At 43.3% G+C, this 284,603-nt stretch overlaps 12 protein-coding genes and 1 pseudogene across 20 annotated transcripts; 10 read left to right on the top strand and 3 right to left on the bottom strand.

Annotated features, from left to right (window-relative positions):
• Window positions 1–3,534: 3,534 nt before the first annotated feature.
• On the bottom strand, window positions 3,535–17,622 carry ANP32E (acidic nuclear phosphoprotein 32 family member E). 2 transcript variants are annotated; one of them, XM_082833118.1, is made up of 7 exons: window positions 17,341–17,622; window positions 14,342–14,491; window positions 13,736–13,858; window positions 12,455–12,620; window positions 11,206–11,387; window positions 6,030–6,084; window positions 3,535–5,292 (listed from the first exon to the last, which is right to left on the bottom strand). In XM_082833118.1, exons 1-7 carry the CDS (start codon window positions 17,392–17,394, stop codon window positions 5,222–5,224), a joined length of 801 nt encoding a protein of 266 aa, XP_082689244.1. In that variant the 5' UTR covers window positions 17,395–17,622; the 3' UTR covers window positions 3,535–5,221. The 2 variants fall into 2 exon arrangements, with proteins under 2 accessions (XP_082689244.1, XP_082689245.1); XM_082833119.1 differs by lacking the exon at window positions 14,342–14,491.
• Window positions 17,623–32,759: 15,137 nt separating this feature from the next.
• CA14 (carbonic anhydrase 14) lies at window positions 32,760–39,728 on the top strand. The gene is made up of 11 exons (XM_082864431.1): window positions 32,760–33,702; window positions 35,669–35,689; window positions 36,654–36,833; window positions 37,346–37,488; window positions 37,715–37,810; window positions 38,006–38,072; window positions 38,270–38,427; window positions 38,536–38,656; window positions 38,876–38,896; window positions 39,022–39,106; window positions 39,229–39,728. The coding sequence occupies exons 1-11, from the start codon at window positions 33,648–33,650 to the stop codon at window positions 39,290–39,292; spliced, it is 1,011 nt and encodes a 336-aa protein (XP_082720557.1). The 5' UTR covers window positions 32,760–33,647; the 3' UTR covers window positions 39,293–39,728.
• A 418-nt stretch (window positions 39,729–40,146) lies between these two features.
• APH1A (aph-1 homolog A, gamma-secretase subunit) lies at window positions 40,147–43,602 on the bottom strand. Its single transcript, XM_082860762.1, has 7 exons — window positions 43,313–43,602; window positions 42,585–42,755; window positions 42,345–42,418; window positions 41,986–42,108; window positions 41,705–41,832; window positions 41,160–41,283; window positions 40,147–40,823 (listed from the first exon to the last, which is right to left on the bottom strand). The coding sequence occupies exons 1-7, from the start codon at window positions 43,423–43,425 to the stop codon at window positions 40,759–40,761; spliced, it is 798 nt and encodes a 265-aa protein (XP_082716888.1). The 5' UTR covers window positions 43,426–43,602; the 3' UTR covers window positions 40,147–40,758.
• A 2,434-nt stretch (window positions 43,603–46,036) lies between these two features.
• LOC309975823 (uncharacterized protein C1orf54 homolog) lies at window positions 46,037–50,561 on the top strand (the record flags this gene model as incomplete). The annotated part of the gene is made up of 5 exons (XM_082861072.1): window positions 46,037–46,091; window positions 47,283–47,366; window positions 47,768–47,826; window positions 48,244–48,354; window positions 50,463–50,561. The coding sequence occupies exons 1-5, from the start codon at window positions 46,046–46,048 to the stop codon at window positions 50,559–50,561; spliced, it is 399 nt and encodes a 132-aa protein (XP_082717198.1). The 5' UTR covers window positions 46,037–46,045.
• A 2,858-nt stretch (window positions 50,562–53,419) lies between these two features.
• On the top strand, window positions 53,420–57,862 carry CIART (circadian associated repressor of transcription; the record flags this gene model as incomplete). The annotated part of the gene is made up of 6 exons (XM_082834189.1): window positions 53,420–53,477; window positions 54,036–54,452; window positions 54,620–54,695; window positions 54,923–55,001; window positions 55,136–55,238; window positions 57,335–57,862. The coding sequence occupies exons 2-6, from the start codon at window positions 54,048–54,050 to the stop codon at window positions 57,860–57,862; spliced, it is 1,191 nt and encodes a 396-aa protein (XP_082690315.1). The 5' UTR covers window positions 53,420–53,477; window positions 54,036–54,047.
• Window positions 57,863–63,374: 5,512 nt separating this feature from the next.
• Window positions 63,375–76,171, top strand: MRPS21 (mitochondrial ribosomal protein S21). Of its 2 annotated transcripts, none has more exons than XM_082856206.1 (3): window positions 63,375–63,451; window positions 63,886–64,000; window positions 75,591–76,171. In XM_082856206.1, exons 2-3 carry the CDS (start codon window positions 63,918–63,920, stop codon window positions 75,769–75,771), a joined length of 264 nt encoding a protein of 87 aa, XP_082712332.1. In that variant the 5' UTR covers window positions 63,375–63,451; window positions 63,886–63,917; the 3' UTR covers window positions 75,772–76,171. The 2 variants fall into 2 exon arrangements, with proteins under 2 accessions (XP_082712332.1, XP_082712333.1); XM_082856207.1 differs by lacking the exon at window positions 63,375–63,451 and adding an exon at window positions 63,467–63,669.
• Window positions 76,172–85,235: 9,064 nt separating this feature from the next.
• PRPF3 (pre-mRNA processing factor 3) lies at window positions 85,236–104,367 on the top strand. Its single transcript, XM_082833685.1, has 16 exons — window positions 85,236–85,280; window positions 87,259–87,449; window positions 88,125–88,255; window positions 90,262–90,408; window positions 92,000–92,083; window positions 92,294–92,514; window positions 93,484–93,790; window positions 94,468–94,634; window positions 95,416–95,495; window positions 97,474–97,617; window positions 98,561–98,660; window positions 98,833–98,946; window positions 100,315–100,433; window positions 100,703–100,786; window positions 101,838–101,899; window positions 104,100–104,367. The coding sequence occupies exons 2-16, from the start codon at window positions 87,305–87,307 to the stop codon at window positions 104,244–104,246; spliced, it is 2,052 nt and encodes a 683-aa protein (XP_082689811.1). The 5' UTR covers window positions 85,236–85,280; window positions 87,259–87,304; the 3' UTR covers window positions 104,247–104,367.
• Window positions 104,368–113,039: 8,672 nt separating this feature from the next.
• RPRD2 (regulation of nuclear pre-mRNA domain containing 2) lies at window positions 113,040–197,173 on the top strand. 5 transcript variants are annotated; one of them, XM_082832706.1, is made up of 12 exons: window positions 113,040–113,300; window positions 149,422–149,551; window positions 167,944–168,044; window positions 168,913–168,990; window positions 170,270–170,322; window positions 170,927–171,053; window positions 172,744–172,919; window positions 183,128–183,410; window positions 184,662–184,922; window positions 187,112–187,312; window positions 190,943–192,124; window positions 192,265–192,443. In XM_082832706.1, exons 1-12 carry the CDS (start codon window positions 113,096–113,098, stop codon window positions 192,351–192,353), a joined length of 2,886 nt encoding a protein of 961 aa, XP_082688832.1. In that variant the 5' UTR covers window positions 113,040–113,095; the 3' UTR covers window positions 192,354–192,443. The 5 variants fall into 5 exon arrangements, with proteins under 5 accessions (XP_082688832.1, XP_082688829.1, XP_082688831.1 ...); XM_082832703.1 differs by having other exon boundaries at window positions 190,943–197,173; XM_082832705.1 differs by having other exon boundaries at window positions 168,862–168,990; window positions 190,943–197,173.
• Window positions 197,174–202,636: 5,463 nt separating this feature from the next.
• TARS2 (threonyl-tRNA synthetase 2, mitochondrial) lies at window positions 202,637–213,790 on the top strand. Its single transcript, XM_082856136.1, has 18 exons — window positions 202,637–202,731; window positions 203,062–203,258; window positions 203,573–203,696; window positions 204,373–204,497; window positions 205,280–205,397; window positions 205,516–205,580; window positions 205,835–205,913; window positions 207,093–207,239; window positions 207,430–207,528; window positions 207,831–208,048; window positions 208,527–208,689; window positions 208,907–209,044; window positions 209,227–209,304; window positions 211,221–211,321; window positions 211,533–211,634; window positions 211,809–211,881; window positions 212,362–212,476; window positions 213,425–213,790. The coding sequence occupies exons 1-18, from the start codon at window positions 202,666–202,668 to the stop codon at window positions 213,571–213,573; spliced, it is 2,157 nt and encodes a 718-aa protein (XP_082712262.1). The 5' UTR covers window positions 202,637–202,665; the 3' UTR covers window positions 213,574–213,790.
• A 502-nt stretch (window positions 213,791–214,292) lies between these two features.
• On the top strand, window positions 214,293–220,563 carry ECM1 (extracellular matrix protein 1). Its single transcript, XM_082833381.1, is given in 11 exon segments — window positions 214,293–214,451; window positions 215,706–215,768; window positions 215,849–215,950; window positions 216,056–216,133; window positions 216,228–216,308; window positions 217,665–217,987; window positions 218,256–218,630; window positions 219,145–219,365; window positions 219,535–219,622; window positions 220,050–220,234; window positions 220,236–220,563. Coding segments are annotated over 11 exon segments (1,629 nt in total). The 5' UTR covers window positions 214,293–214,381; the 3' UTR covers window positions 220,279–220,563.
• A 1,130-nt stretch (window positions 220,564–221,693) lies between these two features.
• LOC309974242 (serine/threonine-protein phosphatase 6 regulatory subunit 2-like) lies at window positions 221,694–228,496 on the top strand (annotated as a pseudogene). Its single transcript has 2 exons — window positions 221,694–221,780; window positions 226,796–228,496. The product of its transcript is annotated as a serine/threonine-protein phosphatase 6 regulatory subunit 2-like (transcript).
• Window positions 228,497–251,775: 23,279 nt separating this feature from the next.
• ADAMTSL4 (ADAMTS like 4) lies at window positions 251,776–262,630 on the top strand. The gene is made up of 18 exons (XM_082865597.1): window positions 251,776–251,874; window positions 254,299–254,445; window positions 254,664–254,721; window positions 255,025–255,380; window positions 255,565–256,246; window positions 256,488–256,590; window positions 257,359–257,495; window positions 257,854–258,058; window positions 258,286–258,458; window positions 258,613–258,724; window positions 258,829–259,014; window positions 259,210–259,339; window positions 259,677–259,881; window positions 260,214–260,390; window positions 260,707–260,913; window positions 261,006–261,185; window positions 261,459–261,603; window positions 261,754–262,630. Exons 2-18 carry the CDS (start codon window positions 254,426–254,428, stop codon window positions 261,888–261,890), a joined length of 3,213 nt encoding a protein of 1,070 aa, XP_082721723.1. The 5' UTR covers window positions 251,776–251,874; window positions 254,299–254,425; the 3' UTR covers window positions 261,891–262,630.
• A 9,354-nt stretch (window positions 262,631–271,984) lies between these two features.
• On the bottom strand, window positions 271,985–277,009 carry MCL1 (MCL1 apoptosis regulator, BCL2 family member). 2 transcript variants are annotated; one of them, XM_082834684.1, is made up of 3 exons: window positions 276,259–277,009; window positions 275,666–275,913; window positions 271,985–274,967 (listed from the first exon to the last, which is right to left on the bottom strand). In XM_082834684.1, exons 1-3 carry the CDS (start codon window positions 276,947–276,949, stop codon window positions 274,851–274,853), a joined length of 1,056 nt encoding a protein of 351 aa, XP_082690810.1. In that variant the 5' UTR covers window positions 276,950–277,009; the 3' UTR covers window positions 271,985–274,850. The 2 variants fall into 2 exon arrangements, with proteins under 2 accessions (XP_082690810.1, XP_082690811.1); XM_082834685.1 differs by lacking the exon at window positions 275,666–275,913.
• Between the last annotated feature and the right edge of the window lie 7,594 nt (window positions 277,010–284,603).

Here is a 284,603-nt window from a genome sequence, read left to right as displayed (position 1 = left end):
GGGCGGGGCGAAAACACGTGACCGGGTTGCGGCATTTCTGGCCCAATCCGAGGCGTCTCGGAAAGCGCCCTTGCAGAGCAATTCGGGTGGCCCCTGTTCGTCCGTAATTTCCTGGCTTTTTGACTCCGCTCTTGAATCTAAGAATTTAGTTTGTCAGAACTTTCTTCCGTGTGTTCCGTGAATGAAATTAGTGGCACACTCTGAAGTGACTGGCGCTTTTTATTTATTTTTCTCTATAACTAGAGTGTATTTCTGTAATTTCAAGTCCTGTTGCTCTCTCCCCAGCACGCTCAGGTCCTCTTCCTACTGCGTGAGACTCCAGAATCGCTGGAGGGCGCCTTTCTGTAAAATCAATCCCCTAGGAAGAGAAAAACTGCTTTATATCTCAGTGGTAGAGGATTAGGGAAATTAAGGTAAAAATTTAAAGAGGCAAGTGTCCCACAGGACTACCACAGATAGCCTCAAAGACATACCCTAAAAGACTACTTTATTTCAATATAAGCATTTAAGTAAAATCTCCCGCTCTGTTTATTCCAGGCTGCTATCAAGAATCTGAAGCAATGATACTGGGATAAGATTACCTGCAAGATGTGGTTGGTTCGCCCCAGAGGAGTGTTACGAGAAACAGGTTTTAGAGAAACTCAGTCTTAAAGCTGGAGTTCTTGAAGTGAGAAGGGCATGGAGTAAAAGCAAGATGGATGGGGCTGATTTCTAGGGTTCTGATCCATCATGAACTGACTTTTACAGCCCAGGAACCTTGGCATTGAGAAATCAAGCAGTACTGCAAAAGGATAAGATGCCAAATATGTCGAAACAATAAAAAAAGGAAATTTCCCTCCACATATCGCAATATGGATAGCTTGGTAAAAATAAGACCCCTCACCTGGAATCCTGTTCAGGAAGAGTTCACTCATTTCCTACAAATAATAAATCCTCAACACTGCAGAAATGAGTCTGTTCATAACTCAGAATATTCTCAGAAAACGGGGACGGGGTGCACAGCTAAAAGCTCTGAACCTGCACTGGCTTTTCTGCTAGAGTTGCAGCGTGATGGTAATTGCTGCTTCCCTTGCAGATACTAGCTTCCTCTGTTGCTGCTGTCATTGGTTCTTAAGAAATATAGTTGCTCCAACTTCAGTTCCTTCCATGATACTTATAGATTCTTCTACCAACCCTAGTATTCCTCAGACACAGCTGTCTATATAAATGACATTGAGCTCCATTGAGTACACTGCTACTGGCTTCTTGGTGCCAAGAGAAGATGACTGTGGGAGAAAATGCCTTCCAGTGGAGAAACCCAATAGCCTCTGTGAGTTAATTCTGGAGCTGTGGAGTGAGTCTAACCAGGAAAAGTTACAACTGAAGTGGAGGGCACAGGTCATGGCCTTCATCTGCAAGATGGTGCCGTCTGAGTATTTAATAGGAGAATCAGAGAAAACAGGAAACTGTTTACAAAGTCACTTCTTGAACAGCTAGAATGAGTTGTTTTCACCAGTGTTGTGTGCCTATTTGGTGGCGTCAGTATTGACAAGTAATGTGGATGTGTCCATTTTATAAGTAACCAGGTACAAATGATGCCTCAACAAAAATCTAAATTATTTGTAAATATTCATAACATTGAAAGTCATACTTGCTTCTGATTCCTACTCAAGCAGAACTGCTGTCATGGGATAACCCTGCTTCAGGGTCTTACCACCCAAAAAAGTGGCTAGATTTGTATAAAAGTATTTTACCAATATATAAAGCCTTTTTAAAGATTCTCCTGGAAATCATTTTGTAATTTCCATTTTGTGGTAGAACCTGTTCTCCTTCAAGTTAGGGCTCTTCATTAGACTAGTAGTAACACAAGTAGCTGCCTCAGGCCAAATTATCCAAGCCTGGTTCTCAAATCTTAGGGTGATTAGTACATGAAGAAGGAATACAGTAGTAGAATGCTATTATTAAGCAACAGCTGCAGAGTATCATTGCATCCAGTACTAGGAACAACAGAGGGGAAATTTTCAGCAACAGGGAGAATAAATGTCACGTGTTCCAAAGCCTCTCTTTAAAATATAGAACAAGGAATAAACAATACTTAAAAGTATTTTTGAATCACAATCTGTCACAGAATTGCTTCTTTACCTTCACAATCTGTCACAGAATTGCTTCTTTGCCTAACACCTCCACCAAAAACTTTTAGTGTATTTCTACCATCTTCTTTAACCAAGAGGGGAAAGGCTTTGAATATTTTAAGCCATAAAACCAAAAATACCATACTAATTTCAATAAATAATTCCTGCAGTTGAAATATACTTCAATATTTTCCATCTGTCAGGAAGCAGAATTCCATAATTAAAATACCCTTTCGATATTAAACTGTAAAGCAATCATGAAAACATTACTTAACATTACACTTATGCCTTGACTTTATAAAATAGATTCCAGAGTTGTCTACAAATGAAACATTTTAAAAATCACTTATCACAGGAAAGCCAAAATGAGAGCAGAAAAAAATGTTTGAGTCAGGTTGGATTTACTCAAGGTTAACATGCAAGAATTATTTATACTTGCATTACCTAAGGACTCTGAAGGTAAACATTATACAGTATTAATGGAGACTTTGCACTCATTTTAGAAAACTATTTGGTGTACAAGAGGTTTATAATCACTTTAGTTAACTATAGATATAGTTACTTCAACTGTAGGTAATAAGTTATTACTTCAAATCAAAATACAAAAAGTACTGGCTCAATCTGCAACTCAAAAAGGAAAATCAATTTTTTCTGCTCTTTGGAAAAAAAGTTAGTAAGCTGATGAGTTAAACTATTACATTGTAGTACCTCATATCACATCCAAGCGTTTGAATGTTGACTTTCAAGCTGATTCTGTTTCTAAAAACACCTTCAAAGCCCCCAATGGTGGTGTTCAAAAAATGAATGTCATACAGTGAAACTAATCATTAACAACAAATCTTCAATTTATTTGAAGCAATTCGGTTTCAAAAACTTTAAGTTACAGCAGTCACAGAAAAAAAAAACACGGAACAGTCAGAAATAATAAAAGAATAATCAGGAGTACTGCATTTTTTTGTTTTTAACACTGTCATGGCTTTATTCAAAACACAGTTGCACAAAAGTATTAACTTCAAAGTTTTTAAGGAGGGTTTCGAGGAATTCAACACACTATATACATACTGCCATACAAAGAGCATTAAAATAGGACCAAAAACTTCTACAAAATATAAAACCCACCCTTACTTATTTGCATGAAAATACCACCCACAAAGCTAAGTAAGTTTTAAAAAGTTTTTTGGAGGCTCTAAGTGTTGTTTTCAAACCAAAGAACTCTCATTTTGATTGCACAATAAGATGATTGATAAGAAAGTCAATATATAGATTTAACTTTTAAAATAAGTATTTTATAATCTGGCATACTATGCAATGAGAACCCTTAACGGACTAAAACAGGGCATTATAATTGTTAAAAAGGAGTAAAATGTTAGCCTTTTGGAGATTCCAATCCCCCCACCTAACTTATCCCAACAGTTTTATTTCAGTCAGTTATGCAAATTTTTTAGTTTATCCACAAATACCTTCATCATTTTTTACTTTAAATCCCCAAGTCATACATTTTAAACCAAAAAAGAAGCAATACTATATTCAGTAATTTAAATGTGTCCCAGTACGAAAGTGTAACTTCAATTAATTTGCTGATACTAACTTTTTAAAAACTTACAAATATTCAAAACAAAGGGGGAAAAATTTTTAGATAGCCAAGATTAAGAAAGCAATTGCCTTGAACATGGAGCCTCCACAACAAAAAAAGGAGATGTACTTGCCTACTCATAATATTATATTTAGTAGCTGTATAAGGAAACACACACTCACAGTTATCCCAAATATTTTTCTATTTTTAATGGACATCCACCTGAAACCAAATCTTAATTTTAATATTGATTTAGTTTCAAATATTTTTCCAACTGTCCAGTATATTTCAATTAAATGCTATATCTGGTAATGCTTTAAAACTATAGAAAGAATAATTAAAGGTTCTACTCAGGAAAATTAGAAATACTTTGCAGAGTGGTATCTAAATCACTTGGGAAGCTAATCTGATTTGAATGTCTCATTAATTATCAACAGGCAATTGTTCTGACTTTTGAGGAACACACATGCTGCTTCCAAGAGCCTCCTCTGCTTCTTTTCTTTCTTCATCCTCCTAATACAGTCTGTACATCTTGTCAAGAAAGAGATTTACAGTAAGCAGAGTCTGTTGCATAAAACTGTATTGATAATAATATTCCTATTTCAGAAAATACTCAATTTCTTTCACTTAGCTTGTTTAAAGCTAAGACAGGTCTGAAAAGGTGGTTGAGGTATAAGACAAAGTCATCTTGGGTATCCATAAGTTTCCCAACTCTTTTTTGAGAAGAGGGGAGTGAAACAAGAAAGGAAGGTGATCATAAAAGAATCACTGAGAGGAAAACAAAGAATGCACACTTAAAACAAAACAAAATAACAACCGTTGGCAGGTCATGATCTTCGACTTGAAGAAAGGGCTCTCCTACATGTCTCTGAAATCAGTATAAGCAATTTTTCCTTGGAAACTAAAATCTTCTTAGTCACCTGGCTTAAAAGGTTTTAGAAGCCTTCACAAAAGCCATGAACTATATTGTTGAATAGAACCTTTACTATTCTGCTTCTACTTTCCAAGCTACTCATGTGACAAAAAAGCACCCAAATACCCTCAGCCAAAAAAAAAAAGTCACTGCCTTCAAACTAAAGATCTCTGGGTTGCCCCTAAAAAAATAACCAACTTATCATTCAAGAGACTATTTTCATTCCAGATTCCAGCCAACTGTGATTTCAGTTAATTTATAAATAACTTTAAAATCCTATGAATGAAATGCACCATATTACGCCTGTGTAAAAGCAATCATGTTTTAATTATACTAAAAATGACTAACAGTGAACTTTAATTAGAAAAATTAAGATTCTAAATAAATTGCTAGGGAATTTCACAATGGGGTCAATGAAAATTTGTCTCTACATACAATATGATCATTAACAGACTAGTTAATCTTATTTGGAATGGTAAGGCAAAAATAGTAAAACCACACTTTTCCTATAAAAAGTTACACATTATCTTCTGTAGGGATAGCTATCGTACATGAAGAAACAAAGAAGATGTGATCACTCTATTGCACACCCAGGAACATTAGGGAATCTGGTCTTAGAATGATCTAGTCATCTTCTTCCTCTCCATCATCTTCAGCATCTCGTTTCCTCTTTTCCCCTCGAAGACCTTCTTCTTCTGAAAGAGTAAAAGGAAAACTGTAAAATACTTAATTTTAACAAATGAATATTTGTTAAGCTACAGAATTTTGAATCTTAGTGAAAAGTTAATGGCGTATGAAAATTATAGGTTAAGTTTCTCCTCTGCATTACTTTCAATTTCAGTATTGAAACAGCCTTAATAGACTTAGAAATCCATAAATAATGACAGCTGGCTATGTGCCTTAATAGACTTAGAAATCCATAAATAATGACAGCTTGCTATGCACCCTTGTGGCCAAATCATGAAGTACAGATCAAGAAACCAAGGGCTTTACATCATTGGAATTGTTAGTGAATTTTTAAATTTCTTGAAAGGCCTAGGTAAAGAGAAGCAGAGAGCAAATCTAAAACGGGCATTATCTGGAGTTCAACTGTTATTCTCTTATAAATAAGGTTTCACCCCCTCCAAAATGAAAGGCCCTAAGAAAATAATAAATTGAGCTTATGGTTCCATTATCTCTTAATTCCTGTTTAGAAAATAAATGTTACAAGCTGTTTTTTTTCTTTTAAATGGAATTAATGAATACCCTGAGAAAACTTCTCTTTAAAAAAGGTTTTACACCAAAAAAAAAAAAAAAAAAAGGTTTTACACCTTTCAAGGAATTCTATGTTACCAACATCAAAGAGATCAGTGATAATTTGAATTATAGACTCATTCTTTAAAATCCATGAATAATAGCTTTTTAGGATTTTTGAATGACTAATGTAACTCACCCTCTTCTTCTTCTTCTTCCCCTTCTTCAACATAGTCATCATCATCTTCTTCATCCTTGAGATTCAAATATTCAGTTTGAATATGATGCAAATGAACTTATTTTCGAAACAGAAATAGACTCACAGACATAGAAAACAAACTTACAGTTACCAAAGGGGAGAGGGGGTGGGGGAGGGATAAATTAGGAGTTTGGGATTAGCAGATACAAACTACTATATATAAAATAGATAAACAACAAGGTCTTACTGTATAGCACAGGGAACTATATTCAATATCCCGCAATAAACCATAATGAAAAAGAATATGTATATGTATACATATATATGTATAACTGAATCACTTTGCTATATACCAGAAACTAACACAACACTGTAAATCAACTATACTTCAGTTAAAAGAAAAAAATTCAGTTTGAGAATAAATAAGCCATGACATGGGCTATTCACTGTTTGATAATAATACATTCCAATAGGAGCAAAAACTATGGTCATCCTGTGTTCTGACAACCTCTGCCTCACTTACAGAGGTCTTTTTTAAAAACCCAACTAAATCTAGTTTCTTCATGAAAACAAGTTATGTTTGAGACCAGCAACGTTCAAAAGAACTTTCTGCAACAATGGAAATGTTCTGTACCTGTGCTGTCCAATACAGTAACCACTAGCCACAGGTGGCTCCTGAGCATTTGAAATGTGACCAGTGCAAATGAGGAACTGAGTTTTAATTTTATTTTACTTTAACTAAATAAACAAATGTGCCCGGTGGCTAATGGACAGAGTAACTTTTGACTATTTCAAAGACACAGTCTTCTGTTTTATAGACTGAGGAAGGATCACCTGAATCTTAGACTGAACACAGCTACACGTGTTGAATAAGTCACTTAATCTCTCTGGACCTTAGTTTTCCAATCAATGAAAGAAAGTATTCATCTAGAAAGATCTCTAAGTTCCTTCTACATCTAAAAATCTACACATCAAAATAGCAAATGTCAATAAAAATCACAATAAAACTTGATCTACAACCCCTGTGGAATGAGTTGTTCTGGATAGCTAAGATTTAAACATAGCCTTGAAACATCATAACCATTTATTTTTTAATTTAGCCAACTGGGATAAAATCTCTAAAGTACATTGCACACTTCTACCATTTTATGCTAAACCTAACAAATCTTTTTCTTGAATTGTCATAGTCACCATTGTGACCATGAGCAGTACACTAATTAGTATATGCCAATTCTCTCAAAGCCTATTAATATATATAAGATGGTTTTCTCCTTTATAAAATGACCCTGGCCTCTACTTTGAGTTGTATCTTTCCATAGATTTTATGCCTTCTCTTTTGCAGTTAGTTACTATTTCAATTTTAATCTGCTATGGATTCAGAAAATAGATCAACAAGCTTACCAGAGAACTGAATATAAAAGAGAAAACAGGATTAGAATAATGGCTTGAATACTCTCCTACAAAGAAAATGTCTTTTGTTACGTATACCTTTTACAGTTACCGCCTCGTGCTTCGTTGTGTTCCAAATGGTTAAGTTCTAATATATGTTTGAAAGAATGGAATCAAGCTAGGGGTTGATTGGAGGGTCCCCTCTCCAACCCCAAAATAGTTTACCCCTCCTTAAAAATAGTTTAAATGGCAAATGTTAAGAATTGCTGGGTAGTTAGGAAAAACTTGGACAACCCACACTTTTCAAAGTATCCACAGCTCTATTTGTGTCTAGAAATATTAAACAGAACCTATTTTTCCAGCATTTAGCTTAAAGCCCCTGAGAAACTAAACTGCATGACACTTATATCAGAAATCATTCTTATACAGTCAATTCAAACACGAAAACATTCCATACCAGAACACCCAAGCTGCCAGGAGCATAAGCAATAGATGGGGTAGCAAATAAACTAAGGAACTATAGTAAAAATCAGGAGAATGTGTGGGCTTACATTTAAAGAAGAAAAGAAAGGAAGAGAAGAGGGGAAGAGGAGAGAGGGGATGGAAGAGTGGGGAAAGAGAGAGGAAAAGAAGGAGAAAGAAAAGGACATTTTAAACATTTCAAATCTGCAAGGAATGATAAATGAGGGTATTTAAATATTTATAATTTTTTAAAAGCCACTTGAAATACTAATCACATTTATTCATGATAATTTAGAAAAGCCCAAGTCTAAAAAGCAAATCACTTCTCTGGATTTTGTTTTAAACAAAACATGATTAATCAATTCATGTTTTTATGCCTTTTAAAAAAATATATCATCTATTAGATTACCAGAGACTTGCTCTGTAAAGATTATGGTCTTAGTTCCTAACTAGTGGGTAATAAAATGTTTCCTCATTTGTACTATGAATAGTTCAAGAACACCATAATTCCCAATTCTTCTAAAGCCCCCATCTCCATTTTTATGTATGTGTATACTACACATACATAAGTCCTTCTTTATACATATTAATTCCTTACCTCTGAAGAGCAGCTGAAATAGAAACAAGACTCAAACAAAACAGAGCTAATCAAATACCATTTCTATTTCCTTCTAATTTCTTTTTTAAATCTTATAGTCTCTGAAGTTTCTCTGGCTCTTAGCTTCTAAAAACAAGGCTTCGGGCTTCCCTGGTGGCGCAGTGGTTAAGAATCCGCCTACTAATGCAGGGGACACGGGTTTGAGCCCTGGTCCGGGAAGATCCCACATGCCGCGGAGCAACAAAGCCCATGTGCCATCTAGCCTGCACTCTAGAGCCTGTGCTCCGCAACGAAGAGTAGCCCCTGCTCGCCGCAACTAGAGAAAGCCAGCGTGCAGCAACAAAGACCCAATGCAGCCAGAATACGTAAAAATAAAATAAATAAATTTATTTTTAAAAATAAAAACAAGACTTCATTTTAAAAAACATCCAAATTATCTCATCATGATTGAAAACTTCTGGTCCCAGCTACCACATTGACTTAATGTTGTATGTATTATCTTAGAGATGTTTGCTCTATACTCCACATCATTTTTAGTTAATATTTCCCAGTACTCAATGGAATGATAAACATAAACATTTGCAGTTAGCTGAAGGTCATTTTTAAATGACTTAATACTATTTAAAGAAGAATTACTGGCAGAGAAAATAAAAAGTCAATTGCAGGGAATTCCCTGGTGGTCCAGTGGTTAGGACTCCGTGCTTCCACCGCAGGGGGCATGGGTTTGATCCCTGGCCAGGGAACTAAGATCCCGCAAGCAATACAGCACAGCCAAAGAAACAAACAAACAAACAAAACAAAGTCAAACTGCAAAATAACAAGTCCATTATTTTACTAAGTAAATTAAAACTTAGGGGAAAAATATTCAAGTTGTATGCTGATGTAAACTGAATAGGTTGCCTTTCTCCCTGAATACTTAAAATGCTTAAAAGTTCTGTTCTTCATTATTGTAAAGCTAACTCACGAAAGCCCCAAACAAGTTTAAGTCCCATTTTTTCTACACTAGTTTCATATTTAAAATGGTATCAGAGGGCTTCCCTGGTGGCGCAGTGGTTGAGAATCTGCCTGCCAATGCAGGGGACACGGGTTCAATCCCTGGTCTGGGAAGATCCCACATGCCGTGGAGCAACTAAGCCGGTGCGCCACAACTACTGAGCCTGTGCTCTAGAGCCCGTGAGCCACAACTACTGAGCCCGCGTGCCGCAACTACTGAAGCCCGCACGCCTAAAGCCCGTGCTCCACAACGAGAGAAGCCACTGCAGTGAGAAGCCCGTGCACAGCAACGAAGAGCAGCCCCCGCTCACCGCAACTAGAGAAAACCTGCCTGCAGCAAAGAAGACCCAACACTGCCAAAAATAAATAGATAAAATAAATAATAAAATTTTTTAAAAAATGGTATCTGAGAAACATCATCATTAATTAGTGATACTGTCTATCTAACTAATGTAAAAGTCATTAGGAGAACAAATAAAAATACAATTTCTAGTCTAAATAAGAGATGTTATTTTTAATAATAAATATTACTTTAAATTATGAATTATGAAAACAAAACTCAATAATTTAACATTAGGAGAAAATAACTTATCTAAACTCCCAGGGACTCAAGATCATTTGTTCAAGTCAACTGATTTCCTGTGAACCTACTATGTCCCAGTGAATGTACTGGATGCTGAGATAGAAAAATGAACAGCCCTCCCCTGAAGGAGCTATCTAGAAGAAAGTGGCCAAATAAACAAGTTTTTACAGAAGTGTCTACAGGTAACAGACACCTAATCAAGGTTCAAAGGTAACAGAGGAAGGAGTGACTGTCTCTTAAAAATTACAGAAAGCTTCAATAATGAGGCAACGCCAGAGTTGACTGTTTAAAGATAAGAATCACGAGGCATGATTTGAGTGGTAGTTACACAAGTATGTACATATATAAAATTTCATGGAGTTGTACATAAAATCAGTCCACTTTACATGCTTTAGTATATTTATGTTTACCTGAGAAAAAAGAAAGTAAAGTTCATCAGAAGGCATGGGTAGAAAGTCATTTCAGATAGAGTAAACAATGTGTATACAGACAGAAAGGCAATAATAGCTTCGTGTGATGATTTAATTTGGTATTGAGGGAGATGAAGCTAGAGAAGGTAGCAGAGGCTAGATAATGAAGGGCCTTGTATGTCTTGGTGGCAACAGGGAAACATTAAAGGGTTTCAAGCAGGCCAGTGATATGATCACATTTGCATGCAGACTACACAGGCAAGCACTATGGAGGATACAACAAAGTGGTGACGCTGTTCTCAAAGAGACCATTTAGAAAACTACTAGAAAAGCATAAGCAAGAAATAATTAGGGGAAAGTTTTCATGAGTGCCTATAACGTGCCAGCAACTAGATACTTTACACATATTAGTTTGTTAAATCCTTAACGACCCTATGAAGTTGGTATAATCTCAGTTTTATAAATGCAGAAACTGAGGCTCAGAAACATTTGTAAAATGTTTCCACTGTCCCATGCTGCTGAGGGAAGAACCGATTTGAAAGCTATCTAGGAGGTAAAATCATAGGGTTTATTATTATCTGGATATAATATGAACTGAGGGGCAGTGGGAAAAAAGATAGGCACACGCACACACACACAAGTTAGAAACAACTCTCAGATTTCTACACAGCTTACTTTTTATATTACTTAACCCTATGCCTAAACAGTTAATTTTCAGTGCACATAAGAAGGTCTATTCACCTGAATTTCTTCTTTCATTAAGTATGAGAGGCCCACCTCCTCTTCTCCCTCTCCCAGTTCTGAGCCTGCTTCATCTTCATCCTCATCCTCATCCTCGTCCTCCTCCTCTTCTTCCTCTTCCTCATATCCTTCAGGTGGACCAGCTTCATCTTCCTCTTCCTCTTCATCATCTTCATCTCCATCTTTAAAAATATTTTAAAAGATAAGCAAATGTCCAGGCAAATGTTTTTGCCTTGGCCCCTCAAACTCATAAGCCAATGGGTAGAAAGTATATCAGGGTGATTTTTTTTTTTTTAAGATTTCTCTTTTATAACATCCCATTTACTGTTTGAGAAATATGGTGTCTAAATATTAAAATTTTCCCAACGTATAGATTTTTCATCAAAACATTACATGGACTAAAGTTTATTTTACTTTGTGGACACTTCAAAATCTGCCTGTCCATCATTCCATCATTTTATAACACTGTTTATCTATCAAATTCTTCTTACACGTGAAAAACTTTTCAACCAGTAGTAACAGTGTCCCATTACTGACAACAGCTTTTCTGTCATCAGATCTATTAGTCACCCATTTATCCAAAAATGTATATTCAACTCTCTAGAGCATTTCCATCACCACCATCCCCCCCCAAAAAAAAACACATCCATTAACAGTCACTCACCGTCCTCCTCTCCCGCAGCCCTGACAACCGTTAATCTACTTTCTGTCTCTATGAATTTGCCTCTTCTGGGCATTTCATATAAATGGTGTAATACAATATGTGGCTTGAGTATGGCTTCTTTCACTTAGCAGAATGTTTTCAAGGTTCACACACTGTAGCATGTATCAGTACTTCAATCATTTTTGTGGCTGAATAATATTCCATTGTATGGATTTATCACATTTTGTTCATTCATCAGTTGATAGACACTTGGGTTGTTTCTACTTTGTGACTTGTATGGATAATTATGTGATGAATGGTTCTTTTTTTTTTTTTTAGTACTATTTTAAAAGTTACCACTTTTACTGGGTGGTGGTTAAGTTTACAGAAATATAAAATTTCATGGAGCTTAATATTATAACAATCATTAAATTCCCCAAAGCTATCAGAAATCTGAATGAATACAGGACTAGGGCTATGAGTTTTTAAATTTTTGTCTTACTAACGTCTTTTTTTCCCCACACCTAAATACCCAGGCCAATCTAATCTGCCAGCTAGACTGGAGGCTATAACTGTGACACATTTATGAGTATTAAGAATGATTACCTTCATCATCCTCTTCTTCTGAGTCTGGTGCTTCATTATCCTCCTGGTCAAATCCATCTAAGTATGTGATTTGCTGTAGCAGTTCAAAAATACTTTCTCTATAATCTTCCAGGTTTGTGATCTCACAGTTAAACAAGTCAAGACTCTTCAAATTCTTAAGATTTTGCTGGAAAAGTAAAAAGTTAAAAATTACATTCAAGATTAAAAACTCATGTTATTTATTTTTAATTCATGAACCAGAACATGTATACAACTTTAAATCAAGAGAATGATTTTTAGATTTTTAGAATTTTATAATGAAGGGTTATTATATCAAGCACAGCTAATTCTCTTAATGAGGCCCTGGCACCTAAACTCCACGGGAGTAGGAACTTTGTTTTGGCAACTGCTGTATCTCTAGCACCTGGCTTAGTGCCTTACTCATAGTATGCACTCAGTATACTTTGTTGACTGAATCTGTGCCTAAATAGGCAACAACAATAACATGGTTAGTTTAAATCCACAGTCAAGCTTATTTTCAACAATTTCAACCTCCTCCCAAGCTTTTTTTAAAAAATCAGAGCAACAATTTTCAGAGTGTCACTTCATCCCCTTTTCCTTCCCTCATACCAGGAAACAAAGGAGCAAATAAAAATAATCAAGAAGAAAGAAAAAGGAATAGAATTTAAGAAAATACTGGAAATTTTAAAACCAGATATTCAGCTCCTGAAGTTGATGATAAAATAAATTTCTCACTGATTTAAAAATTTATCTGGGGCTTCCCTGGTGGCGCAGTGGTTAGGAATCCACCTGCCAATGCAGGTGACACAGGTTCGAGCCCTGGTCTGGGAAGATCCCACATGCCGCAGAGCAACTAAGCCCATGCGCCACAACTACTGAGCCTGCTTTCTGGAGCCCGTGACCCACAACTACTGAAACCCACGCACCTAGAGTCCGTGCTCCGCAACAAGAGAAGTCACCGCAATATGAAGCCCGCGCACCACAACGAAGAGTAGCCCCCACTCTCCGCAAGTAGAGAAAGCCCGCGCGCAGCAACAAAGACCCAACGCAGCCAAAAAACATAAAATAAAATCGTAAAGTAAATAAATTTATTTTTAAAAAATTTATCTGAATGTTTTACTCCAAAGGAAAATAAAGCAGTATCATCTAGATCACGACATATAAGAAATTCAGAAGTTTCAAATGAGTGACATAAATACAAGTCAGTAAGATAAAATTCAAGCAAATCTCAGAAAAATTCAACCAAAAAAAGCAAGTCCAGAGACAAACCTTTCCACTTACCAGAGCTTCTACTGTACTAAGATCTTTGATTTTGTTTCCACTCAAATTGAGGTAGGTAAGGTTTGGACATTTCTCTGCCAGGACTTCCAAGCCTCCCGAGATTATATTGTCACTAAGTTCCAACTATATATTCAACATGGGGAGAAAACAAAGAATGGTGAAGGCTTAGGACACATCAAAGATTTCTCAAATGTATCAATTTAAAGAAGAAAACAATTGTCATTCTCTCTGGCTTCAAGGGACTGTCACAGTCTTTAATTTCCAAAATCCCACCTATGACTGCCAAATAAAATATTAGAATCTCTATATAACAGACTTCTAACTCAGGTTTGGTTCCAGTTGTATAATAGTTGGATTTTATGTTTCAAAGAAAAACATTTGGTAGATGTTAAATTCATGCCATAAAGCGATTTCATTAGTCAATTTAAATTTCCAAAAGTAATATGACAGCTGATTTCAAAATCCTACAAAACCCCATTTTCCTACCTCTAGAAACTTAGAACCTTCTAATTAAAATGCAGAATGGTTGTTTCATTTGGGAAAAAAATATACATAATAGCCCACGGCATCAAAATCATGATGCTTTCACGCCTAGTGCCAGCTTACCTTTCGAAGTTTAGTTAAGCTGGGCAGCCGGGCCAGTGAACTTAGTTCCACATTAGCCATACTCAGAAACTCTAGTTTTTTAAAAGTATCATTCAGGCCCTCAATTTCCCCATTGACACAGAGGCAATTATCAAGGACCAACTCTGTCACCTATAAGAGAGAATATGAATGATTCTTTAGTTTGCAGTCCGTTTAGCAAAAGACCTGGGTCCTGACACTCTGGAAATGTGAATATTAAAACCACCAATTCCCTCATATAGATCCTTTTCATTCTCCCCCCAAATTGAAATACAGTCTTAAGTCATCATTATAAGTTAACTTTTTAAATTTAAACTTGGACTAAGAAGTTCAATGCCTGCTTCAAATCACTAATAAAAAAATTTTAATTGCATAAAAAATAAGACTTTGAAAAAGGTCCCATGTGAAAATTGTTTCTGACCCTCATGAAAAAGACCCTCAACATCAGGGCATATATTTATGCATGAGGGGATACCAAGGCTACTGAGAAAGGATTTAAGTGAGTCCTAAAACAGCAGGGAGAAGAAAGGAAATTGTTTTATTCACTTTTTCAGTTTAAACCCCCTTATTTTGGTTGATAAATGTCACCAAATCTCAAAAATACCTTGTTACCCTTCATGAAGAAATGTTAGAAAGCTCCTTCTGAGACAGCCCAGCGTTCATATGTTATTTGTTCTAATATCGAGGCGAAACAATATCACCCAGGACAACACATCCTTGACAAAATGCTATTTTTCCCTGCCACCCTGGTAGAATTTTTGTGACTTCTCCCCAGTCTTGGGAAGGGGTTGCTGGATCCTCTCTTAGGTCAGAGTTGTAACAAAACTTTCTGGTGTGGGCCTAAATGGACTTAATCTTAAGAGGGAGGCAGGAAACCCTGGCTCTCCATTCTCAATGCAAAAATATGTTTGAGGTATTTTGAGAAATAAAAATTAGCAACAAGGAATGCTACCTTCTCTATTTGAACATGACATAATTATTTCAGGAAGCAAAGAAGGCATCATAATCTGTTTAGAGAGGAGGAAGCCAAGGCCCAGAGGGTAAGAATGACTGACTAGGGTCAGTCACAGTATGTGGCAGAGCTGTGCCTCCACTTTGTCTTCTGACTCCTAGTCTAGCTGAGTGGAGGAGAGAGGGCCACTAGGTTTGGTGTCAGAAAACCAGTTCTTCCACTTGAGTAAGTAACTTCACTGCCCTGAGACTCCTTTTGCTAATTTGGATTCTACAACAATACCATCCACCTTACAAGTCTGTCGGAAGGAGGAAACAACAAACACGAAAAGTGCTTTGTAAACTGTAAAGGGCTATACAAATAGAAGACCGTTATTACACCACAGGGGAAGGAGGAGAGGCTGCAAAAAGGCAACATCCGGCACTCCCCAAAACGGGGCAAGGAAATTACTAGGGATAGGATAGGTATAAGAATGGGGAAGGAGGGGGTAAACCCACTTTTCCAACCCAAGACATAAAAGAGTATTCGAAATGTGTGCTTCTTTGAGACAACATTTTAACTTTGATTTTGTTTGTTTTTTCCTTAAGCCCCTAAAAGACTAGGCCCTAGGAAACTTCAAGTTATCTGTGGGATGATAGTAGTGACTGTTTCCTCCTCCCTGCTATCTACCAATTTCAGCAAAACAGAGACTTTTTTAAAAGTACATAAGGACCTTGGATTCCCACCCTTCACGCCGCCACAGCCCACCGAACAGACCCTACTCATCCTCCACGCTGGTATGCACAAGCACCACCTCCACCCCTGCTGGAAAAAAATTATATCCCTTGTATTGCAATTCTGGGGTTTATTTCAGAGGCCGCAATCAGCAAGACCCTATAGACATTTTCCTCTGCGACCAGAAATGCGAGGTTCCTCGTTGGCCATGGGCCCCGATCTCGCGACCTGCCGCTCCGACCGACGGGAAACCCCACAAGGGGCGGGGACTCCCCAAGGAAAAAGGGGGTCGCCTCCCAGCCCGCGTTCCCCTAGCGCCTCAGCCCCGGGCGGGGAGAGCTGGGTGAAGCCGAGGAGGCGCCCGCGAAAAGGAGGCGGAAACGCCTCCCGCCCGACCCCCGAAAAGTTGACCACGACCCCGCCTCACGTGGCCCCTCCCAACCCCGTCTCTTTAACTAAGGCGACAGCAGCGAGAGCGCATCATTTAGTTTCGCCGAGCCCATCTTGAAAACACGAAACTTCTACGACCCATTTGTTGAGTTTTGTGAAACCGTCTCCAGGGATCAAAATTGGAGTTGCAGCCACCACGATACGACACGCCGAATTTCGTTACACCGCGGGGGGACGAAGGGGATAAAGCCTCGTGTCCTCTCCCCACCTTCGGCCACTGCGACGAGTCCCAAAACTTACCCGCGGCCGAAGAACGGGCCGCTGACCCAGATTCCGCCTGGCGGCGGGCGGCGCGCACCGCTTCCCGGGGGAGTGGGCGCCGCCAGCAGTGGGCCGTCCGCGGACTCCGCGAGCGACCCCAGCCCGCTCCCGGCGCGACGTCGTCCAACGCCCAGGGGACTCGAGGCCGGAGACGCCCCCCAGCCCAAAAAAAAGAGTTGGCAGCACTGCAGAAAAGTTGGACTAACTTCTCAGGCGACGATGGCTGCGGCAGAGGCGAGTGGGACTGGGGGGTCGCGCCCACGCCACCGGCCCCAAGGAGCTGGAACGTGAGGAGCGAAGCGGCCGAGCGGCCCCCAACACCCCGCTTCCCGCCTCCACGAGGCCAGGACGTCTGACTCGAGGAGAGGAGAAGGGGCTAAGCCCCCAAGCACACACAAAAACGCCCCTAGAAACTTAAACCCTTCGCCATTTTAAGTAAAAGATTTTAATGATTTAAAAGTTAAAATTAAATATTTTCCCCCAGCCCTACCCCCAGATGGGGGTTAATTCATTACCCCGCCCCACACACCCACCAGGACCCCCAGAAACCCGATCCTCCGAATACAGGGCTGGTGAGGAAGGGGAGGGGGCTGAGTCATCTCACCTCCTCCGGGGCTCTGTCCCTTAACTCCAGGTTAATCCTCTTCTTCATCTCCATGTCCTCCTCCTGCTCTTCTGCTACTACTCTCCTCCCTTACCTTTTCCTGCCTTTCCCACTACCCCCAACCCTAAAATTTTAAAAGATTTGGAAATGAATGAAAAGAAATGCAAATATAAACGCCCACTACCACCACCAGATAGGTGTGGGGGAGAAAGAAGGGAATAGCAAATGGAGTCCAAGGAGTTGGGACTCTAACTCAGCTGCCCCCACCTTCTTGTCCACACACTCGCGCGCGCACTCACACGCACACACATACACACACCCGCAGTTCCTTCCCCTTCAATGGCTGCTCGGAGACTGAGCCTCCATGACACGGCACCGCCAACCCCCTGGCCTACACTCCACCCACCTCCCGAATGTATTGGTTGATTCTTCAGCATCTCACTACTCCATTGGGTTACATAAATGTCTATCAGTCTTTAGGGAGGACCTCAGCCAGAAACACTGTGCCTATTGGCTACGACCAAGCGCGCAGTTAACTCCGATAGGTCCAGGAAGGTGTTCGTCCCGGGGAAATGATTTTGAATCCCAGTAGCCCCCCTCCTTTTCTTTGTGTGATTGGCGCGCTTTCCCTAGGCGACCGGACGGTTTTGAAGCCTGTCGGGTTTCTTTTTGTTTTTGTTTTGCCTGATTTTAGTGTTAAAGGAAGGAAGAAAGCATCCTTCTGACGTGTGGAAGTTGCGAGACAGATAATTTAGCACACGGCACCCACCCCGCTCTTGGCGGTTTAAAGCACAACTCCTGCTTTGCAGCCAAAGTGTACAGCAACGTGCACATCACGTAGAAAGGACGCCTTCGTGGCACTGTCCTGCCGGAGATAGGCTTCTGGTGCAGAACCAGAGCAGGGATAAAGATGGTAGTTTAACTTCCAGCAGGAAGGACTGAACGATTTTGAAAGCAGTTGGGTGAGGTATAAGTTAGGCACCTTTAAATAAAACTATCCTGGAGGAATTGTTACTGAGGTAATTGTTGCTGTAATAAACACTAAGACCTTGGAGGGAAAACAGTGCTGGCCTAACGAAAATCAGACATCAACGCGCATAGAAATGGTACTGCAATGCCTATCCTTTCTAAAATCCCTTTGGTTGGTTTCCATGGAAATCTGTAGTTTAAATGTGCTTTTAAAAGTCTGTCAATGTGGAATATAAAAGAGGTGTAAGAATGATTTTAAAAAATTTTGTCTTGAGAGTCTAGTTTTTCTTAGTTCTTGCTTAAATTCTGTCCTTTCCATTCCCTTATACCTTTCTCAGGGTAAATACCCAAAGAAATTCCAGATGATTTGGGGAAGGAAGTGGGTGACTTAGTACAACCTCTCCCAGAGCTGAGTGTTTTATTTGCTATTTTTCCAGCTTCTCAAGTTAGAGACCTTAGGATACAGATTTCTAACCACTCCACACCACCTCTCCTCCCATACTGAGACACACAGCTCCTCAAATAGGCTTACATTTAAAATGTAAATATCTGGTATTTGGCATGTTAAGTACTTTAAAGGAAAACAAAATAGTGATTGTCTTTTCCTTGCCAAGTGTTTCCTTTGAATTCCCTGAAAAGGAAATTTTATGAAGATGAAAACAAAGCGGGAGAGGGAGAGCTTTTGGTATAAAATGACATGGCAGGGGGCAGGTATTTGGAGTTAGTTTAGTTAGTTTGTTTGTTTGTTTGTTTGAATACAGGCCAAAGGAAGCCAAGATGATATAAAACTGAACCAAAATGAACTGAGGAACAGTTCAAGGAAGAGTTTAAAAAACAAGAGAAGGAAAAAAGGGGCTACAAAGAAACCTGGAAGCACATTTTAGTACCAGCTTAGGAAGAAGTCCTGTGTTCTGATCCCCCTAGCCATTGCAGAGTCTGGAACTCTGGAATGGAATTTCAGAGAGAGTTCAGGGAAGGAGATTCAGATTTGGGAGTCATCCACATATGAGTGATAGTTGAGGGCATGAGAACAAAATAAGATGTCCACAGAGAATGTATATAAGAAGACTTATCAGGCAAAGGAGAGCAAAACATGGTTGAGGGGAAAGAGGAGAGAGAAGTTAAGTTGTCTACCATAGTTGTCAAAGAAATTGAGGAGCAGGTAGAAAAGAAGGAGGTGAATTTGTGGGGAAAAAATGTATGGAAGCCAAAGAATTTCAAGGGAGAGATGATTTTGGGGGTTAAATGGTAGGGCTTTTGTAACAGAACACAGTAGACAGAATGGGAGAGTGGGCTAGAAATACTGAATGTGAGGAAAGGCCATGAATTCATTTCCCCACTGGATAGTAGCTGCAGAAAGTACACCATAGTAAGCATAAACAGGGATCCACGAAAGTGGGCCTTACCCCCCATACCCATTGTCCCCACCCTCATATCATCTCTTATCTCCATTACCTCAATACCCTGAAACTTTCTAGTCTTAATCAAGAAACCAGGATAAAAAAGATGCAGGGGAATAAAAATTCCCCACAGGGCTAGTACACAGAAAGAAAGGTGCCCGGGAAGGGGTTGGATGAAGAAGAATACTACCAGACTAGCAGACAGGTGTATGGAGCTAAATGAAGGATAAAAGAATGAAATACAGTCAGACATGGAAACAACCTAAATGTCCATTACAGATGAATGGATAAAGAAGATGTAGTGTGCATGTGTATGTATGTGTGTGTGTGTGTGTGTGTGTGTGTGTGTGTGTATATATATATATATATATATATATCTTTAAAAAATGAAATAATGCCATTTGTAGCTACATGGATGGACCTAGAGATTATCATACTAAGTGAAGTAAGTCATAAAGAAAAAGACAAATACCATTTGATATCACTTATATGTGGATGCTAAAATATGACACAAATGAATGACACAGAAACAGACTCATAGGCATAGAGAACAGACTTGTGGTTGCCAAGAGGGAGGGATGGATTGGGAGTTTGGGACTAGCAGATGCAAACTATTGTATATAGAATGAATACACAACAAGGTCCTATTGTATAGCACAGGGAACTATATTCAATATCCTATAATAAACCATAATGGAAAATATGAAAAAGAATATATATATAGGGACTTCCCTGGTGGCTCAGTGGTTAAGACATCACACTCCCAATGCAGGGAGCCGGAGTTCGATGCCTGGTCAGGAAACTAGATCCTACAGGCATGCTGCAACTAAGAGTTCACATGCCACAAATAAAGAGCCTGTGAGCCGCAACTAAGGAGCCTGCCTGCCACAACTAAGACCTGGCGCAACCAAAAAAATAAATAAAAGAATATATACATATATATATAACTGAATCACTTTGCTGTACAGCGGAAACTAACACAACATTGTAAATCAACCATACTTTAATTTTTTTAATTTCTTTAAATTAAAAAAAAAGAAATAGAATCAGGAAAAAAGCCAAACTTGTGAAGTAAAACATGTTTTAAGCTGAAGTAATGAGGCAGGGTTTAAATGGTAGAATAAAGAGTGAGGTTAAGGATTCAGGAGTAAAGGAGCAAGGAGTGGAATGAATGAGAGGACAGTTCAGAACACTCCTTTAATGCACCAATAAGAAGCATGCATCAGGATATTATTAACTCAACATCTTTAACGTTCAAAAACTAAAGTCATTTCCGCTGCCGAATATCTTCTGTTGCCTCTCCAGATCCACTCTTCACCCTTCTCCACCCTGCTCTGCTACCCAAAACCCACGTGAACTGCATCCAGTCCTATGACTTCCTGCATTTGGTCCATGGGGGAGGGGCACTGACAGGAAATTGGAAGTCTGCAGGAGACTGAGTTTGGAGTATTTTTTCCCCAACTGCCTCTGTGTCAGGTGGGTACAAGAGGACCAACTCCTTCTACTGAAAACCACAGATCTGTTTGGGGCTATAGCCAACACTGTGATGCACCACCCAGATTTTCCTTCAGGAACGAGGACTTATTCCATGGTACTGGGAGTACTGCCGGAAGATGACCTTCAGCTGTCAGTACTTGTAGGGGTTGCCTCAGCTGAAGAAAGTTGCATTGCCCAAGGTTATACCTCCTTCTGGGGGCATCCTACATCCAGTGAGTGATCGACACTGGGGTATAAAGGCCCAGCCAGCCCTTTTGCCCTGACAAGACTCATTCATCCCAGCTCTAGAGCACCCCCAGGGGTTGACTGAGAATTTTGTTGGACTGCATTGCCATTCAGTTTCTCCCACAGCTTAATCCTGCTTCCTTCTCCTCCCTTCCACAGGTATTTGTCCCAAGAGCATTCCCCTGAAAATATCAGTAAATATCCCGAATGCTATTTCCATCTCACAGTTGAGTTCCTAGGGAACCAAACATGTGACAGAGCCCCTCTCCACATAGCTACCCTCTGAGAAAGCCCAAACTGACCTATGGGAGAAACTACATGGAGAAGCCTCCAGCCTACATGGTGAGGTGAGAGGTACCCAGCCAGCCCTCAGTTTCTCCAGGCCCCACTGTTTCCAGCTCCAGCCACTGTCTGATTGCAACCACATAAGAAATCCAGAGCCAGACCACCCAGCTGAACCTGTCCCCAATTCCTGTCCCACAAAAACCATGAGAGAGAATAAAATGATCATTTAAACCTCTAAATTCGGAGTTGTTATACAGCAATTGTAACTTGAACAACCCCCTCGATCACATTTTTCTGATCAAGACTCACTAGTGCCCTTTTGCTCTGTACTGGTGATAGTCATTCTACTCTTTTTAGTTTTTAGTTTTGCTTATGCTGTTCTTCTACTTTAACCAAAATGATTTTTACCTCCTCTGAATCCTTAGGACTTATTAAACGTATTCAGCGTTTATCCTATGCTGCCTTGCAACGTCTCATAGGTGTTATCTAATTCAATTTGCCCAACCAGATTGGAATTTCCTAGAGAAAAACCAAGTCAGTAACTTGGTTTCCTCTGGCATCACTCACAGGCCTTAGCACAGTGCTGAGCACACAGTGGGTACTCAAGACGTGTTCAGTAATTGATTATGTCTCAAATAACTCTGAGATGGTAGTTTAAATTCATACTTCCATTAGGAAATACAGAGTTTGGTTGATGCCTTCTTGAGGAATAAGTAATAGGAGCTAAGGATAACTGCAAACTTCTCTTCCTCTTAACTTTTTACCTTTCCGTTTTCCAAACTAGTTAATTCGCAGTCTCAAGACAAAACTAAGCTGGTGCAACTAATGCCAGTGCATTTTCTCCAGAGTTCAGGCTGATTTAGAACCACGAGAAACTTTTCCTACCCATACCTCTGAGAAATCCCAGAAAACCATCCAACAGGGTCGCTACTGCCCCTCTTGGCACCAGGATAGATGATCAATACTCAAAGAATATGAACAATTCTACAGGCTCATTGTGCTAATATTCTGTGAAAAGCTTCCAGGTCAACACCTGTCAAGGCAAAGTAAGTTGTTATATTTGTATAGGATCTTAGAGTTAAGGGCTATATATCTCTATATCTATATCTATACCTATATCTATAACTATCTAAAATGAGCTACCTTTCCAAAGGAAAAAAAACCTGAAGTTTATTGTGGCTAAATGGTGGGGTAAATTGTCTCCAAAGATGGCCATGGACGATTTCTCCCACCCTGTGCATATATGGCACTCATCCCATCAAGAAGTGGAGTGTATTTCCCCTCCTGTTGAATCTGGGATAGCCTTGTGATTTGCTTTCACCAATAGAATGTAGTGGAAATAACACTGTGCAAGTTCTGGGCCTAGCCCTTAAGAGGCCTGGTATTTTCTGTTTTTGCTCTCTTAGGGATCAGTTCTCAAATAAAGAAGTTCAACTAGGCTGCTGGAGAGAGAGGCCATATTTAGAGAGAGGCCCTAGAGGATGAGAGACTATAAAGAGAGAGAGAGCCCAGACATCCCCCAAGCTGTCCCAGCCACCCCCGTGGAGGTCCCAGCCATGTGAGTGAAGCCATCTTGGATCGTCCAGCCCTTGTCAAGCTGTCCCAGCCAACATCATGTGGAGTAGAGATGAGCCATTCTACCATGCCCTGCCCAAATTTCAGAATCTTAAGTAAATAAAGCATGGTTTTGGTTTTTTTTTTTCCGGCCACGCCGCACGGCTTGCAGGATCTTAATTCTCTGACCAGGGACTGAACTTGGGCCTGGCAGTGAAAGCACCAAGTCCTAACCACTGGACCACCAGGGAGTTCCCAGCACAGTTGTTGTTGTGGGGGGTTTTTTTGTTTTTTTTTGTTTGTTTTTTTTTGGCTGTGTTGGGTCTTCACTGCTGCACGCAGGCTTTCTCCAGTTGCAGTGAGCAGAGGCTACTCTTCGTTGCCGTGCACGGGCTTCTCATTGCAGTGGCTTCTCGTTGCGGAGCACGGGCTGTAGGCACGTGGGCTTCAGTAGTCACGGCATGCGGGCTCAGTAGTTGTGGCTCGCGAGCTCTAGAGCACAGGCTCAGTGGTTGTGGCGCACGGGCTTAGTTGCTCCGCGGCATGTGGGATCTTCCTGGACCAGGGATTGAACCACATCCCCTGCATTGGCAGGCGGATTCTCAACCACTCAACCACTGCACCACCAGGGAAGCCCCACGGTTGTTATTTTAAACTACTCAGTTTTGAGGTGATTTGTTAGCAATGGATAAGTAAACAATAGCAAAACTAGGGATATACTCAAGGTCCTACGATTAGTGCTTTGTGAAGATGAATCTCAAACCCGGTTCCTCTGATCAAAGTTCACATCTTTTTCCGAAGGTGACCATTATAATCCTGTTTAATTCATGTACACAAAATGTTCTGCTCCCTAAAATATTCTTACCCCATTAATGCCCAAAATGCCACACATAGATATTCAATCTTATGACCCCTGTTGAGATGTAAGAATTCCACTAAATTTTAATTTAGTTGAAGATATTTATCAGATTTTTTTGAGAAAAGGGTTTGATTGGCACCATGAATACTATAAAATGATTGAACTGCCACACATTTTCCAGGTTTTTTCCAATCTTATTCTTTCTTTAATTTGGGAACCTTTTCTCTGTAGGGATTTTCAGTGAGTGGCGAAAAGGGAAGCATACCATTACAATAAACTCTTGAGTTTTGCTGTATGAATACCAAATTCTATGAAATATCTGCAAAAGGATAAAATTCTAGGTTGATATTCCCCAGTTTGAGTCACCTCTTTATGAGGTGTACAAAGGGAGTACAAAACAGTTTTAACATTAGTCAAAGTAAAACAAAATTGGGAGAGTAAGTCTCCTAGAAATAAATCTATATTGCAATATCAAATAGAAATGATTTAGAGATTTTGCACTCTAAGAATTATTGCATCATTGCATTTCTCCAGTAGCACAGATAATAGTTACCTTAAAAGAAATGTGTAACCTTGATAACAAGGTAACTTTCAAAAAATAACTTGAAACTTCTAGTTAAACATGGAGAATTTAATATAGTACATACTTACCTCCATACCTTCCCAAACCTACTAAAATGACCTTGAAGGAATAAACCTAAACCCAAAATGACAAAGAGACTGAACGAGGAGAAGACAGTTGATGAGAGAGCCCAACAAAATTATGGAATCTGTGAAGCTGATGAACCATGTAGTTCAGAAAGGCTTTCTCCTCACTTCTGATGTTTTCCTTCTTGAAAAAAGAGCTCAGTTAGTACAGCTGGGCCTCTCCCAGTCCTTTGTTCATCCACCCTAAGTGGAGTATTCCACTTCCCTCCATCCTCTGTGCTCCTGGGAGAGAGAGCCTGTTCATCAGAACACACATTCTGCTGTGTTCCTCCACACTGAGGTCTGCCCCAATCCAGGCTGCCTGATTCTGGGGTACAGTTAGCAGGCCCACTGACTGTCAAACTAAGCTGCATCCTCCAATCTGGCCTCCAACAGTAACAAAGGAGATATGTTGACCTCCATATTTCCTTTTTGCTTTATTTCTCAACTTGTTCAGGATGCTTGCACAAAGAAGGAATGCTATTATTGGGACCCCCTCAGAGACCCCATTAGACTAGAGGTAATTGTCTTAGCAGAGAGGAGAAAGTTGAAACCTTACTGCCTGCAGGAGATTGAGAGACAAACTGATTTACACTGTAGAACCCCACAAAGATTTTGAATTTGGAAACACTAAGAATCCTTGAAGATGAGGGTGAGCAGAAGAAACAGGGCTTCCCTGGTGGTGCAGTGGTTAAGAATCCGCCTGCCAATGCAGGGAACACAGGATTGAGCTCTGATTCGGGAAGATCCCACATGCCACGGAGCAACTAAGCCCATGTGCCACAGCTACTGAACCTGTGCTCCAAAGCCCGCGAGCCACAACTACTGAGCCCTCATGCCACAACTACTGAAGCCCACACACCTAGAGCCCGTGCTCCACAACAAGAGAAGCCACCTCAATGAGAGGCCCGCACACCGCAACGAAGAGTAGTCCCTGCTCGCCGCAACTAGAGAAAGCCCATGCACAGCAACGAAGACCCAACGAAGCCAAAAATAAATAAATAGTACACACCCCAAATTAAACCCAAAATGAAATATCACTACACACCTATTAGATTGGCTACTTTTTTTTCAACTGACTGTATCAAGTGCTGGAGCAACCAGAGCTCTCAAACACTGCTGGTGGGAATAAAAAACACTATGAAGAAAAGTTTGGCAGTTTTCACAAAGTTAAACATACACTTACCACACGACCCAGCACTAGGTATTTAGTTAAGAACAATAAAAACATACGTCCACTCAAAAACCTGTACTTGAATGTTTATAGTGGTTTTACTTGTGGTTGCTGAAAACTAAAAACAGCCCACATATTCTTCAACTAGTGAATGGATAAACCAACTGTGTACAACTGTATAACAGAAAAACTCAGCAGTAAAATGAAGCAAACTCCTGATACGCAACAACATGAATGAATGCTGAGTGAAAGAAACCTGACTCAAAAGGCTACATGCTGTATAATTTAATACATAAGACATTCTGGAAAAGGCAAACTTATAGGGTGAGAAACAGATCAGGAATTATGTCCGGGACAGGGTGATGTCCTGATTATGATGGTGGTTACACGGCTTTATGCATTTGTCAAAACTCATAGAACTCTACACTAAAAAGGGTGGGGCTTCCCTGGTGGCGCAGTGGTTGAGAGCCCACCTGCCGATGCAAGGGACACGGGTTCGTGCCCTGGTCCGGGAAGATCCCACATGCCGCAGGGCGGCTGGGCCCGTGAGCCATGGCCGCTGAGCCTGAGCATCCGGAGCCTGTCGGCAACGGGAGAGGCCACAACAGTGAGAGGCCCGCGTACCGCAAAAAAAAGAAGGGTGAATTTTACACCATGTAAATTATACCTCCAGAAACCTGACTTTAACAAAAGGAATGAGTTTGAAATTTTTCATAATAAAGAGTTTTTTTTTAAAGTATACACCCTCTTTCAATTCTACTTCTAGGAAAGAGTTGGACAAATGTGTAAATATATATGAACAAGAATATTCTGATTGAAGTATTGTTTGTCATAGGTAAAAATTTTTTAAAAAACAAAAAACACCTACCAGTCCAAAGGCAGAGGATTAGTTAAACACATTGGGTTTCTACTATACAATACTATGCAGTTTAAATTGCTGACAGGGATATATATTTATTGACAGAGAAGAATGTTCACAAAGTAGTGTCAAGAAAAAAGGTTATAGGCCCATTATGTATATAGCTTGGTCCTATTTTTGTAAAAAAAAATAATATTTATACACACAAAATATATCCATTTAGATATAGCGTCATAGAAAAAAGATTGTAAGTTAGCAGAATGGTAACAGTGGTTATCTCTAATTAGGAGAATTTTGAGTGATGTTATTTTTCTTTTTTGCTTTTTGGAATCTTCTCTTTTCCTGAAAATAATCAGGTATTATTTGTATATTGTAAAATAATAATTAAGAGGAAAAGTGACAAGCCATTGCTAAGATCTGATATTCTCTACCATTCTGGAGCCAACTCCAACATTTCCTTTTTATTTTTTAAAAAAGGAACAAAAAGAAATTCTTGCCAATGTGCATGGATTTGTAACCAGCCAGTGATGGTGCTATTTAAATAAAATATATGTAATACATGAAACAATAAGCATGTTTGATGGTAGAAAAATGGGGAGAATGCAGGATCTATGAGCTCATAAATAACTGCATTTCACTTTTGCAGGTATTGCCTTAGAAATGACTTGAACCTTTAAAAAAAAAAAAAGGTTTGTTGGTTTTGTATTTGTATTTCCTCCTCAAAGCAGTGACTCCCCACCAGCTACAGGGAATTAACTGAGGCAGAAGCAGCCAGAGTCAAAAATGTCATCTGTTTCCTTTAAAGGTTTTTGGTTTTGTTTTTACAGTATCTTACATTTTGAGTGGTGGGTCTGTCAGAGCCTGCTGCTTTGTCCTAGTAATATTTCTACATGACCCCAGCCAAGCCACTTTACCCTTCAAGACTCAAGCTCTTTTTTTTTTTTTTGCGGTGCGCGGGGCTCTCGCTGTTGTGGCCTCTCCCGTTGCGGAGTACAGGCTCCGGACGCGCAGGCTCAGCGGCCATGGCTCACGGGCCCAGCCGCTCCGCGGCATGTGGGATCTTCCCGGACCGGGGCACGAACCCGTGTCCCCTGCATCGGCAGGCGGACTCTCAACCACCGCGTCACCAGGGAAGCCCTCATGCTCTTTTTTTAAAAAAAAGTATAGATATTTTGAAGCAAATAAAATGTCGATGAAAGCACAGCAAGCTCTTTTCCTTTAAGGTTTCAAAGAAAACCCAAATTATTTGTCACAATCTGATCTGAGAACAGACTTCTTATTTGGGGGATGATTAAACCAGTAATAAGCTACCATCATCACGAGATTTTGCTATATTATCATCTGATTCCTATTCCTATAGCAATTCAGACATAACAATTCTTTAAAAAACAAAGAAAAATATCTTTAACTAGAATCTTCTCACTATTGAAGGGAAGTGGCATAAGTGTTACTGTCTTTTGCTTGGGTTGGAACACAACCTTCATTTGAGTTAGATGAATGGTAGAGAATAAAAAGAAAAGGGAGAAGTCAGGCAGAATGAGGAGGCCACCAGAGCAGATGGAACAAATTATTATAATTCCAGGGCACCATGATATCCTTCTTTGCAGAGGAAGCAGTTTATTAAATATATTAAGGAGAGTCCTGCTTTGACATAACGTATCCTTTGGAGTCATCTCAGAGACAGTGAAGCATGGGTCTGCCTGCTGTGGAATGCACTTTTTATGTTCTCATATATAACTATAGGCCCTGGTTACGCACCCATCCTGTGGAAAGATTGTTGACATCAGCTAAAGAAAATCTCACTGTCAATTGTCCACCCACCTTGGTTCACATAACACTTTGTTCTACCACTATTTAGAACTTCTCACTGTTGTATTCTAGTAATTGGGTAAGGTACCTGCATCCCCTAAAGAGATTGTGAAGTTCTTGAGGGCTGGGATTATGTTATTAATTTTTTATTTCTAGGGCCTGCCATGTTGCCTAGCACCTAGAAGTACTCAATATGTTTGTAAACTAGTGAAAGTATTGTTGCTAACCTTTGCAAAAGGGACTGCAAGAACAATTCCAGATGGCTGGAATCTCTACAAAGAATGGCAAACTCCTGGGAATTCCCTGGCAGTCCAGTGGTTAGGTCTTGGTGCTTTCACTTCCGTGGCCCAGGTTCAATCCCTGGCTGGGGAACTAAGATCAAGCCAGGCCGTGCGGCAAAAGAAAAGAAAAAAAAGCAAACTCCTTACCACCTCTGCTCCTCCAATAGGTGTAGAGCACTGATTCTCAAGTGTGGGCCCTCAGACCCGTACCATCTAACAGGTCACCAGGAGACCTATTAGAAATGCAAGTCTCTGGGCCGTTCTCACCTTCTGAGAAGGACCACATTCTGCCTATGGAATGTGTCTCTCTGCTTTCACTTTTAGGGATTCAAGAATCCCTCTTGAATTCTTTCCTGAGTGAAGCCAAGGACCCTCACTTGGCAGCCTGTCCCAGGAACTTGCCCAAGACCTGGGACATGACCATCCTCTTGTGCCCCATTTTCCTCCAACCTCTTTACAAAGCGTTATTAATAAATCTACTTTTTACCTATCAAAAAATGCAAATCTCTGGACATACTCCAAACCTACAGAATCAGAAACCTTGGGTCAGAGGCCCAGAAATCCGAATTTTAACAGGCTTTCCAGGTGATTCTGATGTACAATGACGTTTGAAAACCAAAAAGAGAAAGTTCAATGGCGCCTATGTCCTTTTTCTGGTTTAGCTTAGCAGCTCTATGACTAGCCATGGGAGAATCCATAAATCCCTCAAAACTCAGTCTTTATAGGGTATAACAAGAGAGTTGAAATGATGCCTGAGGACCCTCCTGGCCTAAAATTCTGGGAAAAGGCAGAAAGAAAGTAAATAAATATTCCAGTGACTAGACTCATTCATTCAATCAGCAAATATTTATGTACCGGGCAGTGTTCTGAGCATGGAATCAATGCATGACACAAAGTTACTCCTTTTTAATTAAAGTTGCAACATTTCAGACCACAAACTTTGACCTGTCTTCTGTCTACAAGATTCTCATACTGCATCTGTCATGCGATGTGAACTGGAAAACTGAGAAAATGATCCAGAGTTCTGACCAGCCCCTCCCCCAAATTACTTTGACTTTAATTCTTGAAAGCTTTTGTGTTTGCTTAAGGGCTTTCAGTACCAGTGTGTTAGAAGACAAGCGTGTGATAATAAATGTGATTATCAAAATAGACGATCTCTATGTTACTATGTTACTCTATGTTACTATGTTACTCACGGCGCAAAGTTGCTTGCCCTTTTAGGAAACTGAATCCATCTGTCTCCTCATCGAGTCTCTCTTCTAGGCAATTAGTCACCACCTGTACTGTTTGAGCAAATTTCTGTGTTGACCATTCCTCTTTCCTTTTGATCTGCCTCCCTCCCTCGCTGAACTCTCATATTCCCCACCACACAAACTCAGAGCACTTAGTGGGTTACTGCAAGGTGTTTTAGACTATTTACCGTATTTAGTAAGTTTAAATATCCTTTTAAGAAAGGACCCTTTAAGGGACTTCCCTGGTGGAGCAGTGGTTAAGAATTAGCCTGCCAATGCAGGGAACGTGGGTTCGAGCCCTGGTCCGGGCTCCCACATACCGCGGGGCAACTAAGCCCGTGCACCACAATTACTGAGCCTGCGCTCTAGAGCCCGTGAGCCACAACTACTGAAGCCCTCAAGACACAACAACTGAGCCTGCGTGCCACAACTACTAAAGCCCACGCGCCTAGGGCCCGTGCTCTGCAACAAGCCACCGCAATGAGAAGCCCATGCACCGTAACGAAGAGTAGCCCACGCTCGCCGCAGCTAGAGGAAGACCCAACGCAGCCAAAAATAAATAAATAAATAAATGTATTAAAAAGAAAAAAAAGGACTTCTTAAGAAAAAAACAAACCCTTGGGACTTACCGTGTGGTCCAGTGCTTAAAACTCCACGCTCCCAATGCAGGGGGGCCAGGCTCGATCCCTGGTCAGGGAACTAGATCTCACATGCATGCCACAACAAAGATCCCACGTGCCGCGACTAAGACCCGGCACAGCCGAGTAAATAAATAAAACAAGGCAAGAAAAAACAAACCCCAAAGTCACCACACTTGGATACCTTTGACTCTCTGACTGGTTCATATTTCACTGCATTTGGAAGGACAGGAGATGGCGCCAGAAGGCAGCAGAACTTGGTTTTAGCAGGGTTTCAGCCAACCCCAGAGTGAGCAAAGGGCTAGAGGGAGAAGTAGGAATTAAAACAAAGGCGTCAGAGTTTGAGTAGCAACTGTGCGGGCTTTTTTTTATTTTAACATGTAGGGGTCCTCCTGACACTACTCCAAATCAGCCTGGTGACAACAGGAATATCCACAGTAAAGCCAAAGGTAAAAATAAAGGCAACTCCAATAAAAATTTTAAAAAATAAATACATAAAGGCAAGTGCCTGGAGTTTGCCTCCTTTCCCCCTCTCTCCTAGATACCAGGGCCTTTGTCCTTTTGGGAAGCATGAGGGCCTGGAGGGACTGCTCACTCAGAAGTGGGAAGATGCTGATTTGGGGCTAAGACATCTTTGTGAAACATTATTCAGTTGTGTAGGCAAAATGCCAAAGCCCACCAGTAGTGAAACACTTCCCAGAAGGAATCACACACAAAACATTTTGAATTGAAACTTTAAAAATTAAAAAATTCATAGACAACCAGGAGGTGGCGCCTGGTAAAACACGTTACCTACCTTGGGAGGCTGCATCACAGCCCCAGACACTCCAGGGGAACTCTGTCCTGGCAGAGGTCATTCTGTCTGGGCCTCTTCCTTCCTACCTTGCAAAAGATGTCTCTGCTTTCTTTCTTTTTTCTGTTCCTCTGTGTTAACTGTCCTGATTCCCAGGAAGTCTAATTTACACTTTAAGCCTTTTCTTCTTCTTAGATGGGATGAGTGGGGCTTTGGGGGAACTTTGAAACATAAAACTTATCTGTAAGGGAAAAGTAATTCGGAGGGTGATGAAAGAATTAAAAAGGAAATGACATCTGCAAAATGGCTTTGCTTTGCAGATCAACCACAGTGGACAGAAAAGCATGGTAGGCTCCTGCCTCTGCAGGGGCTGATGATCTAGCAGATGCATTATTCTGTTCACTTGGCTTTTATCCTGCACCCTTATTTAGCTTCCGCTCCCTTTGTTTTGGCTATTTATTGCTACTTGGCAGGAGCAAGGAGGGCAGAAGGAGCTCAAATGGGTGCATCTTTCTGGCTGTGACTCCGGTGAAGGGTATCAGGAAAAAGAGATTTCAAAGTCTGGCCTGAAGTTATCTTTGGGTTTCACATTCTGTAGGGAGGGATTTAGGATGTACATTCCAATCGGGATTTCCAGTCCCGTGGGGGGAACAAACACCAGCCCACATTCCTGAGACTCGGCAGCCTCTATGCTCCACTTGCCCAGTTCTCTGGTGGCAGGTTTCACTCAGTCCCAAAAGTCCTGCCTCAGCCCTTTGTTGGGCAGGAGGGAAGACCCTGGGCCCCTCTTCCACTCCAACAGGATCACATGGTCTCTCTCTGCTCCCTCCCCTCTCTTTCCCTGGAGTCCGCCTTTTTTCTGATGGTGGTAGTGATTGTTTCTAAGGTCACCCCGTCTCTCCTCCTGCCCTGGCCACCGTGCCAGGGGTCAGTGTCCTCTTTGGTGACAAAAGCCGCCCTAGATCTGGGCTCCCTGGGGAGGGAGATGGCTGGGCCTCACAGTTGGAGCCGCTGTCTCTCCAGGGTGTTGATGCAGCCCCGCCCCCCGCTGGGCACACAAATGGGCTTTATTCAGCAAACAAAACCACCCCCCTCCCAGGCCACACAGGCACGTGGACCCAGCCTCACCGTGGGAAGCCGGTGGTGACAGGCGCAGGAGAAGGAGATCGCTCCAAACAAATTCTCTTTGCCTCACTTCTCTTCCTTATTTTCCACACCCCACGTTCTGGTCCTTGACTTCCTCCCCTCCACCCACACCCTGAGTCTCCCAGCTCCTTCTCCTTTACCTCTCTCCTAACTCTGCACTCTTCCTATTCCAGGGCGCTCACATTCTGCAGGGCGTGGGGAACGGGTCCTCCCACCATCTGCCCTACACCATCCCGGGAGTTGCTCCTCAGAGGAGAAGCCAGATGGGGAATAAGAACCCCTGAGGGAGCTGGATGGGACCCCAAAGGATCGGACCCCCAAACCCTCCGTTCCTGCCCCCGCCCATTCCAGGGGACACCCTTCTCAACAGTGTCTGTGTGAATAGCAGAGGAAGGAAGAGCTCACCCCAGCTGCGCTCCTGAGCCAGGGCCAGGGCCCCTGTGAAACCCGCTGCGCTGCGCTCTGAGCAAGGCCATCCTGCATGCTTAATCGGCTATTTAAGGAGCTGTTCGCCAACAACCCAGACAGTCCCCACTCCCCACGTACACCCGTCCAGAGCCACCTTAAAAGCGGGAGGCAATTGTGAAGTAGCTGGCCAGCAAGTGGAGTGAAGACTGCAGAGGGAGATAAAAAAGAGAGTGCAGAAAAAGAGGCAGAGAGAGATTTATCCTGGGAACCCAGAAACTCACGGTACCCCACTGAAAACCAAATCCCCTGGAAGCCCGCAGAGGCACAAAGAAAGCAAGAGAAAAAGATAAATACACTCAACTCCAGGAAACTTCTCTTCTCTCTCCCCCACCCCTCCGCCTCTCTCTCTCCCCTCCTCTCTTCCCCCCTCTCCCTGCCCTAGTCCTCTAGTCCCCAAACTCCCAGTACCTTGTGTTTCTTCCAGGGATACCATGTTGTTCTTCACACTCCTGCTAGAGGTGATTTGGACCCTGGCTGCCAACGGGGGTAGGTACATCTGGATGTCTGTGTGTGTGTCTGTGTGTGCTGATGTACACATGTTGCCATGCATGCTTAATGGAGGAGGAGGAGTGTAAGAGGAAGCCTAGGGCTGGAATAATAGGCTCAGGGATGCAGGGGAAAAGACAGGACTGGGGAGGAGACCACTTTCCTTCTTTTCCCTTTGCCATTCCAGCCTTGCTGTTCGTGGGGATGGGGGCAAACTAGCCTGGGTCAGGAGGTGTACACACACTGCGGGAGTCACTTTGCAGCCTGCAAATTCCCTCCGGAGCTCCTTCCCCCACTGCCCTGGTCCCAGGCAACCCTCCTGGTCTTCTTTATCTACAAACTCATCCAATTAAGGAGCCAAAGAGGCCTGGAGTGAAAGGATAGAGGACTGATGGGGTGGGGGGAATACTCCTGCCTCCTGCCAAACTCACACCCTGATCCCTGACTATGAACCTCATGGCCAAAGTCCCCTCTCGGTTCTATGGGGCGACTAATTTCCTGGTTTTTCCTGAAAGCTGTAGCAATAACAGTCAATACTCTTGGGCCCTTTACAATTTACACAGGACTTTCAGGAACTCCCAGGAGAGGAGGAAGGACTCTTGAGGGGGAACAGGCCGAGGTGCTCCAGGAGTGTCCCCAGAACCCCTAGCCCTCATTTTTGTGATCCCTGTGCCTAGCACATAGCAGGTGTGTAATTAAAATTTGTTGGAAGAACAGGATGAGGGGGGTATCTAGAGGGCAGAAGGGGAACACAAAGAAGATGATGGTGAGGGGCACCCAGCAAGGAGAGTTGTAAATTGCACCTGAGGAGAAAGGAACAAATTGGGGAAAAGGAGGAAGAGATGTAAAACTACTGTGCTGAGGATTTGGTGGGAGGGGAAGGGCAAGGCTCTCAGCCTGCCCAGAACCAGGGAATTCGAGTTGTTGAAGTGTCCCACTGAGCTGGTGAGTGAGAGGCTGCCTCCAGCCCTCCCTTGCGCTGCTTTTCAGAATTGTCTGAACGAAGGGATGGGCCAGGAGAAGAGCCCAACGATGAGATCAAGGATATCTTAGAAGTCTGAGGGGTTTGTTTAAGGGAATAAGAGAGAGAGAGAGACAGGGAGGAAGTTAGAATTTTTCTCCAAAGTTTCTAGCAGTTTGAATAATGCAGAGACAACCCACAGGAAGGCCTCCCTTTCCCCTTGAAGCAGTTTGGCCCTGGGTGAGAGCTGGACCAGCAGGCCCCCGACCTTTTAGCTGGAGACAGGACTGCACGAGAGCCTGGCATGTGACCCAGCTGGCAGTGCCCTTTTCCACACACAACGCTTCACTTTCATCCTGTCCCTGCCAGCCTGGCGGCCTGTGCCCACCCACTACCCTCAACGTGGAGCGGACCCTGCCCAATTCCCACCTTCCCCAGCCATCTGGGAATCTAGGGAGCAGAGGTTCCTGGTGATGGGGAAAGTTTCCTTTAGAGTTCCTGGGACCAGAGGAGGAACTTAAATGTTAATTCACAGCTCAGTGCCTTCTTTCGTGCAATGCTTCCAAGCAAAGGAATAATGGCCCTCTCCCCTCAGCAGCACTGCCCGCCCACGCTGAACTCCTTGCCCCTCTCTTTGTTCCAGTCCCTTTCTTCCAAAGCCTACACCGTCACCTCAGCCCCATCTTCTAAGAGTTAGATTGGCCTGGCAGAGGCTGTAGAAAAGTGAGGGTTGGGTATTTTGCACATTTGGATCCAGGTTAATTTTAGTCTCCTGGCTTTATCTCTTTTCATTTCTCCTCCCCCTTTACTCAGCGAGCACAAGCACAGCCTGGTTGGTGATTTTAAATAGGGCCCCCCCCCACCCTCGACCTTTCCACCGAGGTGTCCAGTTTCAGGGCTTCCTTGGGGAAGTGCTAGAGCAGAGGGAGGAGAAAGGGGGGCGGGGTGGAGGAGGGCCCTGCCCCAGGCTGCGCTGGCTGTAACTCAAATTATTCTGCCTTGCAGGTCAACACTGGACATATGACGGTGAGAGCAGAACCCAAGGCCTACCGACACCCCTTTCCCACTGGGACCTCTTCACCTGGCGGGAAGACTTAGCCACGTGGGTTGGGAGGTTTCCTCCAGCTTCTCACCCTAGCTCCTTCCTTCCCCGACTCCCCATGCCCCAGCTTTCACATATATGATTCCTAGACGCTGTTCTAACAATCAAATCCCACACACCCTGATTCAGCAGAAAAGCCAGTTATGTCCTCAGTCAATCTGTGCGGGAATGAGGGAGCTGGAGTGGAAAGGGAACTGGGTGGGGAAAGGCGCCATAAGCTTAGCTGCCAATTCTCCTCCTGGCTCGCTTTCTATCCTGATGGATCCTACCCCCACCTGAATCTGGAATTGGGACAGAGCTTGAGGTCAGGGGTGAGGAAGAGGTCGGCAGGACAGTTTGTGACCCTGGCAGAGGTGGAACCCGATTCCTTTGCGTTTCTGATTAATAACTTAAACCGAATTCCAGAGTCAATGCAAGGTCCAGTGCGAAAGCAAGAAGTGAATGATGGAAAGTCAGCAGATCTGAATCTTAAGGCCACCTGATAGGGGGGCCCCAAGGAGACCCTACCTCTCTAGGACCATTTCATTTCCCCAGTTTTCCTGCTCCTACTCAAATCCCACCTGTCTGGGTATGCGGGCTTTCTATCCATCCCCTCTTCCTCTCATTTAGCTTTCTTGTCTTCCAACAAGAGGGCAAGTAAGTAAAAGCAACTGCTCCCCGTTCATCAGGAGAGCTGGGGAATCATCACTGCCTCTGCGTAGGTGAAGGGACTGCAGCAGCAAGTCCAGGAGGGGCTCCTTGCTCACCCAGCCCCGCACACCTGGGGGCTTCATCTGGGGTGGAGAGAAGTGCATTTCTGCCTCCACACGGGTAAAGCTGGGTGAAGGGTTGTTGAAGGGTGGTTAGGGGCTGGAGGACAGGACAGATGTCTGTGGTAACCCCCACCAGGTCCACATGGTCAAGACCACTGGCCAGCCTCTTACCCTGAGTGTGGAAGCAACGCCCAGTCCCCCATCAACATTCAGACAGGCAGTGTGACTTTTGACCCTGAGTTGCTACCTCTGCAGCCCCATGGATATGAAGAGCCTGGCACCGAGCCTTTGGACCTGCACAATAATGGCCACACAGGTAAAAAGACCAGGCCTTCAAGGAGATATAAGCTCCAGTTCCAATCTTAGGAGTCAGAAGTGAAGAAGCATTCTCCTAACTTCTAAATTCTCAGAAGGTTTCATCTGTAAATTTGGAGACATGAGAATGGGGATCAGGCTCCTGTAGCCAAAGGTGGGAACTGAATGTGTATGATCAAGCTTTATGGGTGGGTTAGCATCATAGCATTGACTAGATCTTTACTAGAAAAGCAGTGGCTAGGACTTCCAGCCAGTGGTCCAGTGGTTAAAACTCCAAGCTCCCACTGCAAGGGGGCACGGGTTTGATCCCTGGTCGGGGAACTAAGATCCCACATGCCGCACGCAGGGCGCGGCCAAAAAGAAAAAAGAAAAGCAGTGGCCTGTGGGAAGAAGTGGGTGATGTGCAGGGAGACAGAAAAGGCTGGCCAAATCTCCCCAAAGTGGTGGCAACCCAGGGGTGGGAACGTATCCACATTCGTCCACCAACCCTAACTCGCTCTCTTTCCCTCACAGTGCAACTCTCTCTGCCCCCAACCCTGTATCTGGAAGGACTTCCCCGAAAATATGTAGCTGCCCAGCTCCACCTGCACTGGGGTCAGAAAGGATCCCTGCGGGGGTCAGAGCACCAGATCAATGGCGAAGCCACAGCTGCAGAGGTACCAGGGAGCAAAGCCTGGATTAGGACACAGTGGTAGGCACTGTCGGTGCCAGGGGAAAGGAAGGATCTGGAAACTGGGAAAAGTCATACTTGGGGGAAAAGGGCAAGCTTTGTGGGACAGATTTAGGGCATGCTAGAGGTGGTGGTGGTGGCTAGGATAAAAGCTTTTGGGAGGGGGTGGTGGAGAAACATTAAATGATTCAATTCCCTCTCCCCTCCCTCAGCTCCACATCGTACATTATGATTCTGATTCCTACGAAAGCTTAAGTGAGGCTGCTCAGAGGCCTCAGGGCCTGGCTGTCTTGGGCATCCTCATTGAGGTCAGTGGCCCCCAATCCCTCCTTGGTCTCTCTCCACTTCCTCTGCATCCCTCAGTCCTATTTTGCCCATGTGTGCTGCTGGTCGCCCTCCCAAGACAAGTCAGCAACCCATTCTGACTATTTATCCTATACACAAGTGTCTTACTCCAAACATGGACTCATCCCGAACTCTCTCACCCTTTCCTCCCCATACAGGTGGGTGAGACTAAGAATCCAGCTTATGAACACATTCTGAGTCACTTGCATGAAATCAGGCATAAAGGTGAGCCCTAAAAATCTATCTTAAGACAAAGTAACATTAATTAGGCTTCAGGGAAATTTCTCAAAAAGGCCTGAGAGGCCTGGAACGAGGCAGTGAGTTGGGGCCCGAGGTAGGTAGGGTGTTCGCTTCTAGGAGCCCTGTCTAGGCAAGCGAGGGTGCAGTGAGAGGGAGATGAGTCCTAGTCTGTTCTTGCCCAGATCAGAAGACCTCAGTGCCTCCCTTCAACCTGAGAGAGTTGTTCCCCCCACTGCTGGCGCAGTACTTCCGTTACAATGGCTCACTCACCACACCGCCCTGCTACCAGAGTGTGCTCTGGACAGTCTTCAGTCGAAGGGCCCAGATTTCAATAGGACAGGTGAGTGGTGGAGAGGTGAGACAGCAGACATAGCTGTAACCTCAAACCCTTTCCCACTCCTGAGAGCGAGTGCCACTTGTCCCTTAATCCCACTCTTCTACTTCTCAGCTGGAAAAGCTTCAAGAGACACTGTTCTCCACGGAAGAGGAGCCCTCTAAGCTCCTGGTACAGAACTACCGAGCCCCCCAGCCTCTCAATCAGCGAACGGTCTTTGCTTCTTTCATCCAAGGTAACTGTACAGGGCTCAGAAAAGGAGACGGGAAACTGGGGGACTCAATGGCAGGAACTAGGGAACCCCTGGGAAGGAAAAGAAGGCTAACAGGGGAAGGGATTTCCAGGACTTGCTTGGACTGGGAACCATGCCCCAACCCCGAGTACTGGCACAGTGTGCTACTCCCAACTGGGGTGGGGATCTAGTCTCACTGACCCAAGTTTTCTTCCCTTACAGTGGGATCCTTGTATACCACAGGTAAGACAGGCCTACCCATGTATCGAGGGGTGGAGTGCAGGGTAGGGTTCTCCTCAGTGAGTTAGGGAAAAGCTCAATATCTATGTTAGTCTTAGGCTGACACCTTCCACCTTTATCTCTCCCAGGTGAAATGCTGAGTCTGGGAGTGGGAATCCTGGTTGGCTGTCTCTGCCTTCTGCTGGCTGTTTATTTCATTGCTAGAAAGATTCGGTGAGTTCCTATTCTCCATTCCTCCAGTCCTTTCTTTGGCGTTGAAAAGCATTCGCCTACTCCACCTCGAATCTGTTTCGCCTAGGACATTAGCCATTTCCACGAACCATTCTCCCTTTCAGGAAGAAGAGACTGGGAAACCGGAAAAGTGTGGTCTTCACCTCAGCACGAGCCACCGAGGCATAGACTCCTTCCCGGTCACCACAGATGGCTTCCCCTCGCCTATCAGGGAGCTTCTAAAGTGGGGTGCAGGGACTGGCCAGAAAATACTGTAGGAGTAGGCTGACATCCCTCCTTCCTCCAGACAGCCCCTACACAGAGGTATGGACAGGCTCTCATTCAAGGAAGAACAGAACCTTCAGCCTCTCAAAACATGTAGACAAGGACAGCCCTATGTTGACAATGCAGAGGGTGAACTGTGTTTAGTTGTAGGGGAAGCTGGGGATGTGCCCCAAAGTCCCCCACCCCCTCATCTCTGTATCCCTGTCCCGAGATATAGTACAAGATCTCCCCTTAGGAAAAAGGGTTGCTGCTGCTATGTTTTTTTCCCTCAATATATTAGGAAATTAAATTTGCCGACCCCGCCTCTGGCCTTACTTTGGGGGCTCTTGAGAATGGGAGAATTCCTTAATGCCTCAGATGGCAGAAGTGGGCAAAGGGTATGGAAAAGGACGAATGGGTGAGTAACTCCTTTTACCCCAATCCTGGAGAAGGGGAGATCCACTGCTGGAAAATGCTTAACCCAGAGCTTCTGACATGTTAGACCCCCAGCCCAGATTTCTGCCCTTGTATCGAAGCTATGCTTGGAGGGAACCAGAGGTTGCCAGGTTAGGAGGGAGGTTGGAAAAGAGACATGAGAGGGCAGAAACCTCAATCAACATGTTATCCCCTCCTTTTAAAGCCAAGTTCCCCCACAATTATAAAGTCCTTTTTATTGGTCAAAATCACAATCACCTTGATTAAAAGGATGGGATACGCCATCCTCAGCAGAAAATGATACAGTTTATAGAAAACCTCCCCGCCCCCCGCCACATCCCCCAATTAAAAACTAGAAAAAAATCTGCCCTCCTTCCCTGCGATGTCATGGTAGGCTGACTCCCCCAGTGGCACTGCAGCTCTGGAGTGGGCCAGCTCCCCGCAGCACCCTCCAGTTCACCTTGGGGAGAGGAGGGATGCTGGTGGTCAAGGAGGTTGAAACATTAGTTCCAGTAATACCAGTTCCCAAACATGCACTTCCTTCCTTTCCCCCAAAGCCTGGGACCAAGGGGAAAGCTGGATAGATATAAGCCCAGCCATAAGGAGCAATTTGAGGAGGGAAAATATAGTCCAAGGAGGTTAGGAGAAGAATTAACACATACTTCCTCCCTCCTCCCGCTTCAAAAGAAAAAGGCAATTTGGGGGTCTTTGTCACACCAGAAATGGTTCCCCTCAGACCTGAGAAAAAGACTTAAGATATCCAGTCTGGGGAGGGGGTACTGGGAAACTCAGAGCTCGTCTACCCTTGAACCTCCAATTGACTTCATCTCCACAGCAATGGCTAAACTAGGTCCCTTTTCTTGGCAACCTGCACTGTCCAGAACAGGAGATGGAGAAATACAGGGCGAGGAGATCAGGAGGGCACCCCAGGCCCAGGGGTCCCCCCCAAGGTTCCCTCAGTCCTCGGGTGGGATGCGCAGGGCAGAATACACCATCACCCGACTGTCCTCCTGCCGTCGGCCTGCAGAGGGGAATGGGGGTGAGTCTCGGGCAGGGTGAGAGCAGAGCACTGACACATGGGGAGTCCTGGACAACAAGGGGGGGGTCCCCAGATGGTGGGGATAAGTGCAGATTCAAACCCACCAGTCACTGACTGGCTGAACCCAGACTGCTCCTGGTAAAGCCTAGAGACTAAAGGTCATGAGTGGACAAAGCAAAACCCGAAGGTGGTGGGATAGACCGACGAGGAGACAGAGAATGGTGGGCAATGGACCCGGGCTAGGGCTGGGCTCGGTCACGGGCAGTGGGCAGGCAGGTGGGATCTGTCAGGCGATCAGTCCAGGTAGTCAGTCCTTACACGAGAGACTGCGCTGGATACTTCGGAAGGACCCTCCAGCTGTGATGAAGGCCCAGAGCCCCATGGAAACAGTGACTGCATAGATGGGCAGCAGGCTGGCCTCGTACCAGGGGTTCAGGAATGTCTGGGGATGGGGGAAAGAGTAAAAAAGAGGTTAGATTCTTCCTCTAATCCCCATATTCTCTTTGTGCCTTTGACCCAAATCTCCCCCAGGTATCTCATTCGAATCTCCCAGTCCTTCAGAACACCGATATCACCACGGTTAAGGGCATTTGTGATTTTTCAGCCCCCTCAGAGGTTTCTGCCACTCCTGCTCACCTCAGGCCATCTGCATTGGTTTGACTAATCCGTTCAAACTCCTCCCTAGAGCATCCCCAGAGCAGGTTATACAATTGATGCTGAGGTGAGAGACGTCTAAAGACTCACCTTTCTGCCTCCTCCCAAGGTAAGTTTTTAAATGTTAAGAAGTGAGAATATATTTCCCCTCCATCCCACTCACCATTAAGTTCTTTTCTCTCTAACTCAGGCCCCTGTCCCCAACTCACCAGTCCCGATGTCAGTAGGTGACTCCCAACCACCAGGCCCAAAGCCCAGTACCGTCTCCTCTCACAGGCATCAAAGAACACAACTCCCCAAAAGGTATGGAGCAGGATAATGGCTGCTGTCAGAAAGGCTGCAGGGAGGGAGATGGGGATGAGATACATCCCTCATCTTCTCCCAGCCTCCTGAGATGTTGAGCCAAAGAAGTCTCCCAGGGAAGGCCAATAAATCAAATCAGGGTCAGGGATGAATGGGGCATGGAGGCAAGAAAGAAAGTGGACCTTACCTGAAGTCAAGAAGTAATAGGGTGAGTCTCCATGGATCCCAACCACACCTGGCCCAAGTGCATCGGCCAAAATATTGATAACAGAGAAGACACCACTGATGATACCGAAGGAAAGACCAGAAACTGGGGGGGAGGGAGGGCTTCATCAATGTCAAAGATCACTATAGCCTTATTACCAGTGATCCCTCCCCATTCCCAGTCACAGTTCCCCCACACCTACTCTCCCTCCAGACCACCTCTCCTTGGAAGTCAGGTATGAAGAAAAACAAGAAGCCACTTAGGACATGTGGATGTTTAGAGACTTCCCTGGGAGAGAGGAGTGTCCAACTCCCTCCTCCAGTCCCTCTCCCTTGGCTCACCATAGGCCATCTGGCGGATGGAGATGGGTGATCTTCCGTCCTCACTCAGCGATGCTAACCCCTCATCTGCCTTCCTGGGGTGGGGTGGGTGGGATAGGGGAAACATGAGGGAGGGCAGGAATCGCCTTCCCCTCTAATATCTTCCCTTAGTACCTCCTCGTTCAAACCACCACCCAGGGCTGCCCCACTTATAGTTCAGTCTTCTGCCCTTCTCCCCTCCAGACCACCCCAACTCCTTACTTAAGCAGCTTGTAGTAGGCAAAGCGGAACACCTCCTGTAGAAGGACAGAGACTGCAGCACCAAAAATCAGGAGGCCATACTGGAGTCGGGCATCCGACCGGTCGGTCACATGGACCAAGATGAACCAGACCACAGAGGCCAAGAGCAGGGAGACCAGCCAGAAAAATGCCCTGAGGAAAGACAAAGGCAATCAGACAAGCAAGGGTAGGGGGCAACCAGGGAAATCAAAGAGGGGAACCAACCAAGGCTGCAGCATAAAAAGTGGAAGTTAGACTTCCGGATTGTCCAGGGAGACAGGGAGGAGATAGGATAGGTGTCTCCACCAAGGGAGTTTGTAGGGATCTGAACGCAGGGAAAGGGTAAGAAATCTGATTAAAGAGTCTTCAGAATGATGAGAGCCAGAGTGTAGGAGGACAGGAGGGCGAGGTATCCATTCCTGGATACTCCCTTAAGGCCGGCCGAGGTCAGCACAGCCCCCTTCCAAGTCTTCGCCTTGGGCCTCCTCGGACGTCGCAGGAGGAGTATAGGAGGAATCTGTGCGATCTCTGGAAGGCGGAAACCAACTGCGGGAAAGGGCGAATCACCCAGATCCCTGACTCGACCCTCTCCAATCTTCACCTCCGACTTGTCTCCCCCTCTCAGGCTCCCAGCTCGCCCCAGTTCCTCCAGCCCCTTTTGGATCTCTCTCTTCGGCGTCCTCCCGCGTCTCCCCAACCCCTTAACTCACCCCGCGACCAAGATGATGACGCGAAGCGGGTCTCCTGCCACAGTGATCAAGAAAAGCGCAAAGGCCGGGCCGAAAGCGACGAAAGTGCATCCGAAAAACACTGCGGCCCCCATGGCTGGGCAGCTGGGGGCGAGGTGGGGGCCCGGCCAAGAGAGGCGAAGGGATGAAGCACGCCAGCCAGGGAGTCCGCGTGGGGTGGCGACGCGACCCCGTGAGGGGCGCGGTGCAATGTCACCCCGGACCCCCGGGAAGGCGGGGACACCGAAACCCCAGATACAGGTCGGCGCGACTTCCTCTACGGAAGCCGAGGAGGGGACAAACCCCTGCCGCGGCCCCATGGCTACCTCCCATCTAATCCCCACCCCCTGGAGGCCAATGGAGAACCCGCGGGGGCGGAGCTGCGGAGGCGGGGGCGTGGCTTCACGACGTGCTGGGAGTTGTAGTCCTGCCCTCCTCCTGGACCTCGGCCCTGGGAGTGGCTCCAAACGGTTAAACAGGTGGGCTGGGCCCGAGCCCAGTTTCCTGGTTCGGTTCGACTTTGGTCGCTGTTCCCTTTCGGTATTTTATGGGGCAGGGTGGTAGCAATCCTACGCTTCTTGAAGAGCTGCAGAGGGGGGAAGATCCTGTTGGAACCTAAAGGACAAATACAAAGAAAGCACAGGATAGAGGGTGCAGGGAGATAGGGACGGGTATTGTTCTTACTTGAATGAGAGGAAATGAGCTAGAGCTACTGCCTAAGAGATGAAGGTTACACTTAAAAGTAGGAGCTCTTTGAACAGGCTAGTATAGGAAGCATGCAATACAGTGTATCGCTAATGAAGCCTTCATGCGTAATGACAAGAGAATCAGAGGGAAGTAAAAGGAGCCTGGAGAGCAATGTTAGGAAGGTTAGAGGGGATTTTGAGTTAAAATCGGGAGTTAAAGTTGTTTGTAAAAAGCAATTCGAGCTATGGAGTTGGAAAATGACACCCCACCACCACTAGCCCGCCAAGTTACTCAGTTCCTTTTATGTCATACTTCCTCCATTTATTTTCTGAAAATGAACCTCAGTAGTGTCTTTTCCTCAGGCTGGGGGAAGAGAAGGCGCAGAGGATGCATATTAGAGCAAAAGAAAGTTAAAGTATGAGAAGAGGGTATTGTATCCTCATTTGGATGCAGGTGGGGTTAGTCCTTAGGGAGGATGTTTGGGAAAAAGAGTACCAGGATGGGAAAGTGAGGGAAACTGGAATAGAATATTGTTCTTGAGAGAGTAATCAAAGTACCCCAAAAATCTATAGAAATTCTTCAGAGAGAACCAGGCTTACTTTCCTTCCTGGAAATGATTTATGGCAATGCATAGATGTACATCCACATAAGAGTTTTCCATTTTTTTCCAGGAAATTCTGGAAAGGAGCTGAAGGAATAGATTATATAGATGTACGTGAGAAGTCACCATGCAAATCCTCCCCCAATAAGGTTAAGAGGGTGGGAACGTCCTGGCCAGTGCTCAAGACTCTATTGTCTTGCTTCTGAGCATAGCAATCCAGAAGAGATAGGGATAAGACAACTCTTCTCATCTCTCCTTCGAGCTGTTACCACAGCATTTGCTGACTTAAGAACGGGAATCAAACCTATCTTGTTCATTGGTAGTTCCACAGAGACTTGCATAGTGTCTGACTCATAGTAGATGTTGAATGGATGTTTGTTAACTCCCTTAAAAAAAAAATACCTGCATTCTTTTCTTATTCCCTTGCCTCTGAACCCTGAATTGCCTATCAGACTAGGCCTAGCACACTGTGCCTAGCACATACATTATGTTTGATGTTTCTAAATTGAATTGAATGAAAATGGGAAATATAAAAGCAGAGAGAAGGATAAGATGAACTCCACCCCTGTAGGCTAGAATGAAGGGAACATACCAAGTGACTGAAAGTGGGAGAAGGGGTGTGGCATATACAGCAGGGAAAGAGACTACCTGCTTCCTCCCTTTTCCCATCCTGTGTGCAGAAAGTTGAGAAAGAAGTGAGGTGAGATCAGTACTTAGCAGAGAGGAAGTAACTAGTCTTGACTGAAAGTTGTTTTTTTTTTTTGAAATCAGAAGCAATGCAGCAGGTGCTTGGAGAGTCAGACAATGATGTTGATATTGTTCCCATACTTCATAGTCCGAGACACGCAGAGAAGGGAGACTATTTTCAGTCTAGAAAAAATGTTCATCCCTTCCTAAGAATATTTTGACTGTGAAGAAAGAGATTGTGATGAAGCCTCAGAGAGAAGGGCAGCTCTGGACAGTGATAGTAAGTTAGGGACAGTGAGAGGGAGGGTGAGCTTTTTGTGAGGACTGGGAACAAGGAAGAAAAGTAGGTGAGAGGGGAAACTCCTTGGTAGGCTGGGGTTTTTGTTGTTGTTTGGTTTGGGTTTTGGCGGGGGGTTTTGTGGGTTGGTTTGTTTGTTTTGTTTTTCTGGAAGTGGCAGCAGGAGGCCTGAATGGATCTAGTCTAGAGCCAGAGGGTCTCAATGAACATGTTTCCATCAAAGTTCACTTTGCCTCTCTTGATCTGGGCGGCTGTGGCTGAGGACCGCACTGGTAGTAACTGATGGCCCAGTCAGTAAGCAAGTGGGCGGGGAATTCCCCCCCTGGGAGAAGATTGCTGCAGCTCCTTCCCTGCTTTGGAGGAGGGCAGAAGGCGGGGTAAGTTTGGTGGGAAACGCTGTAATTTCCTTTTTTACTTTCAAGGCACTAGTGCAGAATCCAGAATGGATGTCCTCTTTGTAGCCATCCTTGCTGTGCCACTCATCCTGGGTAAGTACACGTCTCTCTCTGAGCTTTTGAGCCAGGTCTTCTACCATAAATGGGGTGGGAGAAAAGAAAATGAGGAGGGGGGGGAGGTGCAGTTCAATAAGGAGTGATAACACTTTCTCAACTGTGTTAGATGTCAGGGGCAGAGGGGAAACCTGGAAATTAGGGCCAGGAAAAGGGGAGGAGAGCATAGTCCTGTCAAAGAAGAGACAGCTGATGGGGATGGAGCCCCAGCCATGGGGAGGTCCTAACAAGAGTGAATTCAGCTCACCATAACCACAGAGTTGAACAAGATGAGAAGGACTAAAGTGAGAGTGGAGAGAGGTGGACTCTTTGAAGGTGGGGCAGTCTGAAACTAGCAAGGGAAGCCAGGGTATCTTCTTTCCCAGCGAGTTGGAGAAAAACTTTGTATTAGTAAAGACACAGAAGGGGTGGCTTTTCGATAGTGAGTACTGTCTGCCTTCAGGGACAAGGTCCCAAAAGTAGCTTGGCTCCTTCCCTCCTTTGTTCCCAGTCTGCCAGGTGCTCTCATTGTTTCCTTTTCCTCCAGACTCTGTGTCATTGCTTGGGGTTAAGAGAGAGCATTCAAGGAGCTTAGGGAAATATTTAGCAGGAGGCCTAGAATTCCTGACCCAGTCAAGTCCAAGCCACATATTTTTAATCCTGGAAAGGAAGAAAAACTAATGCAGATGGATCATTTAGTCCAGCTGACTCATTTTAAGAAAGCAGATGTTAACTGGCTTGTTCAGAGATATTCTACTAGTTAGCATTGAAACTGGAACTAAAGCCCAAGTCCAAGAGGCTGTGTGTGTGTGTTAGTTGTGGGAGACACTGATAAGAGAACATCTCTCACAAATACAGTAAGTCTAGAGCATACTGAGGAGTGGATTTGGAGGTCTTAATTTCTGGTGTCTCTCTGCTTCCTACCTTTTTAAGGCTTAGTTTGGGTTACAGTGTGTGAAGGGACCCGTTTTCTCTTCTGGGAGTTCCCGGATTGAAAGGGCACAGTGTAACAGGTCTCATCAGAGTTATGGAGCCCAGAAGACTGAGAAAGGTTTAGAGGTACAGAGGCAGGGAGATAGTAGAGTGGAGGCAGAAGGAAAGGAAACTGATAGAGCTGAGGTCAACGTCAGGTGTCCTTCTATTGCTAAGGAGTTCCAGATGCCCCCTGACCTCTAGTCCTTGTCCCCCTAGGACAAGAATATGAGGATGAAGAAGGACTGGAAGAGGATGACTATTATCAGGTGGTCTATTATTACACAGTCACCCCCAACTATGGTGAGTATGTATAAGGTTCTGACCGTTCGCAGGATGGAGAGAGGTTTGGGAGATGCTCAGTTCTGACACTTTGACGTTTCCTTTACAATGGTATAACTAGGTCAGAAAGAAAAGTGGCTATGAGCAAAGACTATCAAGCTCATGATGTTATGTCTCAAACTAGTGATTTTCAAGCCTTTAGAAATTAGAAAATTTTCAGATTTGTACATGATTTTAGATACCAGATTGAAAATATAAATGCATACACATTCACAAACATTTTAACATCAAAAGTTCATTAGAATTATACCAGTAAATTTTACAACTTGAGCAAATTGAAGTATTCTGAACAGTTTCTTCCTCTTCTCATTTCCAGATCTAGTGCTACCTTTGTTACTACTAATTTTTTTTCTCCTCCCCAGATGACTTTGGTGCAAACTTCACTGTTGATTACTCTATGTTTGAGTCAGAGAACAGGCTGGTGAGTGATATCTACATGACCCTCTAGGAGGATCAGGATAGGTAACAGTTAAAAAGAAACTGGTCATTGTTGAAATGTAAGTGATGAACAGGAATAAAAATTAGTTAGGTGAAGTGAAACTAGGTAGTGAGCCCAAAACAAATTTGTTAACCAAAGCTGGGGATGAAGCCAGAATGCAGTAGGTTTGCTAAGACACTGAAAGGGAGGAGCAATCTTTGAGTCAAGGGAAATGGTGAATGGGATGGGTACATAATCCATGCAAACATGAAGTAGGGAAGATCCCTGAGTTTAAGTCTTGGGGGGTGGGAAGGGGGGAGAAGAGGTGGTGAAGGAGAAAAGAACTCTAAATAGAAAATCTGTGAGGATGTTGGATGGAGGCAGTGATAACTCTGTGTTTCCTAATCCTACTGAGGGCAGAACAAGTGGGATAAGGAGGTAATGGAAGCAGTAGAGACTACCATTAGTCGTGAAACAGACCCTGCAGACCATCAGAAGCCTGTAACAGAGAAACCAGTGACAATGGAACCAGTGAGTGGATTGCGGATAAGGGGGGGGGGGGAGGGAGACAGACAACCCTTACCCTGGATAGATCCCAGAGCTGGTGACGTGCAGCAGAGGGAGGCTTTGGTGGATGGGGGAGCCAAATAACTAGTACTACAATGCAGGTGTTCATCTCAGCTTGGCCATCATTTCTTTCACTGAGATTTAATACTATACAGAACACTGGGAAGATTTGGTGCAGTTAAATTTCAGTTGAATAGTATTTAATGTGTAAGTAACCTATGCCTAGAGCTGCTGCTGCTGCTGATGATGATGAAAAAGAAATCTGTGATGTTGTTATTGTCCTCAAAGTATTCATAAAACTCAAGTTTACACTTATGAAACATTTAAAACAAAATGAAAAGATTTGTAACAATGTTAAATTGCATATACATTTGACAGCATATGACAAACAAGTGCTTTAGGCTGTGGAAGGAGAGAGACTAGCACAGGCTGAAGTTGTCTGGAAGACTTTTAGGAGGTAATTATGCTTAAAATACACTTTGAAGAATAGGTGAGCTTTTGGTTGGCAGGAGGTTATGAAAGGATGAAAGCAATTAGGGGGAAGAATAGTTATTCCAAGAGTGAAAGAGCTGCATAGACAAGGGGGATAGAACAAGCAGGGTATGTTTAGTGGATGGAGTATGACTGAAGGAGAGGGTATATGGAAAGGAACGGTGGGAAATTAAGAAATAACATTTACAATGCTCCAAATATTTGCTTGATAATCTCACATATGGGAAGATAGGGCCAAATTACAGAGTCTTAAGTATCAGGGAAGGTTCAGACTTATAAGCAATAGGGAGCCTAGTAAGTTCTTCAGTGTGGTAAACACACAATGAAAGTGGTATTTTTGAAAAATGATTTATCTGGTTGTATGAAGGATGCAGTGGAGTGGAGAAAGACTCATGAGATTTGCATCATTCCAGAAACAATCCATTAAAGGTCTGGACTAGGGAAGTGGCATTTTGAATGGAGAGGAGAAAAATAAGAAACATTTTGAAGAAAATGCCTTGCTCCAGTGATAATTTCATATGGGCAATAAATGAGGAGAGAGTTAAAATAACTTAAAAGTTTTAAACATGGATATCTGGGAAAACGGTTGACCAAAATGGGAACTGTGGGAGATTAGAATGATTTAGGAGTGAAGTTATAAATTTGGTATTGGCCAAGCTGAATTTATAATGACAGCCCTATGAGGGTGTCGTAAAGGTAGCTGAATTAAGTCAGTGCTACAGTTCTAAGTGCCAAGTCACAGTCACAAAAGTAGAGCTCATTAGAGCCAGTACACACAGAAGACCAAATGGCCAATGACTGTGCCGGTAGTTAGTAGAAGAGGAATCAACAAAGGAAATGGAGACGAGCTGATTGGAAAGGTAGGCAGATAGCCAAATTTGTATTTTAAAGTCTAGAAGAGAAAGCTTAATACAATCAATCAAAAGCTACCAAGAGGCCAAGGAGAAGGAGGTGATTGATAATCACAGAGAAAGTAGTTTTAATTGAGTGGATGTAGCAAAAGCTAGATTTTGTGGTGTTAGAGCGGGAATACATTGTGAGGAAGTGGAGGGAGAGGATAGACCAACCATCTGAGAAATCTGGTAATGCAAAAAGAGAAGCAACAGCTAGAAAGGGCAACAGGATCAAAGTGCAGTCTGAATATAGTTGAACACAGATGGGAAGATTTAGTAGAAATGGAAAGCTGATGCTTGACAAGGACAGATAAATATTTTAAAGTGTATAGTAGGCTCTCTTTAGATTGTAAACTCTGTGAGGACAGAACCACTGTCTTAATTATATTTATGTCCCCCCATGGCACCTAGCACAGTGACTAGTATAGTGTCATGCACATAGCTTAAAAAACAAAACAAAAAACATCTCATTGAATTGAGTCAGGTCTCCCTGGTATGGTCAGGAATGGCTGAAAGGCACAGAGGAAAGGACTTCTTATAGTGATGGGGAGGAGGGCTGGATCTTTCTCTAAGCTCAGAGGAAAGAAGACAGAGATTGGTGTAAAGAGATGGTTATCCTTCCAGAGTGGGAGGTGGGCAGTAGGAAGGGTGACACTAGCCTACTATGAGGGGATGTCTGTATTTTAGCAGAGTCCAGATCTGAACAATGCTGTATCCAGTCTGCAGAGTCCTGGTGCACTCCTCCTGTCCTGGGCCCTCGTTCAGGGGGGGATGTATTTCATGTAGAAGGTGAGAGTGCAGCCATTGGCCTTGGGGGAGTCTGTGAAGCAATTTTACCAGTATCTCTGGCTAGTGTTTCCAGCCTGGTCAATTCTGTCTGAGCTGCTTAAAGAGGGATCACATATAGAAAAATCTTATCTAACTTTAAGGAGGTTTAGGAGATGTTGAGGCAAAGGCCTTTGTCATAAGAGTCATTACTCTTTCTGAACTGGGAGGATTTCAGGACCTCCTAGAGCAGAAGCAGGTGGAATGGAGAAGAAACTTCTCCAGGTTTCCAGTCTGCCTCGAGGAATCAAAGCTGGCCTGGTTTAAGGCTCTTCAGGTGCTAGAGGGCAAAATGTGAGGGGCCCTACAACCTGGCAGAGTCAAGAGGCAGAAGTGGGGGTGGTTCCCTAATGTAAGGGAGAGATGGTGGAAAGGGGGAAGGAAGAGAAACCTGTATTATAGGGAAGGAATTTACGTTGGTAATCTAAATAACTATGGGCATGAAGGGTTTAGCAGAAGGAAGGAGTAAAGAGGGGAGGGGGACACATGTAGTGGATGTCATGGGGAAATCTAGCTCAAAATAAGAAATCTGGGGGGTTTCCATAGAGGTGGGAGGGGCTTCTTGAGTCCCCTGACCCTGTTTTTTTGTTTTTCCCTTTCTTCGTTGTTTTTTTTTTGTTTTTTTTTTTTTAGGAGAGGGAACGCTGCTACGACTCATTGGATGGGGATTTGGGAAGAGGAGAGTGGAAGATTAAATAAATAAATGAAGTAATCTGGTTACTCTCTACTCCTTTATGAGGGTCAGTTCTAAAGCTGCAACACTGAAGAGAGCACCAGGATATAGGTGTGTGAAGGGTAGATTAGAAAGGGAGTTAGGCGACAGTAGAGTTAGAGGGAATTATTAGGGCTGTGAAAAAATAAACCCTGAAATTTTGGGAAGAATGGAGAAAAACACCCACAAACAACAGGTTTATTCACAGCCTATAATTCCCTCTAATTCTACTGTTTTGCTTTATCATATATGGTGTTGAGACAGTATATCTGGAGAAAGAAAGTTGAACCCTTTTTATAAAATAAGCACATTGTTAAACATACGTAAAATATCAAAAACTACTTAGAATAGATTTTTAAAATTCACACCCTCCTCCCCTTATCTCCCCCCTCCAGCCCCTAACTATGTACCTTTTCAGTTAGTAATTAAGGCATTCGAGGACAGACTGTTTTTTTCTTTTTATAAATTTATTTATTTATTTTTGGCTGCTTTGGGTCTTTGTTGCTGCAGGCTTTCTCTAGTTGCGGCGAGTGGGTGCTATTCTTGGTTGCGGTGCGCGGGCTTCTCATAGCGGTGGCTTCTCTTGTTGTGGTGCACGGGCTCTAGAGTGGGCTTCAGTAGTTGTGGCTTGCGGGCTCTAGAGTGCAGGCTCAATAGTTGTGGCACATGGGCTTAGTTGCTCCGCAGCACGTGGGATCTTCCTCGACCAGGGCTCGAACCTGTGTCCCCTGCATCGGCAGTTGGATTCTTAACCACTGCGTCACCAGGGAAGCCCAGGGACAAACTTTAAAAAGAAAAAAATTTTTTTTTCCTTTTATGCTTCGACCCTAAAAAGAACTGGGCTGCCCCCTTGCGGCCTCTTCGATGTTATAGCTTCAATCAGCCCACAATCCCTGGGTCCTGTCCCCTTCTCTCCACTGTGCTCTCAATACTGCAAGGGGGAGTTCCCCGGTGGCTTAGTGGTTAGCACTCCGGGCTTTCGCTGCGGTCACCCGGATTCAATTCCTCGTTGGGGAACTGAGATCCCGCAAGCCTCCTGGCACAGCAAAAGAAAGCAAACAAACAAAACAAAGCACTGCAAGGGCCAGTGAATAGTAAACTCCGGACTTGCCACCCTCCGTCCTTCAAATCTTCTCCAGAGGACAAATGAAGAAACTGAATCTGGACAAGTACATAATCTAGGAGATCAGAGACCTACCCACTCTCCTTTTCTTGTGCTAAGAAACACAGAACTAAGGGCGCAGGGCCCGGGGAACCGGGGTAGAAAAGTCAGGAGCAACCCGGCGGGGCTTTGACCTCTGGAGTCGTGGCGGGCTGGCATCTGAGCTGGTAACGTGCGTGGCGGGTTACATAAGGAAAGGGCTGGTGGAGCCGCCCCAGCGGGAGCCGGGGAAAGGACGCGGTATTCTCGGCAGCAATCCCCACCCTCCTCACCCAGCAGGGCAGGAGGCACCCAGCTTGTAGGAGAAGGAGGAGGAGGGGAGGGTGAAACAGAGACCGGGAAGTCACGAGAGCTGGGCCGCCGAGAGGGGGAGAGTATACATAGTGGCACACATCCATTGTCTCACACACGTTGCAGACGCCAAGTCGCTGATCGTTTCCACGTGCTGTACTCGTGAGCGGAGGCGCTGAAAGAGGGGGCAGAGGGGTCGGTTCTCAAGGAAGAGCCAAGAGTCCCACATCTCAAGGCGCACTCCTTAGGTCACACAACCAGTCTGCACACGCCAGCTGCGCGGCTCCGGCACACCACCATCCTATTTAAAGCCACAGGCTCCGCCCTTTTCCTCCCCTCCCTTCTTTTCCACTCTTTTTCCATCCTCCTCCTTCTCTCATCACCGGGTCCTCCTCGCTAGCCGCATGTAGGGGCGGAGCACGGAATGCTTACCTTCCAACCAATCGTCACCTGACTGCCTCTTTATTGGCCGAGCCCCTGTACGCTGTAGCAAATGGAATGTGAACTTCAGTAACGAGCGTCACGTGCCACCGGCTAGACAACCAATGAGGGTGCGAGGTCTGTGTACGCCGGGGGAAGGCACGTGCGGAGCTGCACGTGTCTGGGAGGGGGAAGGGGCGGGACCCAGTGGGAGGGAGGCGGAGGTGGGTAGCCCTGACCCGACAGTCGGAGTAGGAGCTGGAGACAGCCTGGGCTGAGCCGACCGACACAGGTGAGGAGACTCAGGTCAGGGAGCGATCCGCGCAGCAGGATCAGACCCGGTGGGAGTGGGCTTAGGGACTCAACGCGGATATTGGTATTGAGAGGGATCGCATCACGTGGCAGGCGCGACTGGAGATGGTCCGGCGCAGGGATCCTGATCAGAAAGATTGGCAAGAGGGAGGTTGCTGCGGGTCCCTAGGTGGGTTCGGGTGCCGCAGATTTCCAGCTTGCCGGTGGCGTGATCTCAGGTAGAGAGGCTCACTACGGGGTCAGGATGAGACCAGAAGAGGCGAACCGGGGAAAGGTGTCAAATCATTATATTTACTCTGAACTAAGGGAAAAGAGTCTGTGTCAGGCTAAGAGCTGCTCTGCGGAGGCCAGAGAGGCAATCCAGGTTCTTAATGGAGGAGGGGAGGTGGGGAAGATGACTTTTTAAATTGTCCCTGAGACAGGTAATATTGGGGAGGGAGGGAGGAGATATTGTGATCGCAGACAGTACACCCTAGTCTCCCAGTCCATTTCCTAATACTCAGATTCTGGTTTCAAACTCCCTCTCTTTGCTCTTCAGTTGCAGGTCCCGATGTTTGGGTACTCCGGGAGCTGCTCTCCAGCCCCTGCTTCTGAACCCATGGATTCTCCATCTAGCGTTTCTTCCTACTCTCTTTATTCCTCTTTTTCTACCTCCCCAGTGAACAGTGACTCTGGCTTCCCCTCCGATAGTGAGAGGGACGACAAGTGGGCCCATGGCCCCAGGCCAGACACTGTTGGTCAGAGGGGAGGTTCTCGGCCCAGCCCTGGTCCTATCCGCTGCAGGCAACGACCCAAGGTTTCCAGTAAGCAACCTACAGCATCTCACTCGGAACAGCGGAGCTTGGCTTCTTCTATGTCAGGATCTGGGGTCAAAAGATCAAGAGGTGGTGAATTGGAGACCAGTCTAAACATCCAGGGTTGTACCACAGAAGGAGACCTGCTCTTTGCTCAGAAGGTAAGAGAAAGCTGGGGAAAGGAGATACGACCAAGTGGCTTAGCACCCAGTTGGTTGGTAAGGACCCCATGAGGATAGTATTGGCTCTCAGATTGGGAGATGGAAGAATAAGTACTGGTGTGGGCCGTTCTTGGTCTTCTCATACCCTTTGTCCTGTTTTTCTACAGTGTAAAGAGCTCCGAGGATTCATACCCCCTCTCACAGACCTACTGAATGGACTGAAGATGGGTCGATTTGAGAGAGGTAGTTATCTGATTACTTGTATTCATTTGAGCTACATTCATCTCTCTGTCTCTCAAAATATGTTTTGAATGTGTATTTCTCTTAAGTCTTTGTTTGGGGCCTGGATGATTAGCTTTTTCTCCTGTGACAATTTCTTTAGGTGAATCCATTTTAACCCCTTCTGTCTTTCCTTTACCTGATTAAATTCTTGAATCTCAATCCTTGATCTTTCTCTTTCCTGACCCCAGGATTGAGCAGTTTCCAGCAGAGCGTGGCAATGGACAGGATCCAGCGTATAGTAGGTGTTTTGCAGAAGCCACAGATGGGGTAAGTCCCCTTGATTCTTTCCTCAGTACTTCATAAAAGAGCTCTTTCCTCAGTACTTCATAAAAAAGGAGCTATCTCCAGTCCTGTCCTGTTGCTTTTTTCACACCTAATGGCTTTTTTTTTTCTCCTCACAGAGAGCGTTATCTTGGAACCCTGCTACAGGTAGAAGGAATGTTAAAGACTTGGTTTCCTCATATAGCTGCCCAGAAGTCATCATTGCATAGTCAGCTGACCAAGGTGAGAACTTATAAACCTGAGGAAAAGGTGGGGAAATAACCAAAGAAATGAAGTGTACATGCAGAAATGGGCTCCCTCTTGCATTTTCTTTTGGATCTTTTCAACAAGTTTTCTTTTTAGGGAAGGGAATGCCTAAACTTCCTTCATTGTCTTGATTCCTAGGTGTTTGGGGGTTCTATTTTGTTTGGATCATCTCAAGGAACTCCATGGAATTTAGCCCTGTTCCTCATGTTGTAGCTTATCTGCTTTCTGCATAGATACAGAATGCTTTTTACCTGGCCAAATGAATCATGCAGGAAGATTCCTCAGCTTCTCTCTGCAAATCTTTTCTCTTCTGCTGCCCCTAAACCCCTTTCCCTCTCCCTCTTTTTACTCCTTCCCAAGTACCCTTGTATCCTTCTGGAAGCATGGGTTTTGAGGACTGGTCACAAGAAGTACATCACTGGGAGGGGTGAAGGCACCCATGGGGCACCCATAAGGAGAGTGTTGCAAAGATTCTTTTATTTTTTATTTATTTTTGGCTGCGTTGGGTCTTCGTTGCTGCACGCGGGCTTTCTTTAGTTGCAGTGAGCGGATGCCAGTCTTCGTTGTGGTGCGCGGGCTTCTCATTGCGGTGGCTTCTCTTGTTGTGGAGCACGGGCTCTAGGCGCACAGGCTTCAGTTGTTGTGGTACGCGGACTCAGTAGTTGTGGTGCACGGGCTTAGTTGCTCCGCTGCATGTGGGATCTTCCCGGCCCCATGTCCCCTGCCTTGGAAGGTGTAATCTTAACCACTGCACCACCAGGGAAGTCCCTGAAAAGATTCTTAGATCTAGTGTGGAATGACCTATTTTCTGTGCCTTCAAATAATAGAGTATGTAGGGGGCACTCAAATGATAGGGAGAGGAATGTTTCCTGTAGCTAATGGACAGTCCTTGTTTTCAACTGCTGTGGGAATAATTGAGTTGTAAATAAGCAGGAGGGAACTTCCCTGGTGGCACAGTGGTTAAGAATCTGCCTGCTAACCCAGGGGACACGGGTTCGAGCTGTGGTCTGGGAAGATCCCACATGCCACGGAGCAACTAAGCCCATGCGCCACAGCTACTGAGCCTGCGCTCTAGAGCCCACGAGCCACAACTACTGAGCCCACGTGCCACAACTACTGAAGCCCACGTGCCTGGAGCCTGTGCTCCTCAACAAGAGAAGCCACCGCAATGAGAAGCCCACGCGCCACAACGAAGAGTAGCCCCCACTCGCCACAACTAGAGAAAGCCCACGCAGCAATGAAGACCCAACGCAGCCAAAAATAAACAAATAAATAAATTAAAAAAACAAAAAAAGCAGGAGGGGGACTTCCCTGGTGGTGCAGTGGTTAAGAATCTGCCTGCCAATGCAGGGGCACAGGTTCGAGCCCTGGTCCAGGAAGATCCCACATGCCGCTGAGCCACTAAGCCCGTGTGCCACAACTACTTACTGAGCCTAAGTGCCACAACTACTGAAGCCCGCACGCCTAGAGCCCGTGCTCCGCAACAAGAGAAGCCACCACAATGAGTAGCCTGTGCACCACAACAAAGAGAAGCCCCCGCTCGCCGCAACTAGAGAAAGCCCATGCATGTGCAGCAATGAAGACCCAAGGCAGCCAAAAAAATAAATTAAATAAATTTATTTTAAAAAATAAATACATAAACATAAGCAGGAGGATCTTGCCTGCATATTAATCTACACTTCTTAAGGAACTCAACATAGGAAATTAGAACTTAAAATACAGAAATTGGGAAATGATGATTCCAGTTAAAAATAGATTTTTTAGAAAGAAGTTCTAAAATAAATTAGTTTATAAATAGTGAGAATCTAAGGGACTGTTTGTTTTATTTTGTATATGTGTGAATAGCCAGCGCCTATATAGTGTGTGGTACAAGAATTTGTTAAGTAAATGAAAGTACAGTTTGGTTACTAAAACTTTTACTTAATCATGGCCTGACAGGAAATTATCTATTGCATAAAACAAGGTATGTTAGCATTACAGAGTTCCCAAGGAAAGCAAATGTTTAAGCAACCGGGTGGAGTTAATCTGAAAGCTTTCTCATATAATTTTTTCTCTTTTCTCCCTGTCCCTAGCATTCTCCAGGCCACCACAGTTATCCAGCTGCTTCCTCTCCTGCACTTTCTGTGGAAAAGATGGACCAGACACAGCTAGGACAGCTAATATTGAAACCAAAGCAGCCGTGGCACCTCACTGAATGGCCAGCTATGAACCTCACTTGGATCCACACTACTCCAATTTGCAATCCCCCTCTCAGTTCCCCAGGTACCATCTCCTTTAGCCATGGTCCTTTAGGCACTAGAACCAGCATCGGTGTCATCCTTTTCCTCCAGCATGGAGTACAGCCCTTCACCCACTCAGCCCCAACCTCTCCAGTTCCATCTACTACTACAGCATCTCCTGTCATCCCTGGTGATCCTAAGAAACTATCTGGAGAGGGGCCGTGTTGCCACAATTTGCCAGTAACTCTGCCATCAGACTGGAGCTGTACCCCATCCTCTCCTGGTCTACCCACCATGACCAGAGAGATGACCATGGGAGACCTACAACAGATGAGAAGCCACCCTTCTGTTGCTCCTGATGTCCATCCTCTCAATCCCTAATGCAGGACTTGAGACTGTAGTTTCTAATTTGTGTAAATATATGTCTCTCTATATACTTTTTAAACTGTTAATGTGTGAATTTGTGTTGAGGGAAGAGAAATCCTTTCTGATTAAATAAATTTTATACCTAAACAGTTTGCTGACAGGGGGAAATTGAAACCTTCTGCCTCGAATACCAATATTTATCCTCTGAGCTGCAGGAAAGAAAGGGGATGGGAATGTTTGTGAACCCGAGCTCCACCAAATTAGAAGTGTGGATGGGACAATATACGTCCTGTGGGAGAGGAAAAGGGACTCTCTGCTGCTATCTTCCTAGGGAACACCCTTGGGACAGTTACAGGGTTCAGAGTTGGGTTGTTTTTTCATTCAGGCCCAGAGACTAGTATCTTTCTGTTCATGTCTCTCACTCTTGTAACCTTCCAGCTGGCCCAGACTAGCAGGTTCTACTGCTCTGGGGTAGCTCTTTGCTTTATTGGGAGCTGTTGATGCTTGTGGCTAAATGCATATGTAATCTACTGCTGCCAGAGGAGGGACACAAAAGCCCAGAACAGCCACTGTGGTTGCCAGTTTTGAAGAGGAAGCGGTGCCCCAGAACTGTCAGAATGGGAAGTCCCCTCAGATGCTGGGCCTCCTTCTTCAAAAACCTGCAGCTGCTAAATGTATGCTACCCAGTGTCATCAAAGGGCAAAACTGAAGTCTGTGAATTTACCTACGTCTACCCTTCTCCATGCATTACTGTTTCTGATTTGTCACAGTTTCCATCAAAACCATGTCCTCTCCCAGCCTTGGCAATGTTTCAGACTACTTAGTCATTTTAGTTATTGCACATTGGCTACTTAGCATATTTCTCATAGCTGGTTATACATCTTTCACCTGTTTCCCAAGTCCTCTGTTCTCAGTGAATTATTGTCTCATTTTATTTCAGACAACATGCCTTCCCCTTAGGGCAAACTTCTCCAGTTGTGCTTTTGATTACCTTGCACCTCTGGAACTTTTGCTGAGTCACTTACGCCCTCTTTACCTTGTAACTTCCATTTGTTATTGAATTATTTATTCTTTCTTTCTCCTACAAGTAATAATTATTCCTTGCGCAAGTATGATTAGGTACCCCTTCTTGAAAATATCTCTCGAGAGACTTCCCTGGTGGCACAGTGGTTAAGAATCCCCCTGCCAATACAGGGGACGTGGGTTCGATCCCTGGTCCAGGAAGATCCCATATGCCATGGAGCAACTAAACCCATGCGCCACAACTACTGAGCCTGTGCTCTAGAGTCCGTGAGCCACAACTACTGAAGCCCACACTCCTAGAGCCCGTGCTCTGCAATAAGAAAAGCCACCGCAATGAGAAGCCTGCGCACCAAAACAAAGAGTAGCCCCCACTCGCCACAACTAGAGAAAGCCTGCGTGCAGCAATGAAGACCCAACATAGCCAAAAATAAGTAAGTAAATAAATAAATTTTAAAATAATTTTTAAAAAAAGAAAATATCTCTTGAGCCCAACTGCCCTCTTTCTCATCTTTTCTCTATAATTCTTGACAGAGTAGGGACTTCCCTGGCAGTCAGTGGTTATGACTGTGTGCTTCCACTGTAGTGGGCATGGGTTTGATACCTGGTCGGGGAACTAAGATCCCCCATGCCGTGCAGTGCAGCCAAAAAATTAAAAAACAAAAATGAACAAACAACCCCCCCCAAAAAAGAAGAGTAGTCTAATCATACTCTTTCTGACTCCTTTCCACCACTCAGTCCTTAAATTCTTGCAGCCTAGCGTCCACTGCTATCACTCTACTGCACCTTCTTAAGTCACTAAGAAGATCTTACAGAATTAGAGTATTATAATGTAGCTTCCATCCAGTCAATAGCTAGATCCAGGGGCTTTTACAAAGCCTAGGTACTCCATGCTCTCAGTATCATTTGACACTCTTGGTAATGCCTACTAAAACTCTCCTCCCTTGGATCCCATGTCAGCACGCTATCCTAATTCTCCTCTTACCTATCTGGCAACAACTTCTATATCTCTTAATAGCCTCACTTCTGCCCACTCCAGAGTATGCATGTTCCCTTAGGCTCAGCCCTTGGCTCTGTTCTCTAACTACATTCCTTCACTTCAAGGTTTCATCTCCTTTCATGGTTCTAATTATTGCCTCAACTTAGAAGACTTCTGAAGCTTCATCTTCAGTCCCAATCTTTCCTGAGATGACATACTGAATGTCTACATTTCTGCTGGACAGTTCCATTTACATATTACTAACACTTAAAACATTGAAAATTTCAGCATTTTAGAGCCAAGAGGGTACCATCTGTATCTAATGCAACCCCTTCATTTTATAGATGAGAAAACTTAGGTAGCTTGTGTAAGACAACACAATGTGTCATACGGAACTCATTTTCCAGTCTGGTACCTTTTCTAGTGCTCACCAATCAAACTATTATCCTTCTTTTAGAGATGTCCCGTTCTGCCTTTTTACAACCTCTTTTTCTTCTGTTAATGATGGTACCATCATTTTTCTTTTAATTCTTTAAAATATTTATTTATTACTTATTTATTGAGGCCGCGTCAGGTCTTTGTTGTGGCACACGGGATCTTCATTGCCGCGTGCAGGCTCTTTAGCTGTGGCGTGTGGACTCTTAATTGCGGCATGCGAACTCTCAGCTGTGGCATGCGGGATCTAGTTCCCCAACCAGGAATTGAATCTGGGCCCCCTGCATTGGAAGCACAGAGTCTTACCCACTGGACCACCAGTGAAGCCCCGGTACCATCATTTTTCTATATAACTAGGCTTAAAATGTGGTGTATTTAATCACCAAATCCCTTTTATTCTGTATTTGGAATGTCTCTTGAAATCTGTTTCTTCCTATCCATTCCATTGCCACCTCTCTGGTCTAAACCTTAACTATAGCAATAGCCTCTCTTACCTCTAAACCCTTCTCACTGATAACAAGATTAATCTTCCTGGGACAATGCTTTGCATGTCATTACCTATTCAATGGCTCCCTGGTATTTTGAGAAGAAAGTCTAGAGCCTTTAGTCAAGGTCTCTGTTTCTCCCTCTGCTCCCCTGTACGATCCCTCTGTTCCAGGTTTTTGTTGTTTTTGTTGTTTGCCCTGAACAGTGTAAGCCTTTTTGCCTCTAAACTCCTGTTCATGCCATTCACCTTGCCCAGCCTTTCCTGCTTCTGTTAACTAAGCCCTACACTTCTTTCCATGACTAACTCAAGTCCTTCTCCCAATTATTCGCTCCATTCAAGACATATATGCTTAGTCTTTGGCCCTTTACTCATTCAAATGAAGTCAGGTACATAAACTGCTTAGTACAAGGTTTGGTATATTGTAGGTTCTCAAAAATGCTACTTTTCCTCTTCTTATCTTTCAAAGTATTTTTATATTTTATCCCATTTGATTCCCATGACAAATTTTGTGTGATTGACAGCAGATATTCCATTTTACAAATGAGGAAATAGACTGAGTTTAAGTCAGGGCTTAGCAAGAGCCAGATAGATACATGCTTTGTGGGCCATACATCTCTGCTGCAACTACCCAACTCTGCCATTGTAGCCCAAAGCAGCTATACCTAATATATAAACAAACAGCACAGCTGTGTTCCAATAAAGTTTTATTTACAAAAGCAAGAGTGGAGCTGGATTTGACCGGTAGGCAGTACTTTGTAGACTACTGGTTTAATTGACTTGTTCAAGGTCATATGCCTCAGTATCAGAATTTGCATAGAATCCAGATCTCCTGACTTCCAGTCCTTGCTTTACACTATATTATGTTGCCTATGTAATTTATTTTGCATTCAATATATGCTACCTTGTTTTACTATTTATTTTTTATGGCTACTTACTGCCTTTTGGTAGTCCAAGAGTCAGCGGCATGACACAAAGGCATTCAATAAAAGTTTGTTGATAAGCATAATCATGTTCCAGTCTAGCTCTATTTTGGTACTTTGAACCTGGCTTACTCTAAAACAGGCTTCAGGGTTTTTTTTGTTTTTAGATTTTTTAAAAAAATAAATTTATTTATTTATTGGGTCTTAGTTGCTGTGCGCAGGCTTTCTCTAGTTGCGGGGGCTACTCTTCCTTGCGGTGTGCAGGCTTCTCATTGTGGTGGCTTCTCTTGTTGCAGAGCTTGGGCCCTAGCCCCAGTGGTTGTGGCTCGCACGCTCTAGAGTGCAGGCTCAGTAGTTGTGGTACACAGGCTTAGTTGCTCCGCGGTGTGTGGGATCTTCCCAGACCAAGGCTCGAACCCGTGTCCCCTGCATTGGCAGGTGGATTCTCAACCACTGCACCACCAGGGAAGTCCAAGGCTTCAGTTTTTGTGTGAGGTCTATTAGCATAATTGATGATGATACATCTGTGTGTGTGTATGTGCCTCTGTGTTTTAGGGGAGGTAACCAAAGAACCTTATTACACAAGCACCTGGTTAGGACCTACTTTCTTCTGCGCCTTTCCCTACTGTATTCCAGTAGATCCGAACATATGTGAATAACCATAAAATGATATATATGTAGAAGTAACATACGAATAAAATAAAAGGAAAGCTGTTTCCACAATGAGGAAGAAATAAAAAAGGAGTTATTTATACTGTCACTAGGAGACAAATGGGATAGAAGCTGACATAAAAGAGTCTTTGATTCTAAATCCTGCAGGTGTTTCCCAATTCTTGTTTTTTTTAACTTATATTTTTGTCTGCGTTGGATCTTCGCTGCTGCTCACAGGCTTTCGCTAGTTGAAGCGAGTGGGGACTACTCTTTGATGTGATGCACGGGCTTCTCATAGTGGTGGCTTCCCTTGTTGCAGAGCACCGGCTCTAGGCGCGGGCTTAGTTGCTCCGCGGCATGTGGGATCTTCCCAGACCAGGGCTCAAACCCGTGTACCCTGCATTAGCAGGCGGAGTCTTAACCACTGCGCCACCAGGGAAGCCCTGTATTGATTCTTTCTTCAGTGATTTCACTTTATTTAGTGAAATGTCTGAGAAGGTGATGTTATAGGAATCTGATAGTATGTTCATTTCATTTTTTTTTTCCTTAGTTTTCAGGCAGATGAGGGGGTAAAACTCTTTTCCATCCGGAGAGCAGATCTCAAGGAATCTGTCCTTGGCGAAAACAGGAAGCATGCTCAGGAAGCTTCGCCTATTCTTATTTTCCTTCCAGAAAAAGAAATGGATTATCTATTTAAGGTTTAATAGGATTACAGCAGAGATTGGCACCACATTTTAAATCAACTATACTTCAATTTAAAAAAAAAGATTTAATAGGATTAAGGGGTACGGAATCGGGCTGACCTCTGATGCCGAAGGACGGAGACTCCACGAGAAACCGAGGAATCCGTTTAGGGCGGAATTTAAGGCAACAAATATTTTGCTTTGTCAGGTGTTGAGTCCAGGCCCGGGGGTTGGCGGTGGTGGGGGAGGATTAGAGAAACAGCCAACCCCGGCCCGAAGGACGGTTGCCATGGTTTCCACGTAGCTTCATTTCCCTTTCAGCCTCATTGTCTTCGCGGGGCGCTGGAGATCACGCAACTTCCGCTTCCGGTCGGGGCGGGCTTCCAGTCGGCTGGGCGCCGAGCGTTGAGGACCTTGTGCGGGGGAAGGGTAAAGTGAGGCGGGTGTGGCGGGAGGGCGCGGTTCTCGCGATTCCCCCCTTCCAAGCACGGAGAGACCCTGTTCCCGGCTCCCACCCCAAACCGTCCTGGGACGAGGAGCGGTAATTGGGAGGGAGAGGGGACGCCTGCGGCGCGTCCCGGTCTCCCATGACCGGTCAGATAAATCTACGTGGGGACGCCCTGCTACCGTCTGTCGTCTTCCCTATGGTAGGGTTTGTATTGGCAAAGAGATCGGGCGAATCTTGATAACAAGTCGCGTATACTTTCTAGGATATGAGGACTTGCAGGTGCCCCAGTCGCGCATGTTCCAGAGCCCATTGCATTTCCGGGCCCTGAATAAGCTACGTCGTTGTGTTTTCTGTTGTGTTTCTCTTTATTAGCTGGTCTCTATACTTTACTACCCCTTTCTCCGTCATACTTTAGGTCCTGCAGACTGAAGACTTAAATCCAAGGTCATGGCAAAACATCTGAAGTTCATTGCCAGAACTGTGATGGTACAGGAAGGGAATGTGGAAGGTGCATACAGGACCCTAAACAGGTAACTGGTTAGGGACCAGAATCATGCCTAGACCAACTCTTGAGAAGTGTGGTGGTTATTCTCTCACTTCCCCTGTTGTAGGTTGTCTCAAACCAGTGCCAGCCCAGGTGTTCACAGCCTTGAAACTTCTCAGACCCTCAGTTTACTATATTAAAAATGAAATTCTTTCCCAAACCTAACTGTGAGGCTTACTTATCAGCCATCATTCCTTTGATAATGAACCTGAATTCTATCCAAGACTTTAAAAAGAGCCCAAAGGGAAAATCAAGTTATAAAATTGCTAGTAAGCGAAAACATAGTACATGATATATAGAAAGCTGAGTGAGGGATTGGTGTGGGACAAGGCTAATGGAAAAGATGAACTCAGATTTGGGATCTTAGGGAAGCAAGCAAGAGATAGAAAAGTGTTACAGGTTCAGAGAAAGGTTAACAACACAAGCAAAAACAAGATGGAAATGAACTGGCTGGAGTGGAGGAGCTGTATTGAAAGGTTTTGAATGCTAGGGTAAGAGATGTAGAATGACTCTAATAAAAAACGCCTCACAGTTGTGGTTTCTCAAGAAAATAGTTCCTTAAGCTTCCCTTATCACTAGTTGTAAGGATTTTGACTTTCACTTATCATTTTCTCCCCAGTGAAGCAGAGTTTGGAGAAACAAATGCTTGTTGAGTTGAATTATCAAATAATTATATGAAAGAGATGTTAATATATGAGCTGGTCCTCGGCCTTAAGGCCACTAAGGTGGTAGCTTTATGTCAGAAGTAAGAGAAGCCTAGGGAGATTGAGTTATATTCCTTGGGTTACAATTGTTGAATGGTGGAAAGAAGCATAAATCACAATTTTCTAGTGCAATGTTCTTTGCTCTGTTACTACATTATTGACTAATTTCTCTGGAAATGGAGAGACCTACGGCAGTCACTCTCCAGTTAAGAATCCTTATTTGATTGGGTTTAAATATAGGTGGGGTTCTTGGGGGCTAAGAAGGTAAATGAAAGAGAACCAATTCTTACCCAAGCAAAGAGTTCTAGGTGTGGAGGGCTGGATGGCAGAGGACCATAGTAAATGAGGACAAAGGTGCTGTCAGAAGCTATGTAATTGAGAAGCAGTTGCAGGCTGAGTTGTCTGTCTTTTAAAAGGATCTGGTCTTGGGTCAGCCTCTTCTTTCAGTGACTGTGCATGCCAGTCATATCCTTGGGCAGAAGCTGTTCCCTCTGCATTTTCACTTGCGTCGAAAGAAAGATAATCAGTTAAGTACAGGGCAGTAAGATAATTCTATTTCATGTTTTTGTATTGCTGCTCATTCCCTACTCTCCTATTTTAGACCTTTAAGTGGCATGTCTGTGGGAGGGTTGAGATGTCTAATGATCTTTCTCTGCCCCTATACTGGAAGCACCAAGTGAATGTCTTTACAGATTCTGAAGTGAATTAGCTAGTGAGATGAAATGCTGAATTTGGGGAAAGGAAGTCTTGTAGATTACCTCACCCTTCTGACCTCTTCCTGTAAGTTTTTTGTTTGTTTGTTTTTTGGTTGTGCAGTGCAGCTTGCAGGATCTTAGTTCCCCACGAGGGATCGAACCTGGTCCCCCTGCAGTGCAAGCGCAGAGTCCTAACCACTGGACCGCCAGGGAATCCCAAGTTTTTTTCTGTATGATTTATTTTGGTGGATTTAGATGGGTCTTCTAACTAGGGTGACTGTGATGTTTGTATTGTTAAGGGATGTCAAAGGGCAGCTGTTAACCTGATGGTAAAACAAATTTCCAGAGGCTCAGCTTTAGCTCCCCTCACCTCTTTTATTCTTAAAGAACAAATAACACAAAAGCAAGAATTTTGTTTTTAGGAAATTAACTACTCTGATGAAGAACCAAAAAATAATTTGTGCAGCATTATTTATTGAACCATTTCTTACAGTTGTATCAAGAAAGTAGCTACAGGGAATTCCCTGGCAGTCCAGTGGTTAGGACTCTGCCCTTCCACTGCAGGGGGCACGATTGGGGATGGGGAGGTGGGGGCATGAACGAAGATCCCACATGCTGCACAGCATGGCCACAAGGCCAAAAAAAGAAAGAAAGAAAGAAAGTAGCTGCAACTTTAATACTTTTGACCAAAGCCAGGCCTAAAAATAGTTTTCTCACATAAATGAGGCAGCATAACTTAGTGGTTTAGAGCACAGAGCCAACTGACTGGTTCAGATCCCTGCTGTGCCATTTATTGGCCTCATAATCTGTGATTAGCTACTTAATATCTCTGCCTCAGTTTCTTCAGTAAAATGGAACTAATAATAGTGCCCACCTCATAGGGTTGATGTGAGGATTAAGTTAGTAATATAAATAAATTGCTTAGGACAGTGCTTGGCACATAGTAGGCATTATGTGTTAGCTATTATCATAATTTGGAAGTAACTGTAAGGGAGTTTTTACCCTTTTGGTTTTACTTCATGGGTGATTTGTTTATTCATTTGTTTTGAGAGATTGACAGTTTGCTTTAACTGTTTTTTCTCTTATGCTCCCTGATTATCAAGTTAATGCTCAAGGTGGCCTGGAGGTGAAAAAATGAGAAAATAATTTAGCTTTATTTTGTCCTGAGGCTCTAGTTGGCTGCTGGTATATTGGAATGACTTTTCCTATACATGCTGGTACTTTCCAACCAAGGCTTCTTCTCTATATGCTAATGCTAATCTCATTTTGAAATAACAGCATTTATTCCCTCTGTATGCACCGCTCCCTCATCCCCCATTTCCACTTACAAAAATTTAAAACCTGAAAAACAAAATGTTTCTAACTTCCTGCCTAAAGGAGTTGATCATCTCTCTATTGATGCCAAGTCTGCAGAAAGCATAAGGCCAATTCACCTTCTGAGAGAAGACTCTTCTATTTTTTTGCCTGGGATTGTTCTAATTAACCTGAAAACAAATCTCTGTATCTCCGCCTCTTATGAAATCCTAATTTAGCAAATACCTTTTTATTTAAGCAACATGAGGGTTTTGCTTTTCCTGTTTTTTCTTTTCTTTTTTTTTTCATTTTATCTGAAAATCTTTCCTGATCCCAGGTGTGGAGTGGGTGTAGGTGAGAAAAAAAGAAATAAATGACAGAAGGTGAGGTGTGTTTGGATACCTTCTGTCATCTGGCCTGGCCTAGTACTATCTTATACCTTCTTGTTCCTAAGAATCTGTTTTCAAATATCTCTAAATTGATTTCTTCCTTCTTTCCTTTCTTCTTCCCTCCTTCCTCCTTTTTGTTAAACAAGAACCCCATACTTTTAAGATTCTCTTTTTATAGGTGAATTGCAGTTTATGCATACTTTTTTCCTGGGTAGAAATGCTCATTTTAGTCAGAAACAGCAGGAAACTGGTCAGTGTAACGCTATGTGGTTTTTGACCCTGCTGCCAATCACCTGGGGGAATCTTTATTTAAAACAAAAAACAAAAACCCTCGTGATGTCAGGGCCCAACCTGAGACTAAATCAATCTCTCGATGGTGGCGTCTGACCAGCAGCATTTTTTACAATGTCTCATGAGATTTTAATATTCAGCTAGGATTTTAATAGTCTTAAGGGTAGAGACCTATGCTTTTTCATTTGTATATTCCTTGCATTTACCAAAGTGTCAGGTGCATAGAAAGCTCTCAATAAATGTCTACTTAATGAATATAAATGTTCCTTTATCTTCTGTCACTCCCTAAGTTTAGTGTTTGTCAAACCTTTCCACTGAAGTATACTTAACAGGAGAGGAGAGTGAAGGAACTATAAGGGGTTCTTCCACCACAAGCAAACATGGAATTTCTTTTTTTAATCTCTCTTTTTTTAATTAAAATTTTAGGTGATTTTTATTTGTTGTCTTTACGTTTGTTTTAGGGCTAGCACCCCCACTTCCACTCTAGTTAAAGTTGGTCCTCCAGGCAGATGCATTGAATTTATCTAGAGATTTTTGTCTTTGGATAGTACCCTTGGCATTCTATCAAGTATCCTAGGTAAGAAATGTGGTATTACTTTTTCCTCACTCCAGGGATTAAAACACCAACATAGGAATAGATCTGGGGGGGAAAAACAATTTACATTGCTGAAAAAGAAAAGAATTTGATCAGAAAGGAGAGGCATGGTTAGGCAGAAAAAAAAAATGAAGAAATTCTGGTCCCAGACACTCAGGGCCTGAGGTGTGATGATCTCGTTTTAGGCTTCCTTATGAATTTGGGAAATTCGAACTTTGTGACTAAGGTTATCTAGGAAAACAGTGCAAGAAGTGCATGGTTGGAAGAAGCCAGCTTGGAGCAAGTATTATGGCAGTGATTTTTATAATCTTTGGGGAGGATATGTATTTTGTCAATGTAGATTTATTCTTTAGGAAGCTGCATTTATGTTCCTTTTTATCTTGGAGTGTTAGATACATATCCTTAAATTATATTTTAGCCTCAGGAGAAAAAAGTGAACAAATATTTTGTTCTTAAAATAGGCAAGGACTTTTAAGCATCCAAATGTGAGCAGGTTGGTTCTGGATTGTCCCAGCATTCCTATCTGTCAGTCTGTCAAACACAGTAAACACAGTATTTTCTTTCCTTTTTTTTATAAATTTATTTATTTTATTTATTTTTGGCTGCATTGGGCCTTTGTTGCTGCGTGTGGGCTTTCTCTAGTTGCGGGGAGCGGGGGCTACTCTTCATTGTGGTGCACAGGCTTCTCATTGCGGTAGCTTCTCTTGTTGCGGAGCATGGGCTCTAGGCGCGCAGGCTTCAGTAGTTGTGGCATGCAGGCTCAGTAGTTGTGGCTCATGGGCTCTAGAGCGCAGGCTCAGTAGTTGTGGCACATGGCTTAGTTGCTCTGCAGCATGTGGGATCTTCCTGGACCAGGGCTCGAACCCATGTGCCCTGCATTGGCAGGCAGATTCTTAACCACTGAGCCACCAGAGAAGCCCTTTTTTTTCTTGTATTGAAGTACAGTTACTGTATAATATTATATAGGTTACAGGTGTACAATATAGTGATTCACAATTTTTTAAAGGTTATACTCCATTTATATTTATTGTAAAATATTGGCTATATTCCCCATGTTGTACAATATATTCTTGTAGCTTATTTATTTGGCTGCGCCATGCAGCTTTGGGGACCTTAGTTTCCTGATCAGGGATCAAACCCAGGCCCTGGCATTGAAAGTGGTGAGTCCTAACAACTGGACCGCCAGGGAATTCCTCTTGTAACTTATTTTATACCTAATAGTTTGTACTTCTTAATCCTCTACCCCTATATTGCCCCTCCCCTCCCCTCTCCCCACTGGTAACCACTAGTTTGTTCTCTATATCTGTGGGTCTGCTTCTTTTTGTTACTTTCACTAGTTTATTGTATTTTTTAGATGCCGCATATAAGTGAGATTATACAGTATTTGTCTTTCTCTATATGACTTATTTCACTTAAGCATAATGCCTTCCAAGTCCATCCAAACACAGTATTTTCTGACACTTTACTTCTTTTCCTCTGGTTTTCCGTAATGTCCTCTGGCTGCCTTTGCTGTATATCTCTCTTAAATCCCGGGCTTCTCCTCGTTTCTCTCAGCTTTCTGATAGTTGGTAGTTTAAAAATAAGTTGCATGTTCTGCGGTCTAATTACAACAATAGGTGTGAGAGCAAATGAGAGGAGAGGGAGGTGGTTAAAGCTTTAGCATGTTTGGAGCACAGATGCAGTCTTACAAAGGAAACAGCCTATGTGTCTGCACAGTGAGACCACCACAAAATGCTTGTTATATAACCAAGGGCCCTCATTGGTGCCCTGGGATGAAGAGATGGAGAGTGGGGGGTCATTAGGAAGCCCTGCGTGATTGGCTGGTGCCCAAGTAAAGAAAGGCAAGCACACTGGAAGCATGCCCAGTTGAACCCTTTTATTCCTGGTAGGTGAGCTTCTGGGCCCATTGAGTCCTTCTGTGTACATGTTGATCCTGGTGTAGGCTGGCTACACTGACATGTGAGTCTGCCACCCCCAAATTCCCCAGCCCAGGCAGCTCAGCTCCTTTTACATAGTCTGTTGAACTGGCAGCTGAGTTCTCCTTAAATGTTAGGTTGCCAGGCGCCCAAACTCCGGGTTGATCTGTTTACTCTAAACCCCTTGGTTGACTAGTCCTTGAACTACCTGTGAAAGCAGAAGCATCATTAGTAACACCCTCTCTATTTACTTCATGAGTTCTACAAAACTCTTCCTACATCCTTTATTAGAAATGAGTTGAGTAGATGCCTCTACTTTAGGGATTCTGGAACATTTGAAGATAATCTGTGCTTTTTCAGGATACCTAGAAAGTGCAAGGTAAGGAAGGAAATCCTCACCTTGCACCTTAGAATTTATTTGGTTTGTGTTTTGGAACTAGAACCATCCAAGGAACACCATTTAGCAACCCCATCATTATGTTGGGGGCCACCGATCTTTTCACTTTTTTCACCTCCTCTAACATTCCTTTGGTACTTTTTTCTTGTCTGTCTTTTCTGCCTGACCACACAGGCATTTACTTGGTAAGATGATCACTTCTGTTTCAGAACCCTTTTGAAACTCCAGTAGGATACCTGAGTGTGTTTCTAAACTCCTCCTCCTTTTGCTGTTTTCTTTCATACTACTTTAAACTGTCTTTGTCATTCCAGTAGGCTCTTCTTCCTAGGTGAAGTCATATCTAGGGTCTCTGTTCTTTTCATAGTCTCTCCTCAAATCCAGTCTCCTTGCCCTTTTTATATTTCCAGTCTTTCCCTTTCAGGCACTGTTTTTGTTGTTGTTTTTTCTGTTTTTTCTCTAATATACTAGTCTCTAGTCCAAAAAGTGGCCTTCATTAAATAGCAGTAAACAGGGTCTAGACAGAAATAACTACTTAATTGTTTGGATCACTTCCTTTCCCTTTGTGTGCCATGTCTTCTTGGCTTGCATCTTTTTACTCTAATTAAGGAGCCTGGCCCAGCTCTTTCCTCCCTCATTTTTCGCTTTGCCCATGGGCACCGCAATAATTTGTCTTTCAAACCTCAGTGGTTTTTGTTTGAGAAGCAGAGTGCTATTACAGAGCACTGCACTAAAGACCTGAATTCTACTGCTAGCTCCATTTTGTGATCTTGGGCAGGTCAGCCTCTCTAAACTTCAGTTTTCTAATCTGTAAAGAGATGACTGGAACTCCCCTGGTGGTCCAGTGGTAAGATCCTGCATGCCACGTGGTGCGGCCAAAAAAAAAAAAAGGTGACATTACCTGCTTAATCAGTTTCATAGGATAATGATTAGGGTCATGGATATGAAAATGCTATCTAAAGTCTAATGTGCCATTTTAGTAAAGGTAATATTGAGGCCTTCTGAGCTAATATTCCCAAGAACTGTGTCTGTTAGAAAGTAACTTAATCCCTTGAGCTGTGGACATTTGTCAGTCACCAAGAGGATTCATTTTTGTCATACATTTACTGATATTCTGCCAAGTACTATATTAAATGCAAAAATGAAAGACTTAATCTCTAACCTTAGAAAGCACACAACCCCGTAAGGGAGAATTTAAAAACTAAAAAACCAAACATGGCTAAAAATAATACTGTCTGATCAGTGCTTTAAAAGTGTACTGTGGCATTGGTTCTCCCTGGACCATTAGCAGCAAAATCATTTGGGAACTTGTTAGAAATGCAGACTCGTGGGCCCCACCCTAGACCTGTGGAATCAGAAACGAGGTGGCACAGCAGTCAGTGTTTTAACAAGTTTTCCAGGTGACTGTTGCATGAGTCTCAAAGTTTGAGAACCACTGTGCGTTGGGAACAGAGAGAAGGAGTGATTAATTTCTCCTGGACCAGTTTACAAATATCATTACCCGTTGATCTGGGCCTTTGAAGAATAAATGGCCTTTCATAAAACAGAAAAAGAAAGGAATCATATTCTCAGAGAACATCATGAACAAATGTAAAAAATACATGTGTAGTGTGTTTGGAAAACACCTAGCTCAATATGACTAGACATAGGCTTTTTAGGGCAAGTTATTAAAGATAAAGCTAGAGAGAGAGAGGGTGAAGCTCAATTGTTTAGGACTTTGAGCTTAGACTAGTGGTTCCCAAATTTATCTGCACATTGCAATTACCTAGGGAACTTAACAAACCCTGCCTGTGTCCCTCCCCTCTTGTGACTTAATTGGAATGTTTTAAAGATCCCCAAGTGATTCTAATGTGCAAACAAGTTTGGGAACCACTGGCTTAGGCTATTTTGTTTATTGGGAAAGATTTTTTAACATCAGAGTACACAATCTGATTTATTTTTTATAAATTTATTTATTTCTTTTTGGCTGCATTGGGTCTTCGTTGCTGCGTGCAGGCTTTCTCTAGTTGGGGCGAGCGGGGGCTGCTCTTCGTTGCGGTGTGCAGGCTTCTTATTGTAGTGGCTTCTCTTGTTGCGGAGCACAGGCTCTAGGAGCACGGGCTTCAGTAATTGCAGCACGCGGGCTCAGTAGTTGTGGCTCATGGGCTCTAGAGCGCAGGTTCAGTAGTTGTGGCGCACAGGCTTAGTTGCTCCGTGGCATGTGGGATCTTCCCAGACCAGGGCTCGAACCTGTGTCCCCTGTATTGGCAGGCGGATTCTTAACCATTGCGCCACCAGGGAAGTCCCACAATCTGATTTATGTTTTAGGACAATAATTGGTGTAGGGAAGGAGAATGGAAATAGGGCAGCCTGTTTACCCTTCACAATTCAAATAAGGTATCCGTTAGAAAGCTTTCATAACCACCTTCTTATCAAGTCCAGATTATATACCTCTCCTGTGTGCTTCCCTTATCTTTGCATCTATCACATTCTATTGTAATTCTTACATAATTGTCTTCTCTACTAGACTGCAAGGGCAGGGAACTATGCCTAAGTTTGTTTTATATCCTCAGCATTTAACACAGTGTCTGGTACAGAGTTGGGATTCCATAAATACTTATTGATTAAATGATCAGTTAGATGATTATTTCAGTACAGGTATAAGGACCATAATAAGAGCTGTAGCCATAGGGAAAGGAGAGAAGGAAAAGATCTAAGAACTATTTCAGGTTATAGAATGTATAGGATATTGTAAATGTGAGTGTAGGAAGTAAAGGAGAAGGCCTACTCCAGGAACATGGTGAGATTTTTAGCTTGACTAACTGGTGATGCCATTAGCAGAGAGAGTACAGAGGAGGAAGAATGAATTTTAGGAGGAGATAATAAAATTGGTTTTTGTGGGGTTTAAGGCAATTGGAAACATCAGTCTAGTTCTAAGATAAGATTGGGGCTAGAGATAATGATTTAAGAGTCAACCAGTGTCTGGGTCCGTTCTCAAGTGTGGCTCTACATTAGAATTACCTGAGGGGTGTTTTAAAATATACCCAGTGTAACCCCACTGGAGACCAATTAAATCAGAATCTCTGAGGAACGGGACCAAGGCATGAATACTTTTTAAAGGCTCTTCGGGAAATGATTGCATTGTGCACAGGGTTGAAGCCCGTGGTAAAGTTTAAGGGAATCATGTAGAACCAAAAAGGAGGTGGTTTACAGTCAGAATCTGGAGGGATACCAACAGTTAAGGGTAAATTAGGAAGAAAGCCAGCAATGGAGACCCTTTTGTGGGCCAAGACACTGAGTCTTTGGTGCCCTACTTTTTTTTGGCTGCGTTGGGTCTTCGTTGCTGCGCGCAGGCTTTCTCTAGTTGCGGCGAGTGGGGGCTACTCTTTACTGCAGTGTGTGGACTTCTCGTGGTGGTGGCTTCTCGTTGTGGAGCACGGGCTCTAGGCACGTGGGTTTCAGTAGTTGCAGCATGTGGGCTCAGTAGTTGTGGCACGTGGGTCCTACAGAGCACAGGCTTCAGTAGTTGTGGCACATGGGGCTTAGTTGCTCTGTGGTATGTGGGATCTTCCTGGACCAAAGACTGAACCTGTGTCCCCTGCATTGGCAGATAGATTCTTAACCACTGTGCCACCAGGGAAGTCCCCTGGTGCTCTGCTTTTCTATTGTACAACTCTAGTGTTGGATCCACATGACTTCTGGGCATGACTGTGTTTTCAACAGAACCTGAATTATCTACTCCTCCCACTTCTGGGAGTTGGCAACAATTCCCTTGCCTCCCATCTCCCTGCCACTAAAACCTAGACAAACTGATCTTACAGATCAGCAGGAGCCTAGGAGAGGATCCCAAGGGATAGTGGTTCCCATGTCTATTCACATTTGTAATGTACCCAAAGCTCAAATCTTTTCAAGTACATGTTCAATCTATTATTGTTATCTTAGGCTTTTGGTATAACATACCAGCAATAAATAGGGTTTCCCACTGAGCGAAAGTAGCTGGTAGTTTCTTATTTTTATTTCCTTCTGCTGTCCCCCTTCCAGTTATAATAGCCACGTCTCAACTTCTCTACCTCCAATTGTGTTTTTGACGTACTTTTTACATGTAATGAAAGGAAAGGGTAGGCAGGAATGGGGTCATGTAAACAGTGCCAGGATGGAGGGCAGTAGCAGCAGGTGCCTCCAGACCTCCTCAGGACCAACTGATGATGAGTTGAGAGGGAGAGACAAGTTTCAGATTGGAGCCAGAGCTCTCAGGAGCCCAGGGATAAGGTAGGTTATAGAATAAACCCCCGTGTCCTCTTGGCTCAGTGAGAACAAAGGGGCTGGTTTGAGTTAAGCGTGTTATGAATCCAAGAGAAACTGTGTTGTAAGGAATTAGGTGGGCAGGAAAAAACAAATTGAACTAAATTAAGATTAATAAAATACGGTTTCTGTCTTCAGGGATTATTAGTCTAGTGAGGGAGACATTTGTATAAATAACTAACAGAATGGCAAAATGAAATAATCTCTAAATAGGTATACAACAAAATTATTTTCTCTAAGAAGATGAGAAAGCTTTTGTGGAGAGATGGCATCTGGATTTAGCATCAAAAAGATGTGGAAAAGCTCAGAAGGTTGGCAGCTAGGGGTTGGGGATGGCATTCTAGGCTGAGGAAGCAGTGTGAGTAAAGACTTGGTATTAATGTGTGTTCAGAGAGTAGTCAGTAAAGTAGTGTGGTTGGAGCATGTGGTACATGCAAAAATCATGCTTGAGGCTATTATTTTAATGCTCCCATTTGTATCACTGTTGTGATAAGGGCCTCTTCTTTCCCTGTATTAAGTGGGCCCAGATATTTCTCAGACTTACAGACTTCAGCTGCATCAGCTCTTAAACACAGTAGGGGTGGAACTACATTCTCCACTAAGGACCACATAGGAATCACCCCTAGTTATTTTTTCCTATTGCAAATGAGTTACCCATTTGAAAATTCCGAAATGGCCCCTTGGTTGAGACTCACTGCCATAGGGAGCCACTGTTCTTTTGGGTCTGTGCCATATCCCAGGTGTGTTGTGGTAGAAAAAAAAAAAAAAGGTTGAGAACATGACCATGACTATAAACTCCCCAAGAACAAGGACTATATAATTAATTGCCTTTTTATTTCCCCACATATTACTGTTTGGTGCCTGGCCTCTATATGTTGGCAGTTAATGCTGTATTGTCACTATTTCACACCATTTTTACAGACACCAGTTATTTGGTCAATTGACTTCTGATCATTGTGAAACTGGAAAAAACAATAAGGAGCCTAAGCCTCTAACTTCATTGCCTGTGTTTATACAGAATCCTTACCATGGATGGGCTCATTGAGGACATAAAGCGACGGCGATACTACGAGAAGCCTTGCCGCCGGCGACAGAGGGAAAGCTATGAAACCTGCCGGCGAATCTACAACATGGAAATGGCTCGCAAGATCAACTTCTTGATGCGAAAGAATCGGGCGGATCCGTGGCAGGGCTGCTGAGGCCTGTGGATAGGAGGCCCCATGTGAAAATCCTTATCCAGCTGTCTCCACCTCTTTTCTTTCTCCCACCCCATTTTCTCTTACCTTTCTTACAATAAACTCACATATATGCAAGAAGGCCTGCATATATAGAAGCAGTCCCACTAGTCAGCAATAGACACTTTCTTGTATTAAGTCAAAGAGAAACCAAGTCCAAAAATAGTCTGGGAGTAGAATGGTGGTTGCCAAGGGCTGGTGTTGAGAGGAGGGGAATGGGAAATTATTGTCTAATGAGAGCAGAGTTTCAGTTTGGGAAGATGAAAAAGTTCTGGAGGTGGATAGTGGTGATACTTGCACAGCAACGTGAATGTACTTAATGCCACTGAACTGTACACTTAAATGATTAAAATGTTAAATTTTATGTTTTGTATATTTTACTGTAATTTTTTTTAAATATTTATTTATTTATTTGGCTGCGCCAGGTCTTAGCTGCAGGACACAGGATCTTTGTTGCCGCCTGCGTGATCTTTAATTGTGGCATGAGGGATCTAGTTCCCTGACCAGGGATCGAATCTGGGCCCCCTACATTGGGAGCATGGAGCCTTAGCTGCTGGACCACCAGGGAAGTCCCTATATTTTACTGTAATTTTTTGAAATGTAGTCTGAAGTGGGAAATTTTTTAAAATGTAGTGGAGTATATCTACCATGTCTAATTTTTGTGAAACCCAAAGCAAGATCTTATTATTGGAAAACGATCTATTCCTCTTTACTGAACTGCCTTCCAACTATTAGGTAAAAGGAAGAGGAAACGTGTATATTTGGAATAAATTCTACTTCTGAAACACCCATCAACCAGGGTAGAGAGCTGGAACCCTTCCCCAAAGGAATCCTTAAGACAGTCTAACATTCACCCCTGTTTTGTCTTTCCTGTGGTTTTCCTAAAGGAGGCTAGTGGAGGGTTGGTGGAAAAGAAAGCAGTAGATGGATGGTAGGAAAGAGAGAATGGGGGAGTGTTAAGAGAAAGAAGGGCACAAAGCCAGAAATACCTACAGCAGTGGTTCTCAAAGTGTGATCTTCAGATCAGTAGCATCACCTGAGAAATTGCTAGAAATGGAAAATTTGGGACCTACTTTAGACCTTCTGAATTGGAAATTGAGGTTGAAGCCCGGCAATCTATTTTAACAAGCCCTGCAGGTGATTCTGATGCAGGCTAAAACTGGAGAACCATTGCCCTATAGTACTCAAAAGAGATTCCAGGTGGAGGTCCCAACTACCACCCCTGCCCTCCTCAACAGGCACTCCTGGGCATGGGACTCTTGACAGCTGGGGCATCTGACCACTGTGGGAAGACCAGCTGCTCTGCTTCCTCTCCTGCTGTGTTTCCTCTGATCTTGGTCCCCTAACAGCCATGCCTGCTAGTATAAGGAGAGTTGGTGCCAACCCCTGTAGGAGAATGCAGAGGGTAGGTGGAAGTGGCTAGCCCACCTCTCCTCACCCTGAGTGGAGCCCACTCAGCATAGTGTTAAAAAAGGAAGTAAATAATGTATAACTGATTCACTTTGTTATAAAGCAGAAACTAACATACCATTGTAAAGCAATTATACTCCAATAAAGATGTTAAAAAAAGGTAAACAGAGCCAACTGCCAAGCCTCCTATCTCTCCAGATTACTAGTGTTCAAATATTGCCCCCTTGTGGTACAGTAGCGTGGCTTCAGATTTCTTCTGGTCTTAATTCTGTCTTCAGTGTCTTTTTCTCTCTTTCACAATAACCATACTTACTGATTAAACAGCAGATATGATGGAACCAGTGTTCCTTGTGTCTCAGGGCTTGATTGTCTTTCTTCCACTCATCAGGAATAAGGCCCATGGTGAATAAAGCATATTATTGGGCACTACATAGAAACAGCTTATAAATAGAAGATCTGGTCCTTGCCCTCTAGAGACTTACATTGCGATTTGAGAAATTCTGTATACAGACTGTCTTCAACTCTGTTACTTTTGTACAACCTCATTTTAATAAGTTAACAAATTAGACACTGATACTTCTGAATCACCTTTCAATCTCTGAATTTGGTCTTCAGTACATTACTTCTGAATGATTTTGAGCCACAGCATGTTATCACCTGTTGCCGATTGCTGTTGCTAAAGAATAAAGACCTGGCTTCTGCCAAAATGGCAGGGTATGTTTGTGATAGCAGTATTAGGTCTGTTACTTGGCAGCACTTCTCCCTGTTAAGTGGCAGCTTTTCTCTGAGGCTAAAGTTGCTTCTGTCGTCTCTCCAAAATACTAAGGGGTGGCTAAGCTCTGGAATTCGAATGTCTCTGAAATTATCCCCTGCTTGTCCTAATCTCCAGTCCTGACCACTGTCCATGTACCCCGGAGCAGTGAACAATGATGGGTTGTAGCAGGTGGCCAGTAGAAAAGGCCTCGTGTGTGAGAAGCGGGTAGCTGACTTGGTGAGGTCCCAATCAGCTTGTGCTGTCATGGAAGAAAGACCTTCCACTCCCTGCTCTGGGAAGCTAGAGGATACCTCATGGTCATTTAATGAGTGGGGATTGCCCTAATCTTTTTATTCCTGCATCACCTTCGGGAGAGGGGTGCTTTAGTATTTACACAGTTACAGGGCGATAGATACAATACCTCCTACCTTGATCTTTGGCACCTATGACATCTCTTAGATGTCCACTGGATTACCTCTGTCAGGCATGTTTAGTACTCTGGAAACAGGTACCCCTTTAAAATTGGACTCTGTTGAGTAACTTTGACATTGTACTTTTAAAGTTTTCAGAAGTGCACTAAGTACAAAATAAGTTTGCCTATATGTTAACTGAAAATACTAAGGAATAACTACTCACTGTATACAGTAAGTCCTCTACATACAAACCTTCAAGTTGCGAACTTTCAAAGATGTGAATGTGCGTGCCAGCCCCTGCATGCCAGCTGTTGTACTGTACTACTGTACTTTTCAAGGTACTATACTGTAAGATTAAAAATGTTTTATTTTTTGTGTTTATGTACATATTATTTGTGTGAAAAGTATTATAAACCTATCAGTACAGTACTATATATGCTGATTGTGTTAGTTGGGTACTTAGGCTAACTTTGTTGGACTTACGAACAAACTGGACTTACGAACGTGCTCTTGGAACAGAACTCGTTCATACGTAGGCGACTATTACTTCAGACTGTATTAAGTGTAGGTAGTTGAAGGAAAAGGAAAAGATTGGAGCTTCTAGTATGTGCCAGCTACCTTATATGCATAGTTTTTTACATAGTCAAAAAGATCTAGATTCAGGGGCTTCCCTGGTGGTCCAATCGTTAAGACTCCTCACTCGGGCTTCCCTGGTGGCACAGTGATTAAGAATCTGCCTGCCAATGCAGGGGACATGGGTTTGAGCCCTTGTCTGGGAAGATCCCACATGCCGCGGAGCAACTAAGCCCGTGTGCTACAACTACTGAGCCTGCGCTCTAGAGCCCACGAGCCACAGCTACTGAGCCTGCGTGCCACAACTACTGAAGCCCGAGCTCCGCAACGAGAGGCCACGCAATGAGAAGCCTGCGCACTGCAACGAAACAGTAGCCCCTATTTGCCACAAATGGAGAAGGCCCTCGACAGCAACAAAGATCCAACGCAGCCAAAAATAAATAAATAAATTTATTAAAACAAAAACTCCTCACTCCCAGTGCAGGGGGCCCGGGTTCGCTCCCTGGTCAGGGAACTTGATCCTGCCTGCTGCAAGTAAAGATCCTGCATGCTTCAGCTAAGATCCCACATGCCACAACGAAGGTCCTGCACACGGCAATGAAGATCCCATGTGCCGCAACTAAGACCCAGTGCAGCCAAATGCATAAATAAATATTTTTAAAATATATATATAACATGAAGTTTACCATTTTAACCATTTTTAAATGTACAATTGAGTATTATGTAACTATTACCACTATCTATTTCCAAAACATTTTCATCACCTGAAATAAACTAATCATTAAGCAATAATTTCCCACCCTCCACCCCCTGCCTCCCCATAGCCCCTGGTATTTGTCTATTCTATTTGTCTATTCTAGGTACTTCATATAAGTGGAATCATACAATATTTTCCCTTCTGTGTCTGGCTTATTTCACTTAGCGTATTTTCAAGGTTTATCTATGTTGTACTATGTATCCGAAATTCATTCCTTTTTATGGAGGAAAAATATTCCATTGTGTTTATATATATGTATACATGTGTGTGTATATATATATATATGTGTATATATATATATATATGCCACATTTTGTTTATTCATTCATCTGTCATTAAACACTTGGGTTGCTTCCACCTTTTCACTAATGTGAATAATGCTGCTATGAACGTGGATGTACAAGTATCTCTTTGAGACCCTACTTTTAGTTCTTAGGGTATATACGCAGAAGGAGAATTGCTGGATTATAGAGTAATCCTGTTTTTTGAGAAACCACCATGCATTTTTCCATAGTGGTTGCACCATCTTACATTCCCACTAACAGTGTGCAGGGTTCCGATTTCTCCATATCCTTGTCAACCCTTGTTATTTTCTGGGTTTTTTGATAGTAACCAACCTAATGGATGTGAGGTGGTATCTCCTTGTGGTTTAGATTTTTATTTCCCTAATGACTAATGATGTTGAGCATCTTTTCATGTGCTTTTTGGCCACCTGTATATCTTCTTTGGAGAAATGTGTAGTTAAGTTCTTTGCCCATTTTTAATTGGGTTATTTGTTTTTTGTTGAGTTATAGGAGTTCTCTATATATTCTATATATTAATCCCTTATTATATATATGACTTGCAAATATTTTCTCCCATTCTGTGGATTACCTTATCTCTCTCTTGATGGTGTCCTTTGATGCACAGAAGTTTTTAATTTTGAAGTCCAATTTATTTTTTCTTTTGTTGCTGTGTTTTTGGTGTTATATCCAAGAAAATTACTGCCAAATTCAATGTCATGAAGATTTTCCCGTTTTCTTCTAAGACTTTTTATGGTTTTCGCTCTTAAGTTTAGGTCTTTGATCCACTTTGGGTTAATTTTTGTATATGGAATGAGGAAGGGGTCTCATTCTTTTGCATGTGGATGTCCAGTTTTCCCTCCACCATCTGATGAAAGACTGTCCTTTTTCCATTGCATGGTCTTGACACCCTTTAAAAAACACAACTGACCGTGGACTTCCCTGGTGGCGCATTGGTTAAGAATCTGCCTGCCAATGCAGGGGACACGGGCTCGAGCCCTGGCCCGGGAAAATCCCACATGCCACGGAGCAACTAAGCCCACGTGCCTCAACTACTGAAGCCCGCGCGCCTAGAGCCCGTGCTCCGCAACAAGAGAAGCCGCTGCAATGAGAAGCCTGCGCACCGCAACAAAGAGTAGCCCCTACTCGCCGCAACTAGAGAAAGCCCACGTGCAGCAACAAGGACCCAATGCAGCCAAAAAAACCAAACCAAAACAACAACTGACAGTATGTGTGAGGTTTACTTCTGGGCTGTCTAATCTATTCTGTTGATCTATATGTCCATCCTTATGCCAGTGTCACACTAAATACGTTTTATTTGTTTTCTGTTGTTGTTTTTTAAAATCTATTTTATTTTTGGCTGTGCTGGGTCTTCGTTGCTGCACATGGGCTTTCTCTAGTTGTGGCGAGCGGGGGCTACTCTTCGATGCGGCGCGCGGGCTTCTCATTGCAGTGGCTTCTCTTGTTGCGGAGCACGGGCTCTAGGCGCGCGGGCTTAGTAGTTGTGGCGCACGGGCTTAATTGCTCCACGGCATGTGGGATCTTCCCAGACCAGGGCTCGAACCTATGTCCACTGCATTGGTAGGCGGATTCTTAATCACTGCGCCACCAGGGAAGTCCCTAAATATGTTTTATAAGTTACATTTAATCTTCACAATATTCTTTTAAAGTAGAGACTTATTCTCATTTTATAATTGGGGCAACAACCTCAGAAAAATGTATTACCTGAAGGAATCACAGACTCACAGCTAGTAACTGCGAGACTAAGATTTAAACCCGTCTGATTCCAAATATTGGAAATAAAATCAGTTCCTAAAAAAAAAAAAGAAAATCCCTATGGGGAATTGAATCCAGGTAGTTAAAAGCACTGAAAATAAATTTACAACTCTGCAGAGTTAGAACTCATTAACCCATTCAACAGACTTTTTGGAGTGACTACTTATGTGAGACATTGGTTTTAGGTGCTGTAGATACAATGAGGAAACTGAGGCATGAATTAGTTGAGCAAGAAGTACCCTCAGTTTGCTACTCAAAGCCAGGATTTATTCATTGTTTCATCCTGCACCATCAGGGAAGGTAGATTTTGGTACATACTTCTCAAGCTTATTAAAAACCAGACTTTAAATACAAAAATCTGGTGCTCCCTGGGAAATTCTAATAACCTCCCTAGAGAATAACTGCATTTTCCAGTGAACCTACTATCTAAGAAAACATCTTAGGGTTTTCATTTCTGTCATTTGTAATCTGGAAATAATACTTTTTTTTGAATTTTCCATGTATAAAATTGTGTCAATTTGGGGGCATGCTTTTTCCAAACTATACTTCACCCACACACAATACTTTTCAGAAACACTGGTTAAAAGGGTATTTAAAGTAGGTTTAAAGCCTCATTTTGAAGAAAGGGAAAAATACAGGCTTATTGGTAAAATGAGAAAAACATTGAGCCCTTACTATGCCTGGCACTATCCTAGGTCCCGGAGATACAATGTAACACAATTCCTGTCTGTAAGGAATTTCCATTCTTTTTTTTTTTTTTTTTGCAATCACCTTATTATTGTTTCAGGCAAGATCATCAATAAATGCTAAAATTAGAAGGTGAAAATTTGATGAGAAACATGACATGTATGTAGTCACCAAGCATCTCCCCCATATTGTTTTTTTTTTTTTTTTGGCCGCATCTTGTGGCATGCAGGATCTCAGTTCCCTGGTCTCAGTTCCTGGACCAGGGATCGAAACTGTGCCCCATGCAATGGAAGCATGGAGTCTTAACCATGGACTGCCAGGGAATTCCCAGGAATTTCCATTCTTTAGGACACCAGACTTCAGCAGGTTCTGAGGCCTGTAAGATCCACTGCTAAAAAAGATCTGTTCTTTAATTCAACAAATATTTAATTGTGCCAGGTGGTATTGTAGGCATTTAAGATATATCAATGAACAATGATTACTGCCTTTATGGAGTTGACATTCTAGCAGAGGGAGTCAGATGATAAGCAATAAATATAATAAGAAAATTACCTAGTACTAGTAGCATAAGTGGTGATAAGTACTATGGAAAAAGGAAAAAGGAAACAAAAAATGGGATAGTTAACTGTGCCAAGCAGACTCCAGAATTAAATAGGGTGGCTGGGGAAGACTTCTCTGAGGTTAATTTTGAATAAAAATCTGAAGGAGTTAGGGAGCAAACCATGCACATATCTGGATGAAGAGCAATTCAGGCAGAAAGCAACAAGTGCAAAGGCCTTGAGGTGAAATTATGCTTGGCATATTCAAGGAACAACAAGGGGTAAGATCCTGGAGGTGAATGAGTGAAGAAAAGAGTAGTAGGTGAGATCACAGAGATAATGGAGTGTGGCAGATCTGGTAGGGCATTTTGCTCTGAGTGCTATGTAAAGCCAGTGGATAGTTTTGAGCAGGGAAGTGATACAACATTTCTGATGTGTTAACATGATCATGATGGCAACTGTGATGAAACTAGACTAAGTGAGGACAAGGTGGAAGCAAGAGAAAGCAGTAAGACTACTAAAATAATCCAAGCATAAAGGTGATAGTAGTGTAGGGTAGTGAGAAGCAGATGGTTTCTGTATATATTCTGAAAGTAGGGCCAATGGAACTTGCTGATTGGCTGGAGAAAAACAGAGGGGTTGAGGATGACTGAGATTATTGGCCTGCATAACTGTCAACTGAAAGAAAAATGTACAACATGAGAGTTGTGAGTTTAGTTTTGTACAGGGTCTTACTGAGGGAGACACATGTTCAAGAAGCACTTGAAATGTGTTCCACCAGACTACAAAATGGTGGAGGCTTATAAAGGCAAAAACCACAAGGTTATAGTTAGTTACGTGAGTTCTTTATCAAGAATTATAATTGGAGCTGGCAAGAAGTAAGGGTGCTTGTTTTGGGGTTTTTTTTTTTTTTTTTGGCTGCACCACACGGCTTACACAATCTTAGTTCTGAACCCAGGCCCTGGCAGTGAAAGCGCCAAGTCATAATCACTGGACCACCAGGAAATTCCCAAGGGTGCTTGTTAAATAAGGGTTGGTTGGGGTCCGAATTGGTTGCACGGTTACAAGGGGAGACCTTGAGACCATAAGGATGCAGTGGCTGTGTTGTTCTGAATATGACCAGTGGTGTCCTTGGGTTCTGTACAGTTCAAAGAAAGTTCAAGTTCTCGGTGGGGCAGAATTGTGTCTGAGACCAGATCCTCAATGGCCTCCCAACTCCATTTTTTATACCTGTACTGTGGTTACTCCATTATAATTTCAATTTGTCATCAACTGTAAGAATATAGTTGCCATTAACTGAGATGAGGAAGACTGTGTTGGGAGCTGGTTTTTTGGGGATGGTGGTGGTTAGAATCAGGAGCTTAGTTTTCATCATGTAAGTTTAGGATGTCTACTATACATTTATGTAGCCAACTGGATATATTATTATATGTCAAGTAGCTGTATTGAACTCTGTGAGAAGCACTGTCACTCTTGTGGTCTTCACAGCAACCCTATGAGGTGGATTTTTTTTTTACAAGTGAGGAAAGAGAGGGCTTAAGTAACTTGCCTAATGTCGCAGCTAAAGTGGGAGAGCTGGAATACAACTACAGACACTGGCTTTAAAACTCGTGCTCTTGCTTAATCATTAAGTAATACTGAATCTCAGTGGATGCCTGACATATAGTAATAGACACTCAATAATTATTTGTTGCGTGAATGAATGGAAGAAAAAAACAGTAAAGGGGAGGGATGGGCTACTATCTTCAGAGTCCTCCTATACTCGTTTTCTTTCTGGGTGATCTCTGGCACCACTGCGAAGTTAAGGAAAAAGGCTAAGGAGGGGGCGGGGGGCGGCTAATGCTAGTGATCACGACTCTTGCAGGGTTTACTTTCTATCACAAAGTCCAGGTTTAGCCCAAACGCAGAAGCCCCGTTTTTAGTTCTACCATGACCTTAGCGCACTTATTCTCCACACTAGGAATGCTACAAGTAGCCCAATTTATGCTTCAGGGAACATTAACTTTGCAATAACCTAGCTAACAGATTTACCTGGGGAAACCGAAGGAGGCAACTAACGCGCAAGCGGAAAACTTTAAAGCGCCGCCACGCAGGCGCTCCGCCGCCGGGAAAGTACCCACTACGGCTGCGCGAATTGGCGGCCCCGCCCTCCCTCGTCACGTGCTGTGGGACCGCGGCGTGGCGGCGGCAGTGGCAGTAGCGACGGCAGGCCATAGGGCGGTCAGAAGGTTTCCGGTTCCGGTGTAACGTTCGGGCTCCGTCTCAGGGGCTGAAGTTAGTGAGGTGAGTAGTGGCCCCGGGCCCGGAGAGGGTATCCTCGCGTCCTAGTGACTGGGGCTAGGGTTCAATCCAAGGGGAGGACAGAGGCGGGAAGGTTCAGTGGAAAGGAAGCTGAGAAAAGAACAAGTTCTGTGGGAGAACGGGTTGGAATGAGATTGCTGAGAGGAAAAGGGCGGGGGCGGGAAAGGGACGAGCTGAGGAGACTACCTCTGAGATGAGGAGTTGGGGTAGAACGAGGCTGGGTTGGGGGCGGGTCAGAGAGACGGAAAGAGCAAAAAGAGAAGAATGGGGGTTTCAGGGAGGAAATTGGACTTGTAGCAAAGGAGAGCACCGAGTAAGGAAATGCTTCAGAGGATTAGAACCTGCTCCCAGCTCATTCAGAGATCATTCTGCCTTCCTCTCCTTCCACACCATAACCACACCCCACCCCAGCCCCGCTCCACGCAGTTATTGTTGAATATTTGATTCGTGACAAAGCTAGTTACCGTTTGGAACTTTTATTTTGGCCACTGGCTGTTTAGTTTGCACGTTATCTTATGGAAGAATGGGTTGAAGTTGAGTACATTTGTTCATATGGTGCTTGGGCACACATTTCATCTGATAGAATTAGTTATGCAATCAATAGTTATTGAATGAATTAAGTGCTATATAGGAATGGCAGTCGTCCTCATTTTGTAAGATGAGTGAACCCAGTCTGAGAGGAATTACTTGTCAGAAGGCTGGTAAATGGTAGAACTCGGTGTGAGCTCTTCATTCTCTGTGGTGTCTGAATATGCTTTTGAGCAATGCACATGTTGAGATTGATAGGCTCTACTGCTATCTCATGATGGGTAAATAGAGCCACTGTATTCATATAACGTGTCACTGAGGCACAAAATCTTTCACTCGTAGTTTCATGACTTTAATCTACTTGCTTCATATGGTTATACCAAAATTAAATACACTATTTAGCAACAGTTCTTATAGAGGATAAACCTGCCAGAAATGTAGAAGATAATCAGACTGTACCTTATAGGAGAAAAGATGTCTTAAAACATCTTAAAAGATTGAATCCCAGATTGGACCCTGATGTGTGGCACTGCTGGGAGGAGGTTAGCTTGGAATTGAGGTCAGTCTAGCTTATTGACTTTTAGGCAATATGGAGAAAATCAGGGAAATAAAAATTTTCTTTATGCTCATGAAGAGTTTTGAGATTTAAGTAGGAGATAAAAACGTAAACATGAATAAAATTTAAGAACTGTACTAACTTACATTAAACAACAAATTAAAGATTGTTGTAGAGTCTTTTACGATGGTGTTTTCTCTATTAAGCTAAAAAGTAGAATAAAGGTGAAAAGAGAGAGAGTACATCCAAAACGAGGGTAATCTTTTCTGAACTGAGGGATTAGTTATGACAGAGACCCTGTAGAACATGAGAGAAAAGTATCTAGGTACAGAATTCCCACTGGGATGAATATGAGTACAGAGAAATGTGATAGAACAGTCTTAAGGATTATGAGTTTTAATATAGGATGACTGACCTGGATAAGCCCTCTCATTTGTGTCCCTTAAAAGAAGGCCTGGGTTAAGGAATGCTTGCCCAGAAGTAGGAAGAATAGAATGGCTGGGCTCTGAGTGGGCTTTTTCAGTCTTGTTTTCATGTTATATGCTTGCCAGTCCTTGTTGAATATGACAGAATCAAAAAAGAAGCTAGGACTCATTTCTCAGACTAGGTTATTCCCAAGGTTTGCTTGTTTATTCCACAGGTTTCACTGATCCACTGATACTTACTGAGTTAGGGTTAAAAATCAAACAGAATGTAGTCCTTTCTGTTTTGAAGTATGAGTTGTAGGGAAAGTATTTGGCTTGAAATGGAGGAGAAGAACTTGCCTAGGATTGAGAATAGAGGTGGGGAAGGCATTCCTGATATACTTACTGTTGCCTGGGGTTATTTTAATCTTCTCCTGTCCTCTAACTTAACGCTTTACTGGTTTCTTTTTAGGTGCAGTATTCAATCCTATTTTGAGCTATCCTCCTTTTCCTGAAGAATGGCACTGTCTAAGAGGGAGCTGGATGAGCTGAAACCATGGATAGAGAAGACAGTGAAGAGGGTGCTGGGTTTCTCAGAGCCCACAGTGGTCACAGCAGCACTGAACTGCGTGGGGAAGGGCATGGACAAGAAGAAGGCAGCTGGTATGTACCTTTCTGAAACTTCTGGCTTAACATGTAGGATGACCCCAAATACTGCTTTGAACTTCCCCAAAATTCTCTCTGTTGTGAGTGTCTAAAAAAAGGTCAGGCCACAGTTTCTCTTGCATTATAATGGAAATAGCCTAAATAATTAATATTGCTTTTTCTCTTATTTTTTATTTTTTATACTATTTGTGACATATTTTGAATCTCAGACTGATTTCCTTTGACCACTGCACTGAGTTACCTAAATTATATTTACTTAGGAAATATACTAAAGTCAGATGGGTATATTCAGATTCAGATCGACATCTAAACATATAGAAGTCTCTATAAAATACATGAAAAATGTTGAGGAAGGCAGATTTTGTTAAGGTAGTCTCCTCCAACTGCTGTTTGGGAAAAGTTAGAGTGGTTATTCATCTTAAACTTTGATGCTCAGCCTAAACAGGTTACTCTGGCTATGCTACTTCCTATGCCAAAAAATTATAACTATTTTTATCTCGTGGGGCAAGGTCATTCAGTGTAAGAGAATGTATGAGAATCCTACAAAGAACTTAAGAAAGCATTTCTCTCCCTCTTAGGGATAAAATTCCAGTGTTGGCATCTGTTGTGTGCCTAGTATTGGACTAAGTACTTTTACGTTTTCAACCTTACCACCTCTTTTTTTCTTGCCAGACCATCTGAAACCTTTTCTTGATGATTCTACTCTCCGATTTGTGGACAAACTGTTTGAGGCTGTGGAGGAAGGCCGAAGCTCTAGGCATTCCAAGTCCAGCAGTGACAGGAGCAGAAAACGAGAGCTAAAGGTAGGTTACAGTTAACTATCTGACGAGCTTGGAGTGTTCTGAATGGTAACAAAGTTGCTGAGCTTACCTGGCTCACACTTTAATATCCACTATTAGAATACCTAATATTTAGGAGAGGTACTTAGACATTGAAGTAGAGGGGGTGAACGTGTATTATCACCATCTTATGGTGATGAACTACCTAAGTTCATGGGTTGAATCGTTCCAAGGAAGCAGTAGGTAGCTTTGTCCTTTTTCATATACAGTTAGGAGTTTTGGTTCTCATGTTTCCCTAAGTCTCTCTCTTTTTCTTTTTTTTCAATAAATTGATTGCTCTAAGATTTTATGCTTTGATTTACTTGAGGCCTAATAGATTGCTTCAGAGTGTGACTTCACTGCTACCTGAGCCATAGACCTCATTGTTGGTCCTTTAGAGATATTACTCTGCAATGGACTTCTAGATGGGACACCTAACAGCAATTGATTTTTTACTGTGTGTCTTGAGAGCCTACTGTTTTCCACATAGCATATTGCCAGTCCTCTGGCCCCATGAGTGGAATACTTAAAGGGACCATCATTACCTTCCTTACCTCCTTCTGTTTTTATCCTATAGTTGCTGATTGGTCATGGCCTCTTTCAATATTAGCAGTGTCAAGTAGCTGATCTATCTCTTTCCTCTGTCTGTCTCTTAAAAAAAAAATCTTTTCTGTGACTCCCATCAAAAACCTTCCAAAGTGCTTTTGATATCCTGGCTATCCTTTTGCTTTTCCTGAGGCACAAGAGTGAATAAGCAGTGTCTGCTTGGTCCCTGGCCAGGCTGTGGAACCAAGAGAAATAGAGATTTGTGTGCTTTTTTGTGTTTAGGGTTTTGTAGGGTTATCAGAGGAATGAAAGATAGTCCTTGCCTTAAAGGAATTTGCAGTTTAAGGGTTGGGGGATGGGAGGGCACAACAAAATACAGTCACAAATTATGAAATCTGAGTAGCAGTTTCATGTAAATTTTAGGGTTGACTATAGAGTTTCAGACTTTGTTGAATTTTGTTACATTTAAGGGGGAATGCTTGATGCATAGTATACACAGATCTGTAGAGTGAAGATTATGTTTTGATAGGGCGTGCTACTGTATAAGTGCTGATGGCCTGCTGTGAATAAAGTGACTACATTGGGTGGGATTAATAAAAATGGTTTCTTGAAGGAGGTATCTAGATAGCCTTGGGATTCGGGTCCCATTTTGGTCCATTCAGTCCCCACCCCACACAATATATTATGGGAGAGTCCTTTTTCTTGAACTGTAGGAGTTCCAGGAAGCGCTCGCCCCTGGCCGAGGATATGTCCTTGCAAAACACGAGCCCTCCTAGTGAAGAGGGGATGTCACCCAAAGCCTACCACCGGTGTGTACATTTGCTTTTTCCCATTGTCCCTTCCAGTTGGCCACTCTTGGTCCTGTTAAGTTCACCTTGCAAATTAGTCAACATATTTGAGTTCCCATTGTTTGATGAGAACAAAGTGTTATTGGGGAATACTGAAAAAGAGAGAAAGCCCCTGTCCTGGAAGAGCTTAGACACTAGTTGGGAGAAAGTACGTACTAACATTGAAAGACTTAACACTTGGCAAACAGAATATCAGCAGTGTAATTTTACTTAATATGAACCAAGCTCTTAAGCGCTAAAAGGATGTGAAACAACAGTTTGATCAGAGTGGGTTGAGATTATTAATGAGAAAAACTTCCTGGAGGAGGTGAGTTTTAGGCAGGATTTGGACTGGGGGAAAAGTTGAGGGAGATCATTACAAATGTGGGCAGTAAGATGTGCAAAGACCTTGGGATAGGAACATTTATAAGCACATGGGATGAAATTTGTTTGACTGGAGTAGGAGAATAATGAAGTTGAGATGGGTGAGATGGTCCATTTGGTGGAGGGTCTAGAAGACTCTGGGAAAAGCCACAAAATGCTGATAAGGACTAGGATTATTCTTCCCTTCTCCCATGGGCAGGGATACAACTCTTCTTTCATCTTGGGTTCCCTTAGGAAGTGTTTGGTGATGACTCTGAGATCTCCAAGGAATCATCAGGAGTAAAAAAGCGACGGATACCCCGTTTTGAGGAGGTGGAAGAGGAGCCAGAAGTAATCCCTGGGCCTCCCTCAGAGAGTCCTGGCATGCTGACTAAGCTCCAGGTTAGTAATTAAGAACTGGAAGCGGTGGTTTTGAGAGTTGAAGAAGTAAGAGATGGATGGGTCCAGATTTATCGTGGCCTTAATTTGAATTAATTGTTAGCATTGGAAAAATTTTATGTCCTGCTTTATGTTTCATCATTTCTTGGTTTAACCAGGAGTATTCCAGTTGAAGGCTTTTGAAATAGCATTTACTGAGCACCTATTATGTGGCAAGGAAGGTGTGTTACGTACATCATTTGCCCAAATATCTACCTCACTGTGTCAGTAAGAAAATTATTGAAATGATTAGAACGTAACATGATGGCAGAGAAGTATTTCCAAATACTATAACACAGAAAAGATATAATCCACTTAAATAATTTTGAGTTCACTTTGTATGTTTTTAATAGGAATTATCTGTGTATTTAAAATGGGCACTGTTAAAAAATTTGGGGGCTTCCCTGGTGGCGCATTGGTTGAGAGTCCACCTGCCAATGCAGGGGACACGGGTTCGTGCCCCGGTCCGGGAAGATCTCACATGCCGTGGAGCGGCTGGGCCCGTGAGCCATGGCTGCTGAGCCTGCGCGTCCAGAGCCTGTGCTCTGCAAAGGGAGAGGCCACAACAGTGAGAGGCCCATGTACCACCAAAAAACAAAAAACAAACAAACAAAACAAAAACAAAAACAAAAAATTTTGATACTATGTAAGTAGTAAATATTTCTTGTACCACTTAAAATTTGTTACAGGAGAAATAGAATATATACATATATATGGATGGGTGGGTGGATGGATGGATTTGCATATTATATATGATATTTCTGAAAGGAAAGAAACTGATGGTGATGTTTTTTTATAGAAAATGGGGTGGAAGAATTCACAGTATACCTTTTTGTACTTTTTTGCATTTTAAACTATGTAAATATACCACCTATTCAAAAAAATGTTTAAAATAATTTTTTTTAAATATCTTGAAGCGCCTTGACACAGGACTCCTGGAAAATTCAAGAAGAGTTATTTGATCATGTCCTCAAAGCTTATTATTCTGAACTTCTTTAGGGCAGAGGAAAGTATTTGCAGAGATTAGGAAGTAAGTCTTCACATTGTTGGCTCCCGTTACCCAAACTAGGAACTCAGGGACAAATAGGTGATTTTTTTTTTAAAGTGTAATAATGTTTATGGGTTCTGTCAGTTTTGCATGCATTTTCTAAATGTTCAAAGTTGCCCTGTAAGGTAGGTACCATTTTTATCCCTTTTAGACACTTGGAGGTTTAGAAATTAAATACCGTGTTCAAGGTCACACAAGCATTAAATGGCAGAGTTAAGATTCAAACTCAGGTTTCCCTGACTGCAGAGTCGTAATTAGCAAGCTATGTTACTATCAATACTTAACATGCCAATCCTGCCTTGGGAAGATAGGTTGAAAAATTCCAGTGCTCAGCTGTGTATGCTTATCTTTATTACATTTTCTAGCCTATGGTACAAGCAGAATATGATGGGGTCATTCAAAAATTTTTTGTTCTCTAAACCTGAAAGCCCTTTGAGTTTAGGAACCTGTATGAGAGAAATAAAAAGATGTTAACAGTTTTTCAACTTTTTCCCCCACTGAGAGCAGATCAAACAGATGATGGAGGCAGCAACACGGCAAATCGAGGAAAGGAAAAAACAACTAAGTTTCATTAGCCCCCCTACGCCTCAGGTATTGTAACCAGATTTCTCTGAAAATAAGAATCTTTAGCACAGAATTTCTTGCCACCCACTCAAATGAGAGTCCAGAAGATGACTGCATGTTCCACCCCCAATTTACCACAGTCTACCACTCTGTGGCGGGTTGGCGGGGGGCGGTCGGGGGAGATCTGCCTGTCTGTCTAATTTTTCTGATTCTGATTTCTTTTTCTCTGTCTCACAGCCAAAGACTCCTTCTTCCTCCCAACCAGAGCGACTTCCAATTGGCAACACTATTCAGCCCTCCCAGGCCGCCACTTTCATGAATGATGCCATTGAGAAGGCAAGGAAAGCAGCTGAACTACAAGCCCGCATCCAAGCCCAGCTGGCACTGAAGCCAGGGCTCATCGGCAATGCTAACATGGTGGGCCTGGCCAATCTCCATGCTATGGGCATTGCTCCCCCGTGAGTATCTGTTTCATGGAACTCGTTTCTGAAGCTTGAGAAGCAATAAATACCTTTGAATGTTATTGATCCTCTTCTTGCAAGGAACTTAAATAATTTCTTAGACAGTTTCATATTTCTTACATATACTCAATAAATACCAATTGAATTTATTCTCTTGGTCACCTTGTTGCAGAGTTTAATTATCTTCTTTTTACAATTGGTAGAACTGAAGTTAAGATTATTCCTCTAACATTGGAGCTAGGAATAGAGCCAGGTTTCCTGGATCCTAGGTCAGAACTATATCCATTAAACCACATTGAGTGAGACCAGATCTGAGAGTTCTCTACAACTGGATAAAGGTGATAGACTTCATTTTTAACACCTTAATTGGTTTGCCATCCCCTGTCTGACTCAAGAATTAAGGAGTAAAGGAAAATATGATTCCTATTTCTTACCATTGTAATTTATAAGTTCATTTCATCTGATTGTACTCTATACTCAACTGTCCAGTTTGATAGTTTCAGTCAAGATGTTATTATTCACTGATGGGTTTATGTTCCTTAGAATTTTGTAACCTAGTTGTCTTTGTTGGGTTTTGATTTTTCCTTTTTTTTTTTTTTTTAAATTTTATTTCTTTTGGGCTGTGTGTTGGGTCTTCGTTGCTGTGCGGGGGCTACTCTTCATTGCGCTGTGCGGGCTTCTCATTGTGGTGGCTTTTCTTGTTGAGCATAGGCACGCGGGCTCAGCAGTTGGGGCTCACAGACTCCAGAGCACAGGCTCAGTAGTCGTGGCGCATGGGCTTAGTTGCTCCGCAGCATGTGGGATCTTCCTGGACCAGGGATTGAACCTGTGTCCCCTGCATTGGCAGGCGGATTCTTAATCACTGCGCCACCAGGGAAGCCCTGTTTTTTATTTTCAGCTTGTTTTTTTTTTTTGCTTGACTTATTGTTCCAAATGGGATTTATTCCTTTGTGGGCTATTTTTCAGGAAGGTGGAGTTAAAAGATCAAACTAAACCTACACCACTGATTCTTGATGAACAAGGTCGAACTGTAGATGCAACCGGCAAGGAAATTGAGCTGACACACCGTATGCCTACTCTGAAGGCCAATATTCGGGCTGTGAAGAGGGAACAATTCAAGCAACAGCTAAAAGAAAAGCCATCAGAAGACATGGAGTCTAATACCTTTTTTGACCCCCGAGTCTCAATTGCCCCTTCCCAGCGCCAGAGACGCACTTTTAAATTCCACGACAAGGGCAAATTTGAAAAGATTGCCCAGCGATTACGGACAAAGGTATCTGGCTTAGAATATAATCTAGAATTTTGAAGAAGTTAGGAAGGTGACAAAGGAAATTGAATATAGTCCTGAAATAACCGTCAACTCAGTTCTCTATGTTTTTGGCAATTAGATAAACAAGTAGTAAAGCAATGAGTAATTTTTAAAATACTATATTTTTTCCTGGAATACTTGATTTTTAGCTGATTTGTCTTCTCAGTTACTTACATTCTACTTAGGTAGAAATAAAATTGAATTTGAAAATTCTCCACATAAACGGTCAGTGGAGGGAAACCGTTGAGAACCCTCAGGGCAACTAATGAAAGCTAGCCTGGTGTTAAAATTTACTGCAGACAGTCCACACACTTGGATAGTTTGATTGACTGTATATTTGATGACTTTTACCTTCTTGTTTTCATCCTCTCAGAATGAGGTTTTTCATAAAATTCCATTTCTGCATATTTGCTGCAGGCAGGCACTGTGGGGTAAAGGGCTAGTGATGAGAGTGAAATGTATGTAAATCAACCAAGTAAAGGATAAAGTAAAGCAGAACAGCTCCTTTTTCTAAGCTTTCAGAAAGTATGAATTTGTTGCATTAGATGTAAAGAGTTCAACAAGGGAGTGTTTTAAAGTTTGGGATTCTACTACTTCCCTGTTTTCTTTGACTTCAATTTATCTTCTTGTCTTGTCTTTAGGCTCAACTGGAGAAGCTGCAGGCAGAGATCTCACAGGCAGCTCGAAAAACAGGCATTCATACTTCAACTAGGCTGGCCCTCATTGCTCCTAAGAAGGAGTTGAAGGAAGGTGATGTCCCTGAAATTGAGTGGTGGGACTCTTATATCATCCCCAATGGCTTTGACCTGTGAGTTTGTTGGTTAATACCTTTTCATAAGGCTAGAGTTTTAATGGGAAAGATGGTACTTGTGCATTAAGTAAAAAATTTAAATCCAAGGAAGATAGATAACCATATACAAGCTCATATATTTGTAAAGAATATGTTGTATGGGTTGTTTTAGTTTTTTCGGTTGATGTAGGAGGATTGGGCACATATAGTCTAAATAATCTATACAAATCTGTAAAATTTCTGCTTGCTTTGTTATACATTGTTATTTGTTTTTACCATATTTGTTTTCTTAATTATCTTCTTTTGCTACTTATAATAGGTGTTTACATTTCTTAAAGATCCAGTCCTAGAATAGAGCAAGGATTCTTAGTTGATGGGGGAGAGAATGATAAATAAAGCGTATAAGAAACATTTGGCAAGCTTCAATCATATCTGCTCCATTATTCTGATACATGGCTTTAGGAGACTGTCTCAGCCTTTCCTTATGCTTCCTTTGTCAGCCTCTGTCCCAGCGAATTATTGTTACTAATGAGAGAATAAGTGTCCATCAGGGGTGTTAGGGTAGAAAAAAAAGGTTGACAATGACTGGTGTAGAGAGTGCATCCAACCTTAGTGGGACCATTTTGTCATCTTGAAAATTATAAGTAATATATTACATATTATAGACATGCAAATACTGTAAAAAGTTCTAGAATGCATTATGGGGGGGTGGATTTTTTCATTGTGTTTCTGAGATTCCCTCTCTCTTGGAATCATCTCTACCCACATATCCTGTTTTCCCTTCTTCCTCCAATTTTAGTACAGAGGAAAATCCCAAGAGAGAAGATTATTTTGGAATCACGAATCTTGTTGAACATCCAGCCCAGCTCAACCCTCCAGGTAATGTAGAGATTACTCAATCAAAGCTCTAGAGAAGTATTAGCCAATAGAAATTTATGTGATAATGGGCATGTTCTCTGTCTGGGCTGTCTATACTATAGCTGCTGTGCACACATGACTATTGAGAACTTGAAAACCAAGTTGCATTAATACAGCTGAGGGACTGAATTTTTAATTTTATTCAATTTTAATTTAAATTTAAATAGTACATGTAGTTAGTGGTTACAGTGTTGAACAGTGCAGCTGTAGAGCATTGAGGTCTAATCTATAGATGGCCTCACTGATGTATATTACAAATTGGGCTTTTGCCATAGTGTTGACTCCCAACTCTAGTACACCACCATTAAACTCCTGGCCCTCTTCAATCTTCTTTTTCTTCAGCCTTTCTCTTTATCATTTTTGTAGTGAAAGTCTATTGGCTCAGTCAGAAGAGATGGGTTTTAGTTGTGGCTGTGAACTAGCTGAATCCCTTGGGTAAATCACTTATAATACAGAATTTCCTCATATGTAGAGATAATACTGATATTCCCTCTTAAGCAATCACAGAAGATTTTAACATTTTCATCAAATTTGAGATGAATAGAGGAGGTTAGTTTTTACTCAGTAAATTTACTCGGTAAATTTGCTTGCCAGTATCTCTAATAAGTTCATAAAAATAGATTGAGACCCTGTGATAATAAAAGAATAATAATCATTGAATTATACTTAATCAGAATGTACTTAGCTGTCATCAGCATGAATCATTAGAAGAAAGTGGGGGATTTTATTTGTTTTAACAAATTGAGTAAATCTGCTTTGGGAGCTCAGAAGATTTTTCCCAATCCCTATGACTCTTAAATTATAAATTTCCTAATGTTGGCCAGTGGTTTTCAAATTGTATTCCATAGGCACGTTGAGGTTCAATAAGTAGGATCCAAGTGGGATTCTGGATACCCCCCACCTACTCCAAATCCTCACACAGAGCAGCCTGAGCAGCTCTAATTTTGTTTTCTGTATTTGTCACATTTCAGTTTATAAAAGGGTTCAACTGCTTAAAGAAAAACAAGTTAGAACATTACTCATGAAAGATAAGAATGCTTTTGAGGGGCTTCCCTGGTGGGGCAGTGGTTAAGAATCCGCCTGCCAGTGCAGGGGACATGGGTTCGAGCCCTTGTCCAGGAAGATCCCACATGCCGCAGAGCAACTAAGCCCGTGCACCACAACTACTGAGCCTGCGCTCTAGAGCCTGCGAGCCACAACTACTGAAGCCCATGTGCCTAGAGCCCGTGCTCCGCAACAAGAGAAGCCACTGCAATGAGAAGCCCTCACACTGCAACAAAGAGTAGCCCCCACTCGCCGCAACTAAAGAAAGCCTGCGAGCAGCAGTGAAGACCCAAGGCAGCCAAAAATAAATTTTAAAAAAAAAGAATGCTTTTTAAAGACATAACTATAATACCATTATCACGACCTAAAATTAACTAAAAGCAAACTAGAGGTCCTTTCTTTTTCTTTTTTTTAATCTTAATTGGAGTATAGTTGATTTACAATGTTGTGTTAGTTTCAGGCGTACAGCAAAGTTAATCAGCTACACATATACAGATATCCACTATTGTTTAGATTCTTTTCCCATATAGGCCATTACAGAGTATTGAGTAGAGTTCCCTGTGCTATACAGTAGGTTCATATTAGTAGTGTGTATATGTCAATCCCAGTCTTCCAATTTATCCCTTCCCGCTTACCCCCTGGTAACCATAAGTCTGTTTTCTACATCCGTAACTCTGTTTCTGTTTTGTAGATAAGTTCATTTATACCCTTTTTTCAGATTCCACATATAAGTGATATCATATATTTGTCTTTCTCTATCTGACTTATTTCACTCACTATGACAATCTCTAGGTCAATCCATGTTGCTGTAAAGTTTCTTTTAATGTGATTGATATTCACCTGTATCCCTCTAATATGCTTATTGCTTTGGTACATTCATTTCTCTGCCTGACAGTCGACAATGACACACCAGTTACTCTGGGGGTATATCTGACCAAGAAGGAACAGAAGAAACTTCGAAGGCAAACAAGGAGGGAAGCACAGAAGGAGCTACAAGAGAAAGTCAGGCTAGGCCTGATGCCTCCTCCAGAACCCAAAGGTACGTATCTTAGAGGCAGGGAAGAAAGGGTGACGAGTTTATCTCTGTCATTCTAGAGGAACTTTAGCATCTCTCTATATTTGGGTGCTTTTTGTTTCTCAGAATCATTCATTGGTTTTTCCTTTCCTAAATTTTCTATTGTCTTTGCTTATTAAGACAGGTCAACATAGTCATTGTAGATGTCATTTAAGGCTTTTTTTTTTTTTTAACTAATATTGACCATAAAACATTCCTATACTCCTGGAAGAATAATAGGCTTGAAATTCATGAAGATAGTAGTTGGAGTATTTGCATAGAGTTGCTATGTACATAATTCTTAAATGTTTGAAAAATGAAAATGCAGTTTAAAAAACCTCACTCCTGTAGTTTCCATTATCAGTAATATTTTGAGTGAGCACTGTTATGTATAGGATCTTTCACTAAATGCTATGATGAGAGTGAAAAATGCCAAAGGGCTTCCCTGGTGGTGCAGTGGTTGAGAGTCCGCCTGCCGATGCAGGGGACACGGGTTCGTGCCCTGGTCCGGGAAGATCCCACATGCTGCGGAGCGGCTAGGCCCGTGAGCCATGGCTGCTGGGCCTGCGCGTCCGGAGCCTGTGCTCCGCGACGGGAGAGGCCACAACAGTGAGAGGCCCGAGTACCGCAAAAAAAAAAAAAGAAAAAAAAGGAAAAAAAAATGCCAAAGAAATTAAGTTCCTTGTCTTTCGTAAATTTTCAAACAATGTGAATAAATGCATACCAGTTATTTAGATTAATTATGTGACCTCCCTCAAATGCTGAATTAATTGGATGGGCTTTCAAGGTAAGAGTATTTGGAGGAGGTGAGTTTTGAGCAGAGATTTGAAATAGATGAATGATATGAATTAGTAGAGAAGAGATTGACAGGTTATCCTAGCTGGAGTAATGACTTACGAGATTGATTTCTATCATCTCTTCACTGCAGTAAGAATTTCAAATTTGATGCGAGTATTAGGAACAGAAGCTGTTCAAGACCCCACGAAGGTAGAAGCCCATGTCAGAGCTCAGATGGCAAAAAGACAGAAGTAAGTGCCATGGGATTGGGTGGAAACCCAGGGCAAGTACCTTTCCCAGACTCTTCTGGGGGATCCATATTTGGAGGGAGGGGAGAGTTCTCCGTTGCTCTCTCTTTCCCTCAGCCCTGCCTCTGATCTTCAATGCCTTTCTCACTTGTGGATGTCCTTCCTGTCACGACAGAGCGCATGAAGAGGCCAACGCTGCCCGAAAACTTACAGCAGAACAGAGAAAGGTCAAGAAAATTAAAAAGCTTAAAGAAGACATTTCACAGGGGGTACACATATCTGTTTATAGGTAGGTGTCCAAACTGGGCCAGCCTTTTCCTTAGAAATACCAAAACATTTTCCAGGTGATTGAGGCAGAATCACTGGTGTAAAGCATACCTAATAGCAGCTCTACTCTCTTCTAACGACCCTAGTGTAAATCAAGAGCTAGTAGATCTTTTTCATTGGTGAGGGTTAAAAACTTAGTCTTCTGTCTCTGAGGTCTTAGTGAACTAATACTAGTTCTGAAGAATGAATGAACGAATATGCTTATTCAGGCCAAGATGTGAACTAGGGATCATTCATACTTTATGAAGCATAAAATATTATTTTTTAAGGAAGCATTAAAAGTCTTTTTCCTCAGTTAACTATATCCTTATCCTAATGTATTGCAGTAATCCTTTTATTCCCACTCCAAAGTGGACTTTATTTATTTATTTATTTTTGATTTATTTATTTGTTTTTATTTTTGGCTGCATTGGGTCTTCGTCGCTGCGCGGGCTTTCTCTAGTTGCGGCGAGTGGGGGCTACTCTTCATTGCAGTGCGCAGTCTTCTTGTTGTGGCTTCTCTTGTTGTGGAGCACAGGATCTAGGCACTCAGGCTCAGTAATTGTGGCGCACGGGCTTAGTTGCTCCGTGGCATGTGGGATCTTCCCAGACCAGGGCTTGAACCTGTGTCCCCTATTGGCAGGTGGATTCTTAACCACTGCATCACTAGGGAAGCCCTGGACTTTCCATGTTGTAAATATTTTCTACCTTTTCTGTTGATTTAATGTTTTCATTTTATTCTTTTATGTCAAGTACATGTGTATCTTCTGTTTAGACGTGCTCCTGTTTAGTTCTTTTATTATAAAAACGGCACATTATTATAAAAGTAGTGAATGCTTACTAAGATAAAAAACATTCTAACAATACAGAAGGACATTTACTGAAAAAGTCCCCTTCCTATTCTCTGATCCCTTAGGACCACCCACTGTGGGTAATTGCCACTGACAGTTTTTCGTATACTCTTCAAGAAATTTTTCAGGCATAGCATTGTGACTACTTTATATTATAAGCACCTAGAGGGCAAAGAATTTGTTGGTCTTTATACTGTCAAGAACAACTAGCATATAAATATTTTTGGATGAAGGTAAATATCTCTCCTTCATTCTTAGAGTAAATTTTGATTACCTGCTATTTGTTTTAAAGTGTACAGTGCTAGACTTTGAAGAAGTTTAAGACAGTAGAAATACTTCTGGATTCATCATTTCTACCTTTAAGCATTAGTATATTTGCTTACTCCAAATGCCTTTGTTTTTAGAGAGAAAACTATTTTGGATCCGTTTTTATTTGCCATTCCATTCAGGCAACTGCTGATGCTAAAATGAAAGCCATAACTAAACTTTCCCTTCTCCAGAGTTCGAAATTTGAGCAACCCAGCCAAGAAGTTCAAGATTGAGGCCAATGCTGGGCAGCTGTACCTGACAGGGGTGGTGGTACTGCACAAGGATGTCAACGTGGTAGTAGTGGAAGGGGGTGAGTCTGAAAAAATTGAGGCAACCGTAGGCCTTGAAGTGATTAACATGGTGGGAAGAAAGGAGAAAAAGATAGTATTTTAGAGCCATACCTGGGTTTAATATCTTGGGCCTCTGTTTCTGTGTTTATTGGAGTAGAAGGACCTAAGATGTGGTTCCTGGGATTGCTTCAGCTACCACATTAATGTCTGAGCGTTGAATGCACACAAACGTTCTTTCTACCCCATTGTCTTCCACAACTCTGGCAAAATTCTCCTTCTCTGTTTTTAGGCCCCAAGGCCCAGAAGAAATTTAAGCGTCTTATGCTGCATCGGATAAAGTGGGATGAACAGACATCTAACACAAAGGGAGATGGTGAATGGGGGTTAGAGGGGATTAAGTGGGAGGTGGGATGGTACTCTGTCCATTCATCTGTTCCCTCTCTCTGACACTCTTGCAAATACCAGATAATGTTTAAGAATTTTAGAAAGACCCATTTGGACTTTAAGCATGCTAGACATTCATACAGTATTTATTATATGATCATATGCATGAGTATTAGTTATTCTCCTGCCTGTCCTTTAAGGCCTTTCTACTAGCTGGTTTCCCTGTTAGCCCAGACTCTGGATACTGGCTACATGAGTGTATTTAGTTTGTGAAATTTCAGCAAGCTGCGCATTCATATGTGCATTGTCTATATTATATAACTTTTTGACAAAAAGTTTTTTAAAGGATTGAGAGCAAAAAATATTTTTCAGATCAAAAAAAGCTCTCTGCTTCATTCAAGAAAATAAACTTTTATTCTTTTGCCCAAGTTTATCTTGTATATTTATTTGACATCCTTCAGGCCATCTTCTTCCATCAATATTCATTCTTCCCTTCTTTGAAGACCTGAGTTAGCATTTAACATATGCAGAGAACCTTACTTTTCTTAACTTTGGCCCTTCTATACTTTTCTTTCTTCCCTATTTTTGTACTTAAACTACACTTTTTACTATAATTGATCTATATTTTATTTTGTTTTGCAAGTGTTCCTAAGATATTTTCATTCATTATATCTGTCCTCCTTCATTAGACTAAAAACTCCTTGAGAATGGACTCTTGTCATTTTGGCATCTGAAGTGCTTAGGACAAGTTTTTATTGTTCTTTTATTTATCTCCTTATTCCCAGTACCTGTCACAGCTCTTGACATGTAATTGGTCCTCAATACATGTTTGTTGAATTAATTAATTTCCCTACCTGTTTGGAGATTTCAGTCTAATTGGGGGGAAATAAAGAGTAACAGAAGACATTTGATCCCAGTACATGAGAAAAGGTGATGATATTTAAAAGAATTTGGGTAGGCTTGAATACTGTTTGTTTAGGACCTAAATCTTGATGTCTGATCTAAGTCTAGAGCAAGATTTAGCTAATTGTCTTTTCCAGATGATGAGGAATCTGATGAGGAAGCTGTGAAGAAAACCAACAAATGTGTACTAGTCTGGGAGGTAGGTGATTAAACACTGAAGCAGGACTTTAGCTAATTCCTGATTGTTTATATTATGCAAATGGAGCAATATAATGGTAAAACTAAATAATGACTAATCCCTTAAGTAATTTGTATTTCTTTTTGGAATTCATTGTTAAGTATTTGGCAGCAAATCCTTCCTGATTATATTTTAGTTAAATTGATGGGCATATACTTTATGCCATCTGGGGAAAAGTATGGAAACTGGTGGCAAGAATACAAATTCTCGATTTATTTATTTCACAGTCATGGATATGAGACTTGGAAAGAGGGAAATGAATCGTAGAATTTTTCTTTGGATATAGTGAAAGAAGTACTAGACTTAATACAAAGTTGGGAGTCTGGGCAGTATCACTTACTAGCTTTGTAACTGGGCAAGACACTTAATGTCAAAAACTGTTGCTTTGTCTATAAAATGTGGATATTATTTTCTCCCTATTGTCAGTTTTATTTTGAGAACCTAATTTGATTATTATGTAATGATGCTTTGCAAAATGTGACTAAATCACTCTTAAAATGGAATTTTTTTATGGTTATACAATTCTTTCATCCCTCAAATTTTCTTAGTGAGCCACACTATTCTGAAGAATGAATGAATGAGTGAATATGCTTGTTCAGGCCAAGTTGTGAACTAAGGATCATTCACCCTTTGTGAAGTGTAAAATATCATCCTATTTCTCCAGGAAGCATTAAAAGTTTCTTTCCTCAGTAACTACATTCTTATCCTGATGTACTGCAGTAATCCTTTTATTCCCACTCCAAAATACATTTTATACATTGTAAATATTTTCTACCTTTGTGTTGATTTAATGTTTTCATTTTATTCTTCTAGGTTGCATGCGTGTGTGTATCTTCTATTTTTTAAATGTGCTCATATTTAGTAACTAGTTCTTTATTATAGAAGTAGTACTTTGGGACTTCCCTGGCAGTCCAGCGGTAAGACTCCGCACTTCTCCTGCAGGGGGCGTGAGTTCGATCCCTGGTCGGGGAACTAAGATCCCACATGCCATGCGGCATGGCCCGAAAACAAAAAAAGTAGTACTTTACTCCCAAAGTAGTGAATGCTCATTAAAATAAATTCTGACAACACAGAAGATCACTTACTGAAATAGTCCCTTCCAATTCACTCATTTTTTAAGACCACTCTATAGGTAATTGCTACTGTTTTTCATGTATCCTTCTTCTTACCCCAGATTCCTCCAATTTATGCATACTAAATAGGTAATAATAACCATAATAACTGTTTCTGTGTCTCATAAGTCCCCATATGCATATTTAATATCCCCCAGCCCCTTCACCTCTTTAAAATTCTGTTCCATTTATCTCTGAGAGTCCTCAGGAATTATTTCTCAGGTTCAGAAATAAGCCAAGTTGTGCTTTAGCCTCCTTTTTGGAATCTGATCCCTGAAAGCCTCTAGCACTTTGTGACTGCCATTGCAGCTAGTCCCTTTGGTGAGAATGCAGTTCCACTAAGTACTGAATCTTTCTGTTGTAGTTGTCTGCAGGTTATCCCCCTTGGCTCCCATTCCTCTCTCCCCCGAACCCCTGGATTGTTCTTTGTCACTGGGCCCCAAAACCTCCTGCTTATATACATGGTCTCACTAAGTCTTATGAAAAGAGTCCTTTTAGCCTCTAACTCCTTTCTCCTTAAATGCCCAAATTTGGAGGCCTGGTGGGAGGCAAGTTCATCCCATCTCACCCTCCGTAGTCCTTCCTGACTTACTCTTCCATCCAGGCACCAGAGCACAGAACTCCTCATCTTCCATTCAGTCAAAAAAACAAACCCATACAAAGTCATGAAAACTCAGCAAATATCCAAGGGGGTGGAGGTTAGAATTGTTTGTTTTGTTTTGTTTGTTTAATATTTATTTATTTAGGCTGCACCAGTTCTTAGTTGCGGCACTCGGGATCTTTAGTTGTGGCATGTGGGCTTCTTAGTTGCAGCATGCATGCGGGATCTAGTTCCCTGACCAGGGATCAAACGCGGGCCCCCTGCATTGGGAGCATGGGGTCTTACCCACGGGACCACCAGGGAAGTCCCTAGAATTGTTTTTACCATAAAATTATGTTCAGGTAGGCACATTGCTACACAGGTGTTATTAGGTTTTATAAAGGAATATTATATCTGATTTAAATTAGAAATTGCAGTGTTTTTATTAAAAATTTTGTCTCTTTCCCAGGGTACAGCCAAAGACCGGAGCTTTGGGGAGATGAAGTTCAAACAGTGCCCTACAGAGAACATGGCTCGGGAGCATTTCAAAAAGCATGGGGCTGAGCACTACTGGGACCTTGCGCTGAGTGAATCTGTGTTGGAGTCCACCGACTGAGACTACTGCAAGCCCTTGCCTCTCCCTTCTTGCCTTTGTCTCTTCAGTCCTCTCCCTTATTCTACTTCCAAACCCAGCCCTACTTGTGTGTGTGATCTCAGAACTGTGCCAGGCTGACATTGGGACAAAGGGAGAACACCTTGCTTCCTTCCCCAGACAGCCTGGTGCTGCCCTTTATTCCCCTTATGTGAATATGATTAAAGAGTTATTTTTAAAGTTGGTATGATATTTTTCACACGTTCAAAGGTATTGGAGTTTGGGTCTTCAGGTGATCTTTTCTCCAGACTTCTAGCAATTGCTGTGGAAAAAGAAAATTTTGTCATTGATATTTATGAATATATAAATGGATGAACAAATGGATGGATGATTGGATAATGGAAATTTCTGACCTCATCTTAGAGCAAGAATGATAAATACTGTTTTCCTGGAGCAGAGTGAAGAAGGAAAAGGTATTAAGTGGATAGGGGAGAGGGAATTTCCATCTCTTAACCTTCAGTGGATAGTCACGAGGTTGACAGATTACTTCTGGTCTTGGCTGAGTAGTCTTAACAGGAAATTAGTTCCTCATGTGGGTGAATATATGAGAAGGTGTGTCGTGGGTGAAATGGACACAGAAGGAGAGTCCAAAGAGGATGTTATGGGTCAGTTTGTAAAAGGGAATAGGATTTGGGAATTTAGCCTATTCTCTTTACTAATTAAAGAAACCAATCCTTTTCTAAAAGACAATGTGTAATTTCTTTTTCCCACCCACCCCCAAGAATCTGACAAGATGCAGTTCTGTTTAAGCATTTAATGTTTCTGGTTTGATTTTAGGAGTATTTGGGTCAGAATAAGTATCCATAGAAGTCCAAAATTCTTACCATAAATATCGTTCCATTTCATGTTGCCTGTTGAGGATGTATTGAGAATGGATTGAACATAGGAGCCATTAGAGTTCCTCCCTGCTAATTGGAGTTTACTAGGAAGTAGTGTCAGAATGAATACTTGACCAGAAGTTAAAACATTCTATGTTATCAAATTAACCTCTTTAAAAAAAATGTGGGGACTTCCCTGGCGGTCCAATGATTAAGACTCCATGCTCCCAAGGCAGGGGTCACGGTTTGGATCGTTGGCTGGGGAACTAAGATCCCACATGCTACATGGCACAGCCAAAAATAAATAAAATTTTTAAAAATTAAAAAGTTACTGTTTCAGGCCCTAGTTAGAGTTCCAATTTTAAGGCAGTATTAGAGAGTGCTAGGATAAAAAAAGTGGAAAGAGACAAGGGACTGCAAAAGGCCTTAAGGAAAAACTATACAACCTCTTTTTTAGAGATAAGCAAACTATAACCCAGACAGATGACATTACTAATTCCTAGAGCAGGAAGAAACCTAAAAAAAAAGCCTATATCTGTGAGACTTAGGAGCTAGAGAATTGATATTTCGTGATTTAAGCAAATCCAGGGGAAAACATTGTCAGAAGTAAGTGCTTTTGCTTTTATTAAAGGATTTATTACAAATATGCGTGTAAATAATTTATATACAACTTCAAAAATGTATTGTTTGCTGAAGACCTAAAAGGAGTCTTTTTGTTCATTATAAAGTTCAGTAAGTTCCCTACATAAAAGAATGAGTTCCAGGGCTTCCCTGGTGGTGCAGTGGTTGAGAATCTGCCTGCTAATGCAGGGGACACGGGTTCGAGCCCTGGTCTGGGAGGATCTCACATGCTGCAGAGCAACTAGGCCCATGAGCCACAACTACTGAGCCTGCGCGTCTGGAGCCTGTACTCCGCAACGAGAGGCCGCGATAGTGAGAGGCATGCGCACTGCGATGAAAAGTGGCCCCCGCTTGCCACAACTAGAGAAAGCCCACGTACAGAAACGAAGACCCAACACAGCAAAAATAAATTAAAAAAAAATATTCCATTCCGAAAGCATGTTCATAAGTCCAATTTGTTCGTACATCCAACAAAACCCAATTCACAATTGCTGTACTGTAATCGGTTTGTAATACTTTTCACAAAGTAATACATAACAAAACATTTTGAATCTTACAGTACAGTACCTTGAGAAGTACAGTAGTACAGTACAACAGCTGGCATACAGGGGCATGTTTGCATCTTTGAAAGTTCTGAACTTGAAGGTTCGTCTGTAGGGGGCTTACTGTACCCATAGTGAGACTTAATCCTTGTTTTAAGTCTTAACTCCCTGTACTTCAGGTGGTTTTTTAATTTATCTGATCCTGTACTGTATTAAGCATTGTGCTCGATATGCATTGCCTCCTTTATCAGAACAAATTTATGAGGAAAGTAGATTTTAGAGGTGAGAAATCTGAAGCTAAGAGTAAGTAATTTGCTCCAAGGTTATGGCTAGTAAGTGATGCAGTTTAATTTGAACCCAGGTTTGACTAGAACCCAAACTTAGTCCCTACACATGCTGCTTCATTTGTGAAATAGGTGGTAGGGACAGATGTGTTCTTTCAGATGAATACTAGACTCAGAATAATTCCTATCTTGGGATGCTGTTATCACTTAGAATACATTGTGAACTTTAGTAATTTCTTTCATAATCTGAAGTTATATCTTTAGTTAACGGCAGTTATTTGTCCTCTGTAGCGTTCTGGAGAGAACTTTAAAAGTCATTTGGAATTTATCATGGAGAATTAAGTGAAATGATCAAGGTAGATAATAGCTTTCTTTGTTAAAAAATGCAAATATAAAGTTACTGGACTGATTTGTCCTTCCTATATGTGGCTTACCTTGATGAATTTCCAGAAATATCTTGAACAATGGCAATATCATTGTAATATAGGTACCAAATAATTATTTTTGGATAAGACAATTCAGTCATAACTAACACTGTTTAGCAATCAGGGTGCTTTTGCATGTTATTCAATGCAATATTCTGTAGTTAACATACATGTAATTTTATTCAGGGCAGAAAATGCTACTGTTCAAAAGATTCGATCCAGTTGGAATGATCAGGGAAGTTTGTCTGAAAGAGGCAATTTAAGATAGTTCTTGAAAGAGGCAATTTAAGATAGTTCTTAAGATAGTGCCTGAAAGAGGCAATTTAAGATAGTTCTTGAAAGATAGGTAGAATTTTGGTAATAGAAGAGGATATTTTAGGCAGAATTAATTATAAATAGAAATTTACAGGATATATTTAAGGAAAAGGAACAGTTTGGAGCCCAAGGAACCTTGGAGGAAAGGCATTTGAGATAATACTGGGAAGTTAGATTGGAACCATTGTGGAGGGTCTTAAAAGTTAGGGCTTTTACTTAACTTGGTACATAACAAGGAAGAAGTTTTTTGGTTTTGTTTTTTGAGTACGGGAAAACTAGGAGATTAGTCTGGTAATGTATATAAGCTGAAGAGATATACTAGGAAGCTGATCGTGATGCTGTTGATATGTAGAAAGGTGATAATCTTTAGGTAGAGGGCAAGGGAATGAAAAGAAGGGAATTCACGCAAGAAATATCTAGGTAGAAGTCTACAAGATTTGATAACTAGTTGAAGGGGTAGAATCAAAGATAACTAGGATATCCAACTTGAATAAATCTGAATGCAGGTGATAAATTTAATCTTTGGGAGAGAATGAGCATAAAAATGAGAGAAGGGCTAAAAATGGAACTTTGGCAAACACAAGGGGGTAAGAAAACTAGCAATGGGCGGAGAAAGGATCCATTTAGTGGGATCTGATTAATGATTGTATATTTAACAGAAGCAAAGGGAAATGAATTTTAAGAAAGATTTAAGTATAATAAATAATAGCTGACATCAACATCATCAAGCCTTTACTAAGCCAGGCACTACTTTAAACACTGTGCACACATTAACTCATTTAATAATTATAGCACCACAGAGAGTAAATTGCCAATGGTAAGTGGCAGTAAAGTAAATTGCCACTCGCAAGTAAATTGCCAACGGCAAGTGGCAGAGCCTGAATTTGAGCAGTCTGGTTCTAAGTGTCTTACTCTAAACCATTGCACTAACAGAAAAAGCTGAAGGCTGAGACTGTAAACAGTGCACTGGAATTGGCAATTAATAGATCTTTGATGCTTTTTAAGAGTGTGCTTCCTCAGCACCTATTGCAGTGCCTACCTATTTCACTGAGAAAAGAGAAGCAATTGAAGAGAATTTCTGCACATTCTCACCAACACATCTATCAACCTACCTGAATCTCTCTACCTAGATTCTACCTTCCTGTTACAAGAAAGGAACTGTCTATGGACCTATCACCTGATCCTATCCTCTTCCACTTACTCAAGGAAATCAGCCAGCAATTGTCCCATCTCTATCCTGTATCAACTGTAGCATCTGATAATAGCTACATCATTTCCCACCTTGGAAAAAAGAAATGACCTTTTGAACCCACATTTCCCTCCAGCTTCAGCTCCATTTCTCTGATCCCATTTTATTTCTTGAAAGAGTTGTCACCACATTAACTCCACATCTCCCATTCTCTCTAGAACCCTCTCTAATCACTTCACTTCCTGGAAACAGCCCTTGTCAAGACCACCAGTGACTACTGTGTTTGCCAGATTCAGTGGTTATCTCAGTCCTCAACTTATGCAACCTATGCAGCAACACCTGACACAATTACTCCCTTCTGCTTGACAAATATTCATTACATGGCTTTCAGAATATTACTTTCTGGGTTCTCCTTCGCTGGTCATTCATTTTCAATATCCTTTGAAACTTGCTCCTTATAGCCCAGTCCTTGGTCCTCTAGTCTATCTATGCTCACTCACTTCTGGGCAACCTCATCCATCTCATGGCTTTAAGATCATCTATATACTGACAATTCTTAAACTGATGTTTCCTACCAAGAACTTTTTCATGAACTTTAGACTCGCAACATCTGGTGCCATTTATGCCTCTGATACTCAAGATGTTTAACTGAAATCCCGATTTCTACTCATTTCTCACAGGACTGCTCCTTCCCCTTTCCTCCCCTAGTCCGTCTGAGAAAATGGCAATCCATTCTCCGAGGGAACAATATCACCCCACACGGAGAAAAAGTTGGCTCTTGGGGGATGAAAAAGTTTTAGATATTACAATGCTTTGTCACCTTCCAAAGCTCAACTCTACCAAACAAAATCTTACTCATTTAATTTCTCTCATTTTCTTGGGTGTGACACAAGCAGCAATGACATTGAGTTCATGGAAGATACAAAAATTGTATGCAAAGTCAGTAAGCCCGTGTGTCACAACTACTGAGCCCGCGTGCCTAGAGCCCGTGCTCCGCAACAAGAGAAGCCACTGCAATGAGAAGCCCGTGCACCGCAACGAAGAGTAGCCCCTGCCTGTCGCAACTAAAGAAAGCCCATGCACAGCAACGAAGACCCAACGCAGCCAAAAATAAATAAATAAAATAAAGTTAAAAGTTCACTAAATTTTTTTAAGAAATTAATTTTTCAATTATTTTACTTCTGCTGGAAATATAACAGTTTTGAATGATTTTTTAAAAACTCATTCCCAGGCTTCCCTGGTGGTGCAGTGGTTAAGAATCCGTCTGCCAATATAGGGGACACGGGTTCGAGTCCTGGTCTGGGAAGATCCCACATGCCGCGGAGCAACTAAGCCCGTGCACCACAACTACTGAGCCTGCGCTCTAGAGCCTGCGAGCCACAACTACTGAAGCCCATGTGCCTAGAGCCCGTGCTCCGCAATGAGAAGCCACAGTGATGAGAAGCCCGCTCGCAGCAACTAGAGAAAGCCCGTGCGCAGCAACGAAGACCAAATGCAGCCAAAAATAAATAAATAAATAAAATTTAAAAAAAAACACTGATTCCCTGGTGGTCCAGTGGTTAGGACTCAGCGCTTTCACTGCCATGGCCCGGGTTTGATCCCTGGTCAAGGAACTAAGATCCCACAAACCGCATGGTGTGGCAAAAAAAAAAAAAAAAATCAAAAACCGATTTCATTGCTATTATGTATTTATATAAATTGTTAATTTACATATGTAATGCAGTGAATTACAATTTATATACATAAATTACATTAAAGTTTATTCAGCAAATACAGTTATAAAGTTAAATATTATTAGCGTTAAAATTTTTAAGTTTTGGGACTTCCCTGGTGGCGCAGTGGATAAGACTCCATGCTCCCAGTGCAGGGGGCCCGGGTTCGATCCCTGGTCAGGGAACTAGATCCCACATGCATGCCGCAACTAAGAGTTTGCATGCCACAACTAAGAAGCCCGCGAGCTGCAACTGACCAGGCACAACCAAATAAATAAATATCAAAAAAAAAAAAAAAAGAAGAATCATCCAGTGGAAGAAAGACATCAAAAATTTTTTTAATTTTTAACAAAGATTTTAGTCACACTTAACTCTGCATTGAATAAGAAGTAAACTTCATGCTTACTCTTGTATAAAGCACAAATATACAGACAGTACATAAACAGATATACAATATAACTGTGGTATTAACATTTCATGGGGGTTGGGGGAATAGGAAAAAATATCTAAGAAGAATCTTTAGGGTCAACAGCAATGGAAAAAAAGGCTGAGAAACACTGTTCTAGTTAATCAGGTCAGAAACCTTGGTGTCATATTAGACTCTTTTTTTTTCTTCTTCTCATATTCCCCTTAAATCCATGAGCAATCCTTTCGGCTCTACCTTCAAACTATCCAGGATCTGACGCCACTCCTCTTTTTTTTTTGCCATGCTAGTAGAAGCCACCATCATTTCCTTGTCTGGATTACTCCAATAGCCTCTGGTGGCTCTGCAGTCAGTCTATTTTCAACATAGCAACCACTGTAATCTTTTAAAGAGAATGCTATGTAACTTTTCTGCTTACAACTGCTCTGCTTAAGTGTTCCCCACCTCAAAGTTAAAAGCCAAAGTCTTTACAGTGGCCTTCCAGGCCCTACATGAACTCTCTCCCTTCACCTCTCAGATCTCATATTCTATCACTTGTCCTCTACTCTAGCCACAATGGCCTCCTTGTTCTTCCTCTAATATATCAAGCCATTGCTGTTTTAGGTCCTTTACACTTGCTGTTCCACCTGCCAGCATGTTTTTCTCCCCCTCCCCCATATTTGCTTGGTTACCTTGTGCTCAACATTCAGATCAAGTATCGCTTCCTTCCAGAAGCCTTCCTTGATCACCAAACCACCATTCCCATTCCCTTAAGGACCACACACACAACCCCTCTCTCTTCCTTACCTTGCTTCATGCTACTTCATAGAACTTATTACTCCCTGATATATTTTTTATGGTCTCCTACCAATAAGCCCCAGAAAAAAGGGATATTTGTCTATTTTGCTATGTTACTCCCCCACATCTAAAACTGTACTTGGCACAAGACGTTCAACAACTTTTTGTTGAATTAACAAATACTATACGTGAGCTTGACAAAACAGGTTCCCTGCCTCAAAAAACGTGAGTCTACTGGGAAGACGTGAAAGAATTAAAATACAATAACTGCATGTGTTCAGTGGAACAAAGAAGTCTCCAAATCTGCCCGGAGAATTTACATAGGCATATGCAATTGCACGGTTAATCTAGGTTGTGCTAATCAATGTAATAATAAATATCTAAGGCTTTTGTAAACTATAATGTATTATGCAATTGTGAGACTGTAACATATCTGGCGAAGGTGAGATCACATCTTGCCTTTTATTGTTTCCGCGTCTCGAAAATTCTACGGGGAAAATTTTCGTTTCACTTCATTTACTTCCTCTTCCTATAATCCAAAAAGTCAAGTGGCTGTGAGTGTTAATGTCCCAAGGGAGTGTAAAAAATTGTTTGGTCTGGGAGTCTGCGTAGTGACTGGCTCGCTGCAGCTGGCGCATGCGCATCCTCTGAGGCACTGCAAGATGGCTGCTAGCTACTTTGTGGCGCGTCGGTGCCCCGAGGAATTAGCAACAGCGGCGGCGGCGGCGGCGGCAGCTGCAGGTGCCAGAAAATAACAGTGGCCGCTGAGCGGTGGGAGTTTCTCGGCCCTGCTGTATGAGCTGGACAGCCCCAAGGGAGACACCTCGCTAGGAAGCAAAACGCGGGGCGGAGCGGTGAAGCCCCTCCCCCAACCTCTCCTTAGTTTGACCAACTCCCTCTCCCACCCTTCTCTCCCCGTTTTTCCTCCCAGCCCGCTACGCGCTGGCCTACTGCGCAGGCGCACGAATACTCGAAGCGCCTCCTTAGCCCTTGGGGCTTGTGGGCTTCTGCGCGCGCTTCCCGTTCTTCTCCCTTGATTGGCCAGATTGCCCCGCCATCACACCTCCCTCTGCTTTTTCTAGGTTGAGAAGGAAGCAGGGGGGCGGGGCCAAGCAGCGCGTGCGCGATCGTGTTGCTGTCCCTTTGCTGCTATTGCGTTGCAAAAAAAATCCTGACTAGGTAGCCTTGGGCCTTTCTGTGCTAGAGGATCTAAAGGAGAAAGATTTCTGCAACTGAAGGGCCAGTCGGGTAGTATTAACTTTAAGATATTCATGCCCGCTCTTAGAGGAGTGTGGGGAACGGCCTTAAGCGTTGAGAGCCGAAGAGTATAAAACCATTAATTTCCGGGCCAGGCGTTTAGAAAGGCTTTGCAGGACCTGTTTTCTGCGCAGTTCTTCCGTGATTACTGACTGGTTTAAACACAATCCCTTGAACAATTCCGATAAACCGTCGAAATCCGCAGCCCCTCTTTGCAGCGTGTAGGAGCCGCCAGCGTGCCCAGCAGCTGGTCCTCCCGTCCTACCTCCAGAAGAGCCTAGCGCGTGCACCATCCCCACCCCCTGGCCCCCCTCCCCACCTGCGGCTTTCACGCACTCGCAGTGATTGTTTTGCCCGCTCCCGCCGCCGCCGCCGCCGCCGCCGCCGCCGCCGCCGCCGCCGCCGCCGCGGCCGCCAGAGGAGCAGCAGCGCTTGTGCAAACCGGGAAGATGGCGGCCGGCGGCGGCGGAGGCGGCAGTAAGGCCTCCTCCTCGTCGGCCTCTTCGGCAGGGGCTCTGGAGTCCTCGTTGGATCGAAAATTCCAGTCGGTAACTAACACCATGGAATCTATTCAAGGCTTGTCGTCTTGGTGTATAGAGAACAAGAAACACCACACTACTATCGTCTACCATTGGATGAAGTGGCTCCGGAGATGTGAGTGTTGGGGGGTGACTAGGGAAGGGAAGACTGGGGATGGAAGGAAATACTACCCGAAACGCTTAGGGTTTCCCTGTGGAGCCGCTGCATTCGGTTGGGGTTGTTCATATTAAAGCTTCGACCAGAGTGTACTCAAACTCAGACCCTGTTCCTAGCCGGGATTGTCCTGAACTGCAGGAGGCTCATCATTTCTTGGATTTTATAGCGACTGACTTGGTGTGACCTTGGGCCTTTGGGCCCAAATCTGTTGAGATTTACATGTTGTTTCAGAGCTTTGTAAGGTGATGTTGTTTTTACTGAACCTTCACAGAAATTGTTGCGTCCGTTTATTTCTTATAGGCCCTGACGTGTTAATGATTTCTTGTTTTCCTGGTGATAGACACGCTATGGTTTAAGCAGTAGTAAATGCACCTACTTCGCTGGAATATGTGGGACCATTCTATTTTCCACTGACCTAAAACGTGTGATGTGTAATAAGAAGGGCCTTACCTAGATGAAGAGGTAACGTGAGCTCCACATGGAGCTGAGGCGACCACCTGAGAGGTTTTTGTAGCTATGTTTGCTGCAGTAAAATACAGGCTTCTTGATACAGACCGGAAACAACCGTAGTCAGTATCGCCACTAACACCATAAAATGGAAAACATATCCGGCTACTTTTCAACCAGTTCAGATACCTTTTTAAAGAATAGGAATTGGTTTCATAGGTAATCAAAACAAAGAATCAGGAAGTGTGCTTTTTGAATAGGTACTACTTTTTTACCCCAGTTAATTGCTTTTTTGTCTACATCGTGGAGTTTTTTTCACTTTGCTGCGTTACTGCAGAAAAGAGGTCTGTTAGACTGTCAGGAAGCATGGATTGCAGAAAATTTCAGATCGTTTAGGACAAAGTGTGGAGAAGTCATTTGTTGCTTCCTGCTGAGAAGAGAGGGTTGACCCTAAATCCATGTATATCTATTTGAATTTTAGGTCTGCTTCCTGTCTATGGCACGTCACCAGTGAGACCCATCATTCACTTAATTCTTCTTATTCCACTTTTGCTATTGCCCCTATAGTGTTTTAATTTGTGTTTACTTTTAGGGAACAGATGGATAAAATTCACAAAATCATAGACCCCAAACTTCAAATCATTTGTGTATAAAGTTATTGTTGGGAGAGATGTTTTGTGGCTCTTTGAATAATATATGCAGAAACAGTTGTATAACCAAGGCAGGATTACCTATATTTACCAATAGCAGATCAAAGTTACTTTCTTTCCAAGAGGTAAAATTAGAACATACAATATCAAGTACCAGTCATTATCAAAGACTCACATAGTAAGTATCTAGTATGTACCCAGCCCTTTGTCATTTACAATATATCTAGTATCTCATTATACCTTAAACTAACCCTAAGAAGTAGATTTTTTAATAATTGATTTACAGATGTGGAAACTAAGCCTCAGAAATGTTAAGTAAGCTGCTTAAGTTTATACAGTAAAATGGTGGAGTTGGGTTTTGACTCCACCATATCAGATGACAGTGGCCACATTTAACTTTGTAATGTTTTCATGATTATTCTTTAATGTTTTTGGTATACCAGTGGTAGCAAGCAGTGCTCAAGCCTGAGGACGTATTCTCCTTAAACATATTTTTCTTCCTGTTTTAAAACATTCTTACTTTTTCTACCTTTGGGCTCTGGTGCTTTAACTGTATGGTTACATCATTTGCAAGGATAAGTTGGTAGCCATCCCTGCCTGTGGGATTACAAATGCAATTACAATATATTTTTTACAGTCAGCGATAACGAGATACACTGGAGCCAGAATTTTTCTGCCTCTACTTTTTTTTTTTTGCCTCTACTTTTGATATTGTGCCTGAGCTTATTTCCCTTGTTGATATTTTAAGAGTGAAAAAAATGATTGCTCTAGGAAGACAGTACTTCATTTGAAGTGCATTATATACAGTTTGTATAGTTCAGTGCTTTTGGCTTTCTATAAACCTGATTTTTTTTTGTCTGGTGGAATGCAACTTAACTTTCTGAAATGGTTAAGGGTAATTTGTAGTTGTTTTATGTTTACGTTGAGTGAACATCGTTTATCTTATTGTAAATAAAGCCTTTTGAGAGAAATATTCAGGAGATTGTTGTTAGAATTATTTTAGTTCGAGTTTGGTTTTTAAGTCAGCTTTAGGCAAATTTGTGAAATAGGTGTCTTTGGCATTCCCAGCCTTTCTGTCCATTTTCCTGATGCCACTTTTGCTTCTCCTTTTTTTCTTTGGCATCCATTATTTAGTAACTTATATTTAGACCTCAGTGGGAGTTTAAGTGACTATGTTAACTCTTCCTGAGATATTTTCATTTTTATCCTTTATTTCATAATGTGTAGTAAGAGACTTTTGTTCACTTTAAAGGAAATACTTTAGGGAGTTCCCTGGTGGCCTAGTGGTTAGGATTCTGGGCTTTCACTGCCATGGCTCAGGTTCAATCCCTGGTCGGGGAACTGAGAGCCCGCAAGCTGCGCAGTATGGCCAAAAAATAAATAAATAAAAATTAAAAAAACAATAAAGGAAATAACTTAGAGAAGGCAAGTAGTCTTCCTGAAGCACACTCCATGGTGGGTTATACTGATTTTTTTTTTTTTTTTTTTTTTTTTTTGGTGGTACGCGGGCCTCTCACTGTTGTGGCCTCTCCCGTTGCGGAGCACAGGCTCTGGATGCGCAGGCTCAGCGGCCATGGCTCACGGGCATAGCCACTCAGCGGCATGTGGGATCTTCCAGGACCGGGGCACGAACCCGTGTCCCCTGCATTGGCAGGCGGACTCTCAACCACTGCGCCACCAGGGAAGCCCTGGGTTCTACTGATTTTATTCAGACTTGTTTTAATTTGTTTGATTGAAGCTTCCATTACTATCATTTTTCAAAAGTGATCTTTCTGTAGCATAAACAGATGTCATTTCTGTGCTTTAAAATCCTTCAGTGATATCCCATCGCAACAGGCTTAAAGGGTTAAACTTCTTTTTACTACAAGTAAAAGGTCTACAAGGTCCTACACCACCTGCCCTGCCTACTACCTCTAAGGCTTCTTCTAATCCTATCTTTCCATCATTTAGATCCAAGCTCAAATATTACCTCCACAGAAAGGCCTTCCCTAATGATCTTATTTCAAATGGTTCCTTCAGTTGCATTATAACACATCACTTTATTTTCAGTATATGAAATTACCTTATTTATTTGTTTATATGCTTACTGTTTATTTTCTTCCACCAGATGACATGGCTGTGTCTTCTTTGCTGCTACATCCCCAAGCAACTAGAACAGTGTTTGGCACACAATAAGTAATCAGTAAACATTTGCCAATATAATTTTGTGAAATAGTTAATCAAGAACTTGAATTGTTTTAATTTCTGTTTATCAGAAGGCAGCGTTTATAATTTAGTAAAAGAAATGATAGGTATGGTTGTTGGCAGTTTCAAAATATGGCTCTTATATGGGCTTGATGTGCAATTTGACTAGACTGTCATTTCTGTATTTTGTTCATCTGTCCCATTTTTAATGTAACATGGAAATAAGTATGGAAAAGTAGAAAAACACAGACTTTAGAATTAGGCCCAGGTTCAACTCTTAATTCCATCAGTTAATACCTGGGCACAGTACTTAAACTGTGAGTCTCAATTTCTGATTTGTGAGTAGAGATAATTATCTCTCATAGGCTTGTTGTCTAGATTTAAGAAGATAATGCACATATTTTAGTATAGGTCCTAGCATATACATATATGTTCAGATTATTTATTATGGTGACAACGATGATGTAGATAGTCTTAAGGTCCTGACTATTCGAAATAATTACTTTGTTTTGGGAACAGTGCTGGAAATTACATTCCCAGTCAGAGGGAGATGATTTGGACCAGCCTTTCTGTAGTGAATTAGCAAGTTCTCTGAAGAACTAGTAGGACAAAATGGAAAATACTGTGTTCATGATATCTCCAAGTTGTTTTGCTTCTAACCATTGAATGGGTTGGCCTGTTTTAGAAGGTGTATGAGAATTGAAATGAGTTTTTGAAGAAAAGGGGGTTATAGGAAAGTAGAATCATTTGTAGAACAGAAAAGCTGTTAAGATTTCCCTTCAGCTGTTTTTGGTACGAACTTTAAGTATGTACAAGATTAGAAAAGTAATAACATTCCTGCCACCACTGATCACCCCACTTCAAAAGTAGTTATCTTTTTAAAAATTAATCAATTAATTTATTTTTGGCTGCATTTGGTCTTAATTGCCGTGCGTGGGCTTTGTCTAGTTGCGGCGAGCGGGGGCTACTCTTCGTTGCGGTGCGCCGGCTTCTCGTTGCGGTGCGCCGGCTTCTCGTTGCGGTGGCTTCTCTTGTTGCCGAGCACAGGCTCTAGGCGCGCGGGCTTCAGTTGTGGCTCGTGGGCTGTAGAGCGAAAGCTCATTAGTTGTGGCCCATGGGCTTAGTTGCTCCACAGCATGTGGGACCTTCCCAGAACAGGGCTCGAAGCCGTGTCCCCTGCATTGGCAGGTGGATTCTTAACCACTGCGCCACCAGGGAAGTCCCAGTAGTTATTTTAATGGCCGATCTTTTTTCTTCTGTCCCCTTTACTTTCCCTTCTCCTCCTCATTTGAAGCAAATCTCAGTACAATCTGGTATTTTCTCCACAAGAGAAACTGTTACATAAATATGGACTGTCCAAAAAAAACCTCTTAATACAGGATTAATTTGTTGTAGTGAATTCGAAAAGTGCAATTTACTATTTTTGATGTATGGCAGTGGTTTCTCAGATCCTTGAATGGACCGTGAAGCTGGTAATAATTTTCTAGCTAACTTTTATTAAGTGCTTATTATGTGCCAGGCACTGTTCCAAGCATTTTACACTTATTAATTCATTCAATCTTCATAATTCTTTGAAGTAGTTATTGTTATGATCCCCACTTTACAGATGGGAAAACAGAGGCACTGAGAGGTTGAGTAACTTGCCCATGGTTAGAGAGCTAATAAGTGGTGGATCCAGGATTCAACCCAGTCATTCTTGATTTAGAGCATACACTCTTAGCCATTGTACTACACAGCCTTTCCTATTCATAAAATACTTTCTACAATATTAGGCCATGCAGATTAACTAGAATATCTACATTTTGAAGCTTTGTGGGTATTTTTGTTTTTATTTTTGCTTTCTGTGGGAAAACTGATTATCTTGTATAGATTTGAAGTTCTGATAGTCATTTATAATTTTAAAAAAGGGAAAACAAGTTGAACATGTTAGTTACTAAAGTTGTTTACTTGATAAAAATCTCTAAATGTTAGGTTTTAGATAATAGAAGGATTTTTTTGGTGGCAAAAAGTTTGGGGTACCACACTGGTACCTCCATTGGTCAGTGGAGAGTGAAGTCTATAATCTTGTATTTGATATTGCACAAATCTGAGTGTCTGGAACTATTTTTTGCAGCTCTGGTATCTGAAATGTAGCTATTCCTTTAACCGTTTACTTTCCTTGTAATTCATCCTTTGTAGCAGATATGTTGGCTACACATATAGAGTATAACAGTACTGCCATAGCTTTTTAATCACATATCACATGTATACAAATATAGATGGACTAGGTACAAATTCTTACTTTAAGTTCCAAGATGAATTTTGCTTACAAATCCCTAGTTTACATTCAGTTCTTTTAACAAATATTTATTGAATACCTACTGTGCCAGGCACTGGGGACATAAGCAGGTGAATAAAATGGAGAAAAATTTTTGTCCTCTCAGAGCCTATACTGTTAGAAGAGGAGACAAACAACAAACAAACAAAATATTAAATATATTAGAAGATAAAAAATATTAGGAGTGCTAAAGAGAAATATAAAGCAGGGAAAGGGAATACAGAGTGTTATAAGAGTTTGCAGTTTTAAATTAGGTGCTAAGGGAAGGCCTCACTGAGAATGTGACATTTGAGCAGGAAGGTGAGGTATAGGCAATATAGATAGGAGAGTGTGAGAGGAGAATGTTCCAAAACAAAGAGAACAGAAAAATACAAAGGTCTTGAGGTTAGAGTGTGCCTGGTGAGTTGAAGGAACAACAAGAAAGCTTTTGTGGCTGGAAAGGAGTAGTGAAAGTAAGGATTAGCAGATGAACTCAGATTATGGTGGGTGATATGGCAGGAGGGGCAGATCACAAAGAATTTTATAGGCATTTTTGGTCTTTTATTTTGAATGAGATGGGGCAGAGGAGTGATGTGAACAGATTTCTGTTTTTAAAAGATCATTCTAGTTGCTGCAGAAATAGGGATGCCGGTAGGTGGCTATTGAAGTAATCCTGGGATAAAATATTGGTGGTTTGGACAAGCTTTATAAGAAGTAATTTAATTCTAGACCTGTTCTGAAGGTAGATCCAAATGGCTTTCTAGATGAATTAAATGTGGGGTAAGAGAGGAGAGTTTTCAAGAATGACTCTGGGGTTTTCTTGGCTGAGTGACTAGAAAGAGTTGACATTTATTGACAAACTTCACTCATTTAAAGTGTACAATTCATTTGTTTTAGTATATTCACAGAGTTGTGCGACAGTCACCACAGGGTATCTGCTTAGTATGTAAATTGTCCTTAGAGCCATCAGCCTGGAAGAGATGTACTAGGTAGTAAGTGTAGATAGAGAAGTAAGTGTAGTAAGACAGAGTAATAAGTATAGATAGAGAAGATGTCCAGAGAGAAGGCTCTGGGGCATTCTGGTATTTCAGATACCTCTTTCTGCTTACTTGGTCTAATGTGTTATTGTGTGTGGTTCTTTCTGAGGTTCAAGGTAAACTTTCAGCTTCCCAAAGAAGTAATAAATCTATTTTGATCTCTTGCATATTTCTACTCTTGGGTTAGGTTTAATGGCACTTCTGGATTAGTTAGGCATTAGGTCTGTTATAATTCCCAGTTGTAAAATTATTGCACAATCAGTCTTCTCTCTGCCCTTTGGATGCCTAGGTCACCTTTTCTTCCATCCATTGCCCTAGGTTCATAGAGATGTAGATAATTTCCATGTTTTCTGACAGTGTTTCAAAACATGAGCTACCGTGATTATTACATGAGATTATTGTAATGGTGTATACTAAATGAGCCTTTTTATGTGTATTATGAGACTTTACAAGCAGTTATATTCTTCATTTAGCTGCTTTGTCTCTCAAATGCAGAAGGGTTGTATTATATACATGGCCTTAGGTGGATTTAAAGCAATATGTAAAACATACTTTTGCTGTACATCCCATAGTAAGCTAAATGTTAAATTATATATCAAATAAACAATCCCATAAATCAAAGTGTGAAACAGTATTGACAAACTTCAAGTGATTTTGTGGTGTGGAAATATCTTGAAAATTCCATTGGAAATTTCCATTTCCAATGTAAAATTACTAATATTAACATTTCCTTAAACAGGCCACCCCAAAATTACAGTCCTGTTGGTAGAGAAGGGGTGAGTGTACGTATGTGTGTAATTTCTTAGAGAGTGGAGACTTCTGATTTTATTCTTAGTGATTTGGCTTCCTGCCTTTCATAAACTAATAAATAATAGATGCATCCAAACTCCCTTTTCTCCTAAGCTTTTGTCATTCAGTTATGATCTTTCTTAAAAATTTTATTTATTTTTTAATTAATTAATTTTTTTAACCCCCCTGGCATCAGTCATGGACAGATAAAGCCACAATTCCAAGATTCCTAACACCCTGGTCTCCGGATTCAAGGTACAACAGGCAATAGTCTCTGTCCACCAGGCAGGTGATGGAAACCAGTTTGCAAGTGTGAAGCTAGCTGGTGGGAAGATAAGGAGGGGGCTGAAGGGGCTGTGAGGCTCTTTTTTTTTTTTAATTAATTAATTTTTTGGCTGCGTCGGGTCTCTGTTGCTGCGCGTGGGCCCCCTTCAGCTGCGACAAGCTGGGGCCACTCCTTGCTGTGCGCCGGCTTCTCATTGCGGTGGCTTCTCTTGTTGCGGAGCACAGGCTCCAGGCACACGGGCCTCAGCAGTTGTGGCTCGCGGGCTCCAGAGCACAGGCTCAGTAGTTGTGGTGCACAGACCCAGTTGCTCGGTGGCATGTGGGATCCTTCTGGACCAGGGCTCGAACCCGTGTCCCCTGCATTGGCAGGCGGATTCTCAACCACTGCGCCACCAGGGAAGCCCAAGTTATGATCTTTTCTTTTAATCTTTTTTTTTTCCACTTTTCCCAAGTGTTTAGTGTTCTACAGCAGTACCTTAAAATATTTTGGGTTAGTTGTTTTAAAATTTCATCTGAGAACTAAGACTACATGAGGTTTTTTAATGTGTAGAAGGAGCTCAGAGACCCTAGTAAAAAAAAATTACTCAAAAACTTAACACTGTTGCACAAAACACCTTGACTGAGTTTCTCATCTGTTTGTCAAGGAAACAAAAAGGAGTTGGTGCTTTGTAGTGCTTTTGATTCCACTGCATCCACAGATTTTAGTTATAGAACACTGGAGAGATGCACATCTTGTGGAGAAGTAGTAGAACCTAGTTACTCCTTCTGGGAAAAGGCAACAATTCCATTTGTGCTTTAGAACATTAAAGTCTTTCTGGCTAAGATAAAGATAGTCTAAAAAAAGAAACGTTTTTCTTGTTCTCTTAGAAACATTGAAATAGAGGCTGTTTGATGAAAGAAATAAAATGTTTAATATGCTGGGTTTAAATTTTGGTTGCAGCCTTTTATCTTTCTCTCGTCTCTCTTCCTTCACTTCACTTGCTAGTGATTAGTTTCACTTACTTTCACCCTATGGTTCTTTGGTACCCACCACAGGTGGCCGGGGGGAGAAAGGAGATTGACTATTTCCTTTAGTGAAAGTTTCACTGTTAGAAGGGAAAAGATTTTTTAATGTTAGGCATTATAACTTACCATTTTTAATTAAAAAAAGACCCGAATGGATCCTGTGCTGTTTTTGTGTTCCCTTTACTGTCATTATAGTTTTAAAATGGTAGCATAACGCATTATTTTAAAATGATGATCTCTGTCCAAGAGGCAGTCAGTATTACTTGAGTTATTAACATTTCTTTTATAGTGTATTCCTGTGTCCAAAGATACAGAATTCAGAAAATTAATTTAAGAATATTGGGTGCTTACTCTATGTAAAACTTTGTTAGGTTGCTCGCTGAAAGAGATGGAATTATAAGGAACTTAACGTTTCATAACTAAGATAAGAATTGAACAAAAATAACTTGTTCTGGGAAGTATGATAATATGAGTTTTTATATGCTGTACCAGTTTCGAAGAGTTATCACTTTTTGGTTGGAGTGAAGGTATCCATTCACTGAGCACCCTTACTAGATATCAAACATATACATACATATATATATATATACATATATTCCTATAATCCTAACATAAGCTCTGGAAGGTAGGAGTTATCCCCACTTAAAATTCTTATAAACCGAGGCTTAGGGAAGTCAATTGATTATTTTGAGGAAATTGTCAGACCATTTTTATAGTATAGGAAAGGGAAACTGCCTGGTTTCAGGGTGGCTAAGCATAAGCTTAATTATTTTTTCCCCCCTTGGTTTTGTTCTCTGAAGGCAGAAGGTGAGAGTGAGTGGGAGAAATACAAGAAATACGGTGGATTCAAAGCCTGAGTTGCTTACAAGTACTTTGTTATTATTTAACAATGTTCTTTATTAAGTTTCCAATCATTAATACAGTTAACTTCACAAACATTATCACTAATAGATTTAGTAATAAATAGTTAACATTTCCTGAGTTCTTATCGTGTGATCTCATTTAATATAACAATTCATGAGGTATTGATATTATGTAATTTTTATTACTTAGTAAGGCTATTAGTGATATATATGTAAAATTACGCTGGTGAAGGGAAAATAATAAAGAAAACGTTATAGATGATATAACTGAAGCACTTGAAGGCTCAGTGAGGTAAAATTAATTGTTCAAGTTTCATAGCTAGTAAGCAGTAGAGCCAGAATTAAAATCTAAGCAGTCTTGACTCCAGCGCCTACTCTCTACCTTTGTGCTAGACTGCGTTCCACTTCTTTCAAAGTCTGTTGGTATTTTGTAGTGTTCCATAGTGTGGTATATACAGTATAATGGTTCCCAAACAGCGCTTGTGCCTGTTTTTACCCAGCTTTTTTATATATTATTGACATGTAACATTGTGTAAGTTGTGATGATTAGATCATGTATAAATTGCAAAATGATTACCACAAGATGTACTTAGTAACTTTCAAGTATATAATGCCATATTGTTAACTATCGTCACCATGTTGTATGTTAGATCCCCAAAACGTATTTATCTTATAACTGCAAGTTTGTACCCTTTGACCAATGTCTTCCCATTCCCCAACTCCCTGGCTCCTGGCAACCACCATTCTACTCTCTGTTTCTATGAGTTCTGTGCCTATTTTGATGATTTCACTAAGCTGCAGAGGTGAAAAAAATTCATTAATTCGTATATAGCAATAAATTGAATACAGAAGCAGATATGAGAACTTAGCTGTCTTCTGTTGAGCCAAAACATTAGATTTTCAAGAATGTAAAACAGTGCTACTCTCCTCACTAAATTTTTTTCTCTTGCAAATATAGTTATTTTTAATAAAATATGTATAACTTATTAACTGAATGGTTTTATTATTTTTAATGAATTAATAGATATTTTAAAATTCTTAGTTTTAATTTATAATACAGTAAAGAGCATAGATGTAACTAACTCACATAAGCAAAAGCTCTTTGGGGTCTTCAGTAATTTTTAGGAGGGTAAAGGTATCCTGAAACCAAAAGGTTTGAGAATTCACTGATTTATTGGTATGTTGTACAATGACCTTTATCAAGTTTCTGCAACGTACACATCCATTGTCTCTCATCTTAATACTGTGTATTGCCCAGGGGTTACCAGATGTTATTTTATAACCATTTAATTACTGTTTTTTAATTTGTGAGATCATAAGTTTGATAACTTCTTATTTTGCCAAATAAGGATGTAAAATACACTACCATTTATATTATCACTATCATTTTATAAATTATCACTTTATATGAAAAATTTGCCTTAATGTCCTTGTCTTTCAGGTCTTAGCTCATCTCCTTAGAGGTTGATCCCTATCGTCCTAGCCAAAGAGCCTACCCTACCCCCCTTTGCTCCTATCTATCATTCTCTTATTGCATCACCCTATTTTATTTTCTTTATATACCTTTTCCCATTATAAGATATTACCTTATTTATTTGTTTATTTACTGAGATGCATGTCCCCTCTCACCCTCAACTAGAATGTAAGCCCATGATAGCAGGGACTTTGTTTTGCCCACCACTACATCCTCAGCACCTTGAAGATGGTGTAGAACATAGAAAGTGCTTAATGACTTTCTTATATCTGACCACAGAGCACACTTCGAGAATTGTTGCTATAGAGGTTTTACATAGTTTTGTTTACACAGCTTTACATATGTAGGGGGATATACAATATTGTATAGTGGTTAATTGGCAAAGTACATGGGCTTTGGACTCCAATAGGCATTATACTTGTTACTTAACCTCTTAAAGCCTTTAAATAGGATTAATAATAATACAACATACCTTATGTGATTGTTGGTGGTATTAAAAAAGATAATTCAGGACTTCCCTGGTGGCACAGTGGTTGAGAGTCCGCCTGCCGTTGCAGGGGACATGCGTTCGTGCCGCAGAGCGGCTGGGCCCGTGAGCCATGGCCGCTGAGCCTGCGCGTCTGGAGCCTGTGCTCCGCAACGGGAGAGGCCACAACAGTGAGAGGCCCGCGTACCGCAAAAAAAAAAAAAAAAGATAATTCATATAAAGTGCTTTGCAAACTACCTGACATTTAGAAAGCTCAGCACTGTACAACAGAAATTAACACAACATTGTAAATCGACTACACTTCAGTAAAATATATATATATATATATATATATATATAAAGAAAACTCAGCAAATGGTAACTACTGTTGTTTTTAAATGCAATTATGGTATGTATTTTTATTACACCATGTTTCATGCAGGCCTGTGTGCTTAAGCTTTAAATTCTTCCAGTTAATCCTGCATACCCTAGGTGAAATTTTAAGGTTAATAATCCAAAGGAATGAACACAGATTTTTTAGGCCTTTTTATTAATACTAGAGAATGCCTGGAAAACACACTAATTTGGAAACTATTTATCTATTTTGAGTATTTCACGTACCTATTTGTGTAACAACATCTTGCAGTTCTAGAAGTTCATAGAATTTAAGAATCTTTCATATATTTTTATAGCTGTTGTGCTAATATGTAAATGCATCTCAAAGAAGGGATTTCACAGGGACAGCAATATCTTTAGTGCTGCTGGATTTTTAAAAATAACCTATCAAAAACAAGGGGTTTATAAAAATTTAAGTTGGAATAATAAAGACCAAATATTAATCATATTTTCATTTAAAATTTTAAATTTGAAATTAAAGATTTTTTTAAAAGAAAATTTCATTTCAAGACACATTTTGGAAGATCAATTTTACTTTGTTTTAAAAGTCTTTAAAAACCTGGTAATAGAAAAGTGAATAGCTTTTGAAATCCATTTATAGGTCATCCTTACACATATATACTGTGTTTAGTATAAACTAGGATAAGAATGCATTTCTATTCTCCTGTTCATTCTTATCCTCAGATTGCCATGTACAGTACATATGTATAAACTGATAAATGTGGATAAGATACAGAGAAAATAAAACATAGCAATAAACAAAAAATATGAATTTGACTTTGTACAACAGCATTTTCTAGAAAGTTGTGATGTTTAGTTTAGGTTGTCACTGTCAAAACTTAGGTACTACGAAGTTAAAGTTAAACCTGTTTCATGCTGCTAGACTTTAGTACCTTTAATAAAATGCTTCATGAATTTCCAGAAGGAGTAGGGGATAGGCTGTTCAGTATTCTCCAAACTTATTTGACCATGGAGTTCCTTTCTTTTCTAGCCATCTCATGTGATTACTGTTCTACGGAACACACATTGGGAAGCTTTGTTATGGATGTTTTTCTAGGAAACCCCCAATTAAAGAGCAGAGAGAACCAATTTATATTTGTGTGTAGTAAGAAAGGCTTCATGGAGGAAACAGTTGTTCAAAAAAGATGTGAAGCAGGTGAAAGAAGGCATCTCAAATACAAACAAAGGTGTAAAAGAATCAGAAGCAGAGAGTGAACAATCAGAAGTACACATAGACAAGTGAGGATGGAAAAGACAAAGAGAAGCAAAGAAGCAGTAAAAACCATGATTTTTGAGACATGGTGGGGAGGGGAAGGTATATTGAAAACAAAGTAACTATGTATGTATAGGCACAAAAGCTACAATAGATAGTGATTGTAACACTGGACCAAAATCACTTTTTTGTAATACTGGTATTAGTATATTTTCGGATTTATTCAAAGCTTTTAGAATTCAAAAATTGAAGTTAAGTCTGTGAGCCCAGATTTTTAATGTATTTCATATTTTAAAACATCAAGTAAAAATGTAAATTTATAAAAACATAACTATTAAGCATAGATTATCATTGTAATGTAAATCATCAGCTCCTCCTGGTTTTGCTGCTTCCTTTGACTTTGGTCTTTTTGTCTGAGGTACCTTTATAATTGCTTTGTGTGATGTAGCTGGTTGGGTTGGACTTTAGTATCTTCTTGCCATATTTAACTCCCCTGACCAGTGCTTTCGGAGCCACCTGTCTATGTTCAGTAGTTCAAAATTGCCGAAGTTTTGACTTCTTTCTTGGCCAACTTGGGAAACGTTTCCCTAATGGAGTTTAAATCCTTTCTTTTCCCTAGGAGAGATTCTTTGTTATGGAAGGTTCTTTCCCTCAGGTTCAGACTCTCCCTATAAGTGGGCCATGACAAAGGTAGAGGGGGGTGAGTCAGGGGAGTTTCCTGAACTGCATAGGAAGTAGGGTAAGGAGTTTGTGGTGAAAGTGAGAGGAATGGGGGTGGGTGAGTAGGTAGGAAAGAGATAAAGACAACTAAGGACAACGAATGAACTGCTTTTGTATTATGCCAACAAAAATATTGTAGTTTGGTCTTTAAAATAGCAATACCTGAAACTGATATTACAGTTTGCAAAAATAAATGATAATATGTTTGGGGGAAATGTTCAGGAGCCACTATAATAATCTAACCAAATGACAGATTTGAAAGAATATAACTGGTAGTGGAGAGGACAGATAAGATCTAAGAGGTATTTAGAAAGTAGAATTCGGCAGAACTTGCTGACCAGTTGGATGTACGGGATGAAGTTAGAGGAAAGCTTGGAAGATGGATCCTGTGGATTCTGTCTTGGGTGACAGGAAATTTGGGAGGAAATAGATGATAAAAGCAGGCTTGCACACATGGAGTTGGAGTGTCTGGAGGGCATCTGAGACAAGTTGTTTAATAGATAATTAACCATTTTGATAGTGCTTATAATCCTAATATTGGCTAATATTTATTGACAGTTATATACTTGATGCAATTCTAGGAGTTTTTTGTGTATTTTGTCATGTAATCTTGAGAAAAACCTTTGAATAAGTGGGTACTATTATTTCATTGTATAGATGAGAAAAGCATCTCATTGTATAGATGAGAAAAGGTCATGCAGTTGGAAATAGGGGCTGGGCTTTGAAACTAGTCCTGACTAACTTAAATATGTTCATAACCACTATATTGTATTTGGGAGGGAGCTTTGGACTAGAGATGGAGACTTGGGAATTGTAATCATATTGGTAGTAGTTAATGAATGAGCACTTCAAGGGACACAGTATTTTAAGTGAGAAGAGAAAAGGGCCAGTGAAAGAACTTGGGAAACACCAGAGTTTCAGAAGAAAAGGTGTCCTAGGTAGAGGAGAAGATCAGAGCAAAGTAATTTCTCAGAAATTAAAGGAGGAGAAAGTTTGCCAGTGGAGTTTCCAAGGAACATGGTTCTGGGAAAAGGCATGATTGTACTGGGGAGAAGGGTGAATAGGACAATTTCTGTTTCTGATGATATGACAAACTAGATATTTTGCAGAGAGACTACATTTTTTTTGCCCTAAAAAATAACTAAATCCTGCAGAAATTGTAACAAACATAACTTTTAAAAATAAACTTTATTCTAGAATAGCTTTAGGTTTACAGAGAAGTTGCAAAGATGGTATAGAGGGTTCTAGTATACCCTGCACCCAGTTTCCCCTGTTGTTAACATCTTACATTGGTATATGGTACATTTGTTACAGCTGATGAACCAATACTGATAGGTCATTATTAACTAGAGTCCATACTTTATTTGTGGATTTCCTTAGTTTTTGCCAAATGTCTTTTTCTATCCCAAAATCCCATGCAGAATTCCACATTACATTTAGTCATCATGTCACTTCAGGCTCCTTTAGACTGTAAACAGTTTTGAGGAGTATTGATCAGGTATTTTGTAGAATGTCCCTCTATATGGATTTGTCTGGGGAATTCTCTGGTGGTCTAGTGGTTAGGACTCTGCGCTTCCACTGCAAGAGGGCCTGAGTTTGATTCCTGGTTGGGGAACTAAGATCCCTCAAGCCGCTAGGTGCGGCCCAAATGAATAAACAAAAATATGTGTTTGTCTGATATATATATTTTTTCATGATTAATTGGGGCTATAGGTTCTTGGAAAGAACACAGGAAAAGTGCCATTTGCATCACATCGCCTCAAGAGTATCCTGTCAACATGACTTATCACTGATGATGCTAACCTTGATCACCTGGCTGAGGCAGTATTTATCAGGTTTCTTCACTGTAAAATCTCCCCCCACCCCCTTATCAAACTATACACTTTGGAAAGAAGTCACTGTGCACAGTACACACTTAAGGAGTGCAGAATTGATGTTCCACCTCCTTGAGGGGGCAGTATCTTTGTGTATGGAAGGTTACAAGCTTAATTTTTAATGTATTACTGAGTATGCTAAAAAAGTTAGGGCACTCTCTAAGGGTCTGTTCTCACAAAAGTGAAGAGTCAGCTGAAGCAGGAACAATGAGCTGTGAGCAAACAGAAAAGGCAAGGTTGCTCTCAAAGGCAAATGCCCATATTAGCACTAATGGGAAACTAAGCCTTTGGCCCACAGCAAAATGGAAGAACCCTCTGAGAAAGATGATAAATTGGACCAAGGTCAGTACTACCCTGATTCTGCCATAGCACTTGCAAGTACACTTTGAGAGAAAGCTTTTTCTGGTTAGGCTCTTTGAATTCCCACAGATAAAATTCAACAGAGAATTACCAAACACAAGGAAGTAAGTCACTCTGAGTGAGATTTGATAGAAACAAACCCCTAAAGACTTAAACTATTAATGATAAGATACAAAATATAAAATAATCATGTATAAAATGTTTAAATTAATAAAAGGGGCTGCTCTTCGTTGCGGTGCGTGGGCTTCTCATTGCGGTGGCTTCTCTTGTTGTGAAGTGCGGGCTCTAGGTGCACGGGCTTCAGTAGTTGTGGCATGCAGGCTCAGTAGTTGCGGCACGCGGGCCCTAGAGTATGCGGGCTTCAGTAGTTGCAGCGCACAGGCTCAGTAGTTGTGGCGCACAGGCTTTGTTGCTCTGCAGCATGTGGGATCTTCCCAGACCAGGGATCGAACCTGTGTCCCCTGCATTGGCAGGCAGATTCTTAACCACCGCACCACCAGGGAAGTCCCAGAAGGCGGATTCTTAACCACTGGACCACCAGGGAAGTCCCCCAACAGCATTTTAAAATTAAGGTGTGTACATTGTTTTTTTTTAGACATAATGCTATTGCATACTTAATAGACTACAATATAGTGTAAACATAACTTTTATATGCACTGGGAAACCAGAAAATTCATGTGACTCACTTTATTTCTATATTTGGAACTTTATTGTGGTGGTCTGGAACCAAACCTGCGATATCTCTGAAGTATGCCTGAACTGAAAGGAAGATTTACCAGCTTTGTTATCCTAGTGAGAGAGTTAAAATGTAGCTGTTAATTATTGGTAGTTTAAGCAGATACAAAATATGTAAAAATATAGAGAATTTATACTATACTACCATATCTGATTTAAGTGACTCACATATGGAGAACCCTGTGCTCTAAAATTAGAAAATGTGCATTCTTTTTTGAACAAACAAGGAATATTTAAACCAATTAGTGATGTGTACTGGCCCCTAATGCAAGATTAGTATAATTTTAGATCCTTTGTATCATGAAGATTCATGTTCTTTAGCCATATAGTACTTTTAACTTAGAAGTTAATGACCAAAACAAAAATTTCCCCTTTGCTTGGAAATTAAAATGTGCATTTCCAGATAATTCATGGATCAGAGAATAAATCATAGTGGAAATTTAAAAATACATAGCACTGAATAGTAATAAGAACACTACATCGAAACTAATAACTCATTTTATTGAGTGCTTACCATTTGTTTATTTGGGATCCATCAGTGAATACATCAAGATTTCTGACCTTGTGGATCAATAAATATAATGAAAAAGTAAATTACCTATTATGGTAGAAAATGAAAAAATCTTATGGGAAAAAAGTAAAAAGCAGGGTAAAGGGCATTGGAATTAACGGTGGAGATTGGGGGACAGGTTGCAGTATTAAAGGAAGCACTTAAAATAGGCTTCATTGAGAGAGTGAGAATTAAGTAAAGACCTGAAGACACTGAGTTAGCTGGGTGCATATCTGGAGGAAGAGGATTCTAGGTAAAGGGAACAGTTAGAATTAAGACGCTAAATTATGAGTATATCTGGTATGTTCAAAGAATAGTGTTCCAGAACACTATGGCTAGAATGGAGTAAAAGTAGACGAGGTCAAAGAGATAAAGGAGATGGCAGATCACGTAGGGCAAAGTCTTTGGCTTTTACTTAGAGCAGAAGTAGTAACCATTGGAGAGTTTTGAGCAGAGAACAACATGCTCTGACTTACCTTTTAAAAGAATTCTCCACTGCCATGGCAAGAATAGACTATAAGGAGGAATGGACAGAAGCAGAGAGACCTATTATAAGAGTAATGTAATAGTCTAGGTGAGAGATGATGATGGCTTAGATTGCAGTGACAGGGATAAAGCTCATAAGAAGTAAATGATTTCTGGATACGTTTTGAAGATAGAACGAATTGCTGACAGTATGAGAAAAAGGAGGAATTAAAGATAATTCCAAGGTTTGTGTCCTGAGTGATAGAAGGATGGAGTTGTCATTAACTACGTGATGAAGACTTTGAGTAGACAAGATTTGGGAGAGATCAAGAGTTTAGTTTTTAACACGTTGAGTTTGAGATATCTTCTAGATACTTCAGTGGAGATGTCATGTTAGACAAGTAGGTATATGGGTCTTGAGTTAAGAAGTCTCGGCTGGGATGCAGTAAAGCTGTACCTAAGGGAAATTTGTAACCTTAAATGCAAGAGGCTGAAACTTAACAAGCTAAGCATCTTTTGTTTTAAAAAAAAAAAAAAAAAACAGGCAAAGAACAACAGAATAGGCCCAAGGAGAGTAGAAGGAAGGAGATTAAAATTAAGAGCAAAGAATAAGTACAAAAGAAAGATAAAATAGAGAAGGTCAGCAAAGACAAAGCTCGCTTCTTCAAAAAGCCCAGTAGGGGCTTCCCTGGTGGCACAGTGGTTAAGAATCCGTCTGCCAATGCAGGGGACATGGGTTCGAGCCCTGGTCCAGGAAGATCCCACATGCTGCAGAGCAACTAAGTCCATGTGCCACAGCTACTGAGCTGGCGCTCTAGGGCCCGCAGGCCACAACTACTGAGCCCGTGCACCTAGAGCCTGTGCTCTGCAACAAGAGAAGCCACTGCAATGAGAAGCCCGTGCACCGCAACAAAGACCCAATGCAGCCAAAAATAAAATAAATAAATTTTAAAAATAATAATACTAAAAAAAAAGTAAAAGATAAACCAAAAAAGTAAAAGATAAACCAAAAAAGTAAAAGATAAACCTTTGTCAGGACTGATCAAGGAAGAAAAAAAGAGGAAGCATAAATAAACAATATTAGGAATGGAGAAGGGGGCATGACTACAGATAAAGTAGAAATTTAAAAATCATACGAACAACTTTATGCCAATAAATTTGAAAACTCAGATGAAATGGACAAATTCCTTTAAAAATTAATAATCCAAGAAGAATTAGAAAATTTGAATAGCTCTGTAAGTATTAACCAGACTGAGTTGGTAGTTTGTAAAATCTTCCTGTGAAGAAAACATCAGGCTCATGGAATGAACATCTTTGGCCGGACGGCAAGAAGGTCTCAGGAGAGCTCAAAGATGAATGAGATCATATGAAAAGGATGTACGAGCTGGCTTGAAAGGGATTTTACTAGCTAACTGTGGGACAGTTTGTACATCAAAAGAATGACAGTAATGAATGAAGAAAAAACTCCCTGTGTCTATAGTTACATTCATTAAAAGAAAAGAGAAAGAGAACAAGGGGGGGGCAAGAAAGAAAAACTCTTTATAGAAGAATGTCATCTAATAAATTGCATACTTTTTGTATGTTTAATGTTAAATGACTAATATATACATATATATATATACTTTTTAAAAATTAATAAATAGCTTGTCCTAGGTGAGGACATGGAGAGACATCTGGCCATTGTAGTAGACAGTGTTCCAAATATTTGAAGGAGGAGGGAAGGTAAGAACTGAGAAGGTAGCTATGATGGATTATGTAATTAAGGGAGGGTTATTTTCAAATGAAAGTCACTTCAGTATACAGAACTAGGGAGCCATTAACTAGTTTGTTTTTTAACAAACTTTTTTTTTTTTTTTTTTTTGCGATACGTGGGCCTCTTACTGTTGTGGCCTCTCCCGTTGCGGAGCACAGGCTCCGGACGCGCAGGCCCAGCGGCCACGGCTCACAGGCCCAGCCGCTCCGCGGCACGTGGGATCCTCCCGGACCGGGGCACGAACCCGTGTCCCCTGCATCGGCAGGCGGACTCTCAACCACTGCACCACCAGGGAAGCCCTTAACAAACTTTTTATGATTATTAAAGTACATTGTAAAATTCAAACTATACATGTGTTACAAAATGAAAAGTAATTTACCCATCACTTTCCTCTATATGCCAAGTTCCATTATTAACAGTTTCTTATTTTCTTCTTATATACGTTAACATTGTTGTGCAACCATCACCAACATCCATCTCCAGAACGTTTTTTCATCTTCCCAAACTGAAACTCTGTACTCATTAAAAAGTAACTACCCATTCTTCCCATCCCATAGCCCCTAGCAACCACCATTCTGCTTCCTCTTTCTATGACTTTGACTACTCTAGGTACCTCATATAAGTGGAATCATATAGTATTTGTCTTTTTGTGACTGGCTTATTTTACTTAGCATAACGTCTCTTCAAGGTCCATCCATATTATGGCATGTGTCAGAGTTTCTGTCCTTTTTAAGGCTGAATAATATTCCATTATGTGTGTGAGATTTATATATACGTATATCACATTTTGTTTACCCAGTGTGTTCTTAAAAGAGAACCAACTATAGACATAGATTTTTTAAAATTACAAATACATCTTCAGCTTTACATTAATAATTTTTAAAGCCTAAAGGAAATGGAGAAAATGTCCATAAAAATATTGGCTTAATATATAGAATATATATATTCTTAATATATAGAATGCTTATTGGCTTAAGAAATAGAAAACCTGAAAAGGCCTAGAACCCAGCTGGTTTAGCAGCCATACGATCATGTATGTGTGTTTGCTTTTATTAACATGTGTTTTGTGGCTGAGTATTAGTTTGAAATAATTTGTTGTCTTCAAAATTTTAAACAAGGCTGTTTTTCATATCCAAGTGGATGTCTTTGCAAGGCTGCGTCAGATCTCATCAAATTAAGAAATAATCTCTGTGACTTACATTCAAGGTTGTAACTATTCAGGATTCAATCTGTATTATAGTTATTTGTCTGTGATGAATAATGCTGCTATGGATACTTTTGGGCACATGTGCAAGAGAGGAATTGCCAGATTGAAGGGATGCAACTGTTTGACTTAACAAGTATGTGTTGTCAATTTGTTTCTCATTTAAAATCCCATTAAAAGTACTTTAAAATGATCAATAAAACTGACAAATCTTTAGCCAAAGGAAAAAAAAAAGAAGATGCTAATTACTAATAGCAGGAATGAAAAAGGAGCAACAGTACAGATCCTGCAGACATTGAACTTCTAGAAGTTTTGTAGTTAGATTTTACAGTTAGGTCTGTAATGCATTTTGAGTTAATTTTTGCAAATGGTATGAGGTGTGGGTCAAGGTTGTTCTTTTTTTTTTTTTTTTTTTTTAATACGGTACGCGGGCCTCTCACCGCTGTGGCCTCCCCCGCCGCGGAGCACAGGCTCCGGACGCGCAGGCCCAGCGGCCATGGCCCACGGGCGCAGCCGCCCCGCGGCACGTGGGATCCTCCCGGACCGGGGCACGAACCCGCGCCCCCTGCATCGGCAGGCCCACTCCCAACCACTGCGCCACCAGGGAAGCCCCCTTTGTTTTTTTTTAATGGATGTCCAACTGTTCCAGTACCATTTGCTGAAAAGACTGTCCTTTCTTTATTTCTTCATTAAATTGCCTATGCACCTTTGTCAAAAATCAATTAACCATATGAGTCTATTTCTGAACTCTATTTTGTCCCATTCATCTGTGTCTGTCCTTTTGCTAATGCCTCACTGCCTTGATTACTATATCTCGTTCTGAAATCAGGTAATGTGAATCCTCCAACAAGATTTTCGAAATTACTTTAGCTATTCTAGGTCTTTTGTCTTTCCATTCAAATTTTATTTTATTTATTTTTTTAATTAATTAATTTATTTATTTTTGGCCCTGTTGGGTCTTTGTTGCTGCATGCGGGCTATCTCTAGTTGCGGCGAGCAGGGGCTGCTCTTGTTGCGGAGCACGGGCTCTAGGCACGCAGGCTTCAGTAGTTGTGGCACATGGCCTCAGTAGTTGTGGCTCGTGGGTTCTAGAGCACAGACTCAGTAGTTGTGGCACACAGACTTAGTTGCTCCGTGGTATGTGGAATCTTCCCAGACCAGGACTTGAACCCGTGTCCCCTGCATTGGCAAGTGGATTTTTTTTTTTTTTTTTTGGCAGGCAGATTCTTAACCATAACCACTGTGCCACCAGGTAAGTCCCCCATTTAAATTTTAGAATCAGTTTGTTTTTTCTAAAAATCATGCTGGGATTTTGATTAGGATTATATTGAATCTATACATTAATTTGGGAGAGAATTGACATCTTAACAATATTGAGTCTTCCAACCCATAAATATGGCATATCTGTCCACTTATTTAGGTCTTCTTTGATTTCTTTCATCAGTGCTTTGTATTTTTTTCTCTGCATACATACCTTATTTTGCTAGATTCTACCTAAGTCTTTCTTGCTGTTATAAATGGTTCTGTGTTAAAAAACTTTTTTTTCTATTATGTATTCTGCAACTCTACTAAACTCACTCACTAGTTCTTGTACCTATTTTGTAGATTCTTTGTGGTTTTTCTATGTAGACAAATCATGTTGTCTGCAACAAAAGACAGTTGTAATTTCTTCCTTTCCAATTTATATGCCTTTATTCCTTTCCCTTGTCTTACTGCACTGGCTAGAACATCTAGTTGTAGAGAAAGGGTGAAAGTGAACATCCTGCAGCTTTCAGTATTTCACCTTTATGTATGAGAAAGTCTGATCTTGGGATAGGCAAAGATTTCTTAAGACACCAACAGCACAATCCATTAAAAAATTGTTTTTATAAGCTGGACTTCATCAAAATTATGAGATTTTGCTGTGTTAAAGATGCTATTAAGAGATGTTTATAGTGGTTTTATTCATAATTAACAAAACCAAAAAAACCCAAATACCCTTCAACAAACAAACTGTGATACAAACAAACTTTAGGACATCCTTGAAATGGAATACTATCTTACAATAAAAAGAAATGAAATGTTATGTTTTGCATATTTTACCACAATTTTTTAAAAAATGACTTACGGGAATTCCCTGGCAGTCCAGTAGTTAGGACTCTGCGCTTCCACTTCAGGGGGCACGGGTTCAGTCCCTGGTCTGGGAACTAAGATCCTGAAGGCTGTATAGTGTGGCCAAAAAAAAAAAAAAAAAAAGACTTAAAAAAGAAATGAAGTACTGGTACACACACATAGATACATGTCAAATGTATTATGCTAAGTGACTCAAAGGTTATGTATTATATAATTTCATTTATATAACTCTTTGGAAAGGACAAAACTATATGGTTAGAGAGTGGGGGTAGGGAGAGGGGTTCACTAAAAATGGGCAGGAAGGATTTGGGGGGGTAATAGAACTGCGGGGGTTACACCGCAAAATTTGTCAAAATTTATATACCTGTACATTAAAAAGGGTGAATTTTGGTGTATGTAAATCAAACCTCAATAATAAACCTGATTTTTTTTTTTTAAAAAAGCAAAACACCAACACAATAAATAAGATGACTTTCTGTTTCTCCACATCTTTGCCAAATCTTGGTACTGTCAGCTCTCTTTAATTTTTTGCCAGGCTTGGGGGGCGGGTAAATGCTGTCTCTTGATCTTAATTTGGATTTTCCTGATTATTAATGAAGTTATTTTTTGATTGGCTATTCAAGATTCCTATTCTGTGAAATGCCCATTTGTTTCTTTTGTCCACATAAGAAGTTATAAGGAGTTTCTCCCAGTTAGAGGTATGTCTTTGTACTCTCTTTATGATGTCTTTTTGATGAAGAGAGGTTCTTAATTTTAATAATATTAGATTTATATATGTATTGTGGTTAACCCACTTTTTATTATGGTTGACACACTGTGTTTGGTTTAAGAACTCTTTCCCTACCTTATGGTCATAAAGATGTTCTCCTGTGTTTTCTGCTGAAGCCTTTGGTTAGCCTATTGTATTTGTCCTTATTCCATTCAGAACTGATTTTTTTTTTTTTTTTTTTTTTTGCGGTAGGCGGGCCTCTCACTGCTGTGGCCTCTCCCGTTGCGGAGCACAGGCTCCCGACGCGCAGGCTCAGCGGCCATGGCTCACGGGCCCAGCCGCTCTGTGGCATATGGGATCTTCCCGGACCAGGACACGAACCCGTGTCCCCTGCATCGGTAGACAGACTCTCAACCACTGCGCCACCAGGGAAGCCCCAGAACTGATTTTTGTATATGACATGATAGAGTTCATTTTCATTTTTTTTCCATGTAGAAACACCATTGTCCTATCTACTTTAATGAATAGCATTCTCCTTTTTCCCCAGTGATCTGCAGTGCTACCCCTGTCATAAATGTCAGTTAACACAGATCTGTGTATGGGTTCTCCATTTGGTTCTAATGGTCAATTTGGCCATACCTGTGCAAATTCCATAGCCTGTTATATGACGTCATGGTATCTGGGAGGCCACATTCTTCTACCTTGTGTCTTTTTATTCTTAGGCCTTTGCACTTCCATATAAAATGGAGAATCAGCTTGTCAAATTCCTTAATGTATTTTATTAGGATTTTGACTGGAATTCTATTGAATGTGTTGATCAATGTGGAAGAACTGATCTGATATATATGATAGTCTTACCCCTATGGTACTTCACTCTTTGTATTTAAGACTTCATTATCAGGTTATGTGGTTCCTTTTTATTTCTAACAGAAATTGTTATTTGCTAACAGTATCTACTTCAGCAGACACAGAATTTTATCAAGAATTTTTCTGTAAATATAGTGAATGATATTTACAGATTTTCTAAGATAAAGCCATCCTTAAGTTCTTGGGATAAATAAAAGACCATCTTTATACACTAATGCTGCTTCTGGCATTTTTGTGATCCACAGATCATGGGTCCATGTAATCTCAAGAAAGAAATTTTTCCAGCACAGTTAACACACAAGTCTAATTATTGATCGTAAAAAGCAAACTAAGCAATGAATTGTTTAAGCATTCATTTATTTTGGTAGCTCACAGTGAGTCAGGATCAGAGGAGATCTATTGGACTAGCAGTTTCTAGACATGGGCCAATCAATTTAAGAAAATAGAAAAACTAAAGGTGCTGAAATAGGATTGTTCGTATTTCCAATTGAGGACATTAAAATCATTACCATCATTTCATAAAGATATTTTAATTACCAGAAAAATAGGAAGAAGATAATAGAGAACCATTCTTTAACTTGGATACATTTTGCTTCAGGAAAAATAAGCTGCTATGTCCTTATTTTTCTCATTTCTCTGCAAACCAATGGAAATTTCATCACAGGCTATGGCCAGAATTTGGGAACTGCTGCACCAGGCCATATTATACTGCTTCTTGGAAATTTTTCTATAGTTATTAGATAGATGGAGAAAAAAGGGCACAGTACCTGACTTTGACAGCTGATTGGCTGACATATTATGAAAGTGTTATGGAAATTAATTCCTCTAAGTTTTTGGTAAATGTATAAGTTTATAACTCTTGGTTTCACATATACTTTCTTGGTGGTGGTGGTGACATTGATGTTGAAATATCATATGACACCCTGGTTATAAAAAGTTGATTGTTTTCTCACAAGTTACTCTTTCCTAATCTTGTGGCATCTCTCTTCCTTCTCTGTTAGAGAAGTATCAGGTGTGGAGAGTAAGGTAGATTATTGTGACATAAACTTAAGTACATAATTACCAAGATAAATTTGTTAAAAGAATTGATATGATATATTCTAAATGTACAGTGGAAATGTTTTGGGAATTAATTTGTTGGGATTAGCCACACTAGTATTTCCCTTCGTTAATGTAAATAATAAATAGTTGTGCTCATAGTCATTGAAGATGAAAAGGAATAATCTGCTTTTTTGGCCTCAAGTTAGACTATGGAAGTAGGCAGTCAGTCAACAAAACCATAATAAATGGCTAGTTTGTATTCAGCACTATGAAAGATGGAAGAGAAGTAAATGATATAATTCTGTTTCAAAGAGTTTACAATCAAGCCAAGGAAAAGCTAATGTGTGAAGCAGTACATGATGTTAAATATAAGAGCAGTGTAAGTTCAGAGTTAAGAAAGATGGAAGTGGTTTCAAGAGCTGTCTTTGAGGACCAGGGTTTTGACTTGGGTTTTGAGATGAGAATTCAAATAATGAAAGGAGAAGAGTAATGTCATTTTAGATGGAAGAAATAGTATGAACATTTTTTAAAATCCATGAACAGACAGCTTGGCTATTTAATTAACCAACATTTGAATTGTTCCTGAACAGAGTTTTGGTTATAATAACTTTTTAAAACATTTCGCTTATTAAATGATATGTACATAGTTACTCTGCATAGTTATTAGGTGTAAGCAATTAAACAACTCATATAAATTTCTATATTTAGTATTACTATAGACAAACCAAGCGTTTCTGAGGTCAGCTGAGAAGAATACTGGTTGAGTTGAAGCCCTCGGACTTCTCCGAAGACTAGGGTTCCCAAGTGATTCCGCTTCTGATTTTTTTGTAACCTAGATGTTTCACAAGCCTCCTAGATGTCAGGAGCCAGAATAGAGCAAGGGAGTCCTGGAATTGGAGGAGCTAAGAATAAAATAGCCTTTTCTCTCCCCATTTTCAGAGGCCAGGGTTAAAGAGAAAGAAACTATTGTCCTACATATCTTAATTTAGATTAGTTTAATCAAATGGCATTTTCCCCTCATACTCACCTGATATATACTAGCTTACAGGGAAGGAAAACTGGGAGAAAACAACTGCTGTTAGTGAAGTATTTGACTTGTTCTCTAGTAGGTACTATAAACAGACATTTAACATATATTATTTATTCCTTCCAAAGTCTTGAGCTATTATATTCATTTTAAGGATGGAAATAAAGGCTCAGAGACATATAATTTTAGTCAAGGTCATGACTCAGTTATTGAGGTAAAATTTGAATTGATGTATGTCTGAGTCCAATTTCTGTCTTCTTTCTGCTATACCATCCTCTGAAAGGAATGAGAATTCTGCTGTATGTATTTGAGACAGGACTCTCCTTAGCACTAAGGTGGGGCAGATTACGTTATTTATTTGATATTCCTCTTTTCACCAGCATTTTCGTATTAGTGAAATCAGGGTAAACTTGAAAGAGTAAATGTTATGAAAGAGCAATGTGGGGGGTTGTTGTTTAAGACTCTGTAATATAGACTTACAGAAGATGGATTTGGTTAACAAGGGACAGGAGTAAAAGGTTCAATCTCCTTCACATCCTAGATCATTGCTTGGTTTTATCTAGGAGACCCCAAAACATTTGGGGATAATTGATAAGAGAGAGAAACAGATAATTTGGAGCATGGGGGGAAGATGAGGCCTGGATGGGGATGATTTTAGAAGGGAGGCTTTGGTTAGTATTCATTTATTCAATAGAAGATATTAATTGTATACCTGATAAATAGTTGATTGGCATTGAGTTACCAAGCCAGTGTGCTGAAAGAACTCATGGTCTGATGAGGAAACATTTAAATGGATGTTTTAAATTCCAAGTGAAAAAGTACAGTATCTATATACAAGGTGCTTTAGCAGTATTGAGGAAGGACATAAAATGTAGTGGCATAGGAGTGTTTTCTTTTTAATTTTTAATGTATTATTTTGAATAAGTAAATACATGCCCAAATTCCAAAAAGTGTACGATAGAAAATGAATTCCTCTGTCATGACTGTCTTTATCTCTCTTGATCCCTTGGTTTCCTTCTGTAGAGGCATCACTGTTAGCAGTTTCTTATATATCTTCCCAGAGGTGTTCTCTATAAATATGAAGTATATGCTTGTTTGTACTTTTTGTACACATATACTAGCAAAGTAGACCCATCATATCTTTTTTTTTTTTTTTTTGCGGTGCGCGGGCCTCTCACTGCCGCGGCCCCTCCCGCTGCAGAGCACAGGCTCGGGACGCGCAGGCCCAGCGGCCACGGCTCATGGGCCCAGCCGCTGCGCGGCACGTGGGTCCTCCCGGACCGGGGCACGAACCCGCGTCCCCTGCATCGGCAGGCGGACTCCCAACCACTGCGCCACCAGGGAAGCCCAGACCCATTATATCTTGTTTTTGCTTTATATCTTGGAGATAGTTCTAAATGAACTATAAAATGAACTATTAAAAACAAGTTTTTTAATAGTTACATACTTTTCAGCTAGATGGAGGTAACAGAATTTACCTAGCGAAGCCCCTATTAAGAACTTTTAGGATATTTCCAGACTTTTTTTGGAAATAGTGCTGCAAGAATATCTTTGTACACAGGGACAAGCATACTGGTGGGATTAATTCCCAGCAGTCTGGAGAATGCATTGAAACTACAGACAGAGATCAGTTATTAAGAAGTTTGTTGTAGTAATGATGAGAAACTGAAGTAGGGTAGTGGCAAAAGAAATGGGGAGGGAAAAAATGAACTAGAAATTAATGTACTTCATCAATTCTAGGATGTACATCGTCTTTTCACATTTTAACATGTTTGAAAGCAGTATGTATTTTACAGTTGATGGTTTCATTCAGCTAACTGGAAGTACTTTTAAAATTTCTTGGTGGTATATAAAATGTGCATGTTATAAACAATCTTAGCTTAAATTCAGAAATACGCAGTAATAAGAAGGTAGGATTAACAGGACTTAAATGTAGAAAGTAAGGGGAAGCAAGAGGCAAGGTTGACATATTTTTTGTTTTCTCCACTTTCAATATGTAAACCATTTTTCTATTTTCTGTATGGTCTTCATATTTGATTAATGATTGTCAACTCTACTACTGGTGGATATTTAGATTCTGATTTTCTTTTGGCTCTTTACAGATCATTGATAACACTGAGTAGTTTTCTGTTTAGAGTTAGGGAATGTTTGGATTTAGTAGATTTCTAGATAATTATATATAACAATATTTAACAAATGTTCCTAGTGGCAAATTATTCAAAGAACTTCTGAGTTGATACTTCACAAATGTTGAGAGACCATTTTGAATTTTTTAGCTTAGATGTGGCTCTTTCAGTGTACATTGAAGTCATTTACTCGGGTTCTAAAATCAGTACCTAAGACAAAAGATTAATTCTTAAAATTGTGCACTAATTAAAGTACCTAACGGTATCTTAGATGGAAGTCTGGTCCCTATCTATTCTGTAGGTACTCAGAAGCCAGCTACCTTATGGGATTATTAACCAAACTGAATAGAAGACTATAGTACTCATTTTTATGAGTACTTTTTCTTTTCTTTGTATTTTCCTTCTCCTTTTTTCTAATTTATTTATTCAAGAAATAGTTACTGAAAGCCTACTATGTGTTAGGCATGGTCCTAGGTGGTGAGAATTCAACACTAAACAAAACTGACGAAAATCCTTGTCCTCATTGGGGGAGACAGGCAAAAGATAAAGTAAGTAAATTATAGTATATTGGGTGGAAAAAACAAGGGGTGATAGGAGTGTTGGTGGTTTGATGTTGCAGTTTTCCTGGTCACGGAAATACAGAAAGTCACTGAGAAAGTGACATTTGGGCAAAGATTTAAAGGCAGTGAGAGAGTAAACCATGAGATTATACGGGAAAAGAATGTTCCAAGTAGAGGGAGCAGGGAACTCAAAGGACCCTGAAGCAAGAGTATGCCAGGTGTGTTGTAGGTCTTGCAGTTGCAAGGTGGCCAGAGTGGCTGGAATGGAATGAATGGTTACCAGGACTGGGGATCAGAGAGATAATGCAAGGTCAGATTGTTTAGGACTTACAGGCCATAGTAAGGACTTTGATCTTTACCCTGAGTAAGGACGAGAGCCGTTATTGGAGGGATTTAAAGCAGCAAAATAATAATATGATCAGATTTATATTTTGAAAGGATCTAGACTGAAGTGGGGCAAAGGTAGAAGCAGGGAGACCAGTCAAGAGGCTAATTCAAGCAAAAGATGATATGACTTAAACCAGGAGGCAATGATAAGTAATAGTTGGAGTCTATGTATTTTAAAAATTTGTTATTTTTAAATAATTTCAAATTTAAAGCTGCAGTATATTACAAATACCTCTTGTGTGCCTTTCACCAGATTCCCCAGTAATTAACGTTTTACCATATTTACTTTAATCTCTTATTGCTCTCTTCATATACATGTACACACACACACACACACACACACACACACACACACACACACATTCTTATTTGAGAGTATGATGCAGACATGATGCCCTGTTTAATACTTCAATGTCCTTAAAAGCAGTTCATTTCCTTATATAGTTGTATCAATAAGCTTGCGCTGCCATAACAAAATACCACAAACTGTGTGACTTAAACAGCAGAAATTTACTTTCTCACAGTTCTAGAGGGTGGAAAGGCTAAGATCAAGGTCTGACAGGGTTCAGTTTCTGGTGAAAGTTCTCTTCCTGGCTTGTAGATGGCCACCTTCTTATTGTGTCCTCACGTGGTGGAGGAGGGTTTGGGGGGAGGCAGAGTTCCTCTGATGTCTCTTATAAGGACACTCGTGTCTTCTTATCAAGGCCCCACCATTATGTCCTCACGTAACCTTAATTACCTCCTCATAGACCTTATCTCCACATACAGTAACATTGGGGGTTAGGACTTCAACATATGAATTTTGGGGAGACACAGTTCAGTACATTGCAACAGTTGTTATGTAACATCTGTACAACCACCAAAACCAGGAAATGAAAACTGATACAGTACCACCATCGAATCCACAGACCTTAATTGAATTTTGCCAGTTATCCCAATAATGGTCTTTTTTTTTGTTGTTTGTTTGTTTTTTGCGGTCCGCGGGCCTCTCACTGTTGCGGCCTCTCCTGTTGCGGAGCACAGGCTCCGGACGCGCAGGCTCAGAGGCCATGGCTCACGGGCTCAGCCGCTCCGCGGCATGTGGGATCTTCCCGGACCAGGGCACGAACCTGTGTCCCCTGCAGCGGCAGGCAGACTCTCAACCACTGTGCCACCAGGGAAGCCCCAATAATGGTCTTTTAAAAGTCCAGGGTCATTTGTTAAGAGTTGTCATGTCTCCTTAGTTTACTTCAGTCTGAAACAGTTCTTTAGTCTTTCCTTATCTTTCATGACCCCGAAATTTTTGAAGACTATAGACCAGTGACTTGTAAAATAATCCATAAATTTGTGTTTGTCTGTTTTTTTGTTTTTAGATTCAGGTTATGCAGTTTTGGGCAGGAATACCACAGAAGTGATTCTGTGTTCTTAAAGCATTACATATATTTGGAGGAACATAATGTCAATCTGCCTCATTAATAGTGACATTAACTTTTATCTCTTGAATAAGCATATGTTTTCTATATATAACTGTGAATTCATACCAAGACTTCCAATTACAGTCCAGCACCACAGGGTTTATTCTAACCTCCTTCTTTCTGCATTTGTAACTTCCTAAATCTGTATATATTTCAAAGGTAGCGTTACTGAGATCTGCATTGTGAGTTTGGATAGAGAGTGTGAAAGAGGGGAGTCAAGGATGACCCAAGTTTGGGCTGAAAAAAACCACCACAGAAGAAATGCCATTTACTGGGATGGAGAAGACTATAGGTGGAGAGAATTAAGACGAAGAGATCAGAATATAACACGTTGAGTCTGAGCTGTGTATTAAATATCCCAAGAGAGATGTTGGGTAGGAAGTTGGATATTTGAGTCTGCAGTTCAAAGAATAGGTCCAGGCTGAAATACAAATTAGTTTAAGACAACCAGTTAAACTTTTTGGACAAAAGCGATTATATTTCCTTAATCAATAATGGAAGCAGCAAATATATATTACAGAAAATTATAATACAGGCAAGCAAAAGTGAAAAAAATAGAGATCAGTACTGTTAAAACTTAATTCCTTATTCTTTCTGATCTCTTTCACAGATTTTTTTCCTAACATGAGATCATTCTGTAATTACTGTGTTTCCCCCCAGTTGATGATTTATTTCCATTTCCGTTAATTTTCATTTTATCTGATCCCAGACCACATTCACATTTCTTCAGTTGATCCAAAAATGTCATTTACAGCTGGCTAGTCCAAACCTATATCCATTTCAGAAACACAAATTAGTTACATCAGATTGCTCTGTACCTTGAGTCTCTTTGGGGCGGGAATCTCCTGGTTAGGACTCCAAGCTTTCACTGCCAAGGGCCTGGGTTCAGTCCCTGGTGGGGGAACTAAGAGCCTGCAAACCACGTGGCATGGCCAAAAAAAAAAAAAAAAAGTTTGGGGTGATTTGTTTTGGGAAGTTGAGGTAGAGAGGGGTCAGAATCTGACATGAATTAAATTTAAAATTTTTGACTTTTTCCTGTGGGTGAGTAGAAAACACTGAAGATTATTTAGGATGGGTTATCATAGAAAAGGAAAGTTCTGTGAGAGAGAGAGAGGTGTGTTTCTGGGAACTGTGAGTAATTCATTAAAGGTGGAATTTTGAATTTGAAGGGGGAAGAGATGAGACTGGAAGAGAAGGTAAGATCCAGAATGTAAATGAAGACTAAGGTGTTTGGGCATTTTCTAGTAAGCAGTTGGAAATCATTGACAGATTTGATCTGAGAAATAGTTGGATACTGTTTACGTATTAGAAGATGAATTTAGCAACAATGTAGAGAATAAATTTGAGAAGACCAAGTCCAAGGCAGGATAACCAGTTAGGAGGCTATTTCAGTAGTAGTCCGGGTCAAAAGTGATGACCCAGCAAAGAGCAATGGTAGGAAGAGAAGAAGAGGGGATAAATTTGAAAAATGTTATTGGAGACGAAATTGGCTGGACTTGGAGATTTATCAAGAGGGGGTGAGGGTCAGGTAGGGAAGAAGAAGAGCCAAAAAAGACTGCTGAAATTCTAGCTAAATACAAGAGCAGTAACAGATGGAAGAGGAGGAAGATTATTAATAAAATATTGAAAAACCAAGTTCAAGGTATCTCTGAGACTTTGAAGTAGATGTGTGCATTGACTGGTAAAGGGAAATCCAAGCATGAAATCTATGGATATGGGAGTCATTGGTACTTAGGTGGTAGTAGTTAAATGTGGATAATTATGCTGATAGCATTCCATTTTCTGTTGGCTAAGCACAGTCCTAAATGCTTTACATACATTGTTTTATTTAATTCTTATAACAACCCATGAGTTTGTCATTTTGCAAAGAAAAAAAAAGTAACATATAGAAGTTAGGTAATGTATAAGACCCTAAAGCTAATAAGTGATAAAGCCAGGAATAGAACAGACTATCTGATTTTGAACCTGAAATCTTACAACTCTATGCTACGAGTGAATCGAGAAGAGTGCTCAGGAGAGAACCCTGGGGAGCATCAACATTTAAAGGAAGATGGGGACTTCACTGGTGGCGCAGTGGATAAGACTCCACACTTCCAGTGCAGGGGGCCTGGGTTTGATCCCTGGTCAGGGAACTAGATCCCACACGCATGCTGCAACTGAGAGTAGCATGCCACAACTAAGCCCGTGTGCCGCAACTAAGAAACCTGCATGCCACAACTAAGGAGGCTGCGACCTGCAAATAAATAAATATTTTTTAAAAAGAAAGAAATAAAGGAGGATGATCACAAGCAGAGCTGCCTACCTATCATGTCCACCTGTGTATATATATGGAGGAAGAGCTAGAGACGTCAGAGGAGAACTAAGAGAATGATTATAACAGAAACAAAAAGGGATTACTATAGCACACTATTCTGTGTGCCAAGGCCTGGTGGAAATGATAGTTCTTTGTAGAAATAGCATTTAAAAAAATCTCCTTTTGGGGCTTCCCTAGTGGTGCAGTGGTTAAGAATCCGCCTGCCAATGTAGGGGACACATGTTCGAGCCCTGGTCCGGGAAGGTGCCGCGGAGCAACTAAGCCCGTGTGCCACTAACTACTGAGCCTGTGCTCTAGAGCCCGCAGGCTACAACTACTGAGCCCATACTCCTAGAGCCTGTGCTTCCCAACAAGAGAAGCCACTGCAATGAGAAGCCTGCTCACCACAACAAAGAGTAGCCCCCGCTCGCTGCAACTAGAGAAAGCTGGCACACAGCAACAAGACCCAACACAGCCAAAAATAAATAGATAAAATAAATATATTAAAGAAAAATCTCCTTTGGGTTTAATAAGTTGGAGTTTATTGGTAATATTGGTAATTGCTGTTTGAGTGAAGTGATGGCAACATAAATGAGATAGCATAATTTATATAAGCCTCCTCACATGATAGATTGCATTTTTTAAAATAAATTTATTTTATTATTTTATTTTTTGGCTGCGTTGGGTCTTCATTGCTGCGCGTGGGCTTTTCTCTGGTTGCAGCGAGCGGGGGCCACTCGCCGCTGCAGTGCACGGGCCTCTCACTGCAGTGGCCTCTCTCGTTGCGCAGCATGGGCTCCAGGGCGCCGGCTTCAGTAGCTGTGGCGCACGGGCTTAGTTGCTCCACGGCATGCGGGACCCCCCCAGACCAGGGCCCAAACCCGCGTACCCCGCATTGGCAGGCGGACCCCCAACCACTGCGCCACCAGGGAAGCCCACATATTTTTTAAGTACAAAAAAAGGTAGCTCCTATAATTATGGGGTTACTAGAAATTAGAGACAGTGAGTATATAACACTCTTTCAGATCCCTAATCTGAAAGATCTTAACTGACTTAGGTAAATTGATCTGGATGGGTTTACGTATGGGTACATTAAAAAAAAATAAATTTATGTATTTATTTAATTTTGGCTGCATTGGGTCTTCGTTGCTGCGCGTGGGCTTTCTCTAGTTGCGGCGAGTGGGGGCTCCTCTTCGTTGTGGTGCGCAGGTCTCTCATTGCGGTGGCTTCTCTTGTTGTGGAGCATGGGCTCTAGGCACGCAGGCTTCAGTAGTTGTGGCACGCGGGCTCAGTAGTTGTGGCAAACAGGCTTAGTTGCTCCGTGGCATGTGGAATCTTCCTGGACCAGGGATCGAACCCATGTCCCCTGCATTGACAGGCAGATTCTTAACCACTGTGCCACCAGGGAAGTCCCTGGGTACATTTTTTGAGAGAACATAATTCCCATCTAATGATTTCTGCTTCTCTGTGAAATAGCATATTAAGCTTATCTCCTGAGAGTGAGAATGTGGTAAGAGAGGGCGCTTGACAAGAGTGGTAAAAGTTTGAAATAGCTCTTACAGCAAATGAGAGAGGATGCTGATTAAAGACATATGGAAGGAGGGCCCACTGAAGGAAGGGACTGAATTTACATTGTTTCAGTACTTCTGGTGGTATGATTTTTCTTCAGCAGAACCCAGGGGCAGAAATAAAGGTGCAGTAAAGTCGTTCAGTTAGATTGATCCAGATTTAGGATTTTGTTGAGTACATGTGATAGAAAGCCTAAATTGTAGGGAGGACGAAAAGCAAATGAAGGTTTTGATATGAGTGGTTTTGATAATGGATCAGAAAGACTCTGGAATTGGTAGAGAAAGAATTGAGTACTAAAAGAGACTATATGTGAGTTAGAGAAAATAAAGAACTGAGATCTTGATGAAATTGAAGGACAAATATAATGGAATGGGCGGTTGTGGTCAGAAAGGGTGATTTTAAAATGTAGAAAGAAGTGGTTCTTGGAGGTCGCTGCATTTGAGGTTGAAACTAGAAAACATGATGAATCATCTGTATGGACAGTAAAATTTTTCAGGATAATAATAAAACTTAGGGTGGCTTTGCTCAAGGTTCCAGATAGTAAATTGATTGGGCCCTGTCCTGGACCTTAAAAAAGGTTGATGTGGGTGAGTTTATGGGCTCAAATTACTTATTTCCCAGGACATTCGCCTAGTGATGAAAGTGGCAGCAGAGCCTCTCTTCCAGTAGATGGGAGGACTTAGGTGTATCTGGACTGGTTGATGAAAAGAGTCTGTCTGCAATAATAATGTAGAGGAGGTTAAGCAATTTGCTTGCCTAAGGTCACATTCTGATTGGATTCTAAAACCCATTCTCCTTCCACTAACCCTGGTGTTTTTGCAACAAATTGAACTACTTCAACTCAATTTTTTATCTTCCCAAATGTTTGGGAGAACAGTTTTGTTTTATTTGAGCTTCTCCAGAGTTAATGGGTTTTTTAGTGCCAAATACATACAAAGTGAAGTAGAAATTTACTAAAGGAATACCTAGAACAGAAACTTAACCTGAAGCAGTCAAGATTTTTAGGCATTAGGTTCAGTAACTTGATCCATTAGCTCATTTGTCTGTTTATTCATCATCCATCCTTGTAGTAGCAGTTATACAGTTTGAGAACACTGTGTTTGGAATAAGTTGTACTAAGTATAAATTGACTCATTTGGTCTTATTTATTGTCTTTTGTCATCTCCAGCTGCCTATCCCCACCGTTTGAATCTCTTTTACCTTGCCAATGATGTCATACAGAACTGTAAAAGGAAAAACGCAATCATATTCCGTGAATCGTTTGCTGATGTACTTCCGGAAGCAGCTGCTCTAGTGAAGTAAGTAAATTCTTGAAAATTCAGAATTTTAGTTTCCTGTTAGTAAGAACTGTAATAGTTGCACATGCTTGAAGATCCAAGGATATTTTGTCCAAATTGTTCATTGTAACTTTCCTGGTAATACACTTTTCTTTTAAAGACTCTTTCCTCCCTTTTTGAAAACTTGTCTGTTATTTATGCTCTGCCTCTTCTCTCCTAACTTGACCAGGAGAGTGCATCTCCTGGTCATACTCTCTGGCTGTACTTCTTTCTAACTGCTTTTTCTGTTTTTGTGTTTTTTACACATTTCCATTTTTCTTTCAGAGTCTTTCTGAAATCTTGCCCCCTTCATGAAATCTGTGTAATTAGGGAGAAATGAAAATATTTATTCTTAATTCCATATTGATTTACTCCATTAGCAAAGTTGTGTCCATCATTTCTCAAAGTGCTGGAGCAGTTATATTTGATCTTATTTTTGTCCTGTATTAATAGTGTTTTCCTTGTGTTTCATCCATATTTGTAAGCTGTTTGCTTGGTGTGAGAAACACACACATCTACACACAATTGGAGGATAAACAATTATATGGAAAAATCAAAATAGCTAAATATTTCCTCGAATTATGTACTTATTAGCATAATATATATTTGAATATATGACTATCGTATATTATTGATCCATTTGTTAGTATTAACCCAGTTAGAATGGAATGATCCTTGTTCCTTCCTTTGGATTGTAGACTTAAGATGTCTACTTTGGTATTACAAAAGATTAAAATGTCTTATTTTTATATACTAAGTAATAAAGATTTATACACGTCAGAAGTACATAAAATAATAACAGTAATATCACCTACATTTATTGAGCAGTCATAATTGACCAGATATTATTATTATACAAAGCGCTTCGTGTACTTCAGGTTGTTTAAACCTGAGAACAACATTTAAAGTGGCTATTACTATTACCCTCATTTTAAGGCAGAGGAAACTGGCTTAGAGACATTAAGTAGCTTGCCTAAGCTCTCACAGCTACCGGGTTGAGGGCGGGGGGCTGGTATTTGGCAGAATTCCTACCCAAGCCTGTCTAGACCCCGAAGCTTATGTTCTTTGCCACCTAACCACTAGTCTGTGCTGCTTCTTTACAAATATAAATCCAGTATAATTTTGAGTAAGAAAAGCAGTGTGCTACATGATCTCCACTACTTAAGAGTTTCTGCTGTAAATATCATTATAGTCTTAAAAACTTAACCTAATGTATCCTATACTTAGATTTCATGACCTAGTTCATGGATTAATATAGGGTTGTCACCTTTTATTTTACCATGTAAAGATATTTTTAAAAACAACTACTTTGTATTACTATTTCACAGAAAAACGTAGGAATGGCATAATCTCAGAATAAAGTACAGTCCTTTAAAATTTTAAGCTCTGAAAATGTTTTTAGCTCAATGAAGGATATCTTCAGAAACCTATGATAAAATCAGACTTAATGGTGAAACAATAAAAGCATTTCAGGACAGTGATGCCCTCTATCATTATTACTGTTCACCATTATGTTGAGATTCCATTCATTTCTAAATAAATAAATAAATAAATGATGAGAAGGCATTTAGAAGAGATAGAATTATCATTATTTGCAGATAATAGGGTTACCTACCTCAGGGGTGGGCAACCTTTTTCTATAAAAGACCAGATAGTATTTTAGGCTTTGCAGGCCATAGGATCTCTGTTGCCATTACTCAACTCTGCCATTCTAGCATAAAAGCAGCCATAAGCAAATGGTGTGGCTGTGTTCCTAAAACTTTATTTACAAATCAGGCAGCTGGCCAGATTTGGCTTGAGGTTTGTAGTTTGCTGACCCGTGGCCTACATAGAATCAACTAATAAGAGAGTTCAGTTAAATAGCCAGATTCAAGTTCAACGTAGAAAAGCAATAGATTTCCTATATATGCTAGCAGTAACCAATTAAAAATGTAATTAGAAAAAAAAGATTCCTTTTGCAACAAAAAGTACTGCCTCCCCCCCAAATAAAGGAAACCCCACCCCAAAATAAATATAATAAGTATGTAAGGCTTTTATAGAGAAAGTTTTATAAGAAGACCTGGATAAATGAAGAGATAGATACATATTTTTTTTTTTTTTTTTTTGTGGTACACAGGCCTCTCACTGTTGTGGCCTCTCCCGTTGTGGAGCACAGGCTCCGGACGCGCACAGGCTCAGCAGCCATGGCTCACAGGCTCAGCAGCCATGGCTCACGGGCCCAGCCGCTCCGCGGCATGTGGGATCCTCCTGGTCCAGGGCACGAACCTGCGTCCCCTGCGTCGGCAGGCGGACTCTCAACCACTGCGCCACCATGGAAGCCCGATACATACTTTTGAAGGGAAAGATTTGGTATTGTTAAAAATATGATTCTCTCCCAATATGTAATCTATAAATTCATGTGTAATCCCAGTCAGAATCTCAGTAGGGTTTGATGTGGAAGGATATATATTCAAGATAATTGTTTATAAGAACATCAGAGTCAGAGTTCCCCTGTCAATTATCTGTATATATTTTAAAACAATAATAGAATCAGGAGTAGAAGACTATATCAGTGAAACAGAATATATTCTCACTTATAAAGAAATTAATTATAAAGTATATGATAAATGAGAGTATATTAGGATATGAGCTTTAGTATTCCATAAACAACCCCATCCCATCCCCCTTTTAAATTTCTGTTCACGGTTGTACTTTAGACTCATTTCTACCCTTTTGTGAATTCATTTCTCTTAATTTAAGGCTATCATTTAAATCCCTTTAATTGAGGAGGGGCAAATGTTTAGAAGTTCCAGACAGTTAACCCAGGTGAGTGAAGTGGGTGGACTGTAAGGAAAAACCCATCTAAAAGGGGCAACAGCTACTCAGCCCTAGCCTATGGCCATAAAGAAACATGAGTTCACTGTTGACCTATGCTTTCAGACCTTCCAAAGACTTTCTCATTTTTTAAGCTAGGTCAAAATCTAGATTCTTATATGAAGCCTCCCAATTTTTAAATGTGTAAAGCTAAATCACATTCTAAAAAATGTATTGCTAGCCAAACAAAACACATCTGATGACTAAATTTTGGAGTTACAAATAAATTTTAGTAAGTGGGTGAATTTGCAAATACAGAATCTGCAATTAATGAGAATCACCTGTATCTAGAAATAAATCTTAACAAAAGATGTATAAGATCTCTATTGAAAAAATTATAAAACATAATTGAGAAACAGTATAGAAAACCTAAAGAAATAATTTGTGGATAGGGAAGACTCAATATTTAATGTCATTTCTTCCCAAATTGATTTATAAATCCAAAGCAGTCTTAATTAGGCTCTGAGTAGTGTTTTTCCCGCCTATTTTATTAATTGATTTTGAATTTTGTATGGAAGTGCAGAGAGCTTCTTCTTCCCCTTCCCCCACAAAGAGAAAGCCTAGAAACTCTTGAAGAACAACAAGGTGGGAAGACTGGCTCTACCAGATTTCAAGACTGATTATAAAGCTACGATAAATAAAACAGTGTGATATTTGCCCAGAGATAGCCAAAGAAACTGGTAGAACGTAATACAAAGTCTAGAAACAGACCAGTATATATACTTGGTCTCTGTATGAAAACTATTAGGTAGTAGAAAAAGAATAACTTTTTCATAAATATTGCTGGGACAAATTGGCTATATAGAAAAAATTAGATCCCATTCACATCATACACAAAAATCAATTGCATATTAAATACTTAAACATGAAAGAACTACAAATCTTTTGAAGACAATATAGGAGAATATTTCATGACCTTACCTCATAAGATTAATAAATACAGCTACATTAAAATGAAGACCCTTCCATTTAATTGAAAGACACTATAAAGAGTGAGAAGACAAAGGGCTTCCCTGGTGACGCAGTGGTTAAGAATCTGCCTGCCAATGCAGGGGACACGGGTTCAAGCCCTGGTCTGGGAAGATCCCACGTGCTGTGGAGCAGTTAAGCCAATGTGCCACAACTACTGAAGCCCGGGCGCCTAGAGCCCATGCTCCACAACAAGAGAAGCCACTGCAATGAGAAGCCCACGCACTGCATCAAAGAGTAGCCGCCACTCGCCACAACTAGAGAAAGGCCGCATGCAGCAACGAAGACCCAATGCAGCCAAAAATAAATTAAAAAAAAAAAAAAGTGAAAAGACAAGCCACAGAGTGGGAGAAAATATTTTTATGCGGTCAACAAAAGGTTCATATCCAGAATATATAAAGAATTACAAAATAAGAGAAAGACAAAAAATTTGAAGATTTTAGTTTTACCGGGCACTTGTAGAAATCAAATCAGAAATTATTTAAATATTTATTAATAACTTTTAAAACAATAAACGTTAATAACCAACACTTAAAATTTTAGTGAAAAGAGTGGTGGTGTTTTGCATTCTTGCCAGATCTCTTTAATGTCTGGCTTAACATCAGACAGCTATATTTTCTTACCTGCTTTTTTGCATTCAGTCTGTTCTGCTATCATGTCATATAGCCCTAGAACTGCTGAGACATATCATTACATATCATATAAGTTAGGTCCCAATCAGGAGAGATAAATCACATATCAGTAATTTAAACAGGGAAAATTTATTATGAAGAATCGTTAAGTAGGTAAAAGGTAGCTAACTACTAGAAAGAATAAACTAACTCTAAGGTGTTATGGAATAGTATCTGCTGAAAGCAGCTACTACCTCTGAACCTGAGGGAGAAGTAAATAAGGACTCACCCCACCCCACCCCAAACTAAGATTCAGACCTGAGGAAAGAGTGGATTGCTGTAAGAACATGCTACCTGTCACTAGTGGTTAAGAAACAGGCTGGAGAGCACTCACCGCTGAACTACAAAAGCTATGCTAAAATGCACCCAAGATGCCTCTAAGCTGATCCACTTGAAAACAGAGCACCAAAAGAAGAATCCGTACTGCCTCTTCTAGCCTCTCGGTGTCACTCTAGGGCTCTCTGTTGTCAGAGTCCAACACTGAACCAAGGGGAAATAGAGTTTGCAGAGTCTGGCTCCGGTACCACAAGGGAAGGGCATGTTAGAGCTGAGAGACAGTAAATTAATAACCAGCACACATACGTACCAGATAAGGCATAGATCTTAAAGTCCACCAGTACGAACATTAGCAAGATTGTGGCACAGTGGAAGCTCTTATATACTGTTGCTTTGAGGGTTGATTGGTATAAAACCACCTCATTTAAAAAAGTTTATGTACAGGGCTTCCCTGGTGGCGCAGTGGTTGAGACTCCGCCTGCCGATGCAGGGGACACAGGTTCATGCCCCGGTCCGGGAAGATCCCACGTGCCGCGGAGCGGCTGGGCCCATGAGCCATGGCCGCTGAGCCTGCACGTCCGGAGCCTGTGCTCCGCAACGGGAGAAGCCACAACAGTGAGAGGCCCGCGTACTGCAAAAAAAAAAAAAAAAAAATGTTTATGTACAGATCTTGCAATTCCACCCATAGGCTTTTACCCCTGAGCAACTTTTGCATATGTGCAGCAAGATCAGTGGAAGGGCATTTTCATAGCAACATTGTCTATGGTAGTAAAAATTTGGGGAATTCCCTAGCAGTCCATTGGTTAGGACTCTTGTGCTTCCACTTTAGGGGGCCCAGGTTTGATCCCTGGTTGGAGAACTAAGATCTCACAAGCAGCGCAGCACAGCCAGAAAATAAATTAATAAAGTGAAAACCCTAATAAAAAAAATTTGGAAACATTTTTCTACAGTAAAGTGAATGAATTGTAGCATACTGGAATACCAGACAGCAAGGAAAATTAATGAATTTCAGTTATATGCAGTGACATAGACAAATCTCACAAAATATTGATTGAAAGTACAAAGGAATATTTACGTATATATAGTATGAATCCATTTATATAAAGTTCAAATTTGGCAAAAAATGAACTCTTGTTTATACCTACCTACATGTTAAAACAAAGAAAAGTAAGGAAACAATTATCACAAAAGTCTACCATCCCAGGTAGGTGGAAGGGATTGTAAACTTGAAGGGGTCCACTCAGGTCCTCTGGGGAGCTAGCGGTATTTTATTTCTTGACCTGGGTTGTGATTACATGGCTGTTCACTTTTCAATCATTTGTTTATAATATATATCATATGTAATTATATGCAACTTTTCCATAATGTAAGATTTATTTGGACTAAACAGTTTTCAAATTACAGTATTAAGTAAATGAATTTAAGAAGTTGATTCCTTTTGAAAATCAAATTGGCAGCGTAGTAGAACAAATTGTATAATCAACCGTAGAGCAGTACAGTATTCCCAATTAGGTATGAACTCTGTAGAGTTTTGTTTGCTCTATCCTTTCACCTTCCTTATGCACTTAGTATCCTCAAGAAATTTTCCCTTCCTGACTTCTACTTCCTAGTCTGGATTAAACAATTCTTCTTTGCTACCATTATACCTGTCTCTACTTCTGTCATAGCACCTAACACACTGCCTTGTAATTGATACACATGCTTTTTTTTTTTTTTTTTTCCTGTATGCGGGCCTCTCACTGTTGCGGCCCCTCCCGTTGCGGAGCACAGGCTCTGGACACGCAGGCTCAGTGGCCATGGCTCACGGGCCTAGCCGCTCCACAGCATGTGGGATCCTCCCGGACCGGGGCACGAACCTGTGTCCCCTGCATTGGCAGGCGGACTCTCAACCACTGCGCCACCAGGGAAGCCCGATACACATGCTTTTTGTCACCAGTTTCTATCTCCCAGACATTCTACTCCCAGCACAATGCTTGTCATATCATAGGTGGTTGGTTAGCTTGATGCATGGATGGAAATACCATGGAGAGCTGTAAAGCTGTATTTCTTAAGTACAGGCCTAGATATTCCTAGGTGGGTCCATAGATATAGTTTAAAGGGTCTGTGGATTGTCTAAGCGTATTCAGTGTCATCCGTATGATTACCTTATTAACAGTTCTGTGACTCATTTTCAGTGGCTGTGTTATCATGTGTTTGTATTTTGACGTAAGATAATATTACTTTATCAAAGGCTAATGAGGAAAGGTTAAAGATGGCTTTAATATATAAATAATGGTTTGTATCAGTTGAAGGCACTAATAATTTCGACTAAAAAAAAGTTCATAGTAGTTCAAATGGAGAAAAATGGTGAAATAATTGAATGATAATAGTATTATCGGCTTGATAAATTAAAAAAATATTAAATTCAGTGTATATATTCAGTATCATGTTTGCATTGCACCTTGTACTTCGTTTCGACAATATTTATCACTTTAAATCAATGTTAGTATGAATGGTATTTACTGTATTTTTGTTTAATTTGCAAATTCTGATTTATAGTTGTTGAAGAACTATAAAATGTTTTCAGGGGAATCATATAGGGTAAAAAGATAAATGGAGACTTTGCGATCATATTCATAGGAAATCCAAGAGAATTTACAGACTAATGAGGATTCAGCCAGGTTGCTGGATACAAATCAACATATAAGAATCAATAGCATTTCAGTATATCAGAAATAACCAGTTAAAATATAATTTAAGAAAAAAGGGATATTATTAGCAGTAACAACAAAAGCTTATAGGTACCTAGAACAAAAGTGTGTTGAGACCTTTATGAAGAAAACTGTTTCAAAAACACAAAAATCAGCATGTAAATACAGTACACTTTAATCAAGTTCCCAGTAGGACATTTTAAGAAATTCATTATACTGATTCTAAAATTCATATAGAGGAGTTAGTGTCTTAGGAGTAGTCAAGACTGTTGATAGAAAGCCAAGTTGGACTTAACCTATGAAATATCAAGAATTATTATTTGGCTATAGTAATTAAAAGAGTATGGTATTAATACAAGCATAGACAAATAGATTTAAGGAACAAAACAGAGAGCCCACAAATGGACTCATACATATATGGGATCTCTGTAAATGGTAGTAGTTGCATTACAGTTCATTGGGGGGAAGATGAACTCTTCAATAAGTGATTCTGGGACATGGACTTTCTGTGTGGAAAAAATAAAATTAAATGTTAAATGTTTCCCAACACAGTACACAAAAATATATCCCAAATGAATTACCTTGATGTATAAAACAAAACGTTAAAATGTTAGAAGAAAATATGAATATGTTCATGACTATAAGGGTTAGTTTAGAAAGCTCTTAAGACACCAAGAACAGATAATAAAGAAAAGTATTTGTAAATTTAAGTACATCAAAATTAAACTTCTACATTATAGAAGACACCATAAAATTAAAGACAAGTGACACACTAGGGAAAACATTTGTTATAGGCAAATAAAAAAGATAAGTTTTATAAATGGGGATTATTTTACGAGATACGGAGTAGCAAGTTTTCAGAGATAAAAATCTGTCTCCATCTAATTTCTGAGCTACAAGGTTTTTTGGATTAAGTATTGACTGCCTCCTCCTTGAGTTGACCCAGTATTTGGTCTTCCATTCAGTCAGTTGGCAAATATTTATTAAGAACCTGCAAGATATATAGCACATTATTCTGATGATGTCCCAGAAATAAGATACTGATAAAGAAAAGATATTCTTGAGTGAGGCACAAGATTATGCTGTTTGGTTCTGGTTTTGTTTTGTTTTGTGTTTTTGCCACTCTGCGCAGCTTGTGGGCTGTCAGTTCCCCAACCAAGGACTAAACCTGGGCCCTCGGCAGTGAGAGCGCGGAGTCCTAACCACTGGACCGCCAGGAAATTCCCTAGTTCTCTTTATTTTATCTGTGATACCTGGGCACCTCTTGTACTCCTTATCAACTTTATGCCTTGAAATAATTGGCTAATACCTTGCTGTTTTAAAAGTGGTCCAGGGGAGAGGGTTGCTAGCATAGGAAGCATCTATTCAACATCCTAGCAATTCTGCAAGTCAGTCAATTTTTTTGTTACTTATAAGTCAAACAACAAAGTTTATATTTAATTATGTTGTGTGTGGTAATAATTGTATGTTCTGTAGAAATTAAGGTTGTGATCAGTAATGGCTGAAATAGAGGTCTAGAATTGCAAGGTAAGTAAAACTGCTATTTTGGATTTTGTTTTGGTTTTTTATTTTAGTTGAATTTGTAAATTCAAGAGATGGTTGGATTGTGGAAGTTTGAGAGTTCTGTGTTCATATAAAGAACGAATCTAGCCAAGAATTTTAGAGCTAACAGAAATTGTTTAGTAAAAATCATTTTACAAATGAAGAAACCTAGTTCCCAAAAGACTTCTCACTGAAACCAGAACTAAAACCTCTAGTTTCCCCATCTAGTGCTATTTTTTACTATATTATACCCTGGTCTTATTTTTATGATTTCTTAGCAGTTGCTGTTTTTCCAGCATATTTTACTTGAGACTTCGGCAAATAGCTGTTGGGACTATAATGAATAGTTGGATTTGAAAATGACAAAATCCAGTTGTCATTCATTCATTTACTATTTAGTGAACACTTTGTAGGTGCTGAAGAAGCAACAGTAAATAAGTTATAACTCCTGCCAGGAGGAAGCTCTGTAAACAGACATTTACAGATAATTATGACTTGGCTTCTGGCTGAATGGCCAGCCATCAATTCCAAAGGGTCCTTTTTTATAAAACAATTACATTCTTGACAAAATATAAGCTGAACCAATAACAGTGGACATATTAGAATGGCAGAGCTGACATTAATTAGTATGCCTATCTCAGAGTACCTACCACATGATCTGGGCTCTGGAAAGGGGATAAAGTAGTCTTGAGTCATAAGTTCCCCTGGCTTCCAGTATAGATTTGCTCTCCAGGAACACATTTCCTACTTAGATCACCAGGAATCTCATAGATCAAAAAAATATGTGCTCACCATCAAAGGTCGCCAAATACATTGGGAAACAAAGCACCACAAAGGAGAATCAGCAGATTTAGATCCCCTCACAATGAGCTTCAGATACTAGAATTATCAGACAGGGTATATAAGACAATTATAAGAGATGTTAAAGAAAGACTAAATGGAATAAAATGAACAATGGATAAGATATTTGGGCAAAAGAACCAGTAGGAATTCTAGAAGGGAAAAAGAGATTAAGCTAGAAAATAGTTCTGAAGAAATTAGAATGCAGCAGTAGAGAGAAGGAAGTGGAAAAATGAAGAATAGAATGAAAGGCCTAATTAACATCAAATGAGAATTCTGGAGGAGAGAACTTCTGAGTTCTTTCAAAGAGGTAATGGCTGAGAACACTTTGAAAGTGATGAAACAAACAAAACAAAACATGAATCTTCAAAGATAGGAAGCACAACATATACTAACCAGGGTAAATAAAAAATTTATATCTAGTCATTCATTGTGATGAAATTACAAAACAAAAAGATTTTTAAAAGCAGCCAAAGCGTTCACACCTACTAGGATAACTAATTTAAAAACAAAATGAAACCAGAAAATAACAAGTGTTAGAGAGAATGAGGGAAAACTTCTGCATCTCTGTAGGAATGTAAAATGGTGCAACTGCTATGGAAAACGTTTGATGGTTCTTCAAAAAGTTAAACAGAGAATTACTATATGATCCAGCAGTTCTACTCCTGGGTATGTACAAAAAAAGAAATGAAAGCAGGAAATCAAATGGATGTTTGTACACCCTTGTTCATAACAGCACTTTTTACAATAGCCAAAAGAAGGAACCAGCCCAATTTTCAGATGAACAGATAAACAAAATATGGTATATACATAAAACAGAATATCATTCAACCTTAAAAAGGAGAGAATTCTGACACATGCTACAACGTAGATGAATCTTGAAGACATTATGCTAAGTGAAATAAACCAATCACAGAAGCACAACTATTGTATGATTCCACTTATATGAAGTAACTACAGTAGTCAGATTCATAGAAACAGAAGGTAGAATTGTGGTTATACGGGAAATATTATATGACTCCATTTATAGAAAATGTCTAGAATAGGTAAATCCATAGAGACAGAAAGATTAGAAGTTGTTACGAGCTGGAGGAAAGGGGTAATAGGGAGTTAATTGTTTAATGGGTACAGAGTTTCTGTTTAGGGCAGTGAAAATTGTTGGAAACAGACAGAGGTCATTGTACAACATTGTGGATATAACTAATGCCACTGAGTTGTACATTTAAAAATGGTTAAAATGGCAAGTTTTATGTTATTATTTTATGACAGTTGAGAAAACAGTAAACAAAAACCAAAGTAGTCAAGAGAAAAGACAGAGTCAGATCACATGCACAAGGACTACAGTTAGACTGACAACAGACTTCTAAACTGCAACAGTGAAACCAGAAGGCAGTTACAAAAAATATTTTTATAGCATTGAAAGAAAATAGCCATCAACATGGATTTGTGGGACTTCCCTGGTCGCGCAGTGGTTAAGAATCTGCCTGCCAATGCAGGGGACACGGGTTTGAGCACTGGTCTGGGAAGATCCCACATGCCACGGAGCAACTAAGCACGTGCACTACAACTACTTAGCCTGTGCTCTAGGGCCCGCGAGCCATAACTGCTGAAGCCCTCGTGCCTAGAGCCCATGCTCCACAGTGAGAGGCCACGACAATGAGAAGCCCGTGCACCACAACAAAGAGTAGCCCCCACTTGCTGCAACTGGAGAAAGCCCGCGTGTAGCAATGAAGACCCAACACAGCCAAAAATTAATTAATTAAAAAAAACATGGATTTGCATACAAAGCAAGACTACTTTCAAGAGCTAGACAAACCATATAAAGATGATTCTCCAGAGAAGCAAAAACTGAGAACAATTTACCATCAACAAACTTCTGAATCACTTTTACCCTGGGAAGTTAGCAGTAAGAGGGATGGTGAATCATACTAGCAATAAAATATATGAAATACCTAAGAATAGCCTTAACAGGAAATATGTGAGACCTTTATGAATAAATTGTATTTGGGAATGTTGAATATAAATTTATTAATGCTTTGCTGCAGTAAAGAATAATGTATTAATAATTCATAGATATTAATTAGAAAGTAATGCTTTGTTTAAATTAATATATTCTCCTAATATAATTCAAATTAAAAATGCCAAAATATCACCTCTTTTGGAACTTAACATTACTCTAAATTTACTCCAGGAAAATAAGCAAATGAGAATATAAGAAATGTTCTGAAGTATAATCGTAATGAGGGAAGATAAGCTACAGTTTTGAAGATAATACAGTATAATGTAAAAATGGATCAATGGTGCAGAATTTACAGCCAAGAAAAAGATTAATAATTATATTCTAGAGGAAGCACAGTAAATGAGTGAGGAAAAGAGAAATTATGATATTGAAACAATTAATTGGAAATCTGTTTAGAGCTTAACTTTACATTTATACACCAGTGGTCTTTAAATGAATTATACAGCTGAACATTAAAAAGAAATATTAGGGTATGCCTATTTTCCATTAATTAAATTAATAAATAAACCAAAACAGAGGAGGAAAAAAAGAAACGTTAATCATGAAAAGAGAGATGAAAGAAAATAAGTTATAATGTAAAAAATCTCTGGTAGGAGGACTTTCTACACTTAAAACCTGGCAGTAGACAAACATTCAAAGAAGATTTAGTACCTGTCCTCCTCAAACTATTTTAAAAAATTGAAGAGGAGGGAACACATCCTAACTTATTTTACGAGTCTGGTCACCCTGATACTAAAACCAGACAAAGACAACACACAAAAAAGAAAATTACAGGCCAGTATCTCGTGAACATAGATGCAAAAGTTCTCAACAAAACATTAGCAAGCCAACTCGGAAATAAACCCACATACCTATGGTTAACTAATCTTCAACAAAGGAGGCAAGAATATACAATGGAGAAAAGATAGTCTCTTTAGCAAGTGATGTTGGGAAAACTGGACAGCCACATGTAAATCAGTGAAGTTAGAATACTTCCTCACACCATACACAAAAATAAACTCAAAATGGCTTAGAGACTTAAATATAAGACGTGACACCATAAAACTAGAAGAGAACATAGGCAAAACCTTCTCTGACATAAATCATAGCAATGTTTTCTTAGGTCAGTATCCCAAGGCAAAAAAAAAATAAAAGCAAAAGTAAACAAGTGGCACCTAATTAAACTTACAAGCTTTTGCACAGCAAAGGAAACCATAAACGAAATGAAAAGACAACCTATGGACTGGGAGAAAATATTTGCAAACAATGAGACTAACAAGGGCTTATTTTCCCAAATATTCAAATAGGTCATACAGCTCAATATCAAGAAAACAGACAACCCAATCAAAAAATGGGCAGAAGACCTAAACAGACTTTTCTCTAAAGAAGACATCCAGATGCCCAACAGGCACATGAAAAGATGCTTAGCATCACTAATTATTAGAGAAATGCAAATCAGAACTACAATGAGGAATCACCTCACCAGTCAGAATGGCCATCATCAAAAAGTCTACAAATAATAAATGCTGGAGAGGGTGTGGAGAAAAGGGAATCCGCCTACAGTGTTGGTGGAACTGTAAATTGGTGCAGCCACTGTGGAGAACAGTATGGAAGTTCCTTTAAAAAACTAAAAATAGAGTTACCGTATGATCCAGCAATCCCACTCCTGGACATGTATCCAGAAAAGATGAAAACTAATTCAAAAAGATACATGTGCCTCAGTGTTCATAGCAGCACTGTTTGTAATAGCCAAGATGTGGAAGCAACCTAAGTGTCCATCAACAGATGAATGGGTAAAGAAGATGTAGTGTGTGTGTGTGTGTGTGTGTGTGTGTGTGTGTGTACACACGCACACATACAATGAAATATTACTCAACCATAAAAAAGAATGAAATAATGCTGTTTGCAGCAACATGGATGGATCCTAGAGATTATCATACTACATGAAGTGAGTTAGAGAAAGACAAATATATGATATCACTTACATATGGAATCTTTTAAAATGATGCAAATGAACTTATTTACAAAACAAAAACAGACTCACAGACATAGAAAACAAACTTCTGGTTACCAAAGGGGAAAGGGTAGGTGGATAAATTAGGAACTTGACATTAATAGATACACACTACTATATATAAAATAGATAAACAACAAGGTCCTACTGTATAGCACAGGGAACTGTATTCAATACCTTGTAATAACCTATAATGGAAAAGAATGAGAAAAAGAATATATATGTGTATAACCAAATCACTTTGCTGTACATCAGAAACTAACACAACATTGTATGGGGCTTCCCTGGTGGCTCAGTGGTTAAGAACCTGCCTGCCAGTGCAGGGGACACGGGTTCAAGTCCTGGTCCGGGAAGATCCCACATGCTATGGAGCAACAGGGCCCATGTGCCACAACTACTGAGCCTGTACTCTAGAGCCCGTGAGCCACAACTACTGAGCCCGTGTGCCACAACTACTGAAGCCCATGCTCTGCAACAACAGAAGCCACCACAATGAGAAGCTCATGCACTGCAGTGAAGAGTAGCCCCCGCTCACCGCAACTAGAGAAAGCCGGTGCACAGCAACAAAGACCCAATGCAGCCAAAAATAAATATAAATAAAATAAATAAATTTAAGAAAAAAAGAAACTAACACAACATTATAAATCAACTATATGTCAATTAAAAAAAAAAGGTAAAATATGTTAGCAAGCTGAATCATAAAAGGATCATACACCATGATCCAGTGTGATATATTCCAAGGATGCAAGGGTGGTTCAACATCTGTAAATCAACATGATACATTAACAAAAAGAAGGATTAAAAAACATATGATCGGGCTTCCCTGGTGGCACAGTGGTTGAGAGTCTGCCTGCCAATGCAGGGGACGCAGGTTCGTGCCCCGGTCCGGGAAGATCCCACATGCCGTGGAGCGGCTGGGCCCGTGAGCCATGGCTGCTGAGCCTGCGCGTCTGGAGCCTGTGCTCCGCAACGGGAGAGGCCACAGCAGTGCGAGGCCCACGTACCGCAAAAGAAACAAAAAATATATGATCATCTTAATAGAGGCAGAAAAAGCATTTGACAAAATTCAACGCCCAGTTATAATTAAAAACCCTCAATAAAGTGGGTACAGGGACTTTCCTGCTGGCGCAGTGGTTAAGAATCTGCCTGCCAATGCAGGGAACATGGGTTTGATCCCTGGTCCGGGAAGATCCAACATGCTGCGGAGCAACAAGCCCCTGCGCCACAACTACTGAGCCTGTGCTCTAGAGCCCACGAGCCACAACTACTGAGCCCATGCACCACAACTGCAGAAGCCCACGCACCTGGAGCCCATGCTCTGCAGCAAGAGAAGCCACTGCAATGAGAAGATGCCCGCGCACCACAACGAAGAGTAGCCCCTGCTCGCTGCAGCTAGAGAAAGCCCACGCGCAGCAACGAAGGCCCAACGCAACCAAAAATTTAAAAATAAATAAATTTATTTATTAAAAAAAATAGAGTGGGTACAGAAGGAACGTTCCTCAACATAATATAGGCAGTATATGACAAACCCACAGCTAACATAATACTCAGTGGTGAAGAATTGAAAGCTGTCCTTCTAAGAATAGGAACAAGGCAATGATGTATACTCTTGCCATTCTTATTCAATATAGTACTGGAAATTCTAGCCAGAGCAATTCGGCAGGAAAAAGAAATAAAAGGCATTGGAACAGAAGAAGTATAACTGTCACTATTTGCAGATGACATGATTTTATATATAGAAAATCCTAAAGACTTCACCAAAAACCTATTAGAATCAGGGACTTCCCTGATGGTGCAATGGTTAAGAAGCCACCTGCCAGTGCAGGGGACACGGGTTCAAGCCCTGGTCTGGGAAGATCCCACATACCGTGGAACAACTAAGCCCATGCACCACAAGTACTGAGCCTGCACTGTAGAGCCTGTGAGCCACAACTACTGAGCCCGTGTGCCTAGAGCCCATGCTCCGCAACAAGAGAAGCCACTGCAATGAGAAGCCTGCGCACCACAGCGAATAGTAACCCGTTCACCATTACTAGAGAAAGCTTGCGTGTGGCAACGAAGACCCAGCACAGCCAAAACTAAATAAATAATTAATTTAAAAATTGTTTTAAAAACCTATTAGAATCAATAAACAAATACAGTAAAATTTCAGAATATGAAATCAATATACAGAAATTGGTTTCATTTCTGTATGATAACAATGAGCTAGCAGAAAAAGAAATTAAGAAAACAAAACAATCCCATTTACAATTGCAACAAAAAAGAATGAAATACCTGGAGTAAATTTAACCAAGGAGGTGAAAGACCAGTACGTTGAAAACTATAAGACACTGTTGAAAGAAATTGAAGAAGACACAAATAAATGGAAAGATATTCCACGCTCATGGATTGAAAGAATTAACGTCAGAATGTTCATATTACCTAAAGCAATCTGCAGATTCAATGCAATTCCAATCAAAATCTGAAGGACTTTTTCACCAAAATAGAACAAAAATTCTAAAATTTGTATGGAACCACAAAAGACCCTGAATAGCCAAAGTAATCCTGAGAAAAAAGAACAAATCAGTAGGTATCACACACCCTGATATCAAATGATATTACAAAGCCATAGTAACCAAAACAGCATGGTATTAACAGAAAAACAAATACCTTGATCCGTGGAACAAAATTGAAAGCCCAGAGATAAGCCTATGCATTTATGGACAACTAATTTACAACAAAGGAGCAAAGAACATACAATGGAGGAAGGATAGTCTCTTCAGTAAATGGTAGTGGGAAAAACAAGACAGCAACATACAAAACAAACCCCAAAACTAGGCCACTGTCTCACAACAGACACAAAAATTAACTCAAAATGGATTAAAGACTTGATGTAAGACCTGAAACTATAAAACTCCTAGAAGAAATCGTAGGCTGTAAGGTCTTTGACATTGGTCTTAGCATTACTTTTCTGGATATGTCTCCTCAGGCAAGGGAAACAAAAGGAAAAATAAACAAATGGGACTACATCAAACTAAAAAGTTTCTGCACAGCAAAGGAAACCATCAATAAAACAAAAAGACAGCCTACTGAATAGGAGAAGGTATTTGCAAATCAAATAACTGATAATGGGGTTAATATCCAAAATATAAGAACTCATACAACTCAACAACAGCAAAACCAGTAACCTGTTTGAAAAATGAGCAGAGGGGCTTCCCTGGTGGCGCAGTGGTTGAGAGTCTGCCTGCCGATGCAGGGGACGCGGGTTCGTGCCCCGGTCCAGGAGGATCCCATGTGCGTGGAGCAGCTGTGACCGTGAGCCATGGCTGCTGGGCCTGTGCGTCCGGAACCTGTTGCTCCGCAGCGGGAGGGGCCACAACAGTGAGAGAGGCCCGTGTACCGCAAAAAAAAAAAAAAAAAATGAGCAGAGGTGCTGAATAGACATTTTTCCAGAGAAGACATACAAATGGCCAACAGGCATGTGAAAAAATGTTGAACATCACTAATTATTAGAGAAATGCAAATCAAAACCACAGTGAGATATCACCTCACACCCATTAGAATGGCTGTTATCAAAAAGGCAAGAAATAACAAGTGTTGGAGAGGATGTGGAAAAAATGGAAACCTCATACACTGCTGGTGGGAGTGTAAATCCGTGCAGCCACTATGGAAAACAGTATGGAGATTCCTCAAAAAATTAAGAATAGAACTACCACATGTCCAGATATCCTACTTCTGAGTATTTATCCAAAGAATATGAAAATACTAATTTGAAAAGATATATGCACGCCTCTGTTCATTGCAGCATTATTTACAATAGCCAAGATAGGAAAACAACCAAGGTGCCCATTGATGGATGAATGGATAAAGAAGGTGTGAGATATATATATATATACACACACAGTGGAATACCATTCAGCCATTAAAAAAAAAGACGAAATCTTGCCATCTGTGACAACACAAATGAACCTTGAGGGTATTATGCTAAATGAAGTTAAGTCAGGTGAAGAAAGATGTACCTTATGTTTTCACTCATACATGGAATATGTTTTAAAAATTAAAAATAAAATAACTGAACAAACCAAACCAAACACACACATGGATACAGAGGACCGAGTAGTGGTTACCAGCGTGGCAGGGTAGTGGAGGGAGTGTGAAATGGATGAATGGAGTCAACTGTATGGTGATGGATGGAAACTTAAACTTTTGATCATGAGCATGCTCATGAGTGTATAATCATTAGTGTATACAGAAGTAGAAATATAATGTACTCATGAAACTTATATTATGAACCAATATTACTCTCAGTAAATTTTTTAAAAGTTCAATGTGTTATCCATAGCCTCATCTATATCAGTAGTAAAAAGTGTTGAATAAGAGTTTTTAAGATTTTAGCCCTAGACACCAGGAAAAAATGTTTTAAAATAAACATGAGAGGACATTTGGAAAATAATTTTGTTGACAACTTTATTTTCAGATTTCTAGTTTGAGATGTAAGTTAACATTTTTATATGTCTGTCTCACTTTTTCTTTCTTCTCAGGGATCCATCTGTCTCTAAGTCTATAGAACGAATCTTTAAAATCTGGGAAGATAGAAATGTATACCCAGAAGAAATGATTATGGCGTTAAGAGAAGCTTTGAGTAAGTATTTTTTCTCTCCTAAAAGAAAGATTGAGTCATTGTTCAGTCTTTAAAATTATATATATGTATTTTATAGATTTGGTCCTTTTGCTTAATAACGAAAAATAAACTTTTGGATCTGGCCCTGTTTGTTTAAAATTAAATAATTGTAAAAATCGGTTTGCATTAAAATTTAAGTAGAATTGGTTTGGGGAGGGTTGAATTTCGTTTTTATTGACTAAAGAAAGTAAAGCATATTAAGTGATGTTGACCATCTAATTATTTTCCTGCATTTGCTTTACTTTAGTTGAGTGCTTTAAACTGTTCATCTTTTGTGTTTAATAATTACTGCCCTGTCCTCTTACTTATGGGACAATTTTTGGACAGGGTTTCAGTTTTCAGTAAGCTGTTGGGTAGTAAGCATGTACTGGCATTCTTCGGTCTCTCTTTTGGTTTAGATTTGCAGTAAGTTGTGTACTGGTGTTATTTAAATTACTTAGTTCCTATGTATTAGATACATGTAATTAAGTCATTGAATAGCAGTAGGTGATATCTGATACCATGACCATAATTTGACTAGAAATTTGCTTTAAAAATAGCATCTTCTAAGAAGCTGTTAAATTCTTCATTTGAATGTGTTACCTGGTGTTTTTAAGCTTCTACCCTATTCTCAAAATCTGTTATTTCATTGATGTAAAATCATGTTTATTTATCAGCTTCTTAGATCTGGTGGGTGTTTTTATCTTTTTATAAAAATGAAAGAAAAGGAAAGAAAGAAACAACACACAGTCTCGGATTGCCTTTTTTCATGCTTCAACTTTGACACTGAAGTGGACAGACAGAACAGCTTCCCATAACGCCAGATTGCAAAAACTGAAATGTTTTCCAGGTACCACTTTCAAAACTCAGAAGCAGCTGAAAGAAAATCTGAACAAACAACCGAATAAGCAGTGGAAGAAATCACAAAGTAAGGAACAAAATCTCAACTAATATAAATTACCTCCTCTTTTTGGAGCAGAAGAAAATGTAGACCATTTGACATCGTACCTGGCATAAACCATGGGCAAGCCTGTGTTTTCCAGGCCTGGGAGGCTCCCAGTGACTTGCACTAAACAAGCCATCATGGAGTTACTTCTTTAAAAAAATAAAAATAGAACTACTTTTAAACAAAGGAAATGCAGAAAAAGGGTTTAAATGAGTGAAGATTCAAGAGTAGTTGGGGGATTGAAAGAAGAAAAAAATACGTGATAGTGCCCAGGCTAACTTTCAGGTTCAAAGATATGTGAAGTTAGAGGCAGCTGGCATTAAACAACAGAGCTGAAGAGGAGACTAGGCATTAAGAAGCCTTTCTGTGGGAGCCATGAAATCCTTCAGATTTGGGGATATACTCTACCAGATTAGACATGGGCCTCAAATGCTGGCCAGAAGCTCATTCTCTAACAGGAGCTCCTGCTGTGTTTATCATGTTTACCCAGCATGAGATCAAGGGAGTGGAATACTGCATGTGATAGGCTGCTGTGGGCCAAACTGAGGAATATTGAGAAAGACTTGAAGGTGTGGAGGGAACAAGGTAAAAGACAGTGAGAATTGGGAGGTGAAACAAGACACTTGGGATGGTTTTGCTCCAGCAAGCATGTGATATTCATCATGATTAAGGGAATCCTCTCACATCCTTTTGGTCGTAAGTTGCATGCTTAGGAACAACAAGAGTCATCATTTCAGCCAAAGTTCAACCACAGTGGTATTGTACTTAGAACTTTCCCTGCCTATTTTTGCTATGAATTGAGTCAGCAGAAAAAGAAATCCAGAATTAAATACATAGGAATAGAGTTGATGCTTCTAAGTAAATTTTCTTCAGCCAGTGTGCAGGATTAATTGGATGTCCTGCTCCTGAACACTCTTAATTTGAGGTGTTAAGATCCTCTTACACTCAGACTAGGCAAAAAGGTACTTCATGTATCTCAGTATCTCCAAATCAATAATTCTAGGACTTCAGACTTACAGGGTATGTTGGAGGTAAGTAGGTTAGACCTATCTAAATAGTGTATTTTTATATTTACCATGCTTGGGAGTGTTCAAATTTCATATTCCACTATTTATTCTAGGAATTATACCATGATTTAAATGTGCATGTTCGACATATATTCAAAGAGTACACCCTTAACTATAAAACTGGAAATTTTCCTGAATATTAGTCAACATTTTGTGTCTATATTCTTAAATGACCTTTTGTTTAATTCCAACAGCATCCACGAATCCAAAAGCTGCTCTCAAGTCTAAGATAGTTGCTGAATTTCGAGTAAGTTACAGAATATGTTCAACATGCCAAAATATTATTCACCCCTTTTGTGTTAGCTTTCTGTATAGTCCATCCTGAAAGACTTATTTTTATTCAGTTATACATCAGTTATATTTTAAACATGTTCAGACTGTCTAAAACTTAAGAGTTTTATCTGTATCTCTAAAGGACGAAGTAAGCTTCTTCTGAAATATCTATTACCAGCTGAATTTTGTGTTGAATCCCAACAAGGGATTCATCTTTCTGTAAAACTGTATTAAATTAAAATTTGCTTAAAGTTAACATAATAAGACCGTTTATCTAGTTAAAATTTAAAGAAGATATAAGTGGACCTTTGTCTGTTTCAATCTTAACTCTGTATCCATAAATTAGCATAAATTAGCTTTGAATAAATAAGGAAAAGTTTCTTTTAAAGTATGTAACTGAAAATATGGTTTTGACATGAGAATTGATGTTGATATTTGATATCCCTGATTATGAGGAAATACGAAGGGTTTTTGCCTCTCGTGGCTTTGTTAGGTTTTATTCATGTTTTACTTCAGTGTGGAAAGGTAGAATAAATGGATGATTTCATAAATTAAATATGACCCTGGTCTGTGTTCAGTCTCAGGCCCTCATTGAAGAGCTGTTGCTGTACAAGCGCTCAGAAGATCAGATAGAATTGAAAGAAAAACAGCTGTCAACTATGAGGGTGGATGTGTGCAGCACAGAAACTCTCAAATGCTTAAAAGGTAATACCTACATCCCTTTAAACAGAATAAGTCGGATTTTCTTTCTACATATGTCATCTTCAAGTGATCAGACTGACTTCTTGCATAAAGACCTCACATTATAGAGAATAGTTGTGGTACCTCTTTCCCAGGTGGTGATTTCATGCATGTCAATTTCATAAGTAAATTCCTAGCCTTCAAATTGTACACCTTAAACAATGTTATATGCCAATTATATCTCAATAAAGCTGGAGAAGAAGTAAATTTAAAAAAAAATTTTTAAATAAGTAAATTCTGTCCTTTTCCCCACTTGTAGTCCTTTCTTGATGTATTGGATTATGATAGGGGTATTTCACATGAGTGATTAACTGGTTTGGCTGTGCTCTTCAGTAAGGTCACTGTAGGGAATTCCCTGGTGGTCCAGTGGTTAGGATGTGGCACTTTCACTGCTCTGGGCCTGGGTTCGATCCCTGGTCAGGGAACTAAGATCCTGCAAGCCACATGGTGCAGCCAAAACAATAATAAATAAATAAGGTCACTGTAATGCCTCATAAAATCTAGTGACTTGCTCTCTTTTCCTTACATTGTAGATTATAAATAATAATCATTAATTTATTAGAATGTAAATCTCATGAAAGTAGAAATTATCCTTATTTGTTCTTGCTGTATCCTAGTGCCTAGAGCAATACCTGGCACATAAGAGGCATTCGGTAACTATTTTTGAAATAATGAGTAAATGACTACCAGCTATTTGTTTTGGCACCTATTTTGTTCTTGTACCATGCTTTAAATTTAACATATGTTATCTAATTTAGTCCTCACAACAACTCAGAAGCATGTTAAAAACCTCTGTTTTGGACATGAGAAATCTGAGGCTTCATAAGGCGATAAGAAGCTTGCCCAAGTTACACAGCTGATAAAATGCAAAGCCTAAATTTATATCCACACCTAAGGCCATATTCCAACATCACTGGGAAAAATGTACTTAAGAGAGTAAGAAACAGTTTACAATGTCATACAGTGTTACTATTGTTGAAAAAGAATTCATGGTACTCTTCTAATATCAAATTACCAGAGATCTTAAGATAGGAAAGAATAATCTTTAAGCCTGATACACAAAGAAGTCACTTTATCTTTCTTTTTCTTTTTTTTTTTTTTTTTTTTTTTTGCGGTACGCGGGCCTCTCACTGTTGTGGCCTCTCCCGTTGCGGAGCACAGGCTCCGGACGCGCAGGCCTAGCGGCCATGGCTCGCGGGCCTATCCGCTCTGTGGCATGTGGGATCTTCCCGGACCGGGGCACGAACCCATGTCCCCTGCATCGGCAGGTGGACTCTCAACCACTGCACCACCAGGGAAGCCCTATCTTTACTTTTCTGAACCTCTGTTTTTTCATCTAAGAGATATATCTTATTATAGTCTATAGTATAAAAGTTAATGGTATAAGTGTACAGAATTGAGCCTTGTTCCATTATTCCTAAGTAGCAGTGTGACATCAAATTTGTGAATAAAAGCAGTCAACAAACTTTCATTTAGTTGAACTTTCTTTACCTTAATTAAAAGTGCCTTCATCATGCACTCTTGCTTCACTACAGCAGGATCACACAAACCATTTAAATAATCTGTTTCGTGATTTTTGTGATTTAGAGAAGCTTCTTTAAGGTGTAACTATGAGACTAAGAATATTACAGAATACTTCCTCTTGTTATTTTAGATAAGACAGGTGGGAAGAAATTCTCCAAAGAATTTGAAGAGGCAAGTGCCAAGCTGGAGGAATTTGTGAATGGACTAGATAAGCAGGTGAAAAATGGGCCCTCACTAACAGAAGCACTTGAAAATGCTGGAATTTTCTATGAAGCACAGTACAAAGAAGTAAAAGTGGTGGCCAATGTAAGTAATGATTAAAGCTGTCTTACATCAATTGCTTACCATATATCTGTGACTGTTTATATGTGTTATCTAACTCTATTAGGATAAGTATTATCATCTCTAGTTCACAGATGAAGAAGTTACTTTTATTTTTATAAATTTATTTATAAATTTATTTATTTTTTGGCTGTGTTGGGTCTTCGTTGCTGTGCGCGGACTCTCTCTAGTTGCGGCTAGCAGGGGCTACTCTTCGTTGCAGTGCGGTGGCTTCTCATTGCAGTGGCTTCTCTTGTTGCGGAGCACGGGCTCTAGGCGTGTGGGCTTCAGTAGTTGCAGCACATGGGCTCAGTAGTTGTGGCTCGCGGGCTCTAGAGTGCAGGCTCAGTAGTTGTGGCACACGGGCTTAGTTGCTCCGCAGCATATGGGATCTTCCGAGGCCAGGGCTTGAACCCATGTCTCCTGCATTGACAGGAGGATTCTTAACCACTGCGCTACCAGGGAAGTCCCAAAGAAGTTACTTTTGAAGAGGGTTAGTAACCTTGTACAAGGTAGTATTATAGCTAGCAAGTGAAGGTGTCTGAATTAAGACCTAGGTCTTTTTGATGCTAAAGCTCGTGAATACCCTGACCATTAAGCTTTGCTAAAGCCTTATGTCTTAGTGTTTCAGTGGGAGTGTGCCAAGTTACTGTTATGGGATATAAAATTGGGCAGAAATATGTATATATATATTTTTAAACCCAGGATACTAGATGGAAACATTGTTTCTGAATTTCATCAACTCAATTAAGGAACCTCTTTCTCCCCACCTCAACTGGAAGAGGGGTTGATAATTAGACATTTGTCTAATGGCCCCTGAAAGAAACTGTTTTGTACTTTATTTTAATTTTTTTTTAGTTTTAATCACTATATATGGTTATAAAAGTATATAATACTTTAAGTACTTTTTTTTTTTGGCTGCACCACTCAGTTTGTGGGATCTTGGCTACACCACCCGGTTTGTGGGATCTTAACTCCCCAACCAGGGATTGAACCTGCGCCCTCGTCGGTGAAAGCAGGGAGTCCTAACTACCGGACCTCTAGGGAATTCCCAGTATATAGTACTTTTTTTCTTTTAATAAATTTATTTATTTATTTTTGGCTGTGTTGGGTCTTCGTTGCTGCGCATGGGCTTTCTCTAGTTGAGGCAAGCGGAGGCTACTCTTCGTTGCAGTGTGTGGGCTTCTCACTGCAGTGGCTTCTCGTGCAGCATGGGCTCTGGGTGCACGGGCTTCAGTAGTTGTGGCGCACAGGCTTAGTTGCTCTGCGGCATGTGGGATCTTCCGGGACCAGGGCTCGAACCTGTGTCCCCTGCACTGGCAGATGGATTCTTAACCACTGCACCACCAGGGAAGTCCCCAAGGTATTCACACTTTTAATTTCTGATTTCAACTCCACTACTCACTCCACTTTTTTATACTCATCATTTCCTGGATCAAAACTTCTCAGGGATTCTGCAAGACAGGTCAGCTCCTTTCCCAGGTATAACTCCCTTTCTGCATACTCCTAACCTCATTTTTCTCTACCCTGCCTCATTACATCTTACTCTTACAAAACCTTTTCCTTGTTACTGGTTTATACCTTTGTGTTCCTTTACTATTCATTTTATAGGAGTCCCAGGAGGGAGAGACACTGAACAGGAGTGATTAGCTTACCATTTTTACTCAAAAGACCATTTTTTAATTTTTGAGAAGTGAACCATCGTTACTTATTTATGAAATTGTATAAAATCATTTAGTCTGCTTTGGAGGATCCTTAGCAAATGGCTGGGAGAAGTTTGTTCAGCAAGCATTCATTGAGCACACATAATTGCAATTCTGTGTAATAAATGCTATAATGAAGGTAACTATAGGGTGCTAGGAGAACAGATTGAATAGGTACTTTAGCTAATTTGGGAGTGGGAATGGAGGATACGGAGAAATTTTTTCCCAAAGGAGCTAAACTCTGAAGTTGCAGTAATTAGCTAAATGAAAGACCATATTCTCTGAAGAGCATTTTCAAAGTATGGGAATGAAAGAGAGCATGGCAAAATTGGTGGACCTGAAAGTAGTTTCTTATAGCTAGGCATTTATGAGGAAGTGATAAATAAAACTGGAGAGGGAGTCAAGAACATGGTCCTGAAAGGCCTATATTTATTCTAAGGTCTTTGAATTTTACCCTGAAAGCAATGGAAGGCAGTTGTAGGATTTTAATTTTGCCGATGATGTGATCAAGTCTGCATTTTGGAATCAAGATAGCAAAATGGAGAATAGGAGACTATTAAAGGTAGGGAGACAAGTTAGTAGGTTATTGAAATAATCCAGGTTGACTTTTGTGGAAACAGTTAAACCTTAAAGCAATATTCTCAAAAAGATTTTGACCACAGTCCATATGAAAGAAAGATTTTACATGGAAACTAAGAACCATACACACGTGCACATATACAGCAAAAGTTTCACAAAATAAAACTTACTCTTGTTATATGCAGTACACTGGGAGATATTCTTTCTTCTATATTATTTCATTTCCTATACTTTTTCTGATTTTTTAAGATGAATATTTAGATAATTGATTTTCAGCTTTTTAAAACTATGTATATTTAATACAGTAAACTTCCCTCTAAGCTGCATCTCACAAGTTTTTTGTTTGTTTGTTTTTGGCCGTGCCAGGTCTTAGTTGTGGCATGCGGGATCTTCGTTGTGGTATGCGGGATCTTTTAGTTGCGGCATGCACGAGCTTTAGTTGCGGCATGCAAACTCTTAGTTGAGGCATGTGGGATCTAGTTCCCTGATCAGGGATCGAACCCGGGCCCCCTGCATTGGGAGCTTGGAGTCTAAGCCACTGGACCACCAGGGAAGTCCCACATCTCACAAGTTTTTATTCTTAAATGTGTCTTTTACAAACAGCATATAGTTGGATCTTGGTTTTGTTTTATGCTTATTGTTTTTTAATCAAATCTGACACTCTTAATTTATTGCCTTAAATTAAGTTATCTTAATTTAATATTACTATCTTAATATTGTTATAATAAAACCTTAAATTAATATTCTGTTACTTCATGTATAATGTAAGAACCTTAACAGTAGTAGGATTCCCTTCCCCCAGGTCTTTCTGCTATTGTTAACTATTTTACTTATGTATATTTTGTGTAGTGTAATTTTTATTATTTTTCTTAAACAGTGAGTAGACTTTTAAAGAAATTAATTTATATTTACTATTTCTGGTGCTTTTCATTCCTTTTTGCAGATCCATGTTTCCCTCTGGGATCATTTTCCTTCAGCCTAAAGTCTTTAACATTTCTTATAGTGCAGGACTGTTGGTGATGAATTTCTCAGTTTTTGTTTATCTTAAAATGTCTTTATTTTACCTTCATTTTTGAGAAGTGTTTTCACTGGATAAAGAATTATAAGTTGGCAGTTTTTTTCTTTCGTTACCTGAAAATGTTTCCTTACCTGTCGTCCCTTGAGAAGTCAGCTGTGCCTAGATTTCTTCTTTGTGCTTATCCTGCTACAAAGGGATAAAAGGAGTTCACTGACCTTTTTGGATCTGTGGTTTGATATTGTTCATCAGTTTTAGAACCTATTCGACAATTATCTTTTAAAATATTCCTTCTTTTTCATTCACTCTCTTTTCCTTCTGGGACTCCAGTTATACGTCCCATGTGTTCTTAGATTTCTGTCTGTTCTGTTCATTCTTTTTTCTCTCTGGACTTATTTTTGGCTACTTTATATTTACTTGTCTCCAAATATTCTTTGTTCTACTAAGCCCAGTCTGCTGTATTTTTCAGTTCTAGAATTTTCATTTCGTTCTTTCTTAGAGCTCCTTTTCTTTGTTGAGATTTCCCATCTATTCATCCGTTCTTCATCTTTTCCTAAAAATTCTTTAACGTAGTATTTGTAATCACTGTCTTAAAGGCCTTATATGTTAATTCCAGTATCTGGGTCATTTCTAGGTATACTCCTATTGACTGTTTTTTCTGTGGTGTGTGTGTGTGTGTGTGTGTGTGTGTGTGTGTGTGTGTGTGTGTGTGTACTTTAATCATACCTATATATACTATCTGTTTGCTTGTCTAAGAATTTATTTTATAGGAGACCTTCTGGGTGATACTTGTGGAAACTGTGAATTGTATCATTTTACCTTTAAAAAGTGTTGAGGTTTTTTTCTGGCAATCAGTTAAATTATCAGTGGATCACTGTGATGTGAAGGCTTGGTTTTAGGTTTGTTTGGACATAACCCTTAGTCCTGGGACATGATCCTTACTCCTAATCAATGGCCTTTGTGGGGTTTTAATAGGAAGTGAAGGTGTTTACTAAGCCTCTCTAAATTGACAGTGCATAAACTCTAAACTCTTTGCCTGGCACTGGGCAGCTGCTGAAATCACTGCTTAGGTCTTTAACTTCATAGCTTCCTTGGAGATAGCATCAAAGGAACTATTTCCACCATTCAGATTTATATGTTTTTATTGTTATATATTTTAATTATACACATACATATTCTATAGTTGTTTTATGTAGTCAGTATTTATTTAGTGTTGTTAGCCTTTTTATTTTACTGCATTTGATTTGCTATTAATATTTTCTCTTTATCTTTGGTTTTCAGTAGTTATACAGTGATGTTCCTAGGTGTAGTGTTCTTCGTATTCATCTGGTTTAGGATTTGCAGAACTTTTTGAGTCCGTGGTGTATTAATTTACTAGGGCTGCTATAACAGAGTACCTGAGAGTGGGTAGCTCAAACTACATTAATTTATTGTCTCATACTGTAAAGCTGTAAGTCCAAAATCAAGGTGTTATTAGCAGGGTTGATTCTTTCTGAGGGCTGTGAGGGAAGATCCTGTTCCTGGCTTCTCCTGTTTAACTTGTAGATGGCTGTTTCTTCCCTATGTCTCTTCACATTGCCTTCCCTCTGTTTCCAAATTTTCACTTTTTTGTTAAGGATACCAGTCATATTGGATTAGGGCCCATCCTAATGACCTTGTTTTAACTTGATTACCTCTGTAAAAACTCTGTCTCCAAATAAGGTCACATTCTGAGGTATACAGTTAGGACTGTCAGTGTATGATTTGAGGGGCACAATTCAACCCATAATGAGTAGCTTAATGTTTCTTATAAATTTTGGGATGTTTTCTTGCCAAGTATTGTTTCTATTCCATTATATCTCTTCTCCTCCTGGAGCTCTATTAATTTGTATACTAGATCTCATCAGTGTTCCAAATGTCTTTTTATGTTAGTTTCTGTATTTTCTATCCTTTTCTCCTTGGTGCTTCCCTTCTAGATATTTTCTATTAACCAGTCTTCTAATTCATTAATTTTCTCTTCTGCTGAATCTTATCTATTGTTTAACCCATCAGTTAATTTAGTTGGCTTATTTTTCAGTTCTAGAATTGCCATTTGATTTTTCTTCAGAAATAATTCGATTTTTCTGGTAAAATTCTGTCAGTCTATTTTCATTTTTTCCTCTCTCATTTTTTTTCAGTCTTCTTTGTTTTATTTTGTAACACTCTCAAACTTAAAGAAATAACTTAAGTATATTATGAAGACCTTTTTGTGGGGGGGGAGTCATTTGAAAATAAGTATAACTGATTCACTTTGCTGTACAGCAAAAACGAACACAACATTGTAAAGCAGCTATACTCCAATAAAAATTAATAAAAAAAGAATGAAGATAAGTAAATATATACATAAATAAAAATAAACACACACCCCCCAAAAAAGAAAAAAAAATTGCTGACACCCCATTACCCACAAATATTTTCATGAGTATTTTCCTCCAAGACAATTATTTTCTTCTTCATAACCATAAGGTGTAGCTGTTTAATCATGAAATTAATTGATACATTTCATGCATTATTATCTAATCCTCAGCCCCTATTCAAATTGACCACTTTTTATAACAAAAGCTCCTGTCCAGAATCAGAGGTTTCATTTATTGCATTTCCATTTTCCATTGATCTGGAACAGTTCCTCAGTCTTTTCTTTAATTTTCATGACCTAAATATGTTTGGAGATTACAAGTCAAATAGTTTGTCCAGTGTCCCCCAATTTGGATTTATATGTTGTTTCTTTGTGATCAGATTGAGGTTATATATCTTTAGTAGGAATATCACAGAAGTGATTGTGTTCTTCTCATTTCATCCTTTCAGTTAGCACACAAGTTTGATTTGTTTTACTACCTGTAACATTCCCTTTCGTATCTTATTAGTGTGGCATCTTCCCAGCTTGTCCACTGAAAAGTTTTCACTTGGTAATTGCTGTGGGTTGAATTGTGTACCCCAGAAGATAATGTTGAAGCCCTAACTCTCTGGTACACGTGAAAATGTCCTTACTTGGAAATAGGGTCTTTGCAGATGTACTTAAATTAAGATGAGGTCATTAGGAGGAGGCGTAATCCAATATAACTGGAAGACGGAAATTTGGATACAGATGCACACAGGAATAATATCATGTGACTACCAAGACAGATATTGTAGTGATGCATCTGCAAGCCAAGGAATTCCAAGGGTTGATGGCCACCACCAGAAGCTAGGAAAAGGCAGGGAAGGATTCTGCTCAGTTGTAGAGGGATCATAGCCCTGCTCACACTTTGATTTTGGACTTTTAGCCTCCAGAATTATGAGACAATAAATTTCTGTTGTTTTAAGCCACTCAGTAATAAAGTACCACAACACTAGGAAACCATACACTAATTAATAAGTGTCTTGTGGGGAGGTGTTTTGAAACTATGCAAATATTTTGTTCCTCTTCAGAGTTTCAGTTTATTCATTTATTTATATCACTATGGACTCAGTCGTATTTAGTCAGTGTTCTAATTCATTACTAACTACTGATTCATTGCAAAATAATTATTTTGATGCTCAAATTGTCCCAGTGGGAGCTCCTTTCAAGCCGCTTTCTGTGTTCTTTTGACATATCCCCATCATTTTTTGAGCGTTTCCAGGTTCATCTTGCACTTTTCTGTCCAGCCCGGGAATCAGTCATTTCTCCAAAGAGCCTTGGTTCCTTTTAGTGAAAAACCATATTTTGAAACCAAGATCTGAGTACTAGGTGTACTTATTACTATTGGGATATCACTGCTTCCAGACCATATCAGTGTACAGAGGTAGGAAATATATGTGTGTGTGTGTGTGTGTGTGTGTGTGTGTGTGTGTGTGTGTGTATTTAACCTGTATACACACATTTACATCTATATATATTTCTGTATCTGTCTATATATGTCAGAAACCATGAGTTCACACTGTTATCTCCAATCCCAGTCTAACACTACAAGGTTCATTCTAGTTTTCTCCATTTCCACATTTATAATTGCTTTTTCTAAAAATGTAAAATCTTGCTCCCCTTATCTTCAACATAATCACTTATTTGATCATTGCCCATGTGTATAGCCAGTTTTCCAGCACTTCCATCCCTCCCAGCCATCTCTGTTGGCTTTCTTTTTATCTAACTTAGGCTTCAACATCCCATGCAATGCTTTCCTCCCATGCAGTCATTTTCCTCACCCTATTTTGGCTCCGTTACCTAACCTAGGCGACCAAGGCTTCCCTTCAACTCTTGCAAACGAATTTTGGACTGAATTGTTCAAGATGGGATTTTCTATATTTTCTTGAACGTATAAATCAGAGCTATTTGGGTTTTGCTAGGTAATTCCAATGTTGGCTATACTTGTTTTGAGTCTGTTCATAGTGTCTGTCTTTTCTTTCATCTCTTGGCGTGCTTGCCAATTTTTTATTGAATACTGAACATTGTATATGAAAATACTTCTGGAGTCTCAGTGATTTCTCTTCCTGCAGAAAGGATTCACCCTTTCCTTTGCTAGGCAGATACTGTGAGAGCTTATCATATATATATTTTAAAATTTATTTATTTTTTATGTATTTATTTTGGCTGCGTTGGGTCTTCATTGCTGTGCACAGCTTTCTCTAGTTGCAGTAGGCGGGGGCTACTCTTCACTGCGGTGCACGGGCTTCTCATTGCAGTGGCTTCTCTTGTTGCAGAGCACAGGCTCTAGGTGCACAGGCTTCAGTAGTTGCGGCACGCAGGCTCAGTAGTTGTGGCACGTGGGCTCTAGAGCACAGGCTCAGTAGTTGTGGCACATGGACTTCGTTGCTCCATGACATGTGGGATCTTCCCAGACCAGGGATCGAACCCGTGTCCCTTGCATTGGCAGGCGGATTCTTAACCACTGTGCCACCAGGGAAGTCCAAGAGCTAATCATATTAATCAAATCTGAAATTGAACTGACTTCAGGCTGAATTGCAGTTTGGGCAAACTTTTGATTTCCTGTGGTTCATCCAGCTTCTAAGTCACAGATTTTTTCCCACTGAGAGCCTATGACATCACTAGGGCCCCTCCATCGTTGTGTGATTTGAATGCTAATCCTTGTCTCTTCTGCACCATGAGTCTATGTTTAACTCCGCTTTGCTTTTCAGAATTTTTCTGCTTGACTTCTTTAATTCCCTCTTAAGGAAGCTTCATAATTCAGCAAATATCTTTTTTTTTTAATTGGAGTATAGTTGATTTACAGTGTTCTGTTAATTTCAGGTGTACAGCATAGTGATTCAGTTATACATATACATATGTTTGTTCTCTTTCAGATTATTTTCCTCTGTAGGTTATTACAGAATATTGAGTAAAGTTCCCTTGCTATACAGTAGGTCCCTGTTGGTTATCTACCAGCAAACATCTTGAAGGAAAAGCAATAGCATATTGTTGAGCCAGTTCTGTCCTTCCTCTTTCATCAAAATTTTGGCCTTTCTAATTTTTTCTAATTTATCTCTACAGGCCAGCAAGACGTTTAAAAGTTCTCCTTTTTTCTTTATATTATTTAGTAGTAACCCTCTGCCTTTTCCTTTTGCCTGAATTCTCAAATTCTTGCCTAACTCCCCAAAATCAGCAGGACCCTGAGAGAAAAAGCAGCTGCAGAATGTCAGCTTGACTCTCCTCATGGTTTCCCCCTGCTATAGAATTTGCCACTTGGGTTTTTGTTGCCTTAGCACTCTACAATACATTCAAATATGTGTGTGTGCATGTGCGTGCGTGTGAGTGTGTATAGATATGTACGTGTATATATCTGGCTTTTCTAGTTGTTCTTGATGGGAGCATTTGCTGTGCTACAAACTACTCAATTATGAAACAAAATCTCAATTCTAGCATATTATTTTCCGTTCCACTCCATTTTTAAAATAATGTTTCTTGTGCAGCCAACCAAAATGATGCCACAATCTAATGTTCCAAGACCCTTAACAAAAAAAAGAAAAAGACATACCGCTTCAAGACACTGGCAATTAAGATAATCAGATGAATAGGATTTAAGCCAGATGATCAAGGTTAACAACAACAGTGGTACATTGTATTGATTGTATGTACCCTTGATATGATGTGATGACAATCACACTTTACCTCTGTGGTCTTCCTCCCCAAAACCCATAACCCCAGTCTAATCATGAAAAAAACATTAGACAAACCTCAGTTAAGAGACAGTCTACAAAATACCTGACCAGTACTCTTCAAAACTGTCAAGTTCATCAAAAACAAGGAAAGTCTAACAAACCATCACAAACAAGAGAAGCCTAGGAGATGTGACTACTAAATTATGGGATCCTGGAATGGAAAAAGAACATCAGATAAAATCTGAGGAAATATACATAAAGTATGGGCTTTAGTTAATAATAATTATCAAAATTGGTTTATTAATTGTGACAAATGTATCATGCTAATGTTAGGTGTTAATAATAGGGAAAATTGGGTGTGGGTTATATGGGAACTCTATTTTATCTTCACAGTAATTTTGTACACCTAAAACTTTTTAAATAAACAGTTTCTTTTAAAAAAAAAATCAATAGTATTTAACCTCTCAGGCTATGCTTTATTTATTGATTTGATTTTTGTCTTCTTAGTCATTGCTGTATCTCCAGTACCTAGAAGAGTGGCCAGCGCATTTAGGCTCTTGATAAATATTGGTTGCTTGGAGAGATACAGCGGAGCAAGGGAGGATGAATTGCAGATAACTTCTAAGTCTCTTAACTTGGGCAGCTGTGGATGGTAATATTGACTTAGGGGATATAAAAAGCAGAGATTGGAAACTACTCCATGCTTGACAGATGATATTTTCTTGTTTTATACCAGTGATATAGTTAATAATAATGAAGAAATCTGATCAAGTCAAAATGGTAGCTTCTTGGTTACTTCTCAGAGGAGTAAACTCTTCTTTTTCTTTTAGGCATATAAAACCTTCGCTAATCGAGTGAACAATTTAAAGAAAAAGCTGGATCAATTGAAGTCAACCCTTCCTGATCCTGAGGAATCACCAGTCCCTTCCCCAAGCATGGATGCTCCCTCCCCAACTGGCTCTGAGTCTCCTTTTCAAGGAATGGGAGGTGAGGAATCCCAGTCACCAACCATGGAGAGTGAGAAATCTGCCACACCTGAGCCTGCAACAGATAATCGTGATGTGGAAGACATGGAACTCTCAGATGTGGAAGATGATGGGTCAAAAATCATTGGTATGTCCTATATGATTAGTAGACAACTTGCTCCTTATCTGTTTTGCCTTCCCCACCAATAAGTCTATCACAGGCAGGTATTAAAAGATGGTTTAATCCTCATAAAATTAGAACACCAAGGTAGTAGTATTGTCTGTAGAGCAGTGGTTCAGGATTTGGTATGCCACGTACATTGAGAATCATTGCTTAAGATCTGTGCTGTTCGGGGAATTCCCTGGTGGTCCAGTGGTTAGGAGTCCGTGCTTCCGCTGCCAGGGACCCAAGATCCTGCAAGCGACGTGGTGTGGCAAAAACAAAAACAAAACAAAATACACACTGGATTCTAGGAACTTGGTGCTTTGAAAAAGAGTGAAAATATCTCAATAATTGTTTATATTTATAACTTATTAAAATGAAAATATTTGGGCTATATTGAGATAAGTAAAATATATAATTAAAATTAATTTTACCTGTTCTTCTTTTTTTGATATGGTTACTAGAAAATTTAAACTTACATATGTGGCTTGAATTACATTTCTTTTGAACAGCACTGCTCTAAAGGGAGGGCCACTTATGCTGGAATTCCTTATTCTCTGTCACTCTTGATCTTCAAGATTCCAAAGCCACATTTTGTTAACCACACTTTCAGAATTAACCTGGATTGGTGAATTGTTTCTCTGACATCCCCAGCTTTTATAATTATTCTTATTAGGCAGTTTGACTTAGGTTGAATTTAATGAACTATCCACATAGTGCATTGCCTTTAAAGTATTAAGAGGAAAGTATTGCAGAGGCATCAAGAGTTAAAACATTGCATTAGTGCCTGATTGCACCCCCAGTAGACCAATTTCAGGAGGCCAAAGGATAATACATTAACATATGTACAGAGTTTCTGTTTCTTAGAAAGCTCTCAGGTTAATAATGGCAAAGAAAAGACAGGACCATTTATGACATAAATATTACTGAAAGACAGAACACAAATGTGTACCAAATAATAACATGCTTCCAGAAATGTACAAATTTAATATACAGATACTAAGAAGATGTAAAGAGATCATTAAATGTAAGGTAAAAGATGCATTTGGGGAATTCATTTTAAGCAGCTATTAAAGGTGGGAAGGTTCATAAATGATAAAGAGCATGACTTTTTAAAAAAATCATGAATGATTTTTCTGTAAAGCATAGTACTTTTTAGGAAATATTGGGACATGTTGGAAGCAGAGTCTGGAAAGTAGTAAGATGCAATACTATCTCTTTTTCTTTTTTAAACAGTAGAAGACAGGAAGGAAAAACCTGTGGAGAAGTCAGCTGTATCCACTGCTGTACCTACAAAGCCAACAGAAAGTGTCTCAAAGGCCTCTTCATGTACTCCAGTGCCTGTGACCATGACAGCAACCCCACCTCTTCCAAAGCCTGTGAATACTTCTCTTCTCTCCCCTACTCCAGCACTGGCTTTGCCAAACCTGGCTAATGTGGATCTGGCAAAGATCAGTTCCATCCTTAGCAGCCTGACATCAGTCATGAAAAATACTGGTAAGTAGCCCTAGTAAAGAAGATAAAAGGCTTATTTCCATCTTTCTAATTGAACCATCAATCTGGGTTTTGTTTTGTTTTTTTAATTAAAAGTAACTTTTTAATTAAAAAATAAAAATAGGGATTTCCCTGGCGGTCCAGTGGGTAAGACTCCATGCTCCCAGTGCAGGGGGCCTGTGTTCCATCCCTGGTCGGGGAGCTAGACCCCACATGCATGCCGCAGCTAAGACCCAGTGCAGCCATAATTAATAAATACATACATACATACATACATACCGCTACATGGTCATCATAGAAAAATTAGAAGATAAGTTAAAAGAATAAAATATCCATAATTCTGCCATCCCAAAGGAAACCACTTGTGTTTAACCTTATAAGTGTGCGTGTATGTGTGTGTGTGTGTGTTTTGGGAAATAAAATGTTAGTAATAATTTTTCTTTCAGTAATTGAAGCATATTGCGTATACAGTCGGTCCTCCATATTCACCGGTTCTGCATCTGCAGGTTCCACATCCAAGGATTCAACCAACCATGGATTGAAAATATTTGGGGGAAAAATTTTTTCAGAAAGTTCCAAAAAGCAAAACTTGAACTTGTCATGCCCCAGCAACTATTTATATAGCATTTACATTGTATTTACAACTATTTATATTGTATTATGTATTATGAGTAATCTAGAGATGATTTAAAGTATATGGAAGGACGAGGACTTCCCTGGCGGTCCAGTGGTTAGGTCTCGGTGCTTTGACTGCCATGGCCCAGGTTTAATCCCTGATCAGGGAACAAAGATCCAGCAAGCCATGTGGCATGGCAAACAAACAAACAAAAATAAATAAAGTATATGGAAGGATGTGCATAGGTTATATGCAAATACTATACCATTTTATAAGGGACTTGAGCATCCACAGATTTTGATATATTCAGGAGTCCTGAAACCAACCCCCCATGGGTACCGAGGGACAACTGTACTCTTTTGAAAGCAACTACTTAAAATTTAACTACATATCATGGATGTTTTTGTAAGTCATTAAACATTCAGCTATATCATTTAATAGCATTCAATAATTTATGTAAGCCTTTATTATCAGAACATCTAGTGTGTTTCCAATTTTTCGCTGTTATAAAGAATACTGTAATGAACAACCTTGATGCTAAAATTTTATGCACAACCCTTCTTAAAAGGGTTGATAAGTATATGGGACTTTTTTTAATGGAAGATTTAATGAAGATAAATAAAGTAGAGCTCCTCTACATGCTCATCACTCATCTTCAACACTGTAAACACATGGCCAATCTTGTTTCTGCTATGCCCTATCCAATCCTGATTATTTTGAAGAAAATCCCAATTATTTCATTTCTTCATAAATAACTAAGTATTTCTAAAAGATAAAGACTCCAAAAAATTCAGCATGTAGGTTTTTAAGTCTTTTCATGTTATAACTAAAATGATCTCCAAAAAACATACTATTTTATGTACCAAGTATATGAAAGTTCCCATTGTTCCTCAACCTCTCCAACCTGTTTTGTTTTATACTTTGTCAAATTCGGTCTTTAAAAAATTGTTCGTTTGCATTCCTTTGATTAAAGATGTGGTTAAAATTTCTTTCATATGCTTATCATTTTTTTGTGTGAAATACCTGTCTATATTTTTGATTGTTAAAAAAATCAAAAATCATTTCTTATTTATATACCATTTTTCCTATGTTAAGAATCAACCCAGTATTTTAAAATGTAAACATGTAAAGATTGCTTATATAACCCTCATTTTAAAGTCCATTTCAAAAGGAAATAACTTACTTATCACATAGAATTATGCAGTGGCCCAGTCTGATCATAATTAGCCAGCAATTATCTGTTGAGCACTTAGAGGAGTCTGAGGTGTAGGTTCCATTTGGTAGAGAAAAAAGAAATACGTTCTCTGGTCTCTTTCTATTGGGACTCTGAAAACTAGTAAATACATATGAAAAAAAATAACTTAATACTTATCTAATTTAACAGTGTTCCAAGTAGATAGGAGCAAGTCTTAATCTAATTTTCAGATTTTTTCTTTGTACAAGATGGACAATTTGTGGATCATTCACAGAAGAATTCCTATTGAACATACCATACTCAATTAAGTGACTGGAAAGTTTCATGAATTTATAGGTCATTTTGAATTTCATTTTCTTGAGTTAATCTTTCTGCCACCAGGGGTCAGTCCTGCATCAAGACCTTCTCCAGGAACTCCTGCAAGTCCCAGCAACCTCACCAGTGGTCTGAAAACACCTGCACCTGCCACGACAACATCTCATAACCCTCTAGCAAATATCCTCTCGAAGGTGGAGATCACCCCAGAGAGCATTCTGTCTGCTCTTTCCAAAACCCAGACACAGTCAGCCCCTGCACTGCAAGGTAAACTGACATGCGCTAGAGGGACTTGAATCGTGAATGTTTGTCTCTGGCTTAATCCTGGATTCCATTTCTGAGGAATCCAAAGCTATGAAATGTATAATTCAGAATAATTCATTATTCTCTTTATCATGTACAAACTGACATTTATAGAATTCTGAAATGTCAAAGCTGAAAGAGACTTTAAATATCCTCTAGTCCGATACCCTCCTCAGGTGAGGAAATTAACACTCAGTGAGGTGATGTGACCTGCTTAAGATCACACATCTGTCTGTTCAGTGAAGAGCTGAGACTAAAAGCCAGATTTCTTGACTGGAGTCCAGTATTCTTTCACTTAAACCATGTATCCCAACCTCTTAGTATAAGTTAGTACATGTTGAGTTCTACACATTTTAATGTGAACTGAGGCTAAAGACAGTAAGAAAGATCAATCTATCAGAACTCTTATGAGACATGATTATCTCTTTTTTTATGTCCTAATGTTTTATAGAGGCCTCTATAGATATCATACCTTTTTTTATTTTCTGCCTAGCTATTATCGCTACCTTATTTGAACCTGTCTCTTCACCTTTGCTAATTATCTTGTTTTGTGCTAAAACCATCTGCTTCTAACATTTTTTCATAAAGCTTACCTTGCTCTTTGTTCTCAGACCCTCCAGATACCAACCTCAGTATAATTATGCAGTGAATTACAGCTTCAATATAGTGACTTACTCTTTATCAGTAGTTCTCAACCAGGAGCCTCCAGGGGACATTTGGCAATGTCTGAAGACGTTTTTGTTTGTCACAGCTGGGGTCGGGGTCGGGGTGCTATACCTCTAGTGGGTGGAAGCCAGGGATGCTGCTTAACCCTACAATGCATAGGACAGTCCCAACAACAAAGAAGTATCCCGCCCAAATGTCAGTGGTGCTGAGATCCTGCTTTATATGAATAGAGAGCAGCAGTACAGGTATCTGTTAATTTTCTTATTTCCTAAACTGTTCTGTAAGTGTATCCGCCAGGCACTGTATTATAGTGAGCTTTGTCTTACCATGTAAGAGAATTTTGTTACACATAACTAAATACTGTGAAATAGTAATCCACAGCTCTACATATTGGAACCAGCAAAAGAATTAATGATGATGCTACAGTGCATCTCATACTACTGATTTCAGGGATAATTAGTTTGAGAGATTGGCATGTTTATATGATTTCTCCTTTCCACTCCCTCTTCTATCACCATCCTATAGTTACAGTAAAAATTTTGAACTCGTATTTTAACTTCTTATATAGATATAATACTTAGATCTTAAAGAAGAAGTCTTTTTTTTCAGCAGATTGTAACAATAGTATCATGTGGACCTTCTCATCAGGCAAAATTTGAACAGAACTAGGTGTGTTATGACAAAATGAAAAGTGGGAATCTCAGGAAACAAGCTTTGTGGAATAACAGGGCAGTTTATCACCTTTCAGTTCCTTATGGAAAGTGGAATTCTCCTAGCCTTTTATTTTTATTTTATTTTATTTATTTATTTATTTTTGCAGTACTCAGGCCTCTCACTGTTATGGCCTCTCCCGTTGCGGAGCACAGGCTCCGGATGCGCAGGCTCAGCGGCCATGGCTCACGGGCCGGGGCACGAACCCGTGTCCCCTGCATCGGCAGGCGGACTCTCAACCACTGCGCCACCAGGGAAGCCCCTCTCCTACCCTTTTATTTATTTTTTTTTTTACGGTACGCGAGCCTCTCACTGTTGTGGCCTCTCCCGTTGCGGAGCACAGGCTCCAGACGCACAGGCTCAGCGGCCATGGCTCACGGGCCCAGCCGCTCCGCCGCATGTGGGATCTTCCCGGACTGGGGCACGAACCCGCGTCCCCTGCATCGGCAGGCGGACTCTCAACCACTGCGCCACCAGGGAAGCCCTCTCCTACCCTTTTAAAAGAACTGTGTCCAGCAACTTAAATAGATACATTTCTTCAAAGACCATAAAGGAAATCTCTTAGAACTTTGCTCTGAATCACCCACAGCCCTTATTGACTGATTTCAGCACAAAAGAATGACTTCAGTAGGCAGAGGCCATAGACTATGGTTTAAGATTGAAGAAAATTAATATTTAGCGGTAAGAGATTATTTCACCTATTACCAGAAATCTGAATAGCATCTTTGTTAAGAAGATGGTCTTCTGAAGAATTTATTTCACAACAGCTGAAAGATAATACTGAAATATCTTTTTAAAATCATGATATTATCATATCTCACTTTCTAGTGCTTGAAGACTTCTGGTTTTGGTAAGAGCAGTTACTACTAAGAATTAAATCAAACTGTTAGGAAGGGGAAAATTATATAGCCAGGGACCTTTTTGGAAATGAAACATGGATTTTTTTTTCAGGAGGATAATAACTGAAATAAACAATATTTCAATTATTTGGATATTATCAAACACTGGATAGTAATAAAAGCTGTGCATCATTATTTAGAAGTTGATGGCATTTGAAAATGTCACAAGGATGGAGCAACCTTAAAATTCTTAAGACCTTAAATCTCTTAGCAAATAAGGATAAAACTTGATATTTTGAAGAAACATTAATTGAAATATCATATGAAATATTATTTTCTTTCACATATCGTTATGAAGGAACAGTTTTAATGTATGACTGAAAGCTGTAAATTCAGGTGAAGTATACATAAACTTTTCATTTGTGATCAGAAATTGAGGAGATTTTCCAAAATGTGATTGAATATAAAGGACCTTCTGTTACCTCTTTATCAAGTATTTTTCCAAGCATTTTTCTGCAAGAGCAGTTTGCTTTGGTGAACTTTAGTCTTCTTTGCCCCAAAGAATTCTTTCTCAGTGCTTCTGAGAAGGTTTTGTCTGTCAGTGAGTGGGGTTGAATCTCATCAGTGTCAGCCTGAATAATCCTTGAATTTTCCAAGCTATAAGAAGGGGATTGTATGTTTTCTTGTGAAAGAATCAGTGCCCCAATGGTCTAGCTGTATAAGCTTTGTGGTGTATGTTTGTATATTTATTATTGCTACATTTTACAACTAAAATTTTTACAACCAAAGCTCTGTTTCCCCAAAGATAACACCAGTGTGGCAAGAGATGCTCCTTGAAAAAAGCATCCCAGTTCAAATAAATTCCTGCAATTTGCATATTGCTATCTCTCTCCTGAGAATAACAGTGTAGGTTAACTTGTTAGAGACAGTGGTGGAGGTTGGAAAGGAAGGATAGGGCAGAATATCTATTTGCGTTTAGAGAAACAGTTCCACAGAGCAAACATTAAGAAATACTGGCTTAAAGTGTTATTTTAAAAGTAATTTTGCACCCCTTCTTTTCCTGCTTTGTCTTGTTTAAACTGTGAATGATTCTAACACTAAAATTTCCCCCATCCTGTTGCCTTTTATTTTGCCATGTTGGACTTGTTTCATGACTACTAGAAACATTTCAGTAATTTGCTCTTCTTATATTGATAAATAGGTCCAATGTTTTCTATGACATTTAGCCATTACTTGTTTGGTCTGGATTCCCTTTGATCTCATATTTTAATGTCTATCTGGTTCCCACTGGAATGAATAAGAATATCCAATTAGCCTACATTGTTTTCATTGGAAGGTAGGGAGTTCTTTTTAACTCCTCTAATCTTTGTTTCTACAGGCCTGTCATCTTTACTTCAGAGTGTTACTGGGAACCCAGTTCCATCCAGCGAAGCTGCATCCCAGAGCACTTCGGCTTCCCCTGCCAACACCACAGTCTCTAGCATAAAAGGAAGAAATCTGCCCTCCAATACCCAATCCTTTATTCCGAAAAGCTTCAGCTATTCCCCTAATTCATCAACTTCTGAAGTCTCTTCAACTTCAGCCAGCAAGGCCTCAATTGGGCAAAGCCCAGGGCTCCCCAGCTCTACTTTCAAGCTACCATCCAACACTCTGGGGTTTACAGGTACCCACAATACTAGCCCTGCTGCCCCACCTACTGAAGTTGCCATGTGCCAATCTTCAGAGATCTCCAAGCCAAAGCTGGAGTCAGAGTCCACCTCCCCAAGCCTGGAAATGAAGATCCACAACTTCTTAAAAGGTAATCCTGGTTTCAGTGGCTTAAACTTAAACATCCCAATCCTGAGCAGTTTGGGATCCAGTGCCCCAGCAGAAAGCCATCCCTCAGACTTCCAGCGTGGCCCTACTAGCACATCAATCGACAACATTGATGGAACCCCTGTGCGGGATGAACGGAGTGGGACACCCACCCAGGATGAGATGATGGACAAGCCCACATCCAGCAGTGTAGACACTATGTCCCTGCTTTCTAAGATCATTAGCCCTGGTTCCTCAACACCCAGCAGTACAAGATCACCACCCCCTGGGAGAGAGGAAAGCTACCCTCGAGAGCTCTCCAATTCTGTATCTACATATCGACCCTTTGGCCTGGGCAGTGAATCACCCTATAAGCAGCCTTCTGATGGAATGGAGAGACCATCTTCCCTGATGGACTCTTCACAGGAGAAATTCTATCCAGATACTTCTTTCCAGGAAGATGAAGATTACCGAGATTTTGAGTATTCAGGGCCTCCACCCTCTGCCATGATGAACCTAGAGAAGAAACCAGCCAAATCTATCCTGAAATCAAGCAAGCTTTCTGATACCACCGAGTACCAGCCCATCTTGTCCAGTTACAGCCACAGGGGCCAAGAATTTGGGGTAAAGTCTGCCTTCCCTCCATCTGTAAGGGCCCTCCTGGACTCTAGTGAGAACTGTGACCGTCTCTCGTCTTCCCCTGGGCTTTTTGGTGCCTTCAGCATAAGAGGGAATGAACCTGGGTCTGACCGGTCACCATCACCGAGTAAGAATGATTCATTTTTCACCCCTGACTCCAACCACAATAACTTGTCTCAGTCTACCACTGGGCATCTCAGTTTGCCACAGAAGCAGTACCCAGACTCTCCTCACCCAGTTCCACATCGTTCCCTTTTCTCTCCGCAGAATACCCTTGCTGCTCCCACGGGCCACCCACCCACGTCAGGCGTGGAGAAAGTCCTGGCCTCCACCATTTCCACCACATCGACGATTGAGTTTAAGAATATGCTTAAAAATGCCTCACGAAAGCCCTCAGATGATAAACATTTTGGCCAGGCCCCCAGCAAGGGCACTTCAAGTGATGGTGTCAGTCTCTCAAACCTCTCCCAGCCCAGCTTGACAGCCAGTGATCAGCAGCAGCAAGAAGAGCACTACCGCATAGAGACCCGAGTCTCCTCCTCCTGCTTAGACTTGCCTGATAGTACGGAAGAAAAGGGGGCCCCTATAGAGACCTTGGGTTATCATAATGCATCCAATAGGAGGATGTCAGGGGAGCCAATACAGACTGTAGAGTCCATCCGAGTTCCTGGGAAGGGAAATAGAGGACATGGGCGTGAGGCTTCAAGGGTGGGTTGGTTTGATCTGAGCACCTCAGGCAGCTCTTTTGACAATGGCCCCTCAAGTGCCTCTGAGTTGGCATCCCTTGGGGGTGGGGGCAGCGGAGGCCTCACTGGCTTTAAAACAGCACCATACAAAGAACGAGCACCCCAATTTCAGGAAAGTGTCGGCAGCTTTCGTTCCAACAGTTTCAACTCAACATTTGAGCATCATCTCCCCCCGTCCCCATTGGAACATGGGACACCCTTCCAGAGAGAGCCAGTGGGGCCATCATCTGCCCCACCTGCTCCTCCTAAGGATCATGGTGGTATCTTCTCTCGAGATGCACCCACTCATCTACCCTCTGTGGATCTTTCGAACCCCTTCACAAAGGAGGCAGCCCTGGCCCATGCTGCCCCACCTCCTCCTGGAGAGCACAGCGGAGTTCCTTTCCCCACCCCACCCCCTCCTCCGCCCCCTGGGGAACATAGCAGCAGTGGCGGGAGTGGCGTCCCTTTCTCCACTCCTCCTCCTCCTCCGCCTCCTGTTGACCACTCTGGGGTTGTACCCTTCCCGACCCCACCACTGGCAGAGCACGGAGTGGCGGGGGCTGTGGCAGTATTTCCCAAGGACCATAGTTCCCTCCTTCAGGGGACCCTGGCTGATCATTTTGGGGTGCTCCCAGGACCCAGGGACCATGGGGGCCCCACCCAACGGGACCTCAACGGCCCTGGCCTTAGCCGTGTACGCGAGAGCCTGAGCCTACCCTCCCTTTCTCTGGAGCACTTGGGCCCAGCCCATGGAGGAGGAGGTGGGGGAGGCAGCAGCAACAGCAGCGGCCCCCCCTTGGGTCCCTCACACAGAGACGCCATCAGCCGGAGTGGTATGATCTTGCGGAGTCCCCGGCCAGACTTCCGGCCTAGGGAACCTTTTCTCAGCAGAGACCCTTTTCACAGTTTAAAGAGACCCAGGCCACCTTTCGCTAGGGGCCCTCCGTTCTTTGCACCAAAACGCCCATTCTTCCCTCCCAGGTACTGATGGAAACTAAGGGAAAGGCATTTTGAACAGTCTAGAGAGAATTGGAAGTAGGAGTTTGGTTTATTATTGTTATTTTTGTTTGTTTTCCCTCCTTTGATTTATTTTTTCTTTTTTTTATTATGACAGAGGACCTCCCTTCCAAATTAAAAAGTCCCATGTGCATATGCCCACATTTCACTATTCCATCCAGTCCTGCCTCCCACTGCACTTACACCCACCTTCTCCAACTTGTTTGTATTTTAAGGGGGTGGGGGGCAAAGAAACACAACCAAAGCCACTTCATTTGGCTGGGGGTTTGAGGGGTGGGGAGGAAAACAGCTCGTATCTTACCCCATCTATGGAAGAGTATTATTACATTTGAAATAAAACTTCCATCAGTACAGATAATAACATGTGCAATGTTGGGATGTTATTTTGGGCTTGGCATGTCAAAAGTAGTCAGTGGAAGGATTCCTGTCCCCTTCTCTCTCCAGCTCCGTTACTGCTGTAACCAGTGTGGCTCTCTTCCCTGTATGCTCTGTGGCCTGCTGACAGCCAGGAGATGTTGCAGGGGAGAAATGTGGGAGACCTGGGACCTGTCAAGTTGTTTTGTTCTGCTTTGTTTTGTTTTTAAAGGCATGTTGCAGTTGAGTTATTTACCTCTCTCCTAAAATCTAAAGCTTCTTTTTTTTTCCTTTTTTCCTCTTCTAAAGTACTATCAGGCAGTAACTTTGAGGAGATACGGACCTCATTTTATCCTAGTAAAAAATTTTCCTCTTTATACTTGGAGTGAAAGAAAGGGGGCTGGATATAATTTAAAGGTTAAAATAAGGAGTAGCTACAATATAGAGCGCTAGAGAAAGGAACTGTTAAATGGTGTGTTGTGACCTGCCCATCTGTCATAAACAAGGAAACATTTCTGAGGTAGTTTCACACATCTTGCACCAAGCTCTTGCTTCCTGCTTTTCTTTCTTGACTTTTTCCTCCCTCAGTTTTCATTTCTGCTTTAGCCAGAGAGAAAGTCACTACAGTAGACAATTGATATGAAGGTGTAACTGAAATGTTATCAAATATTATCCCTGTATTTTTTAATAAGTACACATTTTTACCATGGTGCCTCCCTAACGTAAGTGACATTTGTTGGTAGTTTTCAGCAAAAGTTAACTACAAGGGAAAGGGAAATATTTGTCTTTATCTTTCTTTTCCCCTTGACCTAGTCCTGTATTCACCCCTCTTCTTGGTATTTCGAAGGAGGAAGTTCAGTAGCATCCTTCTTTATATTATACCTCTTTAGATCTTAGTGACAAGTGGATATTATTATATGTATCTTTACAGAGAAACAGGAGGACCCGATAAATTCAAATTTACCCCACTCTACAGATAGCAGCCTGTCACATTTCAAGGCTCAATCCTTAACCTCACCTCCCACTCGCAATAGAAAATAATGTTTCTGCCCTTAGTCATTTTCCACGAGAAAGGAATGCTTTTCTTGTCCCTGAACTGAAAGGCTTCTTATTTGTATTTCTACAACTAGTACTGGGAAAAAGACAATCACTGCATTCTGAGTGTTTATATCTTTCTTTATATCTAGGGACACTGAAAGGCAAATGTTGCTTTACTACTCTTTTTTATTTAGTGTCTTACCCCAAGGTACACACTGGTCATCTCCAGCCAGATGAGTAAAAGAAAAGGAAATTCTAGCAAGTTTCATATTTTCTTCCAAGTTAGTATAGGAGTAATTGTAGGAAGTATGGGGATTGCCCTGGATTCCTCCAGCGAAATATTAAAGATGGGAGAGAGTGGGCAGTGTAGTGACAGAAGATGATTATTTGTCTCAAAAGAAACTTGCTTTTCAGATAAAGAGCGTTTCGGATAAAGAGCAGCTTAAACCAGGTGTGCATCATAGTTTGGGAGTTTTTGTGTAATTTATTCCATATTATTTATTTGGGCTCGTCATGTTTTCTTTGGTTAGGATCCTGCAAGTCATTCATCTTCCTAATGCGTTTCTGGTTTTAAGCCAACTGTTCTTTCTTTCTTTGACCTTCTCAAGCCTCTCTGCCCTGTAGCTTCCCCACCCCCACCCCCCGCAAAAATGCATGATACCACGACCTTGTAAGTGGGGTGGGGTATATAGTGTAGCAAAGCAAAGAAACAGTACAGTTATATTGAGTCCTAAGACATTTGTTTAGAGAAAAGTGTAAGAGAGTGTGAGGGTGGGGGTGGGGGGAGGGAAAGGGAGAGTTCTCTCTGACTCGAAAGTGGGATAGGTTTTTTCTTCCTTTGCAGAAAAGTGGGATTTTTTTTATTCTAGAATAAAAGAATGTGAATTCTTTTTGCTGCTCTCGTTTAAGCTAAAAGTAGTGTTTACTTGAAAAGGCTCTCTGACCATTTGATTTTATCAGAAAATGCGGGGTTGTCAGGACAGTGGCTTCCTGAATGTTGGGGCAGGGCTATTGTCCTCAAAAGCATGATAGCTAATCCATGAAAGAAGGACCTTGTTGTACAGTTTAAAAGATGGACTTTTTAAGGGTTGGTTTTTTTGTGGAGTGTTTTTTTTTTTTTTTAAGCCACAGAATCCTCAGTGCATTTGTTTCAAGATGGAAGTGAGGATTTGTATGTGACTTGTCAGCTGTTGTTAACTTTAAGGAAATCTGTCTACAGCAGTAAATGAAGACAACAATGTATATATGTGATATAGTGAAACAAAAAAGACAATTCTGGTATTCATAACATGAAACAAAGGGGTTTTATTCTTTCTTTGTCTGTGATTTAAAACTCCGTGCCCATGCTCTGACTTTTGTATTTCAACCTGAGTTTAAAAAATAAACAAGATTTTTTTAAAGAAAGCATAGCATAGTGTATCTTGGCAAGGACATGATTCATATGCAAGCAGAATATGTGAAGTTGTTACTAACGTCCTTGGTGCTCACTGTAAAATCACAGACAGAGAATCAGTGGGTGGGGGTCATGAATACACTGGTACCACTTAAAACACAGTGATACAGTATCAGAAATTGAGTCCTTGAGTATTTTGTAAGAGTTTACTCTTCAGTCAGCTTAGATGAAACCTGTCTCCCTGCTCCCCTCTGCCCTCCCAAAAGTTGAGAATAAACAGAATTTGGTTTGTTTCCAGGGAGGGTAAAATGATAAGAGAATAGGCCTTTTATCCTTTCCGATCCCAGGAGTACAATGTTTGTGATATATATGGTACAGCAAACCTATCTAGATAATGTGAATATGCTAAACTTCTAATCGCAAAATATTCACTATCAATCCTGAAGTTACTGGTTCATGCAGAATTAAGCTTCAGCTGTTATTGTTTTGAAGCCGCTGTAAATGACTGCTTTTTCCCCCTTTTTCTTCCCCTCCTCCCCCTCCCCCCTTTTTTCGAATGGGCTGGGGTGCCTGTTAAGATTAAAATTAGATATGTTGGATTGATATTCTCACGTGTTCAGTGTGGAAAACAAAACAAGTACATGCTTTAGAGGCAACAACAATGAAATCCTTTTGAAATGTGTATTAATATCATTTAATAAAATAACTAGTTCTAAAGGTTTGACATTTTTCTTTGAGATCTGGGGCTTTGACCAAGGGCCCCTGGCTTCTCTGGTGAGTGCCAATAGGAGGGAACTTCTCCAGGAGTTGAAACCGCTGCTTTGTGGAACAGGCCTATGGTTGGAAAGACCTAAATTTTCTCCAGCAAAGACCCTCCATGACTGTCCAGGGCTGAAGGTGAAACCAGCTACAGAATGCAGGAAGAAAAGCCTGGATATCTCTCTGAAGATACAATTGTATTGGCTTTTTGGTCTAAGAGTGCATGGAGGGTAGAGGGGCTGGTGTATGTGCCTGCACGGTTCTAAGGCAAACACAGATGCCACAGACCACCCATCTCATCCCTTCCTTGTGACCACTTGCCCTTTCCTCTCTTCCAGCCATTCCTCTTTTTTTTTTTTAAATCTCTTTGCCCCCAAAATTGTTTTTGTTTCCTGTTTAATAAAGTATGGTTTCCTTTGTTGTGTGGTTGACTTTTCCCCTCTCGCACTGATCTTGTCCAGCTGTCGTCCCCTTTGACTTCTGCACTCAGTGTCACTGAAGGCAGTCTGAGCCTCTTGAGAGATCTTTATGGCCTTGTGGTTTTCTCTTTGATCCTTTATGAAATTCAATTTTGAAAGGGATGATGGGTGGGGTGAGATCAAGATGTTCAGGGAATGGTTGGTAATGAAGTGGGTATACTGTATGGATGATAACTTGTGTTATGTCTTCAAAAAGTTGTACAGTCGTGAGCGAAGAAGCATTTTTAAAGCAAACATAAAATTGGGGTAGTGGTGATAGGGATCCTTCTGGTCAATTCTTTGCCCACATCTGCCCTTCTTGCATATTGACAGTCTGTCATACAGAAGCTACACTCAACCGCTCTCTCTTGCCCCATCCCTTTTTCATAACCCAGGGAGGCTTAATAAATGGAATGTTGGCTTAAGGGTTAAAGAGAGTTGCTGCGTCTGGACCAGGCTGGGTCACTGGCAGGGTAGAATGCTCTAAATAGCAGCCTTGAATACGTGAAGCTACAGATGTGTCACCAGACACTTCGGAAATAGCCTAGGAACACACCCAGCAGGTAGGGTGTACCACTATGCCAGCTGCTTCTGGAATCTGGCTCACCCTTACTTCCTGGTCCCCAGTTGGGACCTTGACTTGCCCTCCTGATGCCTGTCTTCACCCCAAGGAAGCAACAGCTTTTAGAATTCCTCATCGGCCTTTCTGAGCATGTTGAAAATACATAACTTCCCCAAAATTGTTCTATTTAAGCCAATATGGTATAGAAGGAATGAGTTACCCCCTCATGTATGTAGACAGAATAACATAAACACTATCTGAGTGGGTTTTAGGGTATTGAGGCATTTCTCATACTTGTTTATGAGTAACTGTATGGACAAGTCCGGTCAGCTGCTGTTTACAATTGCTGAGTAATAACTCATTGAGTCTGCACAGACAAAGCTGCAAGAGGGATACCCATAAGTGAGATGGCTCCTAAGTAAACATCCTGTTCTCCCCCCACGTAGAAGTAGAAAGAAGCACATAATGCCTTAAAGGAAAGGAGCAAGTGCAATGTAGAATTAAATATCAATTTCTGACGAACTGCTGGGGGAGGACAGAAGAAACCTTTAATGCTTAGTTACAAGTTTGAGGGGAAGGGGATAAGAAGGCTGAGATCTATCTAGAAACTGATATTACAGTTACCTTATGGTTCTATTTTATTTTTTTCCTGTCCTTTCCCTTTGTTATCACTGTGGCAAGAGTCAAACGTTGAGAACACAGATATGGGTGGAGGGGCTAGTGAGCAGTGCCAACAGAGAGAACAAATACAGGCTGCAGTTGTTTGTGTCTGACTTAAAAGGGTGTTGGCTAAACCAGTACACCCTGGATCTGCTGAGGTTCCTAGCAAATTAGATGTTCCAACCACATTACCTCCTTTCCCTTCCCCATTGGATCCCCTTCTTTTTGAGAATTAAGTCCTTTGCCACATAATTTGTGGGAAGGAGATAAGACTTGAAACTTCCTACATTTTTTTTCTTGGAGTATTTCAGTTGGAATGGGTAGAAAGAAGATGGGCAGCATCCAGTTCCTTGTTTTCTCCTCCCCTGGCTAGGAATCCTTTGCATCCACATGAGGCAATACTTAAGGTCCCATTTTCTAGGTAGCCAATCATTGTCAAAGGCAGTAGAGATTAATGAAGTATTAATTTGAAATCTTGGTTTTTTGGGTAGTGGGCCATCGTTGTATGTAATCTTCCGTAGATGTAGCTAGGGCCTTCTTTCAGAGTACTTTGCTCTTTGCTTTGGTTTTTTTTTACTTCAGTATCAAACAAGTTGGCACTGACTCCTGTGTTTGGGAGACTTCATATTTTTCCGTTGGTCTTGACCTGACCAACCAGGGTCATTTAAAAGGCAGGGTGGAGGTGGCTGTTTCCTTGTTTCTCAGGCTCAAGAAATGTCTTGGGAAAGGGAAATGTTAGTAGAGATTTTTAGGTGAGCCAAAGGTTTTGTCTTCAAAGTTCAATTTATCCCCATGCTCTGGGTAGGAAGCTTCCCCCTCTTGATTTATTCAGCAAACTTGGCTGGACTTTCTCTTTGTAGCATCTTTAAAGCAAAGTTAAAGTTTGGCTGCGTCCTAGATCTTCATTACTAAAGAAAAAAAAATTTTTTTTTAACCTAAACTCCCCACAGTACCTACTGTAGGCTTAACCACTTGGCTAGTTCTTTGGGCCTCAAAAGCATTTGGTGGCAATGATGTAAACCTTTCTTTATGTATTTTACCTTTTTACATTTCTCTCTTTTACCTCCAATATCTTTTAAAATTTCTTTGGTGCAGGGAAATTTTGCTTCTAAAAACTAAGATTTGGAGGTAATGTGTTGATCCTGATAACAAGTGGGAAATGTACTTTACCTTCAATGGAGAGAATTCTTACAAATAGTTTAACATTATAAAAGCAGTACCTCCTCAACCAAAGCTTTAGCTAACAGGATGTCTATTCTAAAAGTGGAGTAAAGCTGAGAATTTCCCAAAATTAAGGGTCCAGTATACCCTTTACTGAGGATTCCCTTTTCCCTAGACTTCTGTGAAATCTTCTGCCATTATTTCCTAAACTCTTCTTTTTCCTTAACCTTAGTGTGGTAGAGGACATTTGGTAAGATGCCTCTTTGCCTCTTTTCTTGGCTTTCTATTGGACCTTTTTCTCCACCCTATATTAAAGACCTCTTAGGCCCCAGAGGCTCCTAGAAGTGTACCCTGGAGAGACAAAAAGCTGTGCTACCAAACATGATGCGTTATGATTATCCTGGTCCCTGAGAGACAGCATAGCATGGCAGAACACAGGCCTTGGTTTCAGACGGACTGCAGCTTGACTTGCCTGAGAGTCATTTTCAATGTTTTAAAGGGAGCGTAAGAAGAGCTACTACTTGTCGGGGTTCTAGGAGTTCAATGAGATAGTGAAGCATGGTACTTCGCACATAGTAAAATTCTGAGGCTGAGACATGCTAGTCATAGATCAGAATCACTGTGAAGGACCAGTGCTTAATGCGTTGGCCTTAGCTAGCTTGCTTTTGCCTGCTTGCTTGCTGGCTTGCTTGCCACACAGGGAGGAATGGAATAACTTGACATCCCTTCCTTCCTCCCTCCACTGCAAAACAGGTTACATACGTGATGATATAGTAGTTGATTCATTGGCACCTCCTGAGCACTCAGCTCAGTGCATTGCACACAGTAAGCAGTCAGTAAATGTTTGAGAGATGAGTGCCGGGAGCTACCATAACTGTAATCTGCTTATTCCACCATCCCTCTACTATCCTTACAAAGTAGAATGATTGAAGAAGGTGTGTATCAGTATATGAATACTTTGGACTTTTGAGTCAGTACAGTGATTGGTGTATTCTTAAGTCAATAATTATTTATTGAGCAGCTACCAATTTGTTGCCTGCAATGTAACACTCCCCTGTCCCTTTTGGTGCAGAGCCATGGGTAAAGTTTGTCACACTTTCTGAATGCCATTTAAAAATTCTCCCTACCTTTTCCCAACCACACACACACACACACAAAGTAATCTTCCTCTTCCACAGTCTTGTTTATTTCTTTTTGTATTTCAGGGTGTGTAACATACCAGAAGATGGAGCCAAGATCCAGGGTGGTGCCTGTGACTCAGATCAACTGCTGCCTCTCTCAGAACCTCTGGAAACTTAGATTAAACATCTTTCTCTGACAGCTTTTCCTCCACAATCCTTGATAACATCACCATTGGAAACTTGAGAACCAACTCCAACCAGCCCCACCCCCAGGTGAGGGGACTAATGGGAATTACTGAGAACCTCACAGCTGTCCCCAAATCCATTTCCCCTCATACTTTACTACATATCTGGTTGTGTTTCAATTTTTATTGTATAAAACAAATCAAATATACCTAGTACTGTGTTCTGGATATAGCAGGGAGAGGGAAGAGAAGGGATAAAGGAAGTTGAGAGCTAGGATGGGAATGAGTGGCAAAGGTCTTGTGTAGGAAGCAGAGAGCTAAGATTCTAGGGTCAGGCACTTCTTTCTGAAGTGAAGAGGGAGTTGCATTGGAGTAAACTCTATTACCAGAGAAAGACTGGTGTGGTAGAATACAAGACGTGGATTCAGCATCCAGCGTCAGTGCTTACTGTTTGGCCTTAAACCACTTACCTTCTCTGACCTTAAATTCCTCATCTTTAAGATTAAGAGGTTTCTAAGGTCCCTACTTAAGCACGATGAGTATGAAGGGACTCCAAGGAGTGCCCTCTGCAGATTTTCCGCTCTAGCCCCAAAGCGGTTATATTCATTTGTTCTCATAGCTTGTAGCTATTGTTGCCCATTACTGTGTACCATGCAGTATATTAGGCGATTTACATAAAATTAACCTCAACAATTCAGAATGATAACTATTATTATTCCCATTTTATAGATAAGAAAATTGAAGCTTATTAGAAATTAATTTACCCAAAATTACGTAGCGATCCAGGATTTACACTAGGTCTGTCTCGTCCCAAAGTCTATGCTTTTACCTGTTACCTACCTGCCAGTGGAGACTACGTAAAAGAAAATGGTTAAAAGAAAATAACTACTCTTTCTAATCTGTTTTTCTCCCGCTCGCACTCTGAAGAATTTTCCTGCCTCTGCCCTCAAAGCCGCAGGATATCTTATTGTTACTTTGGTCTGAAACTGCAGGTCTCTGGAATTGCCATTTGTGTAACAGTTTAGGTCTTCCGGTCAGCCGGAACCAGCCGCAACGCTGCTCTCGCTGTGTGGGGTGTACCTCTTCGGAGTTCCTGGAGGTGGTCCCAGACTGGAGTGGCAGCTGTATTAACCAATAGGCTTGGACATTGTTGGGCCGGAAGCCAATGAGGAATCTGGCGATGGAGAAGCGGCGATCATTTATTTGAGGATGTAGGACGGGTCTGAAGGAAAATGGGGCTGTGTCAGAGGTGGCGGCGGCTTCGGATCCCAGGGTTACAAGCCTGCGGGCTGCACATGGTGCGTGAGGTACCCAAAGATTCCGAACCACATTGGACCCAGCCCAGCGGAACCCCAAAGTGTAGGCTCTCAACCCAGCCTGACACCCCTCTACTCCCGCCCTGCGTCTCCAGACCCGGCTACTGTAGCCCTTAGATGCGCCATCTTTTTCCTAGGGTCAGCAGCCTGCGGCGGGGCCTAGGGCTCCCAGCCTAGGACCCGTTATCACCCAGTCCTTTTAAAGACTAGAGATTAGGACCACGGCCACATAAATGTTCTAATTTCCCACTGTCCCCAATCCCAAGAAGGAATGGTGGGACATGTGTTACCTCCTAACATCTTTCCCTCCAGGCAGCTGTGCCGACCCCTCCACACTGGTTGGTAGAGCGGCTTGGCCTTTTTGAGCAGCTATGGACTGCTCAGGTAAAGAGGTTAGCAAGCCTGGCACAGAAGGAACACCGGACTATCAAGATATCACTTCCTGGAGGCCAGAAAGTGGATGCTGTGGCATGGAACACAACCCCTTACCAACTAGCCCAGCAGATCAGGTATCAGGCCCATTCTGTACCTACCAGGATAATCCTTCTATCTCTGTACTTTCTCGATCTGAGCAGGGAAAGAGCTCTGTATGTTTATTCCATTCCTATCAAGACAGCTTTTCCTGCTGATCCCTTTTTATCTGCGTTAGTTTCATAGTCTCTGCCCTTCCTCTGTTATGCATGGGGGAAAACAACGATAGGTTCTGTTGCTCTGGTAACACATTTCCCCTTTCAAGTTTGGAGTTGCTAAGAGATTAGTCCCTCTCTACCCCTTTGGATGGTAACCTTGTTTTTCTCTTTTTCCCCATCCCCCACTGCTGAAGTTCTCAACTGGCAGATACTGCAGTGGCTGCTCAAGTGAATGGAGAACCTTATGATCTGGAGCGGCCCTTAGAGACAGATTCTGACCTCAGATTTCTGACATTCGATTCTGCAGAGGGGAAAGCAGTAAGTTTCTTCCTTACCAGGGATACAGTGGCTACTAAACGAAGAGATGTTTAAGTGGGCACTTGTAGCATTTATTTCTTTTGCCTCAGTTTCTCCATTTGCAGTTGGGAGGGAGGCCTACCGCAGATTGCTTGTCTTGATTGTTCCTGGCTAAGCTGGAAACTTAGGGTGAAAGTTTTTACTTAGCCTGGGTCTGTTAAGCAGTGATCATTGTGCTAGTGAAAGGGAGAGATATAAAGTTGAAAATAGAGGATGATATGCCACGTTAGCCCTCCAACTCTTGAGACATGCATTATAAGTCATCTGTAGCATGTATTTAATTTTAATGTGGCTTGCACAACCGAGCACATCACCTGGCCTCCTCTCCACTTTTTCATGTCAGCTTGGATGGCATGAAAACTGACTAGCCTCCTACTATGCTCTAGAACCGGAAGCACTGAGGAGTGAGGCTTACTCTCTTCTGTGTGTTGCTTCTAGTGGCCTTCTTTCTTTTCTATTCAGTTGTTTTTGTTTTCATTTACTTTTTACTATTTAGTGGTCACCCCAAAGTCAGGTTCCCCATTTTGTGATAGTTATTCATACTAGTTTCATGCCAGCTTCTCTGAGGAGAGGATCCGAGAGCTAGGGGCTAAAGGAGAAGGTTAGGAACTCATGAACTCCTTTCTTGTGAACCCAGGTATTCTGGCACTCCAGTACCCATGTCCTGGGGGCAGCAGCTGAACAACTTCTAGGTGCTGTTCTCTGTCAAGGTCCAAGCACAGGATGTGGCTTTTACCATGATTTCTTCCTTGGAAAGGAACGGTGAGTAGTGCAAGGAAGGAGGAGAATGATTCTGGGGTGGTTTCTTTTTCAAAGATTTCACCATATTTTACTTTATTTTTCTATTTTTTTGAGCTATAGTTGATAAATAAAATTGTAATATAAAGTGTACACATGGTGATTTGATGCATGTATACATTGTGAAAGGATTCCTACAATCGAGTTAATTATCACATGCTTTTTTGTGTGTGTGAGAGAATGCTTAAGGTGGGCTCTTAGCAAATTTCACTTACGCAATACAGAATTTATCGACTATAGTCACCATGCTATACATTAGTTTTTCAGACCTTATTCATCTTATAACTGAAAGTTTGTACCTCTTTCCTGGGGTGTTTTCTGAGGCCTTTTTCTGGGGCCTCAGGCATGTTCAGTTTGGAGGAGAAAGAAAGCTGGGGGGGGGGTCCCTCCATGCCTCAACTGTGACATAGGTACCACTTTCTCCACTAGTCCATGTCTTTCCTTTTCTAAATCTGCTTGAAACTTACCTTCTCTAGCTTTTATGAATTCTTCAAATTTACTTCATCCCTCATTACTGTTGCTCTAGTTTTCTTTATCTAGATTGCCTGCACACAACATTTAATTTCATACAAAGAGCTTTTGCTCCAGCTGTAAACTTTGTACCTGATTTCCTATTTGTTTTCCCCTAGTCTGTTTGTCTTTGCCAATAATTTTAGATGTTTTTGGAAGGCAGGATTTCATCCCATGGCCAACACCCAGGTGATGCTCCTTAGAGGATGGAAGCCAACCAACCCTCATCTTTCCAGGACAATCAAGGGCTCAGAGCTGCCTGTTTTGGAACGGATTTGTCAGGAACTTGCAGCTGCTGCTCAACCCTTCCGGAGACTAGAGGCTTCCCAGGATGAGCTTCGGCAGCTCTTCAAGGTGGAGTGGAGACACACAAGTTTAGGAGGATAATCTAGAGACGTGAGGGAAGGAGTGGCTCTCTCTCAGGACTTATTCGTGGGAATAAAGACTTGTCTTCACTCTTCCCTTCTTCCAGGATAACCCCTTTAAGCTTCACCTGATCGAGGAGAAAGTGACAGGTCCAACGGCAACAGTATATGGGTGAGAGCTGTCAAGACTGAGGAAAACAGGGAGAGGTGGGGATGCACTAAAGAAGGCCAGAAATGGGATAAGGGAAAGAAGATAGAAGGTAATCTGTTGCTCCCAAAAAAGAAATGGGAATTGATTTTTATCTCCCATTGCTTTCTCTGTGGAATAGTTCTTTATATCTCTTTCTGTCAGCTAAACACCCTAGAGGGAGAATCCTAGAAGCTCAAGAATCTGGAAATCACTAACTGGCCCCTTCTTTCTCCCAGGTGTGGTATGTTGGTTGATCTGTGCAGAGGCCCCCACCTTCGGCATACTGGACAGATTGGAGGCCTGAAGCTGCTATCGGTCAGTTGTGAGGGCTGGGTTAGGTTGAGATTACTGTTTTCCCTGGAGTGAGCTGGGGAATGGGAAGGTGATCCTCTCTGTCAACCCCTTTTCTGCTCTGATAGCTAAGGGGGGCAATCCAGAAATAGAAACTTTGTCCCTGCCTTTTAGAAATCCCCATCTGATGACAGATACTGGACACCCTGCCAGGGCCCAGAAGCCAATTCCGAGTCCATAGTCAGACATTAGCACTAAGGGAGATGGCGAGGGAGGGCATGATCAGGCTGGACACGGTCATGTAGGGAAGGCTTCTGTGGAGAGAGCCAGTGTGGAACACCATTTGACAGCCACAGAGAGAATACTCTTAAGTCAAAGGCCTGCCCTTTCTGAAAATATTGCTCCTGGGCAAGGTGAGCTATTAGTCGGAATAGGAGCAGAGAGAGAGGGGAGAGGCAGATGTGCAGAGCAGAAAGCCCTGGACTGAAAACCTAGGCATCTGTTCTTAGTCCTGTCTCTGCCACTGATGAAGTATACGGCCTTGGGTAAATCTCCTTACCCGTTTTCCCCATCTATAAAATGAAGCTGTTGATTCCTGTCCTACCAGTAAATCCACATCATAGAGACAAAACCAACTAACGCAAGAGAAAGTGTTTGAGGAAAAGTTAAAAGTGCTATAAAATGCAGGCTGTTTCTTATTAGTACCATACAATTGTTCAAGGAAAGAACAAGCAGAGGCATTTGAATTTCATGGATCCAGGAACAGGACCTAGTGTGGGAGACTGAGTTTTCTAGCAGCTGTATGGGAGATTGATAAGGGGATGGATAGACTAATATTTGAGCAGAACTTAGGGTTACTTCCCTGAGCAGTCATTGATTAGAAGGGAAAGGAACAAAGTACACGGGTGCTGGTAGGGCAGTGGTAGTGAGAATGGGGACAAAAAGAGGTGGCAGGGTAAGGTTAGAATTCAGCAGGACATATGTAGAAATCAAGGCTCAGGCACCTCCGGGGTGATATACATGGCAGGGGGTGTCTGGAGGATGGCAGGGGCCATCCTCCTGGTGGTGATGGTGGGAAGGTAGAGACAGAGAGATGAGATGGGATCGTTGTCATACCTGTGATGCTTATGCTCAGAGTATCATATGAGGATTGAAAGAGGGGTTGTCCTCATCTTCCCTTTGACTCCCTTTGTCCTCCCACAGAACTCATCATCCTTATGGAGGTTTTCTGGCACCCCAGAGACACTGCAGAGAGTGTCAGGGATTTCCTTCCCCACTGCAGAGGAGCTGAGGGCCTGGGAAGAGTGGAGGGAGGAAGCAGAGTTACGGGACCACCGGCGCATTGGGAAGGTACAGAGACTGGGAAAATGGGGGCAGGGTGGGGGTGATGATGAGGGTTGGAGAGAGATGAAGGAACCTGACTGTGAAGTTGAGAGCAGATTCGGAATCCTGCAGACTGAGCAGCTTGGTCAGTTATCTCTTCTGGGTTCCCAAGCCCCCGCTTCCCCGTTGAAGTGACCGTTGCCGTTCCCGACTCCAGGAACAGGAGCTCTTCTTCTTCCATGAACTGAGCCCCGGGAGCTGCTTCTTCCTGCCTCGAGGGACAAGGGTGTATAATGTACTCGTGGCTTTTATCAGGGTAAGGAGGACCCATGTTCAGGGGAAGGAAGACTGGGGAGGGACTGAGGGCCTAGAAGAAGCCATGTGTTAAAAGAGGGGGATTAGAAGTTTAAACATAAATATTGTAAAGTGCTAGTGATTTTTATCAAGGGCCTAGAAATGTGTGGTCTACAGTGAGGAGCATAGTGAGGGAGGATGGTGCTTACTAGGTTGTAGCTGTGTTCAGCATGACCTGAGAGCCCAGAAGAATCACACAGCTGCCATCCTGCTTCCTCTCCCCCTAGTCACTCTGGCCTTCCATGTCTGTACCCTCCTCTCTAGGCCGAGTACACCCGCCGTGGTTTCTCAGAAGTGAAAACCCCCACGCTGTTTTCTACGAAACTCTGGGAACTGTCAGGGCACTGGGAGCATTACCGGGAAGACATGTTTGCCCTGCAGCCCCCAGGCTCTGACAGCCATGCCGGCTCCCAGAGTGACCACTCTACCAGCCATCCCACAGGCACACTTGCCCTCAAGCCCATGAACTGCCCTGCGCACTGGTGAGCTGGGATCCAGGAGACCTGGGTCCTCCCAGGGCTAGGGCTAGGCACCTGGTTACTAAGTACTAAGTTGTAGAAAACTTGGAATCGTATTGGAACACTTGATTTGAGTCTTGAATCTGCCCTCTAGCTCCCTATGTGAATTTGGAAAAATCATTGCACCTCCCTAAGCCTCAGTCTCCTCATGTGTAATATCAAGGGTTTGGAGTTGCTGCCTGAGGTTCTTCTTTCAGTTCAGTGCCTATCACAGCACAGGGGCACAGTAAGTGATGTCTGTTATTGTTGTTACTGAGATTCACTTTTGAACCAGGCAGGGCCCAGATTGTGATGAGTGGGATTGACAGGACTCAGGCATGCCGAGGCTGGAGAGCGCGTTAGCTGATGGTGCAGAGAAGGGAAGCAAGCAGCCTGGGCGGAGGAGAAGTCTTCAGGGGCTAGTTTTCCCTGTGGCCCTGACTCCTCCCCACCCCAACCTCAGCCTGATGTTCGCCCACCGGCCCAGATCCTGGCGAGAGCTGCCCCTGCGACTGGCCGACTTCGGGGCCTTGCACCGGGCTGAGGCCTCTGGCAGTCTGGGGGGACTGACCCGGCTACGGCGCTTCCAGCAAGATGACGCTCACATCTTCTGTGCACCCGATCAGGTGGCCCTTCCCCAGCTCCACCAGAGCCTTTCTAAGCCGCCTTTCATTCTCCTTGTGAACTGCCAACATTCCTGACTCTCAGTTGCCCTCTTTATATATGATAATTTAGCTATATTCTATCGCAACCTTTCCTTTATGTTTTTGCCCTCTTTTCCCCAAACTACCACCAACCCAAAGCTCTAGCTAGCACACAGCTCATCTGCCCTTATTCCCCCAGCTGGAAGCAGAGATCCGAGGCTGTCTTGATTTCCTCCGCTCTGTCTACACTGTCCTTGGGTTCTCCTTCCGCTTGGCACTGTCTACCCGGCCATCTGGCTTCCTGGGAGAGCCTTGCCTTTGGGACCAGGCTGAGCAGGTGAGCAGGTGGTAGGGAAGCAGAGGCAGATAAACCAGTCTCTGATGGAAGGAGAGGGGAGATGGGAATCAGGGTCCCTGGTAGAGGCGTATGCTGAGAGGGTCACTGTTGGGGACTAGAGGGATCTGTTGCTCATAAAGTTTAAGATGACATATTCCTCTCTTGTATCCTTTCCTCTAAAGGTCCTTCAACAGGCCCTAGAAGAATTCGGAGAACCCTGGGACCTCAACCCTGGAGATGGTGCCTTCTATGGGCCTAAGGTAAGCTGGGGACCGTGGTTAGAGTCTTATTTATTCCTTTTTTTGTTTTGTTTTATTATCTGTTTAATAGATACAAAGGAATGTTTTAAAATTTGTGTAAGATATAAAGAAGAGCAGTACATCTCCTGCTCTCATGGAACTTAGGTCTGGTGAGGGCTCTGAGAGGTAAATAGGGTGTTTCAGCACCGTGGGATCAGTGCTGTGTAGGTACTAAGGGGGCACGTTACTCAGGAGGGTCAGGAAAGGCTTCCCATAGGAATCTCTTTCCGATCTGAAAGGTAATCGTTGGCCAAGTAAAAAGGTGCTTCAGGAGGGAATGTTGGGGGCTTCCCTGGTGGCGCAGTGGTTGAGAGTCCGCCTGCCAATGCAGGGGACATGGGTTCGTGCCCCGGTTTGGGAAGATCCCACATGCCGCAGAGCGGCTAGGCCCGTGAGCCATGGCCACTAAGCCTGCGCGTCCAGAGCCTGTGCTCCACAATGGGAGAGGCCACAACAGTGAGAGGCCCGCGTACAGAAAAAAAAAAAAAAAAAGGAGGGAACGTTGTAGGCAGAGGCTGGGGCAAAGAGTAAAAACTCACATGGCAAGTTGGAAGAGGTGAAAGAAGTCAGGGAAAAAGGACTGTAAAGTGTCTGCTGGATTTAGTGAAAAGGCTGTTAGGTTTTGAGGGTCCATTTTTCAGTAAAGTGGGGACTAGATGTGGAGTCAGAAGTGAATGAATGAACCTAATACTTCCAAGAACATTGGCTCTTATAAAGGCAAAGGAGAGTAGCTGGCAGATCCAAAGAGATGTTGATGAAGGGAGAGACTTGAGAATGTTTAAATGCCGTGATGAGAGGGAGCCTGTTTGGGTCAGGGAGAAGTCAAAGTTGTAGAAGGGGTTTCAGTAGAGGAAAGTTTCTGGGGAGTCTTGAGGGTTGGGATCCAGAGCCCTTCACAGAAAGAAGCACCTGTGCTGTTGTTTAGGGGGTAGAAGGAAAGGCTTGGGGGTAGGTGCCAGGATATTTATAGGTGTGGTGACAGAAGTTGAGACATTTTCCCATCTCATGATACCAACTATCAGAATTCTCCATGAGATGGGAGGCAGGATCATTTGCTGAGATAGGAGTGGAGAATAGGAGAGTTGTCAGTGCGGGGGTTGAAGATGGGAAGAGAGGAGAAAGCTTGAAAATCCTTGAGGAGAACAGGATGCAGAGCTGATTAGGGCAGCCAGAGGATTGCAGGCAGCAGCAAGGGTTCACCTGAGGTTCACAACAGCGACTTGCATCAGTTGCTGTTTTTGCGTCTGTGTGGTGTGTGGCGTGTTGGGCAGCACTGGGCACTTCTGTTCCAGGGCCAAGGAGGTGGGATGCTAGGGTGCCACCAGGGTGGGGTTTTGTCATGTGGATGTGACAGAAGAACAGTGATACCAGGGAACCAGGGAGAGTGGTTACAGCTGCATGGGGAAAGAAACAGGGGTGGGAGAGGCTGAGAGGCCTGTGAATGGGAAGAAAAATGAGGAGTTAAGGAGCCGAGAGATTGAAGAGCCATTAATAGGAATAATTGTCAGAGCTGGAAGGACAAGAGATAGTAATCAGAGCAGGTGTCTGATGGACTGTTTCAGAGTTGCAGCCATTCTGGGCGATGACAACATGAAGGATGTAGCCATAGTGTGGGTGCGGATGAAGGTCTCTGAGATGAGGAACTCACGGAATTGAGAGGCCAGGGTGAGGGTGGGCCGTTCATGTGAATGTTGATGTTCCCTAATAATATACCACTATTAAGCGGAAAGAGCCACCGCCAGAGTCTGCAGCACGATGCAGCTGGGTGACACGTCTCTCCACACAGCCTGGGATGTGGCTAGGTAGAAGGAGGTGGCACGCATAATGGAGGATACTGGTTCTGGTTTCTTTCATGTCCTCCCTTCTGTCTCCTCCAGATTGACGTGCACCTCCACGATGCCCTGGGTCGGCCCCATCAGTGTGGGACAATCCAGCTTGACTTCCAGCTGCCCCTGAGATTTGACCTCCAGTACAAGGGGTACAGAACCTTGTCCTGTCCCCTTTTCCCTTGGCCCGTGGAATAGGTGGAGAACAACTTCCCTTTCTGCCTTTGACCCTAAAAACTAAACCACATCCTCCACACCCTCCCTTGCCAGGGCTGAAGATTCTTGGAAACTGGAAGGTGATCTTGGGTGCACATTGTGTGACACTTTTCCATTCCATCCATCCCCCCCCCCTTTCCCTCCAAGGCAGGCGGGGGCCCTGGAGCGTCCAGTCCTCATTCATCGAGCAGTGCTAGGTTCTGTGGAAAGGATGTTGGGAGTGCTGGCGGAAAGCTGCGGGGGAAAATGGTGAGACCTCTGACTCCCGGTTCCTGTTCTGGCCCTCAAGCCAGGTAGTGCGTGCTCCACATCCTGGCTCCCTTCAAACTCCACTTCTGTTTCCTTCTAGAATCTGCTCCCTGCATCCACACTTGGGGTCTGAGCCAGGATAAATAATTTGCCTTCCTCTGTTCTCTCAATCAGGCCACTATGGCTGTCACCATTCCAGGTGGTGGTCATACCTGTGGGGACTGAGCAAGAGGAATATGCCAGGGAGGTGAGGAGTTGGGGGTGAGGATGGGGACGAGCAGTGGGTAGCAGAGGCCACATGGGGTAGTGAAAGGGGCACGGCACTTGGAATCACAAGACTGCACTCAAATAATAAATGTTGATTGCTGACAACTGAGCACTTGGCACAAAAGGGGCCTTGGAGAAATGTTTGTTTTATTTTTCCTTTCTAGAGAGAAGTAAGGATATGGACAGTACTAGAGTCGAGCAGCTGGTTGGGTAGAGTGGTGTCTAGAAACAGGCAGCGTCCAGGGAGGCCTGGCTCCAGGAGGAGGCCGACAAGGAGGCTGTGGGGCTGGGGAGAGGCCTCAGTGTAGAGAGTGAGGAGGGTTTGTCCCTGAGAACTGGAGAGCCTTGACGCAAAGGAAGGAGGGGCAGATGGGGGAGCTTGGGGAAAACTGGCATCAGACTGTTCTAGCTCCTCAGCCTTCCGTTAAATCAGGTTCCTGTCAATGATCCTCTACCCCAGGCACAGCGGAGCCTGCAAGCTGCAGGACTGGTTGGCGACCTGGATGCTGACTCTGGACTGACCCTCGGCCGGAGGATCCGCCGGGCTCAGCTTGCCCACTACAATTTTCAGTTCGGTAAGACCGGGTTAGCACAGCCCTCAGAGCCTTGCACTCTTCCACTCGGCCTGTATGTTGTTCTTCCCTGTCTACTACGTTTGGTCATCCGCATATTTGGGTAAATTGCAGCTCATTACCTGAGCTGGGCAGGAGCCAGGATTCAGAACTCCTGAGCCATTTGGACTCTAGGCTCCTTCACCCCCTGACCAGCACCTCTGACCCTCAGAACAGTTTTCTTCTGACCCCCGCCCTAGCTCTTGGTGTCTGTTAGTAATTAGCCAAGGGAGCATCAGAAAGGAACAGGAAGGGTTAATAAGGCGTTAATTAGTTAGCTTTGCTTATTCTAGACCTAGATAGAGTCAGCCCTAAGGGATGAGGAGAAAGGCCTTAAGAAAAATAGTCTAGGCCTACCTTGCTCCTTTTTTTCATTTTCCAAGGTTCAGAGCTCTGTCTTGAAGACAAGGAGTAGGAACGTCTCAGCCAGATTACCTGGTTCTCTAGTTTTACACATCCACTCATCCTGCCAGCCTTGGAGCAAGCTGCCCGTGATCCCTTGGACTTGCACGTGTGTCATCCACCCTGCCACCCTCCCCTTTCTCTAAAGCGCACACACACACACACACACACACACACACACACACGCGCGCGCGCTCTCTCTCTCTCTCTCTCTCTGGATCTGCTTCTTGATCTGTTTGTCTTTCTTTGGCTGACCCTACTATCTCTGACCCCTGGGATCCTGAGTGGAAGTGATAAGGCATGTAAGACAATGTCTGGAATATTTCTCTATCTCCTCAGGATGACCAGGGAACTGGAGAGCAAGAGATAGCTAAATATATCCTTTCCCGGAACCATGTCTGAGCTCTGCTCTTCCTAAAGATTTCGGTCTCTTAAATTTCTGCATAGCAAAAGGAGATATCCTCTGGATAAATTTGCCCTGAGGTTCACAAACCTCCCCTCTTTCTGCAGTGGTTGGCCAGAAAGAGCAGAGTAAGAGAACAGTGAACATTCGGACTCGAGATAATCGTCGACTTGGGGAATGGGACTTGGCCGAGGCTGTACAGCGGCTACTGGAGCTACAGAACACCAGGGTCCCAAATGCTGAAGAAATTTTCTGAGCTTTTGTGTATAGATGTGGCAAAGACCTGTAGGAGCTATCAGGCCCCCTTAACACGGAGGGGCCCAACCTAACTGCCAAGAGTCTGAAGTCCCCCAGACCCCTCAGAACTCGTGTGGAGGCATGAATCTGCTCTCATGAAAAGAGATTTGGTCTGGGGGAAGCTGTAGCTGTTTGGATGTGAGGAACGTGAAACTAAAAATAATAAACTTGAAGCTACTGGGAATGTGTCTTCATCTCTGACTCCTGATGGGGACATAAAAGGGAGTTTGACTCTGTCTAGCACTCTTTTGTCCTAGGGGGTTGGGGTAATTGAAAAGGGGCAGCCCATGGCTCTCACTGGTCGGGGAGCTCCCTGGGATAGCTGTCCTGTTCCCCTGTCTAAACTCCTCAGTGCCCTGTTTCCCCAGCCCCAATTCAGCAGGTTGTCAGATCCATTCTCCAAAGAAGGCCAGATGGAGAAATTGAGGCACAAAACAAAGTCTCAGACCTCTCTTGCTCCAGGATTCTCAGAATCAGTTTCTCTTGGGGTTGGGTTCACCATTGTTCTCAATCCTGTCAGGAGCCTTCAGGGTGTGTGGGAGGAGTGTCTGCCAGAGGAGGAGCAGCTGGGACTGAGTCATGGCCGGATGCTGAGGAGGGCGGTAGCTATCCCCAGATAGACTATAAAGAGGAGAAGGAACCAGCCCTGAAGTTCACAACAGCAGTGACAGCAACTGGAGAAGCAGGTTTCCAGAAGCCCGGCTCTTCAAATCAGATCTGCCTGAGAGGACCTACTTGGGTGGCCGCTGACCAGTCCTTGCCCCAGGATGGGGACCACGTCCAGAGCAGCCTTGGTCTTGGCCTGTTTAGCTGTTGCTTCTGTAGCCTCTAAGGGAGGTGAGTTGGGGTCAGAGCCAGCACTTGGAAAGGGGGCCTGGCCAGCATGGGCCTGGGGCCTGGGTCCAGCCATCCCAGATGGCTCATCACCAGCAAAAGGATGCCCCATTTGGCTGCCTTTTTCTGAGCAGGCCTGTGGTGAGCCTAGGCACTGGAGCCTTTAACCAGGGAGGGGAGCAGGGGTACAGAAAGAAAGGAGTTGCTAGAGATTGCTGCCAAGAAACACATATTGGAGTCAAACGGACAACTGCGGGGATGGATGGATTCACAGAGTGAGGGGCCTGATGTATATGTGGCACCTATTAGCCAGAAGTGAGAAGAGGAGCTCCCAGGCTGCTCAAAACCAGTCTACTGACCCAGAGAGCCTTGACTGGCTCCCTGCCTGGTTAGGAGAAGAGAGGGCATCATCCATCTACAGGGGACCAGGAACAGCCACTCTCTAGCTCACACACACGTTATCTGCTTGGATGCCAAACAAAACGTTACTGTGGGAAACTATTGCATGAGGGTCATAGATCTAATCTATCTGGAAGGCCCTGTCTTGTTCTTCCCAGGTCCTGGTCTTTTGTGACTGCAGATCAGCTACAGGTGATTACTTTCCCTGTGGCTTTCTCTTACATGCCTTTCTCTTTTCTAGTTGTGGCGCATAGGCTCCAGGGCACATGGGCTCTGTAGTTGTGGTGTGCAGGTTCCAGAATGCGTGGGCTCTCCATATTGCCTCAGGAGTCCTGAACCATCCCAGTTTCCCAGGTCCTAAATTGAGACCTGAACTAAGGGGGATCTGAGACTGGCTGAAGGGGAGGCACTTCAACTTCTGCGTGGGCTCCTTACCAGAAGGCCCAAAGATGTTTAAAGGGCCTGTGGTAGGCAGGAGGGTGGAGGAGATGGGCAGGTGAGGCTCCAGCCAGTTCAAGGTCTGGACTGTGGAGAGAGCCCAGAAGCTGTAAGGGAAAGACACTGACACAAGATTAAGGCCTTCCTCCCCAGCCCCATGTGTCACACTCCCTTTAGGCCTGGACTTGGGAGACCCAAGGCTTTGAGCATGGTAGAGGTGAGGCTGTCAGATTATCACACCCAATCGGCCTTGACCAGGTGTGTTTGGGGGGTGGCTTAGGGGACATGGGGCAGGAGCAGTACAGAGAGGCTTCTGGTGTCTTAGTCATCTTTTCTAAGCTCTTAACCTCTACTGCCTCCCCTTCCCATTCTCAGGGCCAGGAAAGGGAAACCACCCCTGACTCACCGTTCCTCTTCCAGGTAGCAAGGCTTCAGGGCAGAGGGAGCTGGGGCCAGTGCACCTCACCCACCCCTTTCAAGAAGGTAAGAGTTTGGGGGAGTGGCATGGGATTGGGGTTCCAGGAGGAAATGTAGGCTCTGACCATCTCCCTTCTTGCCGGTAGTTGGCTATGCTGCACCCCCTTCCCCACCTCTGACCAGAGCTCTCCCCATGGATTACCCCGACACCTCTCAGCATAGCCCTCACTTTGAAGGACAGAGTGAAGGTAAGTCTCAGTTGCACCTCTAGGTTTCTAGTCTGACTTACTTCCTGATCTTCAGAATGGGAGGGGAAGAAGGAGTGGGCTACATACATACTCCGCTTTCTGTAGTACAGCCATCTCCATCTCAGAAAGCCATCCCTGTCCAAGAGGAGCTGCCCGCTCCCCAACTCCCTGTGGAAAAGAAAGGTGAGTGCTTGCCCTTTCCCTCACTCCCACCCACTACATCTTGCTGACATCAGCCTGAGCCTTGCTTTTTTGTGTCCTCACCCCTATCTTGCAGGGAATCCGCCTCTCCCTCAAGAGGCCGTCCCCCTACAAGAAGAGCTGTCCCCTCCCCAGGTCCCTATTGAACAGAAGGAAGGTAAGTGACTCCTTCCCCTCTTTACCCTCCTGCCTACCCGTGGCTGACAGCATGGGCTTTGGGGCTTCTGCCACTTACTAGCTGTGTAATAACCTTGGGTAAGTTACCTCTCTAAGCCTTAGTTTCTTTATTTGTAAAATTGGGGAAATAATACCTATTTTATAAAATTATAAGATTACATGACACAAAAGTAACATTTATTTTCACTTCTCTATTGAGTTCCTTTTTTTTTAAAGCATATGCTGTTTCTTTTTTTTTAAATTTTATTTATTGATTGATTTTTGGGCTGCGTTGGGTCTTTGTTGCAGCACGCAGGATCTCTGTTGAGGCATGCGGGATCTTTCGTTGCGGCATGCAGGTTTCTCTCTAGTTGTGGCGTGCGGGTTTTTTTCTCTTTTCTAGTTGTGGCGCATAGGCTCCAGGGCACATGGGCTCTGTAGTTGTGGTGTGCAGGTTCCAGAATGCGTGGGCTCTCTAGTTGAGGCGTGCGAGCTCAGTAGTTGTGGCATGCAGGTTTAGTTGCCCTGTGGCATGTGGGATCTTAGTTCCCTGACCAGGGATCGAACCCGCATTCCCTGCATTGGAAGGCGGATTCTTTACCACTGGACCACCAGGAAAGTCCCTCTATTGAGTTACTTTTTTTTATTTTTTATTTATTTTTTTTTTAAATTTGAAGTGGGCCTCTCACTGTTGTGGCCTCTCCCATTGTGGAGCCCAGGCTCCGGACGTGCAGGCTCAGCGGCCATGGCTCATGGGCCTAGCCGCTCCACGGCATGTGGTATCTTCCCGGACCGGGGCACGAACCCGTGTCCGCTGCATCGGCAGGCAGACTCTCAACCACTGCGCCACCAGGGAAGCCCTATTGAGTTACATTTTATGAATGGGAACTGGCCTGTCTTCTAGAGATGCCCGTCCCAACATGAATGTTGTTTTACGCATCTCCTTCTACCCCAGTAGACCCATCTTTCCTTTATCAAGAGGAGATGACCTTGCAATCTAAGCAGAGAGTGAGTGAGTGACAGCTTTAGTCTGTTCATCCCCCAGCTTTAATGCTCCGACCCTGGTCGGGGTAGTGGGGTGGGGGAGCAGGTATTCTGAGCCTTGGGAAGCAGCAAAGGGAGCAGGCGTGATTCGGGGTCAGGGAGCTATAAGGGTGACACCTTTCATGACTCAGGTCTCTTCCTTTTGGTCAGTCATTCTGAAGTTAAGAGCCACGAATTCATTTGTCCCCTTTTCCTCTATATCCTCCCAACACTTTCTCCTCAACCCCAACTTCTTTCAGTCCTCCCAACTCAATCCAGCCCTTCTCTATCCCTCTGCATGTTCCCCCTTCCCACTCTGTTCTCCCCATTCTAGAAAAGCTGGCTCCCTTCATGGACCACAGCCCCCCAGAGCCTAAGTCTTCGAATCCAGCCCAGCGCTGCCAACAGGGCCGACACCAAGGTGGCTGGGGCCACCAGCTGGATGGCTTCCCCCCTGGGCGGCCTTCTCTGGACAATCTGGACCAGATCTGCCTTCCTAATCGTCAGCATGTGGTGTACGGCCCTTGGAACCTGCCACAGACTGGCTTTTCCCACCTTGTTCGTCAGGGTGAGACCCTCAATTTGCTGGAGACTGGATATTCCCGCTGCTGCCGCTGTCACAGCTACACAAACCGCTTGGACTGTGCGAAAGTCACGGTAAGGGTTGGGCTCTTGATCCTGGGGATGTCCTTTAACCCCCAGACAGTATGTGTGTGTTTCAAGGACTAGAGGCCTAGGCCTGGGTATGCAGGAACCTCAGGTCCCTTTCATTGGCCCTACCTTGGGCCTCCTCATTGTGCCAGAAGAGCAGAGGACAGCCTCTGCCTCTTTATTATCTGCATACCCAGGGTCCTTTTTGGAGTCTGGGAGGAAAACAGGTATGTGGAGAGTGGGCTACCAGGCTGATCTACTCCTCTTGCTCTAGTGGGAGGATGCAATGACCCGGTTCTGTGAGGCCGAGTTTTCTGTTAAGACCCGACCCCATTGGTGCTGCAAACGTCAGGGGGAGGCTCGATTCTCCTGCTTCCAAGACGAAGCTCCCCGGCCACACTACCAGCTCCAGGCCTGCCCCAGCCACCAGCCTGGTATTTCCTCGGGTCCTGAGCTGCCTTTTCCCCCTGGGCTACCCACACTGGACAATATCAAGAACATCTGCCACCTAAGACGCTTCTGCTGTGTGCCACGCAACCTCCCAGCTACTGACCCCATCCAAAGGCAGCTGCAGGTTCTGACCCAGCTGGAGGGGGAGTTCCAGCACTGCTGCCGGCAGGGGAACAACCACACCTGTACATGGAAGGCCGTAAGTGGGCATCCCCGCATCCTGAGAGCCTGTCTGCCTGCCCTCCTGTCTCTGACCTCTGATCCCACCAGCCTATTTGTCATCCATGTACCTACCACCTGTGAGCATGTCTGCCCATTCATCTGCTTGTGAATGTCTGTGCATCCACTGTGTTCTTTGTCTGAGTTTGTTCATCGTGCACTTTCATCCTGCACTCCTGGCCTCGTCCACCCAATACCCTACACATGTACCTGTCTGCCGTCCATCTGTCCAGCTCTGGCCTCACCTGACCCTCTCTGTCTACCGTTCCAGCACATCTCCTGTGGCCAGCTCCGAACCTCATCTGTTCTTCTACCCTTCCACCTTCCCAATCCCATACATCCACAGCTGCCTCCTTGCCCTCTGGTTCTTTGCCCTTCCCTTTTGGCACCTGGGGCTGAAAGTCCCTCATCTCATAGCGTAGGGCAGTGAGGGAAGCAGTGGGTTAGGAGGGCCAAGTGTCCAGGCTTCTGATTTTCCTTTCTCTGGCCCACAGTGGAAGGATACCCTTGATGGCTACTGTGATCAGGAAAAGGCTACAAATACCCACCACTACTCGTGTTGCCACTACCCTCCTAGCCCTGCCCGAGATGAGTGCTTTGCCCGGCAGGCTCCCTATCCCAACTATGACCGGGACATCTTGACCCTGGACCTCAGCCGAATCACCCCCAACTTCATGAGTCATCTCTGTGGAAATCAAAGGGTTTTCACCAAGCAGTGAGTCTTGCCCAGTTCTTCCCCAACTCTTTTCCCTTCTCCAAAACCTCCCTTTTGGGGCACCCTCTGGGGCACTCTTGGGAAAAGCAAAATCATGGTCTGCAAGCACCATTTTGATGCCTGGAGACACCCAAAGACCCTGACCCCTACCTGTTTCCCACCAACATAGTAAGCAGATTCCTGGGCTGATCCAGAACGTGACTGCCCGCTGCTGTGACCTGCCGTTTCCAGAGCAGGCCTGCTGTGCTGAGGAGGAGGTGAGTGTGAGGGCAGGGGGTCATAGTCTCCAGAGGAACACAGAGGAGGGGAGAGAGAGGGCTGGAACTGCAGGATACCCCTTCTTTTAGTACCTCAAACCAGCCCACAGAAATAATGAGGACTACTGGGGAGATCTTTTTTCTTGGTTCCAGGAGTCTTCACTCCTGACCTGACCTGCTCCCCATCTCTAAGTGCCTATTATGCCTTCTCTGGGCCTCTAGCTTCTGGCATTTCCAGATGTTCACATCTGTCCATCACAAGGAGTCTAGCTGTGGAAGGCAGCCTTGTACTCTCTCTGAGCCCCAGAAGGGATCTAGGGAGAGAGCAGTAGAAACTGAGGGAAGGGGGACTTCGGACATCCAAGTAACCAGGCCTGACCTCTGACAACCTTCCTCCCCTATCATGTCTGCTTTACTCCTTCATCAGAAATCAGCCTTTATTGATGACCTGTGTGGTCCCCGACGTAACTTCTGGCGAGACTCTGCCTTCTGCTGTAAACTGAGTCCTGGGGATGAACAGATCAACTGCTTCAACACTAATTATCTGAGGAATGTGGCTCTAGTGGCTGGAGACATTAGGGATGCCAAGGACCAGAGGGAGCAGGGCCCAACTTGGGCCCAATATCAGCCCCACCCCTGAGCCCAAGGAAGAGTGAGTCACCGCAGACAGAGCCTTGGAGGATCAGATTGGGGGACCCCATCCCACCCTCCTGGAATACTCATTACAGTAAACACCTCTTGGATTTGGCCTCATTGTGTCTGTCGTCTCACACAAACACACCCTCCTAAGCCTGCCCGATTTTCTTCAGTGTCTGGCCCCTGAGGCCCACTGCCCCACCCCCACTAACTGAGCTGAAGTCTTTCCACAGGCTTTGTCGGGACCAAAACTAAATGGTTTAACTTCAGTATTTGTCATCGTGAATCTATTCACACATTTAAAAGGAATGTCACTTTGTTAGCTGGCTATCAGGATTCAGAAGTGAAAAAGATATGATTCATGTCTTTGGTGAGCCCCCGAAATGCACAGTCCTACCTGACACTTTTTAATCTTCACTTCTGATCCTTGGAGTCCATGTGTTTATTCATTCAGTATACATTGATTGAACCGTCGACGTGCACTGTGCTAGACTGCGGGATACACATTCGGAAAACATACAGTTCCTTCCTTCAGGTTGCTCACATTCCAGGAACCTAGCAGGTGTGATTAGTGGTGTGGTACAGGGCTGCCAGAGCGCCAGTATGCTCAGAGTACTTGATAACCGGGCCAGAGCTGGGAGTAGGGCTGGGGGCAGTAGGGGTGCACCAGGGAAGGCCTCTGCAGGGGTGAGGTCGGAGCTTCTCCAGGAGAAGTAGAGGGTACAAGAGGCAGGTACGGACCAGGCGAAGGGGCAACTCATGCAGAAGCACAAAGGCTGAAAGGACCTGACGGTGGTTGTTCCTCCCAGATGAGTCTGGAAAGATGAGCAGGAGCTCATCACGAATGACTCATCTGCCCGGCTTAAAGGGCCTCTTGGCACCTCTGCCCGCTAGGCACCGGCCCGCTAGGGCACCGGTGGTTTCAAGCAGAATATGTGTTCACATTTGCCTTTTAGGATGTCTAGTCGGCAGCCAGCCAGGCAGGAACCTGGGAGGCCAGTTCGGACAGTGTCGTGCCAATGCCTGAGGGGAGGGCGCCGTAGCACCCAGACCGGAGCTAGACCACAGGGTGGCGGGACCCTGCGGCCCTTCGAGGTTGACCACAGGAAACCGGAGCCTCCAGGCTGGAGCTGAAAGAACTGGAATGAAGGCTTAGTCCCGTGGGAACCCGTCCTCTGTGATTCTGCTGCCTGGACAACTTTACAGAAAGCAGGACATCCCCGGCCCAGCTTATGGAGGAAGAGGGTGAAACAGGGACTGCCGTCCTTCCCCAGCCGGGGACTAGATAAGCCCCAGCAGCTCTAAAACTGACACCCGCCATTCCCTCCGCTCCTCCACCGCCTTTTATTTATTTATTTACACTTTGCCCGCATAGCAGTTTTTAACCCATCAGCGTCTTAGCAGCTCCTTCGCCTGTCCGTCAGCACGAGGGCCAATGAGCGGGCGAGAGACACTCCGTGCCCCGCCCCTGCGACTGCAACCCGGCCAGCGCGGGCCTGCTCGACCCCGGCCGCGCGCTCGGGTAGCGCTCTCGTAGGGCGTCAGCTTCTATGCGCGGACGTCTGGGCCCATTCTTTTTTTTTTTTTTTTTTCCTCGGTAGGTGGGCCGGACGCGCAGGCTCAGCGGCCATGGCTCACGGGCCTAGCCGCTCCGCGGCACGTGGGATCCTTCCGGACCGGGGCACGAACCTGTGTCCCCTGCATCGGCAGGCGGACTCTCAACCACTGTGCCACCAGGGAAGCCCTGGGCCCATTCTGATCGCCTCTGGGCGTCAGAGACCGGGCTGGCAGAGGCAGGGCGCACTCCTTCCCCGACCCCGTGCGCTCGTCCGCCCTCGGTGTACTGGTCCAAACCAGCTCGCGGGGCGGAGCCCCGGCCGGTGGACGGACGGGCGGGCAGCTCCGCCGGCAGAGGCACCACTAACGGGCTCTGTCCCTCCAGGAGCTTCCCGGAGATGCATTCTTACTGCATTTGCAAAGCGCCCCGCCAAGTCTGGAGAGGGAGTCCGAGAAGAGTTGGACCACAGTCCCAGCCCCGAGGAGTTGACAGTCTACCGGGGAGGAGAGGAAGGAAACCAGGAAAGCAATAGTAAGCAGCTATCATGAAAGAATATCAAGTGCTAAATAGATATAAGCATCAAGAACGGAGAGTTAAAAGAAGTAATTATCTGTAGGAATCGGGGTACTGTTAAATGGAGGAGGTGGCTTTCCACAGAGCCCCGAAGCATGGATAGGATTGCTGTTAGTTACCATATGGTGAACCTGTTAACACTTATGGCAGTTCGTTGTATAGAAAAACTTAAAATATATTAAATTCAATACAGTGTTGTATGTCAATTATATCTCAATAAAACTGGAGGAAAAAAATAAGTAAAATAAAATGTACTAAGTTCAGATAAAGGAGTCAGAGACCCTAACTACTTGGAGGGGCCGGGGAAAGCTTTATGGAGGGATGCAAGCTTGAGTAGGATTTTGCTGGAAGGGAAAGGGAGGATGAACAAAGCACTGGGTGTATGCAAAGTTCAGCTAAAGTAAACAGAGTGTGTGTTTGTGTTAAACAGAGTGCTAAGTATTCTGGCTATAAAGAATATTAAAAAATCGTCCTCAAGGATTTTTAGCTCTATGGAGACCTGAATATCTAATGATAGATATTCTCAGGATTCTTCGGGAGCCACCTAGCCTGGCTTTCAGGTAGGTCTTCTGGAGGAGGAAATAAAGCAGGAAGTGTGGTTGGTATATTTGAAGAGCCACTAAGTAGTAAAAATACTGTGGGGGAGTAGCTAGGCGTGAGGTTGGAAATTTCAGGCTTTCTGGAAGATCTTGAAGCACTATACAAGTCACGCCAACTTGGGGATAAGCACCTATAAAGGGTTGTAAAAGAAAAGTGATGTGAACAAATTTATTTTTAAAAAAGATACATTAGATGGACAGACAAGTGGATAGGAGTAGATGAGCTGGAGAGAGGGTAGAGACCCGAACCTGTTCAGAGGTTGAAATTGTAATTCTTCAATATCAATAAAACTGAGAAACTCTGATATCCAGAACTTTGTTAATGGTAGAGAGGATGAAAAGGGAAGGGACATCTTTTAAAGACATTTAGGAGATGGGATTGACAGAGCTGTTCGCTACAGGAGATGTCTAGGAAGACTCCCAAGTTTGAGGTTTGGGTAAGGATATGCAGGGTGAGGAGCAAGTTTTACAGGACGATGATGAGTGTTCAGTTTTGGAGTCCTCAGTAGTCAGTGTCCTTAGTGAAAAGCACCTTCAGGAGGAAGATGTCAAAAGCCAAATTCTAGGGAATTGATTGTGAATGGGAGGTGAAAAAGAGGAGGCAGCATGTGTAGCCTGCTCTTTGAATGTCCTTCTAAACACGACACTTGGAAGTCCCTTAGGTAGCACAGGTTCAGCTTGTTCAAAAATGAATTCCTCTGGATATATGGGGAGATGTGAAAAAGAAAATGTAGCAATAAGTGACCTGTAGAATCTGGGTGGTGGGCATATGGGTGTTCACTATTCAATCTGTCAACCTTTTTCTTCATTTTTGACATGAGCTTATCATCTCTACCCTCCAACTATCCCTACCCCTGTGAACCCCATCTCAATACACAGAACCACCATCTACTCAGTTATTTAGGCAACAGACCTGGGAGTGTCATTTAATTAGTCCCTCTCCTTCTCCCTTCTATTCCAATCAGTCACCAAATCTCCTAAATATCTCTTACATCCAGCAACAATGGAGTTGCACCTTATACCAAGGTTAGGTTCTAAAGTCAGTACATAAGGCAAAAGTTACATAGTCAACATAACTTTTGGAAATCCCTTAAATCGCTCATAAAATACAGCAGTCATGTGACTTCCCTGGCGGTCCAGTGGTTAAGACTTGGCACTTCCACTGCAGGGGGCACAGGTTGGGGAACTAAGATTCCTCATGCCGCACCGTGGGGACAAAAGTTAAAAAAAAAAAAATACAGCAGCCATGGTTTTGTGTGCACAACTCTGTAAACAAAATGTATGTGCAAGTATGTATGTATAAGCCAGTGTATAGTAATGTACAGTATATAATAGGGTATACAATATAACATTAAAGTATTTTCAACTACATACAAAAATGAGATAGCGCTCTCTCCAGCTGCAGGACACGTGGAAGCACAGAGCCTGAGGCCAACACTGCCAGGACCTCAGCGGGAGAGGAGGGTCTCTGCTCTTGTATTTCAATAAACCTGTTGATGTTAAAAAAAAAAAAAAAAAGTTAAATGTACACAGGGCACAAGGATGCTGCATTTCTCACCTCTTCACTGCCTCTACCCTAGTCCAAGCTTCCATCAACCCCCAGGATTATTGAAACAGCTTCCCAACTAGTCTCCTGGCTCCTTCCCCAGAGCCTGTCCAATCCATGCCCTACACTCCAGGCAGATTGACCTGCTGACTGATTTGAGCAGGTCACTTTGCTGCTTTAAAACCCCTCAATGACATCCCACTGGTCCCTTAGGACAACGTTTAAAACACCCCCATATGGCTGCCCCAGCCTTCTGCCATGTGGCCTCTGCCCAGTCTCTGGACTTCATGTCACACACACCTCTTTCCTCTTGTTCTCTAAGCCCTGTCAGAATTGGGCTTTCTGTTCCTCAGGTTCACCATACTCTTTTGTGCTTCAGGGACTTTCCCATGCTGCTCTGTCCGCATAGAACTCTCTTACCCCCTCTGCTCAACTGGTTAACAAACACTTGTTATCTACTCAACGAACCATCCACCTCAACCCCCCAATACTTTGTTCTTGCTAAATTTTATTATTTTAAACTTTTTTATTTATTTTTATTTTTGGCCGCGCAGCATGCGGGATCCCCGACCAGGGATCAGACTCGTGTCCCCTGCATTGGAAGTATGGAGTCTTAACTGCTGGACTGCCAGGGAAATCCTCTTGCTGAATTTTAAATTTAGAAAAAAAAACATTGTGAAAAATAATCCACATATTTAAAATGCACTAAACATAAATGTATATTTCAATGGATTATTATAAAATGAAACCCCCCTGCAACAGCAACTCAGTTCAAGAAAAAGGACATTGCCTTCGCCCCAGAAATCCCTCATAATACTGCTTGCTGGTCATAGACTCCTTCAACCCTCCCAAAGTAACCACTGTCCTACTGTCCTGATATTTATCGTAACCACTCACTTGCTTTTTCTTTATTGTTTTACCACCTAAATATGAATCCTAAAAACAATCATTTAGGTTTTCAAAAAACCTTTATTGGGATATAATTCACATACCATACAATTCACCCATTTAAAGTGTACAATGCAATGGTTTTCAATATATTCCATTATTAACTTTTTAAGATTGTGGTAAAATATATAAACATGAAATTTGTCATTTTAACCATTTTTGAGTGTACAATTCAGTGCCATTAATTACATTCACAATGTTGTGCAAACATCACTACCATATAATTTCCAAAACATTTTTATCACCCCAAATAGAAACTCTATGACCATTAAGCAATTACGCCCCATTTCCACCTCTCCGCAGCCCCTGGTAACTTTTTTTTAAATTAATTAATTAATTTGTGGCTGCGTTGGGTCTTCATTGCTGTGCGCGGGCTTTCTCTAGTTGTGGTGAGTGGGGGCTACTCTTCATTGCACTGCACGGGCTTCTCATTGCGGTGACTTCTCTTGTTGTGGAGCATGGGCTCTAGGTGTGCAGGCTTCAGTAGTTGTGGCATGCAGGCTCAGTAGTTGTGGCACACGGGCTTAGTTGCTCCACGACATGTGGGATCTTCACGGACCAGGGCTCGAACCCGTGTCACCTGCATTGGCAGGCGGATTCTTTACCAGTGCACCACCAGGGAAGTCCCCCTGGTAACTTCTAATCCATTTTCTGTCTCTATGAATTTGCCTATTCTAGGAATCTCATGTACAATATTTGTAGGTACTTCTTTTTTTGGCTGCATTGGGTCTTCGTTGCTGTGCACACGCTTTCTCTAGTTGCAGTGAGCAGGGGTTACTCTTCGTTGCGGTGCACGGGCTCTAGGCGCACAGCCTTCAGTAGTTGCAGCACATGAGCTCAGTAGCTGTGGCTCGCGGGCTCTAGAACGCAGGCTCAGTAGTTGTGGCGCACAGGCTTAGTTGCACCGCGGCATGTGGGATCTTCCCAGGCCAGGGCTTGAACCCGTGTCCCCTGCATTGGCAGGCGGATTCTTAACCACTGCCCCACCAGGGAAGTCCCCCATTCATCTGTTGATGGACACTTCAGTTGTTTCCATCTTTTGGCTGTTGTGAATAATGCACAATCATTTAATTTTGCCCATTTTTTTTTATGAGAATGGAACAGGACAGAATATATTCTTTGTTATGTCTGGCTTTTAAAGCATGCATTCGGGGCTTCCCTGGTGGCGCAATGGTTGAGGATCGCCTGCCAAAGCAGGGAACACGGGTTCGATCCCTGGTCCGGGAAGATCCCACATGTCGCGGAGCAACTAAGCCTGAGCACCACAACTACTGAGCCTGCTCTCTAGAGCCCGCGTGCCACGACTACTGAAGCCCCTGCGCCTAGAGGCCGTGATCCGCAACAACAGAAGCCACCGCAATGAGAAGCCACCGCACAGGCTTAGTTGCTCCGCGACCCCCCAGCCTGCCGCCAGCCGCCCCGAGAGCACGATGGTGGCGGCCCACCTGTTCCAGAAGTGTTGCCTGGTCCAGAGGATCCTGGAGGCCTGGGAAGCCAGTGACCACACACAGGCAGCGGGTGGCATTAGGCACGGGAACATGGGACACCTCACCTGATCGCCAACACGGTGGTGCAGAACCTGGAGGGGGGCCCCATGCAGACCCAGCTCAGCGAGGTCATCCGAGGGCTCCCTGGGACTGCCGCGGGCGCTGGGAGAGCTTTGTGGAGGAGACGCTGATGGAGGCCAACCGCAGGAACGTGGTGGACCTGGTTAGCACCCGCCATCTTCACCCCTCAAGTGAGGAAGAGGACGTGGAGGGCATTTTCCCTAATGAACTGGCCCTTCAGCAGGCTTTCTCTGGGTACCAGGTCCAGCAGATGACAGCCCCCTTCGTGGACCAGTTTGGCTTCAGCAACGAGGAGTTTGCTGAGCAGGACAACAGCGTCAACGCCCCATTTGACAGGATCGTGGAGATCAACTTCAGCGTCGACAGCCCCGGTGCCGCTCTGTTTGAGGCCTGCTGCAGTGACCACATCCAGCCCTTCGACAAGGACGACAACCTCTGGGAGGACGTCCGTGTGGCCCAAGTGACCAGAGCCAGGTTCGGGGGCCCTCATGCTTCAGAGAGCTGCCGGAAGGACGGCCCGGAGCGCCGAGGCCAGGGCAGGGAGGAGAGCTCGAGAGCAGATGGGGACACGGCTCCGGCGGGCGGGCGCCCCTTGGGCTGCCGCCCAGAAGGAAGGTCCTCGTGTTAGGGTGGCTCAGAAGCAGGTGCCCCGTGGACGGTGTTTGATGAGCCGGAGAATTCCATGGCCTCGGGCCCGGCCCCGGCAGTGGCGATGGGCGTGGGTTCCAGTGTGTGGGTGGCCAGCTCCTCCAGTGCCTTGGCTCCAGAGGAGAAAGGCTGGGCCAAGTTCGCTGGCTTCCAGCCTTTCTGCTGCTCTGAGTCAGGGCCCAGGTGCAGCTCCCCAGTGGATAGAGGTCATGGCGATGCCCAGGGTGGCCTGAACCAGGGCCCAGAGAGAACCCTTGGCCCGGCCACTCCGGGTGCCTGGAACGCATGTGTTACCAGGAAGGCGCCCCTGGTGGCCTCCAAGAGCCGTGAGGACAAGCTGATGGCGGCTGTTGCCTCGGAGGCTGTTAGTGTGGGTCCTGGTCAGGAGGCCGCCCCCCGCCGCCCGTGTCAGTCCCCAGGTGTGGGCGGGAGTGTTGTGGACAGACGTGGCCTGCAAGGTGTCCAGGGAAGGGCCCTGGGCCCGTGTGGCCCACAGAGTGGGCTGAGTGCGCCACCAGCACGCCTCCAGACCTGGCCTCCCTTGCACCTGTGGAAGTGACCTCTGCCCCGGTCGTGGCCGTCCTTCCCGAGGCTGCCATGGCGGCCACCACAGTACTGAGCAACGCCGGCCCCTCCCTGGCCACTCTGGCAGTCTCTCCTATGCTGGCTGTGGCCGTCACCACTGCAGCCCCAGCTGGCCCAGCTGTCTCCATGGCGGCCGCCCTAGGGACAGTGACAAAGGACAGGCAGACAGATGGGCCGCCGCCTGCAGGAGCTGCCTTAAGTGGCCTCATGTGATGCTGCTGCTGCCACCCAGCTTTGGCGCCCCAGCCAAGCAAACTACCTGGTGACGCATTTCATGTTTTTAAATTAAATTTAATTTAATTTAAAAATAAATGCTGCATTGGTAAAGCTGGCAGTTGGAACCAGTCGGACAGCCCAGCCTGCATTTCTCCTGCCTGACTCCGGGTGGGCCTCGAGGGTCCAGCCCCACGCACAGCAATAAGGCCTCAGACAGGGGCTCTGCCTGTGGGGGCCGTGACTCCAGACGCCGCAAGGACCGAGGTCTGGGCTGGGCGCCACAGGCTCTGAGCCTGTTTTTATCCATTATTTAACAAACGCAGATAGAGCCACATGTTTGCACTTTTTATCCAGCGCAGGAGAGGGTCTCCGAGGCTCTGGGGACAAATGTGGGTCTGGAGCTGGGTTGGCCAGACAGGGTTTTAGCTGCCTGGTGGCCCTGGGAGCTGGCCTTGAGCCAGGCTGCAAACTTGACTGACTTAAAAATAAAACGAGCCCCCCGCAGCCTGGCAGGGTGTCCCAGGCTTCCCGCCGCAGTGGGCAGTGGGGCGCCTGGCAGGAGCTGGCCACGGGCTGCAGGACGGGGTGCGGAGGGCCCAGCAGTGCCCAGGGGTCGGGGGCTAACCCTGCAACTGCTGTGGAGGGTGGGGACGAGCTATCCTGGGGGTGTGCAGAGTTATCTCATGTTACTGTTCTGATAATCTGACAGGGCACCCAGATCCCACAACTCCCAATAAAAGTTGTTATTCTCACCGAAAAAGATAATAATTAAAAAAAAAAAAGAACAGCATGGTGTATATCCAGAAGAGAATAGCCAAACTCTTACAGCTCAGTACTAAGAAAACAAACAATCCAATAAAACTATGGGCAAAAGATTTGAATAGACATTTCGCATAGGAAGATACAAAAATTGTTAATAAGCATATGACAAGATGCTCAGTATCATTCGTGATTAGGGACATGCAAATCAGAACCACAGTGAGGTACCATTTCACACCCACTAAAATGGCTATAATCAAAAAGACAGAGACTTCCCTGGTGGTGCAGTGGTTAAGAATCTGCCTGCAGGGGCTTCCCTGGTGGCGCAGTGGTTGAGAGTCCGCCTGCCAATGCGGGGGACATGGGTTCGTGCCCCGGTCCGGGAGGATCCCACATGCCGCGGAGCGGCTGGGCCTGTGAGGCATGGCTGCTGAGCCTGCGCATCTGGAGCCTGTGCTTCGCAACGGGAGAGGCCACAACAGTGAGAGGCCCGCGTACCGCAAAAAAAAATAATAAAAAAATAAAAAAGAATCTGCCTGCCATTGCAGGGGACACTGGTTCGATCCCTGGTCCAGGAATATCCCACATGCCACGAAGCAACTAAGCCCGTGCGCTACAACTACTGAGCCTGCGCTCTAGAGCCCGCAAGCCACAACTACTGAAGCCCTTGTGCCTAGAGCCCGTGCTCTGCAACAAGAGAAGCCACCGCAATGAGAAGCCCTTGCACCGCAACGAAGAGTAACCCCTGCTCGCTGCACCTAGAGAAAGCTGACACGCAGCAACGAAGGCCCAACACAGCCATAAATAAATAAATAATAAATAAATAAATTCATTAAAAAAAAAAGACAGAAGGACTTCCCTGGTGGTCCAGTGGTTAAGACTCCGCGCTTCCACTGCAGGGGGCGGGGTTTGATCCCTGGTAGGGGAACTAAGATCCCTCGTGCCCGTGCGTCGGCCAAAGAAAACAAATACCAAAACAAAAGACAGATAAAAACAAATGTTGGCAAGGTTGTGGTAAAAGAGGAAGCCTTAGACATTCCTGATGGGAATAAAAAATGGTACAGTCACTTCAGAAAACTGGAAGTTTCTCAAAAGGTTGAAATATATTTACCATATGACCCAGCAATTCCACTCTTTGGTGTCTTCCCAAGAGCTATGAAAACATATATATCCACATAAGAACTTGCACACAAATGTTCCTAGCAATATTATTCCATAATATAATAGCCAAAAAGGAAACCAAATTGGAAACATCCTAAATGTCCATCAACTGGAGAATGGATAGATAAAATCTGGTATGTCCATACAATGGAATACAATTCAACAATTAAAAGGAACAAAATACATGTTATGCCTTGGATGAACATCAAAGAGCATGCTCAGTGAAAGAAGTCAAACACAGGAGACCTCATATTGTATGATTCTATGTATGGGAACTATCCAGAGAAGGCAAAGCTATAGAGACAAAGAGTAGATTAGTGGTTGCCTGGGGAAGGAGCGGGAGAACAGGATTAAGAGTAAATGTGCCATGAGGGATCCTATTAGAGTGATGAAAAAAAATTTTTTTTTGGCCACACCACATGGCTTGTGGAATCTTAGTTCCCCAACCAGGGGTTGAACCCAGGCCCTCAGCAGTGAAAGCACAGAGTCCTAACCACTGGACCATCAGGGAATTCCCGAAAATATTTTTCAACTGATTTATGGTGGTGGTTACCCAACTTGGTAAACTTTTAAAAATGTCATTGAATTGTACACTTGAAAAAGGTGAATTAAATGATATGCAGAATAGGCTTTAATAAAGTTATTTTTTTAATTTATTATCTAGTTTGGCTGCATTGGGTCTTCGTTGCGGTGCGTGGGCTTCTCATTGTGGTGGCTTCTCGTTCTGGAGCACGGGCTCTAGGCACAGGGGCTTCAGTAGTTGCAGCACACCGGCTCAGCAGCTGTGGCATGCAGGCCCTAGAGAGCGCGGGCTTCAGTAGTTGTGGCTCGCGGGCTGTAGAGCGCAGGCTCAATAGTTGTGGCACGCGGGCTTAGTTCCTCCGCGGCATGTGGGATCTTACCGGACCAGGGATTGAACCCGTGTCCCCTCCATTGACAGGTGGATTCTTAACCATTGCACCACCAAGGAAGTCCCTAAAGTTATTTTTTTAAACATGGGTATAGAAGATAGACCATTTAAAATACTTAAGACATGTTAAATACATAATTATGATTCCAAATTGCCATTGATTTATGCTTTGTATTTCACCAAGATGTATTTATCCACTATAGAAACTACTCCCCTTCCCTGCCTATGGAATGTTAAGTTTGCACTCAAGGTGATATGTCTCCCTTAATTTGATATGCCACTAATTTATGGTTGTGCAGAAATATCAACAGCCTCATTTAAAACACACACACATGCATTTACATTTACCTAAATTTGTAAAAAATAATGAGGTGAGGTAGAATTTCCTCCCTCCTGAAAATTTGTTTTTAGCTTCTAAAAAACCTAATGTTTCCAGGGCTACTGAAAATATACATTTACAAAGTCATTTACAAACTATTTTGAGGGTTAGTATTGATACAAGGACCACTGATAAACCTGATGTAAAATGTCCCAGACGTGACTTCCTATCTCCTGTGCACCCAAGGCTGCACCAAAACCCTCCTCGTTTTCTCTGGTAAGTCTTCCTCTCTTCCTCCTCCTCCTTCCTTTTCTTTAAGGTATTCTTTACATACCATTCTTGTTTTTTTTTTTAAATATCATATACAGCTTTATTATTACCATGTCATTTTTTTTACATCTTTATTGGACTATAATTGCTTTACAATGGTGTGTTAGTTTCTGCTTTATAACAAAGTGAATCAGTTATACATATACATATGTTCCCATATCTCTTCCCTCTTGCGTCTCCCTCCCTCCCACCCTCCCTATCCCACCCCTCCAGGTGGTCACAAACCACCGAGCCGATATTCCTGTGCCATGTGGCTGCTTCCCACTAGCTAGCTATTTTACGTTTGGTAGTGTATATATGTCCATGCCACTCTCTCACTTTGTCACAGCTTACCCTTCCCCCTCCCTCTGTCCTCAAGTCCGTTCTCCAGTAGGTCTGTGTCTTTATTCCTGTCTTACCCGTAGGTTCTTCATGACATTTTTTTTTCTTAAATTCCATATATATGTGTTAGCATACGGTATTTGTCTTTCTCTTTCTGACTTACTTCACTCTGTAGTTTTTTTTTTCTTATTTAACTCTCTCTTTTGCTTTTCCTCATTTTTTATATTGTTTAGAATTTTAAAAAAAAGAAATCTGGAGATTTATCCTTTCCTGTCTCTTTTGATTGGCTTCAACTTTTTCAGGTCAACCTTGTACATCTGCTGTGGATTCTAACTCCCCTTCAGTGGAACTGGCAGTGGAACTGGCTTGTGAACTGCAGGATGTGGTCTTAGGCGCTGGCATCCCAGAGGTGACCGTGGGAGGGAAAGAAGATGTGCCTTAACTGTAGAGTCTTTGGGATTTTCTATGCACGCAATCACAACCACTATGAGTATCAATAGTTTTGTCTCTTCCTTCTAATCCTCTTGTCTTTTATTTCTTTTTCTTTTTTACTCCCCTGGATAGACTTCGAAAGAACACTGATGGGAAGCAGAGATTGAGGACATCCTGACCTTGTGTGGTTCTTGATTGTGGCAGGCAGCCTCCAGGATGGTCCCCACGGACCCTTGCCTACTGGTGTTCACACCCTTGTGTAGTCCCTCTCTCATGTTGTTTATGTGACCAATCAAACATGGCAGAAGTGATGGTATGTCACTTCTGAGGCTAGGAAGTGAAAGATATAGTGGCATCTGCCTCTCTATTATCTATGGTACCTATTGTTCTATTTTTTTTTTTTTTAGATTTTATTTATTATTTATTTATTTTATTTATTTTTGGCTGTGTCAAGTCTTAGTTGCAGTGCACGGGTTCTTCATTGTGACGCGCGGGCTTCTCTCTAGTTATGGCATGCGGGTTTTTCTCTTCTTTAGTTGTGGCACACAGGTTCCAGGCGTTGTGGCGTGTAGGCTCTGTAGTTTGCAGCACACGGGCTCTAGTTGTGGCGCGTGAGCTCAATAGGTGCGGCACGCAGGCTTAGTTGCCCCACGGCATGTGGAATCTTAGTTCCCTAGCCAGGGATGGAACCCACGTCCCCTGCATTGTAAGGCAGATTCTTTACCACTGGACAACCAGGGAAGTCCCCCTGTTGTTCTTATTTATGCTGTTTTATACCCTTGGGTTATATCTGTGTGCTGGACACTGTTTTTGATAAATTATTTATAGAAATTCCTTGAGGCTCAAGATAATATCTCCACTAAACAGAACTTATTTTGCCAGCTCCTGAGGGCACTAGCAATCTGGAGCCACATAAGTCTGAAATTTTCACCCTAGCCCCTTGAGGCTGCCAGTATTGCAGCTCAGCCTTTTTCAAAACAAGAACCCCAAGGCATAAGCAGCCTTTAGGGCAGGTTTCATTTCACTTTCTCATGCTCTTCAGTATCTCAGCATCTCAATTCAGCAATTCTTCAAATCTCCTTATTTCTCCGATGCTTTTAAGATGACTTTTTAAAGTTTTTGTTTTGGTTTGGTTTGGTTTTATTGGTATGAGGGTTTGTCTGAACTATCTAGGCTTCCATGTCCAGAACTGTTGGTCCCTTTGACCCTCATTTGAGGGATCCAATAGGCAGCAATATCTTCACTGTGCTATAGGATGAATCATAATTGGGCTAGGTCCATCATGGTAACCCCCTTCTATGCCTGAGGTGGGCATATGACACACCTCTGAGGGAAAAAAAAGACACAAGAGGAAAATTCCTGAGAACTTGTGGATGAATTTTTGTGCCCTTTTAAAAGAGAGCTGATCAGGAACCAGAGCCTTTTCTCTTTATTGTGCTTTGGGGTGATGTTATGGAAGGAAGTCACACTTGAGTCTGTGGCACCCCTCTTATAACTGAGGGAAAAGCCAAGGAAATTGCAGAAGTGTCAACTCATGGTGTTTTATATTGTGGAGCCACTTAAAAATCCTGGAACCCTTTGCTTCCAAGCTTCTGAAATATTCTTATGGTTTCACTGTTAGTCAGGTTTTCTGTTATGTGCAGTCCAAAGTGTTCCTAATTGACATATCATCCTTCAAGTCTCAGCTTTAAATAACATTTCCTCAGGGAAGCCTTTCTGAAACCTCCAGATCGATACATTGAATAATACACTCTCCTTTCCCTTTAGTGCCCCTCATCATATTTCTAATATCTGTTGAATGATAGTCTCTCTCTGGGCTGTAAGCTCTATGAGAACAGAGACCATGGTAGGTATCCTAGAGTCCAGCCCGGTGCCAGGCATGGCAGCCTCTTATAAATAAATAACTATCCAAATAGACAAATAAAAGCATCAAGAGCACAAGTGGAGGGAGAAACTAGATAAAAACCCTGGAGGATGTGAATTTAAATTTGTGCAACTGTGCTTCTTCTAACAGACGAAAACTCTTAAAGCTCAAAGAATCAATACAGGGCTTCCCTGGTGGCGCAGTGGTTAAGAATCTGCCTGCCAATGCAGGGGACACGGGTTCAAGCTCTGGCCCGGGAAGATCCCACATGCCGCAGAGCAACTAAGCCCGTGCGCCACAACTACTGAGCCTGCGCTCTAGAGCCTGCAAGCCACAACTACTGAGCCCGCATCCTGCAACTACTGAAGCCCGCATGCCTACAGCCTGTGCTCTGCAACAAGAGAAGCCACCGCAATGAGAAGCCCGCACAGTGCCATGAAGAGTAGCCCCTGCTCACCGCAACTAGAGAAAGCCCGCGACACAGCCAGGAATAAAAAAAAAAAAAAAAAAAGAAAAGAAAAAATCATTACACAAGGGTTGGAATGACCATCGTGAGAACTGGGTATGAATGTTCATCTGGGAAAAGTAAGAGTTGCCAAGTAGTGTTAAAGACCCAGCTGGGATTAGAAACCGTGTATGTGCATTGGCATCAGTCGGCAGAATTACGAGATTTCTTCCAGCAGTGGTCAGCTGTCTGGGTGTGGGAAAGAAGTTGGGTAATTAGATTGATCCAAAGATGGGGGCTCTCAGGGCAGGCTGCCTTCTGTTCTGGTCTCTGGTAAAGTAAGTAAAAGTAGATATGGAATTTTATTTAATTTATTTAATCTCTCAATAGATTAAACCTGGTGGAACTCAAAAAGGCCTGCCCTTTCATTCCAGACTGGAGAATATCCCTTGGCTGAAGCACTCACTGCAGAGGTCTGCCCCCATCTCCCACTTGCCATGGAAAGGCTTATGAGGGGGATGTGTGAATTTCCTAAAGTGTGTGTGTGTGTGTGTGTGTGTGTGTGTGTGTGCGCTTGTGCATTTTTCTGGGGTGAGTGTCTATAGTTTCCACCAGATTCTCAAAAGGGTCTGTGATCCAGAAAGGCAAGAAGCACTGACTTGGGGTTAGCTCCTAGCCGTGAGCCACTGTGTGGATCCACTGTGACAATCAGGGCTTGACTGATGGGTGGTCACAGCCCTGCTTATTAACGAGAGGTGGCATGGCACAGTGGTAGATGTGTAGACTCCAGGGTCAGAGGCCTGGGCTATGCCACTTAGCTCCTCAGTTTCTTATCAAATGGGAATGATAATCACAGTTCTTTATCTCAGAGAGCTGTTGCAAAGATTAAATGAGTTAGTACATGTAAGTGCTTAGGACCATGCCTGGCACTTAGTAAGAGCTGGTTTTTTTGGTTTTTTTTTTTTTGCGGTACGCGGGCCTCTCACTGTTGTGGCCTCTCCCGTTGCGGAGCACAGGCTCCGGACGCGCAGGCTCAGCGGCCATGGCTCACGGGCCCAGCCGCTCCGCGGCATGTGGGATCTTCCCAGACCGGGGCACGAACCCGTGTCCCCTGCATCGGCAGGCAGACTCTCAACCACTGCGCCACCAGGGAAGCCCCAAGAGCTGGTTTTTATTATACCTAATGGTTAGTGATGCGTCAGGACCCACATTCAGGACAAAGAGGTTGAATCAGGAGGCATCATTTGGGGGAGCAGTCTCTTCTCCCTGATACTTATTGTGTGATCTGGGGCAAGTTCCTTAACTGGTCTGTGCCTCAGTTGTCTTATCTGTAATATGGAGTTAGTAACAGTAACTACCTCATAAGATTGTTGTAGGTCTTCTATATGGGCTCAGAGCAGTGAGTCCAACTCACTAAATGTTGGTATTATTATTATTAATATTATTATTACTGCCTTGGTATATTTAGGCTCCTCATTTTGATGAGAGCAGCTCTTTGCAGCTGGCTCCCAAGCCTTCCCTCACACCGAAACCTTCACAACTCACAAAGCACCTCACACGTACCGTGTCTACCTCACAGCAGCTCATTGAGGTGAAGACTTGAGACCCAAAGAGAGTAAGGGACTAAACCTAAGGCCCCTCTACCTGCCCCCTTCCTCATGGCATTCCTTCCTCTCCCTGGTTTCCATCTACAGCAATCCCACTTGTGAAATCCCACACCGACTACAAAGCCTTTCTGGTTCCCTTAATCAGAATCCCTGTTTGGAACCAACTTCATGGCCTGCTCACAGTTCTGCACTGACCTCACGGCTCGCCTCCCCACTAAGCTGCAGACTCCCAGGCCCTGTCCTACTCCTTTTATTGCACCTATCACCGCTCTTTGGACAGAAAATGCCTTCTCTAGAGAGCTGCTGAGTGAAGGAAATTAAATCTTGATGATTCTACTATTCCAAGGTATTCACATGTCTAAGGGAAGGGAGGAAGAGACACTGAAATGCTGATCTTCCCTGTAGACCAAGAGACTGAGCACATAAACAGTGGCCAGACCGTATGGAAAAAGAGAACTCACCCACAACCTTCTGAAAGCTGCCCAGGAAACCAACCCCTTATCTACAGTAAACCAACCAGGAAGTCTATAAATCAGATTTGTAGGAAGTTAGACTATCTCTAGCAACAATCCGGGAAGATAAACAATAACTTCTAGGAACTTCCCTGGTGGCGCAGTGGTAAAGAATCTGCCTTACAGTGCAGGGGACGCGGGTTCCATCCCTGGTCAAGGGAACTAAGATCCCACATGCCACGGGGCAACTAAGCCTGCCTGCGTACCACAACTATTGAGCTCACGCCTCAACGAGAGAGAAGGCCACGCCCTGCAACTAGAGAGAAACCTGAACAGACAGCGCGCCCTAACGAAAAAGATCCCGCATACCTCAACAAAGATCCCATGTGCCTCAACTAAGACCCGATGCAGCCAAAAACAAACAAACAAAAAAACCAATAACTTCTATAACAATTGGATCAAAAAGGCCAGGACTTGATTAATAACTGACAACTTGCCTAAATTTGGTCCCCACTTCCAATGTGGGAGCAACCATAGAAAGCCAAATATGTACCCCTAACCAGTCATGCCCCAGGATGCCCCATTTCTAGTTAGCCTGCCTACAAGCTTCCCCATGCCAAAAGCCTCAATCAGGGCACACCTGAAACCTTCCCTTTTATCCGCTATGAAGCTTTCCCATTCCTCTGCCTGCCTTTGATTCTCTCCTAAAACACAAGTGACCTTGGCTGACCCCCTTGCTATAGCAAGGACAGAATACATAGCCCACCTGTGCTTTTCTCATTTGGCTGGTTATTTCCATGAGACCCCGGAATGAAAGCACAGGGAGCAGAGACCCAGACCTCTGTCAGTTCCCTGGTTTCCCCTGGGGTGGAGCTCTGAGCCCTCAAACAGCAGAGCTGCTGGCTGATCCACTGGAAATGCTGAGCAGACCTTTGGACTCAACTGAGGGAGAGCTGGGGAGGCCAAATTGACTCAGATTAAATCCCCCAGGCATAAAAATCACAAAAGAGTTTTTGTTAGATGCTGATTGGGAGGGAGAGGCTCCAAAGATCTGGGAAAAGGATAGGACAACTGGGAATAGAGAAATGAGGGAAAGGCAGGAATCTTGCCTAGAACCAGAGCAGGGATTGCCTGGAACTGCTTGGGTGGGATGGAGAGTTGAGTCAAAATTCTTTTCTAACCTCCACCAAAATCCTTTATCCAAAACACAGATATTTGCTGAGTGCGTAGTGCATACCAGGCATGGCCACTGACTTCATGGAGCTCACACCCTAGTGGGGGAAGACAGACAATAAATGACTAAAAAAAATATATATATATATATATATATATATAAAATTTTAAAATATATATATAATTTCAGAAGTGGTAAGTGCCCTGAGGAAAATAAAATAGGATGTTGGACAGAGAGAAGGGGTGCTGGGGTTGGCAGCGCAGCGTACGGAAATGTGGTTGGGGAAGACCTCTCTGAGAAATGACATTTGCACTGACACCAGAAGGAACCAGCAGTAATTCTCCCAGAGGAAGTTGTTTTCCAGGCAGAGGGAGCAGCTTAAGCAAAGGCCCTGAAGTGGGACTGGGTTTGATAAGTTCAATATGGAACAGAAAGAAGGTGGAACAGAAGGAAGGTGGGTTTGGCTAGAGCAGCGTGAGGGGAGGGTACTAGTGGTGGGATGAGACCAGGAAAGGAAGCTCCAGTCAGACCAGGCATGAAAGGAGGGCTTTCGAGGCCATGTTAAGAGTTTAGATTTTATTTTATTCTAAATATAATAGGAAGCTATTGAGAGAAGGCACTAAACTCCTTGCCTGCCTCAGCCGTTTTGTCAAAGCCTTAAAAGAGCTCCCTTGTTGAGATTTTGTCAAGATCCTGGTAGTCGGGGGATGTGTGTATGTGGGGGGATGGCACTGAGGAGATAGGAGGTGGCCCAGTCGCTTTACATCACAACCAGAATCTCTTGTTCAGGAGGACAAACTGGGCCACAGAGAGTGTGTGAACCCCTGAAGTTGTACGCTAATTTTGTGCATGTGTGTACCCTATTTTAGGGAAGAACCCAGGCTTTGTCAGATTCTCAGAGGAGTCTCTGTAACCAAAAGAAGATAGAAAAGGAGGCTACTGACTTGTATGCTTGCATACGCGTATGCCATCTTAGTAAGGACCCGCGGATGTGGCCAGTGAGGGGCAGGGGTAGGGGGGGAAAGCAGGGAGATGCGTTGTACTGTGCACCATGTGCTTTACCTATTTTTATTTTTTTTTAAGTGAAGTATAATTGACTTAAAACGTTATATTAGTTTCAGGCGTACAACATAGTGATTCAATATTTTTTTTTCTTTTTTTCTTTTTTTTTTTTTTTTTGCGTTACACGGGCCTCTCACTGTTGTGGCCTCTCCCGTTGCGGAGCACAGGCTCCGGACGCGCAGGCTCAGCGGCCATGGCTCACGGGCCCAGCCGCTCCGCGGCATGTGGGATCTTCCCAGACCGGGGCACGAACCCGTGTCCCCTGCATCGGCAGGCGGACTCTCAACCACTGCGCCACCGGGGAAGCCCGATTCAATATTTTTATACATTACAAAATGATCACCAACTGCTTTACCTATGTTTAAAAATCCGCTTCAGTGTAAAGGACTGAAGCCAGAGGAGAATGGATAGGGTGAGAAGGAAGGTGCAAAAGTCTTGGCTGTGGCCAGGGCAGGGCGGTGACGTACCTGCTGGTCCTAACTTGACCCACCCCACCGCTAACCTGTGCTCACAGCCCTCAACTCTGAAGAGCTTGTCCCAGAGATGTGGGTCTGTGCAGGAGGGCTCGGCTGCCCAGCGAGCACCCACTGCACTGCTTTGGGAGAGTGGACGTGGTCTCGGGTGGCCTCGGCCTGCAGCGGCTTGAAGCAGGATTTCGGTTCCTGGCCAGTGATTGAGGTCGGGTCGCGGCGGTGAGAGCACCGAATCCTAGGCACTAGATCAGTGGTCAGTGACAAGGCCCGGGCCCTATGGCTTTGCAGAAAAGAATTCCCACAGAGGTGGAAAGTGGTGAAACAAGTATTTATTAGGAGAAAAAAGTACAGTACGTGTGGATAGACACACAGGCGGGCGCAGAAAGAGTCGCGCCCTCGTGACAGTTTGAATCACTTATATGGGGCAATTTTTCCAGGTTTCCTTTGGCCAACCATTTTGATTTGCCTGGTTCAAAGTCTGAATTTGGTATAGCTCAGGATTTTCCCATGTGTGCACTCACATCTCTTAGCCAAGATGGATTCTACCGAAGAGGCCTATAGGTAAGTGAGCATTAGTTGGCATCACACCCCTTTTGACCTCCAAGGAGCCTTTCTGCGCATGTGTAGCTGGGGAGGTCTCCTGACTTCAAGAATGAGGAATATGTGCTCTCTTATCTTCTATCTGGGCAGGGCCCAGCCTCCTCTCTCAACTGTCCTGTTATTCCCGTCTCCACGGAGTATCGGTCCACAAGGAACGAACTCAAACTGTTTGCCCCGGGGGCCCATCTGTCTCCTGCCTCAGTCAGAATAGATCCCCTGGAGATGCCCTTGCTCAGGACCTGAGGCCAATGTCCTCTGCCTGAGCCCCAGGCTCCTCTGAGCCCTGCAACTTCACCAAGAGAAGCCGGGGCTTCCGGAGCACGGCACACTGCCGACCCCACCAGGAGCCTTGGGCTCAGATCTGAATGCATCTCTCAGCTGCTTTTATGAGGGATCCATCCCCAACAAATGATCTTTGTTGGTCATTTTGCTTTGAGTAAAAGTTCCCTTGCTCTGCCTGACATCCATGCCAGCCCTAGCCAGGCAGATGGAGGCTGAGACAGTAGTGTTTTCTCTTAATTCTCTCCAGAACCTCGTGCTTTGCCTCCCCACAAATAGGTCTGGCCCGACCTTCAGCACCCACCTGTTCTCAGTGATCAGTAAGTGGGCAGGGACTTGCCTCCCTAGGGTGCTCAGATCCGCAGCAATCCCGGTCCACGAGCTGGGGAGTGGAATCAGCTGCTGATGACAGGTTCCTGGCAGGGTGCAAAGCAGGCCAGGGCCTCCTTGTCCACACTGGGGGAGGGGATCAGGGTGGCTTTGTGCAGGCCAATTAAACCGCAGAGCTGCTCTCCTGCTGGGGAAAAATTCAGACCTTTCAATAGCTTCCTCCTGGGGCCACCTCTGTGGTGTCAGCACAGGCATTTATAATTGTGTAGCCTAATAGAATTTTACCACTCAGTCTTCTAACTCTAAATTAAATAATAATACCATCCAATATTTACTTACTTACTTACTATGGATCAGGTGCTATTTAGTTAAAGACTACATGTATCATCCCATTTAAACCCCACTGAGGGACTTCCCTGGTGGCACAGTGGTTAAGAATCCGCCTACCAGTTCAGGGGACATGGGTTTGAGCCCTGCTCCGGGAAGATCCCACATGCCGCGGAGCAACTAAGCCCGTGCGCCACAAGTACTGAGCCTGCGCTCTGGAGCCCGCGAGCCACAACTACTGAAGCCTGCATGCCACAACTACTGAAGCCCAAGTGCCTAGAGCCTAAGCCACCGCAATGAGAAGCTGACACACCACAACAAAGAGTACCCCCGCTCACCACAACTAGAGAAAGCCCGTGCACAGCAATGAAGGCCCAACGCAGGCAAAAATTTAAAAACACGCACACACACAAAAACCCACTGAGCCCCGAGGTAGTGGCATGGTCATGTCCCCCTGTCACGCAGCCAGTTGGTCAAGGAGGTGGCATGTGAACCCAGGCAGCCTGGGAACACTGTGCCTATAGCTGCATCAATAAAAATAAAGCGGTTCGCAGAAGGGCCCCACAGTCTTGCATCAAATGGGATGCAATCCGGGCCCAGTAATCAGAGAACAAACTTGAGGGTCCTGACTGTTGCACACAAGCACGCAGTGGGGATACTGGCTGCTGGCCTGGAGTCAGGGGCCCCAGGCTGCCGTTTCCTCTGTAAAATAAGGGGACAGCCTGTACTGCTCCAGCGCTCCCAGCTCTGAAAGGCTGCAGGTTACTTCCCAGAAAAGTGTGAGCTCCTCCTGCTGGGAAAACCACTACCAGGCCTGCCAACACTTCTCCTTGCCCCAGCGGCTCAGAACGGTGCCGGGAAGCTGCTGGGCCGGGGGTGGGGGAACCTGGGTTCTGGCTCCAGTTCTGCTTCCTAAGTCAAGCGCTTGGCATCCTCTCCTGCCTCATTTTTCTCATCTGATAAATGGAAGTAATGTCCACAGGCCCACCCCCAATTTATAAGGTTTGGGGAGAAGATAAAATGAGATGATGAATCTAAAAAAGCCCTTGGAGGGAATTCCCTGGTGGTCCGGTGGTTAGGACTCTGTGCTTCCACTGCAGGGGACACGGGTTTGATCCCTGGTCAGGAACTAAGATCCCGAAAACTGCATGGCATGGCCAAAAAAGAAAAAGAAAAAAAAATAAAAACCCTTGGAGACTGGAGGTTCTGTGCACAGTGAAGAACTGGGGCCAAGGCAGGTCTCTTACCCTCTGCATCCTGGAGTTTCTGAGATGAGGACAGGCCCTGAAGTGAGAGACAGGCAGGCAGTGCTGGGTATAACTGCCCCTCACCCTCCACCAAGGTCGCCCTGCCTGCCAGGCGCCCTCTCCTGGGGCAGCAGCCCCTCCCCATGGTGAGAGGACAGCCAGACAGCAGGGGACTGAGGTGAGGAGAAGACACAAGGACTCAGAAACAGGGATTTTCTTTCTGTTGCTGACCCTGGGCTGACTGTCAGGGCTTCAAAGGGGAGGCTCAGGGAGCTGAACCCCAGAATGATGAGTCACTCGTTAATCAATGTAATTGAGCACCTACCAGGTACCAGACACTGGAAAACAGTGAGCTCCCAAGTGCCCCAGGTGGATGCCCTGCGGGTGGGTCTCAGAGTCTCCTGCGCACTGACTGAGCCAGCAGAGCCGAGGGGACCATGTGGGGCCTGTCCGGGAGCGTGGACTGAAGAGAATCAAGTGGGAGCAGCGGCTGAAGCCAAACTAGGGAAGCTGGGGAGCCAGGCTGCAGTCCCAGACTGAACGTGAGGCCACAGAGCAGGGACCCTTACGCTTCTCGGCCCCAGGAAGAGCAGCAGTCACCTTAGAGCCCCAGAAGTCCAGCTAGGGCCAGTGGCTCAGCCAGAGTCCAGGCACATCCGTGCATCTGGGGGCAGGTGACCCTGGACCTGCGGTCTGAGTGGCAAGCTGGTTACCTCCTGCCTCCACCTGCACCTCCCCCGCGTCCCCCCCTGCAGCAGGCCTCCACCCTCCCATTTCTGACGTCAGGTCCTTGGTATGTAGAGCCTTTCCTCTTGTCCTGGAAGAAGACGCCTGCTGGACTGTATCAGTTCTTTCCGTCACCCTCAGCCACTCTTGGAGCTTGCTTACCCCAGAAATTAAACATTTCCTTCTCAGTTTGTGTTCCCAGTTCACTTGGGCCAGCGGCTTAGTGGCCACCTCTAAGCATTTTGCTAAAGTTTCCCCTCTTAGCATACACCACACAAGCAGCAACTGCAATTTTATCATGTAGTCCTCGATGCCAGGCCCTGTAGGGGAAACCAAGAAGCGTAAGGCAAGTCCCTGCTCTTAGGAATTCCTCATCTAATTACGGAAAACTGAATAGCGTACAGGTGCAGCCTGCCAACCGGCTCACCCGCCGGGAGCCGTTGGGGCGCGGTGCCAAATGCAGCTGGAGGGGGAGAGGACACATCGGGCCAACACCTGATTTTGGAAGAGGTGGCATTTGAGCTGACCTTGGAGGATGAGTAGGATGTAAGGTATGGGAAGGAGAGAAGGCATTCCATGGACGCCAGGAGCAAAGTGTCACACATTAGTATTGGTCACTGTCACCGTGATCCACGCAGGAGGTGAGGAGAGCTTTGTCGGGTGGTGGCCACAGAAGGGACGAGGACACATAACTATGTGAAGGACAGGAAGTCTTTGGGCTAAGAGGACTGGACTTCATGTCCATGACAGGATCTGGGATCTAATTCTGGGTTTGCCAGAAATTGCCACAAGCTCTTCACCTGGAAAGTGGAGGGACTGGGCAAAATAACCTCTAAATTTCCGTGCTATTCTGGAATTAAAGGAGAGAAAGGAATCAAGATGACTCTAGGATTTTGAAAAAGAGTCCCCAAAACAGGAGGTCAGGAGAAGTGAGGAGAGGAAGCACGGTTTGGGGAGAGGATGTCAGTTTTACATGAATTTGAGTGTAACCTCTCCGTGACCCTTCCTTCCACCGGGTTCTGGTCCCCACTGCCACAGGCAGATCTGTTCGTAGTCTCACCTGGCATCCGCTGCTTCCCTCCCCTGGGAGAGCGTGACCCTGCTGCATCAAGGCCAGAGTAAGGAAGAGGACCTGGCCTTTGCTTCAGAAGATTTGTCAGCTTCTCCTCCGTGAATAAACACCTTCTCCATCACCAACACAATCTTGCTAGGAAATGTGTGGCTGCCCAGGGCCCGCAGGTGAGGCTGGGAAGCCCCTAAACTGACAATTAAGTTTCCATCCCCCCCGGGGGAAGGGGGGCTTGAAACAGAAATGTGGCTGTTATTGAGAAATGAAGTGTGGTTCCTGCATACCTGGGTTGGAGGACCCAAATGGGTACCTGGTTCACAGGCAAACTTCCCAAGGAGTCGCTTAGACCAGTGGACCTCCCCTGTAGGTGTGCACAGGACCCCCGTGGAGCTCAGGAACGAGATCACCCAGATTGGGGACCAGGCAGCTGTATTTTAATATCCTCGCAGGCAACTGTCAGACACACCTAAGTGAGAGACTCCTGGGCCTAGAGAGCTTCCAGGGCCAGGGCTTTGGGCCAAGGAGAGAGAGGGACAGAGGTGGTCCTGGGAGGTGAGGGGCTCACTGATAGAGAGAATGTGCTGGGGCATGGAAGGTTCCAACCTCAGAGGAGACGGATGGGGGTGGCATTTCAGGCAAGGAGGCACACAGGCCCTGGCTGGGGGCTCTGCCTGTTTGGGGTGGTGAAGCCGGAGGGGCAGGCTGTGGCCAGGAGGGCAAGGCTTTGAATGCCACGCTAAGAGCTGGACTAGATCCTGAAGCTGCCAGGAGCAGGGAAGGCTGTGAGCAAGAGAAGGAAGACCTTTCCAGCACCAGGAGCAGATGTGGCCCCCTGCTTGTCCACACAGGGCCCTCAAGGTCTCTGAGATGAGCCTGGGCCTGTGGTCAGAGGGGCAAGCCCGCACTACCTCCTGCCTTGACTCATTTCCTTCAGAGCAGCTCTGAGTCTTCCATTTCTGACTTCAAGTCCTTGGTATGTACAAAATTCTTGCCTCTCCTTTGGCTGCCCTGCCCGCCTCTCTGGCTGCAGTTTTGAGTTTTGTACCCTGATTCCTACCCTTTTATGTCTGCCTTTCTTAGGCCTTCAGCACAATTTGTCAAAATTAATTTGACACCAAGCTGGCTTTCTCTAGAAAGTCAGGGAAACGTCTAGGCACGAGAGCAAGATTCATGTGGGGAGAATTACCATGGCCCTTTCCTTAGGGCAGTCCTGAGGTTAGAATCCTCTGTCTCCAGCGGCAATCCAGTAAAGAAAGAAGCCATTTCTTGAGGCTCAAGTGGTGGAAATAACTTGCTCAGATTCTGTCCCATGGAGTCCAGCACATCAGCTGATCTCCCCGCTCTGCTCTATAACTGAAAGGGGTGCCCTGTTCAAACCACAAACAGGGCCCACATCACCCCCAGAGCCTGCCTCTCTGTATACCTCTGCTCTGCTTGGAGAAATTCTTAATTTACTTCTGGAATTAGGTGAGGGGTTGGACACTGGGCCCAGTTATCACCGGACATTTATTCTCTCTGTAGGAGCCCCTTTGGAGAGGAAAGATGGGTTTCTGCCACCTTCCTTACTTGGGACAAAACGCACTCTTTCCTGCTCTTAATTCACATCTGCAGTTGATCTTGGAATTGGTCACAGTACTATGTGTGGCCAGTACATTAAGTGCAATTCCAGACTCAAGAACAAAACAATAAGTTTCTCTGTTTTCTCAAAATGCTTGGAGGCCTCAACCCTCGCCCTACCTCCACCAAGCAGGGCCTGCCCTTTTTTCTGTGACTCTGGGACAATGTCTTCCCAGTGCATCTTTGCCCTCAGCAGCTGCTGAACCTGTGCCAGCCCAGAGCACCTCACCTTCTGGCCCACGAACCCCAAGGCACAAGGAGCCTGCCAAGCTGGGAAGACATCACAGAACTCAGTCCTGGTGGCCAATCTGCTGCCAGATTTCTTAGTAAGGAAGATTGCTTCTACCCAGACAGCAACATAACTTTTTTCCCCAACCCCTGGCACAGAGGCTGGGCCACCGTTGTCAACCTGCTGTGAGAACACATTTAATATGTGCTCTGTCACTGGCAAATCCTTGTTGAATCTTGCTGGGCTCTGAGAGAGGATTCTCAGCACAGAACGTGGGCATCGCGATGGGGCAGGTCTAAGTCTTTACACAGTGCAGAGTTTTGATCTACGCAGCACGTCAACTAAAATAAAATTTTAAATGCATCATTAATCATAACGCTGACTGACTTTTCTCTATGACTTTACAGCTTCACACACCTGCTCTTATTTTTATTTTGGCTTTTGCAATAATCCATGAAGTAGATAAACTGAGAACTGTTGTTACTCCAATTTTAGAGATGAGAAGCCTGAAGCTTAGCATGCCCAAGGTCACACAGCCCCTGAATGGCAAAGTTGGGATGGAATCTGGATCAGCGCTTAATCTCTTTAGGACCCAGGGCTGGATCTTGCAGCAGCAGCAGTAGCAGCAGTGGCAGCATGGGATGGTCGACCGCTCTGGGCTCCCCAGGCCCTAGTAGCCAAGGGGAGTGTGGCTACTTGAGAATGTTCTCCAAGATCCTAAGGACAGGACTAAGTGGAGGCTTGTGTCAGAGGAATGGGTCCTGGCTAATTGTTCCCCATGCCTGGTGATGGGTACCATTTTATTAAATCTGTACATCGGTTATATTGAGACTATAAGAGAGGAAGAATATCATCTGAAAATCTTCCCAATTTAACAAACAATATTCTCAAACAAAACAAACAATTCTCAAAACAAAAATATTCTCAAACATTCTGGAGGAATGGGTCCTGGCTAATTGTTCCCCATGCCTGGTGATGGGTACCATTTTATTAAATCTGTACATCGGTTATATTGAGACTATAAGAGAGGAAGAATATCATCTGAAAATCTTCCCAATTTAACAAACAATATTCTCAAACAAAACAAACAATTCTCAAAACAAAAATATTCTCAAACATTCTGGAGGCCTAATCCAGAAGCTCTAGCTTATGGCCATGTTTCCCAAGCACATATGTAAGAAGATGTACACATGAGTTCAAACCACTTAACATAGTTGTCAAACTACTGACGATTTTGTAAACTTAATGGCTGCCAAGGTTATGTTTGATCAATTCATTCAATTCCATAAACATTTACTGAGCACTTCCTGTTTTTCGAATGCCGATGGACAGACAGACACATGGCTCAGGGCGGTACTGAGGCAAAGTCTGTCACCAAGGACCCCAGGACCTGCCTGAGAGGACCTGGAAGATTGAAATATGGTAATCAAATTTAAAAGAATCCTGGGACTTCCCTGGTGGCGCAGTGGTTAAGAATCCGCCTGCCAATGCAGGGGACACGGGTTCGAGCCCTGGTCCGGGAAGATCCCACATGCCGCAGAGCACTAAGCCCGTGTGTCACAACTACTGAGTCTGTGCTCTAGAGCCTGCGAGCCACAACTACTGAAGCCCGTGCGCCTAGAGCCTGTGCTCCGCAACAAGAGAAGCCACTGCAATGAGAAGCCCACGCACCACTCACTGCAACTAGAGAAAGCCTATGGGCAGCAACGAAGACCCAAGGCAGCCAAAAAAAAAAAAGTTTCTGACCAAATTTAATGTCTCCAGAGCAGTGACTGGGAGACCAGAAAAATCCCATCCTCGTCTCGCACCTCATCTTACCAAACGGGTCACATCCTGTTTCTTCATGATTTCATCATCCTAGAACCAGCTCAGCCAAAATGGGTTGACACAACAACCAGAAAGTGCTGGAATGTGACCATAGCTGAGGCAGGGATCACCATTTCTAGTTCATGGCTTATCCCACAAGCATTTATTAAATGCCAGGCGAGGTGGAAGACACAAAGGTAAACATGGCCGGGTGGCCCCCACCCTCCAGGTTCCTTGCAGAGAACAGGTCACAGAGGCTGTTCTCATAACTGTTGTGGGGAGTAAGCTAACTAGGCCAATGGTCAGCAGAATGGCATCAGTGACAGAAAGTACGGAACAACGTGACAGGACACTGAGAATCAACGGCTGGAGACCAGGCTGGTGCGTAGCAACTGGGAATAGAGTGGCTCTTCTGGAACAAAGGAGTTGAGCAAACCACGATTCCCATAGGCAGGAAGGCAAACACTGGGCTTTCTGAAAATGGGTGCTATGGCCACAAACCAAAAGACACACAGTTTCACACTAGTTTCCGGGCCCCACCTGTGCACACTGGTATCGGCATCAGCATTATGTTGGAGTAGGGACAACGTCTCACAGGAAACATGAGTTTAAAATGTTATTCGGTTCAACACAAATAAAACTTCCTTATTCTACTACCAGAAAAAAGAATTATTAAGTGAACTTAGCTAAATTTCTCAAACATTTCATTTGCACCCAACATACACAGGTAATAGCTTCTCACTGTGAGGTTTGGGGCAAATTACCGAATTTTTCTTTGTGTCTTTGTTTCTTTCTTTCTTTCTTTTTTTTTTGGCCACCCCGTGAGGCTTGCTGGATCTTAGTTTCCTGACCAGGGATCAAACCCAGACCCCTGGAATTCCCTGTGTCTGTTTCCAAATCCGTTACAATGAGGTCTGCACACAGAGTAAGTGCTATATACATGTTAGCTATATTATTATTATTATTAAATCACTATGTTAAGCTCAAAGTCAGACGAATACTTAGCCTGTTCCCTTTTTGTCCTTCATTTGTCCTAGCCCTACAGGTACTTTTGGGTGAACATCTACTTATTGCATAATCTTTTAAGAAATTTCTTTTTATCCTTGAGACAGTGTCCACAAATTTCATCTGGCCGTTTGCACACTGCCGAGGCATAGGAAATTCCTTTCCTTATACAATCTTTTCAGACCACCAAGTCATGGGAGGTGATAGCTGTAATAAATCTTGTGAGCTCTTTGGCTCACAGCCACTTCTTAATGGAAAGGACTATATCTGACCCTCAGTTCACAGCATGACAAATGTCAAAGGCGGACCTTTCCCTCTGGCCAGGCTTCCTTCCCACTCTGCTGTCTTCGGTCACACCTTCTGGTCCTGCAGCTTGCCTCCTGGTAGATAAGTGAATGCTGCTGGGGTGTGACTTGGGGGCACTGAAAGGCCCCTGACCTAAAATATCTTCCTCTGTCCCTGTGGACTGGGCATCTCATCGTCAGCATTATACTCTGAGGTCTGAGCAAAGGGGCTTCCCACTCCAAATCCAGGACTATAAATATGCCTCTGGGTTAGGACTGCATGTCACCAACAGTCCCAAGATAAACCACCCCTACCGGGAGGGGGCCTTAACCCATTATCTTCCCAAGCTCTTCAGGAGAATGAGACCAAGACTGAGGACGTTTTCAGAAGAGGCACAGACTTAAGGCCTGCAGACAAATCTGAGCAACAGTCATGTTTTGGAGGTTGTACTTGATGTCTTAAAGTTGTTTTTTTAGTGACTTGTCAATATTTTAAAACTAGGATGCTTTATAATGTCTCTTAAAAAATAAAAACTTAATAACAAAGCTCTAGCAACATTGTCCTGCACCCGCACAAAGTAACAGGGGTCTTAGGGGTTCCCAGTCAGCTTACCCACCATCCTGTGGGCCTGAGCTTGGGTAAAAAAGTTGGAAAGCAGGCCTGGGCACCTGGGACTCATTTGTCTGTTGTATATCATTCCAATTCAAATATTTCTTTTAACTCTAAAAAAAAAAAAAAAAACCATAAAAAATATGAAAAAATACAGATGACACAAAGTAGCCTAAAGTTCTTTCCTTGTGTTGAAAAAACTTAGGGATTTACTGAGAAAACAAAATATGGATGTTAAACTTCAAATAAGGGTATACCTGTTACACGTCAAAGCATTTTAGGGCTTCCCTGGTGGCGCAGTGGTTAAGAATCCGCCTGCTAACGCAGGGGACATGGGTTCAAGCCCTGGTCCGGGAAGATCCCACATACCACGGAGCAACTAAGCCCGCGAACCTAGAGCCCGTGCTCTGCAGCAAGAGAAGCCACCGCAATGAGAAGCCTGCGCACCACAACGAAGGGCAGCCCCCGCCTGCAGCAACCAGAGAAAGCCTGCGCGCAGCAACAAAGACACAACACAGACAAATATTAAATAAATTTATATTAAAAAAATATATTGACAAGGGACTTCCCTGGTGGTCCAGTGGTTAAGACTCTGCACTTCCACGGCACGGAGCGTGGCTTGGATCCCTGGTTGGGGAACTAAGATCCTGCATGCCGGGCGGTGCCGCCAAAAAGTTAAAATAAAATAAAATAAAATAAAATATTGACAAGTTACTGAAAAAAAGCCAAAACCTTTCAGATACTGAGTAGACCCAGCAATACAGGACCGTGGTTCATGAATAAATGGCAAATAAAACTTTAAAAATAGTAGTGACCATTTATTATCTACTTTGTCATACACTTTCATGTATATTATTTATTTCTTTAACATAACTAAAAACATAGATAACGCTTGTGGTTAAAAATTCAACAACATATAAGCATGTAGAGTAAAAAGTGAAAGCTGTATTTTTTTCCTCTCCCAACCCCACAGCCCCTGCCCAGGTGTTGCCCCCAATTCCGAGTTTGGGGTATATTCTTCCAGATATAAATGAATAGACAGACATATCTCCAAGCTTATTCGTATATATCAGATTAGCTCCATTTTACAGATGAGGAAAGTGCAGCACAGAAAAGTTGTAGTATTCATCCAAGACCACAGAGCTGATAAGTACTCGAGCTGAGATTCAAACCCAGCTCGTCTGATTCCTAAATCAGCGCATTTCTTCTGCTATGCTCCGTGTGTAAAATTTTATGGATGAAGAAACCGAGGCTCATAGAGGTCCCTGTGCAGTCAGAACCACATGGTTCACAGCCCACCTCGGGAGAGGCAGGGGTGACTGGGCTTGCACGGGAGGCTGCGTGGAGGAGAGGGCCTTGACCAACGCGGATCTGGGGTCGGGTGGGACCATCTCGGCCCAGCAACGCCCAGATCTGGGGCCCGGGGCTTGTCCACGCCGCTCGGGTACAGGCACCACCCAGGCCCTTGGCGCCACTCGCGGCCGCCTGGCCTGGGCAGGCGCAGCGCTCGCACCGCCCACTCGGAGCCGGTCTGGAGGCCGGGGTCCGGGAGTCCCGAGCCCCAGCCGGGCCTTGGGACAGCCCGGGAGAGATGGCTTCCTCCGAACCGGGCTGGGACCCCCTCAGCGTCGCCCCCTCGAGCCGTTGGCGGGTGCCGGGCTGGGGTGGCCAAGGCCCAAAGCCCGGGGTGGGTGGCCCTGACGGGCAAGGGGTTCGGGGTGGGCCGCCGGGAACCGGGGGCCGGCTCGGGACGCGGGCTGGGCGCGTGGCGGGCGGGCGGGCGGAGCGGGGGGCGGGGCGAGGGCGGAGCCGCGGACGGAGGCGGCAGTGTCCGGAGCCGGGCTCAGGGGCAGCCGTGGCCGCCGCGGAGCAAGGCTGCCTGGAGAGAGCGCCCGGGCGCAGAGGGGTTAACGGGCCGCCGGGGCCGAGCAGAGCAGGTACAGATCTTCCCTGGGACCCCCGGCCCCGGCCGCCCTCTCTCCCCGGTCCCGTTAGACCCCCCGCCCTGCGCGCACGCGCCGTCCCTGTTCCCTGCGCCCCGCGGTCGCGCCCCAGCCACGACCCCAGCCCCAGCTCTTATAGCTCTTATAGCCTCGAAAGTCCCTGGGGTCGAATTCCTGGGGAGGGGGTTCTGATTCCTTGGAACTCTGGCCCCCATCACTCGGGCGGAGAATCAGCCAAAATTCCTACGAAGTCACAGAGTAAAATTGGAAAACGTAGCCAGGACCTCCCGGCACACGCCCGGCGCCTCCTGCCCTCCTCCTCTAGATGGGTGCTCCTGGAGGATGTGTTTCCCCCATCCCCCAACCCCGCCACTCTCTTCTGTCCTGGAGTTGGGGGACAGGGACACTATGAGGGACGCATGTGGGTGCCCTTGATCCAGCTCAGCCTGACGACTAGAAAGGAAAGATGCCTGTTGGGATGGGCCTCCAGGACCCAGGAGTGGAGGGCACAAGGAGGACCAAGGAGTTCTCATCCAAGATAGGGACTCTCCAGCCAGCCCTGGAGCCTGCTGTGGGGCGCCCTGCCCCGCAGCACCACCCATTTCCCAGAGGTGGGTCCCCTGGGGGTGAAGGGGTTAGTTCTGCCCAGGTCTCTCTTCCTTGATCTTCACTGGCCAGTGTGGAGGTGTGGCTGGGAGGAGCCCAGGTTTGTCTAGACCAGAGTCAGCCTGGCCCAAGAGTGACCACTTCTGACCTCTCCTTTCTTCATCCTGGGCAGTGAGACACACCAGATGAGGAACATGAGAAGGGGTGAAAACCACAAATGTGTATCTGTTTCTGTAGGGGTGGAGGGGGAGTGTCGGCCCCCTGCCCAGCTATGCAGGGGGTGGGGTAGGACTTTTCCAGAGAGGGAGCCAGGCCTGGCCCTGGCCCCAAGAGCTCACGCCACCCCACCCCTTACTTCTCCAGGGAACTGCCAAAGCCAAACCCAGCTCAGGACAGGATTATGTGTACTGGGTAGACCCATGGAGAAAGAGGTAGCAGAGAGAAGCAGAGGCAGAGAGGGAGTAGAGAGGGGACCCGGACCCGGCAGCAAGAAGTGGCAGTGATCATCACCCCATCTCTCCTTTCCTTCAACCTCCAGTAACAGAGTCAGGCAGAGAGCTGAAGTTTTGGGTGGAACGTTGGCCCTTCTCTGGAGCCCCTACCCGCCCCCCCCCCCCATCAGGGTGGAGTTGTTGACCTCAGTGGTCAGCCCAGCCAAGGGAAGGAGCTGCCATCAGCAACCCCCTTCCCAACCCCAAGCAGCTGAGGAGACCCTGCAGCTCAGGCTCAACCACTGTGATCCCTCCCTCAACTTCCCAAGTCCTGGGGTCTCAGGGAGGGAAGTGGGGCTGAGAGTTGCTACCCCCAAGCACATTCCTGCCCTTCTCTCTGTCATTTTCCTGCCCCTGAGCTGGCCCACCTCGGCATTAGCTCCTTGGATTCCTCTCCCGGGTGCCTTTCAGATCCAACAGAAACATTTTTTTTTTTCCTGGAAAGCAGAACTCCGAGCAGCATGAGGAGTGGGGGTGGGAAGGGCTCATTGTGAGCAGGAAGGGGCTGGAGGGCAAGGGGAGCGATGGGAGAGTCAGGCTTAGACCAAGGGAGGGTTCCAAGCTCCACTTCCCCAAGGATCAAGTTTAGCCTTCAGGAGGACTTCCTGGCTCTTCAGAAGATAGACCGTGCATGATTGGGGAGCAACGGCATCTCTAGCTGCATATCCCCTTCCCAGGTTTCCCTAGCCCATCAGAGTCTTGCCTGAAGTAAGGCCTCATTGATCTAATGCTGGACGCTGGCCCCTAGAGAGAGGTTAAATCTCAGTGGGAAAAATCACCTGCTTCTCTAGAGATGAAACCATCAGCCCATTTAGTTTATCCCTTGACTGGGAATTGTTTGAGGCAGGCAGAGATGTGCCTGAGTGTTCCAGAAGGAGCTTTATTAGCTAAGAGGGGAAGAAAAAGCTGGGAGTCAGGTAGGAAACGGAAAGCCCAAGGGGCTTCCAGTCAGCAGCTCAGAGGGGGTGTCTGGTAAGTCCTCACTGAGCCTCCCTCCTCAGCTTTCCAGGACCTCTGGGAGGGCAGGAGGGAGAGCCAGATGAAAACCATCTTAAGAAAGATGCGTGTGCCTGAGCTGGCCTAGAGACAGTTCCTAGTTAGGACAGGGAGCTGAGAAGTTCCTGCAGTTGAGGAGGGGAACTACGCCTGAGTTGGGAGGCTGAAGGCAGACCACCACCCCTCCAGCCTGGGTGGATGGACAAGGGCAGTGTGCCTTCTCCCTCCCTCCCTCCCTCAGGATCATAAAGGGGTGGGCCAGTCTTCACCCATCCATTCTCACTCTAAGATGTCCTTCTGAGGAGTCATCCCTCCCAACCCCCAGCTTTCTGGAGACTGGACCAGGCTTCGGTCCCTGCAGAGCGCATCCCCCACCCCACGCCCAGATGCCGGAGTAGAGTTGACTTCCGGTCCCCTCCTCCCTGGCCCCGGTGGCCATCAAGGGAGGAGAGATGGAGAAGTGGGCGGGCAGGTAAGAGGTGGGGCGGCCCTGGAGGAGGGATGGCTGGGTCTCCGGTCTCTGGAAGGGAGAGAAAGGAGCTCTGGGGGAGGCTGGGGGAAGTGATGAGTAACTTCTGATCTCTGAGCAGCTGGCATCAGGATGTGCGGAGCCTCCTTGGGGTGAGGGCTGTGTCGTAACACCTCCTCCGGCTCCTGTCTGACACCTTCACTCCTGCCTTTGGTTTGCAGGCCCCGGATGTGTCTGATGCTGCTTCTGTTCCTCCCTCAGCTCTGCCTGGATCAGGAGGTGAGCCAGGGACTAGAGACTACGATCCTTTCCTCTCCCTGCCTCCCAGCTTCCCGCAATCTCCAGGCCGCGTCTGCATTTTCCACAGCCTCTGATAAGCCGCAGCCCCTTTCTCTCACACTTGGCCCTCCCAGCCTCCCTAACTCCCTAACTCCTCGCCAAATCACTTCAAGTCCCACCTCTGCTACTGAATGGGACCTTGGGCCAGTCACTACAGCCCCAAGCCTCCAGCATTGGACTAGATATTCTGCACAGTTCCGTCAAAAATCATTCTAATTTTGGCTGAACTTTTTGTCTACACAGGTGTTGTCTGGGCACTCTCTTCAGACACCTCCCGAGGAGAACCAAGGCCCTGAGGGTGTCTGGGGTCCTTGGGACCAGTGGGCCTCTTGCTCCCAGCCCTGCGGGGTTGGGGTGCAGCGCAGGAGCCGGGCGTGTCAGCTCCCTACAGCTCAACTCCACCAGGGCCTGCCCCTCCCACCCCGGCCCCCAAGACATCCAGAAGCCCTGCTCCCCCGGGGTCAAGGCACCAGACCTCATACTTCCCGAGAAACCCTTCCCCTGTACAGGCCACCACCTCGGGGAAGAGGTGGCCCCCTTCGAGGTCCTGCTTCTCATTTAGGGAGAGAGGAGGCCCAGGAGATTCAAGGAGCCAGGAGGTGAGGGGTGGGGCTTTGAGGGAAGAGGCGGGGCCTTGGGCAAGGGGCGGAGCTAGGGATGAAGGAAAGGGGAGCAAAGGATCCAGGGTTTATAAAGGCTTATCTTTGGTGCTGGGGAGTCGCCTGGGGAGCCAGGCTCCGAGGTAGCCAGCACTGTGACCCCACGTCTGCAACACTTTCTCAGGTCCCGGGTTCGAGACCCCATCAAGCCAGGAATGTTTGGTTATGGGAGAGTGCCCTTTGCTTTGCCGCTCCATCGGAACCGCAGGCACCCCAGGAGACCACCCAGCTCTGAGCTCTCGCGGACCTCAGATCTTCCATCCCTGACTCCAAGAACAGAGCCATCTTCTGCAAACCACACCCCGCAAACTGAACTCCCTCCTACTGAACCGTCTGCCCACACCCCGTCCCCCCCAGGAGAACCCCCAAGCCCCGAAGCTGCTCAAACAGAGGTGCCCTCTAGAACCAGGCCTGCCCTCACATGGCCCCACCCCAGAGCCCAGGCCTCTGGCACAGAGCCCTCCTTGTTCCCTCCATCCCCAGGAGAAGGTAGCTCCTTTCACATGTCCCCTCAGCCAAGAAGGCCAAGTTCCCAGGGTTGGGCCGGTCCCCGGCTGGCAGAGAGACACCCTAATCCTTTCCTTTCTGTCCCTCGGAGCCGAGGCCAGCAGAGCCAGGAGCACTGGAGACCTGGGGGGAATCTTCACGGGTCCCTCACGGAGTCTGCCCCTCACTACCCAGATGGCTGGTTGCCTCTGCTGAGTGCTGGCCCCCATTCCAGCCCCCTCTGGAGCCTCTTTGCTCCCAGTAGCCCTGTCCCAAGATGTTCTGGGGAGAGTGAGCAGCTGAGAGCCTGCAGCCAAGCGGTGAGTTCCTTCTTGGACCCCTCCCCAGACTTCCAATTCTGCTTCCCTGACCCTGAGCCTGGGTCCTCAGCCTGTCAGATCTGGACCTGAGGGAGAAGGGCCTTGGCATCTGACCTCTTCAGGGTAGGGACCTTGGAGCTCTTCCATAGACCTGACCTGCCTCCTTATCCCCCCAATCCAGCCCTGACCCACACCCCCATTTTCCTCCCCAGCTTTGACTCCTCTGTATCCCCCACCTCAGCCCTGCCCCCCTGAGCAGCCAGACCCCCGGGCCCTGCAGTGTGCAGCCTTTGACTCCCAGGAGTTCATGGGTCAGCTGTACCAGTGGGAGCCCTTCACAGAAGGTGAGGTTTCTAGCCCACTTCCTGGACAGGTGGTTGGAGATTGGGGGATGATGGGGAGGGAGACACTCAGCCCCTCTTTTTCTTCTCTGTAGGCTCTTGTATTTCTTCTGTGTCATATTGTCTTCCTTATTTCCCAGGGCTGGGGAGAGAGACAGAACAGGCCCAGAAAGGGCTGGGGGTTTCGGACAGAGCCCTAGCTGTCAGATGGCGGTGTATGGTCAGCAGAGGGGTCAGGCTAAGAGAACGGATGTGTCCAGAGGTGCCCTTTGGCTGGTCTTCTCTGGGAAGAAGCCCAACCCAGGAGGTGGGATGGATGTGACATGAGCAGGGCATGGTCAGAGAGATCCTGCCCAGTGGTGACAGCTCAGTGGAGGTGCCCCATGGATCCTGGACAGTGTTGTATCACTTTCTCCCAAGTTACCATCCATTTGATTTTCAGCCTGTGTCACCTTGATACCAAGACAAGCCCTCATGAGCTCTGAACTCACATAATCATAGTTTCAAGTATCTGTCCTCTCTCAGAGCTCAAAACCCCTTTTCTGGTCTTAGTGACCTCAATTGATCTGACCCAACTTTTGTGTGACCCTCAAACTGACCTTTCAGAGTACAGAATTGTCATGTTCCCTTCATCCACAGTGACCTCGGCAACCTCAGGATGCCCTATTGCTAATATAAGGCAAGCCAAGCCGCTCTCAGGGCCCTGGGTTCTTTCTCAGTTAACCTCCTGCCCGGGACCCCAGCTAACCACCCTTCTACCCTGTCTCTTAGTTCAGGGTTCCCAGCGCTGTGAACTGAACTGCCGTCCCCGTGGCTTCCGCTTCTATGTCCGTCACACCGAAAAGGTCCAGGACGGGACCCTGTGTCAGCCTGGAGCCCCAGACATCTGTGTGGCCGGACGCTGTCTGGTGAGGGAGGACGGGGTGTGCACATGGGGAGAGAGGCGATGTTAATAACTGCCACAGGCACACACACAGAGTCTCCTTGCTCATCATCACAATGGCAAAACACCAGACTCAGGTTGCAGAGAGGAAAGTTCTTACCTGCCAAGCAGGGCTGAGCAGAGTCAAGAGTCGAACTCCTTAAGCCCATCCAAGCTTCCCAGAGGCTGGCTGGGAATGGTGGGGCTGACAGAGAAACTACAAGTCTCACTTGTAGTGCAAAGGTCAAGACACGTGGTGAGCCGAAGACTCCAAGACGACCAGGCCAGGGTTGCAGGTGGCGTCTGGCTTCTGGCAGCCCCTGCCTCACTCCGCTTTCCCCTAGAGCCCTGGCTGTGATGGGATCCTCGGCTCGGGCAGGCGTCCAGATGGCTGTGGAGTCTGTGGGGGTGATGATTCTACCTGTCGCCTCATCTCGGGGAACCTCACTGACCGGGGGGGCCCTCTGGGCTATCAGAAAATCCTGTTGATTCCTGCTGGAGCCTCCCGGCTCTGGATCGCCCAGCTCCGGCCCAGCTCCAACTACCTTGGTGAGTCCCTGGATTCCCCGAGTCTTGGTCCCCCGTTCCATTCCTGGCCTATTGGTTCTGCCCTTCACGCCCCCATTCAGCACGGCAAGTGAGCCACCCGGGAAGTCAGGGCTCCCTTCCTCCCTCCCGCGTGGGCACGGGCTATGTGGGGTTCTGTGTTGTCGGGGAAGTGGTGGGAGAGGGGGACAGTATGACTAACCTCGCATGTCCTGATCTGCCACCTCCAGCACTTCGTGGCCCTGGGGGCCGGTCCATCATTAATGGAAACTGGGCTGTGGATCCCCCTGGGTCCTACGCTGCCGGCGGGACTGTCTTCCGGTACAGCCGTCCTCCTCGAGAGGAGGGCGTGGGGGAGAGTCTGTCTGCGGAAGGCCCCACGACCCAGCCTGTGGATGTCTACGTGAGTGAGGGGCCTGCACCTGGGCCGGAGGTGGAGGCCGCCCCGCTGCCTCTCCTCTGAGGGGAAAGCTGTGGGTCTCAAGATGGGCAGAAGGCTAGTGGATGCCCCCCCTGGCCACCCCCAAACATTCATTACCTTCTCTTTTTCTCCCCAGATGATATTTCAGGAGGAAAACCCAGGTGTTTTCTACCAGTATGTCATCTCTTCACCTCCCCCCAACCTTGAGAACCCCACCCCAGAGCCCCGGCTCCCCCACCTCCAGCCTGGTAAGACTTTGATCTCCAGACCTAAAAGGAGGTGGGGAGAGGCTGAGGGGAGCTCGAGGCAATGGGGATGCATCTAATTTGTCTACCCGACTCTCCCTGTGCAGAGGTTTTGAGGGGAGAGCCCCCACCTGCTTCAGTACCCCGCCCTGCCCGCACCCCAGGCACCCTCCAGCGTCAGGTGCGGATCCCCCAGATGCCTGCCCCGCCCCATCCCAGGACACCCCTGGGGTCTCCAGCCGGATACTGGAAACGGGTGGGACACTCTGAGTGCTCGGCATCCTGTGGAAAAGGTGAGACTTCACCCACCAGCCTGTATTCCTGGCACCCTCAGCCCAGATGCCCAGCTTGGCACTCCTGACCCCATACCCTGGATTGTGGGTCCACACCTTGACTCTGTGCCGAATCGGACTTCAGTGCCTGGGACCCCACTGACACTGGATGCCGAGCTATCCTGCCTCCCCTGGCTTCCTTTTTATCCCTTTCAGGTGTCTGGCGCCCTGTCTTCCTCTGCATTTCTCGTGAGTCAGGAGAGGAACTGGATGAACGCAGCTGTGCCGTGGGCACCAGGCCCCCGGCCTCCCAGGAACCCTGCCACGGCCCCCCGTGCCCACCGTAGTGAGTGCGCCCCACGGGAGGGTTAGGGTCCTGGGGACACGACGGTTGCCCCGGGGAAACACATCCTCGCCCCCATAGGATCTCACCTGGACTCTGCACTCAACACAAGATCTCCTGGCTTCAGAGAGACGTTATTCAGTGAGAAAGGCTGACATTCCATAGACAACAAGGAAACCCTGAGCCCCACAAGGGATCCCAGACTCCAAATATGCCCACTCTCCTCTGAGGGGTCCCCACCCCCAGTCTGTCGTCCCCTTCCCCAAACATGGCAGTCCCACACATCTCTGTTTTTGCCCTCTGTGTCTCTGTCCCTTCCCCTCCCTGCCCACGCCCATAGCTGGGAGGCCGGCGAGTGGACGTCCTGCAGCCGCTCCTGTGGCCCCGGCACCCAGCACCGTCAGCTGCGCTGCCGGCAGGAGTTTGGGGGCGGCGGCTCGTCGGTGCCCCTGGAGCGCTGCGGACATCTGCCCCGGCCCAACATCACCCAGCCGTGCCAGCTGCGCCTCTGCGGCCGCTGGGAGGTCCGCTCCCCCTGGAGCCAGGTGAGTGGTCCCAGGCAAGGAAGCTCTTGGAGCGGGAAGATCCTGGAGGCGTGGGCACCAGTGAGCTAGAGCAGTGGTTTTTCAACTCCGTTCTAATCAGCAGAAACTTTTACAAATGAGATCTCATGTAGAACCTCCATCTGTAAGTCTGCGAAGAGACGGAACCGGGGCTTGGGGGCCCAGAGCCCCATACTCAGCCTGCTCCTCAGCCCACGAAGCCCTGTAACCGCTGAGCCAGGCATCAAAGGCACATCCTGGTTCAGAGGCCCCAGAGCTGGAGGCTGGTGAGGCAGCGGGGGAAGCCCAGGCCTGAATGCCCCTCGTCCCCTCAGTGCTCTGTGCGGTGCGGGCGCGGCCAGAGGAGCCGACAGGTCCGCTGCGTCGGCAGCAACGGTGATGAAGTGAGCGAGCAGGAGTGCGTCTCAGGCCCCCCGCGGCCCCCCAGCAGAGAGGCCTGTGACATGGGGCCCTGCACCACAGCCTGGTTCCACAGCGACTGGAGCTCCAAGGTGGGCCCCCCACCCCCTCAGCCGAGCCCCACGCCCCTGGTACCCCCACCCAGGACACCCTCCCGGGGCCTTTCCAGCACAGTTGCATAACGTCGATTGAGCAAGCGCCTGCCGTCTGCTGGACACTGCTGATGCTGGGGACTCAGAGACAAACTGACGCTGACATCCTGACCCCTGCCTGGCAAAGTTTCCCCATATCTGGCTGGTTCCCCTGGGGCATTCCCTAACTCCCGGATCCGGGATGTGTCTGTCCTCAGCCCCCTCCCCTTCCTCTACTTGTCACTCCAGCCTCCCTTCACACTCTGCTTCCCAACAGTGCTCAGCTGAGTGTGGGACGGGAATCCAGCGACGTTCTGTCATCTGCCTCGGGAGTGGGGAGACCCATGGGGAGGGCCAGGAGGAAGCAGGGGCAGGAGCCACTGAGCAGACCTGTGCTCCAGGAAGCCGTCCCCCTGACATGCGTGCCTGCAGCTTGGGGCCCTGTGAGGTGACGTGGTGCTGGTACACGGGGCCCTGGGCAGAGGTGAGCTGAGAGCCTGGGAGGGGGCCCGTCGGTGGGATTCCCTGGGGGGAGGTCGGAGTAATCCTGCTCTCCCTTCCCGTCTTCTCCATCAGTGCTCCTCAGAATGTGGCTCTGGCACGCAGCGTAGAGACATCATCTGTGTGTCCAAACTGGGGACTGAGTTCAATGTGACTTCTCCTAGCAACTGTTCCCACCTGCCCAGGCCCCCTGCCCTGCAGCCCTGTCAGGGGCAGGACTGCCAAGACCGATGGTTTTCTACACCCTGGAGTCCGGTGAGTGCCTGGCACCCTTGCCCGCTCAGCATGGACTTCCAGGGGAGGGGAGGCGTCCCTCCTTGTACCTCCCTCTGTGCCCCAGGCTAAAGCCCGCGGCAGTTTAACTTGTCTCATTTCCTAGACCAGGAGGACAGGTGGGCCCCCTCCACGTGGGGTTTCATAATGCTCCAGGATAGCCCCCCAATTCTTTTCAGAGGAGGAGGAGGCCTGGGGTTCAGGAGGAGCCTGGGGCACAGCAAAGGTCTGATTTGATAGCTGGGGTCTCCCCAGTGTTCTCGCTCCTGCCAGGGGGGCATGCAGACAAGGGAGGTCCAGTGCCTGACTGCCAACCAGACCCTCAGCATCCGATGTCCTCCTCACCTGCGGCCCTCCAGGAAACGATCCTGTAACAGCCAACCCTGCAGCCAACGCCCCGGTAAAGAGCTCCCTCTCCCCAGTCCCCAGCAGAGCGGGGTCAGCTGAAGTGTGGGTGGAGATTAGGAAGGACGAGTGGGAGTGGGCAACACACCTCCAGCGGGATGGATCTTGGTGACTTCTTGTGCCCAATGGCCTCCTCTGTCCCCAGATGATCAATGCAAGGACAGCTCTCCACATTGCCCCCTGGTGGTGCAGGCCCGGCTCTGCGTCTATCCCTACTACACAGCTACCTGTTGCCGCTCTTGCGCCCATGTCTTGGAGCGGTCTCCCCCGGAGCCCGCCTGAAATGGGTCCAGGAGACCCTCTCCTCGTGGTTTTTTCATGCCACCATCAGTCACCTGTCAATCAGCCCACTCTGTACCCTCTGGCTCTCTAGCCTGTCCTGGTCTCACTAGGGACGTCCCCCAGGGTGGTCGAAGGTGGCAAGATGACGGACAGTAACTGTCAAGACGTGTGGTTGGGTCTGTGCGGTGGTGTGATGGTGTGTGTGCACATATGCCCCCAGATGTGTATATGGGCTTGTGTGGATGTGTGTGCGCCCATAAACCTGTATCACTTCTCAAAAAGAAGTTACACAGACTGAGAAGGAACCGGGAGAGGGGACGATGCCTGTTTCTGTCAGAGTTTTCTAGGCTGAAAGGAAAGCAAGTTTGCAACTCTTTGGGAATCCGAGCTACTTAGAGTCTGGCCTTCCCATTAATCCCAACTTTGTGTCCTCAACCTCATTTCTTCTGTTCAGGCCACACATCATCTAAACCATCCTTTTGTCCTCTGACCCTTTCTCCCCTTACTTAGTCTCTCTATCCCTCCCTCTCATAGTTAGCTAGGGATGGGGTGAGCCATTGCCAATCCTGCTTTTCCCCAGGAAGAGAGACTATCTCCCCAGAGCAGGGACCAGCTGGGCAGAAGATGGCAAAGAGAAAGGTTAGAATAAGACAACCGAGCCCCTGCTCCTGCTCCCCACCTCCTAAAACAGTCCCCACCCCAGAACTAATTTATTTTTTATTAAAGATGATTATGACAAATGAGAAACAGGCTCTTCATTGTCCTCGTGGGAACCCAGCCATACAGGCCACCTAAGCAAGCAGTGTGAGATCAGAATGAAGGGTGGGAAGGGGACTAGTACTTGGAGCCCAGGTGGAGAGAGTTTGGGCCCAGAAAGGCTAATGAATGAGCCCCAGTCACCTGAGACCAGGAGCCTTGGTCAGAGAGGGAGAGGATCCTGGCCGACCTCAGGCCCTGCAGGTTGGTCATTGACCACTAGAGGTCACCACTTCTCCCAGTTTAGGTATGGAGTTGGGCACTTGGGTCCAGAGCTGAAGAAGAAACTGCTTGGCCTATGGTGGGTTTCTTGGTAGGCTGTCTTTCTTGTAAAGTCTCTTGTAATCTAGTAGCACTTTTTTCCCATCTGGGGCTGAGCTGAATGGCGGCTGCCTTTTCAGGGGTCTTTTTTCCTGTTCCCTTTCTTTGGCCCTGCCTTCCTGCCCCTCTCATCCTTTCTGCTATTACCCATTTCCCTATTAAGCTCTTGGTTTATTGCTTTTTATAGGGTGGGAGGAAAGGAAATGATTCACACCCCACACCCCACACCCCTCTCCCTCAGCAGAAATGGCCGGAGGAGGAGCCTGGCCCGGCTCTAGGGGACTTGGGGGTGGAGTCAAGGGTGGAGTCAAGGAAGTACTGGATGTCCTGCCAAAGACACATTCTTCAGAGATGTCTCACCCTAGTCTCCTCCCTCCTCCCTCCCCCACCCATGTCCACTCTCAAGGTAAATAGCTTGCTAGAGGTGGTGTGAGAGTGGGCAGCCTTTTCCATAACACAGATCCTCTCCCTGACCCCTACAATTCTGAGGTCCGAGTCCAGATCTCCACTTGTGGAAGCCAGACTTCCCAGGGGTCCCCATGCCTAGGAAGAGGGGAAGTGCAATAGAATTGAGCTTCTCTCCCTATTAGAAGCATCCCTCTCCCATCCCTGCACCTCTACAAGTCTGGCCGGGTAAGACCGTAAATAAAGGCCTGCAGAAACAGCTGAACTCAGTGACTACTGTTTCCTGAGCATGCACACACAGACACCCAGACACTGGGGAGGACCCCAGAGTTGCCTGAGGAGACAGGCCGTCTCTGCTCTGGCAGCTCCCTCACATCATACTGTTGCCTTGGGAAGCAGGCTTTCCCTGGGTTGGAAGTGGCTGAGAAGGAAGACTCCGGACAACATCTTGGGAGGACAGTGCATGAGGAAGGAGGCAAAAGAAAATGGGGGCAAAGGAAAGAAACTGACTTTAGTCCAGGGCGAGGAGTGAGGAAGGGGGTACAAGGAAAGCCCAGTCTTAGTGTCTCTGCTCAGTGTAAAGAGAAGGCGTCAGATGTGTTCCTCTCTTTGGTGAACCCCTAAGGGGATCAAAGACGCGGGGGGATCAGGGAAGTGGGACCTGAGCCCGCCCTGTAGATACTGAGGGCTGAAGGCGGAGCCCTGAGACCGAGGGAGGGGTGTGGTGAATAGCTGGGGCCCTCCCAGTGATTCCTGGAAGCTGAAGGCTGGGCGGTGGCCCCAGCTCAGCTGACTTCCCCGAAGTTCCTCCTCCCTCTTTGGGCCTCTGGGCTGTTGCCGGGCAGGTTTGGAGTTTGGCCTGAGCCTGAGAACCAATCACAGGTGGGGAATGCAGCCACAGCCCCTCTAAGGGCTCCCCCAGCTTCAGTAACTCCCTTCTCTTTCTTTTTTTTTTTTAGGATACATTTTAACATTTTATATTTTTTTAACATCTTTATTGGAGTATAATTGCTTTACAATGGTGTGTTAGTTTCTGCTTCACAACAAACCCTTCCCTTTCTGATAGCCCCCAGCTCCCTCATAGCCTCCAGCCTCTGACTGCTCAGGATGTGGGCTTTCATCTGGGGGGTTGCCCCCTTTCACCTCATTTTAAAGCCAGGATTCAGTGCAGCCCCTAAGGATTCTTTTCTCTGGTCACTGAAGTCAGTATTGGGGAGGGGGGTGTCAATGTGAAAGTCTTCAGGAAGGGAAACCTGACCCCAAGCACCCCTTTTCCTGGCCCCTTAGAGGGGAGTAGTGTGGCCAGATGCCTCTTTGATGACCTCTGAAACCCTCTGGAGGGCTGGGAGAGAGGAAGCTGCAACCCAAGGTCAGGGAGATGTGCTGGAGGGGCCCTTAGGTTTGGCGCCCTGGGTGGAATTTAGGGAAGAACTCAGAGGAACTGGACCCCTGAGAATTGAGGTGGGGGTGGGGTGGTGATAGGAACAATCTTGATGTGCACAAGAGAGATCAAGCGTGCAGAAGGCCAGCAAATTGCTAGGGCTTCTCGTTTCTCGGTGTTTGTTGGGGGAAGGGGATTGTGGTTCTGTGTCAGTGGACTTAGGGGTGAACTTGTGAGGTCTCAGTTCAGCTGGGTCAGAATTCCTCTCCCCTCCCCCCTCCCAGTTTCCCCAGGGTAATTACCCACCCAATTAAGCTTCAGCCTTCAGACTAAATTTAGCTTCTATACTTCCCCAACCAGGGGCCTCCCTGCAAGCAGGTGCTCACAGCTGCAGGGGTGAGTCTGAGGAGACCAGACCCACACTCTTCACTCATCCAGATTCAACCTCTGTGGTTAACTTAACTAGGAGTGAAGCAGAGCACAGGGCCCCAGGTGCTGACCTACAGCATGAGTGTCTCAACCTGAAGATACCCTCCCTCAGGAGCCCTTTAGGGGAGGATCTAGATAGACCTGGAGGGCGGCAGGAGGGCAGAGGGATGAGAGTGAGAACAAAATGCAAGGAGAAGGTCCCTTCCAGATTCTCTCCAACCAGATCCTCTTTCATTTCCTGTTTCCCCTTCTCCCCAGTTCTACAGAGACTTCATTTGAACTTAACACCCTTCCCCCACCAGAGTAAACTGAATCAGAGACCTCTCCTCTGCTTGAAGCATGGGGAATCATGCTAAAGAGTACCTCAATAGTTTGGAGGTGGAGTGGGGGCGTGGGTTCCTGCATTCCCACCCTCTCTCCGACCAGCATCCCTCAAATCCATCAGCTCTGGTTCTGGGAGTCAGGTGGGTGGGGAAGTTAGAGCGGAGGGGGCTTATCTGTCACAGGCAGATGATGAAGAGATGTCTGCTTTAAAGGGTGAGAGGCACCTTCTACAGGAAGTAGAAAGCCTCTGGAAAGTACCTAAGACTAAGTCAGTCAACAAGAGAGAGAAACAGTTTGGGTTAACCAAACTAGACAGCACAAATCTTCAATCTGACTTTGGGCTCCTTGACCCTGGAGACTGGGGGAAGCTCTAGAGGGGGTGTTTCATGGCTGAGGTCAGAAGGTAGAAAGGATTGGAGGGAGGAATGTGCAAAATTAGTCCAAAACAAGGTGTGCATGAGCCATAGCAGTCAGATGCTAGGAAACCAATCAGCCACACCAGCTGAAGGGGAGGCGCAGGGATGGCTAGGAACCAGATCAGAGCACTTTCTCAGCGAGCACCAGACAGCTGTCTTTGAATGTCCTGGGAAAGAACTTCAGTATTAGAGGAGAGATGGGTTCAATTTCAGCAATGTCCCAGCTTGGGGTTAGGATGTATGTGTATGTGTTGTACCCCTCTGAGCCTTGCCTGAATCTTTTTAAGAGACAGCTCTACAGAACTTTGAGTGAGGAGGAAAAGAAACTAGGGGTGAGAGGGTGGGGTTGCTCATAAAAAGAAGACTGTGTGTGTCCCTGGGATCCCTAGGCTAAAAGGCAAGAGGCCCTGCCCTTGATGGGAGGGGCAGAGTTAATCTGCTCTGGAACCAGACCCCCTCTTTCATCTCTTCCTCCCTCCCCTCACCTACTACTGATTCTTGGTTGCCTGCCTCTTTCATGACATCATAACACGCCTTTTTAGCTCTAGCAGAGGAGTGCGCAACCTTTTTCTCTTAAGGACCAGCCGTAAATATTTTCGGCTTTGCAGGGCATAGAATCTCTGTTGCAGCTACTTGACTACTGCTGTAGCACAGAAGCAGCCCTACACAATTTGTAAACAAATGGGCATGGCTGTGTTCCAACCAAACTTTATTTATGACACTGAAATCTTAATTTCACATAACTTTAAGGTGTCAACAAATATCTTTTTTCAACCATTTAAAAATGCAAAAACCATTCTTAGCTTTTGAGCCATACAGAAACAGGCAATAGGGCAGATTTGGCTGGCAGGGAGTTTACTTACCCCTGGGATTTCTTCCATCTGGTTGAACTCCCACAATGCCCAGCTGTGGAAAGTCCTGTTTGTGTCCCCTCTGCTTCAAAATACAGCTGTAGACCCTTTTAATTTAACATCCTATCTATTGACATCGGCTTCTTAGTGGTTTCTCCCTGGGAATTCAATGACTTGGACATGGCTGATAGAGTAAATCCTTAAGGGACGTTTCCCGAAATTCCTTAAAGCACTTTGTTTAGTGCTTTAAAGTAAAGCATTTGTATATATTCTCTCTTTGAATCTTCTCAATAATAAGATGGGGGAAGACAATTAAATCCAGTTTACAGGGGAGAAAATTAAGTCTAGTCTTTTAACTTTTAAAATTCTAATTCCTTTGATCTGCTATTCAATTTCATTCCCACAGAGCACCCTTTATCAAAATACTGAGTTCTTTGGGCCACAGTGATCTGGAAGTTGGATGGGATCAAGTGTTTTTGTTGTTTTCAAACGTCTTTCGTGACTTCTCTGCATTTTAGGAAAATCCTGTCTAAATTTCATTTTTCAACTCACAGTTTCAAGGAATTAAAAATCCTTTCAAACATATTCAGTGTTTAGGCCCCAGGAAATAATTAAAATAAATATACATGGTCTTTGTGTAAGGTACACACACTGTCATACAAACATAAGCTTATATATTACTAATTGAGTCACAGTTTTTTTCCCTAGAACTTTATCAAAGTTGTGTATTAATATGTTCTGGACTTAAAAGCAATGCAGCTGCATTTCTTTTTAAAATAACCTATTTCTGGGATTGCTTACCAAATCCTTCTTTTGTATTAGAGGTTTTCTTTCACTCAATAGTACCATGATGGATTGACATATCTATCCATCATGCTTCATGAGGGGGGAAAGGAAGATACAGAACCTCTATCCTGTTTCAGACCTGACCCCAACTATCAAACTTTGAAGTGAGAGAAAGAGGCAAAGAAGCAGGTAACCAACCACTCCCCCACCATTACCAAGCTCCTCTGTACAGCTGTTGTTCCTTAAAGCTGAAAACAAGCCACTTCATTTCAAAACACACACAGACAACCTCATTTCATTTCGACACGAAGTTGTTTCCCTCTTTCTGTTTCTCTACTTTGCCTCACGGAGGATTTCTGAGAAATGAAAAAATCACCTCCCACAGTCACAGTCTGCAGTTTTGTTTTTGGGTTTTTTTTTTTTTTTTTGGTATGATGAAGAGGAGAGACAGGAAAGGCGTACACTGGGCATACAGTATTAACCCAAAGCTTTACAAAGTAAGCAAAATGCCCTTCCCATAGCGCTTCGGCCGAAGTGGGCCCCACCTTACCTTAGATCTGGGCGTTCAGGGTCTAGAGATGGGTGGGAACCACTCCAGGCAACCTCAGGAATAGAGGTGTGAACTGAGGATGGAATGCATGAAAGATCTGGGCATAGAGATTCAGGAATAAAATGTTTATGAAACCAATGTTTCTTAGGGAAAACCCCTACCTCCCCCCCGACCCCAAATCTGAATACCTGAGTCATACCAGCCCTGGAGGGGTGTCTACGAAATGTGTAGGAAAATTTCTGAAACCAGCTCCTCCTATTAGACTAGAAAACGAACTGTTTTTAGGGGCACAGAATTGAAGGCGTTTCTTAATCAAAATAAAGTAGAAAACTCATCTAATTCAGGTAGAAACCCAACAGTTAAATACTCTTTGCCTTGTCTGCTTCCTTGGCTCTTTCCCCCCGCACACCTTGTTCCAGAATAACGTCAATAAACATACACATGTGACCACAGAGGGTGGGGGGAGGGGAGACCAAGTGGGGGTGGTGAAATTCTGAATGGAATGCAGCCCCAGCTAGCTAGGGGGCTGGGACTGAGACTTCGGGCCCTGTCTGTGGACTTATACAGGCAGAGAAGCCAAAACAATGAGCTCATGGGCAAGAATGCAGCCTGTGGGGAAGTCTGGGCAGTCAGAGCAAACTAGTTTTTTGAACCAGGATGCGAATAGCTGTAATTGAGTCTCCCACGGGAACAGGATTAGGGAGAGTGGAGCCATCATTCAGTATCTTAGGGTCCAGTTAAATAACTTTTGGGGGCTGTTCTTTATTAAATTCTGTTCTGCAGAGAGCATAGCAGTCTCGGGTCCATGTTCAAAAACCTGGTTCCTTTCCCTGACTATGTGAACTTGGGTGGGTGAAGATGGCTGGTGAGATGTGTGAGCGAACTTAGGTGATGCTCTTAAGACATCTTTATTCAAAGCAGGTCTGCCAATGCCAGCTCCTACACCAGGATCCAGTGATGGCTATGATCCTTAAGTTGTGTGTGTTCAGGGCTACCACTTTAACAAGACAGAGGAAACGGCCAATACAGTCTATCTTCTTTACTTCCCAAATAAACAGTCCACCCAGCTGTATTTATACCAAATTCAGACTTCTACGACCAAAGAGACATCTTTTTTTTCCTACCAGTGTTTTCCAATACTTTTATATAAGGCCCTAAATGGAAGAAACTGAAGAGATACTACCTTCACTGGCCATGTATGGTGAAGGGGAAGGAAGGCAGGGAGGGAAGATGAAATGAGAAGAAAAAAGATTATCTACACATCTCCCCCTTCTCCTACCCCCCACCAGAGGTTCCTTCTCAGCTCCATGCTTTTGTGCATGTTTCCTACTCATGTTAAGGTCCAACCTCAAATGTTTATTTTGAAGCCTTCTTGACCACCTTCTACTTCCAGAAGTTGTCCCACCCCTTGTCCTATAATATCTTTATTATATCCTAATTAATAATTGTATCCTAATTATTTTTGTCTGTTATCACTCCTATTAGACTGTGAGCTTTAACTTTGTGCTACAATTGCTTTCTTTCCATGGATTTGTTATGCATAAATTCTTCAGATGTATTTCCTAAAAACGAGGACATTTTCTTATATAACCACAATATAATTAACACACTCAAGAAATTTAACATTGATACAGTACTAACATATTGCCCATATTAAAATTTTCCCAATTGTTCCCAAGTCCTTTATAGCTTTTTTCATCCAGGATCCAATCAAAGATCACCCTGCATTTAGTTGTCATGTTTCTTTGAGTGTTCCCTGGTTGTTGTTTTTTTCCATTCTATACATAAAAGCTTACATCTGCTAACCCCAACCTCCCACTCCACCCTAGTCTTTTTTGATTGCGTTGAGGGTAAGAATTAGTCTTTTCATAACTCCAGCATCCAGAAGTGCATGGTGCATAGTAAGCAGTCCCCTGCCAGGTAATGGACAAATGAAGAAACTCAACAAACATTTGGCTGCCTTGAGCTCATTAAATGTCCCAGTTCATTGAAGTATTGAAACACTCTTAATAAACTAAAGTAACCCCTGAACAGGGGAAGAGGAGAGAAGGCAAAGTGGGTAAGAATACAGAAACCCAATGGCAGAGACAAGCCATGGAAATGGATACTTGGAAGGGGTAAAATCCAGAGTAGTATTCTTGGCCCAAACACATTTCCCAACAGTCAAGAACTATTATTCTATGCAGGTAAAGAAAGGAACTGCAAAAGAAAGACCAGGTATAGCGTGGGAACAAAAGCCTGCCCTATTTTTTTTTTTTTTTTTTTTTTTTAACCTCACAAGAATCATTAGTAAAGAACACAGAATTCCCTGAGAGGTCTGTTACATCCGCCTGCAGGCAGATTCCCAACTCCCAACTTTCCACATGCTTCACATAACTAAGATAACACTGTAACAACTTTGAAACTAAAGAAGTGGGACCGAGTTAAGCTTTCAAATCTTGAAACTGAGAAGCCTTTAAAGAGTGTGGGAGGGTTCCAGAAGACAAAGCTCTGTAATCATTGAAAAAGTAGGGCCAAAAAGAACTAGGATAAATTAAGACAGACTCAGCTGATCATCTTGAACTCCAGGAATTAATGGCCTGTGCTCTGGGCATCTGGCTGGAGCCATGCTACACACCAGTTGTACAAATTATTTCACTTTAACTTTGGTAAAACCCTCCAGCTGTCACAACTGCTTTAAGAAAAATGTTCTGAAACAGTCTGAAGCAAGAGCTAGCACTAAAGTAGCAAAACAGGAACTGAAAGAAAAAGTCTGGTTGTGTCAAATGAGGGGAAGTGTTGATTATTTTGACTCCCTCAGTGACTCATGTTACTGGTTACCATTTGACCCAAGTTTTTAAGGTGTTAAACTAAGGAATATTGCCACAGAAATAGCTTCACATCACAACAGGGCAATGGGAGCAATAGTATTTGCACAGCAGAACTTGACTCTGACCACGATTTGGGCGCTCCTGTCCTGTGCTACTCTCCCTCCACACCTGTTCGGGAGTTCATTTGTACAAAACAGCTTTCTTTGTAATGAGAAAAAACTGCCATCTTCTGGTAGTTAGGCTCCAGAAAAAGAGGGGCTGCCAAACAGAAATGCACAAAACCTGAAGGGGGAAAAGCGCAGAATCCTGTTTGCATGATTAGCATTTGGTGCTCAGGGCTTAAAACCAATATGCAAACCTCATATTTGCACATTTCCATGGTGATTCCCCTCCCTTTCAAGGTAGCTGAAAATAAAGACAGGATAGGGCTTCTGAAATTGACTTGCTTATTCTCACCTCCTTTTTGGGAGGAAAGGGGAAAGGCACTTAAAGATTAGTACCAACAACCTTATGGAAACTTAACTTTGGGTGTTAATTCTTCTAGCTCCTTTACTCACCTCAAAAGGTTGAGTGAGATAGGGAGATACAATAACTGTTGTAGTGAACCCTCTTACCCCCAAGTTATACCAACATTTGGTGACTAAAAGAAATGGGGATGGGGATTATGATTTTTGTATTAAAATATACTGCTGTACTTTTGAACTACTCCAAAGTACAACAGTAATACATGTAATTAAAAGCCCGGGACTTCCCTGCTGGTCCAGTGGTGAAGACTGCGCTTCCAATGCAGGGGGTGCAGGTTTGATTCCTGGTCAGGGAACTAAGATCCCACATGCCGTGCGGCATGGCCAAAAAAATATTTTAAAAAAAGCCCAACAGCTCTAATTTGAATGAAAGAAGGGGTTATTCTGAATGGAACTGACCTTTGCTCTAAGGCAAATCAGTTTTATGGGGCTTTTGCTGGTTAATTCACCTATACCTGTTTGTTCAGCTAACTTCCCTCAGATGCTTGCCTAAGAGGGGGAAGGAAAACAGGCATTGATTAGAAAACACCCATACCACACCTTGCATTTGAATAAAAGATTTATTATTTTCGTCTCAGGAAAAACAGGAAGTTAGGGAAACACACTACATTTTACAGCCCACATTAGTTTGTAGTTGGTCCTAACCCTTCCTGGCACAGATGTCAACAGCATTAGCTGTTTTAACCAGAACCAAGGTGTTCACCCCAAACAGAATGTACATAGACGACACTAGAGGACTGCAGGGTTTTCCCTGAGAGAAGCATCAGACAGACAGAAGTTGCTGAGAGAGCCATCTTTCCAGGCAGCCCCTCTCTTTCTATTTTGGAAGATTTGCCTGAACTACGCAGCTAGTCAGCACTTGAAACATGTGCCTCTTCTCCCTACAGAATCACCCACCCTGCCCCGAAGCACTTGGGCTCCCTAAGCCCTCACAGCCTCTGACCCAAAATAGCAACTGAAGATTCTCATCTACATTTCAGCAGTCACACCTAGTAAATTGGGAAGTGGGGCCCCTAAACTCCATCAAGCTACAGCTCTGTGCTTATTTCCATAACTGGCTATGGGGAGACAGGCCTTTTTAGTCACCTTAACTAGATCTTAAGATTAATTAACTATATAAAGTGCTTTTAGGTCCTTAGAGATAGACATGATATAAATAAGTGGTTTATGATCAAGAATGATAAATACACAGATAAAAATAGCTCTAGCTAGATGACCTTAAGGCTTGGAGATGGGCGGGCAGGGCAATTGTTCCCTAATTACATTCTTAGTCATTTTATTCATGCCTATTTTTGTCTGGAGTCCACATACTAAAGGTCACATTCAGAAGCTAAAGGTTTCAAAATGACCCTGGTTCCACTATAAAAGTTTTCTCCAGTTTACTAGTAGCTTTTATATAACTCTGAGGTTTAACAGAGCCCATCAATTTCTATAATTTTAAGTGAGCATATTCAAATGCAAAAGAACCTAGAGAAAGTCACCTAAGATATCATCCCCTCCTCTGAAAATCCCTAAGGGGATTTTGAAAATTTCTCCCCAAAGACAGGATTAAGCAACAACCAATAAGATACTAGTCCAAGGAAAAGGGACTCTTCTCACCTCGTCACTGTTACTGTCAGCACCCATTGTACTGCCACCTCCTAAGGATAAAATTCAAGAAGGATGAAGGTCTGTGGACTCCTTGGGCGGTCACTTAGGTTCCTAGTGCCAAAAACTAAAAGGGCTAGTAAGAGTTCAGGGATGGCAAGGTAAATTTGTAGGAACTATAAATATCTGTAGAGGGAGCCGAACAAGCAGCAAATATTTCAAGGAAGGATAGGAAATAAACAGTAAGTTTGATAAAACATCAAGTCTGAAGTCCATAGAGATGCCAATGCAAAAATCTGAAACAAGTTTGAGAATCATTAATAGAAATGAAATAAGTATTCGTTTTATTAACTCACTAGGCTTAGACCTGTGTTTAACAAGCAAGCCTAGTAATAGCACCATGGTTAGACTATAGCCTGCTTTTCCAAGCCATCATTGTACAATTTATTAACAAGGGATCAAATGTCTCTCATCCACCCAATGTGCTCTTTTTATACATACTCCTAATAAGTCCCATTTGGAACAGCTGAAAATCTTTCAGCAAAAGCTTTGAAGATGAGCTCATGAACTCAGTTAAAATTTCACCGGTTAAATTAAGACAAATGGAAGGAACTCAAATGAGTAGTTGCCCAATCAGAGCCCATTATTTCTAAGTCATCAGCCTGTGTGCCCCGCCCCCCCAATAAATCCTTAAAACCTTGACTCAATTATTGAAAACCCACATGTAACAAAGTGAAAGGATTAATTTCCATTCCTCAATTTCTCAGCCCCAGGTTAAAAAAAAAACCAAAAAAACCCCAAACAGGTATTTAAGAAATACTTACCAAAATCAGATAGGAAAATTAAAGCCTGCATAGTTATGAATCAGAATTGTTGTACTACAACCAGGTTGCATACAATTACATCAGTTGGTTCTGTATACAATCTAGAACTGACTAACACAAAATTTAGAATAGAAAAAGCTATAAGAAACAGGTTCCTAACTACAGAAGTTGTAAATTTCAAAAGGGTATGAAAAAACTAATGTAATTTCAGACTTTTCTCCCTTTACATTTCAAACAGATGTTCTGTAAAAATATATACAATTTTTACAGACGATTACAAGTTTTTGTCTTAAAAACAGGATATTCCAGATTTGTAATTGAGCCTTAAGTCAAGTATTCTTGGCCATGACACTAGGCTAATAAACTAGGAATCACTCAAACCAAGCCAAAGTAGAACAGGTATAAACATCCTGAGCATTGGACTTTCTATTCAAGAAGCACATCTAGGAAAGCTAATTATAGAGGATAAAGCTTCCCTTCACACTCTGTTGTACAGTGTTGAGGCTTCTAGTCATAGGTTCTATTACTTGTAGCTTAAAATCCATTTTACACATGATGCTGGCATTGTTAGTGCTTCTATTTTAACACTATAGAAGTTAATGGATTCAGTGAGCATATTTAATGAACTCTATGACTAGCCTGGCTACTGGCCACTTTCCTGTTCTAGGCAAGGTAATTAAAGTCTCTCCACCCTACCGTCTTCACTAAATCTAAAAGTCCTCCTCCGTGGCCTCCCAAAGTTTGCCTGTTGCTGAAACAGAATTCTGCTTCTTTCAGACAGTGACTTTTCAAGAGAGACTACTTTTCCCATGTATTTATTCCTGTTAGCCATAAGCCTCCTGCCGCTTGCTTTTCTCCGTTGCTGGAGTAGAACTCCTGGAGGTTATGGCCTGCACAGCTTGAAGTCCAACTTCATAAATACATCTGATTTCACAGCAGGCGTATGTGGTTTTGGTGGCTGGAGTTGGTTAAGAGTCAATTATTGCACTTAAAAGGCTATCTTATTAGATACGCCAAACCAGCTCCTACTCCGGCAACACCTGCAAAAGCCAGCAGCACATTTCTGATGCCGCCTTCTAGGTCCTCTACATGGAAGAAGTCCACAAACCCATCCTAGAAAACAAACAAAAAGCACAGTTTCAAGTATGGGCTTCCACTGGCTTAAAAACACTATTTACAAAGAAAAGATGAATTAAAATATCTAAGGTTCCCCCCCCCCAAATGCAATGACGAACCAATTATTATTTATCCCCAGACTGCAAAGGAGACACATTATGCAATTAAAAGGGAGGTGGGGCACGCTCAAAAATGTATTTGCTATCACGCCCAGGTGATTCTTATTTCTTAACCAGTAAAACAGCTTACAGAAAACCAAGATTTTTTTTTTTTTTTTTTTTTTTTTTTTGCAGCACACGGGCCTCTCACTGTTGTGGCCTCTCCCGTTGCGCAGCACAGGCTCCGGACGCGCAGGCTCAGCGGCCATGGCTCACGGGCCCAGCCGCTCCGTGGCATGTGGATCTTCCCGGACCGGGGCACGAACCCGCGGCCCCTGCATCGGCAGGCGGACTCTCAACCACTGCGCCACCAGGGAAGCCCCAAACCCAGGATTTTTGATACAACAATTCAAGACAGTCATACCATCTCTAAGGACCAACTACTTAAATCAACATCAAGCAACCAGAGGTCCAAAGTTAGAGCCTTGAAAACCAAGTTGTGCATCTTAAAAACCTTTAGCTATCCCCTCTTTCTCTATAAAATCCTCCATTTCATTTCCACTCCAAGTCCCCTCCTCAACCTTAAAGCAAACTTACCCAGCCTCTTTGTTTGACTAGCCAGTCTCGTTTTGTCCTTACGAGAACATCTGTGATGCTTTCTGCTAATGGTTCGATGCAGCTTTCTTGGTTTATACTCTTCAAGTGTTTGGCCACAAAGGCACCAAAAGAGATGAGAGTCACAATCCTGCCCCAGTTTGTTACTCCGTCACTGAAAACATGGACCATCACTCGAGACAAAGATTTGACATCGTCTTCGTTTTTGATGTCCAGTTTCCGAAGCATGCCTGAGAGGAAGAAAAGCATGCAGGTTCTCACGGCCTCTTTGTCTAAACCAGGGCACGATTCGCCTGCCCACCCACGGCGGGGGAAATCGCTATTCGGGCTCTATAGAACTCAGGCTGATCCCACTTGAAAATTGACATCCCACCCTTTCCGGGCTTTGAGCAGAGCTGCCATTTCCAAAAGAATCAAGTGGGTGGAAACAATGACTCACGGCCAGAATATTCTGGTTTCAGAAATAGGATGAGAGTCGTTTCAACACTGACTCGTTTCGGTTTCCACCCACCAAAGGTGGGTGAGTCCAAAGAGCTGAAAAAAGGCAGCGCGGCCTTCGCGAATAACCCCCTTACCTTGGAAGGCCGTCTCGTGGTTCCGTTGCACACCGTCCCCGACCCGTCGCAGGGTCTCTAACGCTTTCCGGCTGGCGGCCCCAGACCCGCCCAGTGGCTTCGCGTCCTTGGTGCCGGTTGCCTGCTCCCGGAGGTATCGAGAGATAATCTCCAGGGACTGCCGGTACAACTCGTCCTCCTCCTCCTCTGCTGGGGGCGGCGTCGAGGGGAGTGAGCCGTCCTTGCCCGGGCTGTTACTGGCCTCGCCGACCAATTCCAGCAAAGGCAGGACGGACGGCCGCTTCCCTAGAGGCTCCGGCTCGCACCCGTCCAGCTCCTCTTCGGGCGACATGATGGCGTCGGAGACCGAGGATTCCATCTCTTCGGGCGGCGAGGCGCGGCGGGTGGGCGCGAAGAACAGCAGCCTGGCGCGGGTCGCGGTGACGTCGGGGCCCTCAGCGCCAATGGGCGAGGGCCGCGCGACCCTCCGGGCGTCGGGCGCGAGAGTGGCCGGGGGGCTCGGGCCGGCGCTTCCGCCAATCACCTCGCCGGCTTCCCCTCCCCCTACCTCTCGCCCGGCCGTGGCCTCCTTTCCTGCAGCCAAAAGCCGCCTTCCCGGAGCGGAGGCGCCGCTGCCGCTATCCGGTCCCAATCCGGCCCCCCCACAGTAGAGGTTGAGTCCGATCACTGCGTTTCTCTTGAGGCCGAACATCTCAAACCGCCGCCGCCGCCTACTGAGAAAAATGGGGGAGACCCCTGCAGCTATCTTGAAGAGCGGAAGTAACGACTGAGAGAGGCGCTCCTAGATCACGGTTTTAGGGCCCAGTCCTACGCAATGGCGTCAGCAACTCTTAAAAAAAAATCATATCCTTAGATGGTGAAAAGGGCGGAATCTTCCGGAGGGTTGCGCACGACACCTAACCAGCGGGTTAGGGCAGGGGCGGGGCCTGGGGCAGGGCGGGGCTTCCGGCTCTCCGGAGCCTCTCGCGGCCGGTTACGTAACGGCGGCTCAGGCGCTTGGGCTGGTGGGTACGGTCTCTTGCCGCGGGCTCACCTGGGCCTGCTAATAATGGATCTCTCTGGACTTCCCTGAACCCTGATTTGCGAGCCCCTGCTGTTGTTTTTGTGCCAGAGGTTTTTTTCCCACACCAAAGTCTTAACCATCTAGTCTCTCAGACTTTGAGGAAAGGGAATGAGTAAATTCTGTCGCGGATGGGGAACAACAGTCTTAGATAATACGGATAAATAAGAGGGCACTGTTTGGAACCTGTAGTTATTTTGCACATCTTCAGCTCTTTGGAAATGGGGACGCTCCATGGACTGCCCTATAGAATCATTTTATGTAAGTTGAAAAAACGAAATTGTTCTGCTCCACCTAAATTTTATTCCTGTCTCCCTGTTTGCTTTCTCCCATTCCCCATCTCTACCCTCTGGTGCTATTTACATACAAGCCTTGCTCTGTCAGCACCTCTTCTGAGACATTTGACTCTAGCGGTCAACCCCTTGAGGACAAGGATCCTGGTATATACCGTATGTATGAATTAACATTAATTGAAGCAACCTCTTTTTTTTAAAAGACCTGTAAAAATAATAATAGCTAAAATTCAAGAGCAAAATATTTGAGGGACATAAGCAGGAAAGGTGAGCAAGGTTCCTATTCCTGAAAATATCAATTTAGTAAGGAAATAGGGCATCCATACCACACAATTATGTATTTGGGCAAGACCTAGAACCATGGAGATTTATATGTGGCAGAGAGGATGGAGAGAAACATCTTGTGGCTGTAGTGAATAAGACATGGTTTCTCTATTTAAGGAACTTCCAGTCTTGCACAGCAACTAACCATAATGTGAGATGGAATTTATGCTCTATAGGAGGCATCAACAACTTAATATTGGAGTTGTGAGGTTGGAAAATTCACTTTGGGCTAGGAGAGCTAGAGGAAGAAGACTTTATGGAAGAGGTAGCTTTTTCTGCTTTGCTTTCTAGAATGCGATTTTATCAAGGGGAGAGAGGTTGAGCAAATTTGCATGCAAAAGCATTTTCTTCAGAGGCTGAAAAAAGAAATGCATTGCAGGTTTCACCTTAATTATAGCCAGAAATCTCAAGTGCTCAGTAATCCTATTGCATTTCCTTAATCAACTCACTCTCCTGTGATCCAAGGTGACTAGTGCACATCATCTCTTCTATCCTTAAGCCTCCATAATTCCCTCCTCCCTTCCTCACTCTCAGCTGTTAACTTACTTCACTGAGAAAATGGAAGCAATCAGAAGAGAAAAACTTCATTTCTCACCACCAAATCTACTAATTTACTCCTTCTGTTTCCATCCTTTCTGCTATTCCTGCAGTTAAAATGATTGAACCTTCTCTGCTATCTCAGATCAACCTCTTGTGCACTGGATCCCATCTTCTTTGCCTACTCAAGTACTTGCAGTTATCCCTTGCATCATCACTTTCTCTCTCCCTATGGAATCATTTCATCAATCAGCATACAAACTTGATATTCTCTCTCACATCTTTAGAAAGCCTTCCCTAGAACCTAAATTCTTTTTTTCTTTCTGGCCGCACTGCACGGCATGCGGGACCTTAGTTCCCCAACCAGGGATCGAACCTGTGCCCCCTGCAGTGGAAGCGCAGATTCTTAACCCCTGGACCTCCAGGAAAGTCCCTAGAACCTAAATTCTTGATGTTCCCCTTTGTAACAAAAATCTTCAGCCTCCTTACTTTCTCTTCTCTCTTGAACCCACCCCAATCAAGCTTTCATTCCCCCCACTCCACTGAAACCATTCTTGTCAGTGTCAGCAATGACCTCCACATGACTAAACTCCAGTGGTTAATTTGCAGTCCTCATTTTACTTGACCTCTCAGCAGTATTTAACATGTATTTAATCATTCCCTTCTTGAAACACTTTCTTCATGTGCCTTTTAGGGAACAATACTCTCCTGGTTTTCCTTCTTCCACGTGGGCTTCTCTTCAGTTTTATTCTTTTCCACTGGCTGTCCACTTGACGAGGACACTTATCGTGTTTCCCTTTGTAACCCTAGCTATGCCTGACCCATGGCAAACACTCCATTGTTGAAAGGATAAATCTGAATGTTTACTAATATGGGATATACAAAAGCTAGAAAAGCGGGATGGGGTCATATTATTGAGGGCTTTGAAAGCCAGTTGAAGAGCTTAGAACTTTTCTAGGCAGTTTGGAACCTCTAAGAACTAGAGTACCATGATATGTGCTCTAATTTAGGTTCATTACTCTAATTGTTTTAGAATGGATTGAGAGAGAAAGGATTGGAAGTAAATAAATTAGGAGGCTACTGCAATGTGATAGGCAAGAATTAGGGACTTCCCTGGTGGCGCAGTGGATAAGACTCCACTCCCAATGCAGGGGGCCTGGGTTCATCCCTAGTCAGGGAACTAGATCCCACATGCATGCCGCAACTAAGAGTTAGCATGCCACAACTAAGGAACCCGCCTGCTGCAACTAAGATCTGGTGCAACCAAATAAATAAATATTTTTAAAAAAAGAATTGGTGACCTGAACTCAGGTGGTGGTAGTGGAAATGGAAAAAATAACATGACACTGTGGAGGCAGAGTCTACAGGGCTTGATGACTAAGAGGATGAAAGAACAAAGTGTGACATTATCATAAAACAGGCATCCATATTATACACGATCAACAGGTAGACCACCTTCTAGACTACGATGGACTGCCCTAGAAAGCCACTACTCTTACCAGTGGGGGAAAGGATATATGCAGCTTAGAGGCAAGGAGTCAGCATGTTTCCAGGATGTCTGGGAGGTCCTGTCCTCAGCAAATTTTACTTCACTTAGAAGGTCTTCTGATCCGTAACATTATTCAGAGTCACAGGAGCCTCTGGATTTGTACACACTGCATATCAAGAATGGCTCTTGTTCTTAGGATAACTATATTGGCCACAATCCTGAACCGGAAAAGAAAAGCATTGTTGACATCTTGATTATGTCATTCTTTTTTGTAGGCATGAATCCTTTGAAATGTCCCCAAATTGTGAGCACATTTTCTCCTTAAAATGTGCCTTTGTTTCAGAGAATTCATTTACATAATTTCTTTCAAAATAGACAAAGAAAAGGTCTTAATATAGGATCTAAGATGTACTCCAATAGTCTTTTTTTTTTTGCCGCACCATGAGGTATGTGGAATCAATTATTTATTTATTTATGTATGTATTTTTGGCTGCGTTGGGTCTTTGTTGCTGCACATGGGCTCTCTCTAACTGTGGCAAGTGGGGGGCTACTCTTTGTTGCAGTGCGCGGGCTTCTCATTGCAGTGGCTTCTCTTGTTGCGGAGCACGGGCTTAGTTGCTCTGTGGCATGTGGGATCTTCCGGGACCAGGGATCCAACCTGTGTCCCCTGCATTGGCAGGCGGATTCTTAACCACTGTGCCACCAGGGAAGTCCCGGCATGTGAGATCTTAGTTCTCCGATCAGGGATCAAACCTGCCCCCTGCAGTGGAAGCACAGAGTCTTAACCACTGGACAGCCAGGGAAGTCCACTCTAATAGTCTTGTTCTCCACTCTTTGGGGCCTGAAATTGGGCATACTTAATATCTCATGTTGCCTTCCCTCCTAATTAAAAATCTCTTGCTCTTGGGCTTCCCTGGTGGTGCAGTGGTTAAGAATCTGCTTGCCAATGCAGGGCACACGGGTTCGAGCCCTGGTCCCGGAAGATCCCACATGCCGCGGAGCAACTAAGCCTGCGAGCCACAACTACTGAGCCCATGTGCCACAACTAGTGAAGCCCACGCGCTTAGAGCCTGTGCTCTGCAATAAGAGAAGCCGCTGCAATGAGAAACCTGTGCACTGCAACGAAGAGTAGCCCCTGCTCACTGCAGCTAGAGAAAGACCACGCCTGGCAACGAAGACCCAATGCAGCCAAATATAAATGATAATAAATAAAATAAATATTTAAAAATCCTAAAAAGAAATCTCTTGCTGTTATCCTTACCGTCTCTCTTAATTACTCAACCCTTTTATTCCTCAGCCTAATAAAGCAGCGTTTTTGTTTTTCTTTTGTTTTGTTTTGAGGCCCTATATGTAACCCAAGTTTGGGGAGACTCTCTACTCGACTGATAGAAATTTCCAGAACTACTGGAGCACCTTGTTCTCTTTCTCTAAATTGAGGCTAATCTTTTGCTTATAAACTATTTCTAAGGCTTCTTCATACCATACTCAATCACATTATCCTCTAATTTTTGAGGGTTGTAAAACTCCTGGGTGCTAATCAAATAAAATCACATTCACCAAGGTAATCTAGTAACCCTCAGGTGGACTTATTTGAAAATGCTCTAACATGATATTAAAAGATCATGTAGTCATCTTTTTGCCTTATTTCTAAAATGTATGTAATTTTTTCCCAAACATTCCTCCCTGTGACCATAAATAATTTCTAAAGATTATTCTTGATCACACACTAAAAAGTTGATCTCATGTTTTTATGTCAAAATCATTAATTGAACTTCTTGCTTAGTTGGACATTTCTTACACTTCTTACTGAATACCATACTCTTTCATACTGTGCCTTCAGTATCAGTATCTTCCTACCTTGTCATCACAACACTGTAATCTATCATCTTTGTCTATAAGATGATAATTTCGGGCCCTAGTCTCCACAGGTAACACTAGCATAAAACTAGGGTTCAGTAGCCTTTCATAAGGTGTGACAGACATTGCTAGTTGCCTTATCCAATATTCATTCTTATTCCTTTCTGACAAACCCAGAGTTGGCATAGTGGTTCCATAATGATCGGGAACTCATACTTCCTTCTGTTGTGTTGTTCTGCTATCCTCATACATACTTTTCTACCTCATGGTCCAAGACGGCTAGCTTTACCCATGGTCCAAGACGCCTAGCTTTACGGCTGCATTCCAACCATCAGGAAATACAATAGAAAAGGGAAGGCAAAGGGTATCTAGCTTTCTTTCTTTATTTTTATTTTTTTTGCGGTACGCCTCTCACTGTTGTGGCCTCTCACGTTGCGGAGCACAGGCTCCAGACGCGCAGGCTCAGCGGCCATGATTCACAGGCCCAGCCCCGCCGCGGCATGTGGGATCTTCCCGAACCGGGAGCACGAACCCGTGTCCCCTGCATCGGCAGGCGGACTCTCAACCACTGCACCACCAGGGAAGCCCTAGCTTTCTTTATTGACACTTCCCTGAAGTCGCATACCTTTTTTTGTTAATATCCTGTGAGCTAGAAATTAGTTACATGGTCTTCTACCTGCAAGGGAGTCTTTATTCTAAGAATACAGTCTTTATTCTGAGTGTCTGTGTGCCCAGCTAAAAACTGAGGATTCTGTTACTATAGAAGAAAGGAAGCATAACCAGCAGTCTCTACCACTATGTGTAAAGATATATGGGGAATGTTATAAAATTCTACTGAAATACATTAAGCAAAACCCAATAGAGACACAAACCATATTCACATATAGGAAGACTCATAATTGTAAAAATGTCAGTTCTCCTTCAAAATGATGTATAGACTAAATGCAGTTCTAGATAAGGAAATTGATAAGTTGATCCTAAAACTTACATGTAAGACCAAAGGGCCAAGACTAGCCAAGAGGCTCTTGAAAGAAAGAAAAAAAAAAAAAAAAAGGGAACAACAATGAGGGGACTAGCCATGAAAGGGGTAGTAAACTTGGTTTACTACTCAATTTTAATTTTTCTCCTCTTGGCCTGGGATATGTAACTCAGACTTCTCCTCTGTGAAGTCTGACAGTGGAGCCTGCAATTGTTCAATTTTCTGTGAAACATTGTAATAGCAAAAAACTGGAAACAATCTATATGTCCAACAACAGAATGGTTAGATAAACTGTGATACATTCATACTATGGGATCCTTACTATAGCAGCTACAAAGAGTGAGATAGCTTTATATGTGCAGATATGAAAAGGTCTCTGAATCATGTTAAGTGAAAAAAGAAGACGTAGAATAACACAAACCATCTGATACCATTTATGTTTTTAAAATCCTGTACAACTACGTATTTCTACATGTAACTGTATATCCATGTAAATACATAGAAAAAAGTCTGGAAGGATACATAACTAGAGGACCAGGATTTGGGGTAATGATCAAGGAAGACTTTGCCTTTGTCTGTAGTTTTTTTGAATGAAGATTTTAATCTCTATTATTTACAAGTTTTATAAAGGAATTGTATTCATATATTATTTATAAAATCAAAATAAATCAAAACAACCTTATCTCATCCCCAGAATTACGTCTCTAGGTTTTAGTTAGTTTTAATGAGTCAATAGTGTGATAGGGTTAGTACTGAAGAAAATCTAAGGGGACCTGAGGCTCTCCCACAGTCCAAGTCTACAACCAGGAAGTGATGATTTATTTCTACTTGATTCAGGTCACATCTGGACCAGACTTAGAGAGGTACATTGACACAATTTGAGCTCATCTAGAAAATAGTCAGGGAGATGCCAGGAGTCCATACCATGTCAAGGAGCAATAACTGAAGGAAGGAAGAATGTTTAGACTAGTGAAATGAGATGTAGAGAGAAGTGGTCCTCAAATGAAGAGTGGTTTTTTTTTTTTTTTTTTTTTTTGCCAGGGTGGGGCTTTCTCTAGTTGCTGCTGCTTTCTAGTGGGGGCTACTCTTCGTTGCAGTGCATGGGCGTCTCATTGCGATGGCTTCTCTTGTTGCAGAGCATGGGCTCTAGGCGCACGGGCCTCAGTAGTTGCAGCACACGGGCCCTAGAACGTGCGGGCTTCAGTAGTTGTGGAGCGCAGGCTCAGTAGTTGTGGCGCACGGGCTTAGATGCTCCACAGCATGTGGGATCTTCCCGGACCAGGGCTCGAACTCGTGTCCCCTGCATTGGCAGGCAGATTCTTAACCACTGCGCCACCAGGGAAGTCCCTGTTTTCTTTTTTATAATGAGGGTTGATTGATGTATTCTTTTATTTTTTTAAATTATTTGGCTGTGCTGGGTCTTAGTTGTGGCATGTGGGATCTTCGTTGTGGCATGTGGGATCTAGTTCCCTGACCAAGGATGGAACCTCGGGCCCCTGCATTGGAAGCGCGGAGCCTTAGCCACTGGACCACCAGGGAAGTCCCTCGAAGAGTTTTAGTGAGGGTGAAGATAGTAGTAAATTCTAAGACACTGGAGTTATTCAAGAAAAAACTAAATGATCACTTGTCAGGGATGCTCTGGAAAAGATTAATTCAGGAGGAATTAGAACTAGATGATCTTCAAGGTTCCAACTAACTCTAAGAGTCTACTTTAAATTCTCTTGGTCTCAGCCAGATTTACCAAACCCCAAATCCCTAAAACTCCCTCGTTTTGAGTTGTTTTATGGTGGAGAGCATCTTAGCCTT

The sequence above is a fragment of the Leucopleurus acutus genome, assembly GCF_964270905.1.
Source record: "Leucopleurus acutus genome assembly, chromosome: 2".
NCBI classification, from domain to species: domain Eukaryota; kingdom Metazoa; phylum Chordata; class Mammalia; order Artiodactyla; family Delphinidae; genus Leucopleurus; species Leucopleurus acutus.
Note: the sequence above shows the minus strand (reverse complement) of the source record. Positions and strands in the feature narration are given on the sequence as shown.

Bases quoted from the DNA above. Each gene is read 5' to 3' on its own strand.
- RPRD2 (XM_082832705.1), top strand. From the start codon at position 113,096: ATGGCGGCCGGCGGCGGCGGAGGCGGCAGTAAGGCCTCCTCCTCGTCG. The intron at 170,323-170,926 runs GTAAGTTACAGA...GTCTGTGTTCAG, and splicing joins AGATAGTTGCTGAATTTCGA to TCTCAGGCCCTCATTGAAGA. The intron at 187,313-190,942 runs GTAAACTGACAT...TTGTTTCTACAG, and splicing joins GTCAGCCCCTGCACTGCAAG to GCCTGTCATCTTTACTTCAG.
- CA14 (XM_082864431.1), top strand. From the start codon at position 33,648: ATGTTGTTCTTCACACTCCTGCTAGAGGTGATTTGGACCCTGGCTGCC. The intron at 37,489-37,714 runs GTACCAGGGAGC...CCCCTCCCTCAG, and splicing joins GCGAAGCCACAGCTGCAGAG to CTCCACATCGTACATTATGA. The intron at 38,073-38,269 runs GTGAGCCCTAAA...GTTCTTGCCCAG, and splicing joins GCATGAAATCAGGCATAAAG to ATCAGAAGACCTCAGTGCCT.
- PRPF3 (XM_082833685.1), top strand. From the start codon at position 87,305: ATGGCACTGTCTAAGAGGGAGCTGGATGAGCTGAAACCATGGATAGAG. The intron at 88,256-90,261 runs GTAGGTTACAGT...GGGTTCCCTTAG, and splicing joins GCAGAAAACGAGAGCTAAAG to GAAGTGTTTGGTGATGACTC. The intron at 92,515-93,483 runs GTGAGTATCTGT...GCTATTTTTCAG, and splicing joins GCTATGGGCATTGCTCCCCC to GAAGGTGGAGTTAAAAGATC.
- ADAMTSL4 (XM_082865597.1), top strand. From the start codon at position 254,426: ATGGAGAAGTGGGCGGGCAG. The intron at 259,882-260,213 runs GTGAGTGGTCCC...TCGTCCCCTCAG, and splicing joins TCCGCTCCCCCTGGAGCCAG to TGCTCTGTGCGGTGCGGGCG. The intron at 261,186-261,458 runs GTGAGTGCCTGG...GGGTCTCCCCAG, and splicing joins TTTCTACACCCTGGAGTCCG to TGTTCTCGCTCCTGCCAGGG.
- APH1A (XM_082860762.1), bottom strand. From the start codon at position 43,425: ATGGGGGCCGCAGTGTTTTTCGGATGCACTTTCGTCGCTTTCGGCCCG. The intron at 42,109-42,344 runs GTGAGCCAAGGG...CCTCCCCCCCAG, and splicing joins CATCCGCCAGATGGCCTATG to TTTCTGGTCTTTCCTTCGGT. The intron at 41,284-41,704 runs GTGAGTTGGGGA...CCCCATCCCCAG, and splicing joins ACCTACTGACATCGGGACTG to ACATTCCTGAACCCCTGGTA.
- ANP32E (XM_082833118.1), bottom strand. From the start codon at position 17,394: ATGGAGATGAAGAAGAGGATTAACCTGGAGTTAAGGGACAGAGCCCCG. The intron at 13,859-14,341 runs GTAAGCTGGCAC...TTGAATATATAG, and splicing joins GCTTAACTAAACTTCGAAAG to TTGGAACTTAGTGACAATAT. The intron at 11,388-12,454 runs GTAATCATTCTT...ATATTTTTAAAG, and splicing joins AGAAGAAGAGGATGATGAAG to ATGGAGATGAAGATGATGAA.
- MRPS21 (XM_082856206.1), top strand. From the start codon at position 63,918: ATGGCAAAACATCTGAAGTTCATTGCCAGAACTGTGATGGTACAGGAA. The intron at 64,001-75,590 runs GTAACTGGTTAG...GTGTTTATACAG, and splicing joins GCATACAGGACCCTAAACAG to AATCCTTACCATGGATGGGC.
- TARS2 (XM_082856136.1), top strand. From the start codon at position 202,666: ATGGGGCTGTGTCAGAGGTGGCGGCGGCTTCGGATCCCAGGGTTACAA. The intron at 202,732-203,061 runs GTGCGTGAGGTA...CTTTCCCTCCAG, and splicing joins AAGCCTGCGGGCTGCACATG to GCAGCTGTGCCGACCCCTCC. The intron at 205,914-207,092 runs GTCAGTTGTGAG...GTCCTCCCACAG, and splicing joins GAGGCCTGAAGCTGCTATCG to AACTCATCATCCTTATGGAG.
- MCL1 (XM_082834684.1), bottom strand. From the start codon at position 276,949: ATGTTCGGCCTCAAGAGAAACGCAGTGATCGGACTCAACCTCTACTGT. The intron at 275,914-276,258 runs GTAAGGGGGTTA...TCTTCCTCTCAG, and splicing joins CCACGAGACGGCCTTCCAAG to GCATGCTTCGGAAACTGGAC. The intron at 274,968-275,665 runs GTAAGTTTGCTT...TTTGTTTTCTAG, and splicing joins TAGTCAAACAAAGAGGCTGG to GATGGGTTTGTGGACTTCTT.